Source organism: Leptodactylus fuscus, chromosome 4 (assembly GCF_031893055.1).
Source record: "Leptodactylus fuscus isolate aLepFus1 chromosome 4, aLepFus1.hap2, whole genome shotgun sequence".
NCBI lineage: Eukaryota > Metazoa > Chordata > Amphibia > Anura > Leptodactylidae > Leptodactylus > Leptodactylus fuscus.
In genome coordinates, this window is record NC_134268.1 from 127,039,233 (window position 1) to 127,321,154 (window position 281,922).

The following is a 281,922-nucleotide window of genomic DNA, read 5'->3' on the forward strand; positions in this document are numbered from 1 at the left end:
ATCTACAATGCTTTCCCCACTAGACATCACCCCTATCCATGTCGGGTCAGTGACCTCGTCGTCCACCAACTCCTCTTCCAATTGCTCACTCTCCTCTTACTGCAGACCACACATAACCTCAGCTTGCCCTGATGGCAACTGTGTATCGTCATCATCACTGAGGCCCAGAAATGCTGGTTGCGGGTCCACAACCACAAATTTGGCAGGAAATGGCGGATGCTCAAGTATATGGGCATCAGGACACACAAAGTCATCTGGTAGCTCCTGGGATTAAGGAAGTGGTTCAACAGAGGGAGAAACAGTAAAAGGACCCAAAAAGAAATCCTGGGAGGGGGCAAGGGTGGGATAAGTCTGTTGGGAAGATTGGGAATGTTGGGAGGAAGGAGGGGCAGACTCTTGGGTATGAACATGACTGCAGGTAGTGGCTGACTGGCTGGTGGAAAAGCAGCTAGAAGCATTATCCGCTAGCCATTGTAACACCTGTTCCTGGTGCTCGGGCCTGGTCTGCATTGTACCCTGCACCCTGCTTAACACAGCTGTCAAATCAGGAATTGTGATGAGCGCATGCTAATGTTTCTTTCGGTTTAAAGTTATGTTTCTGTCCATATTAATGTAGAGGAAAGAAGGTTTCAAATTATTTATCCACTTTCATAGAGGTTCTAGTGAGTGCTTCCATGGGCACTCATGGTGCAGAAACTGAGGGAGCTGACTTTGATGAACCCTTGGATTTTGGAGATGGAACTCCATCAAAGGTCTCTGCTGCTCACACACCCTGCTCAACATATGGTATCTAAGGTTTCAGCGTGTGGTGACCTCGCACAACAGCCGGTGCTTGAGGCAGATGTAGGCGTTGCTGGAGTGTATTGAGGCTAGCAGCAGCTACACGCCCTCATCTCTTCTCTCTCCAGCAACCCTAAAAGGCTTTTTGAAACCTTTCACTCCTTACTCACACCCAAGGAACAGACGCCATTCACAGACCTTAGTGCTGATGACCTGGCCATGTATTTCCATGATAAAATTGATAAGATCCGTCAGGAAATTACTGCCCAAGCCCCAGGTGGCATTGACTCCCACACCTACGATAGTACTGATCCCCTCACCAGCCGCACTTCAGACTGTCCATTCTCATCTTTTGAACCTGTTACAGAAGAGGAAGTCTCCCAGCTACTTTCTTCATCTCGCCCCACAACCTGCAGTAGTGACCCCTTCCCCTCACACCTTCTCCAATCTCTGTCCCCTGCTGTCACTACTTACCTTACTAAAATATTTAACCTCTCTCTCTCTTCTGGAATCTTCCCATCCTCCTTCAAGCATGCTGTTATAACCCCGCTACTGAAAAAACCCTCCCTGGACCCATCCTGTGCTGCTAACTATCGACCCGTCTCTAACCTCCCCTTCATCTCTAAACTTTTGGAACGCTTGGTTTATTCTCGGTTAATTCGTTATCTCTCTGCTAACTCTCTGCTTGACCCCTTACAATCTGGTTTCCGTGCTCTGCACTCTACTGAAACAGCTCTCACAAAAGTCTCTAATGATCTACTAAAGGCTAAATCCAATGGTGACTTCTCTCTTCTTATTCTTCTGGACCTCTCTGCAGCTTTTGACACTGTTGACCATCAACTTCTCCTCATTATGCTCCACTCAGTCGGCCTCAATGACACTGCGCTCTCCTGGTTCTCCTCTTATCTCTCAGACCGCACTTTCAGTGTATCATTCGCGGGCTCTGTTTCCTCCCCTCTTTCCCTTGCTGTTGGGGTTCCTCAGGGCTCGGTCCTCGGCCCCCTGCTCTTTTCTCTCTACACAGCCCCCATTGGACAAACCATCGCCAGATTTGGCTTCAGGTACCATCTTTATGCTGATGACACCCAATTATACACATCTTCCCGTGACATCACCCCTGCACTCATACAGAACACCAGTGACTGTCTCTCTGCTGTCTCTAATATCATGTCCTCGCTCTATCTGAAACTAAATCTCTCTAAGACTGAACTACTACTGTTTCCACCATCTAACAGATCTGTCCCTGATATATCCATTGCAGTCTCAGGCCTTACTATAACTCCTAGGCAGCATGCCCGCTGCCTCGGGGTCATATTTGATGCAGACCTTTCCTTCACCCCTCATATTGAATCACTCGCACGTTCATGTCACCTCCACCTCAAAAACATCTCCAGAATACGCCCTTTCCTTACCAGAGATACACTAAAGACACTCACTGTCTCTCTGATTCATTCTCGCCTTGACTACTGTAACTCCTTACTAATCGGTCTTCCCCTCACTAAACTCTCCCCTCTACAATCTATTCTGAATGCAGCAGCCAGGCTCATCTATCAGGCTAGACACTACAGTAATGCCTCTGGTCTGTGCCAGTCACTACATTGGCTGCCTATTCATTATAGAATAAAATATAAAGTTATTACTCTCATCCACAAGGCTCTCCATAAAGCCGCACCTCCCTACATTTCTTCCCTCATCTCTGTCTACTGCCCAACCCATGTTGTCCGCTCACTCAATGATCTAACACTTACATCCTCTGTTATCAGAACCTCCCACGCTCATATACAAGACTTCTCCCGAGCTGCACCACTTCTCTGGAATGCTCTACCCCGGACAATAAGATTAACTCCCAACTTCTACAGTTTCAAACGCAAACTAAAGACGCATCTTTTCAGACTAGCCTATCACAATTCCTAATGCACAAAATTGTCTGAACACTGTATAAGCAATGCCGCCCCTGCTACCTCTTGTGTCACCCCCTCTACCTCATAGATTGTAAGCTCTTTTGAGCAGGGCCCTTAGTCCCATTGTGTGAAATGACGTTCTTTGTTATGTATGTCTGTATCTGAACCCTATAAATTGTACAGTGCTGCGGAATATGTTGGCGCTATATAAATAAAATGTATTATTATTAAATGTATTACTGTAGACTTGCCAAAGAGGGTGAATAAAGCCGCACTTTCACCAGTAGCTCGAGAACATTGGGGTACATTTTTAAAGACCATTGCACCAATAAGTTGAAAACGTGGGCCAGGCATGGACTGTGTTGGAGGCTGGCAAGCTCCAGAGCCGCTACCAGGTTTCGGCCATTATCACACATGAAAAAATGCCTAGGCCCAGGTGCAGCGGCAAAAACAACATTGCTGTTTCATCCTGGATGGCATCCCTCACCACGGAGGTAGTTTGCTGTCTATCCCCCAAGCTGATGAACTTCAGCACGGCCTGCTAACATCTCCCCACGCTAGTGTTGCAGTGTTTCCAGCTCGTAGATGGGGTCGATTTAACTGCGGTGGAAGAGGAGGAGGAGGGTGGTGTTTCAGCACTCCTGCCAGGAATATTGGGCGGGGAAACAAGGCAGGCCGCCACAGTTTGCGTCCGGGTCCCAGCCTCAACTACATTCACCCAATGTAGTTGAGGCTGGGACGCGTCGGGGTCAAGTGGAACTTTGTGCAACTTAGGGCCTGCCTGATATTACGGGACACGTGCTGGTGCAAGGCGTGGACGGCACACCGGGAGAAGTAGTGATGGCATAGCGAGGTGCCGCAGTTGCCAGCAGGTCATAGAAGGCCCGAGTCTCCGCAATCCAGGATGGCAACATCTCCTGGGCCAGCAGTTTTAAGATGAGGCCGTTGAAGGCATTGGCATGTGGGTGAGTTGCGCTGTACTTCTGCCGGTGATAAAAGGCCTGGGAGATGGGGAGTTGCTGGGAAGAGGCGCATGATGGTGCAGGCAAAAGGAGCAGTGGCAGGAAAAGGGGAGGAAGAGGGTGAACTCCCCAAAGTGTCAGAGGCAGATGTGGAAGTGACCTAGCTGGTGGTCTGAACTGCAGCGCCAGCACTGGCATCACTGAGGACGGGTTGCTGGTCCACAACAACTAAATCACCCGGGGATGGTGGATGCTCCAGTGTTTGGGCATCAGGACACACAAAGTCATCTGGTAGCTCCTGGGATTGGTGAAGTGGTTTGACAGAGTGAGGAACAGTTAAAGGACCTGAAAACATCTTCTGGATGGGGGGAAATGTGGGATGACTGTGCTGGGAAGATTGGGCATGTTGGGAGGAAAGAGGACCAGACTCTTGGCAACGAAGAAGACTTGAGGTAGTGGCTGACTGGCTGGTGGATAAGGAGCTGTAAGCATTATTCGCTAGCCATTGTAACACCTGTTCCTGGTGCTCGGTCCTGTTCAGTGTGGTGCCCTGCTTAACGCAGCTATCAAGTCAGGGATTGTGATGAGCGCATGCTAATGTTTCTTTATTTGTGTTTCTGTACATACAATTGGGGAGAAAAGAAGGTTTCCCGGTATTTTTCCAGTTTCATAGAGGTTTTTTTGAGTGTGGAAAGTGTCTAGTTGATGGTCTGTGATAGTGATAGATAAAACTGTGACTTGTGTGCGGTAGATGCCCCCCAGGCATGCTTCCCCTGCTGTCCCAGTTGCATTGCAGAGGTGTTGTCATCATTTGCTGAGGTGTCATAGTGGACTTGGTGACCCTCCCGAGTCGAATTTGGGTTTCCCCTGAAACAAACTTTTTTTTCCCATAGACTATAATGGGATTTGATATTCGTTCGAATAGTCGAATATTGAGGGCTATTCGAAACGAATATCGAATATTTTACTGTTCACGCATCTCTAATTTTAAGCCCTTAATAAAAATCCAAAACTGTGCCAAAAAAAAAAACCTCATGAATCAGGCCTGGACAGAAATGATGGTTCCCTTAACTTAATATTTTGTTGCACAACCTTTTGAGGCAATCACTGCAATCAAACGATTCCTGTAACTGTCAATGAGACTTCTGCAACTCTTAACAGGTATTTTGACCCACTCCTCATGATCAAACTGCTCCAGTTGTCTCGGGTTTGAAGGGTGCCTTTTCCAGACGGCATATTTCAGCTCCTCTCAAAGATGCTCAATAGGTCAGGGTTCATAAAAGGCACTTCAGAATAGTCCAATGGTTACCTCTTAGCCATTTTTGGGTGTTTTTAGTTGAGTTTAAGGTCATTATCCTGCTGCAAGACCCATGACCTGCGACTGAGACCAAGCTTTCCAGCACATTTCTCTTTAGAATCCCTTGATAGTCTTGAGATTTCATTGCACCCTGCATAGATTCAAGACTCCCTGTGCCAGATTCAGCAAAGCAGCCCCAAAATATAACAGTGCCTCCTCCTTGTTTCACAGTAGGGACAGTGTTATTTTCAAGATATGCTTCATTTTTCCATCTGTGAACATAGAGCTGATGTGCCTTGCCAAAAAGTTCGATTTTTGTTTTATCTGTCCGTAGGACATTCTCCCAGAAACTTTGTGGCTTGTCAACATGTAATTTGGTTATTATTACTTTTGTCAAATTCAAGTTATTTATGTGACCATTGTGGGTTTTGTCCACGTGTGTATATATGGCCTTTTTTTTTATATATAGCAGAACAGACAACAAAAAAAGAGACTGCACCAGGCAATTGCAATTCAATAAGTATAAATATGTTATATACACTGACTAGCAAAAGATATTGTGGGGATTCGCTCCGGTAAATGCTTGTGTCAGTGCAGGAAACAGGGACGTAGACACAGGATTGCACATAAATTTAGGCTTTATTTACTTGTAGCGCATACACTGCCTTTGCAGAGGCACAGAATAAACAAAACAAAGGGGCCACATGGTGGTTCAGTGGTTAGCACTGCAGCCTTGCAGCACTGGAGTCCTGGTGTTCAAATCCCGCCAAGGGCAAAAAATCCATCTGCAAGGAGTTTGTATGCTCTCCCCGTGTTTGCATGGATTTCCATCCCATATTCCAAAAAAGACATACTGAAAGGGAAAAATGTACATTGTGAGCTCTGTGTGGGGCTCACAATCTACATTTAAGAAAAGAAAAAAGAATAAACAAAACAAAACCCTTCTCGGCTGAGAAACTAACAAACGTAATGAAACTTTTCCCTGACTATATAAGGAGACTGGCTACCAGTCTCCCACCTTGGCAACAACAACGGGTGACACAGTACCTGCTTTGGAGATCCGGTCTGGACAGTTTAACTATGTCGGTGTGTTGCCACACTGCTAGTCTTCACACTCAGACTGTTATTAGTGCCTGATTAGTCAGCTGACCTCCCTGGTGTGGGTCTCACCACACACCCCTTAGGTGCCTGGCTGGAATATACTTGTCTTCCCAGACTACACCCTTCACTTTCTCACAATATATATATCATGTTTTTGTGGCCGCTTACATGAGCATGTGTTGTACGGTTTGTACTCCATTGAACTACAGGAGTGTACTGTGCATGCTTGCTTAAGTGGCCACAAAAACATGTCCGCCGGCATGTGCATTCGGCTCTGCCTGTGGCCCGATGGCAGAGACGACTACGCAGGCGTACAATTGTGACCCCATCGCCGGAAGAAGATGCATGAAGAGAACGTTCCAGAAGAAGATGGAGGCAGCGCTGGAGAGAGTTCTCTTGCAGCATTGGGAACTCCCCAAGTGCTTTTTTGAGCGCTGGGGTCTGCCCCCAGTGCTGTGAGATAACTCATTTGCATACCGACGAAAAACGGAATTTTAACTGAACGGTGGGGCGAAGAAGACATCTAAAGGTAGGAGAAAAATAGCCTTTTTTAAGGCTATTCCGACGTGTGAATGAGAAAAAAAAGTTTTTAAATTGTAGAATCCCTTTAATAAAATGTTATGGTTTTATCTACTACCACAAGCAATACCGTGTCTTGTGTTCAAGTGAGAGAGCGAGCATCTGGCATTTTTGGGAAATCATTCCCTATTGTCCATTTTGAATATTAGGTAAGTATATCATTAGAATATAGATTGTCTAAAACATAACTGTAATTGTAATATGTGTAAGAGTCCAGCTAAGCACATTCAAACCTCAACTAGAATGCTGCTGCTTTACTCCAATTCTGACGTTAATAAGGCTAAGACCCCAGATAGCAAAAAAGTGCTAAAAAAAAGCGCAGAAGTGCAGAAAAGGCAGATATCATGCTGTTATAGGAAACAGAGCATAATAAGGGGGCATTCACACTTGCGCCCCTTTGCGTCCTGTGTCCTAAACACCAGAGTGGATGGCTTCCCGGTAGTCAGTTTTAAAACTCATTCATTTGAATGGGTTTTTAAAGCCAACCGCTGGTGTCTGTATGGGGTCTCTCCACAGGGAAACCATTTTTTTGGACGGACACAAAGTCCTGCATGTCTAACTTTGTGTCCGGCCAAAAAGAACTGTTACCCCACAGAGAGACTGCATACAGACACCGGCAGTTTGTTTTTAATGAATGGGTTTTAAAACTGACTGCCGGGAAACCATCCCCTATCCAGTTTTCCTGGGGATTAGGACAAATCCAGGCCGAATGACACAGGGCGCACAAATTTTAAATTTTGATTTTGCACCATCCTCTGTACAATTATTTTTGTCATGAAAATGATCACTATAACCCTTGATAAATATTTTCAGGGGTGAAGTTTCCAAAATGGGGTCAATTCTTTGTACTCTCCACTGCACTAACACTTTTTGTCAATGCAATTACGTCATGCCCTCCAAAAGTCCAATGGCAATAATTATATACTTGGCTTTACAAACAAATTGTGGGGCTCATTTTCTCTTTTAAACTGTTTTGAAAATGAAAAAATTGTGATTTTTCATTTCCACGGTCCAATGTTCATAAATTCTATGAAACACCTAAAGGCAGCGTCAAAAACTGTACCATTTGATTAATTCATTGAGGGGTATAATTTACAAAATCTAAAATAGTTTACAATTCACTTTTTGGGGGATTCCATAGTACTGGTAAGTTATTATAGGGGCTCTGCAAATACAATCTGTCCACCAAAAGCAAAATTGCTTTCTTTCTGTTCTGATCCCTTCATGTACCCATATATCAGTTTACTACCACATAAGCCAAGAATAATGATAGATTTTATTTATATTGCGCCAACATATTCCTCGGCAATTTACAAGTTGTAGGGTTCAAGTACAAACAAAAAGAGATATTACAGAGTAATCGTCAGTTCACACAATTGGACTGAGGGGCCTGCTCACAAGAGCTTACAATTTATGAGATAGAAGGGGGTTAGGGTTAGCAGATAGCAGGGGCAGCATAGGAGGTAGCAACTTATACCGTTGTCCAACCATTTTGTTTGTGATAGAGGTTACTTTATAAATAAAGCTATATGAGCTATCACCAGACAGCACCAGCACCTTTTGCTGTGCAGATGATGCCTGGACATATGAAGTCACAGTCTGATATGACACCATATCCTGTGGGGTAATGTGGGAGTGTGAACAGAGGAGGGTTAGTTTTAGGTATTCTAATTGCGAAAGTGTTTTTTTATTTGTAATTGTGATAGGCATGTCTGAAAAGATGTGTCTTTAGTTTGCACTTGAAGCTGTAGAAATTGAGAGTTAATCTAATTGTCTGGGACAGAGCATTCCAGAGAAGTGGTGTAACTCGGGAGAAGTCTTGAATAGAGGAGCTGGAGGATGTTAGTCTAAGGTCATTGAGTGAATGAAGAGCATGGGTTGGCAATAGACAGAAATAAGTTAGGAAATGTAGGGAGGCGTAGCATTATGAAGAGCATCGTAGATGAGAGTGTAATTTGTATTGAATGTAGTGACTGACACAGACTGGAGGCATTGCTGTAGCGTTTAGACTGATAGATGAGCATAGCCACTGAATTCAGAATAGATTGTAAGGGTGAGAGTTGAATAAGGGGAAGACTGATTAGTAAGGAGTTACAGTAGTGAAGTCGAGAGTGACCCCTACAATCAAAAGCTTCAAGAAGGCCCTGAAGACTCACCTTTTCAGGAAGGCCTAGAACCTCTAATAAAACTACTGCCACTAAATCTCCATCTAATCACCCTCTTCCCTCATAGATTGTAAGCCCTTTTGGGCAGGACCCTCTGTCCCACTGTGCAGGTCGGTCACTGTTAGTATTATATTTGTTTTGTATATTTTGTGAACTGTATGTAAACCCTCAAATGTACCCTGTAAACCCTCCCACCTAGGTTTTGGGGGTATACACCCTGGATATCTTGATTGAGCATAAATAGCCTGACCTAATTGCTCTGAATCCCTGTTTTGGGGTTACACAGCCTGAAAAGCTGGTTTGCACGTATATAGCAAGAAGTAACTGCTCAGTATTCCTGCTAATTTGTGGGGGGTAACCCCCCCAAAAAAACTGTTTGTCACGTATATAGCAAGAAATAACTGCTGTGGATTGCTGCTATTTTGTTGTGCCCCCCCCCCACAAATAAAAGCTGTTTGTCACGTATATAGCAAAACGTAACTGCTGTGGATTGCTGCTATTTTGTAGTGGCCCCCCAAAATAAAAGCTGTTTGGTATATAGCAAGAAGTAACTGCTCTGCATTCCTGCTAATTTGTGTGTGTGTGTGTGTGGGGGGGAACCCAAAATAAAAACTGTTTGTCACGTATATAGCAAGACGTAAATGCTGTGGATTGCTGCTATTTTGTTATGGCCCCCCAAAATAAAAGCTGTTTGGTATATAGCAAGAAGTAACTGCTCTGCATTCCTGCTAATTTGTGGGGGGGGGACCCAAAATAAAAACTGTTTGTCACGTATATAGCAAGACGTAACGGCTGTGGATTGCTGCTATTTTGTTGTGCCCCCCCCCCAAATAAAAGCTGTTTGTCTGGTATATAGCAAGAAGTAACTGCTCTGTATTCCTAATAATTTGTGGGGGGAAACCCCAAAATAAAAACTGTTTGTCACATATATAGCAAGAAGTAACTGCTGTGGATTGCTGCTATTTTGTTGTGCCCCCCAAATAAAAGCTGTTTGTCACGTATATAGCAAAACGTAACTGCTGTGGATTGCTGCTATTTTGTTGTGGCCCCCCAAAATAAAAGCTGTTTGGTATATAGCAAGAAGTAACTGCTCTGCATTCCTGCTAATTTGTGTGTGTGTGTGTGTGGGGGGGGGGAAACCCAAAATAAAAACTGTTTGTCACGTATATAGCAAGACGTAAATGCTGTGGATTGCTGCTATTTTGTTATGGCCCCCCAAAATAAAAGCTGTTTGGTATATAGCAAGAAGTAACTGCTCTGCATTCCTGCTAATTTGTGGGGGGGGGGACCCAAAATAAAAACTGTTTGTCACGTATATAGCAAGACGTAACGGCTGTGGATTGCTGCTATTTTGTTGTGCCCCCCCCCCCAAATAAAAGCTGTTTGTCTGGTATATAGCAAGAAGTAACTGCTCTGTATTCCTACTAATTTGTGGGGGGAAACCCCAAAATAAAAACTGTTTGTCACATATATAGCAAGAAGTAACTGCACTGTATTCCTGCTAATTTGTAGAGGGGAGAAACCCCAAAATAAAAACTGTTTGTCACGTATATAGCAAAACGTAACTGCTGTGGATTGCTGCTATTTTGTTGTGGCCCCCAAAATAAAAGCTGTTTGTCTGGTATATAGCAAGAAGTAACTGCTGTGGATGCCTGCTATTTTGTGTGCAGACACCCCTGAAAGCTGGTTGGAACATATATAGCAAGAAGTAACTGCTGTGGATGCCTGGCTATTTTGTGTGCGGACACCCCTAATAAAAGCTGTTTGACAGGTGTATAAGCAAGAAGTAACTGCTGTGGATGCCTGCTATTTTGTGTGCAGACACCCCTGAAAGCTGGTTGGAACATATATAACAAGAAGTAACTGCTGTGGATGCCTGCTATTTTGTGTGCGGACACCCCTAATAAAAGCTGGTTGGAATGTATATAGCAAGAACTCTATACTCCTATATATATAAAGATGTTTTATTTTCAGGGGGTGTCTTATTTTTTTCAAAGAAGAATTCACATATATTGCTAAATATAAAAATTAACATTTATTAAATACTGTACAGTATAAAAATATTTTTATAGATTTGTAGAGCAGGCGATTTTGGACACAGTGATACCTAACATGTACGGTATGTGTTTCACAGTAGTTATATACTTTTATATGTGTTCTAGGGAAATGGGTTGATTTGAATTTTTAATACTTTTATTTATATACTAGCTGGTACCCGCGACTTCGTCTGCAGTGATTGTAGAAGTGGGTATATACAGGCGTGGGTAAGGTTTTCGTAGTGTGTATAAGGTATGGGATATGAAATGTAACTGTGTTTCTTGTTTTTGCTGTAATTCAGAGAATACGTGAGACTTTTGTGTTGAAGTTAATTTGTATTTGAGCTGCTATATATACGGTGTTGTGAGAAACTTTACATAGTGACTTTGGGACAGAAGTATTTGAAGTTAACCCTTTCCCGCCGATGGCATTTTTTGATTTTCGTTTTTGACTCCCCTCCTTCTAAACCCCATAACTTTTTTATTTCTCCACTCCCAGAGCCATATGAGGTCTTAATTTTTGCGGGACAAATTTTTCTTCATGATGCTTCCATTATTTATTCTATATAATGTACTGGGAAGCAGGGGAAAAATTCAGAATGGGGTGGATTTGAAGAAAAAATGCATTTCTGCGACTTTCTTACGGGCTTTGGTTTTACGGCGTTCACTGTGCAACCCAAATGACATGTCCTCTGTATTCTGTGTTTCATTACGATTCCGGGGATACAAAATTTATATGGTTTTAATTACATTTTGACCCCTTAAAAAAATTCCAAAACTGTGTTAAAAATTTTTTTTTTTTGAAAAGTAGCCATATTCCTACAGCCGTAACTTTTTTTATACGTGCGTGTACGGGGATGTATAGGGCGTCTTTTTTTGCGGGACCGGGTGTACTTTGTAGTTCAACCATTTTCGGGAAATGTTATTGCTTTGATCACTTTTTATTCAAATTTTTATCAGAATCAAAACCGTGAAAAAACGGCGGTTTGGCACTTTTGACCATTTTTCCCGCTACGGTGTTTACTGAACAGGAAAAATATTTGTATAGCTTTGTAGAGCGGGCGATTTCGGACGCGGGGATACCTAACATGTATGTGTTTCACAGTTTTTAACTACTTTTATATGTGTTCTAGGGAAAGGGGAGTGATTTGAATTTTTTATCCTTTTTATTTGTTTTTATATTTTTTTTTACTTTTTTTAAAGGGGTATTGACATGGGTGGGTGGTGTCGCGGATTGTCGGAGCGGTGGGGGTCGGCAAACATGGCTGCTCCGGAGCGTTAAAGAGAGCCTCCTGGAGTATCGTTAAGGTGAGGGGCAAAGTGGTAAAGTATATGTATATGTGATTGTGTGGGGTTAGGGGCGAGGCTGAAGAGGGCAATATGAATTTTGGGGCTTGCTATGGTCCAAAGTGTGTGAGATTGCAGAGATGTTGTTGTGAGTTTGGGTTTTGTGGGGGTCCTGGCACAAACGTATGTGCGCTATTGTGTCGAAAAGTAGCATATTGCGCAATCGGGTGTAGTGACTATGTTTGTGGAAAATTTCAGCCAAATCGGTTGAGTGGGTTTTGCGTGATTGAGCAGCCTGCAAAAGAAAAGCACTGCAGACAGGCCGGGGAGCCTTTACAAGGCTCCCGGCTGTCATGCCAACGTGACGTCGGCCCTGGAGCATGCTCCAGGTGCCGGTGATCACCGACGCCAGAAGGGTTAATGCCCACGGTCGGTGTGGGCACCGACCGGAGGCATTAGCGCTGGATGTCTGCTGACACCAGCAGACACCAGGCGGCTATGGCGGCCGCCCGACTCCCGGGTGGCCGGCATAGTTAAACACCCAGCAGGATGCATCATGCATGTCGGTGCCCACACACGCTCCCATAGAAATGAATGGAAGCGCCCGTCACGCCGATTAACCCCCCGCTTGCCGGCTACTTCCATTCATTTCTATTCACTACGTCTTATTTTTAGGGGAGCGCCTTATATTAGGCAAGGCAGCAAAATGTCTGCCATGCCTTACTTTCGGGGTACGTCCTATTTTCGGGGAAACACAGTAGCTCTGAAAAGAGCTGTTGTTTTTCTTCGGTTTTTCCCTGCCTACTACAAGCTAATGCCTATCTAGCCCTCTGCAGCTATGTCTCTCTCCCTATCTCTGACCGCAAAAATGGCAAATGGGAGGTCACATGTTTTTGGCAGCCAATGGGTTTTCCAATTTTTTTCACTGCCTCCGTTGTCGTAGTTCATGTCCCACCTCCCATGCACAGTTATTGGTGCAAAAAACGCGCCTGGGAAGATGGAAGGGGATACGAATATTTACTGCGTTTGCCTCGTGGTATTCGATTGGAATCGAATACCTCAAATGGCCTGATATTCGATCGAATATCTATTCGATCGAACGGTATTCACTCATCTCTATTAGTAAATTTAGAAATGGCAAGGAGATGAAGGAGGACAAGATCAATTGTGTTGGAGAAGAGGAAAGTTGTGAAAAACCATAAGTACGGTTATTGAGAGAAACTGTGAGGCAGCTGAGGAGACGGGTGTCAATGGGTATGTTAAAGTTACCCATGATGAGGGTAGGAATTTCACAGGATAGAAAGAGGGGATCTGAGAAATGAAGTGATCCAGAAATTGGTAGGGTGAGCCAGGTGAATGGTAGATCACGGCTACATGTAAGGTGAGTGGGCAGAAAAGTGTGATGGTGTGGACCTCAAATGAGGAGAAGGCGAGTGGGGGTACTGGGGGAATGACCTGAAAAGTGCACTGTGGCGATAGAAGTAAGCAAATTCTTCCACCCTGCCTGTTGTCTGGCCTAGAAGTATGTGAGAAATATAGACCACCATGAGACAGAGACTGCAGGGGAGGTCGTATCATACTGCTGGACCCAGGTTTCCGATTCAGTGTTTTATTCTACACACTCAGCGGACGTTTCAGAGAGAGCAGTTAAAAGGGACAGGAGAAATATAAGGAGAGGGAATACAGTGAATATGTATAAGGTTAGTGGGACTTCTATGTATGCAGGAAGAGGAAAAGTTAGTGAAAGAATTACCAGGGTTCAGAGAGATGTCCCAGCAGCTATTAGAAGCAAAATAGACAGAGAAAGAGGATGGATCAGTGATAAAAGAAGTGTAAGGATTAGGGTTGAGCTGATCATTTCAGGATCGATTTTGAAATCCGATTTCCGATCATTTTTCATTCGAACCCGATCTCGATCCCAATTCCGATCCAAATGCAAGTCAATGGGATTTTTTTATTAATCGGAGATCGGATTTTAAAAACAATCCTATTCACTATACAGCATGGAATCTAACAACTGAAAGCTTTAATTGTTAGAATCCACACTGTGTAGGGTTTTTTTTTTTATCACTAAGTAGCAGGAGGATTTTTTTTTAATCCTCTGGCTACTTAGTCCCCCCTGGTATCCACTTACCTGCAGAGATGGCTGGTCCGGTGCCTGGTGTTCTCGTTCTTCTTCGCCTGGCTGCCCCCTGCCTCCCAGGTTAGGAGAGTGTGGGCAGGTCAGGAGAGTGTGGGCGGGTACTGGGAGGGGAGACGTTACGTCTCCCCGCCCTGTACCCGCCCACACTCTCCTAAGCCACAAGCCCCGCCTTCTTCCTAGCTCTTTAACACTAACCTGGGAGGCAGGGGCAGCGAGGCGAAGAAGACCGAGAACACCGTGCACTGGATCAGCCATCTCTGCAGGTAAGTAGCTACTAGAGATGTTAGCTAGTCTCCCATTAGAATAAATGGATGCAGCCGGCGCACAAGGGGTTAAGGCTGTGTGCCAGCTGCTTCCATTCATTCCTATGGAACCGCAGTGAGCCTTCACACTGAGTATACACTCCGCTCAGAATGACATTGTTAGCTTTTCCCACAATGCTTGTCCAGTAGCAAAGCATTGTGGGAAATAATCACCGATCTCGATCACCGATCGAAATCTGATCTTTTCCAAACACAATCGCTCAACCCTTGTAAGGATTAGAGTGGTTAAAAAGAGTGCAACGTGTTTGAGAGCTATACATGGGAAAAGGAAGAAGAGAGGGACTGATATAGATAGTGTGCACTGTTGGTAGAGAGGGAGGGGATTTCCACATGAGAACAATTGCTAAGACAGTAAGTGATAGTGCAGTTCTATGACACTTTATGTAGAAGCTTGTTATTTTGTTTCTGAGTTTACCTTTCTCGTGCCCTGTCTAAGTGCCATGTATAAGTGCACTTGGTTTGATCTGCACTTAGATTGATATGCACATCTGCATTAATAATGCCCCACTGGATTGGAAATAAAAGATAAAGGCAAAATATTTTATACTTCTCCCTTCTGTTCAATCCAATCCTGGCTTTGGCTCAAAAAAACTGCAGCAAAATCTGCAAAAAAAAAAATAAAAAATAGATGCATTCCCATAACGTGGAGCCTCAGCCTTAAGTTTTTCTCTGGACATGATTGTTTTTGTCAACACTTGATCAGAACACTAGACTCCGTGTGTGGTCAATAATATTCCCTACGCATATAACAGCGTCAAATAATGAGCAGAATCCTTTTTTGTCTTAATATATTTATATCATATCTCTCTGGAAGAAAAAGCTTGCTGGCTGCCAGCCAGGCTTATATAAGATTTTACTAGACAGAAGGGATCTGACTCAGGGAAAATACAATACAATACAATACAATAACTCTAACCATACTATATACTTAAATGATAAGTGCTAGGTAAGTGTAACATAGAAGCATTTTTAATCAAGGGAAATGCCCAGTAGTGTTGTTTGCCTTCTCTCTATATAATACTAATATCTATAGTCATTAATAGTGCTCCCATGTGTCTCCGTTTTCCCAGTAAAGTAGCAACTTGACTGAAGGCTTCTTCTCATAACAATCAGCATTAATGGCTCCCAGTATTCAAAGTCTTAATGGAACTAGATTGTAGAACTTACTGGAAGTGTAACCTTTATCATTTTCTCCTTTTTTAAACTGAAAGGCAAAACAAATGTGTTAGGCACAGACCACTCAACGTATATTATTCATCAATCTGTAAATTACCTTATACTTCACGCTGAAGACTTCACAAGGCCAGAACTAGAGTTTTATTATCACCGTAATACGTGCAAATAGATTATATATATATATATATATATATATATATATATATATATATATATATATATATAATGTTTGTGTACTTCCAACCAAATGTAAAATTGCCCTAGATTAAAAGGGATGCGGCACAGCCTGTGTTTTGATGTCTTTAGTTGCATGATATCTGATACCAAATTGCCTGTGCTTATTTAAAGAGGACCTTTCATCAGATTGGGCACAGGCAGTTCTATATACTGCTGGAAAGCTGACAGTGCGCTGAATTCAGCACTCTGTCGGCTTTCCCGATCTGTGCCCCGGGTAAAGCGGTATTTGGTCCCGGTACCGTAGCGCTTTACAGTCAGAAGGGCGTTTCTGACAGTTTGCCAGGGATGCCCTTCTGCCCAGCAGCGCCTATCGTGCTGTAGAGTGTGAGCGGGGAGGAATGCCCCTTCCCTCTGCTCACAGTGCTCGTCCATAGATGAGTATTATCAGGAGGGGGGGGCGTTCCTCCCCGCTCACACTCTACCCGGGGCACAGGCTGCTTAGGGGCCCAAAAAACAGAAACTCAATATGCTTAAAAAGTGGTTTCCCATGGAAAACCGCAGACCCCACAGACTATAAACGGAGATTATGTAGATAATCTGTTTTCCCTTAGTACAAACAGCAGCACAACAGATGGGGTATTTCTTCCCCTGTGTGTTTTTAGGTCAGGTGGAAATTTTTAATGAAATTAAACAATGAACACTTCCTCTATAAAAGGCAAGAGGAACCTCTCCCCTCGTGTTTATTATAAAATACAAAAATATCTAAAACTAATAAGAAGGGAAGTCTTGTGCTGCTGTTTGGTAAACAAATTATCTACATAATCTCCCCTTCCCCCGCGTCCAACAGCAGCACTACAGATGGGGATATAGCGAGACAAACCCCTAGGGAGGCCCCCCTCGGCATAATGTAGATAAAACAGATTGCCCAGTCGCCTCTAAGCCTTGCAGGTCTAACCTATAATGTTTAATAAAAACTTCAAGTGGCCGCTGAACAAATTTGTTCTAATGACACAGATGGTCTTTCTGCCCAGGAGACAGTAACCGCCCTAGTGGAATGAGCTTTCATGAACTCCGGAGGGGAGAGCCCTTCTTGCCTCCTTCATCCATCTGCCTAAAGAAGCCTTGGAGGCCTTTAGGCCTTTGTTACTACCTGCAAAACTAACCAGTAAATTCTCTACCTTCCTAAAAGAGCTTGTACATTGGAGATAAATACGTAGGCATCTAACTAACTTTCTTTTTTAGGAGAAGAAGGGGCTGGAAAACAGACCGGCAGAGAAATGACCTGGTTAACATTAGAGGTGGAAGGGACCTTAGGGAGGAAACCAGGTATAAACCTTAACTGGACTCAGGAAAGAACGAAATGTAAGGCTCAGCAGCAGAAAGTTCCCCTACGTCTTGGCTGAAGTAATTGCCAGGAGGTAAGCTATCTTCAAAGATATGAACTTCAAGTCCACCTTATCCAGTGGCTGAAAGGGTGGACCAGGTAGGTTCAGCAGGACCGTGGAGGGGTCCCATTGATGGACAGGAGAGAAGACAGCAGGTCTAATTCTTGATGCCCCCTTGAGAAAACGAGATTTAAGCATCTCTTGAGAAAGGCGTCTGACCATACATGCAGACAGGGCAGCCACATGGGTCAGGTGGAGGCAAGTTACGTCCTGGGAATGGATTTTCCACAAAAGGCTTGAGGAGGGAGGAATGAAAAACAGAGTGAATCCGCTTAGAATCTGGGAGTTTTAAATGAAACGCTACAGGATTAATTTGAGCTACAATTTCAAATGGTCCAATAAATTTATGACCTAGCTTGGCTCAAGGTATCTTGCGCTTCAAGTTTCTTGCAGAGAGCCATACCTTATCTCCTATACCAAAGGCAGGAAAAGACTTGCGATATCTATCAGCAGTTTTCCTTTCCAGGCTTGCACATTCCAGTGAGCACCCTCTATTGGTTTGCAACAATGAGGCAGCTTCTGACTTCCTAATTACATCATGGAAGACAGATTTGCATATTCTTCCCATGGTTCCATGCGAAGTGGAGTGCTAAAGGCTTAATAAATCTCCACACACCTATATGGTGGTCTCTCCCTAAGGAGTGACAATATCCCCTTAGAGTGGCACAAAAACTCTTCCAGAATTTTGAGGTAAATTGTACCCCATGGTCAGAAACTACATGGTCGGGTATGCCATGTAGGCGGAAATCTTCTCAGATGACTAATTCCGCAGTCTTTTCAGCAGAGGGTACCCCCTTTGTTGGTATAAAATGAGCCATTTTGGTGAGACGGTCTACCATTACTAGAATTGTACGCATATCTTTTGAAGATGGTAGTTTAACAATAAAATCCATGGAAACAGAACCTCAAGGACGAGATGGAATAGGAAGAGTTTGAAGTAATCCCACTGGTGAGGATTGAGGGGTCTTATTCCTAGTACAGGTTTGACAGGAGGAAACATACTTCTTGACATCTACCTGATATTTAGGCCACCAAAATGAGCGAGAAAAAAGTTCTTTGGTCTTTTTGACTCCCATGTGACCTGTGGGTCTAGAGTCGTGAAGAAGGCGCAGAATTTCTAATCGAATAGTCTCAGGAACATATACACACTGATCAAGAGTCCAAACCCCATCTTTAAACACTAAATCTATGTCTGTGGGGGATGATTAAGTAAGGGATCTCCATTATAACCTTCTTTGATCTTCTGAAGTATATCCTTGGAAATGGTTGCCCCTACAAAATTTTTAGCAGGTAAGATGGTAGTTTCGGATGTGTCATCTTGTGTTATGTCAGAACACATCCGGGATAGGGCGTCTGCTTTTCCATTGCGGGATCCCGGTCTGTAGGAAATAATTAAATTAAATCTTGAAAAAAATAAAGACCATCTAGCCTGTCTACCTGAACCACATGAGATACTCCTTCAAGAAGATGCCTCCATTCCGTGAATGCTTTCTTAATTGCAAGTAATTCTTTATTTCCAATGTCATAGTTTCTTTCAGGAGGAGACATCAGGCAGGAGAAAAAAGCACAAGGATGAAGCAACTGTTTATTTCCAACTCTTTGGGACAATACTGCTCCTACTGCTGAATCTGAGGCATCCACTTCAACTATGAATAGGAGGTCTGGATTAGGATGAACTAAGATAGGAGCAGAAGTAAAAAGTTTCTTTAATTGGTTAACTGCTTCGTCGGCACTTGAAGACCATTTAAAAGGAATTCCTTTCTAGACTAATTTTGTTATTGGACTAATAACTTTTGAGAAATTCCTAATAAATTTGCGGTAGAAGTTTGCAAAGCTGACAAATCTTTGGATCTCCTTGACATTCTTGGGAGAAGGCCAGTCTAAAATAGCTTGGATCTTACTAGGGTCCATGCTCAATACTTCTGTAGAAATGATGTACCCCCAAAACTGAATTTCTGTCTTTTCAAATTCACATTTTTCCAGTTTAATACAGTATATAGTTGGTTCTCTCTTAGACGGCTCAAAACCATGGTAACCTGCCTACGATGTTCTTCAAGGTTCTCAGAGTATATTAATATGTCATCCAAATATGCCACCACAAATTGATCGAGCAGATCTCGGAAGACATCATTGATAACATGTTGAAAAGTTGCTGGGGCATTGCAAAGTCCAAATGGCATAACAAGGGATTCAAAATAGCCGTCGCCTTCCACTCGTCCCCAGGTTGTATACGGACAAGATTGTATGCCGCTCGTAGATCCAACTTGGTAAAGATCTTTGCTGACCGTAATCTCTTGAGTAACTCTGGAATAAGCGGAAGATAACGATTTTTTACAGTTATTTGATTTAGTTCTCTATAGTCAATACAAGGACGTAATGTGCTGTCTTTCTTTGGTACAAAGAATATATGTGCTCCTGCTGGAGAAGTGGAGAAGTGGAATGCAGTATAAATCTGTTGGCCAGATTTTCTTTGTTGTACTCATCCATGACCTTCAGCTCCATCTCTGCATAGTTAGACATGGTTAGACATCATATTGTCAGGATATGGTGTGGTGGAAAACAGAGGCTGTGTCACCAGACTAAGAGAAGCATAGTGGGGACAAGGCTCCAAATTTGGATGAAATTCAGTTGCCGCAACTGCCCATTGAGGTTTCTTAGGTCAGTCAAGAACATAATGTCCAAGTTGTACACAATAAAGGCATAATCTTTCAGTAAGGTGACGTTTTTCAGCAGTCAAAATTGGTCCCCGGGTGGCATCTACTTGCATAGGTTCTAGGCCAGAACCTGTTTGAGAAGGTGTCTGCATCTTTGGGAGAAACCGTCCCTCAGGTAATTGAGAGAAGGTGCCTGCATCATAATAACCTTGTCTTTTTCGCTTTCTTTCCAGGAGTCTTTGGTCAATATGGACACATAATCATACATCAAATTCAGCTGGAAGTTCTACTTTAACAAGTTCATCTTTAAGAGATTCAAAAAGTCCTCCATAGAACTGCCATTTTAGTACGTAGGTGTTCCAGGAAACATCAGAAGAGAAGCCCAGCGCCGAAACTCTGCAGCATATTCTGCAACAGAGCATCTTCCCTCACGCAGAGCCCCCTCAGCAGTGGCGTAACGATTGGGGTCATCAAATACTAAGTTCATTGCTGCAAGAAAATCCTCCCAATTATTCAAAATGTCATCATCCTGTTCTAAATATGGTGATGCGCATGCTTGTGCATCATCTATTAGCAAGACAATGATGAACACAACTTTGGACCTATCAGTAGGGAACTGAGAGGAATGCGTAGAAAAAAAATCATCCGGCAATGATTAAGGAATCCTTGGTACAAGTGTCTCTTTCCAACAAATTTTTCTGGTAGTGGAATCCGGTAAACTTGAGAAGTAGCACTGACAGCAGCAGAATTTGCACGCAATTCATGTACTTGTCCTTCTAATTCAGTGACTTGACTTTTCACTTTATTTAATTATCCTTGAAGGTTATATACAAGGCTATGTAATTCCGAAATCTGGAATGCATGCTGTGACAAAGCAGACTCCGCCCCTCCAGCCTCCATGTTAGGCCTGATTATTATGTAACGATGCTAGTTATCAGATCTGGAGTCCAAATGGTGAGGCAAATGGTACAGGATGGAGTAAGCTGTGAGTTTATATAGGACGGGCTAAACTGTGATTGGTCACAGAACAGGTGATCTCCATGAACTAATTACTCCAATAGAGGAGATCAGACCAGGCAAGACACAGAACAAACAGGATTCCAAATAGTGTAATGGTTAAGGCTGCAGAACACAGCCAGGAAGCCATGGGTTCAAGACCCAGTGAATTCAGTTCGTTACAGCCAGGTTGAGAATAGGTACTGGGTTGCAGCAAGTCTGATCTTCTCCTTCTTTAGAGGGGAAAAGGGAGACCTCCATCCGAATGGAGCCCAGCATGAACCCCAGAAATGTTTTCCTTGTAGATGGAACAATATCTGACTTGTCCCTGTTGATTATCCATCCAAGACTCTGTAGGAAGGAAATGGTCAATTGAAGATGGAGACAAAGTACCTCCTCTGATTGAGCCTTCAATAGCCAATCATCTAGATAAGGCACGATAAGGTCTGAAGAAAGCATGCAAATTTCCACAGTCATTGATGATATGGGGCTGCATGTCAGGTAAAGGCACTGGTAAGATAGCTGTCATTAAATCTTCCATAAATGCACAGGTTTACATTGAAATTTTGGACACTTTTCTTATCATTTCTATCGAAAGGATGTTTGGGGATGATGAAATCATTTTTCAAGATGATAATGCATCTTGCCATAGAGCAAAAACTGTGAAAACATCCCTTGAAGAAAGACACATAAGGTCAATGTCATGGCCTGCAAACAGTCCGGAACTCAATCTAATTGAAAATCTGTGGTGGAAGTTAAAAAAAATGGTCCATGACAAGGCTCCAACCTGCAAAGCTGATCTGGCAACAACAATGAGAGAAGGCTGGAGCCAGATTGATGAAGCGTACTGTTTATTACTCATGAAGTCAATGCCTCAGAGACTGCAAGCAGTTATAAAAGCCAGAGGTGGTGCAACAAAGTACTAGTGATGTGTTGGAGTGTTATTTTGTTGTTGTTTTTTTCATGATTCCATAATTTTTTCCTCAGAATTGATGATTCCATAATTTATTCCCAGTGCTTGTTCTAAAAATCTAGCTGTTACTGGCTACCAATTATTTTTCTTGATTTCTTTTAGTGTTTCATAAGGCCGGGTTCACATGGAGTATTCTGGCTCGTCATTTGGTACGTAGATGCCGCGGGAGGATTTGCAGGCAGTATACACTCTCATTGTTTTCAATGGGAGCCGATACCGTACACGCGGCGCTATTTTGCGGCCGCCGCAAAATCACGGCTGCAAAATAGCGCCGCGTGTACGGTACCGTCTCCCATTGAAAACAATGGGAGCGTATACGGCCCGCAAATCCTCCCGCGGCGTCTACATACCAAATGACGAGCCAGAATACTTCGTGTGAACCCAGCCTAAAGCCAGAAAGTTGCCATTTGAAATGCCTTTAGTTTTTTGTCATGTCTGTGTCTGTGATGTCTGCTTTTTTTCCTACATAATTAAACAACTGAAGGAACATCCTCAGGGACTGGTGATTCCATATTTTTTGCCAGGGGATGTAGATCTGGTAATTGTCCTCAAAGGGGAGTTTTAACATTGCCAATTTTAATAAGGATTAATAACAAAAATTATATTTTAAGCCAGTTCTTTTCTACGTTTGGTTATACAGGAACCATTATTTGCTATATGCTTTTTCAGTGAGATGTATGCTACATATAGTATAAAAAAAAAAATACTACTGTGCTATAGTGGGTGGCTTCATGAACAAATAATAAAAGTAAAAAACAAATAATATAAATGAGGTATCGCCGTAACCGTACCGACCCGCAGAATAAAGGTCACATATTACTTATACTGTACGCTGCATGGTGTAAAATTAAAAAGGTAAAAATCAATGCCAGGATTGATTTTTTTATTTTTTTTTAAATCCAGCAAAAAAGGGTTAACAAAATGTATTCAATAAGATGTAGACACCCAAAAATGGTGTCATTACAAAATGCATCAAACAACAAGCCCTTATATGGCCGCGTCACCATAAAAATAAAGAAAATATAGCATCTAACAATGTGAAGAAAAAAGTCCGAAAAAATTGCCAAATTATTAGAATACAACTGGCTGTGTCAGGAAGCTGTGTGAGCGGATATTAGCGGACACCCCAGATTTACAGTTTATGAGGGAAAAGACACTAGAAGTGATCCCCAAAGTGATCCCCAGAGTGACCAATCATAGGAGCTACTGGGACATAGTAGGGAATTTGGTGTTTGCAATGTCCTCCGCACAGCTTACATATTCCCTCTTCGCCATTTGCTGTGCAGTCACGTCTCCGATACTAATACTCACTACACCCCCTGATAAAATCTTTGAGGGGTGCAGTTTTCAAAATGGGGTCACTCCTTTGGGGAATCCACTTTTCTGGTACCTTACAGGCTCTACAATCATGACATGGCGTTCATATACCAAACATCTGAAACTGTACTCCAAAAGCCACATAGCGCTCCTTCCCTTCTGCGCCCTGCTGTGTGCCCAAACTGCAGTCTGTGCCACATGTATAACACTGGTGTACCCGGAATAACGTATGTAATGTCATATGTGAGTATAAACTGATATTAGGGTACAACCGGACACAGAAGGGAAGAAGGGTCATTTGTTTTTTGGAGCACAAACGGTTTGGTTTTTGGATGCCATGACACTTTTGCAGAGCTGAAATGTCAGTAAAGTGGAATCCCCTGATGTGAGACGTTATTTCGGAAACTACACCCCTGAAGGATTTCTCCAGGGGTACAGAGAGCATTTTTAACCCCCAAATGAATATAAAACTGATTGTGAAAGGTGAAAATGACCATTTTTCCAGGAATATATCATTTCAGTGCGTAATATATTGTGCCCGATTTGTATCAGAGATGAACGCTCTAAAAGCTGTTGTGCCCGGGATACCCGCTTACCAGTTTTTGGAGTGTCTCTGCTGACATAAGTCAGCACAACATGTTGTACACTGAAATGGAGAATCTCTGGAAAATGTTAAATTTTAACTTCACATTATCAGTTGCGATTTCATTTCTGGAAACTAAATAAATGCAACACTCAAGGGTTAAAAATGCTCACTACGCCACTTGATAAATCCCATCAGTGGGGTAGTGTCTAAAATGGTGTGACATGTCTGCAGATTCCACTTTATTGGCAATTCATGGGCTTTGCAAAAGTGGCATGATGTCCAAAAACCAAACTGTGCTCCAAAAACCAAAATAGCGCTCCTTCCCTTCTGTCCCCGGCTGTGCCCAATCAGCCATTTCTACCCACATATGGAATTAGGTACGTTATCCGGGGTACACCAGTATCATACATGTGGGTATACACCGCTATTTGAGTACACAACTGAGCGCAGATGTGAAGGAGCGATATGTGCTTTTGGACTGCAGATTTAGATTCTTTGTTTTTGGACACCATGTCACATTTGCAGAGACCCTAAAATTGCCCCTACAAAATGGGATCACTTCTTGGTGAATTCAAGTTTACTGGCACCTCCAGGGCTCTGAAAAAACAACATGGCACCCAGAAAGTCCCTCTAAATCTGTACCCCAAAAGCTAAAAAGCGCAGTGCTCCTTCCCTTCTGAGCCCTGATGTGTGCCCAAGCAGCAATTTACACCCACATATATAATTTTTTGCCCCCCGGAATGGCCCACTTAATAGTTTTAGGAGTGCAGGTCTCTGACAACACAAAGTGGGTGCAACGTATTGGGCACTGAAATGGCATATTTTTTAAAATTTCAATTTTCATTTTGTACATTAATTTTTGGAAAGCATTTTAGTCTCAAAATGATAATACCCCTTGATTCATTCCTTGACAGTGTAATTTCTAAAATGGGGTCACTTTTGAGGGCTTTCCATTGTATTGGTACTTTAGGGGCTCTGCAAATGCGACATGGCACCTGAAATCTAATCCAGTTAAATCTGCCCTCCAAAAGCCAAATAGCGCTCTTTGCATTCTGAGCCCCACCATGTACCCATACAGCAGATTATGGCCACATATGGGGTATTGCCGTGTTCAGAAGAAATTGTGTAACAAACTGTGGGGGGCTTTTAATTCTTTAACTACTTGCAAAATTAAAAATATGGCGCTAAAAGGACGATTTATTGGAAGAAAAAAAGTAATTTTTCATTTTTATGTCCCAATGTTAATAAAATCTGTGAAACAGCTGTGAGGCCAAAATGCTCACTCTACCCCTAGACAAATTCTATGAGGGTGTAGTTTCCAAAATGGAGTCACTTTTAGGGGGTTTCCACTGTATTGATACTTTAGGGGCTCTGCAAATGCGACATGAGACCAAAAAATATTCCAGCAAAATCTGCACTTCAAAAGCCAAATAGCGCTCTTTCCATTCTGAGCCCCACCATGTTCCCATACAGCAGATTATGACCACATATCGGGCATTTCTGTGTTCAGGAAAAATTGCGTAACGAACTTTAGGGAGCTTTTTCTCCTTTATCTTCTTGTGAAAATGAAAAACTTGGGGCTAAATTGACAGCCTATTGGAAAAAAAAGTAATTTTTCATTTTCATGCCCCATTGTTAATAAAATCTGTGAAACAGCTGTAGGGTGAAAAAATGCTCACTATACCCTTTGATATGTTCTGTGGGGGGTTTAGTTTCCAAAATGGGGTCACTTTTAGGGGGTTTCCACTGTATTGGTACTCTAGGGGCTCTGCAAATGAGACATGGCACCTAAAAATTATTCCAGCAAAATCGGCCATCCAAAAGCAAAATAGCGCTCCTTCCATACCAAGCCCCACCATGTTCCCATACAGCAGAATATGGCCACACATGGGGTATTGCCGTGTTCAGGAGAAATTGCTTAACAAACTGTGGGGGGCTTTTACTCTTTTAATCCCTTGTGAAAATGAAAACTTCGGGGATGAAGTGACATTTTAGTAATTTTTCATTTACACATCCGAATGTTAGTAAAATCTAAAACAACTGTAGGGTCAAAATGCTGACTACACCCCTTGATGAATTCTGTGAGAGGTGTAGATTCTAAAATGGGGTCACTTTTGGGGGGTTTCCATTGTTTTGGTACGCTAAGGGCACTGCAAATGAAACATGGTGCCTGAAAATTATTCCAGCAAAATCTGCTGTTCAAACACCCTGTGTCGCTCCTTCCCTTCCATGCATTGCAGTCTGCCCAAAAATCAGTTTACACCCATATGTGGGGGATTTCTGTGCTTGGAAGAAATTGCATAACAAGATGTGAGATGCATTTTCTCCTTTAACCCTTTCCCACCAATGGCATTTTTTCATTTTCATTTTTCGTTTTTGACTCCCCTCCTTCTAAACCCCATAACTTTTTTATTTCTCTGCTCCCAGAGCCATATGAGGTCTTAATTTTTGTGGGACAAATTTTCTTCATGATGCCACCATTAATTATTCTGTATAATATACTGGGAAGCTGGAAAAAAATTCAGAATGGGGTGGATTTGAAGAAAAAATGCATTTCTGCAACTTTCTTACGGGCTTTGGTTTTACAGCATTTACTGTGCAGCCAAAATGACATGTCCCCTGTATTCTGTGTTTCGGTATGGTTCCAGGGGTACCAAATTTATATGGTTTTATTTACATTTTGACCCCTTATAAAAAATCCAAAACTATGTTAAAAAATTTTTTTTCTAAAAGTTGCCATATTCTGACAGCCGTAACTTTTTTATATGTCAGTATACGGGGATACATAGGGTGTCTTTTTTTGCGGGGCCGAGTGTACTTTTTTGTTCTACCATTTTCGGGAAATGCTATTGCTTTGATCACTTTTTATGCAAATTTTTATCAGAATCAAAACAGTGAAAAAACGGTGGTTTGGCACTTTTGACTATTTTTCCCGTTACGGCGTTTACCGAACAGGAAAAATATTTTTATAGATTTGTAGAGAGGGCGATTTTGGACACGGGGATACCTAGCATGTATGTGTTTCACAGTTTTTAGCTACTTTTATATGTGTTCTAGGGAAAGGGGGATGATTTGAATTTTTTATACATTTTGTATTTTTTTATATTTTTTTAACTTTTTTTTATTTTTATTTTTTGCATTTATTAGACCCCCTAGGGGTGTTGAACCCCAGGGGGTCTGATCACTAATGCAATGCATTACAATGCTAATGCATTGCAAAAAAATCATCCTTTAAAAAAAGATAAAGATCGCAGACTGGCCAGGGAGCCTTGTAAAGGTTCCCGGCTGTCATGGCAATGTGATGTTGGCCCTGGAGCATGCTCCAGGAACCTGCGATTACCGGCAAAATGGCGGCGCCCGTAAGATGGCGCCTCCGGGGACTGATCGAAGACATTAGAGCCGATTGTCTACTGCTTAAAGCAGTAGACACCCGGCGGCTATGGCGGCCGCCCGACTCCCGGGCGGTCGCCATAGTTACAGACCCAACATGCGCCGTACTATTACGGCAGATGTCGGGAAGGGGTTAGACCTTTGTGAATGTGTTAATTTTAGGTCTAAATGAATGTATTAGTGAAAAAAATAAAATGCCTAAATTTCACCTCCATATTATTTTTATACTTATGAAATGTTTAAAGGGTTAACAAACATCCCAAATGCTATTTTGAATAATTTGAGGGGTGTAGTTTTGAAAATGGGGTGATTTTTGGGGGTTTCTATTATATAGGCCTTTATAATTCCTCTCAGAACTGAAGTTGTCCCTAAAAAATTGGTTTGGGGAATTTTCTTGTAAATCTGGAAAATCGCTGTTACACTTGTAAGCCTTGTAACATCAAAAATAAATTAAAAGAATCAAAAGATGATGCTGATATAAAGCAAAGATATGGTAGATAATATTTATTAATGTATTTGGGTGGTATGACTATCTGCCTGAAAAGCAGAGAATTTCACATTTTGAAAATTGCAATTTTTTCCAAATTTCCATCAAATTTCTTAGTTTTTTAAATAAATAAATAAATACAAAAATATTGATTAGTGTTTACCACTAACATGAAGTATAATGTGTTATGAAAAAACTATCTCAAAATCGTGTGTAAGTTAAAGCGTTTCAAAGTTATTGCCATTTAAAGTGACAGGTCAGTTTTGAAAAAAGAGGCCTGGTCTTTAACACACTTTTGGACCTGGTCCTTAACCGGTTAAAATATCTTCCATATTACAATGCTCACCTTTTCTTCCTCTTGCATCCCCTGCTCTCAGGGCAGAAGAAATCACCTGGCAACTTTGCTTAAAATTAAAATAAAATAAAAAAAAATAAAAAAAAAATTACAAAAAATTGGGCTCATATCTTTTTTTAATTAAAGAGATTATCCAGGGACATTAGAAGTTTTTTTTAGATCAATGTGTGTTGCTTGTGTATTTGTATTTTTAATTTTTTACTGTATTACTTCTATTAATTTTTGCCTTAATGGCATGATACAGAAACTGCTGAGTTTTTCTTAATTTTTAATGTTTTGTTTTTTTAATCCTGGTGATGACACGACCCCTACATCATGTGATGCAGTGAAGGGTAACAACTGACAACAGTAACACTACGCCTGAGTTTGGTCACATTGTCAGTTTAAGGGAATTGCTAGTCCTGCAATTCCCTAGTGCTACTGCAGAAACCAAGAAGAAGGGAAGACAGAGACAGTGAACCCTAAGCTGAACCCCCCGCTGCAACTGCCTTCTTGTCTCAGTGCCATAGGCGGCAGAAGACAACTGATCGACAAAGCCCTTCCTAGATATACATGGCACACAGAACAAGACAAACAAACACAGAAGAGGAGTCAACAAGTTAAGGGTCAAAGCCAGAGAGACAAAGCAGTACAAAATCTAATCCAAAAGAGTTGTCACATGGGAAGCCAAAGGTCAGTAATACAATAATAAGAGAAGTAGGAAGCTAGCGAGGACAAAGTCACAGGACAGAGTCACAATAGCAAGCAAACCTGTATGGGCTGATGACCTGTATATAGGAAGCCCAGGACATGCCCCAGACTTGATTGGTAGACAGGCTGTCAAACACAAAGGCAAAGCTAAGATTAACTATTAGATGGACAGAGGGAAACAAGCTGCAGGAGAAGGGTGTGGTTGAAATTCAATTACAGAAGAGAGGAAATAGGACACTGTTCAGAAAGAACAACAAAAACTCTAAGCAAGGAATGAAACTGAACATGCCTCCTGTGCCGCAGCGTGCAGCAGAGACCTGAACAGGCAGACATTACAGCCAGTAGCTGAAGCATTGTTGTACGTCATGAAAAATGATAATTACACTAAACTAGTAACTACATTTTCTTCACTCACTTGACAGCACCCATGAAGAGAGGAGGATCCACCTCCCTTGGGGACAGTTCCGTCCCTGACCTATGTCTGCTATCAGCTGTTGCTCTGCTCCTGCCCTTGGCCTGGCTAATGGCCGAATGTATAAGCCATGGAGCTTTATTAATTGATAACTCTACCACAGGACTTGGCAAGTCAGGGAAGTAAGAAAGTCCAGTCCTAATATCCTGCCCACATACTGTGCCTACACTCTGTTTAAGGTTTGGTTTTTCCCCACTTATTTCTTGCAGGCGCAAACCCTGGCTGGTACCAGACGGCAGGGGACAATGAGACTTTCCTGCAGATTTACGCCTCCTGTTTCTGCGTGGAAGTGGAGATGCCCTTGGCAACAGATCAGTGGAGTATACTCCAGGTCTGTCTTTTACCAGAGACCCAGCAGTGTGTACAGTAAAGACCTCTGCAGACTGAGGCGGTAAGACCTCTTGCTTTGAAGGCCTCACTGGAGGGACAGTAGATTGTATAGCCTCCATACACCTTCCCTTGCACTCAGGACTCCACTTATTAATCTCCCCTTGCCTCCAGTCTATGAATGGTGAGTGTCGGCGTAACCATGGGAGACCTAGCATCACTGCATCAGTTAAGCCCTCCAAGATTTGGAAAGAGAGCTTCTCTGTATGCAGTGTTCCACTTCGAGGAAGCAACGGTGGCGTCTCAAATCGGATCTGCGGCTGAATCTGAGACCCGTCTACCACCGTAATGTTAATGGGGGTCCTAAGAGCTCTCATGGGCACACCATTCTGCTGGGCGAATTTGGCTGACATGAAATTCCCCATGGCCCCAGAGTCTATCATTGCTCTAGTATTTACCCAACCATTACCCAGCTTAAGGGCTACTGAGAAATGGACACGATTATGGGACTTTTGTGTACCAAGTAACCCACCCCCCGATGGACACTTGGCTAGCCTTCTTTTCCAGTGGGGTCAAGCATTGAGGAGCAATATGCCCTGGTATGTTGCAACGGTAACAAATTACCCCCCTGATTTTCCTACTCCTGCTGCCACCAGGAGTGGAAGCACGGGAGGTGTCCATAGGTTCCGTGGACTCCTCAACAGGTGAGGCAGTGGTAGATTTTATGACCCCCCTGTGACATAAGATTACGCTCGAGCCCCCGCTCCACTCTCCTATCAGACAACTGTGTATCCACACGAGTAGTTGAATTTATTAGGGCAGAGAGGGAGGTAGAAGGCTTTCGGCCTGCTAGTTCGTCCTTTATATTTGAGGACAAACCTTCCCAAAAGATTGCCATCAGTACCTTGTCTGGCCAATCCAGCTCGGATGCCAAGGTTCGAAACTCGATAGCAAAGTCCGCTACCGAGCTCTGGCCTTGCTTTAAACGTAAGAGCTGAGAGGCATAGGTGGACTGGGGCACTGGGCCATGAAACACCAGGCATAGTGCTTCACACAGCGCGGCTAGTGTAGCCAAGTCCGCTGCATCACGTTCTTTTAACAGGGTGAGCCAGGCCAAGGCTCTCCCAGTGAGCAAGGAAACCACAAAGGCCACTTTAGATTTCTCATCTGGGAAGAGACTAGGACAGGCTTCAATGTATGTTTTACATTGGTGAATGAACCCCCGACATCCCTGCGGCTCACCCGCATACCGCTCCAGAGGCAGGAGTGGACACGGTGACGCTGCAGGGGTTGGCAGACTACCCACCAACTGAGCCATAGCCTGAACTAACCCTTGAGACAGGTCAGAAAAATTAATTGGGGCAGCTGGTGGAGATTGCTGCAAGTGTTGCTCCACCGCTCCCAGGCGTGTGTTCAGACTATTGACAAGACTCGCCAATTGTGAAGACGAAGTCATATTGCGGCGGGGCTCTGGCTCTAAGATACTATTATGGTCAGCAGGGTTTATTAAAAAAAAAACAAAAAAAACCTAAACCCTACAGAGCCCTCTGGGCTACTGACTGCTAAGTAGCCTGGTGTGAATGCTGTCAACAGTTACTGTCACTGCCAGCTAAATAAAAGGACCAAGTGTGCTCTGTTACCGTTCACAGAGCCCTGTGCAGTCAGAGCAGCCACACAAATAAACTAACTGGCTAGCCAGCACTCCTGGACTAGCCAGAGACCAACAAACCCTGTGTGCTTCCAGCCACCCAACCCCCAATGCAGCTACAGCCTAACAACTGAATGACACGCACTACTACTCTAAATTAGATTCAGACCCCACAGTGGAATACTCTAAAAAACTGAAAAAAGTTATCTCTGGCCTAACTGATGGAGCCAAAGGCCTAAGCAGCCTCATACCAACAAGCCCAAGAATGGGAACTTTTTATATGCTCCCTAAACTACACAAACCTGGGAACCCAGGGAGACCGATCATTTCATGTGTGGGGACACTCACTGAACAGATCTCTGGATGGGTGGAGGGCACTCTGAAACCCTTAGTGAAGGATACAGCCAGCTACCTTCAGGACACCACAGACCTATTAAATAAACTAGCCACTATAGGTCCCCTTCTAGATGGAACCATCCTGGCCACCATGGATGTAGAATCCCTGTACTCCAATATCCCACACCAGGATGGTGTAAACGCCTGCCAGTTTTTCATGGAAAAGCGAGGTATGAACGCTGAATCAGTGGTGAAACTCACAAAATTCATCCTCACCCACAATTACTTTTCTTTTGGTGACTGTATCTATCTACAGCAGACTGGCACCACAATGGGGAGCAAAATGGCGCCACAGTATGCTAATCTCTTCATGGCCAAGCTGGAGAGTGACTTCCTCTCCACCTGCACCACCAGGCCTCTGGCCTACTACCGATTCATTGACGACATCCTAATCATTTGGACTGGGTCTGAACAACAGCTGAAAACCTTCCATGAACTATTCAACCAATTCCATCCCACCATCAACCTGACGCTCAATAACTCCTTCTCGGAAATAAACTTCCTAGACACAGTCATCAAGATACAGGACAACAAAATTGAGACATCACTGTATCGGAAGCCGATTGACCGACCAACCTACCTAGGATGGGACAGCTTTCATCCGAAACACATAAAGAACTCTATTGTATACAGCCAGGCCATCAGATACCATCGCATATGCTCTAACCCTGCAGATAGAGAAGAACACCTCGGAGTCCTCAGAGACACATTCTGGAGGCAGGGTTACCATCCAAGAACGATTGATAACCAAATCACCAGAGCCACCAGGATACCAAGATCGGAGTTATTAAGATACAATACCAAACAGGAGAACAACCGTGTTCCCCTGGTTGTCACTTATAACCCCCACCTGGAGACGCTGAGAGGTATCACACGCAAATTACATCCACTACTACAAAAAGACAACCGTCTAACATCCATATTTCCGGACCCCCCTCTCCTGTGCTATAGACAGCCACCAAACCTCAGGAATATGATGGTCAGTAGCTCATTATCATCCCCAACCAATGCAGGAACATTTCCATGTGGAAATAAGAGGTGCAAGACCTGCCCCCACATACTGACCACTGACAGGATAGAGATACCTAACTCGAACAAGGAACATAACATTCCAGGTACCTTCACCTGCAGCACATCCAATGTAGTGTATTTAATTATGTGTACCAAATGCTCCACTGAAAATCTGTATGTTGGAGAGACCGGACAGCAGCTTAGACTGCACATGAACTCACATCGCCATACTATTAAAGAACAAAGATCTGACCTTCCCGTGTCAAAACATTTTTGCAGGGGGGACCACAACATCACCAATGACATGAAAATTCTGATTTTGAGAGGGAATTTCAGATCTAAGAGAGAAAGGCGCATACATGAATATAAATTCATGACACTGTTTCAGACACTAGAGTGTGGGCTTAATGCATCACAGGGGTTCATGTCTTTTTACAGTAGCGTGTGATCTGATAAGGACCTGTAAGTGTTTACATTGTCTCCACCAATTACCACAGTGACTCTAGCAAATGTCTCCACCAATTGCTTACATTGTCTCACCAACTACTAACAACCCCCCCCTCTCCTCCTGAAATCTAACACCCTTTGTGCCTGCTCTGTATATACAGTCCTATGAAAAAGTTTGGGCACCCCTATTAATCTTAATCATTTTTAGTTCTAAATATTTTGGTATTTGCAACAGCCATTTCAGTTTGATATATCTAATAACTGATGGACACAGTAATATTTCAGGATTGAAATGAGGTTTATTGTACTAACAGAAAATGCGCAATATGCATTAAACCAAAATTTGACCGGTGCAAAAGTATGGGCACCTCAACAGAAAAGTGACATTAATATTTAGTAGATCCTCCTTTTGCAAAGATAACAGCCTCTAGTCGCTTCCTGTAGCTTTTAATCAGTTCCTGGATCCTGGATAAAGGTATTTTGGACAAACAATTCAAGTTCAGTTAAGTTAGATGGTCGCCGAGCATGGACAGCCCGCTTCAAATCATCCCACAGATGTTCAATGATATTCAGGTCTGGGGACTGGGATGGCCATTCCAGAACATTGTAATTGTTCCTCTGCATGAATGCCTTAGGATTTGGAGCGGTGTTTTGGATCATTGTCTTGCTGAAATATCCATCCCCGGCGTAACTTCAACTTCGTCACTGATTCTTGAACATTATTCTCAAGAATCTGCTGATACTGAGTGGAATCCATGCGACCCTCAACTTTAACAAGATTCCCAATGCCGGCATTGGCCACACAGCCCCAAAGCATGATGGAACCTCCACCAAATTTTACAGTGGGTAGCATGTGTTTTTCTTGGAATGCTGTTTCTTTTTGGACGCCATGCATAACGCCTTTTTTTATAACCAAACAACTCAATTTTTGTTTCCAAAATGAAGCTGCCTTGTCCAAATGTGCTTTTTCATACCTCAGGCAACTCTATTTGTGGCGTACGTGCAGAAACGGCTTCTTTCTCATCACTCTCCCATACAGCTTCTATTTGTGCAAAGTGCGCTGTATAGTTGACCAATGCACAGTGACACCATCTGCAGCAAGATGATGCTGCAGCTCTTTGGAGGTGGTCTGTGGATTGTCCTTGACTGTTCTCACCATTCTTCTTCTCTGCCTTTCTGATATTTTTCTTGGCCTGCCACTTCTGGGCTTAACAAGAACTGTCCCTGTGGTCTTTCATCTCCTTACTATGTTCCTCACAGTGGAAACTGACAGGTTAAATCTGTTAGGAGTATTTAGGTTCTTTACTTTCTATTTTTCTTACCTGGGGAGTTTTTGGCTGCGCAGTGTCTGGGGTGGCATCCTGGTGCTGCGGGGTTGTCCTGTCGTGAGTATTGGTGCACACCTTCTGACTTGCACGTGCGCACTGATGGTAGGCAGCTTTATCTCCTGGTTGATTAGTCTGTCCTCCCATTTGCACCTGGGAGGAGTGGTCTCTACTCTGTATTTAAACCCATGCCTCCCATGGTTCTGTGCTGAGTGTCGCTTTTACAGAGCTAGGCCTTAGCAGGAGGAGTAGGTGGTGTTCTGGGATAGAGGAAGTTCCGTGGTTGATTTTTGGGAGGTTTGGGTGAACGAGTTGGTTTGTGTGTTTTCCCTTCTGTGTTCACCAATCCTCCCTCAGTGTATAATTGACTGTGTGAGTGAATTGCCTTATCCTTTGATTTCTACTCAGTTTCCCTGTGTTTGTTTCCTAGTGTAAGGTTCCTTCCCATATTGGTTTGGGGGAATCCTTTCCCACATTTTTCCTGTGTGCTGCTTGTGTTGTTAGTCAGCGCACACCCTTGTCAGTCCCTGTCAGTAGCAGCTTCACTTGTTCGTTAGGGGTGACCCCCTTTAGTCTCCAGTCCCTAGAGGTCTTATAGGGCATTCCTTCTCCCACTTCCCTCTAGGCCTACGGAATCAGTGAGAGAGGAGCTGTCGGGGTCAGGCTTAGCCTGAGTACAGCCGACCCACACCCGTGAGGCAGGGACCGGGATAGCTAGTGGGAGTAGTGCAGGGCGAGATTTCCTACTGCTATTCCTTAGCCCCGTTGCAGCTACCTGGGCTGACATAACAGTACACTCAGCCGGTAAAAAAAAAAAAAAAAAAGGTTCGTTTGCATTATGACGGACCTGAAACAGTTGTACCAGGCGGTGCAGCAGATTTCCACTGAGATGGAGGGGATCAAGCTACGAATGGATGCCATCCAAGCTTCTGGCGTATCTCAAGTACAGCAGTTGGCTCAACACACAGCCTCTCAGGTGGAGGGCATACAGAGGCAGGTGAGTAGCGCCCCTGTGGGTCGGCCTCTGGAGCCAAAAGTCAGCTTACCTGAACCCTTCCGAGGTAAGAGGTCAGATTTTTTCCGATTTCAAAAGGACTGTCTTTTGTATTTCCGGCTACGGCCGTTTTCCTCCGGTTCTGAGGTACAGAGAGTTGGGATTATTATTACTTTATTGAGAGATGATCCCCTCATCTGGGCACATTCGTTACCAGCCGACTCAGCTTGCTTACTAACTGTAGAGGCGTTTTTCTCCACAATGGGGTTACTGTATGACGACCCAGACAGGGTACGCACGGCTGAGTATAACCTACGACGTGTGGTGCAAGGGGATCACGCTATAGAGAAATATTGCACAGAGTTTCGTAGGTGGGCAGCAGAAGTACACTGGAATGACCCCGCTCTACTTAGTCAGTTTGAGACAGGGCTCTCGGACCAGGTTAAAGACCATCTAGTTTCTCACCCTGTTCCGGGAGATCTAGATGAGGCCATGCAGCTGGCAATTAGAGTTGGACGGCGCCTCCAGGAGCGTGGAGACAAGAGTCCTGGGGGGCTTAGCCCTCCTCAATTCTCTGTTTTTAGAGAGGACCCGGGGGACCAACCCATGCAGATTGGGGCCACTGTGCGAAGTGCAAGACCCAAGAGTGAAGGGTCCCGCACAGTACGCTGTTTTGTGTGTGGAGGGATGGGACATGTAGCAAGGGTATGCCCCTCCAGAGAATGGTTCGCCAAGGAGAGTAATAACCCCAGGTCTATTGAGGGTAAAGGGAGAAAACCTACTAAGGAGGGAGGTGTGCATATTTCCTGTACTCAGACTGCCGGGTTGACCCTTGAAGGATGGGTAAATGGGCAGAAGTGCCGGATTTTGGTTGATTGTGGTTCGGCAGTCAACCTTATTGACTCAGAGTTTTGTGAGCAATTAAGGGTGAGTCCTTTGGTCTTGGAGTCTCAGATACCGGTGTGGGCTATTGATAAGACCCCTCTACAGCAAGCTGTCATCTCCAAACAGGTGGAGGGTTTGGAGTTTATTGTGGGTGGCCACAGGGAAGATATTGACTTGTTCTTGTTGTCTAAGTTACCAGCACAAGTAGTTTTGGGGTGGCCCTGGCTGAAGCAGCATAACCCTATTATCAACTGGGAGACCGAGTCAGTAGTTTCTTGGGGGCAGGGGTGTAATGGTCGATGTCTGCCCATGTCCGTTATGTCTTTGTCTATAGACAATTTGCCTCAAGAAATATGTGAGTTCAGGGAGGTCTTTGAGGAAAGGGCAGCCAAGACATTACCACCACATCGCACCTATGATTGCTCGATTAAATTTATACCTAATGCAGTGTTACCCAAGACAAGGTTGTACAATCTCACTATTCCGGAGAGGGAGGCGCTCAAAGAGTATATTGAGGGGAGTCTAGAGGTGGGGCATATTCGCCCATCTAAGTCCCCTGTAGCAGTGGGGTTTTTCTTTGTAAAGAAGAAAGATGGAGGGTTGCGCCCTTGTTTGGATTTTAGGGAGATTAACAAAATCACGGTGCGGAACCCCTATCCCATTCCGTTGATCTCGGATCTATTCAGCCAGATTACGGGAGCCCGCTGGTTTAGTAAAATAGATTTACGTGGGGCGTATAACTTGCTGAGAATCAAGAAGGGGGATGAGTGGAAAACAGCGTTTAACACACCCCTAGGACACTTTGAGAATCTTGTGATGCCTTTCGGTCTAACCAATGCGCCTGCGTTTTTTCAGAATTTTATTAATGATGTACTAAGTGCCGTCATAGGGAGGGGGTTGTGGTCTATCTGGACGATATACTCATTTACACCCCGGATTTGGAGACTCATTGGGAGAGAGTGAGAGAGGTTTTAGATCTCCTGAGGGTTAACCAATTAAGTGCTAAGCTGGAGAAATGTGTGTTCGCGTTCAATAAATTATGTTTCCTTGGCTATATCCTATCGGACAAGGGGTTCGAGATGGACCCTGAGAAGGTCAGGGCAGTCTTGGAGTGGCCGCGACCCGAGAACCTAAAGGCGGTCCAACGGTTCTTGGGGTTCTCCAACTATTATCGCCAGTTTATCAAGGGATTTTCTGAGGTTGTGAAACCTATCTCGGACTTGACTAAGAAGGGGGCTGACTGTGCTAAGTGGTCGCCAGAGGCGCTAGCTGCGTTTGAAGAACTGAAGAAGCGATTCTCGTCCGCTCCCATTTTGAGACAGCCGGAAGAGAGGTTGGCCTTCCGAGTGGAGGTGGATGCCTCCTCGGTGGGGGTGGGAGCAGTACTTTCTCAGGAGTTCGAGGAGGGTACGCATCCCTGTGCCTTCTTTTCTAAGAAATTCTCTGCCTCTGAACGGAATTATGACATCGGAGATAGGGAACTACTAGCAATAAAACTAGCGTTCGAACATTGGCGTCATTTCCTGGAGGGGGCCAGAAGGCCAGTCCAGGTATTTACTGACCACAAGAATTTGATTTATCTTGGGTCGGCGAAGAGATTAAATGCACGGCAGGCCAGATGGGCTCTATTTTTTGCGCGGTTCCATTTTAACGTGACTTATGTGCCGGGTTCAAAGAATGTTAAGGCTGATGCTTTATCCCGGTATATGTCGACTGAGGAGGAACGAGAGGCGCCTGCCACTATTCTTGGGGATGGAGTGGTGGTAGCAGTATTGGGCGCGAAATTGGAGAAGGCCTTGATCGAAGCGCAACACGCTGCACCTTCCAAGATACCTAGAAACAAGCTTTTTGTCCCAACTACTCTCCGACAAAGTCTCCTGAGGGAGTGTCACGAGTCGGTTCTTGCCGGTCACCTGGGTGTTTCAGAGACCATGAGATTGGTGTCTAGGAATTTTTGGTGGCCAGGGTGGAGTAAGGAGGTCTTGCAGTTTGTTCAAAATTGTTCGGTCTGTGCAAGAGCCAAGGCGTCGCATACCCGTCCCCACGGTCTTCTACATCCATTGGAACCTCCTAAGGCACCTTGGACTCATCTGTCTATGGATTTCATCACGGGCCTTCCGGTGTCTAAGGGTTTCACAGTCATTTGGGTAGTCGTTGACCGCTTCACGAAAATGTGCCATTTGATACCGTTTTCCAGGCTGCCATGTGCCAAGACACTATCTGAGGCGTTTATTAAAGAAATTGTAAGGTTGCATGGTCTTCCTGAGGAGATCGTTTCGGACAGGGGACCGCAATTTGTGGCTAAATTCTGGCGGGCTTTTTGCAGCAGGTTGGGAGTTACACTGTCGTTTTCCTCCGGGTTTCACCCAGAGTCTAACGGACAAACAGAGAGGAAGAATCAGGATGTGGAACAGTTTTTGAGGTGTTTTGTTCGAGAGAACCAGAATAATTGGGCTGCCTTTCTCCCCCTGGCAGAATTTTCCCTAAACAACCATGATTCCAATGCCACAGGTACTACACCTTTTTTTTGCTCCGGTGGTAGACATCCTGTTTTCGGAGTATTTTCTTCCATTTCTTCCCCAGTTCCGGAGGAGGAGCTATTTTCTAAAAAGCTGCAAGGGGTATGGTCCCGTATCCGAGAGAATCTGGTGCGGGCGTCGCACCAGGCTAAGGTCCAGGCAGATCGGAAGAGAGGAGAGTTGCAGTTCTTCCCTGGTGAGATGGTTTGGTTGTCCACCAAGAATATCAGGTTGAAGGTTCCTAGCAAGAAGCTGGGTCCCAGGTTTGTGGGTCCTTTTAAGATCATCAAGATGGTAAATGAAGTGGCGGCGCAGCTGCAACTACCTAAAAGGTGGAAGATAAACCGGGTCTTCCATGTCTCCTTGTTAAAGAAGGCCAAGAAGGGAACATCTCCAGTTAAGGTTCCACCAGTTTCTGAGTCCGGGGAGTATGAGATATACCGAGTTCTGGATAGCAAATATGTTCGGGGGAAGCTATGGTATCTGGTGGCATGGAAGGGATACGGTCCTGAGGATAATTCTTGGGTCCTGGAGTCGGATGTGTCAGCTCCCAGACTCGTGGAGAAATTCCACAAGGAGTTCCCGAAGAAGGATGCTCCTAGAGAATCCAGAGTCTTCTCCTTGAGGGGAGGATCCTGTTAGGAGTATTTAGGTTCTTTACTTTCTATTTTTCTTACCTGGGGAGTTTTTGGCTGCGCAGTGTCTGGGGTGGCATCCTGGCGCTGCGGGGTTGTCCTGTCGTGAGTATTGGTGCACACCTTCTGACTTGCACGTGCGCACTGATGGTAGGCAGCTTTATCTCCTGGTTGATTAGTCTGTCCTCCCATTTGCACCTGGGAGGAGTGGTCTCTACTCTGTATTTAAACCCATGCCTCCCATGGTTCTGTGCTGAGTGTCGCTTTTACAGAGCTAGGCCTTAGCAGGAGGAGTAGGTGGTGTTCTGGGATAGAGGAAGTTCCGTGGTTGATTTTTGGGAGGTTTGGGTGAACGAGTTGGTTTGTGTGTTTTCCCTTCTGTGTTCACCAATCCTCCCTCAGTGTATAATTGACTGTGTGAGTGAATTGCCTTATCCTTTGATTTCTACTCAGTTTCCCTGTGTTTGTTTCCTAGTGTAAGGTTCCTTCCCATATTGGTTTGGGGGAATCCTTTCCCACATTTTTCCTGTGTGCTGCTTGTGTTGTTAGTCAGCGCACACCCTTGTCAGTCCCTGTCAGTAGCAGCTTCACTTGTTCGTTAGGGGTGACCCCCTTTAGTCTCCAGTCCCTAGAGGTCTTATAGGGCATTCCTTCTTCCACTTCCCTCTAGGCCTACGGAATCAGTGAGAGAGGAGCTGTCGGGGTCAGGCTTAGCCTGAGTACAGCCGACCCACACCTGTGAGGCAGGGACCGGGATAGCTAGTGGGAGTAGTGCAGGGCGAGATTCCCTACTGCTATTCCTTAGCCCCGTTGCAGCTACCTGGACTGACATAACAAAATCTCTGAGACAACGTTTTGTATCCTTCCCCTGAACAACTATGTTGAACAATCTTTGTTTTCAGATCATTTGAGAGCGGGCTGTCCATGTTCGGCGACCATCAAACTTAACTGAACTTGAATTGTTTTGTAGAAAGAAATGGTCCAAAATACCTTCATCCAGGATCCAGGAACTGATTAAAAGCTACAGGAAGCGACTAGAGGCTGTTATCTTTGCAAAAGGAGGATGTACTAAATATTAATGTCACTTTTCTGTTGAGGTGCCCATATTTTTGCACCGGTCAAATTTTGGTTTAATGCATATTGCGCATTTTCTGTTAGTACAATAAACCTCATTTCAATCCTGAAATATTACTGTGTCCATCAGTTATTAGATATATCAAACTGAAATGGCTGTTGCAAACACCAAAATATTTAGAACTAAAAATGATTAAGATTAATAGGGGTGCCCAAACTTTTTCATAGGACTGTATATATATATATATGCATCCTTCAAAAATGTTTTTAAATTTGCTTTGACAAAGGAGCCTTTGCGCTTCAAAACGTTAGCCATTTGTCATCATTATGAGTTAGCCATTAAAAAGGTATCAACTACTGAAGATCACCAAGTTTTCGTGTTTTTTTTTTTATATTTCCAACCCACTGGCTAACACGGTACAACAACGAACATTTTCCTTTTACTGACAGACACACTCACACACACAAGGCAGCATGCTGCCCAACTATAAATGGCATTGTTGAATCAGGGGATTATGACTAGGGCCACTAAGTGTTGACAGGCTGGAACCCAAGCACCACACACACATCAATTCAAATTAGGATTTGAATTTGATCTTAGAGCACTGGGCGTCCAGACCAGCCCCCTTATAGGCAAGGGGCGGTCACCAGCAAATAGCCCAGCTGCCCAATCCGAGCGTCCATTGGTCGACACACCAGTCCATCAATAAGTCGACCATGCCCGGCTGTTGCAAGGCAGGTTAACCCCTGCAACGCTGGATTGTGCAGAGGAACAGACAGCGACGCCCATATCATTGCCGCAGTTACTGCACAATCCTAACATGCTGTCATAGGCTTGAGGAAATCCATTACCGGTAAATGTCATTAGTATTTTCCTCCTCTCCCATGACAGCACACACGGAGATATACCAGAGAAAAAAAGGAACCAATTTAGGGATGAATGAAAGCCGGAAGAACTTTACGTTCCTAGAAAAGGTCTGAACTTTCCAAGTCCACCCAAGTGCTTAAAGAAGGTGGACAGAGAAGACCAGACTGCAGCCTTACAGATCTGGTAGCATGCCTCTTCTCCACCCGTGAATTGGCCATATAAAAAATAGAGTAAGAAGAGATTCCTGAGGACAGAGACTCTACCTCAGAAATATAAGCAAAAGAGAGAGTCTGCCTCACCCATCTTGCCAATGTATCTTTACTTAGGATGAAACCTCTATCCTTGCCATAAAACTTAATAAAAAAAATATTCTTTATTTCCTGAAATCCTTTGTATGTCAGAGATATTCAATGAAACATCTGCGAACATCTAAGCAGTGTGACTCTCTCTCCCTATCATTCTTCAGAGTGCTTCAGAAACAGGGATGAGTAATATCCTGAGACTCTGACAGCATATACCCACTACAGTGCCTTGCAAAGGTATTCATACCCCTTACCCTTTTTACATTTTGTCACCTTACAACCACAAATTTAAATGTATTTTATTGAGATTTTATGTGATTGACCAACATAAAGTAGCAGAAAATTGTGAAGTGGAATGAAAATGATACATGGTTTTCAAAATTATAATCAAATAAAAATCTGAAAAGTGTAAAAATTATTCAACCCCCTATATCAATACTTTGTAGAGCCACCTTTCACTGCAATTACAGCTACAAGTCTTCTTGGGTATGTCTCTACCAGCTTTGCACATCTAGAGACTGAGATTTTGCCCATTTTTCCTTGCAAAATAGCTGAAGCTCAGCCAGATTGGATTGAGAATGTCTGTGAACAGCAATTTTCTTGTCTTGCCACAGATGCTCAATGAGATTTAGGTCTGGACCATTCCAACACATGAATATTCTTTGATCTAAACCCTTCCACTATAGCTCTATTTAGGGACATTGTATTGGTGGAAGGTGAATCTCCTTCACTGCCTCCCCCAACAGGTTTTCTTACTTAACTTCTATCTACAGATTACTTGGATGTAGCTGAGCCTTTAGTTTTGAGTCCTAATAGTATCAATTGCAGGCTTCTTCCCAGGTCTGCATTTAGGGTCATGATTGGTGCTTCTACACCATGTGACCATCATGGTTATAGTAAATTAAGTTCCAGTCATGGAAGCTTAATGCTCCTGTGTTATGTTTGGGGCTTTTAGATCATGTGACTAACATATACATAATGAATTTAGTTTCATTCATTAAAGTTTAGTCATTTCTTTATACAAAGCAAAATCTGCTGGTCTTGATGGCCATGTGTTCTCTGCCTGTTTTATAATCTGCAGCAGCCTGAATAGTTGTGGAGAGTAGAATTTAATTATTTTTATTGTGTAGTCTGTTTCTTTTAGAGTTCCACAGATATGAAGAGAATATGGCTTTGTGAAGGTTGAAGATTATCCTTTGGTTGATAGGTTGACATTTGGAGTAGTTTTCTAAGGGTTTTTTGTAATATTCCTTTATTGTCACATATGTATTTATGTATGAGTATAAATAGGATTTTATTTTTCCTATAGAAGATATGAATAATGACAAATAATTCGCATAAAAAACATAGATACAACTTTACTGAAACTGAACATTCAAGTGAAGAACAAATAAAAGAAAGGTTTAATTAATGAAAATTGACAACAGATGAAGGTTCTTAGGCCTCTGCAAATATTTAATGTGAAGTGAACTATGACTAAGGGGTACCATGACCCCCAAAACGCGTCAGCTACTTTTTTAAATTAGCACCATTTGTATGTTTTTCCTACTTTGTACTTTGTTCATTTTTCTACATTTTTAAGAAGATGAAATAAAGAAAGATTATGAATGATAATCTGTTTTCCCTTAGCCCAAACAGCAGCACAACTGGGGTATTTCTGCCCCTAATGAGCTGTTAGGACAGGTGGAATTTTTAATTACCTAACAGCTTTTGACCCCTATAAGAGGCCGGAAGACCTGCTCCTCCCTTGTGTTAGTAACAAGTATGATATACAGAGAGCAATTTATGCCAAGAGCTACACACACATACACAAAATCTGTACAACAGTACCTCCTAGGGAGGGAGCCTTGTGCTGCTGTTTGGGCTAAGGGAAAACAGATTATCATTCATAATCTTTCTTTCCCTCTACGCCCAACAGCAGCACAACTGGGGATTTAGCAAGTATTGTTTCCCCTAGGGCGGGTCCTCCTGGCAGGCTGATGCCAAGACAGAGTGCCCAAATGCTGTAGCATCGGCCGTACGCCAGTCCAATCTGTAGTGTTTGGCAAAAGTCAGCTGTGAGCTCCACGAGGCTGCAGCACATATCTGCTCTAGAGAGAGGAACCGTGTCTCTGCCCATGATGTCGCCACTGCTCGGGTGGCATGGGCTCGTAGGAAATCTGGAACAGGAAGATTCTGGGCCCGAAGGGAACAGCTGATAGCTTCTCTGATCCATCTCGACAGGGTTACCTTTGATGCTTTAGCGCCTCTATTGTGGCCAAACACATTAACCAGAAGATTCTCTGATCTTCGGAATGGTGCTGTACGGTCTAGGTAAATACGTAGTGCTCTTACCAGATCCAGTGTGTGTAGCTTCTCCTCCTGCTCCGTAGCAGGAGAGGGAAAGAAACCCGGTAGGGTGATCACTTGGTTGGTGTTCTGAAGTGTTGGTACCTTTGGCAAAAATCCCGGAACAAACCTTAGCTGTACCCTGTCAGGGAAGAAGGTTATGAAAGGTTCGGAGGCCGCTAGGGCCTGCAATTCGCCAACCCTCTTGGCGGAGGTTATTGCCAGCAGGAAAGTCACCTTAAATGACAGGTACTTCCAGTCCACTTCAGATAATGGTTCGAAGGGGGGAACTGAACTCGTGTTGATGGCACCATTACTGACTTCTGCCAGTTTACCAGCCACCCCAGCTTGTCTAGTAGAGCTACGACAGTCTGCACCTGCGTGGTAAAAACCTCCTTTGAATGAGCCTTCAAGAGCCAGTCGTCCAGGTACGGGACTATGAATATGCCTTGAAGGCGCAGGGCGGCAGCGACCACAGCTATGACCTTTGTGAAGGTGTGGGGGGGCGGAGGATATGCCGAACGGGAGGGCTGCGAACTGGTAGTGCGCCTCTTTCCCCTCTATGTATACGGCAATCCTTAGGAACTTTCGGTGTGCCGGAAAGATGGGTACGTGGAGGTAGGCATCCTTCAGGTCCAGAGTGACGAAGTGATCTCCAGGGTGCATGAAAGGTAGCACTGACCTGATGGTCTCCATGCAAAACCGCAGCCTGCGGATGAAGCGATTCAGATACCTGAGATCGATGATCATACGCCACTCGCCTGATGACTTGGGGACCAAGAAGACTGGAGAATAGATGCCTGTGCCTTGATCTGCGCGAGGAACCACCTCCAGCGCGGCTTTGTCCACGTACTCCTGAATCAATTTCTCCAGATGAAGTTGTTTGGGGCCCTGAAGAGGGCGGGTTCTTACCATCTTCTCTGGCGGCTGGGAAACAAAATTAATTTTATAGCCTTCCTGGATCGTCTGGATGACCCAGGGGTCCCGAATATTCTGGCGCCAGGCGTCCACATAGTGGGAAAGACGACCGCCCACCCCGGGGGAGGGGGGGGGTGAGGAGAGGGGAGGTGGGGTGGAAGGATTAGAAGGAGGTGCCCTTACTTTTACGAGAGGAGCCCCGACCTCTACCTCTGCCGGATCGTCGCTGGCCTCTAGTTCCTCTTCTGCAGGTGCCTCTTCCTCGAAAGGAGGGACTCCGACCTTCAAGGGGCTGTGGCAAATTCTTGCCTTTGGAGTTGCCAGAGACTCCATAATCCGGTCGAGCTCCCTCCCGAACAGCCGTCCCGGCTCAAAGGGGAGACCACACAGGCTATTCTTGGAGGTGAGGTCAGCCTTCCAGGGCTTCAGTCACAAGGGCCGGCGAGCAGCAGTAGCCAGTGCCATAGATCTGGCGGCCAGACGGGTCTGAAAATGGGTCGCCTCCGTCAGATGATCCACCAGCAGAGAGATGTCCAACATTGCTGCCAGGAGGTCATCTCGATCCACTCCGGAATCTATGTCCTTGGCAAGTGACGAGAGCTCTGCCCGCAGACCAGTGGCCACCTTGTTCGCGACCATGCCCAGGGAGGCCTGGGCCGAGGAGGCCGAATAGACTCGTCTCAGTAATCCTTCCACCCGACGATCCATCGGATCCTTGAGACTCAACCCGTCCTCTGTCGGGAGGACAGTGTGCCTTGACAGCTTCGCCACAGCGACGTCAACCTTCGGCGGAGGGCCCCACGCCTTTAGCTGACCTTCAGGGACCGGGAATAAGGTCTTAAATCGCTTGGACGGCGCAAAGGGTTTTTCCGGGTGCCTCCATTTGCTCTCCATCAGGTGAAGCATTTCCGAGGACGGTCTGAAGGTACGAGACCTTCGACTTGGGCCTTCACCACCTTCCCGGTCTCTGATCCTAAGTGTCTTGAACACCCTGGACATCTTCTCTAAGGGGAAGATCTCCTTTTCCTCCTCAGAATAATAACTCCACGTCCCTAAGGCGCAGGTTCTCCAGGGGTGGAAGGGACAACTCGCAGTCCAGTCGTGGTCTTTTGGCTGAGGACTCCATCCTTTTCATGGAGTCCTGGACGAAGCCCTTCACCCAGGATACCATCTCCCGCATGGGGGTTGCCTCAGAAGGGGGGGCTCTACATCCTGGACAAAAACGAAACTGGGAGTCGTCAGGCAGTGGGACTCTGCAGGTAGCGCATGAAAGATGTTTCCTCTTTGCCACGGCCTTCCTCCGAGAAGGAACAGTAGAGGAGGAAGAAGAAGACATTCTGAGAAGGAACAAAGAAAAAGAATACTAACAACCTTTGCCCTCCCATAGTGGGAACCGCTACCACCCCTTCCCCCTGGCCGCCTTCCCCAAACCTGAATCAACGGAGCTGCTTTCTAGGACAAATTGACCAAGGAGCTCTCTAGTTGAGGTGCCAGTAACCGGAGCAACAGGCACTGAAAGATGGTTTTAGGAGGGGTTATATAGGCCGGGGGTGGGACTACAAAAAGGAACGCCCATTCCTTCTTTGGGCAATCTTTTTGGGGGGCAAAGGCAAAAACTCACAGAGGGGGGGGGCCCTCAATACTGACAGGATCCCCAGAAACTGGAGGGGGGCCCCCCCTCAGGAACCCCGGCATCCGCTCGTCTCCAGGGGGTTTCATTCGCCCGCTGCGCGAACCGCATACCGAGCATGCGCGGCGGACGAGTAGAGCGGCGGACCTGGGGAACCAAAAAACGGTTCCCAGGAGAAAGGTTCCTAGCCGCGCAGGGAAGCCCGGCTCCGGCGCGGCAGCACTCCAGGCGCACGCATGGCCGGCGGGCTCCCCCGGCGGGGGAGGAAGAGGAAGTAGCAGACCCCTATGAGAGGTCAGAACCCCTGCTCCCCCTACCACCTGTCCTGTCCCACAGGACAGAAAAAAACACAAGGGAGGAGCAGGTCTTCCGGCCTCTTATAGGGGTCAAAAGCTGTTAGGTAATTAAAAATTCCACCTGTCCTAACAGCTCATTAGGGGCAGAAATACCCCAGTTGTGCTGCTGTTGGGCGTAGGGGGAAACAGGTTATTTGGAAGATCCGTTGAGATGCGAACTATTTTCTTCAATTGTTTATGTTCGAAACTGCTGTGGTTCAATATTGATCGGGTTGCCCAGGATAGAGCATTCCAGAGCATTGATGCAGCTTGAGCATAATTCTTGAAAATAGGAGTGGAAAGTTCGGAATAACAGTAGATACAATTCTAAGCTCATAGGCAGAACAGAGAGGACTGGTTCGGGACAGATTGTATAAGGGAATTGCCAGTTCAGCAATTCCCCAGTTCTGCTGCTGAAGAGAAAAGTGCTGCTGCTGTGAGAAGGGAAAGACAGAGACGATGAGTCCTAAACTTGACCCATCCCCTATCCTTATGTACCTGTCTCAACTATCCTAATGACAGGGACAACTAGGCAACAGTCCCTTCTCATAATGACAGTAACCTCTATTACAAAAGTGTCTGACCTCTGCATAAGCAATGCTGCCCTTGCTACCTCTTGTGTCACCCCCTCTACCTCATAGATTGTAAGCTCTTGCGAGCAGGGCCGTCAGTCCCATTGTGTGAAATGACTTTCTTTGTAATGCATCTTTCTGTCTGTATTTGAACGCTACAAATTGTACAGCGCTGCGGAATATGTTGGCGCTATATAAATAAAATTTATTATTATTATAATAAGTGTAAACACAGAATGCGAACAAGACAACACAACACAGAAGAGGAGTCAGCAAGCCAAGGGTCAAAGTCAGAGGTATAAAGCAGTACCAAATCACAATCCAGAATAGTAGTAACAAGAAAAAACAAAGGTTAGAAGTCAGTAAATACAATACAATAGCAAAGAAAACAGCTAGCAAGGGCAGAGTCACAATAGCCAGCAAGCATGTGTGGGCTGAAGACCTATTTAAGGAAGTTCAGAACCCACTACAGGCTTGGTTGGCAAATAGGCTATCAATCACACAGATAAGGCTAAGAGTAACTATTTGATAAGCAGAGGGAAACCAAAATGAGAGAGATGAGAGTGGTGGAAAATTAATTACAGGGATGAAGGAATAGAGCAGTGTTCAGACTGAGCAACAAGAACCTAAAGCCAGGAATCACAACTGAACATGACTCCTGTCCCGCAGCGTGCAAGCAGAGGGTGGTGCAGAGACCTGAACAGGCAAAGATGTTACAGATTGTAGAGGGCAGAGTTTAATAAGAGGTAAACCAATTAGCAAAGAATTGCAATTGTCAAGATGAGAGTGAATCGGAGTGATAATGAGGGTTTTTGATGTTTCTAAAGTAGGAAAATGGTGGATTTCTGTAGATGTTTTTGAGGTGCAAGTGACAAGAGTTTCCAAGTATATGTGGGGTGAAGGTGAGATCTAAGTTAAATATTACCCCAAGACTGCCGGCATGTTGTCTCTGTTTTATAATAAGAACACAGATGGAAATACTGGGGTGGGGTAGATGGAGGGAATCCAAGAAGTCATGATGTTGGAGACCGCAGAGAGACAGTCACGGATGTTCTGTAGTAATGCAGGTGTGATGTCACAAAATGAGGTATATAATTAGGTGTCACCAGCATAAAGATCTAACAAAAACTACAGCACTCTTTGATAGACCTCAATCTATGCAATAGAGTAGACAGGATTTTATATAATAAACGCAGATAGCAAAAATGTTCAATGTAAAGCATAAGAGTTCCCAAAGATCCCATAGTACCATGAATAGGGGTCACATATAATAAAACACAGTAACAAGTAGGAAGAGACAATATGAAACAGTAGTAGCTATGAAAGTTGAAATAATAGAAAAAGTAATAGGCCAACCATAGAATAGGCCAACCGTAGAAGGGTATACTCAACTAGTGTGTGCTGGAAATAGGGAGAGAAGAAGTACAACGGCAATATAGCATCTTATATGTATGGCGCTCTATCTGTTGATGTGCTGCTCCGTAGTCACGCTGTTCAAGAAAGACCATCTTAAGTTCCTCTTAAGTGTATCACTGGGAAAGAGAAACTGAAACTAAATGTATGTTAAACCGGGAAATACAACAAATAAGGGTATTGGAACCAATTTTAACAAAGAGTAAAAGAAAAGATTTAAATAAGTACCTATGGAAAAATACAAAATGTTAAAGAGAAAATTAATCATGGGAGAGTACATCCTGAAAAAGAAAACTAACTGTTGTATAGAAAAGGATACAAAGTTAAAAGCCAATTGGTTCATTTGAGTCATATGGTGGATGACCTGTCCTCAGTGTATCTGAAAAAGAAATAAAACACACGGTTAGGGAATTACATCTAAAGATCTTCCATTGACTGTTAAGGCCCTTGGGTTCAAGAGTCAGTAGTTTATGAATCCAAAAGGCTTCTCGCTGTTTGAGCATCTAGATACGGCTAAGCAGACAGCAAAAACCTACATGTAGGATTTAGCTGTCCGCTTGAAAAATCGGACATCTTTGTGGACGGACACTTAAGGACAGACACGGACTGTAAAGAACGCACATGATGTCCCATTTAAATTAATGCAAAATGTATGGACACAGCTAGTGTCCGATGCTAATGTCCGCGCAAGATTTTGCTGCCAGACACTGACGCTAGTGTGAACGCCCCCTAACATCTGATGTTAAACAAATTGTATTGTACAATGGTCTTAACAGTTCTTATTGTACACAAAGGGCATATAAATCATATTAAAGAATTAAAGAAAGTACAGTAAAGTTAATTCTTAAAAGACTTTTCATAGAAATACGCTCATATCGAGCTTGTCATTGAGCCCTAAGGGCCCTGTTGCCTCTGTTAACATGATTAATCTCGCCTCTTGATGTAAGAGGTATCGATTTCTATCGCCTCTTCTTTGTGAGGCTTCTACTTTCAATAGACCCGCAAATGTGAGACTGCTGAAATCTCCTCCATGGACGTCATTTACATGAGTTATAAACCTTAAGGAGCCCTTTTTAGTTTCTACAGATTTAAAATGCTCTCTAATTCTTACAAATAAGTTCCTAATAGTTTTTCCTATATAAAAAAAAGCCGCAGGTACAGAAGATGGCATATACTACATATTTGCTACGAAAATTAATAAATTGCTTGACTGTAATTTCTTGTCCTTCAAACTAGCAACACTTTACTTCATTATTATATTTACAGAATGAACAGTTTCTACCTTTGAAGTTTCCTTTTGGAAGATATTTATTGAGCCAATTCTCATTCTGGGGACTATACATACTAGAAATTAGATGGTCACCAATCGTCTTACATTTTTTGAAGCTTATTATAGGATGATTTTTGGCTATAACAGCTAAAGCTGGGTCGTTTTCTATTAAATGCCAATTTTTATAAATTGCGGTTTTTATAGCATTAGCCATTGAACTATAAAGGAAGGAGAAATTAAACTGGATATCCCTCATTTCTTTTTATTTCTGTTTGTTAAAAGGGTATTCCTGTATTCCTGTCTAAGTGTCTTGCTTTCTCATAGGCTTCATTCATAATTTTATCAGGATACTTTCTTTGTTTGAACTGTGTTCTTAGTTCCCTTGCTTGTTTCTCATACGTATCCTCCTCACTAGTGATCCTTTTTAAATGTAAAAATTGGCTATATGGTAAGGCAAATTTAACATGTGTCAGGTGATAGCTGTCATAGTGCAAAAGAGTGTTTTTAGCTGTGGGTTTTCTGAACATTTCAGTGTGAATTCCAGCCTCAACAGTTCGAAGGAGTACGTCCAAAAACTCTAACTCTTGATCATCAGTCTTTGAGGTGAAGGTCATATTGAAATCATTTTTATTAAGATATTTTACTAAATTATCATAGCCAGTAGTTGTACCAGACCAGATGATAAACACATTGTCTATATAACGATAGTATGTTTGTATGTATTTTGAAAAATTATTATCATGACTAAATACGTATTTCTCTTCATAGACTGCTAAAAAAATGTTAGCAAAAGTGCAAGAGACTGGTGTCCCCATAGCCGTGCCCGTAATTTGACTATACCACTGGTTATTAAACATAAATGCGTTATTAGTGAGAACTAAGTCCAAGCCTTCTATAATGAAGTCAATTAAACCTTTATTGGCATATTCTAAAACTTTCTTTACAGTTAACAATCCCTTTTTATGCGGTATCTGAAAATAGAGATTCAACATCTATTGAAGCTAATTTATAGCCATTTTCCCATTTAAGTTCTTTAATGATAAAAAGGAAATCTTTTGTGTCCTTGATATAAGAAGGAATATTGGGAATTAAAGGCCTGAGGAGCCAGTCTAAGTACTGGGAAAGTGGCTCTGTAGCAGAGCCTATACCAGCGATTATAGGTCGACTGGGTGGGTTTTTAAAGGGGCGCTATCAGCAAAATCATGCTGATAGAGCCCCACATATGCGTGCATAGCCTTTAAAAAGGCTATTCAGGCATTGGTAATGTTATATTAAACTACCCCCCCGTTTTAAAAAAAATAACCTAAAAAAGAATGTGCTCTACTTACGGATCGTGCACGCTGGGCGGGCATTCTGGGTGTGTCTTCATCTTCTTCCACGCCTCTTCTTCCTCCGATGTCCTCCGGCCCCGTCTTCTTCCAGCACTCGCTCGCGGACACTGATATGAAAAAACGGCCTGGGCACATGCGCAGTAGCATGCGGCTTCTACTACGGCTACTGCGCATGCGCCCCGGCTATCACTGTCCGTTCGTGAGCGCTGGAGGAAGACGGGACCGGAGGACATCGGAGGAAGAAGAGGCGGGGATGAAGATGAAGACACACCCTGAATGCCCGCCCAGGGTGCACGTTCTGTAAGTAGATCACATTCTTTTGTAGGTTATTATTTTAAAACGGGGGGGGGGGGGGTAGTTTAATATAACATTTACGGTGCCTGAATAGCCTTTTTAAAGGCTATGCACGCATATGTGGGGCTCTATCAGCATGATTTTGTTGATAGAGCCCCTTTAAGGGATTTGTGTATTTTTTGGCAGGAAATACCAATTAGGTTTTTTTGGGTGTTCTATAAAAAGTTTTTCAGCCATTTTTTTTGGAAATGACATTCTTTTCTACAACAGACACGTAGATATAGGTGGCACTACTCAAACAGAGGTATACATCTGTATGGGAGACAAAAAACGCTAAATGTGGTGGTGCTCTAAGTCCGGAACAAAGTATGATATGAAAAAACAAAAAGAAAATGCTTGGCACTCACCAAAAGTTGCGTAAAAAGTTGTAAACTTTATTGAAGAACGTCCATACAAAGTTAAAAGCGGGAGGAGGCACGCTCAACAACTGAGCGACAGCTGTTTTGTATGCAAGATATACTGTTTCAAGCTCGTACGAGCTATATCGTCAGGTCAGTGAGAGGAGCTGTAATAGAGGCAAAGTTTGGCACAAACCTCCGATAGTAGCCCAAAATGCCAAAAAATGCCCTGACTTGCTTCTTGGTTAGCGGTCTTGGCTAGTTCTGTATTGCCTCCACTTTATTGATTTGGGGCTTTATTACCCCTTTGCCAATGACATGGCCCAGGTACTTGGCTTCCTCCAGCCCTAAAGCACATTTCTCAGGGTTGATAGTAAGGCCTGCCTCACTTATGGAGTTCAATACTGCCTGCACCTTACAGAGGTGACTTCCCCAGTCTGGGCTATGAATGACCACATCGTCCAAGTAAGCCGCTGCGTAGTCACGGTGTGGCCTCAAAATCTGGTCCATCAACCTCTGAAAGGTAACAGGAGCTCCATGTAGTCCAAATGGCATAACCATGTACTGGAACAGCCCTTCTGGAACAACAAAGGCAGTTTTCTCCTTGGCTTCCTTAGACAAAGGTATTTGCCAGTAACCTTTTGTAAGGTCCAGTGTGGTTGTTTACCTGGCATTACCCAACTTCTCAACCAGCTCATCAACCCTGGGCATGGGATAAGCGCCAAACTTTGAAATTTCATTCAATTTTCTTTGGTATCAATACAATTGGGTTAAACCACTCACTTTTGGACTCCTCAATCACTCCCAACTCCAGCATGTGTTTAACCTCAGCTGACACGACCTCCCTACGTGCCTCTGGTATTCTGTAGGGTTTGAGGTTTACTTTCCTCCCAGGTTCTGTCTCTACATGGTGTTCTATCAGGTGTGTATGCCCTGGTAGGCCAGAGAACTTGCGTCTATTCTTCTGCAGGAACTCTCTTGCCTCCTGTTGCTGGGACACTGAGAGGTCTCATTCACACAGACTGGAGGGATTGGTGGCAATGAATCACCCACCTCTGTATTTGAGGCCACCAAGGATTCCCTCTGGTTCCAGGGCTTAATCAAGTTCACATGGTAGATTTGAAAAGGCTGCCTTTTTCCTGGTTGGTGAACCTTATAGTTGACTGGCCCTATTTTTTCCACAATTTCATATGGGCCTTGCCATTTTGTTAAGAAATTGCTCTCCACAGTAGGCACCAAAATAAGGACTGCCCCCTGGGTTAAACTCTTGGACTCTGGCAGAATGATTGTAAATTATGCTTTGGGCCTCTTGTGCTCTTTGCAGATGTTCTTTTACAATTAGCATGACTGTTGAAATGTGATCCTGCATTTTAGCTACATGCTTTATGACACTACGGTATGGGGAAGCCTCCATTTCCCAGGTTTCTTTGGCTATATCAAGTAAGCCCCTGGAGTGTCTACCATAGTCTAATTCAAAAGGGGAAAAACCTGTAGACGCTTGTGGAAACTCTCTAATAGAGAACATCAGGTATGGCAACAGGCAATCCCAGTCACAACCATCTTTTTCTACCACCTTTTTCAGCATATGCTTGAGAGTTTTATTAAAGCGCTTCACTAACCCATCTGTCTGGGGGTGATACACAGAGGTCCGTATGTGGGTAATTTTAAACAGCTTGCATAGCTCTTTCATAACCTTTGACATGAATGGTGTGCCTTGGTCGGTCAGTATCTCTTTAGGTATACCTGTCCTTGAAAACATATAGAATAACTCACAGGCAATACTCTTTGATGTCGTATTACGCAAGGGAACCGCCTCAGGATAGCAAGTAACATAATCTAAGACAATGAAATGGTAAAAAAAAAAACGGGTAAAAAGAAGCGCCACTGGGTGAAGAAAAGCTCTGTAAAAATAGCTTTATTGGTTCCAAATGACAGGTATTACAAAGGCAACATGTTTTGACGATGGTCTAGCAACAGGGGTCCTTAAACTGCGGCCCGCGGGCCACATGCGGCCCACCAAGTACTTCTATCTGGCCCCGTTGACAACGCCGGTAGGCATGCATTTATAATGAAGCTCCTGGGGAGCTCGGGCCAGACTATGGAGCGCACTTCACTTTACCTATTGGAGGGCACCGCTCCCGATGTCTGTGCGACCTGCTCTGCCTCCGGCCCACTGTTTAAAAAGTTTGAGGACACCTGGTCTAGCATCTTCGTCAGGCCACTAAAACAAATAATAGTAATAATAATAAAAGTAGTAAGTACAAAGGGGTGACAATTGATAAGGACATATGGTTAAAAAGGCAGTCAAGTGAACTCATAATGGAGGTTAAGACCAATTACTGTATCATTTATTATGATACAATTTAGTAGGTATACATATATAGACATAATAAGTGTCAGTCATTGCATTTGTATGACTTCAATAAATAGACAGTATAAGTAAATAACAATAGGAATGCTATGGTGAAGGATCCATATAGCAATGAGCAGTACGATTCCAATTGAGTAACATCCAGACAGATTGAGTAGGGTTAGATGTACTTACATAAATCATTCACTGTCAGAGCATGGGAACCTGTTACCGCACGCTCTGAACAATGTACTATAAATGCCCTCTCAATGTCGGGATGGGGTGGGGCTAAAGGGAGGGGACGTGGTTACATGGGGGCGTGGTTAAGCGACCGAAAGACTCAGGCTAAAGGGAGGGGTCATGGTTAAGCGGCTGAGAGCACTGGATGAAAAATACATAGAGAAAGTTGAAGGGAAGTACTTAAAGGTGTAACAGCACCTAGGGAAAGGAGAACAGATGATGCAGATGAGATAATGCAGGATTGCTTTCATTGGTAATTGAGACTCTTGTTTATGAGGGGGGTGGACGGGGGTCGGGATGGCAGGGAGGAGGAAGGTGGAGGGATTGGCCCTCCATATGTATCCTGGCCCACTCCTACGGGTAGTGTGAATGAGCCAGTGTGTGGAGATGTGGGAGGAGTGGTGTCTCAAAGACGAGGCAGAGCACCCGCCCCCAACAGTGTACAGGGTTGAAGCGCTGTGATCTGTACCCATAGGGGGGATCACAGCGTTACGGTAATGGGAATAAAATGATCAGTGCTGGATGACAGGTGAGTCATGAAAATGAAAGGATAGGAACGATGTACCAACTGCTAAGTGAGAGTGAAAAGGTAAAGTGGTCATTAGTATGTAGTTGACAGTTAAAGGGATGATGAAGGGAAAGTCCTGGACCAGGAGTTCCAGATGTGACCGGATGGCGAAAGCAATATGATGACGCCTAGGGACATCTTATACTGAGATCACAAAGTAAAAAGTGCATCCTTAAAATTATATTCAATGACTTGCTAACATGACAGGACAAAATGAAGTCAGATAAAATGAAATGAAGTAAAATACATATTGGTAGTAACAAAAATTGTACAGGTACAAAAAATGAAATGTAAATAGAATGGTGGAGGGGGGTTATGGTGCCCCAACTGCTGGGCAAATTCCTAAATGTTGATAAAACAAAATACCAGGTTAAGAATGTACGTGTGTAAACATATATGACAGTCACAGTATGTATAGACTTCCCATCAAGGGGGTATTTTCACACATATGTACCTTTAAGGTGCAGACCTTAGCTAAGGACATAGGGTATGGGGGAGTGGTCAGGAGAAGAAGGGGAGGGGAAATGGGGGGATTGGATAAAAGGGATGCACTACAATTACATAAAATTACATTACATTAAAAAGACGATTCAACCACATAGTTGAGGCCATGGGGGTATAGGGTATTAAGGCGGTAGATCCAGATTGATTCCCTCTGTCTGAGATGGAGGAATCTGTTCGGGATGTCATTGGGAATGTGTACTATTGGCATAACTTTAGTTCCACTGAAATTGCAATTGTGAACTATACTGTTATGGGCTGACACTGAGTGTTTTTGAAAACCTTTCTTGATGTTGGCCCTGTGGCCATTAATCCTACAGTGAAACTGTTGGATAGTGCGTCCAACATACTGCAGTTTGCATGGACACTCGATAAGGTAGATTACATAGTTGGTAGTGCAATACAACCTCATAAAGATGTTGAATTTTTATTTGGTAGTGTTTTTAGGGTGCATTTACACTACGGATACGCAGACTGATTCTGAACGTTAAAACACTTTCAGAATCAGTGCGTATAAAGCAGATCCCATTCATTTCAATGGGATCCGGCATACGAGCGCTCCCCATTGAAATTAATGGGCTGCTTTTTTCTCTACGAGCACTTCCATTGAAGTGAATGGGAAGTGCTCGCGTGTACGACTCGCTCGGCTCATTCCGAGCCGTACGCACGAGCACTTCCCATTCACTTTAATGGGAGCGCTCGTAGAGAAAAAAGCAGCCCATTCATTTCAATGGGGAGCGCTCGTATGCTGGCTCCCATTGAAATGAATGGGATCTGCTTTATACGTGCTGATTCTGAACGTGTTTTAACGTTCAGAATCAGTCAGCGTATCTGTAGTGTGAATGCACCCTTAGATTAAAAGGAGATGGCTTTATGACTAATGGTTTTGCAGCATAAGCATCTCGCATGATCACACTTAACCCCTTCCCGCCGATGGCATTTTTTGATTTTCGTTTTTGACTCCCCTCCTTCTAAACCCCATAACTTTTTATTTCTCCGCTCCCAGAGTCATATGAGGTCTTTGCGGGACAATTTTTTCTTCATAATGCCACCATTAATTATTCTATATAATGTACTGGGAAGCAGGAAAAAAATTCAGAATGGGGTGGATTTGAAGAAAAAATGCATTTCTGCGACTTTCTTACGGGCTTTGGTTTTACGGCGTTCACTGTGCAGCCAAAATAACATGTCCCCTATATTCTGTGTTTCGGTACGGTTCCAGGGATACCAAATTTATATGGTTTTATTTACATTTTGACCCCTAAAAAAAATTCCAAAACGGTGTTAAAATTTTTTTTTTCTAAAAGTCGCCATATTCCGACGGCCGTAACTTTTTTATACATAGGTGTACGGGGATGCATAGGGCGTCTTTTTTTGCGGGGCCGGGTGTACTTTTTAGTTCTACCATTTTCGGGAAATGTTATTGCTTTGATCACTTTTTATTCAAATTTTTATCAGAATTAAAACAGTGAAAAAACGGCGGTTTGGCACTTTTGACTATTTTTCCTGCTACGGCGTTTACCGAACAGGAAAAATATTTATATAGATTTGTAGAGCGGGCGATTTCGGACGCGGGGATACCTAACATGTATATGTTTCACAGTTTTTAACTACTTTTATATCTGTTCTAGGGAAAGGGGGGTGATTTGAACTTTTAATACTTTTTATATTTTTTTATATTTTTTTTAACTTTTTTTTTTATTTTTTTTTTTGCATTTATTAGACCCCCTAGGGGTGTTGAACCCCAGGGGGTCTGATCACTAATGCAATGCATTACAATGCTAATGCATTGCAATGCATTGCAAAAGAGAGAATTTGCAGACCGGCTGGGAGCCTTTAACAAGGCTCCCGGCTGTCATGGCAACGGGGGGTCGGCCCTGGAGCATGCTCCAGGAGCCGGCGATCCCTGCCAAAATGGCGGCGCCCATGCGCCGCCGGGAAAATGGCGCCTCCGGCGCCTTTGACAGCAGCGCTGGAGGGGTTAATGCCTCCGATCGGTCCCCGGACCGATCGGAGGCATTAGAGCCGGTTGTCTACTGCTTAAAGCAGTAGACACCCGGCGGCTATGACGGCCGCCCGGCTCCCGGGCGGTCGCCATAGTTACAGACCCGACATGCGCCGTACTATTACGGCGCATGTCGGGAAGGGGTTAAACACTCCCGGAGTTGGGGTGAGTGTGGAGACAGTACTCGGTTTTGGATTACGGAGTCTACTGGGGGATAGAATATTTCTAAGGGTAGTGGCCCTTCTGAAAGTAACAGTAGGATGTTTGGGGAGAATGGTGTGAAGAATGGGATCGCTATGTAATATATGCCAGTGTTTTGACAGAATATTTTTAATTTGTTGGTGTTCAGAATTAAAGGTGGTGATAAAATTCTTACATACCTTGGGGGATTTAGTAGTAGATGGAGAGGTTGGTGGTTTGTCTTGCAGACATGTTACTTGACTGAGCTGTGATGTTCGCAGAAAGGCATTATTGACCAAAGATTTAGGATATTTCTTCTCATGAAATCTGTTCTTCAGAACAGCTGCTTGTTGATGGAAAACTGTATCATTATCACAATTTTTCCTCACTCTCTTGAATTGGTTGTATGGTATGTTGCGGAGCCAGGGACCGTAATGTGCACTACCAAATTCTAAATAACTGTTTACGTCTACCTTCTTAAAGAAAGTGGAAGAAGACAGTGTGCCATTGGGAGTAATAGAGATGAGTAAATCAAGGAATTCTAGAGTAGTGTTAGAAAATTGGTGGGTGTATGATAAATCAAAGTCATTGTTGTTTAGTGTATTAACAAAGTCAAGAGATCGTCGATATATCGTTTGAATAGGATGATGTGGCTCTGGTAATATGCAGAATCATGATGTGAATTTTTCAAACAAACCCATGTAGAGGTTGGCATATGAGGGCGCAAAACGCGTCCCCATAGCACAACCTCTTGTTTGCCTGTAGATTTTGCTTTGAAATTAAAAAAATATTATGGCTGAGAATCAATTCTATACTGGCTAGTAGGAATTGTTTTTGATCTATGGGCATGGTAGGAATGGTTGCTAGGTAGTGATCAATAGTGGTTAGACCCTTGTGGTGTGGAATGTTCGTGTATAATGCTGATATGTCAGCAGTTAAGAGAGTCCATTTGGTATCGGGAGTATAAGAGTTATTGAGATTGTGAAGTTCTTTAATTCACTGGGTCGAATCTTTAAGGTATGAGGGTAATTTGAGAACGAGAGGTTGCAAATGGAGGTAAATGAAGTGGGATACATTGCTTGTAAGTGAACCTATTCCCGAAATGATGGGGTGACCAGGGGGGCATGTGAGGGATTTATGAATTTTGGGAAGATGATAAAGAAAATGGAAGGGGAGGTTCAAATGTATATAGGAATTTTAGTTCTTTCTTGTTGAGCAGATTGCGGTCCTTGGCTCCTGAAATTAGATGCTTGTATTCTGTGATATAACTGTGAAGGGGATTAAAAGAGAGGCTTTCATAGAAAAGAGGGTCATTCAGTAAACGTGTGGCTTCTATAATGTAATCACTGGTGTCTTGAATTACTATTCCGCCACCTTTATCCGCGGGGCGGATAACAATGTTATTATTATTTTTTCGTTCCCTAAGGGCTCTAAGCTCAAATGGGGTGAGATTGAGTGCAGCAGGTTGGTAACCAGATCTTGTAGGTCTTTATGTACCATGGCAAAGAAGGTTTCTATTGCTGGACCCTTGTGATGGGTAGGGTTAAAATCAGAAGTGGGGTGAACGTCGACATGTATGGGGGAGGGTTCAGGTTCCTCAGTGGCAGGGGCCAAAGTGGACGTAGGTTCATGATTATTGGGGTGGAGATTAACATGTCTAGATAGGGTAAGTTGCCGTGTGAAGGAATTGAGAGCTAAACGAGAGACAAAAAGAGAGCCCTTTGCTGAGCAAACTGATTTGGGCTGAGTTGAGGGAGTGAGAGGACAAATTGAATAACTTGATCATGGGTTGTGGTGTACCTACAGCAGATTCCTGTGTTTTGCCTGCACTTTTATTGCATCCTCCTCTACATCTTCGTGGTCAGGTTTTCTTTTTGTGGAGATGTGTCGACTGGTGGTAAAGAACTGGGTTATTGTGGCTGATGTGGTTGAGGGGGAATCAACACAGTGTTGGTTGATTGGATGGAAAAGTGGGGAGGTGGATTGGGAGGGTCGGGTTCCAATGGTAGTATGGGGGGTACATTGAGTTGAAGGGGTAATGGAAAAAAAGAATCTACGTATGGGTTGGTGGACCCGGTGGGAATGCTGGATAACGTAATGGTATGATTGAAAGATGAGTCAGATTGGGATGGATGAGGCTGATTATAAGCGGAAGGGGAGGGGGATAGAACCTGAGTGGATAAGACAGCCCTGTGAGAGGAGGGTTGGGATGGATGGGGAGATGAATCCTATGGATGGATGTTTGTAATATTGACAAGGTTTCAGATTGGTTAGATAGTAACGAAATCTAAGACAACCAGAATATATTGATGACCTTTAGCTGACTTGACTATTGCACCGACCGAGTCCATACCAATCCTTTCAAAAGGCACTTCAATGATGGGCAGGGGAATTAAGGGACTACGGAAATGTGAGCCTGGGGCATGTACCTGACACGTAGGACAGGACGCACAGTTGTCCTTTACTTCCCTGTACACGCCTGGCCAATAAAATCTTTGGAGAATCCTCTCCTGTTTTCTCCACCCCTAGGTGTCCCCCAAGCACATGATTATGGGCCATATCAAGTACCATATGGCGGTATGGCTTTGGTACGAGAAGCTGCTCCACAATTTCCCCATTACTTTTTGCAACCTGATACCAGAGGTATTATTCATAGCAAGATGTGGGAATTGGTGGTCAGCATCAGGTTCCTGAGGCACATTGTTAACAACTGGAACATTATCACGAGCATTAGCAAGAGTGGGTTCTCTCAACTGTGCAGTGCCAAAATTATCCAGTGAGATTTCTAATTCAGGTATATTAGGCTCAGGGGCTGGGGAAGAGGCATCATCTTCCTCTCCAGCTAGGACCTGTAACGGAAAGGTGTCGCCATCCTCATGCACTTTGGGCGTAGGCGGGGCTTCCACCTTCCCACAAATCCCAGAACAATGGGAAATCACGTCCCAAAATCGCATTATGCCTAAGTCTTTTTACAACACCCACTTCACAATATTTTAAATATGTTTTTTATTGAAAAGAAGAAGACCTTTTACAATATAATAAAAAAGAAACTGTTACAAACAGAAGAAGAATCGGCATAGGTCCAATCAGTAGGACAGGGATTACAAGTTGGAACGTCGGGCTGCAACCCAAATATATGGATGACACAAACATGACCAAACGAGCAAAGACCAAAGGGCCAGACATACAAACGCTACAAAGACACCAATTCTACGAGAAGACAGGAAAAGAATGAGAAGGGGAACACAACCAGGGAGGAACAGAAAGGGAAAAGGAAAAAGAAAGAATAGGGGAGACGGAATAGGGACAGAAAAGAACAAGAAAATCAAACAGTAACATAAACAACATAACCACATACCTGAATACAATACTGAAGAGACACAAATTACATCCAAAAGAATAAAATAAAATAAAGCCACCTGGGATAACAACACAGTAGACGGATAGTGATCAAGGGGTCCCCATGGGGGCAACCTGGGGCCGAGGAGAAAAAACACCCTTATTAGACTCTACATACGAGATCCAAAGAGACCACTGGGATCGAAACTTGGCGTAAGTATGGTTTTTGTTGGACAACAGACGTTCCAAGGTGCATGCCAAGTTCACATGGTGAAATAATTCAGTTAAGGTCAAACAAAGGGCAGACTTCCACTGACGAGCGATCATGGCCCGAGCTGCGAGCACGATCTGACCCAGAACGACCTGCAACTCCGAGGGAAAACCACCAACATCTAAGAAACAAAGGGCGAGACCAGGAGAAGGACTGATATCAAAACCGGCTAGGGTGGACATGAAATAAAATACCGCTATCCAGAAGGCACGAACCGGTGGGCAGTCCCACCATAAATGCAAGAAGGAACCTACTTGGCCGCACCCCCTCCAGCAGAGTCTGGAGCACGAAGAATCAATGTGCGCCATTTGGGTCGGGGTCCTATACCACCTCAACATAATTTTCAAAGCCGTTTCCCAATGTGCCGCCCCCTTAGATACGCGCTTAACAAATCCAGCTGCCGTATACCAGTCCAACAGAGTTCTGGCAAGATCCGCTTCCCAACGGAGCAGGTGAAGAGGTTTGACCCGCTCCGGGGGGACAGAGAAAAAGCCGTAAAACACAGATAACCCACCTCTAACAGGCGTGGACCTATTCCACAGTTTTAAGGCTAGCCTGGGAAAGGTCAATCTAGAGGGCTCATAGGATTGAAAGAAATGACGCAACTGCAGATATTTAAAGAAGTCTGTTTTAGGGAGCTGGAACTCTTCCTGCAACATGGAGAACGACTTAAGCCCGTCATCAGAATATAGATGGGCCACTTTATAGAGACCCCTAGAGACCCATCCACGAAGTCGCAGCTGGGGGAGAAAAGAGGTCAAATACAATATGGGTAGCTTCGACAAAGGGACCAGGTCTTCCCTGGAGGTATATGACAGAAAATATCGCCAAGCAGAAACCGAGGCCCTAATACTCAGCAAGGGAGAGGAAGCGATGGGCAGGCTCAAATCCTTAGGGCGTAAAATGCTCATAAGCAGGGCATCTAAAAGGCATTCCTCAATTTCGGCCCAACGCCACTTAGAGGTCTCATCCCACCCAACCCTAAGTTGGTCTAAGATAGACGCCATATAATATTTTCTAACATCAGGGACACCCGCACCCCCATGGGACCAAGGGCGTGTCATCACCTTAAATCGGACCCTGGATCTCTTACCCTCCCAAATGTAGTTGGAAAGGATAGACTGAAGCTTAGTAAAATATGAGTCAGGGAGGGGGATGGCAACTGTACGGAACATATACAAAATTAGAGGTAACACCATCATTTTGACAATGGCAATTCTGCTAGCCCAAGACAACATTGGTCGTGAGAAGGAGGCGAGGAGAGAAGTGATTTTTGTCAGAAGGGGGATATAATTAGCAGAGAACAGATCCGAACTAGGGGCCGTCAGGGAGATGCCAAGGTAAGCTATACGGGAGTCATTCCATTGGTAAGGGAATTGAGAACTGAGTTCCCGTCTCAACGAGGGAGAGATGATAACAGGCAATATCTGTGATTTGGAGGAATTTACCTTATAATAAGAAACTCTACCAAATCTCTGTAGAACCTCCGTAGCAGCATTCAAGGAGGAACCAGGGGAAGTCAGGGCCAGTATAACATCATCAGCATATAGGCCAATTTTATGCTGCTGGCGACCCACAGTAATACCCGCAATATTTTCCGCCGACCGAATGGACTCCGGCAGGGGTTCCATCACCAGCGCAAAGATAATAGGGGAAAGAGGACAACCCTGGCGGGTACCATTCGAGATCCGAAAGGGCTCAGACAAAAAGCCCGATGAGAGCACACGAGCCGACGGGTGGGAGTACAGAGCTAGAATAGCAGATTTAAAGACCGACCCCATGCCAAACTTATCCAAAAGGCTATCTAAGTAATCCCAATGGACCCTATCAAAAGCCTTCTCAGCATCCAAGGCCAGAAGCAAGGAAGGCATACCATCTCTTTCGGCTTTTTGGACAAGGTCTATGAACCTCCGTGTACCATCTGGAGCCTGCCTACCAAATACAAAACCCACCTGGTCAGGACTAACCAACTGGGGGAGAAGGAGGAGCAGCCGCTCAGCAAGGATTTTAGCATACAATTTGATATCTGTGTTCAGAAGGGAAATAGGTCTAAAATTAGCCGGGACAGTGGGAGATTTGCCGGGTTTAGGGATGTTCACTATAGTGGCTGACAACATTTCTTCCGGGAAGCATTGCTCCTCCGCCGCCTTCCTGAACACAGCTAAAAGATGAGGGGATAAAATATCTGCGTATTTCTTGTAATAAATCCCTGAGAAACCGTCAGGGCCAGGGGATTTTAGCGGTTTCAATGAGGCTATAGCTTCCGTAACCTCAAACAAGGTGATAGGCGAGGCTAGGGAGGTAGACTGCGCAGGGGAAAGGCGGGGCAGGGCCACAGAATCTAAGAATCTATCAATTTCTTCCTTAGACGGTTGGTATGTCTGGGGATCATCTCTAAGATTGTATAGTGACTTATAATATAAGCGAAACTGCTCTGCAATAAGGCGGGGGTCAATTACTTTAGTACCCGAGTCATCTACAAGGTGAGCAATGCGGGTTTTGGGGCGCGACTGTTTGACTTTTTTGGCTAAAAAGGCACTAGCCCTACTATTATGCACATAGGCCTGACATTGAAAACGTTTAAAAGCTAAATCCTGTTGGCAAGCCAGAATAATCTCCGCAGAGACAGTGGGGGTGGGGTTAAGCTTATTAATTGCGGAGAGAGAAGATAGGGAGCGAAGCGTAGCATCTATGTCTTTAGATCGTTCCTTTTTTGCCCTCGCGCACGCCTGAATAAGCATCCCTCGCATATAAGCCTTATGGGCATTCCAGAGCACATGGGGATCTGACACGGAGGGAGGGTTCAGGGAAAAATATTCCCTCAGGGTCTCACGGAGGTGTTCACCATAGGAGGGATGATCTAGGATATACTCATTCAGGCGCCACTGGGTAGGCATAGCAGTGGAGAATTTCTCATGTAGAGAGAGGGACACCGGAGCATGATCAGTCCAGGTGATCAGCCCAATATCAGTAGATTCTGCCTGCATCAGCCCAATTTTATCAGTGAGAAAAAAGTCGATACGGGAATAAGAGGAGGACGAAGAGGAGAAATAACTATAATCTCGTTCCCCGCCATGTTGACAACGCCAGACGTCATAAAGACCATGGTCAATCAAAGAGGAAGACAGTATAGGGGAGCGTCTCTTGGGGTTGGAAGAGTCTAGAGAATTATCTACTAAGCAATTAAAATCCCCACCAATGACCAACATACCAGTAGCAAAAGCTCGGATCTTGGAAAGCACAGATTTCCAATATTGCGCCTGGGAACGATTCGGGAGATAAACAGTTACCAAAGTATACTTAATATTGTTAATAAGGCAATTAAGCCCCAGAAACCAACCCCCGGGATCAACTAAAGTGGATTCAAGGGAGAAGGCTACCGAGTCCCGCACAGCAATAAGAACACCCTTACGCTTAGCATTGCAAGAAGCCTGATATACATGAGGGAAAGAGGGGTTAGAGAACTTAGGATTTTTACCAGCACAAAAATGAGTCTCCTGGAGAAAGAGCACATCGCAACGAAGGCGACGGGCCTCCCTCCAGACAGAGCTCCGTTTACAGGGGCTGTTCAGACCTCTAACATTAAGTGAAGATATACGGAGCACCATAAAAACAAACTAAAGAGAAATGGCAAAAGACCCAGGTGGCTGTACAAAAAAAAAAAAACAAGGATGCATAAAGTATGTGTGAGCAGGCATAATAACCATACGACATTCCAGGTATGAAACAAAAACATAGAATGCAAACAAAATAGCATAGTGTCAAAAAACACCGAATAACCAAAAGTAATCAGCTGGGGGGGGGGGAGAAAAACAGGTCAACAACACTCAGCGAGAGCGAGTATTAGAAAGGCCCACAGGTCACCTAAATCAAACAATAAAGTCATTACATTAGGCAAGGCGAGTCAGACCGCCGAAGCGGGTAACGGATTCACTTACGACCGCCCACCACAGTCCATTCCTTGGTGAGATGGGAAGGCCGCACTGAGGATTCAGGAACAGAGGAGTGAGAGTCAGTAGGGGCAAGCTTCCATTTACGGAGGAGGGACATGCCCGCCTCCACATCAGGGACGGAATGGAAAACCCCATTGCGGGGAATCAGCAGTTTGGTAGGAAAGGCCCAACGATACCACACGCCCCGTTCTCTGAGGATCTTGGTGATGGGAGCCAGTTCACGTCTGGCCTGCATAGTAGCTGCGGATAAATCGGGGAACAGGGAAATGGATGCAAACGGAGCTGGTAAGGTGCCACATTTCCTGGCTTCCGCAAGAATTGAGTCCTTAACTTGATAGAAATGGACCCTCGTCAACACATCTCTAGGGACATCCACAGGAGCAGAGTTTGCTTTTGGAATACGATGGGTCCGATCCAGGGTGAGCTCCAGCTCAGTAAGTTGCGGGAGAATTTTCTTAAAGAGACGCTGGACGTAGGCCACCAAGTCCTCCGATGCCACCTCTTCGGGGACACCACGGATCTTAATATTATTGCGTCTAGACCGGTCCTCAGCGTCAGCAGCTTTAATTTTGAGCCATCTGACCTCCGCTTCCAGGGTGTTGTGAGCGTCAACCAAGTCATTATGAGCAGACGAGAATTCCTCCATTTTATTTTCAAGATGGTCAGTCCGCTCTCCCAAAGCATCGATATCCTGTCGCAATTTGCCCACTGCAGAGGAGACAGTCTTGTTAATCCCCGCCTGTAGAAGAACAAGCATCCCTTTTAATGTATCACACGTTACAGGGTCTGAGGAAGCTGAGAAGTCAGAGATGTCCGAGTGAGTAAAGACAGGAAGCATCAGAGGCAGGAAGGACATCAGCGACCCGTTTACACAATGGCTCCTTGCCAGATGGAGAACCCTGAGGAGACACAACGAAACTTCTCTTACCACCATCAACCAGAAGGAAGGGCGTTCAACTGGGAGAGAGCCCTCTTCAGGCAAAGAGTCCACCAGTTCAGACCGTGGAGGCGACTTCGCCGGGGAGCGGGAACCTGAGGGCGAGGAAGGCAAAGAGTGCGACATGTTGGGCGAGAAAAAGTCAGAAAGCTTCCTAGGAGTTTTGGAGGAGGATGGCTTCTTCCGAGGCATCATAAAAACAACAGGAGAGGTCAGGGACGCAACGGAAGCGGATGGAGCAGGAGGGCAGTCCTATACGGCAGGAACGAGGATTGCAGAGCAGTGCAGGAGGTCAGATAACAGTAAATTCCAGCAGGGCCGTGGGGGCCATATAACAAGAAGCCTAACAATCAGCTGGGAGCCGCTAGAGGTGACACTGTTAGCGATTTAATCAAACATGGTGAAGTAGGTGGCCGGCAGTGAGGACACACAGGCAATTACAGTTCCATGGGAGCCCAGTGTGAGGAGCCCCCCCTGGTGGTGGAGTAGGGGCTCAGCACTCACAAAGGGCTCAACCAGAAAAGGCAGGGAGTAGGCCAAGTAATATGCAAAGTCCAGTCCAGGTAGAAAGTGAGGAGCCCCCCCTGATGGTGGTGTAGGGGCTCAGCACTCACTTAAAATCTCCAGGTAATAATAAGCAAGCAGGGGAGCATGAGGCAGTGTCCAGTAAAGTCCAGGGGGAAAGAGAGGAGCCCCCCTGATGGTAGTGTAGGGGCTCAGCACTCTCTCTCAACCCCCCCCAGAAGCTGAAGAACACACGTGCGTCACAAAATGGCCGCCGTCACCGCCAGTCCCAATATAGGAATGTACAGGCTGTACAACAGGTTCCACACAGGAAGAAAGCAGCTGCAGGGCACTGGAGGCAGCGTGCAGGAGCCAGGAAGGACACCGCTCACACCAGCCGCAGCAACAGGTCGGAGCAGGAGGATGGAGGCCCGCCGCCGCGATCCACAGGAGGTAGCCGGAAGTGAAGATGGCGCGGCAGGACAGGCTGGTGAGTAGGCCGCAAAACTTCCAAGGTCCACAGGTCCGGGGGGAACAAGAAAAAAAACGGCCCAGAACGATCCGCCAGGGTCCAGGTATGCACCGCCGGGTGTCGCCGACCTGAAACTGGCAAGCGAAACTCCGATGCCGAAAGGAGAAGGCCGCTGATGCCGGGAGCTCCAGCAGACGCGTCCTCTCTCCTCGCCGGCAAACCACGCCCCACACCCACTTCACAATAAACAGATCCTACTATAGTCTCTATTGTGACCTTGGACATGGGGTAGTCCTTGACATCCTCATGGATGCAATAAACACTCATACGTTTGTCCGGGATAAAGTCCCCAGCTATCAAGCTGGCATGCACAAGATTGACCAGGCTACCAGAGTCCAACAACGCCTGGACAGAATGGCCATTCACCACAACTTGGCAGACCTGAGGCCCAGTCTCTAGCTCCCGATGTTTCCATACAGCAGATTAGGTCTACATAATGGGGTATTGCTGTGTTCAGGAGTAATTGTTTAACACAACTGTGGGGTTGCTTTTTCTCCTTTAACCCCTTGTGTAAATGAAAACTTTGGGGACAAAGTGACATTTCGTAATTTTTCACTTACACAGCCCAATGTTAATAAACTCTGTGAAACGGCTGTGGGGTCAAGATGCTCACTCTATCCCTTGATAAATTCAGCACTGTAGTTTTGAAATGGGGTGAAGTTTTGAGGGTTTCCATTGTTTTGGTACTTTAGGGGCTCTGCAAATGAGACATGGTGCCTGAAAACTATTCCAGCAAAACCTGCTTTTCAAATGCAAAGAATCGCTCCTTCTCTTCCGTGCACTGCTATGTGCCCGACAATCAGTTTACACGCACATGTATTTCTATGGTCGGGAGAAATTGCACAACAAACTGTGAGATGATTTTTTCCTTTAACCTTTTGTGAATGTATTAATTTTAGGGATAAATGAATGTATAGTTGGATAAAAATGAAATGTCTAAATTTCACCTCCATATAGTTTTAATTCCCATGAAATGCTTAAAGAGTTAACAAACTTCCCAAATGCTGTTTTGAATTATTTGAGGGGTGTAGTATTAATAGTGCGTAGTAAAAAGGGGGTGATTAATGGGGTTTTCTAGTACATAGGCCTTTATAGTCTTCTTCAAAGCTGAAGTGGTCCCTAAAAAATTTGTTTACGAAATTTACTTGAAAATCTGGAAAATCGCTGTTACACTTGTAAGCCTTCTAACATCCAAAATACAGTAAATTAAAGGATGATTAAAAGATGATGCCAATACAAAATAGAGATATGGTAGATAATATTTATTATTGTATATGGGTGGAATGACTATCTGCCTGAAAAGCAGAGTATTTCACATTTTGAAAACGGTGATTTTTTAACCCAAATTTCCATCAAATTTTCCAATTTTTTTTAAAAAACTAAAAATTTTGATTATTGTTTACCATTAACATGAAGTACAATGTGTAATGAATAAACAATCTCAAACTCATTTGTGTAAGTTAAAGCGTATCAAAGACATATAAAGTGACATATGCCAGTTTTGAAAACTGAGGCCTGGTCCATAAGGCACTTTTAGACCCGGGCTGCCAAAAATACATATTGGCATCCCCCAGGGGTCAGCTCGTAAATTAAGGATTTAAGAGTAACTATAGTTTTAATTTTTTTTTTTTTGCAATCGATAGTTCAGATGCATATTAAAAACTTTGCAACATCTCCCAGCAAAATACTGTCCCATATTGATTATAATACGGAAAAGTATGTTGCTGGGAGGCAGGTACTCCCAACAGAAAAAGATAACTATAATGTTAGAAGACCCTTTCCTGATATGAAAAGACTCGAGAGGAGCCGCAGAAACTGAAGAAGGGGAACACGCTGGGAGGACACAGGAAAATCAGGGACAGGTTAGTATGCATTTTTGTTTATTTTTTTCACTGATCCCAGCAGATTTAAAAGTTAAAGGGGTTGTCCAATTTTGACTGGACAGTCCCTTTAAAGACATAGCCTATCTTGGCTTTAGGGCGAAGAATTATTTTTCATAGTTTCATCATTATATACCAAGAGCCATAACTTTTATATTTTCATGTTGATGTACCCATAATTGCGCTTGTTTTTTTGTGGTATTACTTTAATAAATCCATCACCCCTGCACTCATACAGAACACCATTGACTGTCTTTCTGCTGTCTCTAATATCATGTCCTCGCTCTATCTGAAACTAAATCTCTCCCAGACTGAACTACTACTGTTTCCACCATCTAACAGATCTGTCCCTGATATATCCATTGTAGTCTCAGGCCTTACAATAACTCCTAGGCAGTATGCCCGCTACCTCGGGGTCATGTTTGATTCAGACCTTTCCTTCACCCTCCATATTGAATCACTCGCACGTTCATGTCACCTCCACCTCAAAAACAGCTCCAGAATACGCCCTTTCCTTACCAGAGATACATTAAAAACACTTATTGTCTCTCTGATTCATTCTCGCCTTGACTACTGTAACACCTTACTAATCGGTCTTCCCCTCACTAAACTCTCCCCTCTACAATCTATTCTGAATGCAGCGGCCAGGCTCATCTATCAGGCTAGACGCTACAGCGATGCCTCTGATCTGTGCCAGTCGCTACATTGACTGCCTATTCATTATAGAATAAAATATAGAGTTATCACCCTCATCCACAAGGCTCTCCATAATGCCACACCTCCCTACATTTCCTCCCTCATCTCTGTACACCGTCCAAGCCGTGTTCTCCGTTCACTCAATGACCTAACACTTACATCCTCTATTATTAGAACCTCCCACACTCGTATACAAGACTTCTCCCATGCTGCACCACTTCTCTGGAATGCTCTACCCCGGACAATCAGATTAACTCCCAATTTCTACAGTTTCAAACGCAAACTAAAGACACATCTTTTGAGACAGGCCTATCACAATTTTTTAATGTAAACCCTTCCGTACTATAATTAGAATCCCCAAAATTTATCCCTACTCTGTCCCCGCTCCCACATTTCCCCACATGATATGATACCATCTCAGGCTAACTTTATAGGTCCAAGCTCCATCCACATGTTAAAGGACACCACTAGTGATGGCTCATAAAGTTTTAAGTTTGTGTAATGACAGTAACCTCTATTACAAAAGTGTCTGACCTCTGCATAAGCAATACCGCCCCTGCTACCTCTTGTGTCACCCCCTCTACCTCATAGATTGTAAGCTCTTGCGAGCAGGGCCCTCAGTCCCATTGTGTGAAACGACTTTCTTTGTAATGTATCTTTCTGTCTGTATTTGAACCCTACAAAATGTACAGTGCTGCGGAATATGTTAGCGCTATATAAATAAAATTTATTCTTAATATTATTATTAATAAACATTTTTATAGCATAAATATTTTATTGTTTACGTTTTTTAACTCTTTCTGGGAGAGAGGGAAAAATCAGCAATTCTGCTACTGATATTTACACTATCAATCTTGCACAACTCATCGCATGATGGCTCTTATATTTTGCAGGATAAGTTAAAGGGGCTCTATCATTGGGAAAAGTCATTTTTATCTAAGCACATCCTTGCATAGCCTCTAGAAAGGCTATTCAATACCTACCTTTAGTATGTAGATTGCCTCAGGGGTTTTTGAATGAGTCTGTTTTTATTCATATGCTAATTAGCCTCTTGGTGCACCCGCTGCTATTATTTGCTATGTATATGTACAGCACAGGCTGCTGCTGATGACTTCCTGCTTCCTGTTTGCACACACAGATGGGAGAGAAATGTAGAGACGAGTGCTGCTGGGAACTTCCTGTGCTGGCTGGAAGCTAATTAGCATATGAATAAAAACAGGCTCGTTCAAAAACCATTGAGGCGATTTACATACAAAAGGTAGGTATGAAATAGTCTTTCTAAAGGCTATGCATCTATGTGCTTAGTTAAAAATTAGTGATAGAGCCCCTTTAAGGTTTTTTTTCATGTTATTTTGGGTTTTATGCAACTTTTTGATCGATTTATATGCTTTTGTTTTGGTGGTGGAATAAAGAAAATTGGTGATTTTGGCATTTTTTTTTATTCACTGTGTAGGTGAAACAGTATATCATAGGTCAGATTTTTACAAACATGGTGATTCAAAATTTGTGGAGTTTTTTTCATGTTTTAAAACATGTAAAAACATATTAATGGGAAAAAGTTGTTTTCTAAATCTATTTTTACGTAATTTTAAAACATTTTATTCCTTTTTGCATTTTTTTTCCCAGTCTTCCTGAGGTACTTTACCACAAAGGGCCATGATTATAAATTCAATACATATATATTACAATGTAGTGTGCATGTTACTGAATTGGAATAGCTAAAATGGATAACACACTGATACCAATCCATATGTCATCCATATGCTGTTTTCACGGTCGTATTCATGAAGCCTTATTATTCTGTGTTGGGGCCAGTGTGGAGCATATTATTATATCACATTATTGTTAACATGCAGGACGCTGCTTACTCACTGTATTCTTGATCATTGCAAGTGTAGGTACGAAAGTTGTACCTCTTTCAAGTATCTCAGATACCGCTGCAGCACCCATAACCGTGACTATCAAGAATTTGCTCTAGTGAGGTATTTTGGGGCCCAGGACAAAAGTTTGCACCGAGTCCCACAAGACTGGTTGCAAAAATCTTCCCATAGGATACAATGCTGTCAGGTATCAGTAGTCCTCTGGCTTTTTTTTTGTATCAGAGGGTATCATGGTGGAACGTTTGGCTACACACGAATGATGCCTAGATGGTGTCCCCATAAAAAATAAATGTACACAACGAAAAAATTTTTTGTTTTCTCTGTGAAATGCTGATCGCTTGGGAAGTAAACACATCAAATAAACCCTGTGTACATGTAATTGCCATAGCCCAGACACTACAGCGTTGAAAAATTGATTCCACTATCGCTTTATTTCCAAGCCGTGGACGCTGAGCTCCTCTTCCCCACCTTAGCTCATTAGAGGGGAAGCATTGTACAGTAAGTGTACTAGTGTCACACACGCCTCAGAACTATGGAGAAAGTTACTTCCATCTTCGGCTTCCGTCCATATGACGTAGCATGATGAGCTCACCCTTCTGATCGATTCACCAGACGTCACCGCGCCGCGACTTCACATCTGATGGGTCAGTCAGGACCATCAATGACGTAACTGATAGCCACGCCCCTTGAAGGAGGGCTTGTTAGCCTGTGATGCGTTGCTAGGGCAGGCGGAGGTAGTGTGTCCTGTGGGGCGCACCGTAGAGGGGGGGACGGGAAGGAGCCAGGGTTTGCTGTACTGACGGCTGCTTGGTTGGTTTTTCAAAGGAAACCGATTGCTAGTGTTGTGTTGGACGTACTGCGTATGTACTACAGGAAGCCACGGAAAGTGTGTCCGGAGTAAGTGGAGAGGGCGCGGAGCATGGCGGAGCCGCGGGAACAGTGACAGGTGAGCGGACGGAGTCCTGTGATTAGTGCTGGCACTACGTGTGTGCTATGTCCGTATTCATCAGTACTTGTGTGTGGACCGGATACTACGGCTGGCGTCTTGAGAGACCGGTGCCTGAGGCTGCTTCTGCCGGTGGTGTGTATGGGAAGCTGCCGGGGAGCCTGCCTCACTTCCTTGCTGATTGTAGCTAGTCTTCCATCGAATGGATCTGCTTTATGGGCACAGAGGCTGACGTAGCTCTTGTGGTGCTGTGCCCTTCTGACAGCTAGCAGTCATTGGAGCTCTGACCTGCTGTGGCCTCTGCGTCTTTAAGATCAGGATGTTTTACATATTTAATAAACTTTAGTGTAAGTTACATTAGCACAGGTTTGGCTCCATTGTAGTAGCTTGTGTCCTGTCTGTAATGTGTGGCTTCCTCTTTTCTCAGAACTGGCCTACAATGTTTAAGAAAAGGGAGAAAAAAAACCCCGTGTGTGTATATATATATATATACACACACACACTAAAAAGCACTGTGTGGCCCAATGCCTGAGAGTCATATCTGGCGACAAGCATTGGTTATATTTGATGTGCAGTGAATGCTGCTACTTACCGTAGCTATTACTGGCTGGATTGGTCATCCACCTATAGGCGGCACTGTTTCAGTTTTTTTCCCCCTTTAGGGGCAGAGTCTGTAACTTCACAATGATATGTGCCTAGATGTATACTATACTGTACCTATTGATGTCTACTGGTCAGATATAGCCGAATGATGCCTTTACTTAATGGTGTGGTTAACTAGACTTTGGGTTGCATTCATCCTGAACGTCACATTATTGGGCAAGTGGACATACTGTTATTATTAATAAAACCTTGGCAGAGGGGGTGCTTTCAGTGTAGCCACTAATGCAGGGCTTGGGATGAAAATCTTTTGAAAGTTTTTTTTTTTTTTTTTTCCCCCATGCATAGATCTCTGGCACAGTGGGATAGATGGCCCTGCCCACAAGGGTTTGCAATCTATTAGCCTTTGCCCGCGAGTTCGTCTGCGTGTTGTTGGCGTCGATGATCCGCCTATATTCAGCAAATTGCTTCTGTAGACGGTTTCCAGCTCAAGCGTTTCGGCAGCTGTTAACCTGTCCTGCAGCTGAAATTATTCCTCACGCCATGCCTGAGATTGTTCTAGCATCTCAGCAGCTCACTGGGATGGCTTATAATGCGCGTGTTGTTGATAATCTGCCTGCTGCAATGTTTTGCCAGCTGTCAAGCTGGTCTGCCGCTGAACTCGTTCCTCACGCTGTGGCCATGATTGTTCCGGCGTCTCAGCAGCGCGCTGGGAAGCCATATAATGAGTGTGTTGTTGGTGTCAATGATCCGCATGCTCCTTCACTTTGGCAGCTCTCAAGCTGGTCTGCCGTTTAACTTGTTCCTCGCACCATGCCTGTGATTGTTCCGGCATCTCCGCAGCTCATTGGGATGCCATATAATGAGTGTGTTGTTGGTGCCGATGATCCCCCTCAGCTCCGCTTGAGGAGAAGTCTCATATCTGGCTACCTTCATAGTTCTCGTTGTTTGAGAATTTTGCGACAAATTTGATTTTCTTTTTCCCAGCATGTTTAAAATTAGCAAACTGCCAATTTGGATTGAAGGTGTTTTCCCATCCGTGTGTCAGCATGTTGCCTGGAGCAGATCAGATAATATGCAAATGCATGTACAGAATGGACTGAGGGTTCGCTGAGTGTTTACATAGTAAGATAACAGACCTGGCTTTATCAGAACCTCAGCTAAACCACTGCAAGAGCAGTTCAATATAGTATGTGAACATAAATTCATAACAGTTGTGAAGCCATGTCATTTACCGTGCTAAAAAGTAGCCTATGTTTTAATCGAGGTTACAAACTAAGTGTCAAATTTCATTCAAATCCGTTCAGCTGTTTTTGCGTGATTGACTAACAAACATCCGAACTTTAACATTTATAATATTAGTAGGATGAAATAAGATGGATAGAGACAGAAGGTGAGGGGAGAGGCTGTTCAGATGGTGGTGTGGTGACAATAGTGTTATTGGGGGTTGTAGGCCTTCCTGAATAGTTGAGTCTTCAGGGCCTGTGATTGTGGGGGTCAGCTTTATGTATTTTAGTAAGGAGTTCCAGAGTATGTGGGATGCACAGGAGAAATCTTGGAGATGGTTGTGTGAGAAGCAGATGAGTAGAGTGGAGTAGGTCGTCTTTGGAGGATCTGAGGTTACGTGTGGGCAGGTAGCGGGAGATTAGGTCGGAAAAATATGGAGGGGACAGGTTGTGGATGGCTTTATATGTTAGTCACTTGAACTCAATTCTCTGGGCAATGGGTAGCTAGTGAAGGGTTTGGCAAAGGGGAGCAGCTGATGAAGAACGGGGGGCGAGGTGAATTAAACGGAGGGGGGTGGATTGGAGGGGGGTGAGGGTGTTTGCTGGGAGTCCGTGGTGAAGGGTGTTGCAGTAATCTAAGTGGGAGATTATGAGGGTATGGATTAGCATTTTAGCAGTTTCTGGGATGAGGAAGGAGCGGATTCGATGGATGTTCTTGAGTTGGAGGCGGCAGAAAGTGTTGAGGGTTTGAACGTGTGACTTGAAGGTTAGGTTGGAGTCCAGGGTTATCCCAAGGCATTAGACCCGTGGGACAGGGGTGAGCGTGGTTCTATTAACTTTGATAGATGGGTCAGGTAGCGGTGCTTTACGCAGTGGGGCGAAGATGATGAACTCCATGTTGAGTTTGAGAAAGCAGGAGGAGAGAAAGGAGGCTACAGCCGCTAAACAATCTGGAACTCTGGCCAACAGAGAGGTAATATTTGGTCTGGAGAGGTATATTTGAGTGTCATCACCATAGCAATGGTTTTGAAAACCATGAGATTCTATGCGCTGGCCTAGGCTGAGGGTCTAGATCAGTCTTTCTCAAAGTGGGCGATAACGCCCCCTTGTGGGCGCTGGAGGCCTATAGGGGGGCAGTAAAGGGCACAGAGAAGATTGGGGGGCGTTGAAGCGGTTTAGGGGGGGCAATGGCTAATTTAAAGGGGTGGTATCAGAACAATGATTCTATCTATACTGCTTGTTATTGTGGATTTAAAACTTTTCCTAAATACATTGCTTCAGCAAAACTGCTTTGTTTGTCCACTATCTTACTTTATTCACTTCATTATGGACCTGGCCCCCTGCTCATTGCTGAGGGAGCCACATGACGTAGCTCCCTGCTGTGTGGGGGGAGAGAGGGGGGGGGGGCTGAGTGTATGGAGCCAGCCTGTGTCTGTACCACACATACACATCACCTAGCTCCCTGCTGTGAGATAGAGTGGGGTGTGTAGAATAAGTGCTGCTTTCTTATATAAAGCAGTCTAAATCCTACCTGGTCTGGACCTGGTCTCTCTGTTCACTAGGATAAAGCTTTATTATATAGACCAGGCTGCTAGTGGGCAGAGGAGCCAGGTCCTTTAGGAAACTCCGTACAAGGTAAATCCAAGTCTACAAAAGCCAATCCCGCAATTGTACCCTGGATTGTGGTCCATTGTTCAACGATTTTTGATAGCATTCCCATCATCGTATTTGTGTGAACATGGATTTAGTACTGTGGCAACGTTGCTAACGTTGCTAACTAAAAAGAGAAATCTGTTGCAGATTACCGAACGCGGTGACTTACGGCTGTTTTTGAGTAAATTCGAGCCTGATATTAACAAACTTGTTAAAAATCATCAAATTCATCCTTCACACTAGATTAGTATTAAAATTGAAATGTTTGTTTTAATAACATGAATAAAAGTTTTCCTAATATTACAAAATGGTGTTTTACATTACCCTCATCAGAAAGTCTTATTTTCACATGACACACATAATTTAATTATTAACATAATGACTGCGATTGTGATTCTTAAGATGTAGTAAAGTAAAAAAATTTTGGGGGGCGCTAGAAGATAATTAATTCTCGAAGTGGGCGGTAGACAAAATAAGTTTGAGAACCTCTGGTCTAGATGTAGAACAGGATGGGTCCTAGGACAGAGCCTTGGGGGACACTTACAGAGAGAGGGCGTGGTGTGGAGGTGGTGTGTGAGTGGGAGATGCTGAATGTACGGTCATGCCAGTACTGTTCCACTGTGTATCATTCCTTTGCCCTATATGTGCTCCATAGCACACAACTAACATCTGCTCTCTTTTATTTATTTATTTATTTTTTTGGGGGGGAGAATAATTCTGTAATCTTATATGTAGGTATTGCTGATTTTTTTATTTATTATTTTTTTTTTTTAAAAAAAAAAAAAAAAAAGCTCTTCTTGAGAAACCACCTGTATGTCTCTGGGGCTTGTGAAATCTACGGCCCGATTTATTAGGGCCAGTGAGTATGATCCCCAAAATGGATATGATTAGGACCTGAGTCTTGCTCACAATCCCATTCACTGAACTGTGAAAATGCACAGTTGTATATGTGGGGTCATAGAAATGAAACTGGGTGCAGGGCCGGATCGTGCTCTAGCTCTATTCCAGTGACATAATAATAATATAATAATACATTTTATTTATATAGCGCCAACATATTCCGCAGCGCTGTACAATTTGTAGGGTTCAAATAAAGACATTCTTTATGTCCCCACCATATGTGTGACATCGTACCCTGGTCTACATTGCATCTCCAGCGTTAAATCTGAAGTGGAGGGGTAGATCGCATGAACTACAGAGGGGACTCTGAACCAACGAGAGAGGATTTTGTAGTTGGTTTCTTGGGAGTCTGGGAGAAATTAGTGATATGGTGTGGGTTGGAGCTATATCAGAGATGGAGGTGTTCAAATGGCAGTAATGCTTTTTGGAGATCTTGGGACTTGTTAAGGGAGGCATAGATCTGGGTCAATTGGTTGTACTGCCAGTTAGAGGTGGTATCCTTGGAATTCAGGTGGATTAACTCCATGTGAGAAAGAAGAAAAGAGGTGGAGAGTACCTGAATCGGAGAGCCGGTTGATCCGGGGAATGAAAGAGGAAAGTGGAGCATAAAACCACAGGAAACTCTGTTGGCTGGGATAGGGGTCAAAGGGCCATAGTTTGTGAATAGATGCCGACCAGCACCATGGAGTCAGTAGGCCCTGAACACTTTGCATGTGACATAAGGAAGCAAATCAGTCATTTTGTTCGATCAGTGACGTTTTTTGAGCCAGGGGAAGGCAGTGAGTGGAATAGAGCACAAAGATCCCTCTAGGGCAGGGGTGGACAATTAATTTTCCCATGGGGCCACATGAGAAATTGTAACGGTTCTAGAGGGCCATGTGCGCCGTGGCAAATTTAGCTCCACCCACTTCTCCACTGACTCCGCCCATTCTCAATAATTTTTCCATGTCCCCCACAAAGTAAAATCCTCCTACAGTCACCCTAACATTATACCCCCCTACATTATAACATTTCTTTCCAAATGTCCCACAGTATTAAGTCCCTCTCCTGGTGCCCCAGTATAAACCAGCAGAAACTAGTGGGGACATTAAACTGGGGGCAACTAGAGGCTGACATGTCCCCCTCCAGCTGCCCCAGTTTAATGTTACCCTCCATCTGCCCCCTAGTTTAATGTCCCCCCTACATGTGCATTAAGTTTAACTGCCCCCCTACATCTGCCCCTAGTTCCCCCCTCTTGCTCACACAAGCTGTCTCTTCTCTCTTTATCATCCAGTAGCCCCCATTGCTGGCAGCTTACAGTCCCATGTGGCTCCGCCCACTAACGAGTCACAGCCTATCCTGATGATAGGCTGTGATGACATCATCACAGGTCCTTGAAAAACCTTCCCATTAGCTATGTGGGCCGGAAGTGGCCCAGGTCTGCTCTAGGGCAACCCAGAGTTTAGACTGAGCAGCATGGTGCCAATGGAGGATGCGTTCAGTGACCGCAGCTAAATAATAGTTAGAGCAAACTGGGATGGCCAACTCCCTTCACAGTTTGAGTCTGGTTATAGAGTGTTTAGCTATCCTAGCAGGTTTTGGCCTAGTTCACACTGGCACGAAATGGCATACTTTGGTCCTGATTTTGACGTGGGATGCCGCATCAAAATTGGGACCAAAATACACCTGCCGCGACTGACAGTCGCGGCTTCCCGCTCCGGAGTAGGCCCAGAATGAATGGGCCTAGCCCGGAGGGCGCTACCGCAAGGCCTGAATCTGCCTAAAGAAAGGGCAGCTCGCTCTTGGAAAAAAGATCCACGCCAAAATCTGCCCCCTCTGTCCCTGTGTGAATAAGCCCTTAGAAGGCCAAATAAACCTGGAGAAGGTTTTTTGGATTGTTGCAAAGAATTCTTTGGGTAGGATGGTTGGGACTGTTTGGAAAAGGTAGAGGAGACTTGGGAGTATATTCATTTTTAATAGATTATTTCAGGGAGTATGTGTCAGAGCATTTGGGAGGGCTAGGGAAAGGAAGAGCGGAGACTTTGGACTAGGGATAGTGGTAAGGATACATTTTAGAAAGATTACGGTGCTTTTAGAAAGATAAATTGTATAGTTACTATGGTAACCATAGATCGCGATTTCACAGAGAGGGATGGAATACTTGTCAATAGTTGGGTGATAGAGTAAGGCGTTGTCCGCGAATGCTGGAGTCTTGAAGTGTAGGTTGTGGAAACATAATCCCTGAATATCCAGGATGCGTTGGATTGCCAGAGATGATCCGCCTTGTTGTCCCATTCATAGAATGAATGCTTGTCTAATTGACACAGTTGCTGTTGCTTGTGATCTAGTAGGGACCTGATCTCATGATATGTGGTTCAGTGAGGCTAGAGGGGGATATTTGAAGAGTTTGCTCCAGAGTAGCGAAGTCTTGGAGAAGAGAATTGAATTTCAAACCCCCTTGCCTAGGGCCATGTTTTATCAACACCCCCTATGAAAACGGACTTTAAGACTGAGGCCGAAAACAAAGCTTTTTTGTTGTTGCAGATTTTGTTGCATTTTTTATTTTTTGAACCAAAGCTAAGAGTGGCCACAAAAGGAATGGGAAATGTATAGGAAACTCTTAGGTAGGGTTCACACTACCATTGGATTCCGTTATGAATGTGTCCTTTTAAAAGAAAAACAAAACGGACACCTATCATAAGACATTAACTAACACTAACTGAAGGTAAGGGGGCGTTTACACTACCGTCTGTGTTCGACAGCTAGTGTTCGCTACTAATGTCCGTTCAAAATCTTGTGCGGCCATTAGCATCGGACACTAGCTGTGTCCGTGACATTTTGCATTCATTTAAATGGACATTGGGTGTGGTCTTTTACAGTCCGTGTCTGTCCTTAACTGTCCATTCCCAAAGATGTCCGACTTTTCAAGCAGACACCAAAAACCTACATGTCGGGTTTTGCTGTCCACTTGAAAAATCGGACATCTTTGGGAACGGACAGTGAAGGACACCCACGGACAGTAAAAGAACGCACCCGATGTTCCATTAAATCAATGAAAAATGTCACGGACACAGCTAGTGTCCACTGCTAATGTCCACACAAGATTTTGAACGGACATTAGCAGCGGACACTAGCTGTCGGACGCCCAAAGAAACCCAACCCGATGGGCTACAATGACTACTGACCTGTAGCACTGACATCCCACCTGATGAAGGTCCTAGAGAGACTGGTCCTGACACACCTACGCCCCCTAGTGAGCTCCGCTCTGGACCCCCTCCAGTTTGCCTACCGGCCAGGCATTGGGGTAGATGATGCCATCATCCACCTTCTTCATAGAGCTCTCTCTCACCTGGAGAAACCCGGGAACACTGTGAGAATAATGTTCTTTGATTTCTCCAGTGCGTTCAACACCATTCAGCCAGGGCTACTGAGGGAGAAGCTGGACCTTGGTGGTGTGGACCATCACCTGTCCTACTGAATCCTAGACTACCTGACAAACCGCCCTCAGTATGTGAGAGCCCAGGACTGTGTGTCTGACACTGTGATCTGTAGTACGGGGGCACCACAAGGTACTGTTCTTGCCCCATTCCTCTTCACACTGTACACTGCTGACTTCAGGCACAACTCATCCAGCTGTTACTTACAGAAGTACTCCGATGACTCTGCTATAGTCGGCCTTATCACTGATGGCGACGATAGGGAATACAGAGACTTAAACCGGGATTTTGTTGAATGGTGCCAGCAGAACCAGCTCAGGATTAATGCTGGGAAGACCAAGGAGATGGTGGTGGACTTTAGTAAACGGAGAGGTGCTCCGACCCCGGTGGAGATCCAAGGAACATGTATTGAGATAGTCAGGACCTATAAGTACCTGGGCGTGCTCCTCAATAATAAACTAGACTGGGCTGATCACCTGGAGGCGCTGCACAGAAAGGGCCACAGCAGACTCTACCTGCTCAGGAGGCTGAGGGCCTTCGGAGTCCGGGGGACACTTCTTAGGGCCTTCTTCAACTCTGTGGTTGCCTCAGCCATCTTTTTCGGTGTGGCCTGCTGGGGAAGCAGTATATCAACCAGGGACAGAAATAGACTTGACAGGCTGATCAGGAGGGCCAGCTCTGTCCTGGGGAGCCCCTTGGACCCAGTACAGGTGGTGGGTGACAGAAGGATACTGTCTGTGGTGACCTCCATGCGGGAGAACAAATCCCACCCCATGTATGGGACCCTGATGGGACTTGGCAGCACTGTAAGCGACCGTCTGCTTCACCCCAAGTGTGAGAAGGAGCGCTATCGCAGGTCCTTCCTTCCAACCGCGACCAGGCTGTATAATCTACATCAGACCAAACGAAGAGCTCTCCGCACAGAGAACTAATGATTATGAGGATGACCATGAGGTCTTCCTCTTTCTCTTCTGTTTTTCCTTAGCTGCCATGGACTCCTAGTATATCTTCTCTTCTCAGCTTATCTGTGTCTACGTCTGTAATATATTACTCTGTATTACTATGCTGCTGTAACACGCTGAAATTTCCCCAATGTGGGACTATTAAAGGATTATCTTATCTTATCTGATGTTAGTGTGTCCGTGTTTTTTTTTGTTTTTTTTTACTGATCCATTTATTGGATCTGTTAAAAAAAAAAAAAAAAAAAACGGACACATTAGTATCAGTTAGCATCAGTTGGTGTCAGCATCAGTTAAATGTACGTTTTTTTTTTTGCTGTTTATGCTTTCTGAGCATGCGCAGAAAAACGGACATAAAAACGGACACAAAAAAACGGAAAGTAACTGTTGGCTATCAGTTAGGGAGTGTTCACACTACAGTCTGTGTCCGACAGCTAGTGTCCCCTGCTTTTGTCCGTTCAAAATCTTGTGCGGACATTAGCATCGGACACTAGCTGTGTCTGTGACGTTTTACATTGATTTAAATGGACATCGGGTGCGTTGTTTTACTGTCCGTGGGTATCCTTAACTGTCCGTTCCCAAAGATGTCCGACTTTTCAAGCGGACAGCAAAAACCTACATGTAGGAGTTCACAGAATCTGTTAAGGACAATGATGGGGACCTGTGTCTTACCAGTAGAAGTGTCAGTGTGCGGTTGATGGGGAGGTTAAAATCGTCACATAAAATGAGATGACCTTGGGAAAAAGACTTGAGGGTAGTCAGGGCGGACAGTAGGGAGTCTAGTATCTTAACTGGCAGGTTTTTGTCCAACAAGTAACTAACAAGCCTGGTTCTCTGGTTTTTCCATTAGCACTGCTACTGTTGGAAAATAGCGGTTCTTAATTGTTAGTAAATACATGGCAAGGAAATGGGTCTCTTGCAGGCATAATGTTAGAACCTTGCGCTTGTGTGCATCATTCAAGATTTGGCAGAGTTTTTCAGGAGTATTTAAGTCTATTTACATTAAAAGTTGATATTGAGATATCTGCATTGGGGAGAGAGGGGGGAAAGGAGAGCAGTGTAGGGCAAGTTATTTAAAAAAATACCGGTAAATAAAAAGATGAGAAGGCGACAGAGAGAGGGTACAAAGGGAGGAAGTGACAGAGGGGAGATGTGAATAGTAGTAATAAGAGTGGAAAGAGCTAGTCTGGCCTAGTAAGAATAGGAGGGGAAACATAGTTTGTTTTTTTGTTTTTTTTTCTGGCAACCCCCTTTACATTCTAATAATGAAAACGGGCTAAAAAGAACAGTCTAAGCAATAGCATAACAGTGGAAGAACAAAATGTCCAACAATTGTAGATAATCTAGAGGAGGTGTCTTCAGTCAGGTTAATCTCGATCTGGAACTGTTCTTTGTCTACAGAGGGATCTTTGAATTCTCAGGGTGACTCATATCTTGATTCTCTGTAGAGTCCTGTAGCTGCAGAATAACATCAGAAGGTTGTGTCGTTGTGGAGTAGTTGCCAGGCTAGGAGTCTGATAGATGACAGTTCAAGTGCTAGGAGAAAATCTGGAAGGTCCTCTGGGGAGGTGAGGGAGACCACTCTGTCTTTCAGGTGGACCTGGAGGGCGAATGGGAAACCCCAGTGGTAGGGAACTCCATATTTCTGGAGGAGAGTGAGGAGTGGTTTCAGAGCCATCCATTGGCATAGGGTATGCCTGGAGAGATCGGGAAAGATACAGAGTTTGGCGCCATCAAAGTCAATATTTTTTTAGGGATGCTATCTTTCAAACACGTTGGACTAGCCTTAAGAAAGACTCTTCTCCTACCGTTTGTTGTCTTCTCCGCGCCGCTGTTCCGTAGGAATGCCGTTTTTTATCGGTATGCAAAGTGGACCCAACGCCCAAGTGGAAGTGGGTCCTGCAGATGACATCCCGGAGTTTAGTAGGATCGGAGCTGTGAGGTCTGACAGCACGTTGTGTGCGATTAATCTATATATGAGTTTCAGTTAGTTGGCCCAGGAGTGAGTTGAAGATGCTCGTAATTGTGGGTGGGTCTGTGTAGCTTCTGGAAGGCCACAAATCCTATTATTGTGGTGGTTACAATTTGCCAGATCCTTCATGTTAGATATGAGTTTACGGTAATGAGAGTTATGGCCGGAGAAGGACAGGTGCAGGGTTTGATGGGATGCGAAGACTGAGGACTGAAACTGCTCCAAGTAATCCTCCCATCACTGTAGGTTCACAATTTTTTTTTTTTTAATCACCTGTAGATCTTGTTGCCATATCCTTTTTAAGTTAGTATCTAGGTCATCCATATCCTTTTGCCTGAGAGAAGAGTGTAGAGCTTGTAGTTCTAGTTGTCCCTGGAGGGTGTGTACTGCTTCCTCAGATGGCGGCAAGTGAGATACAAAACAAGGCTTTACCATGTGGCGTGCAATGTTTGCAGGTTGTCTCCTGTGAATATTCCTGCAGATGACAGGATTGCAGAACACCGCGTGGGCGGGGGCTGCCATCCCAATTAGAGTCTCTAAAATGTCCCTGGGCTTGTATGGAGCAGTACTTAGAGAGTCATGGACTGGCCAGTGGGCTCTGAAAATAGTCTCCTGTCTGCGAGCAGGGCTTAGAGATTAGCGACACCTAGTGTTCAGCCAGCAGTGGAGAAGAGAGGCAAGATGGCCGCTTGGAGCACGTGGCAGGCGGGGTGCAGGAGCATTGGACATAGGTTTAGCAGACATGCTCGCTGAGGGAGAGAAGATATCTCTGGAAACTTTAGGGGAACCTCCTGAAACAAGGAGTTAGTAACTAGATATCGGGACCTCTGGTGCCAGGGCAGGTGTAGGGTCTTCCCAACTGCTTTTTGAACCGTGTCTTGCCTATCTTCGTGTGTTGAAAAGCCCGCTATGATGGAGCACTGAGAAGATCTCTTAATCTCTGCTGGTGGCTGGTAACACACCAAACAACATTCCCTATCTCCGCCTGTTTTAAGTGAAATGGAGGTTGGAGTCTCCTATTGAGACTAAAAAGCTAGTGCGAACCCAAACTAATTTGAAATATCAAGTATTCCCCAAATATAGTATATAGCCAGTCAGAAGGAAGACTTGTACTCATTAGTTCAAATTGTGTGCTATGATAATAAATAAATATATATAAATTGATTGCAATGATCGTGGGCATTAGCCTCCTAGCACCTTGACCAAAGGTGACTGAGCGCTGAGATTTCTATTGCAGGCTGCATAGCGCAATCTGCAATAGTAGATAATGAGAGACAGGCCTGAGAGCTCTCAGCTGTCAGGGCATAGGTGCCACCATTTTGCTGGGGACCCAGAGTGAGCTTTGGGGCGGCGTCCCATTTCTATGCCAGCCGAGAGCATTTTGAAGACCTGTCTCTCATTATCTTCTATACAGCTTGTAATAGAAGTGTTGTTGTTTTGTAATACATTGCAATTCATTAGCATTGTAATGCATTGCATTAGTAATCGGTCCCCTAGGGTTCAAAACCCCTGGGGGGGGGGGGGTCTAGTACATGCAAAAGGAAAATTTATAAATTTAAATAAATTGTAAAAAAATAAATTAATTAATTCAAATGGCCCTTCTCCCTTTCGCTAGAACACATATAAAAGTACTCCAATGCTTAGAAACACGTAAGCATTAGGTCTGTGTCCGAAAACGCCCGGACTATAAATCTAAATCTTTTATGTACAGTAAAGGCTGTAGCGGGGGAAAAAATTATAAAAGTGCCAAACCGAAGGTTTTTTTTGCTGCTTTGCCTCTGATAAAAATTTGAATAAAAAGTAATGAAAGCAATAGCAATTCCCCCAAATGGGCAAACTAAAAAGTAAACCTGGTCCTGCAAAAAAAAAAAAAAAAAACCTTACATAGAAGTCCAAAAAAAGTTACAGGTGTCAGAATATGGTGACTTTTAGACAAAAAATTTTTTGGACAGTTTTAGATTTTTAAGGGGTTAAAATGTAAAACCATCTAAATTTAGTATCCCCGGAATCGTACCGAAACAAAGAAAACAGATGACATGTCATTTTGGTTGCGGGGTGAACGCTGTATAAACGAAGCCCCTAAGGAAGTCTCACTAATGCACTTTTTCTTCAAATCCACCCCATTCAGATTTTTTTTCCAGCTTCCCAGTACATTGTATAGAATAATTAATGGTAGCATCATGAAGAAAAATTTGTCCCACAAACATTAAGACCTCATATGGTTCTGAGAGTGGAAAAATAAAATAGTTATGAGGTTTGGGAGAAGAAGGGGGTGACTCAAAATTGAAAATTTTCTCCAGCGGGAAGGCGTTAATGTTTTGTGTGTTTGATATTGTTCACACTTTTCACTGTTTCATAACATATAATGACATCACTCTGTCTATAGTTGCAGGACTTCTTCCTCATTAAAAGTCGTAAAATTTCTCTTATGAATCATGTTTTCTAGAAGCTGGCACCTTTGCCTTCCAAATGAATAACACTGAGGAAGTGTGGGGCCAGAAGTCTTGAAATGACTAGTCCCATGTACAGTAGTCTCTAGTGTGGAACTGCAACGTCAATTCATTTGCAGGGTTGAGTATTGTATAGTGCAATTATATCAGCGGTGTGTGTCGCTGTACAATTTCACTCACCATGCTCTATAGAAAAGTAATACGAACATAATGTGTGCCCCCCCCCCCCCCCCCCAGCTTCGTGACTGCATTCAATCCAGACTCACAGATTTCCACAATGTTTACTGGCACATTGGGGCAGATTAAGACTGACAGTTTGTTCACCAATCTCAAAAAGGGCCAGACAGGCACAGCACACATCTGTTTTACAAAGACACTTCAGCCTCGTCATAAATCGAATGTACAGTCATGGCCAAAAGTTTTGAGAATGACACAAATCTTATATTTTCATGTCATCTGCTGCCCTCTGGTTTTTATGTGTGTTTGTCAGATGTTTTTATCACATACAGAAATAGAATTGCAATCATATTATGAGTAACAAAAGCTTATATTGACAGTTAGAATGAGTTAATGCAGCAAGTCAATATTTGCAGTGTTGACCCTTCTTCTTCAGGACCTCTGCAATTCTCCCTGGCATGCTCTCAATCAACTTCTGGACCAAATCCTGACTGATAACAGTCCATTCTTGCACAATCAATGCTTGCATTTTGTCAGAATTTGTAGGTTTTTGTTTGTCCACCTGTCTCTTGATGATTGCCCACAAGTTCTCAATGGGATTAAGATCTGGGGAGTTTCCAGGCCATGGACCCAAAATCTCAGTTTTGTTCCCGGAGCCATTTAGTTATCACCTTTGCTTTATGGCAAGGTGCTTCATCATGCTGGAAAAGGCATTGTTGATCGCTAAACTGCTCTTGGTCGGTTGGGAGAAGTTGATCTTGGAGGACATTCTGGTACCATTCTTTATTCATGGCTGTGTTTTTAGGCAAGACTGTGAGAGAGCCGATTCCCTTGGCTCTGAGAAGCAACCCCACACATGAATGGTTTCAGGATGCTTTACAGTTGGCATGAGACAAGACTGGTGGTAGCGCTCACCTCGTCTTCTCCGAACTACGCTAGGTTCACACCTGCGTTCTGGTCTCCGTTCTGTGGTTTCCATCTTCTGCATGCAAGAAGACTGAAACCACAGACCGGGTCCGGCCGTGAGTGGTGGTGAGCGTTTTATGCTCTCCGCCGCGAAACCGTTTTTTTAAATCTGGACACAGAGTACTGCATGTCCGACTCTGTGTCCGGATTAAAAAACCAGATTTCATGGTGGAGAGCATAAAACGCTCACCGCCGCTCATGGCCGGACATCTTTCTCACCCATTCAAATGAATGGGTGAGAGACTCCTGCAGGTTTCCGTATCCTGCTCTGTTTTATGCAGGAAACGGAAACCTGCAGAACGGACACCTGGGTGCAGATGTGAACGAGCCTTAAGCTGTTTTCCAGATGTCCCAAACAATCGAAAAGGGGATTCATCAGAGAAAATGACTTTACCCCAGTCCTCAGCAGTCCACTCCCTGTACCTTTTGCAGAATATCAGTCTGTCTCTGATGTTTTTTGTGGAGAGAAGTGGCTTCTTTGCTGCCCTCCTTGAGCCCAGGCATTGCTCCAAGAGTTTCCGCCTCACAGTGCGTGCAGATGCACTCACACCTGCCTTCTTCCATTCCTGAGCAAGCTCTGCACTGCTGGTAGCCCGATCCCGCAGCTGAAACACTTTTAAGAGACGGTCCTGGCGCTTGCTGGTCGGTCTTGGGCGCCCTGGAGCCTTTTTGCCAACAATGGAACCTCTCTCCTTGAAGTTCTTGATGATGCGATAGATTGTTGACTGAGGTGCAATCTTTCTAGCTGCGATACTCTTCCCTGTTAGGCCATTTTTGTGCAATGATGACTGCACGTGTTTCTTTAGAGATAACCATGGTTAACAGAAGAGAAACAATGATGCCAAGCACCAGCCTCCTTTTAAAGTGTCCAGTGGTGTCATTCTTACTTAATCATGACAGATTGATCTCCAGCCCTGTCCTCATCAACACCCACACCTGTATTAATGGAGCAATCACTGAAACGATGTTAGTTGGTCCTTTTAAGGCAGGGCTGCAATGATGTTGAAATGTGTTTTGGGGGATAAAGTTCATTTTCTAGGCAAATATTGACTTTGCAAGTAATTGCTGTTAAGCTGATCACTCTTTATAACATCCTGGAGTATATGCAAATTGCCATTAGAAAAACTGAAGCAGTAGACTTTGTAAAAATTAATATTTGTATCATTCTCAAAACTTTTGGCCATGACTGTATGTATGACATGAGAGTAATTATACAGAGTGTTGCACTGTAGACTTCTTCTCCAACTCCTTCACAAATGGCCAGTAGCCATGGTAAGTCACAAGCAGTAAAGCTTCTCTGATTCATTAAAAAGCTAATGATTGACTTTGTATCAAAATAAATGTGCAATAAACCTAATAATCATCTAATTGATGATACAATATTAACAATTGTATAGTATAAAAATAATCCTTTTATTTTGAAGTCTGAGTTGGTAATTTATTTTTACCCCACCCAAAATTGGTCCCAGCTCTGACTCCATAGCCCTGGTGCTACAGATATGTCGCATCATCAGCCGTCTACGCTAGAAAACTTTCATAGATGGGATAGTGAATAACACTGTCCCACTATCATTTGAGCCTGACTTGTCTGCTGAGTTCTTTACCCTTGTAAATGAGTGTTGGGAATAATGCCACTACTATTAGGGTAGGCTATGGCTCTTTGGGAACAAAAACTTTGGAAGTAGTAGTATGCAAATTCGTTTACTCAGAATATCACATGGCAGCTCTGTAGTGACTGAGAGACTATATTGTGATTCAGCATTCTGCAGCCCAGTGTGTGTGGCTACTTAGTGGCAGAGCTTTTGTTATTCCTAAATAACGCCATTTAGTAATAGGACTTAAGTTTTATTTACGTGTTGCATTTATATGTGATATTTTTTTCAGAACTCTGCCTAAGGGCGCATTCACTTTAACGTTAGTGACAATGAATACTGCTCACTGCTAGTGTCAGTTATAAGATTTTAACAATAGACACTAGAAGAACCATCATAAATCTGTTAAAAATCCCATTGAATCCAGTGGGATTCTATCTGTTGTTCATTAGTGACCATGTCGATTTGCACTAAATCCGTCACATCTCTGTTATTTTTAACTGTTTTATGACGGACGTCAATCATCCATTATTTTAAAGCATTAACGTCTATGGGTAACGGACAGGCATCCGTTATATTGTCCATTACAACAGTTTTTTTGTTTGTTTTCTGTGCACGCTCAGAAAGCAGAAACAAACAAAAAATTTAAGCAAATAAACCAACAGTATAAAAACTGACACTAACTTACGCTGGACCAGAACAAGGGCAACACTACTATGAACCTAGCCAAGCCAAATGACTCCATGTATCAGCTCACAGGGGCTTTTGTCTAGTGCACTTCACAGAGGCTATTGTGAGGGCTAATTCAAGGTGGTGGTTGGCGTGAATAAAACCGCTATAATTTTTTACAGAATGTTAGTGGATGTTGGGGATTTTACGTTGGACATATACTTGAATCGGGTATTGGGTGACCACAGTGCACCTAGGGGAAGGGCCTTGCCTGGGAATATATTTACACATGCACACGGGCTGGGCATTTGACACCTAACTCCTAACCTTTATCCAATGGCAGAGAAAGACACTACAGCATGTTTACAAAATACTTCAAATGATCATTGTGATTTTTCAGTTTATTTTGCAATTAATTGGCCAGCCCAGTTTGGATGGATGTTAGTCAATCACGCAAAAACTGCTGACCGGATTTGAATGAAATTGGGCATATAGATAGTTTGTAACCTCGATTAAGACGGGCTACTTTTTATCCCGGTAAATGACATGGCTTCACGACTGTTATGAGTTTATGTTCACATACTATATTGAACTGCTCTTGCAGTAGCTTATCTCAGGTTCTGATAAAGCCAGGTCCTTTATCTCTCTATGTAAACACTCAGCTAACCCTCAGTCCATTCTGTACCTGCATTTGCATATTATCTGATCTGCTCCAGGTAACATGCTGACACACGGATGGGAAAATACCTTTAATCCAAATTGGCAGTTTGCCAATTTTAAACATGCTGGGAAAAAGAAAATCTAATTTGTCGCAAAATTCTCAAACAACGAGAGCTATGAAGGTAACCAGAAATCAGACTTCTCCTCAAGCGGAGCTGAGGAGGATCATCGACGCCAACAACACACTCATTATTTGGCTTCCCAACGAACTGCTGAGATGCCAAAACAATCACAGGCATGACGTGAGGAACAAGTTCAGCAGCAGGACAGCTTGAGAGCTCCCAAAATGCCAGAGCAGGCAAACCGTCGACTGTAGCAACTTGCTGAATATAGACAGATCATCGATGCCAACAACACACAGACGAAGTACCTGCATTTGCATATTATCTGATCTGCTCCAGGTAACATGCGGACGACAGTTTCTGTCTCTTTGGACTTCATCAGCGCAGCCTAGAGAGAATTGATTTGGTTTAAGTGAGAGGCTGAGAGACCAGATTATGGGGATAACGTCTATCCTTAGGGAGAGACCACCTTCTCAGGTGTGTGGAGACTTATACAGCCATAGTTGCTCCACTGCAAAGGAACATGGGAAGAATATGCAAATCTGTCTCCTAAGATGTAAACAGGGAGACAGTGCCTCTGTTATGCTGCCCTCTATTCAGGAACATAGCTAGTAAAGAGGACCTTTCACCAGCTCTGTCAATTCCGAAACAGTTGGAATTTTTTCTCAAGCTCATACCATTCATGTTAGTTTTGGCACTTGTTATAAATTTAGGCTCTGTACTGTCGGGAGAGCAGACACATTGCCCACTTGACAGTGCCGAGACTATGTAGCGTATCAGGCACCTAAACTAACGGCACTTATTGCTCGGGAACAATAGGAGCTGGAGAAGAAATACCAACTGTACTGGAATCTGTGAAGCAGAACACATTATTAATATGTTTAGAGCTGGATTTGATACTAATGTCTTAAAGAAATCAGCAGTTTCCATTATCTTAGGAGTCTGTCAAGGTTTTTATTGCTTGCGTGTCAGACCTGGCTGAAGGTTTTCTTTTCAAGTTCCTTAAAACCTTTGCCGTTATCTTTTTCTTCTGATGTTTTCTTCCATTCTCTTGGTAAATTTTATCATGCCCAGGTAGATGTCAGTGCCAGCTGGCGATAGGCCCAGAGTGTGCACCACTGCATAACCACCTATTAGATCTAGTTATAGTAATTTATATGTACTTCAGTGCTGAGACATGCTGTGCTTTTATCTGTCTTTTAACTGCTACTTTTGGGTAAATGGGGTATGTTTTAAATGTGTCTAAGGTATAACAGGCTACTACAGGAATTTACCAAAGTAGAAAACAAAATCGTTCTTAAAGGTGAAATATATTTTCAGTTTAGAATTGAAGATGGCAAATCACATAGCATAGTGTAGAACAAGTCTCTGTGTATCAAAGTTGTCACATGAACTACACCTCCCCTGTCTGATCGCTGAGCTGAGCTGACCTGCAACCAATGTTAATATGGCAGTCCTTGGGCACCTGTTTGAATAGAGTGGTGGTCGTGCATGTGACTGCTGCTCCATATGAAACGCAGGCACATATGAGCTCTGTTCATGTTGTTTTCAGTGAGGTCCTTGGAGACCTCTAGCTTTTAGACCATTATTCTCTATCCTGTAAATAAAGTACACATGTTGTTTGTTGGTCAGCTCCTGTAACTGTCTTGTTGTACTGATGATAGAGGATGTCCATGTTTCCTGTTCTCACAGTATTATTTTTTTCTTCTTTCAGTTTGTAGAAGACCGATGAAGCTGGACTCTTGGTACACTGCTGTCTTTTATTTTTGTGGCACTGGTTTTTAATACTTTTTTTTTTTTTTTTTTTCTTGCTATGAAAAAATTTGCATATTTTAAGGTGGTTTTGGCCACCTCATTGGTTTGGGTCTTCTTGGATATATTTCTGTTGCTGTACTTCAGCGAATGTAACAAATGTGAGGATAAGGAGCGAGGCCTGCCTGCTGGAGATGGTAAGTTTATTAATCCTATTTTTTGCTTGTTGTATTTTTGAGTTGTGGTTGTGTGTCTGCTGTGCTGCTACATTCACATAGAATATTTAGAGGAACTTTTACACCTTTGTTTTCGTGATTGCTGGGTGTTCAAGTGCTTGACATAGAATTAGTTTCATTATTGGCACATCCATTTCAATCTGGACACATATATGTTGTCCAAACTCCTTTATTTCTGGTTTGTATATGAGGCCACTTCTGATGTCAGGGGTCTTAATGCCTGCAATACAGCAAGAATATGCTGACTGCTCAACTCCAGTCAGCACTTAAATATCTGCCATACTAGTATGGCAGATGTTGGGAATTGGTCCTACTCTGTTGTTTTGCTTGCGGTGCTATAGCGTAAATGACAGGATAGCAGACAGGAAAATAGAAGAGGTGCACATCCAGGAGGCACATCAGAGCTTTGCAGAGCAAAAAAAAAAAGGTACCGTATATACTCGAGTATAAGCCGAATTTTTCAGCCCAATTTTTGTGCTGAAAAAGCCCCCCTCGGCTTATACTCGAGTCAGCAAAAAAAAAAAAAATTTTTTTTTTTTTTTTTTGTTGGAGGGAGGGTCTATGATCAGCCACAATATTAATGTATAGAATCTCCCATAAAATAGTGCAAAAGAAAAAAAAAAAGAAGATTTTAAAAACATAAAAGTTCTAAAACACTCCTTTTCCTAGAATACATACAAAAGTAGAAAATGACTGTGAAACACATACACATTAGGTATCCCTGTGTCTGACCTGCCATGTCTACTGAATATAGGGGATCTGCAGTGCTCCTGTTCTGTCGGGAAGGGGTTAATAGGAGCACTGCAGATACCCTATATTCAGCCAGACTGAATTCCAAGTGGGGGGAAGAAAAATCCAAGTCCTCAAGCTCAGGGAAGGGGCAGACAGACAACCAAAACACACCCTCCCCTTTCCCAGCATCTACTGCACCCAAAAACTCTGGCCATTTTAATTTTTGAAATTTTCCAGTAGCTGCTGCATTTCCCCCCCCTAGGCTTATACTCGAGTCAATAAGTTTTCCCAGTTTTTTGTGGTAAAATTAGAGGGGTCGGCTTATATTCGGGTCGGCTTATACTCGAGTATATACGGTAAGTATTCAGTTATCTAGAATTGAGTGGTCTGGACTGTATGTAAAGTGGAGTAGGAGAACTATTACCTATGAGGGTCTCCAAAATCTATGTGGGGGGATGAATAGGTCACTTATCTGTTGGGGACTGTTACTTGGAGGGAGAGATAATTATGACTCTATTCTCAGCAGCCTTATGGTTGCTTTCAGATGGCTGTAGCAGTAACTACGCCTAACTGGCGTAGCTACGTTTATACAGTTGCAGAATTACTTGCTTTTTGAAAACAACCATAAATCTGATGTGGCCCTCTGTGAAAATGAGTTTGGCACCCTCTTATTAGGATCTAATGTTAGAGCCCCACTCTGCAAGCTGCTAAAGCAGCCTGTATACACTAGATGTGTATCCACCGGCCAATTTGACAAGCCTTGCTGACCTCTGACGTGCAAGGGGTTCCTCCCAATGCAATGGATTTTAGCTGCCTTATGTTTTCTAGGAGATAAGCCAGAGCCGCTTTCTCTCCACTTAGTACACTTGCCCTGCTTGACTGAGTCAACTCTGCATATCTAAATATTTTACACTTTGTACCTTATAACATACCGTATAAGCCGAGTTTTTCAGCACAGTTTTTGTGCTGGAAAAGCCCCCATCGGCTTATACTCGAGTCAAGCAAAAAATAAAAATAAATCTGACCAGCCGTAAAAGTAATGTATAGAATTTCCCATAAAATAGAGAAAAAAAAAAGCTTTAAAAAATAATAAAAAAGTTAAATAAAAATTATAAAAATATAATTTATATTATTTAAAAAAAATATAAAAATAGAAAATTAATGTGAAACACATACACATTAGGTATCCCTGTGTCTGAAAGTGCCCGGACTACTGAATATAGAGTATATTCAGTGCTCCTATTCCGTCGGGAAGGGGTTAATAGGAGCATTGCAGATACGCTAAATCCAGCCAGGCTGAATTCCAAGTAGGGGGGGGGGGGGGAGGGAGGAAACGGTCCTCAAGCTCATTGAAGGGGCAGAGAGACAACCAAAAAAAACCCTCCCCTTTCCCAGCAACTACTGTACCCAAAAACTCCAAATATTTAAAGTTTTGAAATTTTCCAGTAGCTGCTGCATTTCCCCCTCGGCTTATACACGAGTCAATAAATTTTCACAGTTTTTTTGTGGTAAAATTAGGGGCCTTGGCTTATACTCGAGTATATACGGTATATCTTTTTTAATTGGATCTCTTGTCTTTGAAGATGTTTCATCTAAATATATGAGTATGGCACCCACTGGGACCCAGTTTGGGCTCAGTAGTACCTCTACCTCCTTTTAAAATTTATTGCCAATGTTCAAAATTATTTATCCAAAGCAAGTAATTTTAGTAACTGTTGATGCTTGTGAGTGGTTAGCGATGGTGGTTGTGGAGTGTTGAACTTTTCCCTGCCCTGCTGCCCACATATTTATTTGTACTGTATGAGTGGCATTTCAGTAGCAGAGGACCTTACTACTGTGGTACAGGATCGGCCAAGGGGGATTAATCTTAGAGATCAATACCATTCCTGGCTAATTGATATCACACCTTTACTCTTCTGACCCTGGCAGTTTAGTCTTCAGACCATATACGTCACCATCTTGCATACTAGTGTATTATTGTTATTTATTTATATAGCACTATTCCACAAAATATACAAAACAAATATAATACTAACAGTGACCAACTGGCATAGTGGGATTGAGGGCACTGCCCGCAAGGGCTTACAATCTATGAGGGAAGAGAGATAGAGGCAGAAGGTGAAAGGAGAGGCTGTACAGATGGCGTTGTGGAGACAGTAGTGTTAATAGAGGTTGTAGGACTTCCTGAGTCTTCAGGGCCTTCTTGAAGCTTGCTATTGCAGGGATCAGTCTTAAGTGTCTTATTTAATGAGTTCCAGAGTATGGGGGATGCACGGGAGAAATCTTGGAGACAGTTGTGTGAAGAAACTTCTTTATCTCAGCAGGGAAGATCATAAAGGATGTGCTTTCAAACTTTTCTATGATAAACAATGTCCCCAGGAGTTAAAAAAATGAAATAAAGTAAAATTATATTTTACAAGGGGAGCATCCTACAGTCGCACCGATAAATTCCTCGGGTGCGCAAGTCTTGAACGGACATATCAAATCCAAGTGCGGTACTGTTGGCAGCATGGAAAAGGTCCAGACAATCAACTTCCTACTCAAGAGGATCTGGGGGTCACTGTTGGTGTCTATGCGATGGAAACATCGCCACGAACCCCATCACACCCCTCGCTTGATACTAAAGTTGTCTGGCGAGGAGTAATTGTTGTATATAGTTTTCTGGTCCGAGGATTTAAGGCTGGGCCTCATCTCCTTGTGACATCACACAGGGGAGAGACTAGCACAAGCATATGGTCTGAGTCCAGAGAGTGAAGGGGGCTTTTATCCTGGGAGAGATGTGAGGGCACACTTGTCCTGTTGCTGCTATGGAAATGCCCTGGGGCTAAACAGTGGAAGCTTCAACGAATCAGACTAGGAACTCTTCTTGGTGGTTGTTTTCTCTTTTAATCCCATTTTATTTTCTCTACTGTATTCCTTATTTTTACCTGTATTTGCTTGACCATCCATTGAGGTATATTTTATATGCTTTAGCGGCTAATATCAACCCACTCGGGTTAATAAGTATACAAAAAATTATAAAGCTCATTTCATGTTATCCGACGAACCCTGGTACTCATGGGTGGCAAGAGGGGTTGCAGTTAGGCCAAGTGGCTTGGCAAGGTGGTATCCTTCACAATGCCGATTGCTAAAGATCTGTTAGGGTTATTAAGATGATCTTGGATTAATTTTAATAATGAGACTCTTATGGTAGCCCTTACAGATCTGGAGCAATTCACTGGTAAAAAAAAAGCTTTTCGGCATGGAGATTCCAATGCAGATCTAAATTCCCGACTGTCTTTTTAATATCAAATCGCTCTGAATCTGTAAGGGCTATTTTGATGAGATGAGATTATTCTCATTCTTAAAATGAATCCTAGTCTTAAAATGAATCCTAATCTTTTAATGGATCCTGAGATATGGCGCTCTAAAGTGTCCTGCAGCCTCAGGCAGCATCTTGGAGGTGCTTGAAGGAGGAGTTGGGGGAGAGGAGCAGAGCTTCAGACCTCAGAGACTGATAAATCATGATTGTCTGTGCATAACAAGATACAAGATACAAATGTGCTTTATTAGCATTACCAAAGAATAAAACATTTGGTGTTGCCAAAGCAAAAAGGGGGTTGGGGGTGGTGGAGGGGGGTGGGTACGGGATTCGTGGGTTGGGGGTTTGAGTGTCCTTAGGGTCTCGTCGTTCTTGTTTGGGGCATGTGGGTATGGGGTAAACAGGTGAGGAGGGGGGCTTTAGTGGTGTTCTGGTGGGGGGTTTCTGATTGGCTAAGCTCCAGCCACAGGTAGGTGTAGTTGTTGGTTTTATCTTGTGTGGAACAGTTCAGTGTGAATTGTGGGGTGGGGGCTTTGTTGTGGCCCTTCTTCTGAAATACCATGACTTTGCATTTCTTGTGGTTGATGGGTAGGGCCCATGTGGTGCTGAACTTTACCAGCATTGACAGGCTTTCTTGGAGGTCTTTCTTGGTGGGGGACAGGAGTAGGAGGTCGTCAGCATATAGTAGGAACTTCACCTTATGGTCATTCAGGGTGAGGCCTGGGGTTGGTGATGCCTCCAGAACTGAAGCCAGTTCATTGATGTAGATGTTGAAGAGCGTTGGGAACAAGCTACAGCCCTGTCTGACCCCTCGGGCCTGTTGGAAGTATGCTGTCCTTTTCCCGTTCACCTTCACACTGCATTGATTTCCAGTGTAGGAGCTCTTGATGACATCGTACGTTCTTTCTCCTATTCCAATCTCTAGGAGTTTCAGGAGCAGCCCCGAATCGAATGCCTTCTTGAAGTCCACGAAGCAGGCGAATATTTTGCCTCTTTTGGTGTTGTGGACGTGGGTCTTGATGAGGCTGTGCAGGGTGTAGATATGGTCTGTGGTGCAGTGGTTTGGCATGAACCCTGCTTGGCTCTTTCTGAGGACCCCGTGTTTTGTGAGGAAGGTGAGGATTCTGTGATTGATGATGCTGTTAAACAGTTTCCCTAGCGTGCTGCTGATGCAGATCCCTCTGTAGTTGTTGAGGTCATATTGGTCTCCATTCTTGTAGATGGGGGTTATGAGGCCTTTGCTCCAGTCTTGTGGGAAGTGTCCTGCATTGAGGATGAGGGTGAAAAGCTTTGCCAGTGCCACGTGTATTGCTGGAGGGCTGTGTTTGATCAACTCTGGTAGGATGCCGTCAGGGCCGCTGGCCTTTTTGCCTTTCAGCAGGGCAATTCTTTCTTGTATATCTTTTATGGTGATTGGTTAGTCCAGAGGGTTCTGGAAGTTCTTAATGAATTTCTCCATGTCCCTCAGTTTGGTGGTTATCTGTTGCTGTTCTGGGGTTAGGTCGTCTTCAGGGGTGTTTTTGTAGAGACCTCTGAAGTAGTTGAGCCAGATGTTGCCGTTTTGGATGTGGAGGGAGTTTTTCTTGGGCTTTGTGCCCATGTGGTGCCAGATCTCCCAGAATGGGCTGTCCTGGAGGGAGTCCTCGAGTTGCTCTATTTTGTGGGAGAGGTACCTCTGTTTCTTCTCTCTGAGGGTGCCTTTACCTCTGTTTCTTCTCTCTGAGGGTGCCTTTGTATCACTTGCGCAGATTGTTGTAGGCTTCTCTCGCCTCCTTGTTGTTGGGGTCTCTGTGTTTTTAGTTGGCGGCTGTTCTTAGGGTACGGTGTAATTCTCTTCAGTCGCTGTTGAACCATTTGTGAGACTGTTTGATGGTTTGGTTCAGGCCTGCTAGTTCTGCTGTGGTCAGTAGGATGCACTTGAGATCCTTCACAGCTCTGGTGACTCCCTGTTGATCCGGCTGATAGGTGTTTGTATGGAAGTATGTGAGCAGTGTCTTGATTTCAGGTCAGTTGGTTGCGTTGGTATATTCCATGGCCTGGTGGTTGGCCCATTTGAGATGTCTTGGTAGGTTGTAGAGGCCGGTCTGTTGGGGCTCCTGTGGGGGTGTTTTGTTTGTGTGTCTCATGTAGAGCAGGATCTGGATGTGGTCTGATAAGTGAGAGTCAGGGGCGATTGTGAAGTCTTCATTGTCTGACTGGTCTGCGTCTAATGGCGTAGTTCACCACGCTGTTGCCCACTTGGGAGTTTAGTGTGAAGCGTCCTATGGAGTCGCCTCTGATACATCCGTTCATTATGTATATACCTAGGCTCCGGCACATGTTCAGCAGTTGTCTCCCGCTCTTGTTGACAATTCTGTCCTGGCTGTTTCTTCTTGTCTGTGTGGGTTCTGGGTGGTGGGTCTCACTTCCGTGGGTATGTGGTTTGTCGTCGGGGGCAGGTAGTCTATCTCTGTGCCTGTTCTTGCGTTGAGGTCTCCGCATATCAGTACTCTGCCTTTGGGTTGGATTTGCTGAAGAGGAAAAGGGGACCAAAGGTCTGTTGAGGGAGAACCGCGCACACTGGTATGTTTAGGAAGATGGTAAACCAGGGTCCAATCACATAGGGTTTATTGGGTAGTTAAAAATACAGCATAACTACCCAATAAACCCTATGTGATTGGACCCTGGTTTACCATCTTCCTAAACATACCAGTGTGCACGGTTCTCCCTCAACGGACCTTTGGTCCCCTTTTCCTCTTCAGTATTTTCTCCGGTGACGGATTGAACTGCTGCCACTCTCACCTTAATACGATTTCAAGTGTTGTGACTGTTCACAACCTCATAAGGTGAGAGGACATCTGGTCCACATTAATACTTACCCAGTTTTTAATCATTTGTGTACTCTCAAATACTACACTTAGTGTGCTCGGTGTCTTTGTTTTGTTTTATTTTTGGGTTGGAATTGGGCCGCTTCCCTTTGTAGGACCTCGTAGTTATAGGGGTTGTGGTAGGGGGACCCTGGTGGGGGGATATATACTGCGCAGAGATAGATGTTTTGTTGGTTGCTGAGGATGGAGCTCCTTATTTTTAGCCATATGTGATTGGTTCCACGTTTGGTAGCTTTTACATGTTCTTTGAGCTCCTCCTTAAACCATATTAGTATGCCTCCTGAGTGGCGGCCTTGTTTGGTGGTCTTATTTTTCTGGGCAGGCACAGAAAATTCCTTGTAGCCCTTTGGCGTTAGGGACTCTTTCTGCCCGGGTCCATGTCTCTAGGAGGATTTGGATGTCTATATTTTTTATTCTGTCTATGAAGTCTGGATCTTTTGGTTTAGATCCAAAGGCTGAGGCGTACAGCCCTTGTATATTCCAACTACTGATAGTTAGTGGTATCATCTTTGGTGGGTAAACCTTGTAATGAGCTGTCCTGCAGAGGACGGGCTGGATTCATGGTTGGTATCAATTTGGCAGAGTAGGTGATAGTTTCGTTTGTGTGTGCCGCTGTTGTGGCCATTGTAGTGACCACGGACTCCATTCTCTCTATTCTCTTTATCACCTCTATGTCGTTGCTCTGGTTGGCTTTGGCTTTTTCTTGCTAGGTGACCTCTTTGGGGTTTTTTGTCTTGTATATTGGTGGTTGTCGGGTGTTGTTTCCATGAGTCTTTGTCTTGTTTGGTGTCTTTCCCCGGAGTCTCTTTTGACCACTAAGTCTTTGAATTCCTTCACTAGTAGGCTGACTCCATGTTTATTGAAGTGTTTGTTATTATATAGGTGGTCCTTATCTATGGAGGAGTGTTGTGTCAGGGTGATGCCTGATGTTGATCTGATTTTGGTAGCCATCTCTGTATTGATTTCCCTGATATCTTTAGAGATGTCTTCTCGTGGGAGCAGAGATAACAGGATGATAATACAGTCTGGAAACTGTTGCTTTGCTTTCTCTGCTAGTTGGACCAGTTGACCCGCTATCTGTTGGTGCTGGTCAGGGAGACCTTCTGTACCTGTGTGTATGACGATGTGCTTGGGGGTGGTAAAGAAAGGTTTGTTGATGATGGCGGTTGCTTTGTCAATTGTTAGATCGTGGATTTTCTTGACTCTTTGCCACGGGAATAGCTTTCTTGTATTAATGTACTTGCCATTGGAGTCTATGATCAGGACTATATCTGAGTTTGAGGTTTTCATTGTTTGGGTTTGCCCTGTCTTTGTTTTTGTGTCTGTAGTTTCAGATCTGTTAACTCTTTCTTCAAATCTGCAATTTTCTGGAGGCAGAGTTTCATATTTTGTGTTCTCCTGGTGACAGGCTGTTATCTTTTCTTTCTCATTTGCATTTTCTGGGTGAAGTTTGTGAATGGCTTCTTCTATTGTGTTTCCATTTATGCTGGGGAGTTCTGTGGCTGTTTGGTGATGTGTGTTGTTGTCATTGGAATTTCTCTCATAGTTCTGTTTATGCATAGTGAAGTGTCTCTCCAGTTGTGATACAGTCTCTGCAATGGACTTCAGTGAGAGGTGTGAGGGGCTGGGGGAGGGTTTGCTGGCTTGTGTCTGTGTGCAGGTATATTGCTTTCCTGTATTGGGGAAGTTGTAGAAGGAGATTGTCCAGGGCTGGAGGATGGTTCTGTGTCTGTCTCTATTTTGTTTGTCTGAGCTAGTTTTTTGATGTCTATAAATTTCAGGAGCTTGGTTTGCTTTTCTTGGATCAAAAATATTCCGGTATCATGTAGCGCTATGGTAAGTGACACTACGCCCCACTCTTCTGTATTTTTTACTCTGTTTTGCTTTTGTCGGTATCATCTGTCGTATACTGTATGTAGCAGTCACATACAGCCTTGTGCCAGGCTTGTGTCTGTTTTGTGTACATGATTAAGTTGGTCATTTTATTAATTAGTCATTTTGAAGTGTAATCAGCAAACAGAGTTTCGGGGTGGGCTTTGAGATACAGATGTTTTCTCTTTCTTCTGACCTCTTGGCTTAGGTTACAGGCATATGTAATCTCTATTGTGAGACTGTTGTATAAGGGCTTGTTCACATCTGCGCCCGTACTCCGTTCTGCAGGTTTCCGTTTCCTTCACAAAACAGGGGCAGGAGACGGAAATCTGCCAGCATGTTTCAAGCCCCCGGTGAGCGTTTTATGCGCTCTGCGGCGAAACCGATTTTTTTTAAACTGGACACAGAGTCGGACATGCAGTACTCTGAGTCCGGTTTAAAAAAAAAAAACTGTTTCGCCGCGGAGCACATAAAACGTTCACCGGCACACACAGCCGGATTCGGCATGACAGGTTTCCGTCTTCTGCATGCAAACATGCAGACATGCAAACATGAAAACTGAGTTCAGTCGCTGGTGTGAACCCAGCGTAACTGTTCCCAGCATCTATCTATCTCAAATATTTCATCTTGTTCAATATTTTGGTATTCCATTTTGTGGATTTCTAGGATATGTCTGTATTCCTTAATTTTAGTTCTAGGTGTATTCCTTAATCTGTTGTCTGGTGAGCTGGTAGTTTTGTGTGTAGCCAGATGGCCTTACCTTGCTCAGATGTTCTATTTGTTGTGGTGGTTGTAGAGATTAGTTCAGTTTCTCCATGAAGTTTATTGTTTCCCCTCTTGTCTGTATTTCTTCATTGGGGAATTTTGTCCATTTATGGTTTGTTCTCAATGTGGTCGATATTTTTAAGTATTTCCCATCTTGCAGTTGGTTCATTACAAGGTTTAGAGGTATAAACCTGTATGTGTCCTCAGGGGGAGGGGTAGCATGGACTTTCCCTCGCCCATCAATCAGAGAGCATACTATACTTTTACGCTGTGTCACACAGAGGGATAAGTTGATAAATGACATATTTTTACCAATGAAAGACATTTTTTGAGAGAAGTCCTCAGTAGTTGATACCTTTTTTAATGGCTAACTTAAAAAGTTTTTTGATGACATATCGAGCTTTCGAGTCTACTATAGTGGTCTCTTCATCAGGATAGTAGTAGTCTCGAAAGCTCGATATGTCATCAAAAAACTTTTTAAGTTAGCCATTAAAAAAGGTATCAACTACTGAGGACTTCTCTCAAAAAATGTTTCATTTCATATCCACTGGCTTACACGGTACAAGGATATTTTTTCTTTTACAACATTTTTACCAATTGAATGTCACCTTATATTCATGGTCTAGTTTCCAAAAACTGGAATTTTAGAACAGTGTGTTTATTTTGCACTGACATTACAATCTAAAGACCTGTCATCAGATCTAGAATTATAACTCTAACACCAGTAATGATGAACTGCAGGAACTTCAGAGGTTACGTCCATAATATATGAGTAATCAAGCGCCCATGTTATACCAATCTGAAACCAGCATTAGTTATCACATTAGTTAGGCATAGAGATTACGGTATAGTTCATAAATTACAATTTTTGTGCAGTTTTTTGCTTTTAATCCGTTTACAGCAAAGTTACATATCAAATACTAAGTTGTGTTTTTATATACAATATATGCAGTGCAATATATGCAATATACGCCGGTGGAGTAGTTGAGCTAAGCACACACATTCAGCTCTACTTCATCGGGCTAATAGACTGCATTGGCCAATCAGCGCTGGCCAATGCATTCTATTAGCGTGAGCTGAGTTTGCACAGGGGTTCCAGTGCACCCTCGGCTCTGCTACATCTGATGGGCTGACCGGCACACGGTGTAGTTGAGCAGAACTGGCTCAGCACTGCTAAGTCTCTGCATTCTCTGCATACCCATAGGAATGCATTGGCCAGCCTTCGGCCAATCAGCGCTGGCTCTGCCGGAGGAGGCGGAGTCTAAGGTCGGACCTGAATGGAGACTGGTGTGGAGCGATCTTAGACTCCGCCTCCTCCAGCAGAGCCAGCGCTGATTGGTCGAATTCCGTACTCTGGCCAATCAGTGCTGGCCAATGCATTCCTATGGGGAAAAGTTAGCTTGCGAAAATCGCAAGCTGACAGGGATTTCCATGAAATAGTGACTTTTATGCCCCCAGACATGCTTCCCCTGCTGTCCCAGTGTCATTCCAGGGTGTTGGTATCATTTCCTGGGGTGTCATAGTGGACTTGGTGACCCTCCAGACACGGATTTGGGTTTCCCCCTTAACGAGTATATGTTCCCCATAGACTATAATGGGGTTCGAAACCCGTTCGAACACTCTAACAGTGAGCGGCTGTTCGAATCGAATTTCGAACCTCGAACATTTTAGTGTTCGCTCATCTCTAGTGTACACCTATTTTATGTATTCTTTTCTGTGAATGTTCAATTGAATAGGAGTTTAAGGTGCAAATAACATGTTTCCCCGAAAATAAAACAGTGTCTTATATTAAACTGTCGTCCTAAATATAGGACCTGTCTTATTTTCGGGGGATGTCTTATTACAACCGGCAGTCATACCGGCACTTACTTAGTGGAGCGTCAGCATAACTGCCGGTTGTAGGTAGAGTAGGGGAGGGGGACAAGGTATCCTACTTGCCTTTCCTATCTTCCTAGCAGCGCTGGTGCTGCTGTTCATCCCGGGAGTGGTGGGCGTGACTTCAGGGGGCGTGGCTTAGCGGGGCTTTTGTGGGCGGGGCTTAGCGATCCCCACTTCACTGACACAGCAGCCGTGCTCTGTGCTCCTGTGCGCAGGAAAGCCGGCTGCTGCCTCTGCTGTATGGTGGCTGCTGCCTTTGGGATGAGCTGGGAGAGCTCATCCTACAGCAGCAGGGACAGTGGACACAACAGCAGAGGCAGCAGCCGGCTTTGCTGTGCACACGGAGCACAGAGCACGGCTGCTGTGTCAGTGAAGTGGGGATCGCTAAGCCAACGCCCATGAAAGCTCCGCTAAGCCCCGCCCACCACTGCCGGGCATGCCTTATTTTTGGGGGTGCCTTATATTAGGCACTTCAACAGAACCAAACCCCCCACCCCATATGCCTTACTTTCGGGGGTGTCCTACTTTTGGGGAAACACGGTATGTGTTAGTGGATTTTTTTAAAAGAATTGTGTGTTTGTCACAAAGTTACATGAAGGTGGACATTGCTATTAACCCATAGAGACACATGTAATCTTCAGGTTGTGTGCTTTCAAGGAATATATAGAGTTTAGGGGTGCACTGGCTTTTTGCGATCTGTAAACCTTACATTTTATAGGATGACACTAACATTTATAGCTTCAAAGCAGATTTTTGTTCATTCCAGTTCTGGTGATTTTATGAAGGTATGTGCATGCAGATGCAGTGAATCTGTGGACAAACTACATTTCCCATGATTCATCTGCTGACTCTCACTCTGTGTACCCCCTCCTTTCTCTAGTCTCCTCTGCAATAAAATCACAGATATAATAACACCTACATCTGAGGTCACACACTTTCTTTTGCAAATTCACACCTTTCATCATAGACACAAGTGGTGAGACACCACTTGACATCAACCAGAAGTGCTGTCCCCTGGCCTTCTGCTTATTCTACTCTGGTGTCTGAAGAGACTCCACAGTACATGTTCAGCAGTCTGAGCTAAACTGGAAATATTATACAGAAAAGGACCTATCCAACCAACTTCTGCAGGAGTATCAAATGGATAAAAGGATCCGCGCTTACCAATCGTAGTTCTTTTTTCATTAGTTTATTAAAGCCTCACACACAACGCATTTCGAAACCGGAAGCTGGTTGTTTTTTCAGGTGTACAAAGGACAGTATTGCATAGATACTGAGAGCACAGAATATAAATAGACATCCGGGGATGCACCCCCATAGTGACCTCATCACTTTACAATTGTAGCAAAAAACACATCAAATGGACAAATGACAACCAATAAATAGTTAAGAAACTATTTAAGACTAACATTATGTCAGCAATACAATAAAAAAAACTACAAACCTTTATGCAGTATATTGAAATCCTTTCCAGCATCCAGGCGTATCTACCTGCGCATGTATTCATAAAAAGCCCGCCCTGACGTATAATTATGCGTCATAGCCCATCGCTTGGGATGCATATGCGTCTCACATGCCGGAACTACTCTTGGAACGCACATACTTATTCTACTCTTGGTGTCTGAAGAGACTCCACAGTACAATAATAGCGATTTCAATTCAGACATGTTCAGCAGTCTGAGCTACACTGCAAATATTGTAATAACTGAACTGAAATAAGAGAGGAACAAAATTACATATGGTATCTTGGTTGATATTCTAATTTTCGATTAATCGCCCAGCCCTACTAATATATTATCATTCCATGGTCATGTGATGGACACACAGGTGCACAGCTCCTTACAAGACAGAGTTCTGAGTACTGTGCTGTGAATATAATGAGCTGTGCACCTGTGTATACATCACATGACCACAGACTGATTTTTTTTTTTTTTGTCCACTGCAAGTGAACAAAGAATGACAGCATGGAGAATTGGTACAGAAAGTATACTGGAAAATTATATAACTTTTTTCACTATTAAAACAGTACCATTTTTGCTTAAACTTGGTGACCCATATAATGCACATATGGTGGGTACAATTTCAAAAAAAAAAAAAAAAGCCATGGACATAGAGCTTTTGTGCTGCCATTGGCTTAGATAATGTGTTCATTGTTTCCAGAAATGTACTGTCATGGTAAGGTCTACTTTTTTTTATGAAAGGAGACTACTCCGATCTCGCCTGCTGAGTAACTGCATTATCTGGAGGATTATATCTGTATACATGGAAATATGAGAGTCCAGCTTTCAAAGAGACACAATTGACTTAGTAATGCCTTGTCTTATAGGAGCAGTTTAACTGTGAAAGGATTGTATACACAGTAGCTCTCACAACTGAAGTCCTCTGAGCAGTTTGTGTTATCTAGATAAACTGTACTTGGTGTTTAAAGAGGATCTTTCACATCCTCATAGATGTACGGTATTCTATATTGCTAGAAAACTGATTGGACTGTTGGCTTTTCCAATTATGCTCCCCGGTGCTAGAGATATTGGTGCTACAATATTTTTCCACTGTCAGAAGGGTGGCTTTACAGTTCTAAGAAACCTCCCCAACACCGACAGCACAAGTCTATGAAAATTTGTTTCTCACTTTTACTCTCCATTTATGTTTCAACTGAACCTTTTTCTACAATATCATGGTCTTTTAAAGGGAGTCTGTCAGCAGGAAAATCTGTATCATACTAATGACAGTTCCTTTGTAGACTGTGTATCACAGATAGTGAAGGGTAACCCACTATTCAAACTATATCCAAAATACTCGGCCCTAAGGTGAAAATAATAAATAAACTATAACTTTTTTTGATCCTTTTAAAATATTTGAAAGACGTCAACGTATTAATTTATGCATGTCTCTAATAACATAAAAGCAGTCCCATCAAATATAGGGGATCTGTAATTACAAATAAGCTGGACTGTTAGTATAAATCTAATTATGTTGGAAAAACCTCCCAAATTTAAAAATTAAAATCCACTGTTCCAAATAATTATGCACAACAGAACTTGTAAACAGTTTATATGTTGTAAAGGACTAAAAAGGATCATTTGCTGATTCATTCAAAAACATCTTACCAGGCCAAATTTCATGGTAACATAGGGCATCTTCAACTTCACAATTCTAGCATCCATTGAACTTGAGTTTGAGGGTAGTTTCTGCTTGAATTTCTTTGCAGAATTTGCAGAATACACCCCCAGAGCTACTGTTTTGATGTGGCTTGCCTCCCACTCGAAGGCTAAGGCCTCACGCTGCAGAAATGCAGCTTAGTCTGTTGCGGTTTTTCAAGCCAAAGCCAAGAATGGCTAAAAAATGAATGAGAAATATGTAAGAACTACAGTACTTATACTTTAACCTTTTGCTCAATCCACTCCTGGCTTTGGCTCAAAAAACCGCAGCAAAATCTTCAACAAAAAAGCTGCCTTTCCACAACGTGGGGCCTTGGCCTAATAGGTCTTTTGTTGGAGGATACTCCAAAGGTTCTCAATAGAGTTGAAATCAGGGGAGGATGGTGTCTACACTAACAGTTTCTATGCTTTCTATCTGCCCCTTCCTCACCCCTGAAACCACTAAGATGCTCATCCAGGCCCTCATAATCTCCCGCTTAGACTACTGCAACACCTTTCTCCATGGACTCCCAGCAAACACCCTCACCCCCCTCCAGTCCACCTTAAGCTGCGCTGCTCGTTTAATTCACCTCTCCCCCCCCGATCTTCATCGGCTGCTCCCCTCTGCCAGTCCCTCCACTGGCTACCCATAGCCCAGCGAATTGAGTTCAAGCTACTAACGTAAACATTCAAATCGATCCACAACCTGGCCCCTCCATATATCTCTGAACTAATCTCCCGCTACCTGCCCACATGTAACCTCAGATCCTCCAATGACCTCCTACTCCGCTCTACTCTCATCCGCTCCTCACACAACCATCTCCAAGATTTCTCCTGTGCATCTCCCATACTCTGGAACTCCTTACCAAGACACATAAGACTGACCTCCACAATCACAGGCTTCAAGAAGGCGTGTATCTGCTACAAGGCGACATTTTATCTGCTTTTAGAAATTAATACATGCAGGTTAAAAACCAGATTCAGCACAAAAAGAACTCGAGGAAAGACAACACTGCAAGTCTCTTCGGCTGTTTTATAGTTTCACTGGGCCACGTTATTGAATCTATTGCCAAGGGGAACTGCCACTAGCACATTGCACTGAAGGGCCGGCACCCAGGCTGAAAAAGGGTTAAACACTCAATTCTTATTTTAACAATTAGGAAGCAAGAAAAAAATCAATAGTTTTAGAAGTACATGAAGGCTTAGTTACTACAGCATTGACTTTTGCTAGGTTGTGTGCTTTCGGTAAGATCTACTCCCCGACCTCTGACAGTGTTGCCGCCACCAGCTTGTGGTTCCGCCTTGGGAAGCTTTTTGGCTATTGCCATGAATATTTCATTCACGTTTGCTGATATTTTGGCAGGAGTCTCCATAAACAATAAGCTGTTGTCATCTGCATAAGCTTGAGCTTCCTGGAAGTCCACAGCTTGCTTGGAGGCCAAATCTGCTTTGTTACCAGACAATGCTATCAGAATATTAGGGCTCGATTGTCTCTGGGGATGATATCATGAAGAAAAGTTTATAGTACTCCCTCCCCTGGGGTTATCTAAAGTGACAGGATCAGGAGAATAATAAAAGCAATTCCCCCTCCTTGGACACTGCCTGCTCCACCTGTTCTTCTATTATCTTCCTTGAAACAGTCTATTGTCCTGATTGGTTGCCAATGGCTCCAACAATGAATGCAGGATCTTTCTGTAGTCTGAGACAAGTTATCAGGCAAGGACACTATATGCACAAGAAGATAACCAGCTACAATAAATTCTAGATTACAGAAGGTTCTTGCATTCAGGATCTATACTGTTGGCAACCTAGCCAGACAAGAGACTCACTTTTAAGATGATTATAGTTATATGATTTTGAATATAGCCAAGGGCATCACGCATGGATTTTTTATGTTCTCTTCATGTTTGTCTGGGATTCCACATGTCAAAATATACTGATGTGCGCCTGTATTGCAGCCACTATCTCCACTCCACAATTCTATATGTGAGAAAAAAAAACATTACAAATGTTTGTCATTATTTATATTTTCAATTTTTTTTTTTTTTTCTTAAAGTAACTGACACCTTTCCTTAGCAATCTATTATCTTTTTGTATATTCGGTCATCTTTCAGAGGCCAAATTCCGTTCTGGTTTGTACAGCAGGATAACCCCTTGGTTTTCTCTTTTGGACCGTGAGATTGTTCAGCTGCGATCATTTGGTTCACAGGCGATTTACATGGCCTTTGTTGTAATCATGATGATTTTGTTATATTGCTCAGCAAACCACTATTGCTGGTATCACACCATGGATTTTACAATCTTTGATAGGCACTGTGAGCGCAATCAGCTCTAAGTATCACTGTATTGAAGCCCAAATTGTTAAAGACATGGTAGCATATGCTAGAGACGCGCACAAAATACGCTCAGCTGTGTGGTTGTAAATGGTGGTTCTGTTTTAATGATGACAATCAAGCAGTATATAATACATTGCATAGGCAGGAAGAGGATTTACTTGCATAATTAGCATAACATGATTGGTGGAGAAGTTGTAACAATAGTCCTGATGCATGCCTATTCGATAAGAAACAGGAGAGAGGTCACACCCGCTGAGGGGGAGGGTTGTGAGCTCTCTAAACAAAATGGAGTCTATAGGACATGTCTGGCCGTATAGTCTCAACAAAATGGAGGTTGTGACCACATATGTCTGAAATATAAAATGGAGCTTACACAAGCTGACATCCTCCACAGCACTTCGTCTTTCTTTCTACCTCTAACACAAAATCGAAGGGAATTGCCATTCTTAAAATGTCTATAATTGATACCATTGCAAATTGATACCATTGTCAATCTTTCTGCCTCCAATTCTCCACAGGCTACCCTCTTTGCCACCTTTTTTTCACCATTTAGACAAATTTGCCAAGCCCTATATTCTTTTAGAGGGAGGCTAATGTACTGATGAACTCCAGATGGGATAGATGTCCTTCCAGTACCTTCTGAATTTTCTTCACCCATATCCCTTAAATATTGTATGGTTATTCTATTGCAGAGGTAGGGGACCTTTGGTTCATCAGCTGTTGCAAAACTACAACTCCCAGCATGCATACTTGCTCTGCTGTTCTTGGAACTCCCATGGAAGTGAATGGAGCATGTTGGGAGTTGTAGTTTCACAGCAGCCGGAGAGCCGAAAGTTCCCTACTCCTGTTCTATTGTTTTCCATTATTCAAACGAGTCATCACGGCTCCTCAAGAATAGATTTCTTCCTAATATCTTCACAGCTCTCTACTAAGTACATTGCATATAACCAGTGAGCATGATTCGACCACAATATACACTGTCTATCAACTCTAGACCTTCTTCACATCCATTTTCATTTCAACTAAATGACTCCCTACTCATTCACCCGGAAATCCCGCCATCTCTTAACATCCCTCCAGGAATACTTTATGATAAATGCCTAACCACATCTTCTAACAATATATGGCTAGTACACAGAGCTGTCATATGTGGGCAATTAATGAAATAAAGACTTCATGCACTCTCTACATTGTTACAGAAATGTATCACCCTGGAGTTAAAATATACTCATCATCCAACACCGAAGTTTAAGACCCAAATCTCAGAGAGAAAAAAAAAAAAGTACAGCCCTCACTGCCCTGGAGGACAGTAGAGTGAAAAAAAAATCTCGGAGTAAGGTCAAACTTTATGCTGCCTCCATGTTTATCAGAAAACTTAATGCACATCTCAGACAGATACAGGTATATCAAGTACATAACTTGCAGGGAACTCCAACAACAAACCCATGCACAAGTTTTTCTCCTCCCTGTATGGGCCATTTTCAACTTCATCTATGAGACCTCCAGAACTGACCTACCCCTACCTACACTGACTGAAGATGACCAGGCCTCCCTTAACACCCCTGTAACCATGGAAGTATTATCAGACGCCATAAAAATAGTCCCTAACTCTCTCCGCTCTGGCTTTGATGGCTACACAGCCTTATATTATAGAAAACTTGCTCACATCCTCACCCCACCCCACTTTTGCTTTCCTTTTCTAAAGCTATACTTTCGGGGAACACATCCCTGCTGAATTTTTCCAAGCCAATATCTCCATGTTTTTCAAAACCTCGAAAGGATGAGTCACACTGTGCTAATATTCACCCAATGAAAATCCCGATCAATAGGCTAGCTTGCTATATGACCTCCCCAGTTAAGCCACACCAAAAAAGATTCAATTTTACCTGACAGACAATATTAGATTAGCCTGTAACGTTTTTCATGCTTCCACTTCAAAGAAACACTTGATAACTGTGCGGGCTGGGATATCTTCATTAAGTTCTCATAAATACCAGTATCAGTGGTACCTTTTTTACTGACGATATGCTCATTTTATCATTGCCTACAAGATAGAATTAAATTTTTAGGACATTTCTCATTGTATTTTAACATTCACAGAAGAACTAGACAGAGATGTCCTCTATTCCCATTATTATTTGCTATTGCCATGGAACCCCAGGCACAAAACATATGCTGTAACCACAACATTTCAGGATACCTTCTAGACAAGTTTGAGTTAAAACTCAGCTTATACATTTATGACTTGATATATTATATATCAGGAGTGTTCAAACTTTTCAAACAGGGGGCCAGTTCACTATCCCCATTAGAGGGCCGAAATATAGTTTAAAAAAAAATAAAAATATTAAGATAAGATCCACAGTAGCGCCCACCACAGTATTATATGCTCCTCAGTACGTTCCCTCTCGCACAGTATTATCTGCTCCTCTGTACACCCACACTGTATTATGTGCTCCTCAGTATGCCCCCACACAGTATTCTCCACCGTACACCCCCTCACAAACAGTATTATTTGCTCCTCAGTACGCCTCCCCACTGTATTATATGCTCCTCAGTACGCCCCCCCCCCACACACACACAACATAGTATTACATGCTCTTCAGTACGCACCTATGGATACAGCTACACACCCACCTACACACACACTTATACTTACCCATGAAGAGCCGCTGTGCGTCCTCCTCCTCCTCCTCCCTCAGACAGCAGGCGCAATGACCTATGTCATCACGCCTGCCTCGGTGCAGAGGTCACACTCTGCAGTCAGTGTAGACCGCGGTTGTGTGGACCATGGCCTACAATGACCGCTTTCAGTTGTATGTGTATTTGCACACACAACTGAAAGCAGCAAAAGCTCACTAACAGGGAATCCTGTATCTGTGCCGATGACGCCCAAATATACATCTCTGGACCAGACATTACCTCTCTGCTGGCCAGAATACCAGATTGTTTAACAGCTGTAGCCTCCTTCCTCTCCTCCTGCTTTCTCAAACTCAATATGGAGAAAACGGAGTTCATCATCTATCAAAGTCAACGGTACTACACTTACCCCTCTCCCACGGGCCCGATGCCTTGGGGTAACCCTGGACCCCGACCTATCCTGAAGTCACACGGTAAAACCCTCGACACTTCCTGCTGCCTCCAACTCAAGAACATCCACCAAATCCGCTCCTTCCTCACCCCTGAAACTACTAAAACGCTCGTCCAGGCCCTTATAATCTCCCGCCTAGATTACTGCAACACCCTTAATAATAATAAATTTTATAATAATTTTTATTTATATAGCGCCAACATATTCCGCAGCGCTGTACAATTTGTAGGGTTCAAATACAGACAGATACATAACAAAGAACGTCGTTTCACACAATGGGACTGAGGGCCCTGCTCGCAAGAGCTTACAATCTATGAGGTAGAGGGGGTGACACAAGAGGTAGCAGGGGCGGCATTGCTTATACAGTATTCAGACAATTCTGTAAGAGAGGTGACTGTCATTACACAAACAAAACCTTATGAGCCATCACTAGTGGAGTCCTGTGGATATAGCTTGGACAGATAAAGTTAGCCTGAAAAGACATCATATCATGTGGGGTAATATGGGAGCGGGGACAGAGGAAGGTTACATTTTGGGGATTCTAATTATAGTTCGGATGTACTCCATGGACTCCCAGCTAACACCCTAGCCTCTCTCCAGTCCACCTTAAACTGTGCTGCTCGCTTACTTCACCTCTCTCCCCCCCCCCCCCCCCCGATCTTCATCAGCTGCTCCCCTCTGCCAGTCCCTCCACTGGCTACCCATAACCCAGCGAATTGAGTTTAAGCTACTAACGTTAACATACAAAGCAATCCACAACTTGTTCCCTCCATATATCTCTGACCTAATCTCCCGCTACCTGCCCACATGTAACCTCAGATCCTCCAATGACCTCCTAATCCGCTCTGCCCTCAACCGCTCCTCACACAACAGTCTCCAAGATTTCTCCTGTGCATCCTCTGCATACTCTGGAACTCCTTACCAAGACACATAAGACTGACCCTCACAATCACAGGCTTCAAGAAGTTCCTGAAGACCCACCTATTCAGGAAGGCCTACAACCTCCAATAACACTACCGCCACACCACCATCTGAACAGTCTCCCCTCTCCTTCTTTCTTTATCCCTCTTTCCTCATAGTTTGTAAGCCCTCGCGGGCAGGGCCCTCTACCCCACTGTGCCTGTCGGTCATTGTTAGTATTATATCTACCTGTATATTTTGTGTACTGTATGTAAACCCCCAAAAGTAAAGCACCATGGAATTAATGGTGCTATATATATATATATATATATATATATATATATATATATATATATATATATATATATATATACAATAATAATAACCTGCATTCTCTATGCCAAGCTTTACAGTTTGACTAGCCTCTGCCTGCAACTTCATCTGCGTGTTGTTGGTGTCGATGATCCGCCTATATTCAGCAAATTGCTGCCATTGATGGTTTGCCTGCTCCGGCGTTTCGGCAGCTCTCAAACTGTCCTGCTGCTGAACTGTTCCTCACGCCGTGCCTGTGATTGTTTCAGCATCTCAGCAGCTTGCTGGGACACTATATAATGAGCGTGTTGTTGGCGTTGATGATAAGCCTTCGCCAGCATTTCGGCAGCTGTCAAGCTGGCCTGCTGTTGAACTTATTCCTCGCACCGTGCCTGTGATTGTTCTGGCATCTCAGCAGCTCACTGAGATGCCATATAATGAGTATCTTGTTGGCGTTGATGATCCCCCTGAGCTCTGCTTCAGGAGAAGTTTGTTGACTTCTGTCTACCTTCCTAGCTTTCGTTGTTTTAGAATTTTGCGACAGATTTGATTTTCTTTTTGCCAGCATGTTTAAAATTGTCAAACTGCCAAATTGGATTAAAGGTGTTTTCCAATCCAGTGTGTCAGCACACTACCTGGAGTAGATCAGATAATATGGAAATGCATGTACACAATGGGCTGAGGGTTAGCTGTTTGTTTACATAGAGAGATAACAGACCTGGCCTTATCAGCCTGCTGCCAAGAGCAGTTTAATATAGTATGTGAACATAAATTCATAACAGTCGTGAAGCCATTTCTTTTATTGTAATCGAGATTACAAACTGTGCCAAATTTCATCCAAATCCGTTCAGTCATTTTTGCGTGATTGAGGAACAGACATTCAAACGTTCACATTTAAAATATTAGTAGGATACCCTACATCAGACCTATCAAATTCTTTTGAGAACATTACCACTATCTTCAAAATAGATATTTTCTCACCAGTTCCACCTTCATCTTCCCTCCCCTAAGACTACAAAATAACTGGCTTTATCTCATTGTTGTACCAACCATTCTGTGGCACAAGACTGGGAGAGGGTACTGGCACCTTTTTATATACCAACTTTTCTTGGCAACATATTTTTGACAAAACCAGCTGAATTTCAGAGACCTCTTAAAAAATCTTAATTGGCCTTTGGAGTCCACGGAGCACTTCTTAGGGCCTTTTTCAACTCCTTCTTTGGGTTGGCCTGCTGGGGTAGCATACCAGCCAGGAACAGAAATAGGCATGGCAGGCTGGTTAGAAGGGCCAGCTCTGTCTTGCGGAGCCCCCTGGACCTAGTACAGGTGGTGGGTGACAGTAGGATACTGTCCGTGTTGAGCTCCATGCTGGAGAACAACTCCCATCCCATGTATGAGACCGTGACAGCACTGGGCAGTACTGTAAGAGTCCGACTACTTCAGCCCCAAGTGTGAGAAGGAGTGTTAACAAAGATCCTTCCTCCCAACCGCGGTCAGGCTGTATAATCAGCATCAAGCTAAGTGAAGATCGCTCCGCACAGAGGACTAAATGATTCTGAAGTCTTTCTTTTCTTTTTAGTTGATATGACTCCTAGTATCTTTTTATATCTGCTATTCTGAGCTTGTATGTGTTCTTTCTTGCAATATATTACTGTATTATCCATGCTGCTGTAACACACTGAATTTCCCCATGGTGGTACTACTAAAGGATTATCTTATCTTAACAAGTACCTAACACCAGCCTGGTTTTTCAATCTAAAATTTTCTTTACACTGTTTGACAGCTGCTTCAAAAACTGTTGTGGAGTTGGGACTATGGCCCTCATATGGTTGCCGTGCCCTATTGCCATAGCACCCTGGAAACAAGTAGAATGTCTCATAAATTCAGAACTACACCATTGAGATCAGCCAACAAAACTAATTTATAAATAAGTGCTCAAAATGAGTGTTATAAAAACACATGACAGCAGATTGGCTCGTATAACAAGAGCCAAAGCTGTTTGTAATAATGCAGGACTCCAAACACTTTCTATCAGCCCATAATAAGACAGGTTGCTAGCAGTGTCTAAGCTTTATTTTCAGGTTTTTTCCCACAAGCCAAAGAAAAAAGCTTCCTAAGCCTTAATGTCTAAGCAGTGGGACTGACCAATAGCCCTGTACAAAAGACCCTACACGTTTTTTTGTTAATCAACGGTTTGTGATGATTAAAGATGAAATCATAGTGACTTAATGTGCAAGATTTAGAGGCACTCAGACGGCATGTCCGCATTGGTAGGAGTGGCGCTGAGCCGAAAAGGCTAAAGGGAAAAAGCTCCGCCCAAATTCCTGCCCTAGTGGAGGTTCATCACTAACCACTGCCCTCAGTTTGGAGCCAATCAGGTAATGTTTTGTCTGTTGTCAGGGCAAGTTGGCTAAACCACGTACGTCCCGGCCATCTTTGTTTATACCATCCAATGATCACACCTACAATACAATGCTTTAACAAAGAGGCATGCATTGATCAAGTATATATGTGTGAGAGATAAAAATTCTCCGAAACCCCCCCCCCCCTCAGTACTCATCTATTGACGAGTACTGTGAAGAGAGGGAGGAGGCGTTCCTCCCTGCTCTCATAGTACAGCGCTATAGGCTGTCAGGAATAGGGTTGAGACGATCTTGACTTTTCAGGATCGATTTTGAAACCCGATTTCCGATCATTTTTCATTCAAACCCGATCTCGATGGGATGCAAGTCAATGGGATTTTTTTTTACTAATCGGAGATCGGATTTTAAAAACAATACTATTCACTATACAGCATGGAATCACTAAGTAGCCAGAGGATTTTTTTTTTTAATCCTCTGGCTACTTAGTCCCCCCTGGTGTCCACTTACCTGCAGAGATGGCTGGTCCAGTGCCTGGTGTTCTCGTTCTTCTTCGCCTCACTGCCCCCCTGCCTCCCAGGTTAGGAGAGTGTGGGCGGGTTAGGAGAGTGTGGGCGGGTACTGGGAGGGGAAGCGTCACGTCTCTCCGCCCTGTACCCACCCACACTCTGCCACAAGCCCTGCCTTCTTCCTAGCTCTTTATACACTAACCTGGGAGGCGGGGGCAGCGAGGCGTATACTCAGTGTGAAGGCTAACATTGTTAGCTTTTCCCACAATGCTTGGCCAGTAGCAAAGCATTGTGGGAAATAATCACCGATCTCGATCCCACCTAAAAAGATTGTGTTCGGAATTCCGATCGCGATCGTGAAATTTTCTCGATCGCCGATCGGAATCCGATCTTTTCCGAACACGATCGCTCAACCCTAGTTAGGAACTCCATTCTGACGGGGAAGAGCTATGGTACCGGCACCACTAGCTCTTCACTGAGAGCACAGAACGTGAAAGCTGCATCCTCCGTGCATCCTCCTCTTCTCTCGCCATCTTCGGTCTGGGTCAGCTCCGATGCCTGCGCAGTCGGCTCTACTAGTGTCTCACTGTACAGTGTATACAGTGTATAACCTGAGCAAGCATACATCAGTGCTTGTATATCAATGTACATATGGGGAAAAAATGCTCACTTCTTAAGGGATTCCTCTTTACTGGCTCCTTTAGTATCTCTGGTTTCCAAAAAAACAACCAATCTAAAGCTGTGCTCCAAAAGCCACATAGCAGGACACAGATGTGAAGTAGTACTGTGTGCCTAAATAGCAGTTTATGCCCACATGTATAACCCTGTTTTACCCACTGTTTATATGTAGGTATAAACTGCTGTTTGGGCAAAGCCTGGCACAGAAGGGAAGGAGTGCGATTTAGTTTTTGTCATGCCACTTTTGCAGAATTTATATGTCAGAAAAATGTAATCTCCTAAAAGTGGCCCCATTCTCAAAACTGCACCCTTCAAGAGATTTAACAAGGGGCGTATTAAGCATATTTATCCTGTTGCAGTATATAGTTTCTAGAAATTAATGGTGATATGTTTTGGTGCCCAATATATTGTGCCCAGCTTGTGTTGGCAGAGACACACACTTAACACACACTGTTAAGTATGTTATCACTGGGCATAATATGGGCACAACAGAGTTGGCCAGGCTGTGCACCTGAGGGTAAATGTAAACCAGCTCGTAACTGATGCACATTTATGTTATGGCATAATAAATCTGTCCCATTGTGTTTAACTGGTATATGTCATGTTTCTATTCAAAGTGCCTGGTATCTTGACTTCACAAAGTACAAAGACTGTCCATTAACCCCTTAACGACCGACCCATAGTAAAATTACGTCAGCACTGACAGGTCCTTGACTGACGTCAGGCAGTCAGGGAAGGATTCCCTGTCAGTGCCGACGTAATTGGAGCAAGTCTTAGCTGTATCTGACAGCTAAAACCTGCTCCATAACCCCCCCCCATCGGAGGGGGCTCCGATGGGGAAGGGGTTAAAGGGGTTGTCCCATCACAAGGATCCTATCTATACTGCTTGTTAATGTGGATGTAAGACTTTTCCTAAATACACTGCTTCAGCAAAACTGCTGTTTGTCCACTATCTTACTTTATTCAGTTCATTGTTGACACAGCCCTTGACTTATCTGCTCAAAAGTCAAGTGATGTATCTGCTGCTGTCAGGGGGGAGGGAGGAGGGGCTAAGTGCACGGGAGCGAGCCTGTGTTTCTAGCTATTCCTGTGTCTACACCATGTGACCTAGCTCTTTGCACTCAGATAGGGGAGAGGAGCTGCGTTCATGTCTGAACGTCTTCTGTTCTCCCAGTTATCAGGCTAGCTAATTCAATTGTGTTCATTATGGCAGAGACAGGCAGTCTCTGTATGTAACACAGAATGGAGTTGCTGCTGCCTGTACTTAATAGTCCAATATGAGTGGGCGGAGCTACATGCTAATTTGGGGGTGGAGCTAAATGGCAGGTTGCCTGTGAAACCCCACCCACCAAATGATGCAAGAAACCAGGAAGAAAGAAGATTTTACAGCAGTGAAGACTGGTGAGTATGCGACGTGGGAATACCCCTTTAACCCCTTCAGTTCTGTGACAAAATATGTAAAAGATCGCTTGACTTCCTGTTACAGACTGGAGACACGTGCAGCCTGTGTCTCCAGTCTGTAACATTGATTCAGCAATGAAATCATTGCTGAATCAAGTGTCCTAAAAGGGACGCACAAAAAAGTTAAATAAAAAGTGAAAAATAAAGCGTTTGAAAAAAATTTATAAAGTTATAAAGCCCCCAAAATTCCCTTTTTTTAAAAATAGAAAATGAATTATATATGTAAAAAAAAAAACTAAAAATTAATAAAAACAATGCATATTTGATATTGTCGTGTCCGTAACAATTTGTACAATAAAACGGAAACAATATTTAATGTACACGGTGAACGTCGGGGGGGGGGGGGATAGAGAAAACCCACAGGAGGTAGTGATTCTTCGCCATCTTATCTTAGAAAATATGCTATGAAAAGTGATCCAAAAGTCATATGTGCCGCACAACAGTACCAATAAAAAGTGCAGGTTGTCCCGCAAAAAATAAACCCTCAACCAACGAAAAATAAAAATGTTACGCCTCTCAGAAGATGGCTATGCAAAAATCACTGATTTATGTCCCCAAATGTGTTTTTGTTCTGCAGAATTAGTCTCACATATAAAAAATATGCAAATCTAATCTCCTGGATGGAATTAGGAGAACAGAGTGCACTCTGTACACCACCCTATTATAAAGTCTTTTAATGGACGAGTGCCCCCATACCCTGATATAAAAAATATGAATTATTAAAAATATGAATATCGCCGTAACCGTGCCGACCCACTAGATAAGGGTCACATGTTACTTATACTGTAGGCTACATGGCGAAAAATTTAAAAGGTAAAATGAAATGCCAGAATTGATTTTTTTTTTTTTAAATTCACCAAAAAAAGTTAATAAAATGTATTCAATAAATTGTAGGCACCCAAAAATGGTGTCATTACAAAATGCATCTCATCCCACAAACAACAAGCCCTTATATGGCCACGTCACCAGAAAAATAAAGAAAATATAGCATCTAGCAATGTGAAGACAAAAACCCGCAAAAATTGCCAAATCATTAGAACACAACTGGCTGTAGCAGGAAGGGAATATATAAGCTGTGCAAGCATATATCAGGGGACACCCCAGATTTACAGCTTATGAGGGAACGGACACCAGAACTGACCCCCAAAGTGACTCCCCCAATCATAGGAGCTACTAGGACATAGTAGGGAATTTAGTGTTCCCAATGTCCTCCGCACAGCTTACATATTCCCTCTTCACCATCCACTGTGCAGTCACGTCTGAGATACTAATACTCACTACATCCCCTGATAAATTCTTTGAGGGGTGCAGTTTTCAAAATGGGGTCACTCCTTTGGGGAATCCACTTTTCTGGTACCTTACAGGCTCTACAAACATGACATGGCGTTCAGATACCAAACATCCAAATCTGTACTCAAAAAGCCGCAAAGCACTCCTTCCCTGCTGTGTACCCAAACTGCAGTTCATGCCACATGTATGACACTGGTGTACCCAGGATAACGTACACAATGTCCTATGTGGGTATAAACTGATATTAGGGTATAGCCGGACACAGAAGGGAAGAAGGGTTATTTGGTTTTAGGAGCACAAATGGTTTGGCTTTTGGACACCATGACACTTTTGCAGAGCTGAAACACCAGTAAAGTGGAATCCCCTGATATGAGACCTTATTTTTGAAACTACACCCTGAAGGATTTATCCAGGGGTACAAAGACCATTTTTAACTCCCAAGTGTTGCTATAACTTATTATTCATAAATGAATATAAAGCTGATTGTGAGAGGTGAAAATGAAATTTTTTCCAGGAATACGTAATTTCAGTGCTTAATATGTTGTGCCTGTCCTAACGCCGTTGTGCCCGGGATACCCGCTTAACAGTTTTTGGAGCGTCTCTGCTGACATAAGTCGGGCACAACATGTTGCGCACTGAAATGGCAAATCTCTGGAAAAATTTCATTTTTAACTTCTCATTATCATCTGCGCCTTCATTTCTGGAAACTAAATAAATGCAACACTCAAGGGTTAAAAATGCTGCGCCACTTGATAAATCCCATCCGTGGGGTAGCGTCCAAAATGGGGTGACATATCTGCGGATTCCACTTTATTGGCAATTCAGGGTCTTTGCAAAAGTGGTATGGTGTCCTAAAACAAGTCTGTGCTCCAGAAACCAAAAAAGCGCTCCTTCCTTTCTGTGTCTGGCTGTGCTCAGCCATTTATACCCACATATGGCACTAAGTCCGTTATCTGGGGTACTCGTGTCATACATGTGGGCATACACTGCCATTTGGGTACACAGCAGGGCGCATATGTGAAGGAGTGATATGTGCATTTGGAGTGCAGATTTAGATTCTTTGTTTTTGGACACCATTTCACATTTGCAGAGACCCTACAAATGCTCCTACAAAATAGGGTCACGTCTTGGGGATTTCCAGTTTACTGTCGCCTCCAGGGCTCTACAAAAACAACATGGCGCTCAGAAAGTCCCTCTAAATCTTTACCCCAAAAGCTAAAAAGAGCAGTGCTGCTTCCCTTCTGAGCCCTGCTGTGTGCCCAAGCAGCAGTTTACACCTAAATATATAATTTTTTGCCCCTCAGAATGGCCCACTTAATAGTTTTAGGAGTGCAGGTCTCTGTCAACAAAAAGTGGGTGCAACAAATTGGGCACCGAAATGGCGGATTTCTTTTAAAAATTTCAATTTTCGTTTTGTACGTTAATTTTGGGGAAGCATTTTTAGGCTCAAAATGATAATACCCCATGATACATTCCATGATGGGTGTAGTTTTTAAAATGGGTTCACATATGAGGGATTTCCATTGTATTGAAACTTTAGGGGCTCAGCAAATGCGACATGGCCCCTGAAAACTATTCCAGCAAAATCTGCCCTCAAATGCCAAATAGCCCTCTTTCCATTCTAAACCTCACCATGTGCCCTTACAGCAGATTATGGCCACATATGGGGTATTGGCGTTTTCATGAGAAATTGTTTAACAAACTTTGGGGCCTTTTTCTCCTTTAACTCCTTGTGAAAATGAAAACTTTGGAGATAAAGGGACATTTTAGTAATTTTTAAGCTACACATCCCAAGGTTATTAAAAATCTGTGAGATGGTGATAGGGTCAAAATGCTCACTATGCCCCTCAATGAATACCTTTAAGGGGTCTAGTTTATAAAATTGAGTCATTTATGGGGTTTTCAATTGCTTTGGAAACTCAAATCTTGTTTGACTGTGCAATGGGCCTACTGTGCGTCCGTACATAGGATTAAGGCCACAAAGTGTACATTTTTTTTTAACACGGGAGAAATGGGGTCGTCTATTTTAAGGTGTGAATCTTCATTTTAGGAGAAAAAAACAAAAAAAAATACACAAAAATATCTTTTAATTGTTCAAATTTAAAAGTGAAAATAAATAAAGCTTATATAAAGCTAAAATTGCTCAGTCTTGACTCAAATTTCTTTAAGTGTGTAAATGGTGTGAAGGAGACATGTAGAACCAGACCCTAAAAGTTGTAGAGGGATCTGTTCTAAAAGAAGCTATTACCCTGATAAACTGAAAATCTAGCTGTATGTTGCTAGCTGTTAATTGTATCAACTGACTTACCTTTCTGCTAGCAGGTGAAGACTGCCTGGGGTAAACAGAAAAAATGCTAAACGCTGACTGATTACAGGGAGGGGGGAGTATAACCTATTGAGGTATATATTCACAAAGGACCGACTTCCCAGTACATTGAGGGGTAGTCAGACTCACTAGAACACACACCCCTACCCCCCATATTAGCATATTAGTACTGCTCATAGCGTGCATTATTTACTTGATTCGTTTCCCCCAGTAGCGATTTCACTTCACACATACAGGCTTGATCTTCTTGCTGCGGGTATTAGCTATTTACTAATCTCCATTCATTTGCACCACATTAACAGCCACACAACTTCCTAACGCGTTTCTGCTGCGTGTTGCAGCTCATCAGAGGCAGATAACACACAATAGTATGATTCAAAAGGCAGAGCATTGGAGCGCTATAACGAGCGTGTCATGATAGTTAGCCCGGTCAGCCGTAGTATATGGCCGCCATATATAAATTTGAACAATTAAAAGTTATATTTTAGTGTATCTGTTTTGTTTTTTTTCTTAATTCTACTAGTGGATACCTAGCAACAATTTGTATATGGTGTTTCTTCATTTTCATGTGCAAGAAAACTGCCTATAAAATGACACTTTTGTATAAAAAAATGTGAATTTTTTTTTGTTTGACACAAATTTTCTCTAAATACTCACTATACCCCTCAATGAATACCTTAAGGGGTCTAGTTTATAAAATGGTGTCATTTTATGGGGGTTTTCAATTGCTTTGGCAACTCAAATCTTGTTCGAAATTGCAATGGGCCTAAAATATCTGCAAGCAAAATGTGTTTTGCAATCCAGTTGGCACTCCCTACCTCTTGGACCCTACTGTATGTGCGTACATAAGACTAATGCCACAAAGTGTACATTTTTTAACACGGGAGAAGTGGGGTGATATATTTTGGGGTGTGTTTCTTCTTTTTGATGAGTTGTGTGCAAAAAAACTGCCTTTAAAATGACACATATTTGAAGAAAATGAAAATGGAATTTTTTTTCGTAATTTGTAATGATTCTTGCAAAACAATATTTGCTTGATTCAAATGCTCAGTATACCCCTCAAAGAATACCTGAAGGGGTCTAGTTTTCCAAATTGGGTCATTTAATGGGAGGTTCTATCATTACGCCACCTATTCCTGTCTGTAAACATAGCTTGGTACAGGAAAAAAAATCACATACTCAAAATTTCCAAAGTTTGCTTATAAACTTGATAAACTTCTAAATTACTCAGATATGCTAAAATTATTTCAAATCTACATGAAACACAAAAGGAACATTTGGGAATATATAACTACTAACTTTTTTGTCCTGTATTATTGTGTATATGTGAGATATCGCAGCTGAAAATGGAAAACATTGAAAAATTTTGAAAATTTTCAGCATTTGTGAGTTTTTTTAAATAAATTTGCACACGTTATATCAGTCTAATTCTACCTTCTCAGTAAAGTACAACATGTCATGAAAAAACAATATCAGAATCGCTTGGATGCGCTATACTGTGTAAGCTGATGGCTGATCAGGTAATGCAGCAGGTGTACATCTCACCCACCCAGGTGGGTGAGATGAGAAATTTCCAGAAGGAATGTTTGTTCTCAGCAGACAACTTTCGTCTGCTGAGCATTTTGGTAAATGCTCAGTATTGTGCTGAATTTTTAGGAATGGCAGGTAGGTTGGTAGTGGGACCTGTCATTCTACCCCCTTCTAGTCCACACTTTGGAGATGTTCTGGCAGCGACTCAGCTGCAGAGAGTCTGCTCATCAAGGGAGCTTAAAAAGCCAGCTCCAGCAGCAGACTTTGGGGCAGAGCTTGGCTGGAGAGCCAACAGAGAGGTCATATATTGGAGCTGTGTCCTGAATGATTCTACTGGCTTTTGGATTTGTTATTCTAGGTGAAGTAACCTATTCTATGTTTAGTTAGAGCCTAGCTGGGCAGGTATTTATTTTTGTATTGTTTCCTTTTGTTGCTGTACTACCTTTTTGAGTTAAAATAAACTATACCTTTGTTTTGGACTATGCAACCCCAGACCCTGACAACTGTTACAGAATTATTGAGAGTCACACGTGACAAATTTCCAAAATTTGGCTTGGTCATTAAGGTCCGAAACAGGCCAGTCACTAAGGGGTTAATATCATTTTGGTTGCTACTCAGCTAGTTTGAGTCTCATTTGTTTTTATAGTGTTGCTATACTCTAAAAGTTACTAATATAAAAAGGAAACACAGATGTCAGGAAATACACCACTGAAATGCGTAGGTCACATTTTCCCGTAGTGAATTATGACCGGATGGACAAAGCAACTGTTAGTTTGACTTTGATATTTAGTTTTCCTACAATTTGTCCTTTAGGTCTATATTATGACGTATTTCAAGATTCACCTTTTGTGTTAAATGAGTTTTTTGTTCCATTTAGGTTACAGTTTTGTGGAATATGCTAGCTTAAAATCGGTGATGACAAAAATACTCTATGGGACATCTGTGCGAAATTTAGTTTAAAGGGGTTGTCCAGGATAAAATTATATTCCTACTCAACTCTCTTAGTTTACAAAAAATTTATATTTACCTACATTTTAAGATTTTCCAATGACGTATATGGAAACAGAACGTTACCTATACTATCAGCTAAACCCCTCCTCCCGCCAAACCCATCATACTTGCCTGTCTTCCTATCCATACCCCCTGGTCAAGGAACATCACTTCCTTCTATTGCGCCGGCAGATGTCTGGAAGAGGAGGAGCCAGCCTGCCAGAAAGAAGTGATGTCCCATTCCCAGAAGATCCGGATAGGAAGACAGGCAAGTATGTTGGGGTTAGGTTTGAGTTTGTTAGTTAGTTGGGAAGGCTAATTGGGGAAACAGGGAGGGAGGGAGAGAGGTACATTGTGAGAGTCACCTCTGAGTGAAGTGCAATGCATCATGGTGGTTGTAGGAAAACAGAACAGGAAGCTACTCACATAAACAAAAGCAAAAGTTGCTGGGAGCTACCCGAGAAACCCAGAAATCACTCGAAACACTGCTAAAGGTATTTCATTGCCCTAACTGTCCTTTTTTGAAAAATTATTTATTTTCTTCCCCCAGAAACCCTTTTAACTTTCCTTTTGTACGATTTTATTTATTTTTTTAACGTAATACCTTATTTCTTCCTGTTTTGTTTAGTACTGGAAACTGTAACCCTGTTAATTTTACTTATGACTCAGATTGGGCTTAGTCTGATGATATGGAAGATGTCCAGATTTGCAGAAGTTTAAAGCTGATGACTGGCTGGTTGTGTATTACAGTTGAATGACTAGAATGTTGGATGTTTTGACATCAGGAACGTATTCTTTCTAATTTTTTGGTGTGGCTGGGTTCACACTACCGTTGGATATCCGTTATGGTAGTGTCCTTTAAAAAAACAAAAAACCGGACACCTATCATAAATGTTAACGGACACTAACTGATGGTAATGTCAGGGTTTTTTTTGGTTTTTTTTTTTTTTTCTGCTTTCTGAGCATGCATAAAAAAAAACTATGGACACTATAACGGATACCCATTGGGTATCGTGTGTTACCACGGTTTGCCAGATCTCCATTGTTTGGGTCCCCTGACAGACCTGGATAATGGAGAGTTCGTGCTGGTGTGAATATTTCAGACTTTAATTCATACTGATTTTAGTAGTTTCAATTACTGTTGTAACATAACTATAGAATTGTGTATTGAAAGTATTATATAGGTGACCTGCAAAGAATTGCATTATTGTGTACCATCTTAGGTAGGGTTCACGCTATCATTGGTGTCCGCTCGGAAGGTGTCAGTTTAAAATAAAACAAAACAGAAAAAAAAAAGTACACCTTTCATAACGGACACAACAGACAGGAACTGATGGCTTTCAGTTACTGTACGTTATATGTCTGTTGCCCATAGACCTCAATATATAAAAAAAAAAAAAAGTAACAGACACTTGCTGTCTTTTTTTCGAACGGACAGAATAGTCCTGCATGTAGGATTTTTTTTTTTTGTCCAATTGAAAACATGTACTTGGCTGTACACGGACACTAAAGAACACAAACAGACACTAAAGGACACAAGATAACATCCCATTAAAATGATTGCACATTGCAAATGGACCAGCGTGTGTGCCTTGCTAAAATATTGTACAGACAATAGCCACAGACACTGCTGAGCAGACCCCAACTGTTGTGTGAACGCCCCCTTACTTCACAGCTGCATGAATTCTCATGTGCCTTACTGACTGTACAGGTTAACTTGTCGAGTTTGGTAACCGTATTATGTATCTCAGATAAGTAGAGAGGACAGGAGGAGGCTTGTTTACAGTGTATGGTATAATAATAATACATTTTATTTATATAGCGCCAACATATTCCGCAGCACTGTACAATTTATAGGGTTCAGATACAGACATACATAACAAAGAACGTCATTTCACACAATGGGACTGAGGGCCCTGCTCAAAAGAGCTTACAATCTATGAGGTAGAGGGGGTGACACAAGAGGTAGCAGGGGCGGCATGGTGTGCAAAAAAAGTATAAAAGCATGTTTACACAAAACCAGGTATCTCATTTTCCTCGTTTTTATTGATATGGATTCCTCCAATTTTTTCTGCCTGTCTAAGATACATAATACTGTTACCAGGCTCAACATGTTAACCTGTACTGTAAGTCATGTGTGTCACTGCAGGGATATCACTCTGATTAATTTTATTCACTGAGGGAGTAACTTATTAAAATAACTTTTATTAAGTCCAATTTAAAAATGATTCATAAAATAAGTAGTCCAGAAACGATTGTGTGAGAGGACAGGACAATTAGTGATATGCCTGTGGTATAGTATAATAGCCACTCTGATAACTACGGCTTCTCTGTCCCACAAACACACTATCAAAAACCCCTATGTGCTGCTAAGGGAGTTATTACTCAGGTGCATATAGCACACATTATCAGGAGCCCACGATTCCTACAGGCTGCCGATACTGAGGCAAGGTTAGCTAGGAGTACGGGCACATTAGAGACCCCTAGATACTTTCTCATTTATGGATATTAGTGTAGATAAATCCTGCCCCACAAACAAACATTCTCCTCTACATGTTTCCCTACTCCTATGTTGGATTCGTTCATCAGGAGGAGTAGCTAAACTCACAATAGTAGCGAGAAAGTGCGGTTAAAACTGCAATTCCCTTGCCCCAGATGATAGGACAGGATACTTTGGTACATGCCGCCGAGCGTGGCGTCTCTGCGGACTAAAAATCATACGCTCTTCCCAAGCCACGCCTCTGTCTTGACGCGGCGCTTCCTAATTGGTCACGCCCATCCAGTGTCGTCAGGGACGGAGCCATGAGTTATCTGATCATCAGGAGGCCCCACGTGATCAAGCGAAGATAAGTAAATACATATACCTCACGTTCAACAGGTGACTGAAGAATAAAGGTAAGCATATGCAGTTCCACAACAAGTATGGAGATACTCGCTTGAATAAGATAAGGTAATCCTTTAATAGTCCCACAATGGGGAAATTTCAGTGATACAGTTTCATAGATGGTACAGTAGTATATAACAAGAGAGAAAAAGGGGATATTGTCACTCCTTAGGGAGAGACCACCATATAGGTGTGTGAGACTTATTAAGCCTTTAGCACTCCACTTTGCAAAGGACCATGGGAAGAATATGCAAATCTGTCTTCCATGATGTAATTAGGAAGTCAGCTGCTGCCTCAGTGTTGCAAACCAATAGAGGGTGCTCATTGGAATGTGCAAGCCTTTCTTCCCTGATGTAGTTAGGAAGACAGAACTCCAGTGAAATAACCCAATAAAGGCTGCTCCCTTTCGCATCATGCTCGACCTTCCAAGAGGCCTTTGTTTTGCAATGACGCAGGGTTAAGGGGATATTGTCACTCCTTAGGGAGTGGTCTCTCCCTAAGGAGTGACAATATCCCCTTAACCCTGTCTAAGCCTCTCACCTCTACCAGGTTATAGTCCTCTCTACATCGAGCTGATGAGATGCAAGTACATCGAAACGGCCGTTCTCGATTGAGAGACTATACCTGGTAATAATCCCAGCGTCAAAGACAAAACAAGGCCTCTTGGAAGTTCGAGCATGATGCGAAAGGGAACAGCCTTTATTGGGTTATTTCACTGGAGTTCTGTCTTCCTAACTACATCAGGGAAGACAGGCTTGCACATTCCAGTGAGCGCCCTCTATTGGTTTGCAAGACTGAGGCAGCAGCAGCTGACTTCCTAATTACATCATGGAAGACAGATTTGCATATTCTTCCCAAGAGAGAAAAACACATACAAGCTCATGGCAGATAGAGAAATCCTAGGAATCATAGCAACTAAAAAGAAAGGAACACAATGACTTAGTCAATATTTAGCGGACCAGAATGAAGATACTACAATTTGCAGCGTATAATAAAAAATAAAGGAAGGATCGAACAGTGATTAACCATATGTTGGTTAGACTCTATAAGTCTATTTTGTAAGTACTGTGGCATTCTTAATTAGGCTTCGCTATCATGTCATTGACAGTAAAATACAGCCCTATAAAGCGTGCCTGAAGGTGGTACAGAAAAGCCGCATACGAACTAACTGTGTGAACATTGGCGAACCCAATAGAATACAATCACATAAAGATGGTTGAAAATTAGATTATGTAAGTCCCGAGTACTTATAGATGTTATCTTACATGTCAAATACTCGTTTGTTTGTACATATAGAATAATATCCTCATATCTGTACCAGAGAATTCACGTAGCTGTGAAGTAAGATGGTACACAATAATGCATTTCTTTTCAAACACAAATCTGCTTTTTAGGATCTTTTCACATTTCCTAGTGAAAAAATACTCTGGCTGAACTTTAGGAATGTGTCCAAAAAGATATCATTCTTTTATTGCCCATCATGACCAATCGTATCAAAGGTTTCTTAGATTTCCTTTTAAAAATTAAAGCTGTGCTGCTGTTATGGGAAAAGACAATTTGTTTTTCTTCTAGACTGTTTTATAAATTAGATTTTTTTTTTAAAGTCTGTTGTTTTCCATGCCAGCTTTAATAATCCCTTCGCTATTAGAGTTTGCTTGTAATTTATGGTGAGGTTCATGCAGGGCATAAAAATATCGAGTTTTGTGCAGTAGTTATGACTTGCACAAAAACATTGCAACTATTTTTGCTTTTATGCCAGTTTTCTGGCAAACAAGCCATTATAAATCGGCCTCAGTTTTCTAAGAAACAAGACAAGGCATTGTACATTTACTAAATTTACAAACATGCATAAGTCTACTGTCCTTATTCATTGTACTTCTTCTTTCATATTGCTTACACAGCATATTCCGTAGAATGTTATACAGATTTCACAGTTAGGGTGAGTTCACACTGAGTATATGCCAGTTTATTCTGAACGTAAAACACGTTCAGAATCAGCGGCGTATAAAGCAGTTCCCATTCATTTCTATGGGAGCCGGCATACGAGCGCTCCCCATAGAAATGAATGGGCTGCTTTTTTCACTACGAGCACTCCCAATGAAGTGAATGGAAAGTGCCCGTGTGTACGGCTAGCTCTGCTCATGCCAAGCCGTACACGCGAGCACTTTCCATTCACTTAAATGGGACTGCTCATAGTGAAAGAAGCAGCCCATTCATTTCTATGGGGAGCGCTCGTATGCCGGCTCCCATAGAAATGAATGGGAACTGCTTTATACGCCGCTGATTCTGAACGTGTTTTGCGTTCAGAATAAGCTGGTGTATACTCAGTGTGAACTCACCCTTAAAAGGGGATTTCAGATTCTGGGGCATATGCACATATATTCCTGGCTTTATTGGTGGGAGTTCCACCTAATGGGACACAGCTTTCTGACCATTCCATTTATTTCTATGAGCATTTCAAAATGGGCTTAACTGTTTTTGCAACTCCTATAGGAATATGTGCAGTGTTCAAATATACACAGTATTTCTATATTTTTATATATATAAAAAAAATTCTAAATTTTTCCACTAGGCAGTAGAGAAGAAAATTATAAATAATTCGCACATAAATTCACACTTGGAAAACAAAAGAAAAAATGACCTATTTTCCTCACCATATAAAGAAAAAATGCCTAAGAAAATAGCATCTATTATGCCTGAGATCTATATAGTGAGCTGACATAGATTCCAGTTTTGGCAAAGGGATGGTCCATATTATGGCACATTGACTAAATGCCTTTCACCACCTCCACCAATTCAAGTTCTTAGTATCTGCTAGGCTGATTCCAGCACAGTTCACATTTGTTTTTCTCCAGCACTGTCCGTTTTCTTGCAGAATATAATACTGCAGTGTTAGAGGACAAGAAATGTCCTCTTTTTAAGGTTTCTTTGTTCTCTCACCCACTGGTAGTTATGTTCTTTGTTAAAGAGAATGTGTCATCAGAAAATGACCCATTGTGTTTTTTTCAAAAGTTCTATTCATTAAGAAGAATAAAGAATGAAATCTTTTTGCTTTCACACTAAGCATCATAAGACTTTTTTTTTTTTTTTATTCTGTTGTATATAGATCACATCTCATTATCAGAGAGCAGGTTTACAATGAAAGCTAAGACCTTTTATAATTACAGTGCAGATAACACAAGGTTGACTGACTAGAGCTGATGTGCTTCTTTAGACTACAGGTTCCCATGTAGCCGCTGTAAAACATATTTCTGAAATGTTAGTGCAGCGTCTCAACTAAGATGGCCATGATCATGTACAGAGTATAAACAAAATCTACATTTGGAAAAATAAAAACTGATGAGGAAAAACATTATCACTATTGTTTCTAAGTAGTAAAAAGTAACTTGGTAGTACATTCCTATTTAACCACTTCAGTCCCAGTACATTTAGCCCCATTTGCAGGAGGGATATAGCCTCCTGCCCATAACTGTATAGCTGATCTGGATCCTGTAGGGCAGCATAAACTGAATACCTTTTGGTTATGTATGTCACTTCTGTAAATTTTGAAGAAAAAATACATTATTCAAATAATAAGACTTATGCAAATAAGGCAATTGGGGCATTAATGATGGGCCTCCGTCCCATCCTACTCTAGCAGCAGTGCTCCAGGGGTTGATATTATAGCAGTGGGAAGATCAGGCAAGGGCAGTGCTCCAGGTGGCTGAAGTGCAGCAACTTCCACTTCTGATGTAAACAAATCTCTTCTTGTCCATATCTACAAAAGTGACATAAGATACCTCTGTTATCACTAAAGTGTTCTGTAACATAGTAATGACAGTTGAACATGGTTGCGTGAGGGAGTCCTTTTGATCATTGATTGTCAACCAAAACCATAGCTGGTCAAAAGCCTAAAACTGGTGCAGATCTTTCCATTACCTCTCTGATAGTGGTCTCCATTCCTTGGATACCGCATAACACAATCTCCATGTGACAAATCTAGAGCTGCTTACTTCCTTCCCTGTCTACTTGTATCTGTCTATTAGATAAGATCATATATACGGTGTTATACCTAGTACAATTGTTTGTACTACACTGAGCTTTAATCCCGACAAAAGTAGATGCTGCTAAAATTTCAGTAATCTTGTGTTAATTTTGGTTACACTGTGTAACAGACCATGTATAGCTAAAAATGAATAGATGTGAAGGTAGAGTTCTGCTGCCTTCTGCTGCATGCTTAGATTTAGTGGGTAATGAAGTGTAGCACAGGCTATAACAGGAGACCCGTTTCCACTAATGGTGGCATTTTGTACTCACTTTGTTGTTTTGTTTTTTTCTGTCAGGTCCTGGGGTCGTTCAGAAGTTACACGAGGGCCCTGGAGAAATGGGGAAACCTGTTGTCCTTCCTAAGGAAGATCAAGAGAAGATGAAGGAAATGTTTAAAATAAATCAGTTCAATCTAATGGCCAGTGAGATGATCGCACTCAACAGATCTTTACCTGATGTCCGGCTGGAAGGGTGAGTGTTAAATGTTTGCTTGAAATGGAAATTACTGTGAAAGAAGGGTCCAACCTTAAATTATATGCAGTTCTACATAACAAGAATGCAATCATGGTGTGTTATAAAGTAATCTATCGCCTCCAGACATATCCTTTTTTTTTTTTGTGTATGTGAATTGTAGATGTAAAGAAAATTGACCTGAAAGGGATATACAAAGGAGGCAGACGGTACACTCAGATCATCCCCAGTTGCTGCATCACCAATCTCCACTTCTGCCTGCACTGCCCCATACAATGGGACACATTTGTGAAGTGGAATGAAATTTATTGGATATTTTAAACTTTTTTTTACAAAGAAAAAAACTGAAAAATTGAGTGTGCAAAATTATTTGGCCCCTTTGCGTTAATACTTTTTAGTGCCACCTTTTAGCTGCAAGTCGCTTGGGGTATGTCTATCAGTTTTGTACATCGAGACACTGAAATTCTTGCTCATTCTTCCTTACAAAACAGCTTGAGCTCAGTGAGGTTGGATGGAAAGCGTTTGTGAACAGCAGTTTGCAGCTCTTTCCACAGACTCTCGATTGGATTCAGGTCTGGACTTTGACTTGGTCATTCTAACACCTGGATACGTTTATTTGTGAACCATTCCATTGCAGATTTTGCTTTATGTTTTGGTTCGTTGTCTTGTTGGAAGATAAATCTCCGTCCCAGTCTCGTTCATCCAGAGTGATCATGGGCCTCTTGGCTGCATCTCTGATCAGTCTTCTCCTTGTTTGAGATGAAAGTTTAGAGGGACGGCTGGGTCTTGGTAGATTTGCAGTGGTCTGATACTCCTTCCATTTCAATATGATTGCTTGCACAGTGCTCCTTGAGATGTTTAAAGCCGGATTTAGATACAAAAAGATTTCCCAAGCTTTAAACTTCTCCACAACAGTATCTCTGACCTGCCTGGTGTGTTCCTTGGTCTTCATGATGCTCTCTGCGCTTTAAACAGAACCCTGAGACTATCACAGAGCAGGTGCATTTATACGAAGACTTGATTACACACAGGTGGATTCTATTTATCATCATCAGTCATTTAGGACAACATTGGATCATTGAGAGATCCTCACTGATCTTCTGGAGTGAGTTTGCTGCCCTGAAAGTAAAGGGGCTGAATAATTTTGCACGCCCCACTTTTCAGTTTTTTTCTTTGTAAAAAAAAAACCTTAAATATCCAATAAATTTCGTTCCACTTCATAATTGTGTCCCACTTGTTCCCCCAAAAAATTAAAATTTTATGATTTTGTTGGAAGCCTGAAATGTAACAAAAGGTTGAAAAGTTCAAGGGGGCCGAATACTTTCGCAAGGCACTGTATATTGCTTTAAAGCTATGTTTCTCCAAATCTACAAAAATGACATACATAAAAAGTTTGTCCATTACTGTACTGTATTTTGTAACAATGTGGTGGCCAACTCCCCTATGCTGTGTTACTCTCCAATAAACCCACAGCATATCTGTTATTACTGTGGTTAACAGCAGCGGGAGGAGAGGGGACAATGCGGAGAAATCTGCAGGTGAACCACAATTTAAAAAACAAAAAAAGTGCTTTTTGCCATGATGATTTTGCAGTGGTAAATATTGAGGTTGTTCATCTGCACATTTTCCTGTGTGTGGCTTTACTGATAGTTGCTGTCACTGATTCTCTGTTTTTGCATATCTTGCAAAATAATTTAGCGGACACAAGGGTCAATTTCCTCCTGGTCAAATTCATAGTCAATGACTGGATAGTGGGGTAGGACTTAAAGAGGGTTGTCAGGCATTTTCTTTTTCAAATACCTGGACAAAAGTGAAGGAAAAAACCCCAAAAAAACCATACTTGCCTGTCCCCTGATGTTCCGCTGTTGTCTTGGTGCATTCTGCTGCTTCTCACAGGTCTTTTCCTGAGTTCTGCTGATTGGTTACATATGGCCTCGACTTCCACCATATGTCAGTACAGGACCGAGAAAACCAGACGGTGCACGGAGGCACTGGTGCATCGTGGAAAGCAGAGTATGAAATGTATTTATTTTTTTCCCACTGCCCCTTGCCTAGTTAACGTTTAAACAGATTGTCCATTTATGCTTGAACAACCCCTTTAACCATGTTTTTATTTTACATGTGGAACACTGTGATTAGGATTCTGCTTCAGCCAGTTATAGTTACAGCTAGACTTAGAGGAGAGAGATATTTTTTCACCTCCCCCAGCCTGTTTTAAAAATATTTGTTTTGCCCAAATAACCTCTTTAATGTCCCTGATAATTCCATGACTTCCTTGGTACCTCCCAGTGTTTCTAGAGCTTCTAGAATCAGCTGGTTTTGAACCAAAAAAAAAAGTTTGCATTCGTTCTTATATATAGCCAAAGGAAAATCTGTGCAAGAGTAATAATTTGATTGCTCTGGGGTTGGGCATGTTATTCACTGTTAGTCAGGCAGCTGCTTGTGTTGCCTGACAACAGGGCTTTCAATCTAGTAATTACATAATTGAATATAGGACGGATTAGAGTCAAACAGTAGACTGTGCATTTGACACAAATGTTTACATCATTTTCCTCAGGGTTTCCAAATATTGAAGCTCTCTTTCAGACCTTGAACAGATCTAAGGTATAAGCTCACAGGAAGCAGTGAGGAAGTATTCACGTTAAAGTTTGCTGATATTTTCCAGACTTCCCCACCACTTACGTCCTTCATTGTAATGCTATTGTAGAATCACACTGGGCATTGTTCACTTCCAGGCGACCTCTAATAGATCTGTAATGTTTTTGTTTTGTTTTTTTTAAGACAAGTTCATCAATGGTTTTCACTATAGTATGGTATTGTATAGTATAGTATATGGTATTTGCTATAATCCGCACAATGTGAGTATATACAGATGTACAGCCTCTCATGAGACCACTTAAGGGCTAGTTCACACAGTTTTTTTGCAGGTGAATTTTGACGCAGAATCCACCTGCAAAAAAGGCACCCATTGACTTCATTGGAAGCCACTCTCTCTCTTTTTTTTTTTTTTTTTTTTTCCCTGCTATCTAGCGGAAAAAGCAGCGACATGCTATCTTTCTGCAGATTCTGCAGAAATTTTCACATTTTGCCACATTTTCTTGTGGCCGCTTACTGTGTAAGCGGCCATTTTCTTGTGGCTACCAGGCATGCACAGTCAACTCTGCTCGAGGCCCGATGGCAGAGCGACTGAGCATGCCTAGAAGATTGAAACCCAGAACAGAATAAGATGTAGGGAGAGACCGTTCCTGAAGAATATGGAGGCGGCTCTGGAGATTTCTCTCACAGCATTGGGGACGCCCCCAGTGCTGTTTGAGCGCTGGGGACCGCCCCCAGTACTGCGAGAGAACTCATTTGCATACAGACATAAACCGGGATTTCTACCGAACGGCAGCGCAGAGAAGACATCTAAAGGTAGGAGAAGATAAGCCTTTCTTAAGGCTATTCCTACGTGTGATCGAGAAAAAAATGGGATTTTAATGATAAAATCCCTTTAATACTTTGTCTGGCCGTAAGTGTTGGCACTCCTGAAATCTTTTCAGAAAATGAAATATACTCTCAGAAAATTATTACAATTACATTTTCTGTTATACACTTTTTATTTCCTTAGTATGTATGGAACAACACAAAAAAACCAGCCAAAAAATATATTTCACACACAACTCCAAAAATGGGGCGTACAAAATTACTGGCATCCTCAGTATAATATTTGTTTGTACAGGCTTTGAAAAAAATGACTGAAATCAATTGTTTCCCATAACAATCAACAAGCTTCTTACACTTCTCAGCTGAAATTTTGCTCCTTTTTTCTATTTGAAGGGTTTCTTCACCCAACAGCAATTTGAAGATCTCTCCAAAAAATTTGGCTTTTTTTTTCTCGGTTTTTTTTGTTGTTGTTGGTTTGTTGTTTCAATGTACACTAAATTAAATACATGTTTATTACAAAATGTGTGATTGCAATAATTTTCTGGGAGAATTACTTCATTTTCTGGAAAAATTTATGGTGCCAACAAGTGCAGCCTGTGTACATGACAAGCATATGTATATGGTGATGAGTAGAAATTATACACATTAGGGCGGGTTCATATCTGCACCCATGTGCGCTTTAAGCAATCCAGCTGGGTTTCCGTCTTTCGCCCCGAGAAACTGGACAGGGGACAAAAACCCAGTAGTCAGTTTTCAATTTTTTATTATATATATATATATATATATATATATATATATATATATATATATATATATATATATATATATATCGGACACAAAGTCGGACATGCAGAACTTTGTGTCCGGTTAAAGAAAAAACTGTTTCGCCGCGGACAGGTACAAAACGCTCACTGGTTCTCACTTTTCAAGAACACGCAAACCCAGCTGGATTGCTTAAAGCGTGCATGGGCGCAGATGTGAACCCGCCCTTAGCGGTTTCCAAATATTTTATTGTACAAAGCATGTACCTACCAGAAGCCCCCAGCGGTCAGTTGCCATGGTCGTTGGAGTCTCACAGTAAATGCTCCTGACACAAAAATGGCCATGCACAACAGATGTATGACTAGGGCTTGATGATTATGACCTAATTGAGGCTAATCAGGCATTTTACCTTGGATACAATTAATAGTGATAATTTATCATGGACCTCAGCAGTTTCTAAGGTCATTCAGAATACTGATAGGACCAGGAGCAGCGATGGAACATAAGAAGTGCGTAACGTGTGTGGTTTTTTTTTTTTTAAAAAAAAAAAACAGTGTAGAGCAGAGGATATGTTTAATTTAATTTGAGTTTCTTGAAATATTTACTTGCTACCCTGTTTGTGAATTATTTTTAATTTTTCTTTTAGCCCACAGCATTCCTGAGCAATTGGTGTTGAGAGCTTCTGCACCCTAGATAACCTAATTCGCAAATTAGGCGCTAAATTGTTGGGGAATAATTGTTTGGGAGTGGGTGGGATTAGAGAAAAAATTCCAGTCTTATAGAATTATTGTCATACTGTAGATTGAGTCTTCTGTAGTGTTTCTTTGAAAGCTAATGAACCGTTCCTTTTAGCATATTCACAGTTCTTTGTGTGTAAATGTATTCATTATTTAATTTTTTTTATAGATGTAAAACAAAAGTCTATCCGGATAATTTGCCAACCACAAGTGTTGTGATAGTGTTTCACAATGAAGCCTGGACAACCTTATTAAGGACTGTTCACAGTGTCATAAATAGGTCACCGCGACATCTTCTCGAAGAGATTGTTCTCGTTGATGATGCCAGTGAAAGAGGTTTGTGTCAAAAAATAGATCTATCAATACACATCCATATGTTTTATGTTTTTTTTTGTCTACCAAATACACCCATGCTGCACACTATAGTGGAAAATTACACTTGCAAAATCACTTAGTTTTGCTGGGCACTCTATTCTATAACTGTATAAACCTTGGTGTCCTATCAGTTTTTCTGCTGATAGGACATCCAGAAAAAATAATGTGACCTCTGCCTACGTGTTATTCGAAAGATAGACTGAGTCAAGAAACCAGGGAAGTATGACACTCAAAATTCACAAAATATATACCGTATTTTTCGGAATATAAGATACACTGGACTATAAGCGCACCTAGGTTTTAGAGGAGGAAAATAAGGAAAAAAAAATGTTGAAGCAAAATGCTAAAATATTTAATATATGGGAGTTGTAGTTTTGCAACAGCTACAAGGCCACATTGACAGGTGACCCTGCAGCTGTACAGGGACACATAGAGCATTTTTTTGCACGGCCAAATGTACTTTTTAGTTATACTATTTTGGGGAATGTCTATTGCTTAGATCACCTTTTATTTCAATCGGAGGCAAAACGGTGAAAAAAACCCCAGCGGTTTGGCACATTTGATATAGACGTTCACCGTACAGGAAAACTATTAGGGAGCGTTCACACTACCGTTGGTGTCAGACAGCTAGTGTCCGCTGCTAATGCCCGTGCAAAATCTTGTGTGGACATTAGCAGCGGACACTAGCTGTGGCCGTGACATTTTGCATTGATTTAAATGGACATCGGGTGCATTCTTTTACTGTCCGTGGGTGTCCTTAAGTGTCCGTTCACAAAGATATCCAACTTTTCAAGCGTACGGCAAAAACCTACATGTATTGCCATCTATGGGACATTCTGTATATTACTATTGCGGAAGGTCATAGACTAGCCACAATGTTAATATAGCAATGACAGGCCTTCAGCAGGCTCCCGGCTGCCACCAGAACAGGTCGGCTCCTGCGATATCGCCACTCAGGAGCCGGCCTGCAACTTTACAGGTATGGGGCCGGTGGGGACTGGCCCTGGGGGGGGTGAATTCTACACTTTGGGGGGAAGGGGGTGGTTCCGTTTTTATGCCCGCAATTAGAATGCATTCTGATTGCGGGCATTAGTTTCGGGCCTCTGTGTATAGCGGAAGCCCGGTTGCTATGGCTCGGCAGCAGAGCGGCCGCCAATACAGACCCGGCATCCTCTGTAATAGAAAGGCGGATGCCGGGGTGGGTTATACGCCGGCATAGGTGCAGGGGCCTGCGACATCGCTACGCTCCTGCCCTGCAGGAAACCAGCAGCGGCAGGAGCGATGCTGCTATTCTGCTCCCCCACCCCCCAGTCCACATTCGGTCTATAAGACGTACCCTTATTAACCCCCCAAATTTGGGGGGGAAAACGTGCGTCTTATAGTCCGAAAAATACGGTAATATGCAACACCAAATTATTGCAAAAATAGTCACATTTTATTGAAATAATTTACAGCATTAAAAATCACACAAAAGGCACATAGGAACAAAGCGACAAACTGTATAAAACCAGCCCACTGTATGCAAGACCCTTATGTAAATAAATCATCCCATATATAAAATGTAAAACATGGGAAGATACATGTATAAAGGAACACCAATGGGTAACCCCTGCAATGCAAAGTACAGGAAATCTGATCGTTAAGAGTACAAAAATTATGTAGGTCTGATATGGTAATGTCAAATGAGTAAAGCAACAATGTCTTATATAATGTGTATAATTACTGTACTAAGAAAGCAAAACACAATCAAACCATAAGCCCCTCAACAGGGGACAGCAAATAAATTGCCATAGTGTGACAATTATAATAACCAGCTGCATAACATATGAACTATTGGAGTACTACAACTCCCATACAGTGTGTAAATGGATAGAGGATGCTGCATAAATGTTGACATTAAGAACAGGCCAACCAAGTCTTACCCATGATTAGGTGGATGTAGTAAAAAACGGTGACAGGGTCCGTATAGGTGGGCAGAAATCCCGACACGCTTTTCGGCACGCTCAGCCTTCGTCAGGGCTACATGTTATAGTCCAAATATGGATACTCTTGTCAGTTATTTGGCATGAATACACATTAGACAGTTTTATGTACAACTAGCCTCTGCCCACGACTTTGTCTGCGTGTTGTTGGTGTCGATAATCCACCTATATTCAGCAAATTACTGCCGTCGATGGTTTGCCTGTTCTGGCGTTTTGGCAGCTGTTAAGCTGTCCTGCTATTGAACTTGTGCCTCACGCCGTTCCTGTGATTGTTCCGGCATCTCAGCAGTTTGCTGGGATGCCATATAATGAGCATGTTGTTGGCATTGTTGATCGGCCTGCTCCGGCGTTTTGACACCTCTCAAGCTGGCCTGCCGCTGAACTCGTTCCTCGCACTGTGCCCGTGATTGTTTCAGCAGCTCGATGGGAACCCATAGAATGAGCGTGTTTTTGGCATCGATGATCCCCCTCAGCTCCTATTGAGGAGAACTCTGACTTCAGGCTACCTTCATAGCTCTTGTTGTTTTAGAATTTTGCGACAAATTAGATTTTCTATTTCCCAGCATTTTTAAAAGTAGCAAACTGCCAATTTGGATTAAAGGTATTTTCCCATCCAGTGTGTCAGCACTGCCTGGAGCAGATCAGAAAATATGCAAATGCATGTACAGAGTGGACTGAGGGTTAATTGAGTGTTTTACATAGAGAAATGATATACCAGGCTTTATCAGAACTTGAAATAAGCTGCTGCAAGAGCAGTTTAATATAGTATGTGAACATAAATTCATAACAGTCGTGAAGCCATGTCTTTTAACGGGATAAAAAAGTAGCCCATGTGTTAATCGAGGCTGGGTTAACATAATAAATAAATTGTAGAGGTATTCATATCCCTGGGGTAGTCATGTGACAACTTTCTAATAATCCGGTGACTATGAATTTCCCCATTTCTGGAAATGGATCGCTCCCCAACCCCCCCCCCCCCCCCCCCCCCCGAACACACACACACACCCACCCACCCCATTATACTTACCTTCTTCCTGCGAGACAGCCCTTCTTTCTACACTGATTCTGCAGGCATGCCTTCTTCTTCAAGCGCTGTTCTGCTATCAATAATCCACCAATGTTGCTGCAGAGAACAGAGTAGCGCTGGAAAACAGCGTGCGCCTGCAGAATCAGTAAAGGAGGAGGGGCCATGTTGCAGGAAGAAAAGTAGAAGGTAAATATAATGGGGTTGGGCTGAGTAGGTAGGGAAAGCTGGGATAGCTAGAGGGACAGGGAGGGAGAGGGGAGTAAGGTGAGAGGGGTTAGTGTGGAAGTTACATAGCATGAAACTGAACCCTGTAAACAAATTTAGGAGCTCCCAGAGATGCCCAAAAATCACTCAAGACATGGCTAAAGGTAATGGCACTAACAGACAATATATAATATATATTATATTTTTTTTAAAAAAAACAAAAACAAAACATTTTTTGCCCGTAAAACCCCTTTAGCCCCTAGACGCCACTAATTTTGGCTATTTACATCACTTTATCTGATACCCCATGCTGCATTCACATTAATTAAAGTCAAACACCTGCGATTTATAGCTGCTCCTGTAGAAGTGATAAGTGTAGCATCTCCATGCTGAAGTTACTGTCCAAGAGTTACACTTTGATAAGAGAAGCTTAGGACTTTTATCATCACTTTTGTAGACAAAATGCAACTCTCTATAGTGATGAGAGTAAAGTAAAAGAGACTTCCCATTTATTTGGTGATAGCAGAACTTGCGCCCTTGCCACCCCCATCATCACCTATTTTCTGGATGTTTGCTCTATCTCAGCAGGGAGACTAGCTAGATATAATCTAAACCGTCTACATCCCTCTACTATACTAAACTACTGGGCAATTTACAAATGGACCAGGGGTCCAGAAATAAGCCATTCTGAATATAAAAGCTATTTATTTTTTTTAGTTGAAAAACTATATAAATGTGTAGCCCCTGTAATCAAGAGAATTAGGAAAGCAAATTTTAATATGTTTACGTGAAATAGTATATATAAAAACAATTTTGTTTTGGGTAAAAAAAAAAAGAAAAAAAAAAGCTAAGTTAACCTTTTTTTTCACATTTTAAACAATTCTTCTATTTCCACAAAAATAACATGGTAAAAATAGTTAGAATATGCAAAGCCATTAAAAAGATATTGTTGTGTAAAGCAATGCATACCAAAATGCTAAATTTGGCCTGTGCATTGGTGCATCAGACTCTTGGTCTTGAAAGGGTTAAACTGTTGCAGAGAACGAATACAGACTGATTTTGTGTCTGTTCACATTGATAGAGCCCCACATATGCGTGAATAGCCTTTAAAAAGGCTATTCAGGCACCACTAAAGTTTTGTGCCTACCAGCATCTCCAAAGAGTCATGTAGCGCCGTGTAATATGGACTGCGAACGTGCAAACCATATTATACTGTGTCGGGGCCACTGTGGAGCATTGTAATGGGCAGGGGCCAATGTGGTGCATGTTTTACTGTGCAAGGACCACTGTGGAGCGTATTATATTGTTTGTAAATATGTGTGCATATTTATTTATATATAAGTGCATCTCAGCAAATTAGAATAGCATCAAAAAAAATTATTTTTTTTAGTTATTCAACTGAAATATATTGAATTATTGCAAACAGAGTGAACTTTTTCAAGTGTTTGTGTATGTTAATGTTGATGATTATGGCTTTACAGCCAAGGCAAACCCAAAAGTCATTATATCAGAAAATTAGAATAATTAACCCAAAACAGCTGCAAAGGCTTCCTAAGAGTAAATTCACACTGGGTTTTTTTTTAGTTGGTATCTGCCTCAAAATTCTGACCAAAAATACGGCTCCCGGAAAAAGAAGTGACATGCTAATTCTTCAGGCCGATTTGCTTCGCGATTCAGCCTAAAGACAACTCCCTCCTCCCAACTAGGCCCGTTCTTTGGGCCTAATCCAGAGCGGATTGTGCGACTGGATGCTGGTGCAGCGCATCGGCATTCATTCGCGGCTACCCGTTTAAACCCCATGTGAACTTACTCAAAGTGTTTTAACCCTAGAATGCATGACCATAAAAATCTACACTTTTACATACCTGGGGCCTTTTAGGCCCGTATGCAAATAACATGGAATAACTCAAATAAAAATACTTTTCAAAGTTTATTTGAAAATTGCAAAGTAAGGATGCATTCCCACTAGTGTTGGTGTCTGCCAGGAGGGGATCTGTAATGGATCTGACCTCCTGGTGAACCCAGCTAAGGCTGATAGAATCCGGGCATTCCGGCAGCCTTAACTGGAGTTACCAAGAGATCAGATCCATTACAGATCACCTCCAGGCAGACACCAGCGCTAGTGGGAATGCATCCTAAGATGTGAATAATTCAAAACATTATGTGCAAAAAACAACAAAAAAGTAACTGAACGGTCTTAAAACGCCCAATATACGCATTCGATATAACTCTTTATAATCACGTTTTTTTTTGTCAAAGTTTTTTTTATATAAAAGTTGCAGTAAACATGCTGCAGGAATATCTCTTTTCAAAGTTTCCTTTTCGAATTTACTAATGACCGCAACAACTTTCACACGTTATCTGTTCGCGAAGAATGATCCTTGCAGACATTTTGTCCACAAGTAGTACAAACACGCTCCGATTTCCTGTCCTTCTTTGCTGAACAAATGTAACATCGCTTTCTTTTTTTATCTCTTGGTTCTGGATGTTCCTGAAAACGTATACCACATCTGATCATAGCTTCTGTTGTTTGTCTTGGCAAGCATTTTGTGCTGCTTCTCTCCATCATGGTAGGCATTAAAAGTTCATAGCAAAGTTCCGTCAAGTATAGACGTCTCTTGTCCTTTCTGTTGGCATGGAATTCTGGATGAGTCTCACTATAAACATATAGGTATTGAGGGCTGACACATCTAGCATATTATAAAAAAGAACTATAGGCCAACGTTTTGTCTGCCTTTTGCACGTATACTCTCCAATCATTTCGTCCATCTTGTCAACTCCTCCTTTGGTTTTATTATAATGCAAGATTATTTCGGGTTTCAGTTTCCTGTTATTGGTGTCTATACTTCCATCATGGTGCATTGTACTCCGTAATATGACCGATTTTTCTTTCTTCGCTTTATAAGACACCATTGTCGCTTGATTGCAGAAGCCAAATACACTATCATAAAGTTGGATCACATGTAAACCTAGTACGGGCCTAAAAGGCCCCAGGTATGTAAATATGGGGTATTCACAAAAAAAGAGTTGTTATTCCGAAATGCCTGTAACATAAAAATATATGAACAACTGGAAATGACTAACAACTATATACCTGAGGAATACCTAGAGTTTCAGAATTCTAAGTAAAGTAATCTTGCAGTAAATAGAAAACAATTAACAGAGCGGGCCTGCGAGGCCCCAGGTATGCATTCTAGGGTTAAAAAGGTCCCTTAGTCTTGCTCATCTCTAGTTATTTCTTAAGAAATTGGCTGTTCACAGAGTTCTGTATCAAAGCATATTAATGGAACGTTGAGTGGAAGGAAAAAGTGTGGTAGAAAAAGGTGCACAAGCAACCGGGATAACCGCAGCCTTTGTAAGATTAAGAAAAAGCCATTTTGGGGGAGATTCACAAGGAGTGAACTGTTGCTGGAGTCAGTGCTTCAAGAGCCACCACACACAGATGGATCGAGGATATGGGCTAAAAGTGTCACATTCCATGTGTCAAGCAACTCATGACTAATAGATGACGCCAGAAGGGTCTTGCCTGGGCCAAGAAGATAAAGAACTGAACGGTTGCTCAGTGGTCAAAGCTGTTGTTTTCAGATGAAAGTAAATTTTGCATTTCCTTTGGAAATCAAGGTCGTGGAGTCTGGAGGAAGAGTACACAATCTGGAGGCTGTACACAATTCAAGCTGCTTGAGGTCTAGTGCGAAGTTTCCATAATCAATGATGGTTTTTGGAGCCATGTAATCTGCTGCTGTAGATGCACTGTGTTTGATCAAGACCAAAGTCTGTGCAGCCATCTACCAGGAAATTCTAGAGCACTTTATACTTCCCTCTGCCGACAAGTTTTTTGGAGATGGAAATTTCATTTTCCAACAGGACTTGGCACCTGTCCACATTGCCAAAAGTACCAATACCTGGTTTAACCCCTTCCCGACATCCGTCGTAATAGTACGGCACATGTCGGGTGTGTAACTATGGCGACTGCCCGGGAGCTTTAAGCAGTAGACAACCAGCTCTAATGTCCGGGGACCGATCGGAGGCATTAACCCCTCTGGCGCCACGGTCAAAGGCGCTGGAGGCGCCATTTTCCCGGCGGCGCATGGGCGCCGCCATTTTGCCAGTGATCGCCGGCTCCTGGTGCATGCTCCAGGGCCGACGTCACGTTGCCATGAAAGCCGGGAGCCTTTACAAGGCTCCCCGGCCGGTCTGCAATCTTTCTTTTGCAGGCTGGTCTATGCAGCCTGCAAAAGAAAGGATGATTTTTTTTTGCAATGCATTAGCATGGTAATGCATTGCATTAGTGATCAGACCCCCTGTGGTTCAACACCCCTAGGGGGTCTAATAAATGCAAAAAAAAAAATTAAAAGTAAAAAAAAATATAAAAAGTATTAAAAATTCAACTCACCCCCCTTTCCCTAGAACACATATAAAAGTTAAAAACTGTGAAACACATACATGTTAGGTATCCCCGTGTCCAAAATCGCCCGCTCTACAAATCTATTAAAATATTTTTCCTGTTCGGTAAACGCCGTAGCTGTAAAAATAGTCAAAAGTGCCAAACCGCCATTTTTTCACTGTTTTGATTCTGATAAAAATTTGAATAAAAAGTGATCAAAGCAATAGCAGTTCCGGAAAATGGTAGAACTAAAAAGTAAGCTCGGCCCCGCAAAAAAAAACGCCCTATGCATCCCCGTACACGGACGTATAAAAAGTTACAGCTGTCAGAATATGGCGACTTTTAGAAAAAAAATTTAACACAGTTTTGGATTTTTTTTAAGGGGTCAAAATGTAAATAAAACAATATAAATTTGGTATCCCTGGAATCATACCGAAACACAGAATACAGGGGACATGTCATTTTGGCTGCACAGTGAACGCCGTAAAACCAAAGCCCGTAAGAAAGTCGCAGAAATGCATTTTTTTCTACAAATCCACCTCATTCTGAATTTTTTTTCAGCTTCCCAGTACATTTTACAGAATAATTAATGGTGGCATCATGAAGAAAATTTTGTCCTGCAAAAATTAAGACCTCATATGGCTCTGGGAGCAGAGAAATAAAAAATTTATGGGGTTTAGGAGGAGGGGAGTCAAAAACGAAAATCAAAAAACGCCATTGGCGCGAAGGGGTTAATAACCACAGTATCACTGTGCTTGATTGGCCAGCGAACTCGCCTGACCTTAACCACATAGAGAATTTATGGGGTATTGTCAAGAGGAAGATGAGAGACACCAGAACCAAAAATTCAGACGAGCTGAAGGCCGCTATCAAAGCAACCTGGGCTTCCATAACACCTCTGCAGTGCCACAGCTCTGAGTAACCCTCAGTGTATCGTGGTAGTTATAGGAACACAAAACAGGAATTTACCCATGAGAATGAATGCAGAAGATGCCAGTAGATCACAGAGAACCCCAGAAATCACTCAAAACACTGCTAAAGGTATTTGGGTGCACTTATTAACCTATTAATAGCACTTTCTGAAAATTATCTTTTGCCCCAGGAAACCCTTTAACTCAACACTAGTGTAAACCCAGCCTAATTATTTGTTTGCCAACTATAGTGTGTTACTAGAAGTGTTTTGTTTGCTAGTAGCTGTTGATGCACTTTTTAATGAAAGTGTTTTCACAATATAATGGCATTTCAGCAGTGTATTTCTATATTGTGCCATTTCTCTGAGGACTCCTGGCTTTTACCAGCTGTAGTATGTCCCTATTCATTGTGAAGAATATGCAAATCTGACTTCCATGATGTAATTAGGATGTCAGTGCCTCAAGTGTGCACACCAATAGAGGGCGCTGACTGAGAATGTGCAAGTCTAAGTTCCATGATGTACCGTATTTTTCGGACTATAAGACGCACCCAGGTTTTAGAGGAGAAAAATAGGGAAAAAAAATTTTCAGGCAAAAAATGGTAAAATATTTAATATATGGGAGTTGTAGTTTTGGAACAGCTGCAAGGCCACATTGACAGGTGACCCTGCAGCTGTACGGGGATGTATAGGGCGTTTTTCTTGTGGGGCCAGGTGTAGACCGGGCATTTTCAGACACAGGGATACCTAATGTATATGTTTCACAGTAATGTTATACTTTTATATGTATTCTAGGGAAAGGAGGTGAACTTTTATTTATTTTATTTTTTATTATATTTTTTTTAAGTGTTTTTTTTTATTTTATTTTTTTTTACTATTTTAATATCCCCCGCCTAGGGGGCTTGAACCTGCAATCATTTGATTGCAAGTCCCATAGACGGCAATACAAGTGTATTGCCGTCTATGGGAGATTCTATACATTACTATCGCGGAGGGTCATAGACCAGCCGCGATAGTAATATATATCTATGACAGGCCTGGGAGCCTTCATTAGGCTCCCGGCTGTCATCATCACTAAAGGTATGAGGCCGGGGGGGGGGGCTAACTGACTGTCGGGACCTGCGGTGGAGGAGTGGGTTTGCAGCATGGCCGCGCTACTGCCACCGCTGGTTTTCTTCAGCGGCAGTAGCGCGGCAATCCGCAGGCCCCGGCAGCTAAGACACTCCCCGGCATCCGCCGGTCTATTACAGCAGATGCCGGGGAGTGTCTTAGCTGCCGGGGCCTGCGGATTGCCGCGCTACTGCCACCGCTGGTTTTCTTCAGCGGCAGAAGTGTGACAATACTACAGGCCCCGGCAGCTAAGACAGTCCCCGGCATCCGCCGGTCTATTACAGCAGATGCCGGGGAGTGTCTTAGCTGCCGGGGCCTGCGGATTGCCGCGCTACTGCCGCTGAAGAAAACCAGCGGTGGCAGTAGCGCGGCCATGCTGCAAACCCACTCCTCCACCCACATTCAGACTATAAGACGCACCCTCATTTTCCTCCGAAATTTTGGGGAAAAAAAGTGCGTCTTATAGTCCGAAAAATACGGTAATTAGGAAGACAGAGTCTCAGTCAAACACCCCTATAGAGGGCGCTCCCTTTAACATCATGCCGACCTCTCAGAGGCCTTTGTTTGCAATGATGTTGGGATTATACCAGATACAGTCTTCTCAGCCAAGGACAGCCGTTTCGATGTATTTTCATCTCATCAGCTTGGCGTAGAGAGGACTGATCTGGCATGATGTTAAAGGGAGCGCCCTCTATAGGTGTGTTTGACTGAGACTCTGTCTTCCTAATTACATCATGGAAGTTAGACTTGCACATTCTCAGTCAGCGCCCTCTATTGGTGTGCACACTTGAGGCACTGAAGTCAGATTTGCATATTCTTCCCATGTTCCTTTGCAGTGGAGCGCTCATGGCTTATAAGACTCCACACACCTTTATGGTGGTCTCTCCCTAAGGAGTGACGATATCCCCTTAACCCTATCCATTGTGACACTGTCCAATTGGTGCCAACTGTATAGAGGCACACCTCTTTGACAAGAGCAATGGTAACACCTTGATAATTTATTCATAAGTAAAAGAGTATCTATACATTGTTGGATTTTTGTTCAGTTGCGCAATTTTTTTGGCTTTATTTTCTTGACTGCAGTCTTTCTCGAGTCCCAGAATCACAGTTTCATAGTTATCCATGATGTGCGTGAGTGCCGTAGTGTGGGACTGCTGCCATGATTACCGTACGCTAGTCTCATGGTGAGCCAATGACTTTGTGTCATAGGTAATTATATACATGTGAGTATGGGTCCCTGGTAAAAAAAAAAAGCAGTTCAGAAAATAACACTGACTGTATTTTCTAGCATTTTAAAAGCCTGTGTGCAGCTAGCCTTATGAAAACGGACAGTTTAGCAGAGTCAACAGGTTCTCTTTAAATGGGGTGTTCTTTTGTTTGCACTGTATTAGATAACCTTATTGTAAATATTTTTTATTAATTACTTCTCATTTTCTAAAATGTTCCATGCCCCTGAGTGCATAAAATGATGTATACACAACACTTTATGCTTCCAAATGCTGCCTTGCTTCAGCTGCGTAGGAAGGTGTCAGACAACAAAGTGATGCTGCCTGATCATTTGTCTATGCACATGAGCACAGAGCTGGCAAGAGAAGCTTTGGCTTGATTATTATTTGGGGGTTTTTGCTTTTTAGACTCATTATCAAGCAGTTTTTTCGATGTTGCTTTTAGAAATAAATTCATAGCGAATAGAGATGAACGAATTCTATCGAGTAGATGTCCGATCGGACATCACGCTGTTCGCCATGTTCGATTCGATACGAACACCGCGTGGCATATGCACTTAAAATTCGATTCCCCTTTCACCTTCCCTGGCGCTTTTTCTGCACCAATAACCGCACAGGGGAGGTGGGACAGGAACTACGACAACGGAGGCCATGAAAATAACTAGATAAAAGCCATTGGCTGCCGATGACATGTGACCTCTGATTCAAAAGAACAGGTGGCATCATCTCCGATTCATTTGTGGCTTGCACTTAGTTAGAGACAGACATCTGCTGAGGGCTAGATAGGTTTTAGATTCTGCTAGGCAGGAAATCAAAAGAAGAAGAAGAAGAAGAACAGCTCTTTTAATGGTATAGATGGATGCAGTCGGAAATTCTTGTTGTGTAGACGTAGGGTCCCAACCCTTAATATACTTGGAAGAAAGAACGTCACACTTGGAGTGCTGGAAAATTTCATATATTTGTATTCAAGCAGTGATGATATCATCACTGCTTGAATAAAAATATATGAAATTTTCCAGCAATCCAAGTGTGACGTTCTTTCTTCCAAACAGCTCTTTTAAGAGCTACACTGCAGGGAGACGCTCAATCCAGCTTTGTGTACTCACAAACGCCAAAGTGGGATACACAGCAATTAAGCCAGGCTATAGCCGCTAAACCCAGCTTTCCACGGTGTGGAATAAACTAAGTGGGATACACTGAAATTTTCAGCCTATATACGCTTAATCCAGGTTTCAACAGTGTGTACCCCACCAAAACTGAGATACAGTGAAATTGTCAGCCTGTATACCCTATATACACTTAATCCAGGTTGTAACAGTGTGTAACCCCAAAAAAAGTCATGTGTCCCCCCCCTTGGCTACTTGTCAATGAATCCAGTAATGTTGCCGAGACTGCTCAAAGTGGGCATTTCTGGGCACAGAATGCTATCTACCCTGTCTCTCCAAATATAAGCCCTACCCCAAAAATAAGCCATGCTTTTGGAGTGTTAGTCTGACACAAGCCAGATACAACATATTGTGCACTGAAATTACACATTTCTGGAAAAATTGTCTTTCATTTTTCACTTCAGCTGCGCATTAAAGGGGCTCTATCACTGGGAAAAGACATTTTTATCTAAACACATACTTGCATAGGCTTTAGAAATGCTACTTCACACTTACCTTTTGTATGTAGATTGCCTCACTGGTCTCTGAATAAGTCAGTTTTTATTAATATGCTAATGAGCTTCCAGCCAGTTCAGGAAGTTCCCAGCAGCCTCCTCTCTCCTATTATCTTCTATGTGTGTGAGGCAGGAAGCTGAGTCATCATCATCATCAGCAGTCTCCCATAGGAAACAACAGGAGAGGAGTGCAAGATATATGGTGCACAAGTCTAATTAGAATATGAATAAAAACTGACTTATTCAGAAACCACTGAGGCAATCTACATACAAAAGGTAAGTGTGGAATAGACTTTCTAAAAGCTATGCAAAGATGTGATTAGTTAAAAATGACTTTTCCTAGTGATAGAGCCCCTTTAATGTCTGGAAAATAAATAATTGCAACACTTGGCTAAATATGTTTGTTGCACCCCTGAATAAATTACTGCAGGGGTATTGGTTTTAAAATGGGGTCATTTGTTAGGACATTCTTTTTCAAGGCGCAGTGCGTGTCCATCTATTTCCAGGGATACGTGCTGCAGTGAGAGCCCCTTCCCCTTTGTGTCATGTTGTGTAAAGACACATAGCATTTTTGGGCCTCAGCAGTCCGTGACATAATCTTCTCTTGAGGTCAGAAGAGCACAGGAAGCAGTACTGTAGCCATGTGGAGGTAACACTATTATGTAATTTACTAACCTCCCTTGGGCCTCCAATTAATTATACTCTGTGGGTCTGAAGGAAACCAAAATTGTTAGGAAATCCCTATGCATGTGGTATTTTTTAATTTTATCACTGTGGGCACCATTCGGGTACATTATACTGTGTGAAGAGGCCACTATGGGATATTGCACTGTAGGAGCCATTATTCTGTCACAGGGATCTGGCAAGAATGGGAGTGCTTTCTTAAGGGTACCCTTAATCCGACTCATGGTAAGTAATTAATGCAGCTTACCACTTGCTACTCAATCATCACTGATCATGTACAGGCCATAATATTTGAGGGGCCTTTTTATTATATGTGGGGACACTGTGGTGGTCATTATACTACATTTGAGGGTACTGACGGGGACATTATACTGATTGTGGTCATTCTGCTAAGTGTGAAGGCACTGAAGGGGCCATTACAAAATTATTAATAAGGGCTCCAAACATAGTCTTGTTTTATTAAAATTTATAAGTGAGTGCCCTTCACCATTCAACATAAGTAAGGTCTTACCTTTATGCAATGGACCAGTACTTTTACGGCAATAGCTAATAATATTAGGTAACACAACATTTTTATTTTTCTGTTGACTAGGAGGTTTGCTGGTTGAGGGCTCATTTTTTGTGGGTCGACCTGTGCTTTTTATTGGTATATTACTACTTCTGCAGGGTTTTTTAACATTTACATGCGGCTAACGAATATTTTAGTTTTATTATAAAGTTTGTTACTTTGTGGACGAAACCAAATTTTTATTTTTTTGTTTTACTTTTTTTAGTGTGAAAAGGCACTTTGTGGGAGTTATTTATTTAATATTAACATAGAATAGAATACTAATCAACTGAGTAGTGTAATTCTTTAGATTGGGTAACCCCAGTCGTGATTGGTTGCAGCACCTAAGTGGTTAACACACTGTGGGTATTGCAGGTGGGCGTCAGTTGCTGAGTGGGTACCATTACTATGGCATTAATTAAATGTAGTAATGAGTAGCACATGCTGTTGTGTATTTTATCTGTATACTAACTAGTACACCAGAGGTTTCTGGTAGAATGATTTTTAGAATCTAAGGGACATGCATAATGTGATATTCATTACTGCAGTTCTATATGTAGGTCTTCTGCAAAAAAAAAAAAAAAAAGTGGCTTGCGAACCCAGCCTCAAAAGGAACTGTATTATAACCTAGTTGAGGCCCCTCATTGTGGAAGCAAAAATTTTTTTTTTTTGTTGCTGCACATTTTGCCGGGGAAGGGAGGGGGTGTGTGGCTTTTTTTAGCCAAAGCCAGGGGTGGATTGAACACAAGGGAGATATACAAGTGCTTCCTATATATTTCCCATTCCCTTTCTTGTCTGGCATTGTATTGAATCACAGGCTGCTCAATGACAGTTTGATTAGAAGGTTCCCCAAAGCAATTTCAGCATAGGGCTCTTCACTTCAGGGTTTCCCAGGCTCTCTGGATTTTTACAAACGTTATTGCAGAGATAGCAGAATTTGAGACTTCATGGTCTCCTCCTGGTGCCCTATTTAGATGACTTTCTTTTGATCTTGTTCTCTAGCCAATCACTAGTAATCCAAGCTCCATTCCCCTTCTCTTCCCTAAACGCCTTGGGAACCAAAGTTTTCCTGGGAATCCAACTCAATTCAGTATCCCAGATACTGATTCCTACCAGCAGAAAAGGCAAAGGTTCTGAGATACGTTCTGAATTTGTTTCTGCCTCATCTCTGTTCCAGTAGTAATATAGGAGAATCACTAATGAGAATTATGTCCTCTGCCATTCCAGTCATGGACATAGCTGCATTCCAGGTTTCTTCAGTTAGAAATCCAAATACCGTAGTCCATCTAGCAAATCTCTTTTATAGTGGATTAGAGTACAGAACCTAAAGAAGGGTTGCCTGGTCCAGGTATTATGTGATGTTAGCAATACCCCCTGATAAAGAGATCTTAGAGCCTCTTCTAGACTGTCTTACCGTTGGGTTGGTTGTCCCGCTGTGGGATGTTAATACAAACCTTTGGGATTTTTGCTTTCCAATCACTGAGGTGTGGAGAGGGTATAACCTTTTTACATCTTCAGGTTTCCTGTCCTATGGTGGGTGGTGGTCTCACAGGGGTGTTGTCTTGGACATCAGAAAAACAATTACCGGCAAATTGGACAATATTTTATGTTTTGGTTTTTTTTAATTCTGTATCTGTTTAACAATATAACCCTGGTTGATTTTATGTTGCACCCAACTGTCATAATGCTTTACTGAGGAACTGATCACATTGTTTTCCAGATTTTTTGAAAAGGCCACTAGAAATCTATGTGAGAAAATTAAAAGTTCCAGTACATGTCATTCGCATGGAACAGCGTTCAGGTCTGATCAGAGCCAGACTCCGAGGTGCAGCTGCTTCCAAAGGACAGGTCATCACATTTCTAGATGCACATTGTGAATGTACGGTTGGATGGCTGGAACCTTTGCTGGCACGAATAAAACATGACAGGTAAATGTTTCACTTTTCGTGATAATTTGTGGGCTTCGCTAATTAGAGAGAAATATTGCACAGTTTTACAGTAGAAGAAATACTGTACATCACGTCTCTAGAAACTGCAAGGAAAGAATACGCTACCATTATTTGATCAACGGCTTGCATACCATAAAAAAACAAAACAAAACACTTGGGCATTGTTTGGATCTTCTTAGAGACGTATGTATATAAAAATGTAATGGCCTGGGCATGGCTAATCATTCTGTAAGAAATGGATAATCAATGGCAAAGGGGCTTAGGGTCTAACTAAAACACTGTTGCCCCTTTATTTTTGCAATCAAAGGAAGACTTGGCACACAGGTTTCCACAAAACTTAACATTTTTGACAACTACACTGTCAATTGGTAGTTGTGTCCATACCACACATAGTATATTTATTGCTCTCCCGAGAACTGTACACTCCTTTGATATGGCGCTTTATAATAATGAAACATTGCTGATAAATTAAATATCCCTTCACTCTATATAATACTAATGTTCATGTTGATAACATGCCCATATTATTATGTCATAGCCAACATGTTGAATACAGTTTTATCTATGTTAATGTCTGGTAGATAATGTGAAAATTCACTTAGCTGGATGGCTTATGTTAGCAGTTAAATAATGAAGATTGAATAAGTGCTCTTTAATGCACTTCTACTGCATCATGGATTAGATACTGTGTAGAGAAATGTCTGTGTAGTCAAAAAGAAATCAATGGTTTAAGCTTAATCAGAGCACTTTGCTATCTGTATTTAAAGAAGCATGTTTTATAGTGGACATTAGTGCCAAGGATGTATACTGTACTTTAACTCATTAGTAACTGGCCTGTTTTTAGTCTTTGATGACCAAACCAGCCACAAAACTGATCAGTGTGGATGCCTGTTGCTGTGACTGTGATAAGTCACCAAGAGGTGATTGGAGATCGCTTCAAATGCCGAGGCTGAAGGAGGTGAAAAAGCAGAAAAAAGTTACTCACCTCTTCTGAGATTCAACACGACTCTCTGTTGATGTCAGGGATTGCTGATTGGGCCTCAGTGTTATGTGGCATTGCAAGGCTTGCATTTGCACATCACAACAATGCATACATGGTACAGAGGCCCAGTCTGCAGTCCCTGATGTCAGCCAGAAGCGCTGAAGACAGCAGTGAGTCATGCCCTAGTTCTCATCACACAAGCCTGTACCTGTACGCAGTGGAAAAAATGAAAGGAATAGGACAGTTCTCAATAGAGAGCGGTCCCTTGCTCATGTCTTAGTAATTCTTCGAAATATACAAAAAAGCTTGATAGTCTTCAGTAGTTGATACCTTTTTAACGGCTAACTAATAGTGATGACAGATTACAACGTTTCAGAACTCTCGGCTCCTTTCTCAAGTAAGTTTAAGCCATTAAAAAGGTATCAACTACTGCGACTATCAAGTTTTTGGGGGTTTTTTTTGTATATTTCCTACCCACTGGCTAACATGGTACAAGAACAAACATTTTGCTTATACTAATTCTTCGAAATAATTATCAGCTCATATTGGTTAAACAGAGAGTGTTTCTAAGGGGGCGTTCACACTAGTGTCGGTGGCCGACAGCCAGTGTCCATTGCTAACGTCCGCGGAAGATTTTAGCATCGGACACTAGCTGCGTCCGTATGCAATTTCCATGATTTTAAATGGGACATCATTTGGTGTCCTTAAGTGTCCGTTTACAAAGATGTCTGATTTTTCAAGAGGACAGCTAAATAACTATTCCCTTGGCTACATTTTGTGTTACATTAAAATGTCATATTGCTGCAAAACTCAACATGCAGTTAAATCTGTCACATATATAGATGTCTAAGTGTGGACTGATTAAACATAGATTCGGGCCAGAAGAAGGTGTAAACATGCTTCTATTTCTGCCCTGTAAAATGGCTGACAGTGTGTACCTCTTGGTGACTTATTTACTGCTAGACTTGCTTCTATTATGACCTTTTGTCCAGTTGACAGACTTTGATAGGGGGCACATCATTATACAGAGAAAAACAAGGTGGTAATTTTCATGAATTGTCTGCCATCTAGGCTATTCTGATGTAGTTGTTAAGAGCTGTTGGGAGAAGTGGATTCATGAGGCACGCACACACATCAGACAGACACTGGATGGTCCAGACAATCCACCATAAAAGAAGATTGTTCAATCCTCCGACAAGCACAAGTAACTCCAGTTTTCTTGTGCACTATACAGACACAGGTGGCACCTTCATTACATATTTCTTTCTTTGGCTGGACCAACCTTAGTCTCGTAGCATAAGGAAATTTTGTGTCATTGCACCCATTACGTGTTCCATTTTGTGTCATTGACAGCCATTCACTGTCACCTTGGAGTACAGTGACATCATGAACCAACACTTCCTTGGCCTGCGCTGCCACCAACTGAGTATATATGGGACCAGCTGGGATGCCAGGTTCAGCATCCTAATAGTGTACAGGCCCAGCTATAACATCTATGGGCAAATGTACTGCAGGGTCTTATACAGAACCTGTTGTGTGCCTACAGGTCTATCCCTAGCTAATCTTGTTAAAATTGCCCAACAGTGTTCTAGAGTCTGCTTTCAATTGAAGAGTTTTCTACATTGAATGTATCTTTTCTCTGTAATATTGTGATCACTTGCATATATCATCATTACCATCACACACCGTTTCATTCACATCCAACAACTGCATTTTGCTTAACCTCCCCCCCCCCAAGGTTTACACCCCACAATAAGTGGTTTTCTTCACTCTATCTGTTTAAATATTTCGCCCAGTACATAGAAGTGTATTCCATTTACCACCACTACTTTTATTGAGGAAGTACATTAATAAAATCTAATAAAGAGTAACTCAATACACCACCATGTAGTACCATTGACCACTTTGTTATATTAAGTTAACTGCAACATATCATGATACTTTTATTCTGCTGTTATTTTTTATGCTTGGCCTGTTGCTAAACAATTGTCAGGAGTACACTGTGCATATATACTGTATAAATATAATTTTGAAAATATGCAATATATTCTCATTGAATATACCACTTGGTATGATCAGCTTTTACATAGCCATTTTAATTTTTTATATGCAATTGCCAACTACCAGTAAAGACTCAATGCAGAAAACAAATAGGTGTCATGTTAAGCTGATCATAAGCACGAGGTATCCTAGCAGTGATTCTGTCTCCAGTCATAACACACCCACAAGTGCATCTCTATAAATTAGAATATCATCAAAAATTTGTCCTTTTTAGTAATTCAATTCAAAAAGAGAAACACATTTTGAGTCTTTAAACAGAGTGAACTTTTTCAAGTGCTTATTTATGTTAATTTGGATGATTATGGCTTACAGCCAAGGAAAACCAAAATGTCATAATGTCAGAAAATAAAAATAATTAATCAAAACAGCTGCCAAGGCTCCCTAAGCGTTTATAAAGGTCCCTTATTAATACAATGGAGGCTTTCCAGGCCATGTGGTCTTCCTGGGACACGTATTGTATCCTGCAGGGTCTTTGACTCTTTTTCCCTTCCCCTCCACTCCCCCTCTCTCCCCTTCCCTTCAACTGTGTACCCGCCACTCTTTCTTAGCGTTGTTGACTGCCATTTTCTTTTTCTTATTTCACCTTTTCTACATTTTTTTTTTTCTTTCCCCTAATTTTATGTTACTGGTTTGGTGTGGCAGCTACATGTCGTGAGATATGCCATGACCTTTTCTGCTTATTTTACAATTGTTTTTCATTTTTGTTTTCACGATTCCTATTCTGTTACAAAATGAATAAAAATTAGGTGGTTTCTTTTTCTTTTTTCTTTTTTTTTTTTTTTTTTTAATAAAGTTCCATAGTCTGGCTCAGTAGGCAACACAATCATGGGATAAACTTCTGACTTGACAGATGTCCAAAAGGCAGGCATTCACACTCCACAAGGAGAGTAAGCCACAAAAAGGTAATTGCTAAAGAAGCTGGCTGTTCCCAGAGTGCTGTATCATATTAATGGAAAGTTGAATGGAAGGAAAAAGTGTGGTAGAAAAAGGTGCATGAGCATCTGGGTTAACCACAGCCTTGATAAGATTAAGAAAAGGCCATTCAAAAATTTGGGGGAGATTCACGAGGACTGAACTGCTGCTGGAGTCAGTGTTTCAAGAGCCACCACACACAGACATATCTAGGACATGGGCTACAAGTGTCACATTCCATATGTCAAGCAACTCATGATCAATAAACAATGCTAGAAGGGTCTTACTTGAGCCAAGAAGAGAAACAACTGGACTGTTGCTCAGTGGTCAAAGCTGTTGTTTTCAGATGAAAGTAAATTTTGCATTTCATTTGGAAATCAAGGTCCCAGAGTCTAGAGGAAGAGTGGAGAGGCTGCTGTACACAATCCAAGCTGCTTGAGGTCTAGTGTGAAGTGTCCACAATCAGTTTGGGGAGCCATGTCATCTGCTGGTGTAGGTCCACTGTGTTTTATCAAGACCAAAGTCAACGCAGCTGTCTACCTGGAAATTCTAGAGCACTTCATACTTCCCTCTGCCAACAAGCTTTTTGGAGATGGATTTTTCATTTTCCAACAGTACTTGGCCCCTGTGCACACTGCCAAAAGTACCAATACCTGGTTTAATAACCACAGTATCACTGTGTTTGATTGGCCAGCAAACTCACCTGACCTGAACCCCATAGAGAGTATATGGGGTATTGTCAAGAGGAAGTTGAGACACAAAGACCCAACAATGCAGACAAGCTGAAGATTGCTATCAAAGCAACCTGGGCTTCCATAACACCTCTGCAGTGCCACAGGCTGATGGCCTCCATGCCATATTGGTGCATTGCAAAAGGATCCCCGACCAAGTATTGAGGACATTTACATATATACATATTTACATACTTTTCATTTGGCCAACATTTCTGTGATATTTTTTTAACAGTTGGTCTAATATTCTAATTTTCTGAGATAATGACTTTGGGTTTTCCTTGGCTGTAAGCCATAATCATCAACATTAACAGAACTAAACACCTGAAAAAGTTCACTCTGTTTGTAATGGCTCAATATGAGTTTCACTTTTTCAATTGAATTACGGTACTAAAAAAAAAATATATATATACCTTTAGATCTTTTGGAGGGTGCACATGTATTACAGGATGGACCTGATAAATTAACAATATCTCTTTTTAAAAAATGCACATCTTTATGAGCTTAGACAAGCTTATACTGTAAATGTTTAATTCAATTGGGAAAGGGAATTAATCCACTGCCAGACACACAGCATGTTTCTTTGGAGGACAATTGACCTGATCATTTTTTTTCCGTATGCTTCAGATTGTGATGTCTATTTGGATGTCTGGAAACCTTTGTGATTGACTAGACATGAAGTTAACCACATGTTGTAATGATTTTATTGATTCAATCAGATTCTATTGTAAACCTGTGTAAAATGCAAGACCGTTGCCATTTTTACTGTCCCCATGCTATGGGAAACTTTATAACATGTTTTATTATCCATATTACATGAAGTCTATAAAATACTTGGTCCGCACAGTACAGCTATACTTTAATCCTTGCTTGCACATATTACCATAATGGAGATATTCTTTATGTAGTTGGTTACATCACCCATTGTGAAAGGTTAATGTACCTAAATTTCCTTTCATCTGCATTACTATTATGAAATAAACTTATTAATATACTGGTTTATTGAAAAATACTTTTTTATTTCATCTTCCTCCTGTCTCTGCTCTTATCACGCTCTGCTTTCAGTCATACTGTGCATATGCAGACAGAACAAATTATAGTAATGTCTATGGAGAGGGGAAGTTGGAGGCAGATGGTAGAGAGAGATCATCTGCAGTATGTAATGAGTTATTTCTGCAGCAACAAAGCTGGATAATTCATCTGATAGTCCATTTCTGTTGTAAAATACGTCACTGTATATAGTTAAAAGGAGTCTCTTCTTTAGCGGTATCCAAGAGCTGTCCTCCTTCTACTCCCTCTTCCTCTCTGTTTAACCTTGTTTTTGGCCACTTAAAGGGGTTGGCCAGGCAAAATTGGACAACCCCTTTCAATTTTTAAATCAACCGGGGGCACTGAAAAAAATAAAAAATAAATGCATACTCACCAGTCCCCGTCCCCCCCCCCCCCCCCCCTTTCTTCCCCAATGTGCTCCAGTGTCCTTTCGGCACATCCCGATTCTTCTGCTCCGATGGCTTCTCCTGGGTCTCTACCAGGGTTCCGCCGAAGCCACTGATTGGCCTCAGCGGCTTCAGTGGAACTCCAGAAAAGCCCCATTTAGCAGAAGGACTGGAACGTGCTTGAAGGACAGTGCAACATCGGGGTCAGTTAAGTGTTTTTTGTTTTTGTTTTTTTTGTCTTTTTTATTGTTTTCGATACCCCCGACTGATTTAAAAGTTAAAAGGGTTGTTCATTTTTGCCTGGACCATCCATTTAAAGGGATTCTATGATTAGAATACCCTTTTTAAACTAAATCCACTTAGGAATAGCCTTTAGAAAAGCTATTCTTCTCTTACCTATATTATTCTGATCTACGCCGCCATTCCTTAGAAATATCATCTTTCTTCCTTATGCTAATGAGTTTTTTTTCGCAGCACTGGGGGCATTCTCCTGTGCTCAAACAGTGCTGGGGGTATCCCCATTGCTGCTTGAAAACTTTCCAGCAACATCTTTGTCGTCTTCTCCGTCTCCACCTCTTCTCTCGCACTCCCATCGCGTGTTCGTCCAAAAGCGCTGACTGCGGATGTCCGTCGGCCATTTTCCTGCTGGTTGGGTGATAGACAGAGATGAGGGAGGAAATGTAGGGAGGTATAGCAATTGTTAAGACAATTACCCAAAATTGCATTGAAAAAATGTTTAGAGAGGCGTTTCCCCTCAAAGATTGCCAGTATATGTAATTTATGGTGGAACTGAAAATCTGTCAAGTAATGTAGTATGAATAAGAAAGTGGTCTTTTGAATAGGTTTTACGTTATATTTGTGCTACATATCTAAGCTGTCTTAGTAATTAATGTTTTTCATTCTTTGCTTACTAAGGAGGACTGTGGTTTGCCCTATCATCGATGTAATAAGTGATGATACATTTGAATACATGGCTGGTTCTGATATGACCTATGGCGGGTTCAACTGGAAATTAAACTTCAGATGGTACCCTGTTCCCCAGCGTGAAATGGATAGAAGAAGAGGTGACCGAACGCTTCCTGTCAGGTATGGAGCTGGATTGGTTTCTATGATCAACATATTTTGTATGAATATATAAAACAATTAAATGTAACAAACACGTAGAAATAGAAGACATTCTTTTTTCATAGCATTTTACTCTATTTACATAGACTGTTAATGTGACAGAATTTGATGCAGTCTCCTGATTTAGATTCCTCTCCAAATTCTGGTTGTATATCACCTGCAGTAGAAAACTTAAGCAGAGCTTAAGCTGCTGTGGATTTACTTGCTCTTTAGCCTTCGAACCGATAGGGCTAATCAGCAGTATTCTCAAGTAAGATACTTCCTGAAAAAAGAAGTGGCTGTCGCTGCCTACCTTTGACAAGAATTGGAGGCAGATTCCACCCAGAATTTGGAGCTGATTTTAAGGCAGAATCTGCCTTAAAATCATCTTCAAGTTCCATAGTGTGAACGTACCCTTACTGTACAATGTAAATAAATTAGCCAAGTATTAGGTTCAAGTCAATGCACTAATTGCTTAAAGAGGTTTTCCAACATTACAAGTTTAAAAATGCTTCATGACAAAGGGGTTTTTCCAGAAACAATTTATCCCCTAGCCACAAGATAGTGGGAGAAGTCTGCCCTGTTCTGAATGGAGTGGTGGTTGTGCAGTGCGTTTAGAGCTTCACTCCTGTCAGTGGGGATGCCAGAGAAAGCTGAGTGCTGTACTGTGGCTGTCTCTGGCAGTCCCATTGAAATAAATGGAGTGATTCACCTGCTGTAAGACCACCACTTCATTGAGAATGGAGAAAAAACGTCTCCAGTCTAAGCAGTCAGGCATGCCCTGATCTGCAAGTTATGCCCTATCTTGTGGATAGGGAATAACTTGTTTCTGGAAGAACCCCTTTGTAATGAAACCGCTTTAACTTTTTTATCCACCTGTGATAGACACACTGACACTGGACCCAAGAAGCCTGTGTGTGACACTTCATGTGTTTGAAACTTTTGACTGCAGGCCAGGCTAGTTCACACGTAAAAACCTCCTGGCTTATTTTGGTCCTGAAAAAAACCTCTTCCTAATTAGGAAGCTTTTTTTTGACCTTGCCAAGCTTTTTTTGGAGCTTTTTTTTTGTAAAAAAAGGCTGTTTCCCCCTCCCATAAAGTGAATGGGCTGAAAAAACCGCTAGCGGTTATTTTTGCAAAAAACCGCGTGGAAAAAAACTGCGCGGTTTTTGCCTCCCATTCACTTCTATTGCTTTCTTCAGGCGGAAAACGCCTGAAGAAAGGTCATGTCGCTTCTTTTTTTCTGCTAGCTGAAAAAAAGCTAGCGGAAAAAAAAAGCTAGCTGTTCACATAGGGCTCCATTGTAAAGGGGCTGATTTTGAAGCGAGATCCGCTGTCAAAAAACTCCCCTTTGCCCACGTGTGAACTAAAGCTAAATCTTTATTATTGCTTCATCCATATCAGTCACTGGTAGAGATGAGCGAACACTAAAATGTTCGAGGTTCGAAATTCGATTCGAACAGCCGCTCACTGTTCGAGTGGGTTTCGAACCCCATTATAGTCTATGGGGAACATAAACTCGTTAAGGGGGAAACCCAAATTCGTGTCTGGAGGGTCACCAAGTCCACTATGACACCCCAGGAAATGATACCAACACCCTGGAATGACACTGGGACAGCAGGGGAAGCATGTCTGGGGGCATAAAAGTCACTTTATTTCATGGAAATCCCTGTCAGTTTGCGATTTTCGCAAGCTAACTTTTCCCCATAGAAATGCATTGGCCAGTGCTGATTGGCCAGAGTACGGAACTCGACCAATCAGCGCTGGCTCTGCTGGAGGAGGCGGAGTCTAAGATCGCTCCACACCAGTCTCCATTCAGGTCCGACCTTAGACTCCGCCTCCTCCAGCAGAGCCAGCGCTGATTGGCCGAATTCCGTACTCTGGCCAATCAGCGCTGGCCAATGCATTCTATTAGCCCGATGAAGTAGAGCTGAATGTGTGTGCTAAGCACACACATTCAGCACTGCTTCATCACGCCAATACAATGCATTAGCCAGTGCTGATTGGCCAGAGTACGGAATTCGGCCAATCAGCGCTGGCTCTGCTGGAGGAGGCGGAGTCTAAGATCGCTCCACACCAGTCTCCATTCAGGTCCGACCTTAGACTCCGCCTCCTCCAGCAGAGCCAGCGCTGATTGGCCGAATTCCGTACTCTGGCCAATCAGCACTGGCTAATGCATTGTATTGGCGTGATGAAGCAGTGCTGAATGTGTGTGCTTAGCACACACATTCAGCTCTACTTCATCGGGCTAATAGAATGCATTGGCCAATCAGCGCTGGCCAATGCATTCTATTAGCGTGAACTGAGTTTGCACAGGGGTTCTAGTGCACCCTCGGCTCTGCTACATCAGATTGCTACATCTGATGTAGCAGTGCCGAGTGTGCATCAGATGTGTAGTTGAGCAAAACTGACTCAGCACTGCTAAGTCTCTGCATTCGCATAGGAATGCATTGGCCAGCCTTCGGCCAATCAGCGCTGGCTCTGCCGGAGGAGGCGGAGTCTAAGGTCGGACCTGAATGGAGACTGGTGTGGAGCGATCTTAGACTCCGCCTCCTCCAGCAGAGCCAGCGCTGATTGGTCGAGTTCCGTACTCTGGCCAATCAGCACTGGCTAATGCATTGTATTGGCGTGATGAAGCAGTGCTGAATGTGTGTGCTTAGCACACACATTCAGCTCTACTTCATCGGGCTAATAGAATGCATTGGCCAATCAGCGCTGGCCAATGCATTCTATTAGCGTGAACTGAGTTTGCACAGGGGTTCTAGTGCACCCTCGGCTCTGCTACATCAGATTGCTACATCTGATGTAGCAGTGCCGAGTGTGCATCAGATGTGTAGTTGAGCAAAACTGACTCAGCACTGCTAAGTCTCTGCATTCGCATAGGAATGCATTGGCCAACCTTCGGCCAATCAGCGCTGGCTCTGCCGGAGGAGGCGGAGTCTAAGGTCGGACCTGAATGGAGACTGGTGTGGAGCGATCTTAGACTCCGCCTCCTCCAGCAGAGCCAGCGCTGATTGGTCGAGTTCCGTACTCTGGCCAATCAGCACTGGCTAATGCATTGTATTGGCGTGATGAAGCAGTGCTGAATGAGTGTGCTTAGCACACACATTCAGCTCTACTTCATCAGGCTAATAGAATACATTGGCCAATCAGCGCTGGCCAATGCATTCTATTAGCTTGATGAAGCAGAGTGTGCACAAGGGTTCAAGCGCACCCTCGGCTCTGATGTAGCAGAGCTGAGGGTGCACAAGGGTTCAAGTGCACCCTCGGCTCTCCTACATCAGAGCCGAGGGTGCGCTTGAACCCTTGTGCAGCCTCGGCTCTGCTACATCAGAGCCGAGGGTGCGCTTGAACCCTTGTGCACACTCTGCTTCATCAAGCTAATAGAATGCATTGGCCAGCGCTGATTGGCCAGAGTACGGAATTCGGCCAATCAGCGCTGGCCAATGCATCCCTATGGGAAAAAGTTTATCTCACAAAAATCACAATTACACACCCGATAGAGCCCCAAAAAGTTATTTTTAATAACATTCCCCCCTAAATAAAGGTTATCCCTAGCTATCCCTGCCTGTACAGCTATCCCTGTCTCTTAGTCACAAAGTTCACATTCTCATATGACCCGGATTTGAAATCCACTATTCGTCTAAAATGGAGGTCACCTGATTTCGGCAGCCAATGACTTTTTCCAATTTTTTTCAATGCCCCCGGTGTCGTAGTTCCTGTCCCACCTCCCCTGCGCTGTTATTGGTGCAAAAAAGGCGCCAGGGAAGGTGGGAGGGGAATCGAATTTTGGCGCACTTTACCACGCGGTGTTCAATTCGATTCGAACATGGCGAACACCCTGATATCCGATCGAACATGTGTTCGATAGAACACTGTTCGCTCATCTCTAGTCACTGGCGCAATAAAGGAAAGTTTCACGTTTGCCTATTGTAAGGATAGCATATGCATTATTTATTGAATCCTGCAGTTTGTGCTGGAATGGATGAGTAGCCTCACACAAGTGTGAAGAAAATGTATACCCTGAAAATAATGGCAAAGTGACATTTAAAATACTGATTTTATACTGCATTTGTAAACAGAATCTCTATACATTGACCTCTTGTCTTGTAGACCTGAAGTCCATTAATACAAAAGTTAATCTTGAGACTCGAATAATTAGGTTAATTAAAAGACTCTATCAAAATTAACTATTCATTTTGTGATGGTTTCTCTATACATTCCTTTATAAATGAATCTTATATGGTGCCATTAAAAAATACAACCTTTTCTGGAAAAAGCAAGCCCTCATAAAGCTTTGTCTGTGGAAATAGTCATGGCTCTTGGTATGCAGGGATGAAAAATAGAAATTGGCAAAAATCAATACTGGCTGTTACTAGAAGAATTAAAAAAAGACCAACACAAAGTAGCAGATAATTGTGAAGTGGAAGGAAAATGATACATGGTTTTTAAAATTATAATCCGATAATCTGAAAAGTGTGACTTGCAAAAGTATTCATCCCCCCCTATAGCAATACTTTGTAGAGCCGCCTTTCACTGCAATTACAGCTGCAAGTCTTTGTCTCTACCAGCTTTGCACATCTATAGACTCTACCTATAAAGCTAGTGAGCTTTGTTTTGTAGATGTTTTAAATGTAATTTTAATAGTTTGCTGTATATAATTTTTTTTGTTTTGCAGGACTCCTACTATGGCAGGGGGTCTATTTTCAATTGACAGAGATTATTTCCAGGAGATTGGTACATATGATGCAGGAATGGATATTTGGGGAGGGGAAAATTTAGAAATTTCATTTAGGGTAAGTATAATTATATTAATTACTTTCTGTACTTATAGTTTGATTACTATGGGGTATTTTCCTAGCATAAGTTACAGTAGTCTACAAAATAATAGTCAGATATAGTCAGATATAGACCAAATGACTTGAACAGCCGTCTAAACTCATCCAAGTCCAGAAACACTCCGGAACCCTTGAAGGGTTTTGCCTGGAAGAGACGCACAATTGCTTGCACTCTGGAGTGTTTCTGGACTTGGATGAGTTTAACGGCTGTTAAAGTCATTTGGTCTATATCTGACTATATCTCTTCCTTTAACTATCCATTTACACTCTGTATGGATGTATGTTAATAAGCGATACATATACATGTGGATGAGTGAAGGCACAATCTCTACTGTAAGCTTATATGCTTTTATAGGGCAAAAAACATTTTATTGCTATTTACCCCTGATGAGTGGGTGCATTGATATACATTGCATACCACGAAACGTGCATGTCGGGTCATGCTATTTTGTTTGAATGCTATTGTGTGTTTTACTAGCCCTTCTTACTTTGGCATATACATATTGTTGGAAAAGGTTAATCAGGGACAGACCCTGAATTAGGGTGAGGTTCCGGTCAGGGCACTGGCTATGTAGGGCGGTGACCCTGTATTAGGCTTTAGGGTGATTTTAGTCCCTTCCCAAGACTATCCTATAGGGACTGTCGTTATTCTCTATATTTCACTCTATTTTCACATGAAATGGCCTCTTTTGGAATTTTCCCTTTCGGTCTTTTTTTGAATTTTCCTACCACGGATTGAAATCGGGTAAGTGTGATTGGTTACCTTACTTGGGACCGCTGTGTCCACTGTAAACTATTCCGTGGTTGTGGAGTTGTTCCATTGTTTTCTATGAGGTGACATGTCAGATGTGTGACTTTTTTTTTATATTTTTGTGTATATTTAATACTTTTAACTTATATCATTAAACGTTAAGTCTTATATCTTGGTTGCTCTTTTTGGATTATAATTGGATTAAGTGGGCAACATTTTCTGCACTGTAGAGTGTTTTTCTTGTCTGTACATTATGTGAATTATATTACCACTTGTCAAACTATTTACCAGTTGCTGCAGTAGATACTTAGAAAACCAACAGACTCAGCATTCAAGATATGCAGATTTTTGATTATGAATAATTAATTGAAAGGGGTGTGCTCAAAATAATCCAATGAGTGAGGTCAATCATTCTGTGAAGAAACAGGTGTGAATCTGGTGACCCTTATTTAAGGGTGAAGCCTCCACATCTTGTATATGCATTTCTACTTGAAAGCCTGAGAAATATGGGTTGTACGAGACATTGTTCAGAAGAACAGCATACTTTGATTAAAAAGCTGATTCGAGAGGGTAAAACTTATAAAGACGTGCTAACAAGAATAGGCTGTTCAGGTAAAATGATTTCCAATGCTTTAAAATGGAAAGCAAAACCAGAGAGATGTAGAAGATGACAGAAGACTACCACTTGAATGGATCGAAGACTAGCCAGAATGGCAAAGTTTCAGCCAGTGATCAGGTCCAGGATGATCAAAGATGGTCTCAAATTACCTGTGAGTACTGTGACAGTTAGAAGATGCCTGTGTGAAGCTAATCTTTTAGCAAGAAGTCCCCGCAAAGTCCCACTCTGAATTCAAGCCACAATACACTCTGAAGACGGGGAAGCATGGTGGTGCAAGCATGATGATATGGGATTGTTTCTCTTACTATGGTGCCAGGCCTATTTACCAAATACCAGGGATTATGGACCAGTTTGCATATATCAAAATACTTGAAGAGGCCATGTTGCCTTACACTGAAGAGGAAATATTATTGAAATGGGTGTTTCAACAAGACAACAACCCTAAACGCACCAGTAAACGAGCAAAATCTTGGATTCAGACAATCAAAATTGAGGTTATGAAGAGGCTAGGCCAGTCCCCGGACCTTAATCCTATAGAACAATTGTGGGATGACATCAAAAATGCTGTTTGAGTCAAAACCAACAAATGCAAATAAATTGTGAGATGTAATCAAAGCATCCTGGGCTGGAATACCGGCTGACTCTATCCAACATCGATGTGAAGCAGTTCTAAAAAACTGTGGTTATACAACTATTAGGTTAGTGATTCACAGGAATGCTAAATCCAAAAAAAGCACATATTTTGAGTTTGGAAAGACAAATGCAGACACTGCTATTTCTGTTGTCTTGATGGGTTGCCAATGGATATGACCACAAATGCAGAAACTTTCTATTTAACTCTTGTTTTTGAACACTCTGCTGTTATTTTGAATACTACTGTACTGTACTAATGTTCTTGTCGTTGTCATGTTCCTGTTCTGTCTGATATATTAGAGAGAAAGGGATTCTCAATAATTTTTATCATTTTCTTCCTTTAGATATGGCAGTGTGGAGGTACACTTGAAATAGTTACTTGTTCGCATGTTGGTCACGTTTTTAGAAAAGCTACTCCATATACATTTCCAGGTGGAACAGGGCAAATTATCAACAAGAACAACCGGAGGCTGGCAGAAGTGTGGATGGATGAATTCAAGAACTTCTTTTATATAATTTCACCTGGTGAGATTAGTCTTTTTATTATTGTCATGTTATGGTGTGCTTCGTCACAGACATCACAGTTAAATACTTTATATAAAAAAAAAAATGACATTATGTATGTTCAGTTGAAAGAAAAATGGTGTTGGAAGCTGCCAAGCTCTTCATAAAATTTTTCTTTGATCTAGTAATGTTTATTTAGCATGTTTAATACCATACTTTCCGGTAAGTCAATATAGAGTTTGGGATATACTCGCCGTGTCAGACTACCCCTCTTCTGTGGGGTACCTCTTCTTAATGTACACTTATCCCTCAAGCCATTTTTTTTTGCACTAACAATCTGGCGGGGCCAGATTTATCGTAGTTACACCATTTTGAGGAATGTCTATTGGTTAGATCACCTTTTTTAAAAAAAATCAGAGGCGAAACGGTGAAAAAAAAATGACGGTTTGTCACTTTTGATTTTGACGTTCACCGTACAGGAAAAATATTTGAGTAGACCTGGCATTTATGGACACCTGGATACCTAATGTGTATGTGTATCATAGTAGATTTCTACTTTTAGATGTATTCCAGGGAAAGCAGGCAATTTTCAACTTTTTAAAAAAAAAAATTGAAAAATTTATATACCGTATATGCTCGAGTATAAGCCGACTTTTTCAGCACATTTTTCATGCTGAAAAAGCTCTCCTCGGCTTATACACGAGTCAGGGTCCACGGAGCACAGAAAACAGGAAGGACCTGGAAGGGGGAGGTCCTTTAGTGCTTCTGCTCTGTGATTGGCTTGTCACGTGACTGTGATGTCATCAAAGGTCCTGTAACATCTGCAGATAAGGTTAGGTCTAAATCCTAGTAGCTCCGCCCACACCAGAGTCCGATCACATGGTCATGACGTCATCACATGTCCTTTAGCACACTAGGATTTAGCATCTACCCTGCAGATGAGTGGCCAGGATTCATTGTGTCTTATGGAAGATGTCTGTTGTATGGAGGAGAGGAAGCTACAGTAAAGTGACACACAGGTACCTTCCTTTAGTTACTCTGCCTATTAATGTCAGACATTTGGGGTTATTTAGTTTCAGTAACTCCATGTGCCTCACATTAATAACAGTTAACCCCCATCGTGTCCCTCATATTAACCCCTGTGTGCCCCATATAAGGGTTACTAATATGTGAGACACATAGAGGCAATAATAAAGGACCTTAATTATGAAGATACCTAATTATTACCTCCATATGTCCCACATATCAGTAACTCTTATGTGAGGCACACAGGGGGTTAATGTGAGGGACATGATGGGGTTAACTGCTATTACTATGATCCCCATGGAGTTACTAAGCTGTAATGCACATGACCAGACTTTTTATCTGCAATGGTGGATTTCCCCCCTCGGCTTATACTGGAGTCAATAAGTTTTCCCAGTTTTTTGTGGTAAAATTAGGGGTCTCTGCTTATATTCGGGTCGGCTTACACTTGAGTATATACAAAATTTTCCTAACTATATTAACCCCGCCTAGGGTGCTGTAACCTGCAATCATTTGATTGCAAGTCCCATAAACTGCAATACAAGTGTATTGCAGTCTATGGGAGATTATATACCGTATATACTCAAATATAAGCTGACCCCCCTAATTTTCCCACAAAAAAACTGTGAAAACTTATTGACTCTAGTATAAGCCTAGAGGGGGAAATGCAGCAGCTACTGGAAAATTTCAAAAATTAAAATGGTCGGAGTTTTTGGGTGCAATAGATGCTGGGGAAGGGGTGTTTTGGTTCTCTGTCTGCCCCTTCCTTGAGTTTGAGGACTGTCTTTTCTTCCCCCACTTGGAATTAAGTCTGGATGAATATAGGGTATCTGCAGTGCTCCTATTAACCCCTTCCCGACGGAACAGGTGGACTGGGCACTTTCAGACACAGGATGTGTATGTGTTTCACAGTCATTTTCTACTCTTATATGTATTCTAGGGAAAGGAGGGATTTACAACTTTTTTTTTTTTTTTTTTTTTTTGCACTATTTTATGGGAGATTCTATACATTAATATTGTGGCTGGTCATAGACAACAAGTGGGGGCTTTTTCAGCACAAAAACTGGGCTGAAAAATTCGGCTTATACTCGAGTATATATGGTACATTACCGAGACAGGCCTGTGAGCCTTCACCCAAAAATACAATTTGTAAGACTATATGGACCTTAAAGCATTGTGTATATATTACCTCTATATCTTTGTTGTACAAATGACGCGCGTTTCGCCGACTCTGGCTTCATCAGGGGGAGTTATAACAAATTGTTTTTTTTTGGGTGCATGATTATGCCTTTATCTTCCTTATATGTAACACTTTGACTGCTAGAACTACATGCTAATATTCAAACAATTGTTGTTCAACAAAAACTCTTGCTTCGTGCATTAAATTTATGCAGTCAGCAAATAACATGTGCATAGCTAAATCATCCCCTTGTATTATTTATACCTATGTATATAGGACCAATTTGAGAAATAACTAACTTACCATATACCTTGTATGACACTTATTTGGATGTACTATTTTTCTCCCTTCTGAATATTCTTTTGTATGTTTTATAATGCTTTAATGTGATTTAATAAATATAAAATTTTTATTCACATTCATGTGGTAGTTTGCCTCCTTTTGGCATCTAGTGTAGTTGTATTGGACCTACCCTATTTTGCCCTATATTTTTGTGTATTGTTTTATATAAAACTAAAAAGTTACGGTGAAGCACATACACATTAGGTGTCCTTTTGTCCGAAAACGCCCGGTCTGCATACTGCTGAACTGCCGTTTTTTTGCAGTTTCGGTTTTGATAAAATTTAAATAAAAAGTGATCAAATGTGTGACACTTGTTCATGGATAAAATTCAGAGCTACCCTGAAACTAAACCCTTTTTTGGAGAGAGAAAAAAAAAAGACCCTATCTTATTTTTGGAGAAACACGATTAACCACTTCATGCACCACAATGTATTATGGTAATGTCACCCACTCAGAAACTAAGCGGGTGACATCGGGAGCAGGTGTCCGCTGTAATGAACCTGAAAATATACAGTCATACCTAAGCTCTGATCATGGGAGTTAACCCCTTAGATGCCTAGATGCTGCAATCAATCATGACTCCGGTATCTAAGAGGTATCTTGCTCAGTGGACACTGTAAAAAAGAAAAAAGAAGCCACAAAAAGAGTTTTTGCCATCCTCTCTCATAAAATATGGAATAAAAAGTGATCAAAAAGTTGTGTATAGCCCAAAATGGTACCAATAACAGGAACAGCTCGCCCCACAAAGAAACAAGCCATCAAGCAGTTCTGACAAAATAAATAAAAAAAACTTATCACTGTAATTGCACTGACCCAAAGAAAAAAGGAAACCTATAGTATTTATGTTGTATAGCGCGGGACAAAAAAAATCTCCCACCCCCCTCCAAGCAAGAATTAATAAAATTTTGTCTATAAGTTATACAGATAATTCAAAATTATTTTGATAGAATATGCATCTCATCCCGCTAAAACAAGCTCTCATATAGCTAAATTACAGAAAAATAAAGTATGGCTTGTACAATGTGATGACAAAAACACTAATACAAATATATGCTGTGCATGTGTATTTCAGGGTGCACCCCAGATTTAGAGCTTAGTATGAAAAAGAAACCAGTGGTGACTACCAAATCATAGGAGCTACTGGGGAAATAATAGGGAATTTTATGTTCTCAGTGTACACCGCACAGTTTACACTAGACTCAATCTGTGTTAGAATTGCAAGATTTATAATGTCCAGAATAAATCTAAGGACAATCAAAAAGGATGCCAAAAAGAGATATAGATAATATTTAATAATGTATTTGGATGGTAGAGCATTTCACATGTTTAAAATTTGGAAAAAAAAATCACAATTTTCATCAAATTTTTGTTTTTTGTTAATAAATAAAATATATTGATATATTGATTGATCACTTTTTACCACTAAAATGCAGTACAATGTGTCTCAGACAGTCTCAAAATCACTTGAGCATGTTAAAGCTTCTCATTATTATTTGTCCGTTACAAAAAATGAGGCCATGTCCTTAAGATGTGTTTTGGTCATGTTGTTAAGGGGTTAAATAAAGTAAGTACAGAGGCTACTATTGAATAAAAAAGACTTCTCGCCACCAAGTCCAGCTCTTGGTATCATTTAATAGGTTGCCTGCCCCACTGATTCTGGCACAGTTGGAATTTTTTTCTTTAGTGTAATGCAATAATTCAAGCTAGTGTTACCTGATATACTACTTAGTATCTTCACTGTCAGGTGGGGGCATGATTCAGAGATCCAGAAGTGGACAGTGTCAGAACTTGGAATCTCACCCCTTGCATATTTGTGTCTGCACTTATTGCTCACAATTAATGTGAGGTAGAGAAAAAAATCCAACTTTGCCAGAATAAGGGGAGCGAAACCTATTAAAGAGGACCTTTCACCATTTTACCCACAGGCAGTTCTATATGCTGCCGGAAAGCTGACAGCCAGAGACGTCCTTCTTCACAGCACAGCCAATCGCGCTGTGCTGTGAGAGCCGGGAGGAACGCCCCCTCCCTCCCTCTGCTCACAGTACTCGTCCATAGACAAGCATTATCAGGAGCAGGAGGGGGGCGTTCCTCCCAGCTCTCACAGCACAGCGCGATTGGCTGTGCTGTGAAGAAGGACGTCTCTGGCTAACTGTCAGAAACGCCCTTCTGACCATAGAAGAGCTACAGTACTGGACCGTAAGCTCTTCACACCGGGCCCAGATCGGAAAAGCCGACAGTGCGCTGAACTCGGCGCACTGTCAGCTTTCCGGCAGTATATAGAACTGCCTATGGGAAAAATGGTGAAAGGTCCTCTTTAAGGCTAAACCTGCTCTGACGTCTGATAAAGACAGGCCACTATACAATAGTAAATCAATCATAGAATAAATTATGGAATACGAAAAAAAAAAGTCCTATTTCACAACTAATTGTGCCTACTTCTGTGAGTAATACATACTTAAGACTAAGGCCCCACGGGCCGTAAACGCAGTGATAAACCGCTGCGGAAAGAACTGCTGTGTGATCGCATTGCAGTTCTTTCCACAGCGCTTTGAAGAGAAAGTTCGCTGAGTTTTCCTCTGCGGACTTTCTCTTCCCATTATATCTACGGCAAAGCCGCCGGCATTTCCATAGATATAATTGACATGCTGCAATTTGCAAAGCCGCAACGGCTTTGCATATCGCAGAGTGTCCGCATGAATCCCATCCCCTTTGCTTGCACTGTAAAACGCCGCGATTTTTCCCGCAGCGTCTCTGCATTTATTATTCTGATCCGCGCTGCCGTTCTATCTTCTTTTTTCCTTATGTAAATGAGTTCTCGCAGTATTGGGGGCGTTCCCCTGCGCTCCAATAGCTATGGGGATGTCCCCAGTGCTGTTTGAAAATTCTCCAGCGACGGCCTCTGTCGTCTTCACCTTCTACTTGCGCGCTCCTCTTCTCTTCGTTCCAAAACACCAACTCTGCATGTCTGTCAGCCATTTTCCTGTGGCCGAAGAGAGACCACCGGAAAATAGCCAATGGACTTTCGCAGGCAGCCCTTTAAAACAAAGAGAAAAGGAGGGCATGAGAAAAAGACGAGCGAAGAGGCCGTCGCTGGAGAGTTTTCAAGCAGCACTGGGGACGCTCGACTGTAGCCTCTTTTCTCTCCCCTGCTTTCTCAAACTCAACATGGAGAAAACAGAATTTTTACCTACCCCTGTCCCACAGGTCCGTTGCCTTGGGATAACCCTGGACTCCGACCTATCCTTCAAGTCGCACATTCAAACCCTCAACACCTCCTGCCGCCTCCAACTCAAGAACATCCATCGAATCTGCTCCTTCCTCATCCCAGAAACTAAGATTCTAGTCCATACCCTCATAATCTCCCACTTAGATTCCTGCAACACCCTTCTCCATGGACTCCCAGCGAACACTCTCACCCCCCCCCTCCAATCCACCTTAAACTGTGCTGCTTGCTTAATTCTCCTCGCCCTCTCGTTCATCGGCTGCTCCCCGCTGCCAATCCCTTCACTGGCTACCCATTGCTCAGCAAATTGAGTTCAAGTTACTAACGTTAACGTACAAAACCGTCGACAACCTGTCCCCTCCATATATCTCCGACCTAAACTCCCGCTACCTGCCCAGACGTAACCTCAGACCCTCCAAAGACCTCCTACTCCGCTCTACTCTCATCCGCTCCTAGCACAACAGTCTCCAAGATTTCTCCTGTGCATCCCCCATACTCTGTAACTCCTTACCAAGACACATAAGACTGACCTCCACAATCACAGGCTTCAAGAAGGCCCTGAAGACTCACCTATTCAGAAAGGCCTACAACCTCCAATAACACTACTTATAACCACACCACCATCTGAACAGTCTCCCCTCTCACCTTCTGTCTCTATCCCTCTTCCCTTATAAACTGTAAGTCCTTGCGGGCAGGGTCCTCTATCCCACTGTGCCAGTCGGTCATTGTTATTATATTTGTATATTTTGTGTATTGTATGTAACCCCCAAATGTAAGACACCATGTAATTAATAGCGCTATATAAATAATAATAATTCTAGTGATAGAATCCCTTTAATACTAAGAAAATTGCAAGGTATATGTATCTATGTGCACAACCTGCTAATGTTTCAGTATCTGTATACATAATTGAGATAAACATTTGTATTGCAATTTGGATATGGTATATGGGAGCTCTGTTATTAAAATAAATAAGCACCGTGCAAGTTTTAATTCCCAATTCCCGCTAGCTGAAAAAAAAACCGTGAGAGACACAAAACTGCTAGTGACTCCCATTGAAATGAATGGGAGGCGTTTTTCAGGCAGATTTCAAGGCAGAGCCGCTGTCAAAATCTGCCTGCAAAAAACTCCGTGTGAGCAGACCCTTATAGGAACCACAGTAAGCTAAGACACTGTGTAGCTCATGTAACCTAATATAGAGACTAAATACAAACTGAAAATTCCAGCATTAATGGGTATTTCCAAGAACATAATCTTATTTAAATTTGTAGATAAAAGCTAAATATTTTTGTAAATCTAGGTAAATTAAAAATGTTAACGTGTGAGTGTGATTTCTTTTCTTTTCTTTTCTTTTTTTTTTTTTTCTTTTCTGTTCACCTTAGTGGTGACAGTCTGTTGCCTTGATAGGTTACTGATGGATACAACCATGAACGCAGTAATTTTCTATACTCTGAAACTCAGCCATTATTTCTTTGCGGCTGTATAATCATTTCAGAAATACCGTCCTGACCTGACCACAATAAGGAAATAATTCCTGCATTTATGGTTGTGTCCATTGTTAATCACCCAAGACACAAGATTATAACCACTAAGCTGGTTAGAGTAAATCTCTAAAGATTAAAAAAAAATAATAATAATTTCTTTTTACATTTGTACAAATGTGTAACCTTTTAATATGGTTATGTTCAAGGGAATACCTTTAAAGTGTTTTGTTGTTTTGATTTTTTTCTTTTTAACTGCTCTGTTTACCCCCTTATACAATAACAAATGGATAGGGGGATATTCAGAGCAGTGCTTCTTTAAGTAACTATTTTTTTTAGAGGTGGGAGGGGGGCTTTCATAGAATTGGTGTAGTCAAGTAATACCTGGCTTTATAAATTTTATTTTTCACTAAAAAAAAAAACAAACTTTAAATGCAGTGTATCACTAATATTATTCTACTAATTAAAGGGGTATTCCCATGTCCCTTGCTCACCAGTCTTCGCTGCTGCAAAAACTTCTTTCTTCCTGGTTTTCGACGTCAATTGGTGGGCGGGGTTTCATATGTAAAGCCATACTGTCCGACTACCTCCAGTTTAGCTCCGCCCCAAATTAGCGTGTAGCTCCGCCCACCACATAGCGTGATCCTATGGGACGACTGAAGGGCCTGTGATGTCATCAGAGGTCCTATAACACTTGGATTTAGCTTGTTCTATATAGAGTCGGCTAAATCCTAGTGGGCTAAGGGACCAGGTCCTTCTGCCCACTAGATTTTAGCCTGCTCTATATAAGAAAGCTAAATCCTAGTGAGCAGAGGGACCAGGTCCTTTAGCCCATTAGGATTTAGCCTGTTTTATATAAGAAAGCAGCACTCATTTCCCCCCTCCTTTATCTGAGAGCAGGAAGCTAGGTCACATGTGTGGTGTAGACACAGGAACAGCTACAGACACAGGATCGCTCCCGTGACCTTAGCCCCTCCTCCCTCCCTCCTGAGAACAGGCAGCTACCTCACTTGACATTTGAGCAGATAATCCCAAGGGCCATAGAAACAGTGTCAACAATGAAGTGAATACATTAAAGGGGTATTCCCATGTCGCATACTCACCAGTCTTCACTCTTGTAAAATCTTCTTTCTTCCTGGTTTCTTGCATCATTTGGTGGGCGGGGTTTCACAGGCAACCTGTCGTTTAGCTCCGCCCCCAAATTCGTGTGTAGCTCCGCCCACCCACATTGAACTATGAAGTACAGGCAGCAGCAACTCCATTCTGTGTTACATACAGAGACTGCCTGTCTCTGCCATAATGAACACAACTGAATTAGCTAGCCTGATAACTGGGAGAACAGAAGAAATGAAAGCAGCTCCTCTATCTGAGTGCAGGACCTAGGTCACATGGTGTAAACACAGGATTAGCTAGCTACACAGGCTCGCTCCCTGCACTTAGCCCCTCCTCCCTCCCCCTGAGAGCAGGCAGATACATCATTTGACTCAGGAGCAGCTAGGTCAGGGCTTTGGCCACAAAAAATTGAATAAAGTAAGATAGTGGACAGACAAAGCAGTTTTGCTGAAGCAGTGTATTTAGGAAAAGTCTTACATCCACATTAACAAGCATTATAGATAGGATCCTTGTGATGGGACAACCCCTTTAAGATAGTGGACAAACACAGCAGTTTTGCTGAAGCAATGTATTTAGGAAAAGTCTTAAATCCACATTAACAAGCAGTATAGATAGGAAGCTTGTTATGGGACAACCCATTTAAAGTGAAACACATTCTTAGTTTCTGTTTTTATTCTAATTTTTGAATATTAATTTCTGTAAATGATTCAGAGGTCAAACGAGAGCAGCAGGCAACAAAGAAAATGTCCTGTTTTTTTAAAAAATCTTCTGTGTGTCTTTGTGCTCAACCAGTTATCACAATATTAGAATATCACAGATAGAAGACCATCCCTGATGCAAAATACTAATCATATGAATAAGGACTTAGAGAAATTTTGTTGTCTTGCCTTCTGTTCATACTTTGATGACCAGTTGAGCCTCGCTTCCAAGTGATTGACAGAAGCAACTGATGACATCTTTTGCAACTGTTGTCAGTGGATGCCAGCTGTGTAATACAGTTGACACCCGCCGCTTAGCTTCTGAGTCCTCTCTATATCTGTGCCTAACATCATGCCATACATGTTTGTTAGATGTCATGAAGGGATTATCTTCAAATATGTTTATGCTTATGTTCATGGAAAAAACACTTTAAGTTTAATAAGTTTAATATTTTATCAAACTAATAGCTTTTATTATAATTTCAGGAGTGACTAAAGTAGACTATGGGGACATATCTTCAAGGGTTACCTTGAGACATAAACTTCAATGCAAGCCATTTTCTTGGTACTTGGAAAATGTATATCCTGATTCCCAGATACCTCGTCATTATTTTTCTTTGGGAGAGGTAAGATCAATAATGTGAAAAATGTTATACATGGAAATCTGCTAATCGGCTAATAAATGCAAAAAAAAAAAAATTTAAATTATTAAAAGTTACATATAGTTACATAGTAGATGAGGTTGGATGAAGACATCAGTCCAACCTATAACCCTACAATCCCCTACAGTGTTGATCCTGGGGGCCTCCAAGTATAATAATCGGAGTCCCAGGGGAGGTGAGAGAAAATAATAAACAGTTACTCACCTCTCTGGGATCTGATGTTAGTCCTTAGCCGGCTTTGAGCCTATATGGTAATGTCCCAGACGTCACGTGATCTGGGATATTACCATATAGGCCCAAGGCCTGTGCTAGCAGTACCATATAGGGGTCATTCCATGTCAAGTGAACCAATGATTTTTACCTCTATATATTTAATTCTTTTGAGATTTTATTTGTTAATAGTGCGTCAGAGAATGCAAAATGAGAAGAAAAAAAATTCTGGAAAAAAACCCCAAAACGTTTAATTTAAAAATTTCCAAAAATGCACATGTGCCTGCTATGCTCCTAGCAGCATCTGTACCAAAATTCAAGTTGGGATAGTGATGGGATCATATTTTAAAATATAAATATTACAATGTCAGTTCAAAAATCTTGAATTGATCTGTTCGTCCTGTGGTCTAAAAGTTTGGGGTCTAGATTTACCAAAGCCGACTCTGCATGCCCGTGGCAATTTTCCTGTGGCCGCTTACACAGTAAACTGGTGTAAGTGGCCATTTTCATGTGGCTGATTACACAGTAAGCTGGGGTAAGTGGCCACAAGAAAATGGCCGCTGGCATGCACAGTCGGCTCTGTCCGAGGCACGACGGCAGAGCCAACTGCGCATGCCTAGAGGTGTGAAACCAGCACCGGAAGAAGACCCAGGGAGAGGGCGTTCCAGGGGAAGATGGAGGCAGCGTAGGAGAGTTCTCTCGCAGCAATGGGGACAACCCCAGTGCTGTATGAGCGCTGAGAACCGCCCCCCAGTGCCACGAGAGAACTCATTTGCATATAGAAGAAAAACAAGATTTCTATCGAACAGTGTCGCGGAGAAGAATAGCTTTTCTTAAGGCTATTCCCACGTGTTGGGGGGGGGGGGGGGAATTTAATTTTAATGATAGGATCCCTTTAACTCAGGTGGAGCAGAACACCATGACAGGCCGGACATACTCTTTGACACATTGCTAGTAAGCGCTTATGGACAAGATTACATTTCACTCACACATTGATGATAAAAGACCAGTAAACGTCCTATTAATTGTTTGATTAGTTCATATTTTATAGAACGAGGCTGTAACTACTGTACTATTCTTCTTAAGAAATTACATGTTTAGTGATATTATAAAAAAAAAATTGTTACATGTAGAAATAGGTGTTAAAAATATTGGTTCTTTTCGTCTCGTTAACATATAATTAGGATGAAAGTGTATTTTGAAAATCCCACTTGAGGATACGATCACCTTTTTTTTTTTTTTCGGTTTGTTCAATGCATTCAGGTTGAAAATCCTGAACAAGTTGTGTTATGATGATAAGGGCTCGTTCACATCTGCGTTGTAGGGTCCTTATTGCAGGTTTCCGTTTCCTGCATAAAACAGATGCAGGAGACGGAAGCCTGCAGGAGACTTTCTCACCCATTCATTTGAATGGGTGAGAAAGCTGTCCGGCCGTGCGCGGCAGTGAGCGTTTTGCGCTCTCCGCCGCGAAACCGGGTTTTATAATCCGGACACAGAGTCAGACATGCAGTACTCTGTGTTCGGATAAAAAAAAAATCCGGTTTCGCGACGGAGAGCCTAAAACGCTCACCACCGCGCACGGCCGGACCCGGTCTATGGTTTACGTCTTCTGCCATGCAGAAGACGGAAACCATAGTACGGAGACCCTGAACGCAGGTGTGAACCCAGCGTAAGATGTATTTCTTCTGGCACAGTATTTGTTTTTTTTATGTTTCTTTATTGTTGCATATAAATGTTGAATTCAGCAAGTTGTAATGTGAAAAGAAAAAAGGAAGAAGCTCACACAAACATAAAATCAGATGATTCAAGGCTTAAAAAAAACTTATCCCAATTTGGACCCAAGTTGAAAACCTGTATAAGTACTATAACCAAGAACACAAGTAACACATGCATTTTTTTCACAATTTTAAAACATACGTTCACAATTGAAATTTTGAATTTGGTTTCTCCAAAACAAAATCTAAAGAAACATAGTCTTGTGACATATCAAATGAAAGCCGGTATCGTTCTGAGAAAAATGATGCCTCTCCCACCTCTTTATCTTAATTCTAGCCCGAGTTATGATAAAAAAAAAAATGTAAAGCCATACAAGGCCAAAATTTGCCCTTTTTCAAAACTTTAGAAGTCTGTAAAAAAATTAGCTGATGAAGAAAAAAATTCAAAACTTTTAATTTGTAATCAACTTAAGTTGTACTTCATAAAAATAAAAAAAATCTAAAGACGTCAGGTAAAAAAAAATATTCATATTTGGATCACTTGATATGGAATGGCCCATAGGCCCAAAGCCTGTGCTAGGAGTAATAGCCTGTTACTGCTAGCACAGGCTTTGGGCCTGTATGATATCCCAGACGTCTTGGGCATTGTCGTACAGGCCCAAAGCCTTATCTTCACTCTACAGCCCATTCCTGGAAGTAAATGCACAGTAATAATAACTTTTTATCCTGACCCATATCAGGACAAACACGGTTATTATTACTGCGCATTTTCCTGGTCCATAGTGGCTATAGCTCCATGGACAAGGAGGGGACTAGTTAGGGTGTTTTACATTCTGATGTCAGCAAAGTGAGCTATATGACCTCCCCTCCCCCTTTTGACCAACAAATGGATCAGTGACATGGTGACACACTCATGTCTGATCCCAATTGGATGGAAATAGGGTAAGTGATAGAAGAGCAATGCTGCTTTGAGCAGTTGGGGAAGGTGAACGCGACCAATGTTGAGACTTAGTGTTTGCCAAAAGTATTGGCACCCCTGCAATTCTGTCAGCTAATACTAATTTTCTTCCAGAAAATGATTGCAAGCACAAACTCTTTGGTATTATTATCTTCATTTAATTTGTCTTCAATGGAAAACCACAAAAAGAATTGTCAAAAAGCCAAATTGGATATAATTCCACACCAAACATAAAAAGGGGGTGGACAAAACTATTGGCACTGTTTGAAAAATCATGTGATGCTTCTCTAATTTGTGTAATTAACAGCACCTGTTACTTACCTGAGGCACCTAACAGGTGGTGGCAATAACTAAATCACACTTGCAGCCAGTTGAAATGGATTAAAGTTGACTCAACCTCTGTTCTGTGTCCTTGTGTGCACCACATTGAGCATGGAAAAAAGAAAGAAGACCAAAGAACTGTCTGAGGACTAGAGAAGCAAAATTGTGAGGAAGCATGAGCAATCTCAGGGCTACGATCTCCAAAGACCTGAATGTTCCTATGTCTACCGTTCGCAGTGTCATTGAGAAATTTAAAGCCCATGGTACTATGGCTAACCTCCCTAGATGTGGACGGAAAAGAAAAATTGACGAGAGAGTTCAATGCAAGATTGTGCGGATGGTGGATAAAGAACCTCGACTAACATCCAAACAAGTTCAAGCTGCCTTGCAGTCAGAGGGTACAACAGTGTCAACCCGTACTATCCGTCGGCGTCTGAATGAAAAGGGACTGTATGGTAGGATACCCAGGACGACACCACTTCTTACCCAGAGACATAAAAAAGCCAGGCTGGAGTTTGCCAAAACTTACCTGAGAAAGTCAAAAACGTTTTGGAAGAATCTTCTCTGGTCCAATGAGACAAAAGTAGAGCTTTTTGGGAAAAGGCATCAACATAGAGTTTACTGGAAAAAGAAAAGAGGCCTTCAAAGAGAAGAACACGGTCCCTACAGTCAAACATGGCGGAGGTTCTCTGATGTTTTGGGGTTGCTTTGCTGCCTCTGGCACTGGACTGCTTGACCGTGTAAATGGCATTATGAAGTCTGAAGACTACCAACAAATTTTGCAGCATAATGTAGGGCGCAGTGTGAGAAAGCTGGGTCTCCCTCAGAGGTCATGGGTCTTCCAGCAGGACAATGACCCAAAACACACCTCAAAAAGCACTAGAAAATGGTTTGAGAGAAAGCACTGGAGACTTCTAAAGTGGCCAGGAATGAGTCCAGACCTGAATCCCATAGAACACCTGTGGAAAGATCTCAAAATTGCAGTTTGGAGAAGGCACCCTTCAAATATCAGGGACCTGGAGCAGTTTGTCAAAGAAGAATGGTCTAAAATTCCAGCAGAGCATTGTAAGAAACTCATTGATGGTTACTGGAAGCGGTTGTTCGCAGTTATTTTGTCTAAAGGTTGTGCTACCAAGTATTAGGCTGAGGGTGCCAATACTTTTGTCCGGCCCATTTTTGGAGTTTTGTGTAAAATGATCAATGATTTGACTTTTTTTCATTCTCTTTTGTGTTTTTTCGTTGCAAGCAAAATAAATGAAGATATTAATACCAAAGAGCTTGTGCTTGCAATCATTTTCTGGAAGAAACTGAGTATTATCTGACAGAATTGCAGGGGTGCCAATACCTTTGGCCAACACTGTAGTGTGGATGCAGTAACCCTGCCTGTGATGTGCGGGTTTATGATGACTTCCCCTATGATGTAGGGTGCATGGCCAGTTTCAAGGCTAAATGTTGGAGATTGTGGCATCATCATGCAATGGACAGAAGTATTGCAAAAAGGATTTATGTGCCGTCAGTGACACAGCTGAAAGGCTTCGGTTTATTTAAATCCCCGACTGTGTGGGAAACACGGCAACTGTCACATTGTAAAGCTGCCTAATGATAGGTCTCTTTACCACTTCATAAAGAACCACAAACTATGGCGAAACGTGTAGGTGGGATAGGAAAAACAGCATCTTCTGTACATAGGGAAAGTAATTGAGACTGGAATGGGGGATCACTCTTTTCATGGTGCCTAGAGTAATCCTCCTGTTGGCTTTTCAGGGCAAGGTGTAGCAATCTTCAAGATGGCAATAGGGTTAGGGAATATATCCTCAAAGGAGTCCTTCTGGCTATTTATGATGCTTAGTATATGGAGAGATTATAAATAGGTGATGCATTAATTGCTCTCTCTATCCCTTATGTTGTATTTTATACCCACTGGATAAATATTTTCAGTATGTTGCACATTTGTTCACTTTGTAAGCGTGTATACAACATATTTACCTTTTCATAATGAAATAAAAGTTATGTTTTACACATGTGGAATCTACTTAAAGCTAATTTTCATACCCGTAGTTGTGATTTGCATGGACCTATTAATGTATAAAGTATGAAAGGAACATGGAGTGTGTTTATTTATATTGAACTGGATACAGGAACTACGTATGTACTGCATTCAATCTACAGTATTGCTCTTTACTGAGGTTCACCAAACTGTTTATTTTATTATTAAACTTGATTTAATTTTTTTTCTTCTCAGATCAGAAATGTTGAGACAAACCAGTGTTTGGATAATATGGCAAGAAAGGAGAATGAAAAAGTTGGTATTTTCAACTGCCATGGAATGGGAGGAAACCAGGTAAAATGTGGCAGATGCAACTCGACATTGCTATTAAAGTTGACCTTTCACCCCTCCACATGTTCCAACTGTTTCAGTAGGTGCTACTCCACTGATTCCAGCAAAGATGTAAATTTTTCTCTAGCCCCCTCTACCCCCCCCCCCCCCCCAGCCTTTCCTGAGCAAACATTCCAACTGCATCTGAACCAGTGGAGGGTCATTTATTAAAAGACTCAAATAGTTAGTTAGTGGTAAAAGATCCCATTTAAATGCACCAAAATTTAGATATGTCTGCAGCGTTTCTTGCCATTTTTTTTTTCTTTTAAACTGTAAAAAGGGACACTTCAGTCACTATAAAAATCGAGGTAATTTTTTTTTTTTTTAACATTTTTTTTTATTTTTAGTTACTATCTAACCTGAAAGTGATATATTTTTTCAAATATTCAAAAAATTTGATTTTATGGTCGTTAATAATTTGGTTTAAACAAAAATATTACAGATTCTAACATAATGCTTTTGTAAACAGATCTGTATATTTATATTTTTCCAAGGTGTTTTCATACACTGCTAGCAAAGAAATCCGAACAGATGATTTATGTTTGGACGTCTCCAAGCTTAATGGCCCAGTCATAATGCTTAAGTGCCACCATTTAAGAGGCAATCAGCTGTGGGAGTATGATCCAGTGGTAAGTATCTCTTGTGAAGTTTTTTCCTCTCTCTCCAAACTGTAATGTATAACTCACTTTATTAGTAAATTTAAATAGTTCATAATATATTTTCTTTTGAACTATTTTGCTTTTAAGTATGTTACAGAAAATCTAGATGATTTTGTGTTGAATTAGATTATATATAGACGTTCTGCTTTGACTTGTGAAAATGTTTTTATATGGTACTTGTCTTTAGAATGTGATGATCATTTATGTACGGTAGTTCTTCTTCTTGTCGAAATTCAGAAATAAAGTTGATTCTTTCTAGTTGTGCTGTTGAGACATTTGGTGAGACTTATGAAATCTGGTACAAAGTCAAAGTGAAGCAGTTGATCCATCAAATTTAGACCAGAAATTTCATGTTACTATGTGCATCTGCGGCTTTGCTGTTTGGCGAAATACAAATAAACAAAGTTTTCCTTTACAGATTTTGTCATTACCCCAGATTTGTCCCAAGTAAAGCATATGATCTAAATTATGATAAAAAAAAAAAAAACTGTGTTTGGATCATAAAAAAAAAACAAAACCCTGGACCCACTCAGCAGACTTTCCAGAGGCGAGGGCGGGGAAGAAAGGAGGGATGGTACTGAATAGCGGCGCCAGAAATCTGGTGATATTCAAACCAAGAGATGGTCGAATCCGGACATGCTAACTAAAGTTGGGCAAAAGGGGGAAGGGAGGGGGAGGAGCCGCAGATGGACCCAAAGCGGACATGCAGCCGAACCCAGAAAACAAGGAGCAGAAACAGCTGGTGGGAACATGGGATTGTTAAACAGTGGACTCAGTGGGCCGGGGACACTGGCTAGGGCGGACGACCTACAAAGGTTATCCCATACCGACAGGAAGTGAGTAGCTAACCGGGAAGAGCGAATGGAGACGGGACGAAAATGAGAAAGAACTCAGGGGACGGAAGGGAGATGGGAGGAGGTGAGTTTCGCTTCTAGGTGAACCCACTGTTTATCGCTACGTCTGTAGTGCCAGTCTATAAGGCGGAGGAGGAGCACAGTCCTGTCTGAATGCGATATAGCGGGGAGAGCCGTACTGCATATGTAGTCGCGAATCTTACGTCGAGCTGAGGCCGAGTCCGTAGAACCGTCTGCAAGGTTGTAGAGGGACTGGTAGAAGGAACGGAAGGAGTCCGCGATGTCCGAGGGATTATGGAGAGAGCAGCCCGCACTGTCCTTAATGTGGGGGATGTACATCCTGGCCACCCGCGGGTGAAGTCGTTTGGCCATCTTTTGATACACACTAGCCGGAGAGAAACACTAAGCTAACAGAGCTAACACTTTGGGGGGAAGGGGCCGCCAATACGGACCCGGCATCCGCTGTAATAGGAAGGCGGATGGCAGGGAGGGTTAGATGGCAGCACAGGTACCGTGGCCTGCGACATTAAAAAGTACTTACCGTTTTTTTCGGACTATAACACACCCTTTCTTCCCCCCACATTTGGGGGGAAAAGAAGGGTGCGTGTTATAGTTCGAATGTGGACGCCAATACGGCCCCCGCATCCGCTGTAATAGAAAGGCGGATGTCAGGGAGGGTTAGATGGCGGCACAGGTGCCGGGGCCTGCGACATGGCTACACTCCTGCCCTGCAGGAAGCCAGCAGCGGCAGGAGCGATGCTGCTATTCCGGAGGGGGGGGGCAGAGGAGCAGAATAACAGCATCACTCCTGCTGCTGCTGGCTTCCTGCAGGGCAGGAGCGTAGCCATGTCGCAGGCCCCGGCACCTGTGCCGCCATCTAACCCTCCCTGACATCCGCCTTTCTATTACAGCGGATGCGGGGGCCGTATTGGCGTCCACATTCGAACTATAACATGCACCCTTCTTTTCCCCCCAAATGTGGGGGGAAGAAAGGGCGTGTTATAGTCCAAAAAAAACGGTAAGTACTTTTTAATGTCTTCTAGAGAGAGGGGGGGTGAGTTGAATTTTTTTTTTTTTTTTCCCCAGTTGTATTTTTTGGTAGACCCCCGAGAGGTAGCAGAGAGTGTGATGAGTAATGCATTGCATAATAACAGCAGTGGTATTGCAGGCTAGGTGGCGTAGCGTGCAGAAGGCTGACAGGAGTGAGCTGACAGGGAGGCATGTGAGACCTGCCGGCTGCTATAGCAACCAGACGCCGGCAGGGTAACAGAGTGTAGGTGTTGTACTTGAAGAGGAGGAGAGGTATGTGCAGCGGGGGACAGACTGGAGGCGCCGTAGAGGTATGTGGTAGGACAGGGTAATGTCCACGATTACTGTGGCCAGCAACCATGGACATGACAGTGGCTTGCCAAGAGCATGGAATACTAGGCAACGGGAGGGCTATGGCGGCCGTCCGGCTGCCGAGCGGCTGCCATAGTGAACCCGCCAGCATGCGCCGTAGTACAACAGCGTATGTCGGCAAAGAGTTAACTGAGGGCCAGTAGCGACAGAGGCGTGTATGGCGGGTGCTTGGTATAAGAAGCCAGCTGGCATGGGCCGTAGTAGTACGGCGTATGTCGGCAAGGGCTGAAGTCAGGTTTAAGTGACTTTGTGGTGTTTTTTTTTTGGGGGGGGGGGGGATTGATGGAGACGGCAGACAGGCAGATAGTTCAGATGTTATGGGCCGTAACGTGTGTATGGTGTGTTCAAAGAGAACAGCGGAGTGTAGAGGAGAAGGAGTGATTGCGGCTGTGGAGCCGAACTTACCAGTGTGGCGTGTAGAGCTTGGGAACGTGGATGGATGGTGCAGGGGGTCCTAGGAAAAACGTATGTGCACTATTGTGACGAAAGGAGCCTATTGCGCAATCCAGTGTAGTATGTTTGTGGAAACTTTGAGCCAAATCGGTGGAGTGGGTTTTGCGTGATTGTGGAACAAACATCCAAACACACAAACCCACAAACATCCAAACTCACAGGATTGCTTAACTGAGGAACAAACCCTTATGTTTTGTTCAGGGGAGCTGCTGGGACACAGTCTATTCATTTGACTCCCAGCTCCTGTGGTATCCTAGAGTGGGAGCCAAAAGAAGACAGCAGGTCCATAGTCCAGTCCCTATTTTATCAGGGTTCGTTTTCCAAGTAGAAGGTTACAGTGGCTTGCAAAAGTATTCATACCCCTTGAACTCTCACATTTTGTCACATTACAACCACAAACTTAAATGTATTTTATTGAGATTGTGTTAGACCAACACAAAGTAGCAGATAATTGTGAAGTGGAAGGAAAATGATACATTGTTTTCAAAATTGACATATGTGAGAACACTCTTAAGGGGTACTATTCATAAGGTGATATTATTATTTATAAGCAGGGATTATTATTTATGAACAGGGATTATTATTTATAAGGGGATATTTAAAAGAAGGGATCTGTAGGGACATTAAGGAGGCTTTATTTGGATCACTGGAGGTCATATATGGATCTCGGAGATACTGTTTGGATTTGGAGGGCATTATTTGAATCTATGGGTGCACTACACACATGGACAAAATTGTTGGTATCTTTGTTTAATGAAAGAAAAACCCACAATGGTCACAGAAATAACTTGAATCTGACAAAAAATAAATAAAAATTCTATGAAAATGAACAAATGAGAGTCAGACATTGCTTTTCGCTTCAACAGATTTTTTTTAAAAATGAAACGCTTGGAAAGAAATGATGGTTTCCTTAACTCAATATTTTGTTGCACAACCTTTTAAGGCAATCACTGCAATCATACGATTCCTGTAACTGTCAATGAGACCTCTGCACCTCTCAACAGGTATTTTGGCCCACTCTTCATGAGCAAACTGCTGTAGTTGTCTCTGGGTTGAAGGTGCCTTTTCCAGACGGCATGTTTCAGCTCCTTCCAAAGATGCTCAATAGGATTTAGGTCAGGGCTCATAGAAGGCCACCAGAATAGTCCAATGTTTTCCTCTTAGCCATTCTTGCGTGTTTTTAGCTGTTTGTTTTGGGTCATTATCTTGTTGCAAGACCCATGACCTGCGACTGAGTCCAAGCTTTCTGACACTGAGCAGCACATTTCTCTCTAGAATCCTTTGATAGTCTTGAGATTTCATTGTACCCTGCACAGATTCAAGACACTCTGTGCCAGATGCAGCAAAGCAACCCCAGAACATAACAGAGCCTCCTCCATGTTTCACAGTAGGGACAGTGTTCTTCTCAAGATATGCTTCATTTTTCTGTCTGTGAACTCAGAGCTGATGTGCCTTGCCAAAAAGTTAAATTTTTGTTTTTATGTGTCCATAGGACATTCGCCCAGAAGCTTTGTGGCTTGTCAACATGTAGTTTGGTTATTACTTTTGTCAGACTCAAGTTATTTCTGTGACCATTGTGGGTTTTTCTTTCATTAAACGAGGGGTACCAACAATCTTGTCCATGTGCGTATATGGATCTATGAGACATTATTTGGCATTTGAGTTTCATTATTTGCATCTGTAGAGGAACTATTTGGTTATAACAAACACTGGTAATATGGGTTTCTTTTTAGCTATAGTTGACAGCTCTGACAGATGGAGCTGCTACTTCGTCATGGGGAAAGATTTTTTTCCCTCTGGCGGATTACTTTTATTTGACAGGTTGCAGAGTTCATGTTTATTCTATAGCAGGGGTAGGGAACCTTTGGCTCTCCAGCTGCTGTGAAACTACATCTCCCAGCATGCTCCATTCACTTCCATGGGAGTTCCCAGAACAGCAGAGCCAGTATGCATGCTGTGAGTTGTAGTTTTGCAACAGCTGGAGAGCCGTACGTTCCCTACCCCTGCTCTATAGGAACACTTTTTTTTTTCTTTCCCCCCTCAGTTGGATCATATTATTGTAGTTGACTGTCACTCACAAAATCATGCTGCACAGTGGTAGCTTATTAGTAGACATTCCCCTTGCAGAGAGCCATGAAATGGAAGGGGTGTTGAATGTGGTCACTTTTAGGATTTGTGCCCCTCCCATGTTTACAGCAGCATTGACTCTGGTTCTTTTACCTTGTCACCTTGGTTCAGTTATGTACTCCCCTGGTGGCTGAACTAGGGAAGCATTAAACATTATTTAATTTTTAATTTCCATCATTGTGAAAAAAGAGACCTTTAAAAATGTTTTAAAAAATTTAAAAACTAAAATATTCAATTAACACATTTAGCCAAGTGTAGCACTTTGGTATGCATTGGTTTAAATAATATCTTTTTAATGGCTTTGCATATCTCAAATATTTTTCCATGTTTTTTTTTTTTTTTTCAGGACACATAAGGCTTGAAATAAGTAGTAGTATTTGTTAACCAAGTTAAAAAAAAAAATTTTCGCTAGGAGTGGAAGAATGTTATAAATTGTGGGGGAAAAAAATCTATTGTTGCTTTTACCTAAAACAAAATAGTTTTCATATAAACATATTAAACTTTTTTTTTTTTTTGAGCCAAAGCCGGGAGTGGATTGAATAAAGGTAGTAGTATAAGAGCATCCTATATATTTTCCATTCCTTTTGTAGCCATTCTTGGCTTTGGCTCAAAAAGCCGCAACAAAATCTGCAACAAAAAAAGCATAATTTCCGCAATGTGGGGCCTCAGCCTTAATTTTTTTCATTTATTTGTGCAGGCTGCAATACTAGATATAATGAGCAGCACCAGAAAAGAAAAAAAACTTGAGCCGGGTAGTTTATTAAATGTTAATATTCTTTAACTGTGTGAGCAGATTAGAAAAAAAAAATTAAACAAGGTTTTTGGTTTTTTTTTTGTTTTTTTCAATCTTAACACAGGTTGTTAGACTGAATTGGGTGAGCAAAAATAGGTTTAATGAGTCAACACTTTGCTTGTTATAACAGCAGTTTGCATCTATTTAATGACAAAAACATAAACTCTTGTCAAAAAACCTCTTAATGGCTAAAGCCTCACGTTGCGGAAAAGCAGCTTTTTTTGGTTGCAGATTTTGTTGCGTTTATTTGATCCAATGCCAAGAATAGCTACAGTCCTATGAAAAAGTTTGGGCACCCCTATTAATCTTAATCATTTTTAGTTCTAAATATTTTGGTGTTTATAACAGCCATTTCAGTTTGATATATCTAATAACTGATGGACACAGTAATATTTCAGGATTGAAATGAGGTTTATTGTACTAACAGAAAATGTGCAATATGCATTAAACCAAAATTTGACCGGTGCAAAAGTATGGGCACCTCAACAGAAAAGTGACATTAATATTTAGTAGATCCTCCTTTTGCAAAGATAACAGCCTCTAGTCGCTTCCTGTAGCTTTTAATCAGTTCCTGGATCCTGGATAAAGGTATTTTGGACAAACAATTCAAGTTCAGTTAAGTTAGATGGTCGCCGAGCATGGACAGCCCGCTTCAAATCATCCCACAGATGTTCAATGATATTCAGGTCTGGGGACTGGGATGGCCATTCCAGAACATTGTAATTGTTCTTCTGCATGAATGCCTGAGGATTTGGAGCGGTGTTTTGGATCATTGTCTTGCTGAAATATCCATCCCCGGCGTAACTTCAACTTCGTCACTGATTCTTGAACATTATTCTCAAGAATCTGCTGATACTGAGTGGAATCCATGCGACTCTCAACTTTAACAAGATTCCCGATGCCGGCATTGGCCACACAGCCCCAAAGCATGATGGAACCTCCACCAAATTTTACAGTGGGTAGCATGTGTTTTTCTTGGAATGCTGTTTCTTTTTGGACGCCATGCATAACGCCTTTTTTTATAACCAAACAACTCAATTTTTGTTTCCAAAATGAAGCTGCCTTGTCCAAATGTGCTTTTTCATACCTCAGGCAACTCTATTTGTGGCGTACGTGCAGAAACGGCTTCTTTCTCATCACTCTCCCATACAGCTTCTATTTGTGCAAAGTGCGCTGTATAGTTGACCGATGCAGAGTGACACCATCTGCAGCAAGATGATGCTGCAGCTCTTTGGAGGTGGTCTGTGGATTGTCCTTGACTGTTCTCACCATTCTTCTTCTCTGCCTTTCTGATATTTTTCTTGGCCTGCCACTTCTGGGCTTAACAAGAACTGTCCCTGTGGTCTTCCATTTCCTTACTATGTTCCTCACAGTGGAAACTGACAGGTTAAATCTCTGAGACAACTTTTTGTATCCTTCCCCTGAACAACTATGTTGAACAATCTTTGTTTTCAGATCATTTGAGAGTTGTTTTGAGTAGCCCATGATGCCACTCTTCAGAGGAGATTCAAATAGGAGATCAACTTGCAATTGGCCACCTTAAATACCTTTTCTTATGATTGGATACATCTGGCTATGAAGTTCAAAGCTCACTGAGGTTACAAAACCAATTTTGTGCTTCAGTAAGTCAGTAAAAAGTAGTTAGGGGAATTCAAATCAATAAAATGATAAGGGTGCCCATACTTTTGCACCGGTCAAATTTTGGTTTAATGCATATTGCACATTTTCTGTTAGTACAATAAACCTCATTTCAATCCTGAAATATTACTGTGTCCATCAGTTATTAGATATATCAAACTGAAATGGCTGTTGCAAACACCAAAATATTTAGAACAAAAAATGATTAAGATTAATAGGGGTGCCCAAACTTTTTCATAGGACTGTATAAAAGGAAATTATATAGGAAGCTCTTATTTGTCTAGGTTTTGCTCAGTTCACTCCTAGCTTTTGGCTTAAAAAACTGCTACAAAATCTGCAACAACAAAAAAAACGTGTTTCCGCAACGTGGGGCCTTAGCCAACAAATGATTTTTTTGCATGAGCTATAGGACTGTATGTTTAAACACTCTATACAGCAAAACATATCTGCTCCTTTACTCCTCTCTATGATCTATCACTGATATATGCTTGTAGTTGATTATATTTGACTAAATAATCCTCCTAATCCAAACTAATGCTTGCAATTGTACACTTTTCAGAACTGACTGCTCTGTATGATGTAGTGAGATGAAACAGACCGTACACTATCTACACTATTGCTGTAATGACTTGTGTTCCAGCTTACAGTACCATATATAGTGTATTTGATAACAGCACTGTAAGGGTATGTTCACACAGAGTACACTCTATTCCTGTATAAATATGCTTGGCTTCAGACATTGTGTAATACCAGCCTGATGAAGGGACTATTCTAGTAGTTCCGGAAAGCTCGCAATATATCATTTTTTAAGTTAGCCATTAATAAAGGTATCAACTACAGAAGACTTCTCCAAAAAATTATTAGTTTTTTTGTAGACTGATTTAGAGGTGGAATTCACCTCTCAAAAATCACCTCCTATTCATTTCAATGGGAGTCAGTAGCAATTTTTTTCCTCTAGCTGATTTTTTCAGCTAGAGGAAAAAAAGAGCAAAATGACCTATCTTTAGTCCGTTTCAGCCTTGAAAATTCAATTGAAATCAATAGGAAGCAGAAATAACACGGTTTTATGACATGGTTTTTGCTGCATTTTTGACGTGTATTTTTTCAAGAACACATCATCATCACAAAATACACATCAAGAACACACACACACACACACACACACACACAGTGCCAAAAAGAAACAAACATGAGAACATACACTAAGGTGTTCACCTACCAATGTATATTATCTAAGAGGCTGTCATGTGGTGCTAAAACTTCACATGGTGACTCATACACCCGTGTGTCTTCTGCTTAACACGTGGTGCCAGCCATTTTTATATGTTTGAGTTGAATCAGCATTTGGTTAGTTAAAGGGGTTGTTCCACGTCGCATACTCACCACTCTTCGCTGCAGTAAATTCTTCTGTCTTCCGGCTTTGTTGTGTCATTGGTGGGCGGGGTTACATATGCAAAGCCGCTGGCCCTGCACGTACGCTGCCGATGCACTAGGCATTGGACGTACAGCCTTCACAATGCAATACAGACCCGGCATCTGCCTCTCTATTACAGCGGAGTGTAGACGCCGGCACAGGTGAAGCCAGCATCGGCAGGAGCGATGCTGCTATTCCGCTCCTCCGCCCCTCCTCCCCTCCGGAATATCAGCATCACTCCTGCCGCTGCTGGCTTCACCTGTGCCGGTGTCTACACTCCCCGGCATCCGCCTCTCTATTACAGTGGATGCTGGGTCTGTATTGGCGGCTCCTCCCCCCCCCTCCCCCCCCAAAGTGTAAACTACCCCCCTCCAGGCTCGCTCCCCTGCACTTAGCCCCTCCTCCCTCCCCCCTCAGAGCAGCTGATACATCACTTGACTTATGACCAGATAAGTCAAGGGAAGTGTCCCAAAAAAATGAATAAAGTAAGATAGTGGACAAACAAAGCAGTTTTGCTGAAGCAGTGTATTTAGGAAAAGTCTTACATTCACATTATCAAGCAGTATAGATAGGATCCTTGTGATGGGACAACCCCTTTAAAAACCAAGCAATTGGGAATATTCAGTTTGCCCATTTCTAATTGGAGCCCAGCACTGTAATGCAATGCTATGACAGGCTCTATTCTATGATGATACAACCAAAGCTTCCCTGCTCAGTAGTTACAATTAGTTTCAACTACTAAAAACACGACACACATAGCAATGGGCAGTGGACTGTAAATGAGCAGAAAGTGAACCATCTCTTTGGCCACACTTCCTGTGTTTTTTTTTTTTTTTTTTTTTCTTAAATCCCATTAATATAACCCCATATCCAGAGAGGATACATACTGTTAAATCACACACTGATCAAGAGCAGAAGGGGAAGAAGCTGCTGCTGAAGTTGGAGAGGAAAACAGAGGCTGCTAGCTCTATTACACTTAGTAAGTAAGATAACTGGCACTGCAGCCAGCGAGACAATAAATCACTTACTAGACAGGCAGCTTTGTTCAGCTCTCTACCACACAATCAAACAATGGTCCGGAGTAATAGCTGACCTGGCCAGGAAACGGCACTGACCTAAACTTAAGTAATATGTCCAGTAGATCTCACACAATTTCGCCTATCACTACCAGATAAGGACATACTACGTTCATCACTCCAGGTTTTCTGCAGATTCCTTTCAATTTAGCTGGATCTGTCATATGTCTGAAGATAATTTTATTCTGTGCATTGCCAGCTGTAGTCCAAGATCTGATTGTCTTCTCCTTTTGGTTCTTTACGTGACAAACACCATCTGCACCTAATTCACCTCCATTGGCTCTAGATGAAATTCTTCTGTCCTTGGGAGACAGCCTATTAACTCCTTAAGGACTCAGCCATTTTTCATTTTTGCATTTTTGTTTTTCCCTCCACATTCCAAAAGCCCTAAATTTCATTTTTCAGTTCAGTCACATGATGGCTTATTGTTTGTGAAACAAATTGTACATTGTAATGGCACCATTCAATATCCTCTGCAATGTGCTGGAAAAAAAAAATGAGTGAGGTGCAATTGGAAAAAAAACCACATTTGCGACAATTTCATATTGGTTTAATTTTTACAGCGTTCACTGTTTGGTAAAAATGACCTGTTACCTGTATTCTGCAGGTTAGTACGAGCACGGTGATACCAAATTTATATAGTATTTGTAATGTTTTGATACCTTTTTAAAAAAATGAAAAACTTAGCAAAATATTTAAAAAAAAATTGTCGCCATATTATGAGACCTGTAACTTTTTCAGATTTTCATGTATGGAGCTGTGTAAGGTATCTTTTTTTTTATGTGACACAAAATGACTTTTTTACTGATACCATTTGGGAAAAAAAATCTGATGGTTTGATCACTTTTTATTAAAAATTTTTAAAGGAGGCAAAGTGTTGAAAAAATGCTATTTGGCTTTTTTTTTCACTGCTGCGCCGCTGGGAAAATGCGAAAAATATTTTAATAGTTCGGGCATTTTGGAGTGCGGAGATACCTAATGTGTTTGTTTAATTTTGTTTATTTACTTTTATATCTGATCTAGGAAAAAGGTGGCTTTGAATTTTTTTTTTTTTAATACTTTTAAAAACTTTTTTTCTTTTTTACTTTGATGAGACCCTCTAGGTACCTTGAAACCTAGGGAATCTGATAGGTCATGCTATTGACTGCGATACTACAGTGACTATCTTCTTGTTTCCGGAAACGGATCGTACTACTCCTTCCCCCCTATCCAATCTATTATACTTGCCTTCCAGGCTTCTTCCTGCGGGATGGCTCCTCATTTTACAAATTTACAAAGGAAAATCCTATGACCTGACTAAGGATAATACAAATTCTCCATTAAATTGTATTTAACACTGATGACGATGTACTAAAATGGACAAATCATGTGACCACCCCAGGGACGTTTTTTTTTTTTTCTTAAAATGTAGATTGTGAGCCCCATATAGGGATCACAATCTACGTTTTTTCCCCTATCAGTATGTCTTTAGAGTATGGGAGCAAATCCATGCAAACAGGGAGAACATGCAAACTCCTTGCAGATGTTGTCCGTGGCAGGATTCGAACCAAGGACTCAAGCGCTGCAAGGCTGCCGTGCTAACCATTGAGCCACCGTGTTGCCCCACAGGGACATCTTCCGATTATCCGTTAACGCTCTGTTTCCCCATTTCCGGAAACGGATCGTCACTACTGCTATGAACATTGGTAAATGAAGCCTACCACCACCAAAATTGCTTCTAATCCATTTACATGGATTCAAAGTTTTAATTTCTTACTAATTTAACACGGCACTTTACAAACTGTCACTGTCCCAGATAGGGCTCACAATCCCAATTTCCCGTATGTCTTTGATTTGTAGGAGGAAACTGAAGCACCCAGAGGAAACTCGTGAAAACCCAAGTTGAACATACAAACTCCTTGCAGATGTTATCCTTGGTCACATTTGAACCAAGAACTCCAGCACCTCAGTCCTGGACACTGAATCACTGGGCTGCCATTAAAAGTTGATTTTCTACTAAAAGTGTGCTTTAACACAAAAAGAATGTTCACAATGCCATTAGCGGCTGCTACATCATCATGCCAGTGATTTAGATGCAGTTTTGGTGGTAGCATCAGGTTTTTGGGGTTTTTTTGTTTTTTTTTTTACTAGTGTTAAGGTGGAGCCACAAGTTGGTCCCACGGAAGTGTAGTGAGGATTTATGTATAAGATATGAATCTTTATTATTAGCTAATTTGTATGGCTCCATGTGATCTTTATATTTAATTTTATATGTATCTTTTTTTCCTCCCAGCGGTTAGCTTTTCTTCATATTGTGAGAACAAACACAACTTTAATGTATCTTTTATAATTATGGAGGTGCTGCAAGTTCCTGCCAAGTTGTGTGAGGCTGAGTGCTAACATGGCACATGGCCCACTTTTCTAATGGATTATAATGCTTGCCAGGCAGTACCTTTTCTACAAATGTGAACAGATGCTTTCAAATTCCTCACTTTTATTCCGGCATAGTAAATTCCTTCCTATGTTCTCTCAATAACATTATGCTAGTTCTCAGATGCTTTACAATTAAAATACTACTTTTGTATTCTTTTTATATTTTTCAGATTTGTTTATTTAAATCTGCAAAAATGTACATATTGTCCTGATTTTTGTCATTGCAAATGTATTTAGTGTTTTGTATTCACATTGTCAGCCCTGGAAACTCGGTCCGTGTATCAACCTAAGCTACCACTCTCATCATAGGAGACTTCTGTATTCCCACTGATAAACCAACCATCTGCCTCCAAACTCTGTTTTCTCACTACTTTCTTTGGTTTCTTAACTCACAAAACACCAGATATTCACTGGCTTCTTTTCCCTATCCAGCTTAACTTTTTGACCACATGCTGTGACCACAACTTGTTTGCATTCTCACCCTTTCTCTCTGGAACAGTTCAGAAACTAACACTCTCCACAGGAATCTCAATTTCCTTGAGATTCACCCATAAACACTTAATACTTTCTGCCCTGTTTGTGTTTGACACCAACACTACTTTAACACCTCTTCCTTCAGCTTTTGACTCTCTTCCCCTCTCCTGCACAATAGAGCTCAATACAGTAGGCAACCTTTGCATACCTTTTGTAAAAAAAAAAAAAAAACAGAGGCAAGCTACAAGGGTGTAAAAGCTACTCCAAGGCTTTCTTAGTTACAAGTGATCAACATATAAAATCCCAGTTTTTGGCAACTTTGACATGGGTATAGTGGTGGGGGGGGGGGGGCACTTTGAACTGGGCCCACCAATGTGATAAAATAGCCGGAGGCAGCCCTGTTCCTATTTAATTCCTTCCCGCCTACAGCTTATTTCGATTTTCATTTTTGACTCCCCTCCTTACAAATCCCATAACTTTTTTTTATTTTTCCACTCTAAGCCAAATGAGGTCTTAATCTTTGCAAGACAAATTGTTCTTCATGATGCCGCCATTAATTGTTCTGTATAATGTACTGGGAAGCTGGAAAAAAATTCAGAATGGGGTAGATTTGAAGAAAAAATGCATTTGTGAGGCTTACAGGCTTTGGTTTTACAGCGTTCACTGCAGCCAAAATGACATGTCCCCTATATTCTATGTTTCAGTACGATTTCTGGGATACCTAATTTATATGGTTTTTTGTTTTCATTTTAACCCCTTGGCAAAAATCCAAAACTGTGTGTTAAAAAAAAAAAAAAAAAATTCTAAAAGTCGCCATATTCTGACACCCGTAACTTTTTTTTTGTATATTTCTGTTTACAGGAATGTATAGGGCGTCTTTTTTTGCGGGCCAGGGTGTACTTTTTAGTTATACCATTTTGGAGAATGTCTTATGCTTTGATCACTTTTTAATCAAATTTTTATCAGAGGCAAAACAGTGGGGAAAAAAATGGCGGTTTGGCACTTTTAACTTTTTTTCCTACTACGGCATTTACCGTACAGGAAAAATATTTTTATAGATTTGTAGAGCGGGCATTTTCAGACACAGAGATACCTAATGTGTATGCGTTTCACAGTATTTAAGTACTGTTATATGTATTCTAGGGAAAGTGGGGTGATTTGATCTTTTTTTAAAAAACACTTTTTTTTTTTTTTGCATTTTGATAGACCTGCTAGGGGTCTTGAACCCCAAGGGGTCTGATCACTAATGCTACCTAGCGTAGCCTGCAATAGAATGACAGGTTGGGGAGCCTTGCAAAGGCTCCCGGTTGTCATAGCAATGTGACGCCGGTCCCAGAGCTTACTCCGGGTGACGGCGATCACAGGAAAAATGGTGGCACCCATGCGCTTCCAGGAAAATGGTGCCTCGGTTATCTTTGACCGAGGGGTTAATGCCCCCGATCGGTGTGGGCACCGACCAGGGGCATTAGTGCTAGGTGTCTATTGTATAATTCAGTACTAATTCATTTGAAAAAGTGAAACCCATGTATTGAGTCATTACAGAATGAACTTTATCAATTGTTTTTCTGTTAATGTTGATGATTATGGCTTACAGCCAAGGAAAACCCAAAAGTTATTCTCAGAAAATTAGAATGTTACAACTATAAAAAAAAAAAAAATAGCACAAAAATGTTGGCCAAATGAAAAGTATGTACAGTAAATGCCCTCAATACTTGTTGGGGGACTCCTTTTGCATGAATGACTGCATCAATATGGCAATGTGTCATGGAGACGATCAGCCTGTGGCCCAGGTTGTACTGTATGATAGAAGCCTTCAGCTTGTTTGCATTGTTGGGTCTGGTGTCTCTCATCTTCATCTTGACAATACCCCGTAGATTCTCTATGGAGTTAAGGTCAGGCGAGGTTGCTAGCCAATCAAGCACAGAGATACTGTGGTTATTAAACCAGGTCTTGGTACATTTAGCAGTGTGGACAGGTACCAAGTCCTGTTGTAATATAAAGTGCTCTAGAATTCCCTGGTAGACTGCTGCACTGACTTTGGTCTTGATAAAACACAGTGGACCTGCACCAGCAGATGACATGGCTCCCCAAACCATCACTGATTATGTAAACTTCACACTAGACCTCAAGCAGCTTGGATTGGGTGCAGCCTCTGCTAAATTTACTTTCATCTGAAAACACCTTTGACCACTGAGCAAGAGTCCATAACTTTTTGATGATATTTTAATTTGAGGTGCACTAGTAGCTATATTAATGTATCAATTTGTTTTCACAGCGTAAACATGCAGTTGGAAAATTTCTTAGCATAATTTGCCAGTATGTTCTGCTTTCTCAATTGTGTTCTTTCCTTTTTCCTAGAAATTAACGTTAATCCATGTGAATAGCAACCAGTGCCTGGACAAAGCTGCAGAAGAAGACAGTCAAGTACCTAGCATCAGAGACTGCAATGGTAGTCACTCTCAGCAGTGGCTTTTGCGTAATGTTACACTCCCAGAAAACTTTTGAAATATTTCAAAATCGGCAAACAAATTGAGAGAATAAACATTTAATAAACTTAAAAGAATTGACTGCGCTACCTCTGCACATATAACTTGCACATCCTTAAGCATCCAGAGACGGGAAGGAAACTATTTTCATCTCTTGTAAAATGAAAGGGGCACGTATCAAATAAGACATCCTTGTAGATGTTCCTGAAGCAGTGAAATAGCCCCCTTCTGAGGATGTGAAGTGGTATAATTTGTATCAGAACTGTGCACACCGAAGTTTACAAGAAGGGTCACGGTCTAGAAGGAGTTTTCCAGGAGGGCTAGCAAGAAAAATGCAAACTGTTTGTCCCCAGGAGAACTGCATATCTGTATGGTTCGCTTGCACATGCCTGCCCTCTGCATTGGCATGGGCCAGAAGCTATATGCCAAGCAACTGTGATACTTTACAGTTTTATCACAAATAATATGCTCCATATTCGGAGACAAGAATGTACAGAATAGTGAACTACAGGATCCCAAATGACATCTACTATTCATGCCCATTGTTTCTATGTGCAGAAAACAGGGTTTAAAAGTTGAAAGTTGCATATATCAACAGTACAGTTTGTTATAGCAAAATATCAGATTTCTATGTAGTTTTTTTTTTCCTTTTATTTTTTTCTATTGCTGGGATGATAACTCATTAAAATCACATCATTTAATTTGTGTAATAGTAATACAAAGACTATATTTTTCATGATGAAAATTATGTTCATTTTTAAGAGAAAGCAGAACTGGGGATGGGGAAGATTTTTTGGGTTGTTTTTTTTCCATCTTAAATCCTGTTTTTTGATGTTCGGGTACTTTTCCATGTTGATGTATTTTCACTTTGCCTTCTAAAATTCAAGATTAATAATACCTTGCAACATATAGTGTTGTATTATCTAATTGAATTCCATTTTTGGTTGCAAATTCTAGATTGAGAAATTGTTCCAAAAACAAGCAATTGCAGTAAAATATAGTATTTCTAATGCCCAAAATTCATACTACTGTCCATTTTTTACACAGCAATAAATCTAGTTTGTTCTAGCCAAATTTCAGAGTTGTCTGTAAAACCATGTCCTAAGTATGAAATTAATGTATCATATGTATGACATATTTCAGAAATTGTATGATTTAATGGTTTTATATTTTGTTTCAAAGATATTTATTGAATGAAAATGTGCATCATTAATATGGTATATCACACTATAAAACTGTGTCACAAAGGAGAAGAGAAAATGGCATATAATGTTAGAACCAGCACGAACTTAATCTCTACATTCCAGCGTAGATGCTAGTGTGTATGTATCAAGATACCTATTGGCTATACAGGTGGGAAATAGAAAAACTATACAAAATAAAGAGAACATAAAACCATCAATAAACTGTTAAGCCTAGCGGCTGAAGGCTAAAAGGCACTGGCTGATCCAGCAACCGATTGTAGCATCTGATGTAAATGCCAAAAACGTCAACTCATCCAAATATTTAAGGTGTCACTGTAAGAAGAATCGGGGATTCTGGAAGATATATGCAATGTAGTTTACCTGGGACCATATATATCCTGTGCAATCTCTTCAAAGAAGTTTCCATGAGTGTCACTTGCCAACTCCCTTTACTAATAAATATACAGCAATCCTAGCATTGATCCAAAGTCATAGTGGTCTTCCCTGGTTAGTTTGCCGAGCGGCCATAAAGTTCATTTTAGCGGTACGTAGAGGGGCATTCAACTCATTGAATATAAGAGAGTGATCCTCGATCTGAGGCATAGTCTCTTGAAGCTGGTAGCTTGTAAAAAAATGGAATATCTGGTAAGTTCTGAAGTCTTTGGATAGAGGGAGGGGTATGAGTGCAGAGGAAGTACTCTTTGATGATCACTCGCTTGCTAAGAAAAAAAAAATATCAAGGGTTTTTGGTTTTTTATGCAGACAAAAATGTGCTAAAATGAATTTTTCTAATTGAGACCTAATAAAAAAAAATTCTTACACATTCACAGAATTGTGTGAACAACAAAGTTTCTGTTAAAATCACTTCCTTACTGGTCCCGATCATTGCTGTTCGCTGTGCGCATGACTTCTGTAGTTAGCCACACCCACCATTAACATGATGTCATTGTTGATGAAAGCAGCTTTTGTCTAAACTTTGACTGCCAGAGCAGCCAAAAGGAGGAGCGAAAATACATGATGTGAACAGAGCCTTCCTAGGAAGTTTTGTATAATGGGAGCAGATTGTGTGTATCAGTCTGTCAATATATATGCAGATAAACATGTGTTTATATTGTAAACTCTGGATCCTCTGGTTAGCCTTGTCGCCACAGAAGACTGGCACAAACGGCAACTTAAACCGCTTACTTCAGCAGAACAAAAGGGAAAATTAAACGTCTTTAACTTTAGGTGCACAGAAACTGTTTGACCTTTAGTGCTCCTCATTGCAGTGGTTCAGTTCCCGGTTGCCCCCCAGGCGGCGGCTTGTCCCTGGAGGTTCTAGTAACTTAGCTGGTTAGTTGTGTTCCAGCATTCAGCCACACACTTTTCTGGAAGCTTTTACTCTAAATGCTGCACACAACTGAGGGTGTCAAAACCAGGACTGGAGTTTGGGTCTGGTACTTGGGAGCTCCAGGCTCATTCCCAAACTCCAGCTATTATTTTACTGAGAGCAGCATTCTCATTGGAAGATACCTGCCATCCACCATTTTACCATTTGCCTGTTTACATATCCTCCCCTCTGCCCTTGGTACTTAAAGAACAGAGATTGTGGACCCTTGACAGGGTGTCTGCATTTAAATTAGACTTTCCAGGTCTATGTTCGACCACAAAATCAAACTCCTGCAATGCCAGAACTACAGAGTCAGGGAGCCTTCACACGGAGTTACGCTACACTCATTCTGAACGTAAAAACACGTTCAGAATGAGTGCGTAAAAAGCAGCTCCCGTTGACTTGAATTGGAGTCGGCATACGTGCGCTCCCCATTGAAATCAATGGGAGGCTTTTTTCCCCCTATTGTTTTCAATGTATTACGCGCGTAATAAATTGAAAGCAATAGGGAAAAAAGGTTGACTACTGACAACGACTCCATTTCTCTCCAAGGCTTACTCAAATTTACATGATATATTTTGCACTGGCTCTCTTTTCCTGGCTGGTGTACTTTTATAATTTAGCTCCCTAACTTTTTCCAGGATTTTAAATGGTCCTTGCCACTTAGCCAAGAACTTGCTGTCCACAGTTGGTACTAGAATCAAGACACAATCACCTGGACTGATTCTCCTAATTCTAGTTTACAACCATTCTTGGAGCTTCTTGTGCCCTCTGTTAAATATTCTTTCATTATTGGCATCACCTTGGAGATTCTTTCCTGCATTTGTGACATAGGATCGATTACACTTTTATATGGGGTGGCTTCTGATTCCCATGTCTCTTTAACCATGTCAAGCAGATCACAGGGATATCTACAATATAGCAACACAAATGGGGAAAACCCAGCGTAGGCCCATGGAAAATCCATGATTGAGAAGAACAGATATGTTAACAAACAATCCCAATCTTTTCTTTCCTTTTCAACAACCTTTTTTAACATTGCTTTCAAGGTCTTATTTAACCTTTCCACAGGCCCATCAGTTTGTGATGGTGCAGACGTTCTCAGCTGCCCAATCTTCAGTAATTTACATAATTCTTTCATTACCTCAGACATAAATGGTGTATCTTGTTCTGTCAAGATTTATTTGGAAATTCCCACCCTAGTGCATATATGGAATAATTCTATAGCTATGCACTTAGCTGAGGGGTTTCACAAAAGCATTGCCCCTGGATACCTGGTGGTATAGTCTAGAAACACCAAGAAGTACTGATGTCCTCTGACGACTTTACTAACGGTCTGAATATATCCATGGCAATCCGTTCAAATGGGACCTCAATGACTAGTAGGGACATTAAAGGGCTTCTGAACTGAGACTCAGGAGCATTTACCTGACAAGTAGGACAAGATTTACAGTAAATTTTCAAAGTCTTTATAGCATTCTGGCTAATAGACCCTATGAAATATGCGTTCCCTGGTCTTATCTGAAGCTAGGTGTCCCTTTAACATATTACCACATATAGTTTCTATGTTCATTGAGCGCCAAGGGAGTCCTTAACATCCCCATGTATGCACATAACTCCCATGCCTTTTCCAGGAACACATAACATGGAAAAATTCATCCATAACAAGGGTTACCAGACTTCCTGAGTCCGGAAGCGTTGTCACAATGATGGCATTGACAAACACCTGACACATATGTGGTCTGTCAGGTTGAAATGGCACAGCACTACAGGCAGGGTGTGCAAAGAAGGAGCATTGGCAATCCACAATACATTCCATGGGCTCTGCCTTCATAGCACAATGTGCTGCTATGTGCCCCAGTGTATGACACCTCCAGCGGACTATTTGGCATTCCTGAATTTTAGAACTAATTTCCAGCTACTTCATTTTATTGCCCACATGCACTTGTCCCTGCTCTCCCCCTGGTTTAAATCACCTTTTATTGGGTTCAGCGTTAACTTTGGAGTTCACTAGAGAAGATTTCTCCTTATTCGATCGCAAGCCAAAGTTCATCTGTTCCTCTCCACACAGTTTACCAGACTGTCTGTGTTTTGTGGGTCTCGATGGACAACCAGCTGGCATAAGAAGAAAACGTTCATAGCGATCCATCACCACTCTTTTCTATCATCTACTCTGGCAGACTCTGGTTGCAACCATCTATATAACAGGTGGAAGTCCAAGTACTCGCTGGGCCTGGATTGCTAAACTGACCGCCAAGCGAGCAAGTATTTCAGCTTTTAATTTGCTGTAATCCTTGGAATCCTACAAGGTTATAAAATGCCTTTTGTGGCTCACCTATCAGGTATGCAGCCCACTGTTCCAGTGGCACTTTTTCTGTCTGAAATCCGCTCAAAGGAAGCCTTCACACGGAGTTACGCTGCGCTCATTCTGAACGTAAAAACAAGTTCAGAATGAGCGCGTAAAAAGCAGCTCCCATTGACTTGAATGGGAGATGGCATACGTGCGCTCCCCATTGAAATCAATGGGAGGCTGTTTTCCCTATTGCTTTCAATGTATTATGCGCGAAATACATTGAAAGCAATAGGGAAAAAAGCCTCCCATTGATTTCAATGGGGAGCGCACGTATGCCGGCTCCCATTCAAGTTAATGGGAGCTGCTTTTTACGCACTCATTCTGAGCGTGTTTTTACGATCAGAATGAGTGCAGCGTTACATCGTGTGAAGGCTCCCAAAGCCAGTTAAATAAGCCTTCACATCATCCTGATGTCATTGGTGGCTGTTTCCGGAGACAGGTAACTGCCAGCCGTGCTGCAAGAAAGGAAGGAAGGCGTCACCTGATGCAAGCAGCACTATCTCTCCAGAGTATCACCTGGAGAGAGCTGAAAAGAGGGTGAAAGCCATAACCCTAAGAAGGTCAGCTTGCTTGGACAGAAATACCCTATATTATGCTGCTGTTGGACGAAAGGGGAATGAGATTTCTACCTTTAAACACATGGATTTTGTGATCATTTTCATTTACATTTTATATACTAACACATTGTTTTCTGTTTTACAGATTCGGTAGTGGTCATGGGGATCCTCTCACATACTTGCATCTTTAATGGAATCTTACAAAATAATATACTTTTCCAATTCTTTCATTCTTTTATCTTACATACAAGAGAATATAGTTCTTAAATTCTATTTACATAGCTTTACATACATCATTGACATTTTATTTTAAGTATGCTCTCTTTTTCCTCTTCTTTTGGGCTTTTTCTAGTACTATGGTACTATATTCCTATTGTTATCTTGTTCCCTTTTTATCCCTGGTTCTAAGTGCTCTTCTTCATTATTGTCAATCCTTTTTCTATTTTCTGCCCTTATACAGCTATTAATATTGGTCTAAATCCTTATGTATATATTCACCATTCACCAACATACACAGATACTATCTTTGTCCCTCTTGCCTCTCCATACCATATCTCTATGTCTCACTTCCGGTTCCTTCATTCCTCACTTTCGGTGAGAAGAACAAAGTGCACATGCATGGGGAGACCTGCTATTATCGGTGTTCCCTGTACATTTTCCATTTAAAGCAGCCAAGAGGCCCATGGTCAGTCTGGAGGAGCTGCAGAAATCCACAGCTCAGGTGTGACAATCTGTCCACAGGACAACTAGAAGTCGTGCATTCCGTAAATCTGGCCTCTATGGAAGAATGGCAAAAAGAGAACCATTGTTGAAAGAAAGACATAAGAAGTGTAGTTTGCCACAAGCCCTATAGGGGACATAACAAACATGTGGAAGAAGGTGCTTTGGCCAGATGAGGTTTTTTGGTCTAAATGCAAAGTACTATGTGTGGCAGAAAAGTAACACTGTGCATTCCTATTAACACACCATGTCTATTGTGATACATGGTTGCAGCATCATGCTGTGTGGATGCTTTTCTTAAGCAGGGACATTCCTGCGCACTCTATAATGCCCACAGAGGCCCCTGCACACAGTATTATGCCCCATAGTGGCCCCTGCACACAGTATTATGCCCCATAGTGGCCCCTGCACACAGTATTATGCCCCATAGTGGCCCCTGCACACAGTATTATGCCCCATAGTGGCCCCTGCACACAGTATTATGCCCCATAGTGGCTACTACACACAGTATTATGCTCCATAGTGGCTACTACACACAGTATTATGTCCCATAGTGGCCACCGTACACAGTATTATGTCCCATAGTGGCCACCGTACACAGTATTATGTCCCATAGTGGCCACCGTACACAATATTATGCCCCATAGTGGACCCTACACACAGTATTATGCCCCACTGTGGACACCCATGAACAATTATTTTTTATCTTTTCAGACCCCGAAGTATAATAATCGGAGACCAAGGGGGATACAAACATAAAAAAACACTGTCACTTACCTATCCCCGGCTCCGCTGCAGTCCTCGGTCTTGTCGGCCATCTTCAAGGACGTCGGGACGTCACATGACCTGAGACGCAGGTCCTGATCATGTGATGTCGTATATGTCACACAACTAGGCCAAAGCCTGCCCAGAGCGTGGAAAGGTAAGTAACACAGTTTTTTTATGTTCCCTTACCTCTCCCCAGCCTCCAATCATTATACTCGGGGGTTTGTGGGGTCCGTGGTGTCAGTTACCGATCCCAGCACCTGCCAGAATCGGTAAGTAAATAGGGCCCATTACTGGCTGAAGTAACTCCTGCCGGTAACGGCTTATTAAAAAAAAAAAAAAAACGCAGCGGTAGCGACTGTCCCTGGGCCCCTAATGTCCCGGGCCCTATGGCAACCGCTTACCCTGCTACCCCGGTAATTATACTACTGCCTGGAAGAAAACCTGTTGAAGGAGGCAAAAAACTTGAGACAACAGACTGTCACTACTAAGATGGTTAGAGAAAATCTTTAAAACTTTGCTGAATTTTTAACGACTTATATTTGCTAAAATGTTTAACTTTTAATTATCTACAAATATAGATCTGATTATGTTCATTGGAATACTCCTTTACGTAAGAAGTGCTTTAGATTGCTTCTAGTAAATATGCCTTAACACATTTTCTGCTATACAAATTTACTGCAACAAACAACAAACCTTTTATGAAAATCCCTTCTTGTAGAATCATTTTAAATCCAGGGTACATCTCTACTTTGCATACAAATAGGATGAGACGATATTGACATTCAGAGCAACATGCAAAGTTTATTCAATGCTGCCTAAAATCTCTGCCAAGGATAATAATGAAACAATTACCTTGCCTTCCACTAGTGAAACCATTAAGAATTAAAAATGAGTTCTTCAAATGGATGACCTTTTCTTTTATGAAAATGTTTATTTTAAATTTGGAATAATAAAGTAAAACACCAACAAGAAAAAGAAAATAAATTATAGCTTGCAGCTCAAATCTATTCAATTTTTAAGTACTAGCAAGACCAAAGCTTTTCTATTCGTCAGTTCAACGTCAATGCTGTATAATAAAATGGAGAGGAAAAGCAGGCAGACATTAGAATCCAGGCATTACCGCTGGGTCTCCAATGTACAGTATAATACAGTATACACCTGATGGCTATGGCAGCTACTCATCCAATGTAATCCAATGTGTAAAAACAGCAAGGCATACTTCCATCATAATGAGCCTAGAAAGCAGATTTGATATTCTCTACAATGTATTACCGTATTTTTCGGACTATAAGACGCACTAAGGTTTTAGAGGAGGAAAATAGGGGGGAAAAAAATTTAAGCAAAGAAGGTAAAATATTTAATAATCTAATAATATAATATTTCACCAATGTAAATAGAACCGGGGGTTTTCGGACACAGGGATACCAAATGTGTATGTGTTTCAACAGTAATGTTTTTGTTTTATATGTATTCTAGGGATATGGGGGTGATTTGAACATATATATATATATATATATATATATATATATATATATATATATTGTTTTAATTAAAATTGTTTCATGCACTTTGTGCACAGGTTTGGCATCCATGGATGGAAAGAGACACTCTGCAGTGAAGCTATGCAAGAAGAGAAAAAGCGGGCCAGATGGGTGAAGGAGGTGTGGTTTTCTGAGCAAACTTGGAAACACGCCTCTTTCACCCGTCTGGCTCATCCCTCCTTCACTGCCTCTCAGATCTTGCTCCTGCAATGAAGCCACACAGGCAGGGAAGTAGGGGCGGGCCAGACGGGTGAAAGAGGCGTGGTTTCAAGCTTGCCGAGAAAACCACGCCTCCTTCTCCCGTCTGGCCCGCCCCTCCTTCCCTGTCTGTGTGGCTTCATTGCAGGAGCCAGATCTGAGAGGCAGTGAAGGAGGGGCGGGCCAGACGGGAGAAGGAGGCATGTTTTTCTCGGCAAGCTTGAAACCACGCCTCCTTCACCTGTCTGGCCCGCCCCTACTTCCCTGCCTCTCATATCTCGCTCCTGCAATGACGCGACACAGATAGGGAAGGAGGGGCAGACCAGGCAGGCACCGTGCTGCTCTCCTTTTGATTCGCACAGACAGGACACAGACGCTGCGCACGCTGCATTCGGACTATAAGACGCACACACATTTTCCTCCCATATTGGGAGGAAAAATAGTGCGTCTTATAGTCCGAAAAATATGGTAAATCTTTTTCTGTTGGTAAATAGAGGTATTTGAATTAAACTTAGGAAGTGCAAGATGGTGTAAATAGTAGAATTGAAAATATTACAGCAAAGATCTGAGGCTTTAACAATTTATCAATTTTCTTAAAATTATTTGAACCCCTTCCCAGTGTGGGCATTTTTTGATTTTTGTTTTTGACTCCCCTCCCCCCCCCCTCCTTTCCAAACCCCCAAAATCTTTTACTTTTCCACATGTGAGGTCTTGATGTTTGCAGGACAAATTTTTCTTCATAATGCTGCCATTTATTATTCTGTACAATGTACTGGCAAGCTGGAAATAAATTCAGAATGGGGGGGATTTGAAGAAAAAGTGCATTTGTACGACTTTCTTACGGACTTCAGCGTTTTTTTTGGGTTTTTTTTCAAATATAATTTTTATTGAGAGAATAAAACAAAAGAAACATACAGCTTTTCAAATATACAAACATTATAAAACAAGAACATAGGGATGAGGACCCAAAATTGGAGCAAGTTAAATTAGCAAGGACAATCTGTGAATCTAGGGGATATCCCGGGATACATCAAGATCATTGGAAGGCATATAACAATGAAGCAAGTATACAATAAAATATAGTAGGTATATGACATTACATACGTTATACATAGGTATAAAAGTGTCATATATATGGCATAAACTGCAGTTTGGGCGTCTATGGAGTACATGGAGTACAAATTCCGATGTTTGGTATCTGGATGCCATGTCATGTTTGTAGAGCCTGTAAGGTACCAGAAAAGTGGATTTCCTAAAACTGTAGCCTCATTTTGAAAACTCCACCCCTCAAAGAATTTATCAGGGGGTGTAGTGAGTATTAGTATCCCAGACGTGACTGTCCAGCGGATGAGGAAGAGGGAATATGTAAACTGTGTGGAGGACATTGCAAACACCAAATTCCCTACTATGTCCCAGTAGCTCCTATGATTGGGGGAGTCACTCTGGGGGTCACTTTGGGGGTCACTTCTGTTGTCTTTTTCCTCATAAACTCTAAAACTGGGGTGTCCCCTGATATACAATCACACAGCTTATATATTCCCTTCCTGCCGCAGCCAGCTGTGTTCTAATAATTTGGCGATTTTTGCAGGTTTTTGTCTTCACATTGCTAGATGCTATATTTTCTTTATTTTTCTGGTGATGTTGGCATATAAGGGTTTGTTGTTTGCGGGATGAGATGCATTTTGTAATGACACCATTTTTGGGTGCCTACAACTTATTGAATACATTTTATTAACTCTTTTTTGCTGGATTAAAAAAAAAAAAATCAATACTGGCATTGCGTCTTACGTTTTACATTTTTTGCCATGCCGCGTACAGTATAAGTAACGTGACCTTCATTCTGCGGGTCGGTACGATTACGGCGATACCTCATTTATATTATTTTTTTATGCGATACTAATTCTGCAAAATAAAAACACATTTGGGGGCCACTATGGGGTGTAATAGTATGTGCAGGGGCCACTATGTGGCGTAATACTATGTGCAGGGGCCACTATGGGGCATAATACTATGTGCAGGGGCCACTATGGGGCATAATGCTATGTGCAGGAGCCACTATGGGGCATAATACTATGTGCAGGGGCCACTATAGGTCATAATAGTGTGTGCAGGGGCCACTATGGGGCATAATAGTGTGTGTAGGGGCCACTATGGGGCGTAATACTGTGTGCAGGGGCCACTATGGGGCATAATAGAGCACGCAGAAATGCAAGGGGGGGGGGGGGTCGGTCAGGGTCTTCAACGTCAGTCGGGGGGGGGGGGGGGGGCATTTCAAAAGTTCGCCATTCCTAGTTACACTACTGGCTGTACTAGCTCAAAATGCTCAATACTGAGCAAAGGCTCTGAATACTTATGTGACCATGTGATATTTCAGTTTTTATTTTTTAATAAATTTGCAAAAATATCTACATTTCTGTTTTTTTTCTGTCAAGATGGGGTGCTGAGTGTACATTAATGAGAAATAAAATGAACTTTTTTGATTTTAGTAAATGGCTGCAATGAAACAAATTGTTTTTGGACCGCAATCTCCACCTTATTTGTGTTTTTAATGTTTCAAAAGAGTGAAAAATTTAAAGGGGTCTGAATACTTTCCATATCCACTGTATGTAGGTTTCTTACCATTAGCCAAGTTCTGCCTATATACCTGTTTCACATATTTATGCTTTGTGGATTGTATGATGTGTAACACATCACTTATTGATGTGCATATGTTGATGAATAATAGGACTGTATAATGTTACATGGTCACTTTAGCAGTAGGGTTGAGCCGATCTTGACTTTTCAGGATCAATTTTAAAATCCGATTTCCGATCATTTTTCATTCGAACCCGATCTCGATCCCAATTCCGATCCCAATGCAAGTCAAAGGGATTTTTTTATTAATCGGAGATCAGATTTTAAAAGCAATCCTATTCACTATACAGCATGGAATCTAACAATTGAACGCTTTAATTGTTAGAATCCACGCTGTGTAGTGAATCACTAAGTAGCCAGCTTAGTCCCCCCTGGTGTCCACTTACCTCCAGAGATGGCTGCTCCGGTGTTCTTCTTCGCCTCACTGCTGCTCCATGCTGCTCTTCTCGCCTCGCTGCCCCCTGCCTCCCAGGTTAGGAGAGTATGGGCGGGTTAGGAGAGTGTGGGTGGGTACTGGGAGGGCAGACGTCACGTCTACCTGCCCTGTACCCACCCACACTCTCCTAAGCCACAAGCCCTGCCTTCCTAGCTCTTTAAACACTAACCTGGGAGGCGGGGCAGCGAGGCAAGAAGAGCAGCGTGGAGCGGCAGCAAGGCGAAGAAGAACACCGGACCGGAGCAGCCATCTCTAGAGGTAAGTAGCTACTAGAGATGTTACTTTAGTCTCCCATTAGAATGAATGGAGGCAGCCAGCGCGCAGGGGGTTAAGGCTGTGTGCCGGCTGCTTCCATTCATTCCTATGAAACCGCAGCGGAGCCTTCACACTGAGTATACACTATATACTCAGTGTGAAGGCTAAGCAAAGCATTGTGGGAAATACTAATACTAATACTAAATACTAATACTAATACGATCTCAATCCCACCTAAAAAGATCGTGTTCAGAATTCCGATCGCGATCGTGAAGTTTTCTCGATCGCTTATCGGATTCCGATCTTTTCCGAACACGATCGCTCAACCCTATTTAGCAGTGTTTACAGTTTAATCTCCTACTTGAGAAAGAGCTGAAGGCAAACATAGAGGATCTAGGATGTTCTGAGAAGCAAATGTCATAAGAACAGAGTTCACATTGTGGTAGGAGATGGGCAAATCCCATGATTTCCTCCAGACTGCTGTTTCCAGATTGTAAGAGAGTGCTGAATTTTTAGATTGTCTACTACCAAGTTGAACTGCTGTTTTTGATCCTTCCCTGCAACTGAGCAACAGCTGTTATTGCTTTGTAAGGGTCCCGTCACACCGAGTATACACTCGCTGATTCTGAATGTGTAAACGGTCCGAATCAGCGGCGTTTAAAACAGATCCCATTGCTTTCTATGGGAGCCGGCATACGTGCGCTCCCCATAGAAATGAATGGGCTGCTTTTTTACAATGTCGGTTTTTGCTGGCAGCTTGAAAAGTCGGACATCTTTGGGAACGGACACTTAAGGACACCCACGGACAGTAAAAGAACGCACCCGATGTCCATTTAAATTAATGCAAAATGTCACAGACACAGCTAGTGTCCGCACAAGATTTAGAACGGACATTAGCAGCGGACACTAGCTGTCGGACACTGACGGTAGTGTGAACGCTCCCTTACTGTCAGTTAATGTCCGTTTTTTTATACTGTCCATTTTTTCTTTGTTTTGTTTCTGCTTTCTGAGCATGCGCAGAAAAAAATGGACACAAAATAATGGAGAGTAACTGATGGCTATCAGTTACTGTCCGTTATAACTCCATTTCCCATAGATATCAACGTTATAAAAATAATGGACACTTGCTGTTTTTTTTCCTAATAGACAGAAAAGTCCTGCATGTAGGATTTTTTTTGTCCGCTGGAAACAAATAGACTTCTGACAGATTGGGTGTAAAAGGACACAAACGGACAGAAGATAAGATCCAATTGAAATAAATGGAAATTTTAACAGATTTCTGACGGTTCAGCTAGTGTCTGTTTCTAAAATCTTGTAATGTACTATAGCTATTGACACTGCTGAAGGTCCGCAATGGCAGTATGAACACCTCCTAACTGAACAACTGAAGCCTCAGTAAGGCTTGGTTCACACATCAGTATGCCATCCATCCGTTTGAATTCAGTTTGAGACTAAAAACGGACTGATGCACATACTGATTGTATACTGACACCTTTTATGCTGATAGCAAACACTGTCTGTCCCCTAGAGGACAGATAAGGGGATTAAAAGTAACAATTGTAAACAGAGTAGAGATAAGGCATTTATTATATGTCCTTATGTCTACTCTACTTTTAATCCCCTTACGCTAGGTTCCCACCTGCGTTCAGCACTCCGTTCTGTGGTTCCCGTCTTCTGCATGTAAGAAGATGAAAACCACAGACCGGGTCCGGCCGTGAGCGGCAGTGAGCATTTTATGCTCTCCGCCTCAAAACCTGTTTTTTAAATCCGGACACAGAGTACTGCATGTCCGACTCTGTGTCCAGATGAAAAAAACCTGTTTCGCGGCGGAGAGCATAAAACGCTCACCGCCGCTCACGGCCGGACAGCTTTCTCACCCATTCAAATGAATGGGTGAGAAAGAGTCCTGCAGGTTTCCGTATCCTGCTCTGTTTTATGCAGGAAACGGAAACCTGCAGGGGGCCACATGGTAGCTCAGTGGTTAGCACTGCAGCCTTGCAGCGCTGGAGTCCTGGTGTTCAAATCCCGCCAAGGGCAAAAAACCATCTGCAAGGAGTTTGTATGTTCTCCCCGTGTTTGCATGGAATTCCATCCCATATTCCAAAAAAAGACATACTGATAGGGAAAAATGTACATTGTGAGCTCTATGTGGGGCTCACAATCTACATTTAAAAAAAAAAAAAAAAAAAAGGAAACGGAAACCTGCAGAACGGAGAGCGGGCGCAGATGTGAACGAGCCCTTATCTGTCCTCTAGGGGACGGACAGCATTTGCTATCAGCATGAAAAGGTGTCAGTATACAATCAGTATGTGTATCAGTCCGTTTTTAGTCTCAAACTGAATTCAAACGGACGGATGGCATACTGATGTGTGAACCAAGCATAAAGCCAGTAAAGTACAAGTATCTCGAAAGAAAAAAAGAGAGACACCGAGCAGACCGTAGTGTAGATCTGTAAACTTACTGATTAGGTGCAAAGACAAATCTGGGCTCACCTTTAAGGGTTGTTTGGATACACAACACTTTACAAAGCAACAGGATCACTGGATAAGGATCCTAAATTCTTTCTTATGGTAGAGTTGGAAGGGACCTCAAGGGCCATCGGGTCCAACCCCCTGTGAGTGCAGGTCTTCCTAAATTGGGTGCAGCTGCGAGGTACCTCACACCTCATGGGTGTATAGATAATGCAAGGATGGACGAAGTTGCCGATTTTGCAGTTACAAATCCGTAACAAGAAGGACCCGCGCTGAATGGTTAGGTGAATAACGACTTTTTATTGAACAAACACACTACGCGTTTCGGGCATTCACTCTGCCCTTCCTCAGGTGCAATAGTTCTTTTTATCTGTCTTTAGGAGTCGGACGTCTTCTGAACGGAGAAGAGAATTTTGAAGGTTCCGGACATTTCAGCAGATAAAATCTGGGTACTAACTACAGGCCTAGTCTGAACCCCTGTCTGGATACTGGAGCCTAGCCCTGAACTACTATCCTTTAACAAACTTCAAAGTGTGACATTCTTGTACAATTTCAGTGTGTTTCTTGTCCACTTGTTTCCACAGACTTAGTTTTCCTGTCTTTGGGTATAGTGGCTTGTAAAAGTGGTGTTCTCTAACAAACAATTGAGGTCTTCACAGAACAGGTGTATTTATACTTAGATAAATCACACGCAGCTGGACTCTATTAACTAAATAAGTGACTTCTGATGGTGATTGACCACACTGAATATTATGTAAGAGTATAAGGGGGCTGAATACGTTTGTACGTTACACTTTTCAGATTTTTATTGGATTAAAATTTGGCAAACCATGTATCATTTTCATTCCACTTCACAATTATGTGATACATTGCATAGGTCTATCACTTAAAATCTCAATAAAATACATTTAAGTTTGTGGTTTTAAGGTGACAAAATGTGAAAAAGTTTAAGGGGTATGAATACTTTTGCAAGGCACTGTTGGTCAAGGTAATAGACAGTACAACAACTTTGGGCATTCATTACGTTCAAGGGACCTACCTTCCTCTGAACAAGTCCATTGAAAGGATCTGTGTTTAAATAAGGAACACAGATATAATTTCAATGCATCAACATGATGTTAATCCATAATGTTGATGCATTGAAATTACATCTGGTAAATTAATAATTTTATTATACTGTATGTTATTAGAAGCCAGAAAACAGTAAAATACAAAGACATATGAAGAATTGTTAGTCTGTGGGTGCAATGTTATTTTACAATTGACTTGGTGCATTTAATAGCTAGCACCAGCATAAATGTAAGTGCCCATAGTCCGCAGTGTTTTTATGAAGAGCTTTTGACTACATTTTTCTGGACAGCAGTAAAGCAGACATAGAGGAACCAGGAAGCATTCTTGTCAGAGAGAAATTATGAGCTAATCTGTCATGTCAGACTACAGGATGAAATACTGTGGTTGCAGACAGAAAAAGCAGGATGAACTTTAATGCATGCAGAAGATGTAGTCCATAATAATCCATCTTATGCAGTATACTTAGCATCTGCTTACTTACAATTCAGAGAGTGTTGCTATATACATTTCCCATCACTCCTCAGAAGTAGTTTACTTAAGCATTTTTATTACATCAGTTTAGTCACTTAACTGGCAGATATTATTTCAGCCTGTTATATAAATGTACTTCAGGGAGTTGGGACCAATAAAACCTTTCTTCCGATCAGCACCTTGCAAGTTAGGTTCAACTGGAACTATGCTGGGTGTAAGGGCAGGTTCATGCCTGCGCCCGGCCTCCGCTTTGTGGGTTTCCATTTTCTGACTAAGAAACTGGACAGGAGATGGAAACCCGGCAGTCAGTGTCCGCCTGTCAGCATCTTCTGGTCTCTGCAGTGAAACCGTTTTTTTTTAACTGGACACAAAGTCCTGCACGTCAGACTTTTTGTCCAGTTTAAAAAAACGGTTTCGCCACGGGGAGACAGAAGACAGTCACGGGTGGGCACTAGAGATGAGCGAACAGCGTTCAGTCGAATTGGTATTCGATCGAATATCACGCTGCTCGAGATATTCGATTCCAATCAAATACCACGTGGCAAACTGACTAAAAATTTGTTTCCCCTCCCACCTTCCCTAGCACTTTTTTGCACCAATAACTGTGCAGGGGAGGTGGGACAGGAACTACAACAACATAGGCATCGAAAAAAAATCGGAAAAAGTAACTGACTGGCTAAATCAGGTGACCTCCACATTATACGAAGAGTGGATTTCAGATTCGGTTCATATGAGACTGCTACATTGCTACATCTCAGAAGTAGCAGCGTTGAGCGCGCAGCACTGCTACATCTCAGGTGTAGCAGAGTTCAGCGCACGGCCAGCTCTGCTGCATCTCAGGTGTAGCAGAGTTCAGCGCACGGCCAGCTCTGCTGCATCTCAGGTGTAGCAGAGGTGAGCGCACAGCTCTGCTACACCTGAGATGTAGCAGAGCTGTGTCAACTCTGCTATACCTGAGATCGGACCACAATGGAGACTGCTGTGGACCGATCTTAGACTCCGCCTCCTCACAGACGAGCCTCCGGCAGAACCAGCGTTGATTGGCCGAATGCTGTACACTGTATGGCATTCGGCCAATCAACGCTGGTCAATGCATTCTTATGGGAAAAAGTCAGCTCCCGCATTATTAGTGGTGTAATACAGGGACTTGGGCATGTTAGATGCCCCCAGACATGCTTCCCCTGCTGTCCCAGTTGCATTCCAGAGGTGTTGTCCTCATTTGCTGAGGTGTCATAGTGGACTTGGTGACTCTCCTGAGTCGAAGAGTGGTTTCCCCTGAAACTATGCTTTTTTCCCCATAGACTATAATGGGGTTCGATATTCGTTCGAATAGTCAAATATTGAGGGGCTATTCTAAACGAATATCGAATATTTCTGGGAAGGGTAAACAGGGCAAACTTGATAAAATGCAAACAGAGAAAGGCTTCAGTGATTCACATGACAATGCACAGGCATATCCTATAGTATTACACCCCCTAGTGGTGGAAATGGACTATGTGCCAGGCCTGACAGGTATAATAAACTATAGGGAATAGCACAGGGTTAAGATGGTGACCCACAGATGATCGTCAACACGCACATACAATCCTACTGCAAGCAACAGCTTGCACTCCTAAATAACCGCACACAATGCAGAATTACTAATGGGGTGGCGTATTCTCTCCAGGTAGGTGGCCATGGTGTAGTCCCTTTGTAGGGATTGGTACACGGTGAGTTTCTTGGAGTTATTTATTTCGTTTCTCCATTCTTCAATGTACCGCTCTCTGTTTGCCTCTGTGGTCGCCTTTATTTCGGCCTTGGTTATCATCTGTTGGTGTTTTTGGTTTGGTGGTACAGACTGAGCGCCCACAACCTAGAGATAGAGACGGGGCGATACAGGCAGACGTACAAGCCACGGGAGAAGAGACTGTGCCAGCACTGTGACCAGGGGGTCCTAGAAGACGAGACCCACTTCCTGCTACACTGCACCAAATACTCAGCTATGAGGGCCGTCTACTACCAAAGACTCTCTGCCCACATCCCAGACTTCATATCTGCAGACGAGAAGAGGAAACTCTACATCCTACTGGGAGAAGAAGAGGACACTGTGGAGATCGCTGCCCAATACGTGTCCAGCTGTCACCAAATAAGAGGAAGATGAGACTCCACGGACTGTTATATTTATTGCAGTCTATGGGAGATGCTCAATATTACTATTGAGGCTGGTCAGGGGAGGCTCCTGCGTGGCACAGTAACAGGATAGCCGCTCTTGCAGATGAAGGACAGAGGACCGGACCAGCAGAGGGCAGCGGCAGCAGGTAAGTTGAGCGAAGTTCACGAGTAGATAGCTATTACTGTATATAGACAATTCAATGTACAGTAGTATCTATCTACTCGTGAACTTGACGTCCTCACAGCAGCGGAGCACACAGTGCATTCGGAATATAAGATGCACCCCCATTTTCCTCCCATATTTGGAGGGAAAAAAAAGTGCATCTTTTAGTCCGAAAAATACAGTACTTATTTTATCCTCATAAATTTAGGGTACCAATTGTGGGACACACAGTCCTAGCTCTCAGAAATTTGTGATCCCTTTGGGGCTTAATGACTGACTGAGCTATTCAGGTCCGGAGGTCAATCGGGGTTATAGTAAAGTTCTCAAATGATCCACCGTGCACTGCAGCTGCATGGCGTGATACACTATGTTTAAGTAATTTGTTTACAACATTGGAGCGATGTTTGTTTATTCTTTCCCTAAGAGTTCTGATGGTGCAGCTTACGTTTTGCAGGCCGCAAGGGCATTTTAGGACATAAATGATGAAGTTAGAAGAGCAAGATAAATGATGAGATATAGGGAAGACTTTATCACGCCATGCAGCTGATCATTTGAGAACTTTACTATAACCCCGGTTGACTATATACTCCCTTCCTGCAGCAACAGATTCAATACATTGTGTAAAAAAAGAAATGTACTGGATATATAAGATGAACACACTAAGGGCTCGTTCACATCTGCGCCCAGTCTCCGTTCATACAAGTTTCTGCTTCCTGCACAAAACAGAGAAGGACACGGACAGCTGCAGGACTCTTTCAAACCTATTCATTTGAATGGGTTTGAAAGGTGTCCGGCCATGAGCGCCGGTGAGCGTTTTATGCTCTCCGCGGCAAAATCGTTTTTTTTTTTTTAAATGGACACAGAGTTGGACATGCAGTACTCTAAAACGCTGGAAGACAGATTTGCATATTCTTCCCATTATTCCTTATGCACATGCATGTAATATTTATTCATTTGTTGGTTTGTATTGGCACATACAAAATGTATCTATTTAATTATTTATCTGTACCTATACTACCTAATAATTTATGTATATATACTTTTTATCCCTATGTGTTTTTAAGTCCTAATGTCAATTCCCAAATACAAATTTTAATGTTTCATTTTCATTATTATTCCCACTATAAGCCGATGGCTGGTCAGGTAATGAAGGGGGTGTACATCTCAACCAGACTACTAAGGTGGGTGAGATGAGAAAACTCCAGAAGGAATGTTTGTTCTCAGCAGACTACTTTCGTCTGCTGAGCATTTTGGTAAATGTTCAGTATTGGGCTGGATTTTTAGGAATGGCAGGTAGGTTGGTAGTGGGACCTGTCATTCCACCCCCCTCCAGTCCACACTTTGGGGGTGTTCCAGCAGCAACTCAGCTGCAGAGAGGGGAAACCAGACAAACCATCTCATAGAAGGGGCTCTAGAGACAGAACAAAGATCAAGGGAGAGAGAGGGCATCCCTGGCGCGTGCCGTTCCCTTTCAAGAAATGAGAAGACAGGATTCCATTGACTCTGATGCAAGCCAACGGGGCAGAGTATAAAGACGAGATCCAGGTCCGCATAACAGAGCCTAGGTCAATGTGGTCCAACATTGCGAACATGAAAGGCCATGCCACTCGATCAAATGCCTTTTCAGCATCGGTGGAGAGTAGACATAAAGGGAGGCTACGAGAGTGGGCAAAGTGGATGGCATTGATCACCTTCACAGTCTTGTCACTGGTTTCGTGACTAGGTATAAACCCAACTTGGTCGGCATGCACCAAAGCAGGGAGGTAAGAGGCGAGACATGACGCCAAAACTTTTGAGAACAATTTCAAATCAATATTAATGAGAGATATAGGCCTATAGCTTGCACACAGCGCTGGATCCTTCCCCTCCTTATGGATTACAGATATGTGGGCCCTAGTGAGGTCCGCCGGAAGAGCCGCATCCGCCGACAGGGAATTCAAGGCATGCACCAGGGGGCCCAGGAGGAGGGGAGACTATGTCTTATAGTAGGAAGCAGGGAGGCCGTCCGGGCCCAGGGCCTTACTAGGCTGCATCGACTTAAGCGCTAACCCAAGCTCCTTCTCCGTAATGGGGGAGTCAAGAGCGGACTTGGCCCCGGATGGGAGCCTGGGCATACCCGACAACTCTACATACTGCTGGAACACCGAGGAGACTGAGGGAGCGAGAGTGGCCTGAGAGTGGGAAGGGAGGTTGTAGAGGCGATGGTAGAATCGGGCAAATTCTTCCGCAATATGTTGCAGATCTGACAGTTGATTACCCGATTCACCAGCGATCGAGGGGACGAAATTACGAGATCTCTGTTCCCTAAGCGACCTCCCCAGGGCACGGCTACATTTGTTCCCAAATGCGTAGAGGTGAAAATGGCCTCTGGCCAGAAGACATCTTGTGCAGATGTTGAGATGTTCGCGTAAACATTTACGAGCCAAAAGGAGGGCCTCGCGCGCAACGGAGTCATGAGTGTGTTTATGTGCTTGCTCTAGGGAGACCACATCCGCAATTAAGGCGGCAATCTCTCGAGACCTCTCCTTCTTGAGGCGAGAGCCATGTTAGACGAACACCCCTTGGATCACGCACTTGTGCGCAGCCCATAGAGTATCAGGCGACACATCGACCATGTCGTTTTCCTTGAAATAGAGATCAAGGGCAGAAGCTACAGCCTGAGACGTCGGAATATCCTGGAGCAACGACTCATTGAGACGCCACTGCCAGTACCAAGGTCTCGTGTTCGGGGATGCCATGACAACATGGATTATCGCGTGATCCGCATAGGTAATGGGGTCAATCGTTGACCCTTTAATCAGGGGAATATCAGCATGTCTAACAAAGAAATAATAAAGTCTAGAGTACACGCCCCTGGGATGAAAGTAGAAGGAGTAATCTCTGGCATCGGGATGGACCATCCTCCAGACAGCGATCAATTTGTGGGAGCGCAGCAACCTGCGGATCCGATTGAGAGTCTTACCCGAAAGGTGAGACGACCTCTTAGAGACATCTACCAACGAGTCAAGGGCCAGATCGAAGTCTCCGCCCACCAAAAGGGTGCCTTCCGAGAAATCCGCTAGTGAAGCCAATATAGTCTCCAAAGCCCCAGCCTGATTAACATTAGGAAGATGAAGGTTGGCCAGAGTGAATGTGGCGCCCGTCAGTACCCCCTTGACAAACAGGAACCTACCCGAGCCATCCGAGAAAGCTGCTTTAAACTGTCATGAGACGGAGAGGCCAATCAAGATGCTAACTCCTGTGGATTTAGACTCCGAAAAACAACCATGGTATGCATCCAGGTACCTGGGGGATGAGAAGGAAGGGGCAGAACCCTCCTGAAAGTGCGTCTCCTAGACGAAGGCCTCATCAGTTCTCTTACTCCAGAGTAGCCGAAGCAGGGAGGATCTCTTCTCAGGGGTGTTGAGACCATTAGCATTAAAGGAGGCGTTTAGAGTTTAGCGTTAGAGAATCCATCTCCCGGAGCGGGGGACCTAGAGAAAAAAGAGAGAGAAAGTGCCACTCATTCCCCCAGCGGTAAATCTGGATGCCCCAAGGCAGGAAGTGAGGAAAAGGGGTCTAAGACCGGTGAAGAAGGAACCCAATGAACATAAGCGGGTGGGCCGTACTGTCGGGGAACGGTCCACTGCACAGGAAGGCAGGCCGCAGACACCGACGAGGGCGCGCATGGGCCGAAGCCAATGCCAGCAGTCGACGGGGCACAGAAATATATCAGAACGGAGAAATGAAGACAAACTGCAAGAAAAGGAAAAACATAAAAGTTAGGCACATTCCGGATTATCACATCATCAAGTTCTCATGGAGGAGGCCACCAGGTAAAAGGATATGTCCTTCAAGGTAGTGGAGGAAGTAATTCTCTGGGGCGTAGCAGCTGGCGTGGCAGTGGAGGCGAGGAAGAGCGCCCAACCAGCGGGGTGGGGGGGAGAGGATAATCCAACCAGTCCAGCAAGGTCAAATTGGGGAGGTCCAGAAACTGCCCCAGTGAGGCCGCCTGATCCAGGGAATGCAGGGTAAACAGGGCGCCATTGCGGTAATTTATTTTCCTTGATATTGTCCTGTACCGCCCTGTCTTCTCCATTTTCGCTCTGGCTGTTGAAATCTTGGGCCTGCGCAGTACCACTGTTCTGGAGGAGAGGTGTTTTCAGAGGTATGATGCGGGGATGCCTGAGGCCCTGGGGAACGCCCAGGGTTCTCCGTGAGGCTGATTTATTATATACAACTTTTTTGTTTTTAAAAGAGACCAGGGAGTCATTTGCGTGACTAGAGGCAGTACCTAAACAGCCTTTTTAAAGGGATTCTACCATTAAACTACCTTTTTTATCTAATGAACACGTCGGAATAGCCTTAAGAAAGGCTATTCGTCTCCTACCTTTAGACGTAGTCTCCGCCGCGCCGTTTTGTAGAAATACCGGTTTTAACCGTTATGCAAATGAGCTCTCCGCAGCAATGAGGGTGGGCTCCAGCGCTGAAACACCGATGAGCGTGTCCCCATTGATGCCCAGAGCTCTTTCCTGCACCTCCTCCTTGTTCTGCAGCAACTCCGCCTCTTCTGGCTTCTCTTGCTCTTGTAGTTCGATACAGGAGCATAGACAGGCTACCCCAAAATGGCCACCAGCTAGCTCCTGTATTGAACTGCAAGAGCGGCTACCCCAAAATGGCCGCCGGCCAGCTCCTGTATTGAACTGCAAGAGCGGCTACCCAAAAATGGCCGCCGGCCGGCTCCTGTATTGAACTGCAAGAGCGGCTACCCCAAAATGGCCGCCGGCCAGATCCTGTATTGAACTGCAAGAGCTGCTACCCAAAAATGGCCGCTGGCCAGCTCCTGTATTGAACTGCAAGAGCAGCTACCCAAAAATGGCCGCCGGCCATTTTTGGGTAGCCGCTCTTGCAGTTCAATACAGGAGTCGGCCGGCGGCCATTTTGGGGTGGCCTCTCTATGCTCCTGTATCGAACTACAAGAGCAAGAGAAGCCAGAAGAGGCGGAGTTGCTGCAGAAGAAGGAGGCGGCGCAGGAAAGAGCTCTCGGGCAGCAATGGGGATGCGGTCATCGGCCTTTCAGCGCTGGGGCCCGCCCTCATTGCTGCGGAGAGCTTATTTGCATACTGGTTAAAACCGGTATTTCTACGGAACGGCGGAGACCACGTCTAAAGGTAGGAGACGAATAGCCTTTCTTAAGGCTATACCGACGTGGTAATTAGAAAAAAATAGTTGTTTAATGGTAGAATCCCTTTAAGGCTAAGGCCCCACATTGTGGAAACACAGCTTTTTTTGTTGTTGCAGATTTTGTTGCATTTTTTTGAGCCAAAGCCAGGAGTGGATTGAGCCAAAGGTAGAAGTATAAGAACTTCTTATATACTTCCCGTTCTTTTTGTAGTCATTCTTGGCTTGGCTCAGAAAACCGTAACAAAAAAAGCTGTGTTTCTGCAATGGGCCCTCAGTCTAAAGGCTATTCAGGTATATGTTTAGCTACAAATGCATTTTAAGAATGATAGAATCCCTTTAATTGTGAGGAATATTAGATCTTTCATTTAGATAAGTGAATTATATATATTATTGTAATTATATTTACTATAGTAAATTTGGTTCTTATGACTGATTTTATTTGAGTAGGAACATATTTGAAACAGACATTGCCATGTCCAAGGCTATTTTCACATGAGAGTATTTTTGTCAGTATGTTGCATCACAGTTTATAAGTCAAAACCAGGACATGTCCTAAAACACAGAAAACAAAACATACATATCTTTCCATTATATTTATTCTGTGTTGATGTTTCTCTCCAGGTTTTGATTTACTGCTAGAAAATAGTGTCTAGAATACTGTTGTAATGTGAACATGGACTCAGGGATATAGTTGCACAGGACACCTCATGTGTAACTACTATAAAGAATCCCTCTGGTTTAGGAGTCCTTGGCAGCTAGATGTTACACATTTGATTCCACACTTCCATGCTATAGAAAGGTAGAAGCATAACTCAGGTCCAGCAATAGAGGGCGCTGCACAAAGCACAATCCAATGTAGGGCTAGCCTACCCATTCACACGTGAATGCTCAAAATAAATGTGCTGAAATTTTTGTCATTTATTTTTTCTTTGCTTATTACAAAAATATCCTGCACTAGGCATAACAAATAGTGTATCCTATGTATATAGGACTTATCCTATGTAACTCCAAAAAAGGATTTTGGAGAGGTAGGAGTTAATGAATATGGATCCCCAAACATACTTTAAAAGGTAAACCAGTTGAGCTCTTTATCGTCTCTCCTTTGCTTTTCTGTCTCATGACAACCATTCTCTATTGGAGATTTGCACAGTTTCCACAGATTAAATCCTTTTATTTGCTTGGCTGCTGGAGTGCAGAAGGACAATCAGATAGCAGAGGGATTCCAAAAAGCTTTATCAAAATGGGAATTATTTCTGTGAATACACATTTACTGTGTTGATAGCTAGACCTTCAAGAGACCTTTGTCCATGAATTTATGCACATACAGAAATCTCTAGTAACAACAAAGGAGTAGATCAACATAAAATGCAAAACTGTATAAAAGGAAATATCTAGAACAAGAGTAGGTAACCTTTTTTTGTTCAGCGTGTCAATTTAAATTAAAAAAACTCAAAGATGAGGTCCTCGGAGTGCTGCGCAATAATTGTAAGGCTGATGACCCCTACACCATAGCCATATAGCACAAACCGCAACATAGGGGTGCTATCATACTGTGCTCCCAGCCACATACGTTTACCGCTATTATCCTTGATACACCTGTACTTTTCCTTTAGAAGCGATGTAAGTACATGTGTAACCTGGAATTAGTGGTAAATGTATGTGACTGGGAGCGGAGTGAGGTAGCACCTGTTGGGTGATGTCACACTATGTACCAGGATGCTGCATCCCCGGCCGCCGGTACTTTCACTTTTTTGTAAGTGAAACACGGATTAATTTCAGCCACATTTAATTCCTGGTGGTGCGGCAACAGCAAAACCACAGCCAGGAATTAATGGGTGTCACACTTAACCCCAAAGTGATGGCACTGGTGCCCGGGAACTGGATTTGTCTATACCCGCATCTGGCTAGACATTGTTACCACCTGAAAAGAAACACCCTAAGGATCCATTCACACGGAGTAATACACAAAGAATACACGTGTAAAATTAAGACTCCCATTGACTTCAATGACATTTTTTACACATATGCAAATCTATTCTCCAGGATGTAATTAGGAGAACAGTGCACTCTGTACGCAGCCCTTTAGAGGGCAGCATCCTTAACATCATGCATGACTCAATTACAAAGTTTTTTTTAAGCATGATGTGGATTTAATTGCCAAATTAGTATTTCTATCCCAAAAGGGACAGAGTCCAGTTTCCCTGGGGTTTAGGATGGAAACCCCAGGGCGGACAGTGGCGGTAATGTAAACACCCCCCTAACTCCATGTGCCTCATATTAGTAGCTGTTAACCCCATCATGTACCCACATTAACCCCTGTGTGCCTCACATAAGAGTTACTGATATGTGAGACATTGGGGGTAATATTCAAGTATTATCATTATTAAGGTCCTCTATTAGTATCCCCATATGTCTCACACATAGTAATCCTTATGTAAAGCACACATGGGGTTAATGTGAAGGACATGATGGGGTTAATTGCTATAAATGTGAGGCACATGGAGTTACTAAAACTAAATTAATAACCCCAAATGCCTGACTTAATAGGAATAGTAACCCCAGCAGGTACAGTGGGGCAAAAAAGTATTTAGTCAGTCACCAATAGTGCAAGTTCCACCACTTAAAAAGATGAGCGGCGTCTGTAATTTACATCATAGGTAGACCTCAACTATGAGAGACAAAATGAGAAAACAAATCCCGAAATCACATTGTCTGATTTTGTAAGAATTTATTTGCAAATTATGGTGGAAAATAAGTATTTGGTCAGTAACAAAATTTCACCTCAATACTTTGTTATATATCCTTTGTTGGCAATGACAGAGGTCAAATGTTTTCTGTAAGTCTACACAAGGTTGGCACACACTGTTGTTGGTATGTTGGCCCATTCCTCCATGCAGATCTCCTCTAGAGCAGTGATGTTTTGGGGCTGTCGCTTGGCATCACGGACTTTCAACTCCCTCCAAAGGTTTTCTATAGGGTTGAGATCTGGAGACTGGCTAGGCCACTCCAGGACCTTGAAATCCTTCTTACAAAGCCACTCCTTCGTTGCCCTGGCGGTGTGCTTTGGATCATTGTCATGTTGAAAGATCCAGCCACGTTTCATCTTCAATGCGCTTGCTGATTGAAGGAGGTTTGCACTCAAAATCTCACGATACATGTACCCGGATCAGTCGTCCTGGCCCCTTTGCAGAGAAACAGCCCCAAAACATGATGTTTCCACCCCCATGCTTTACAGTAGGTATGGTGTTTGATGGATGCAACTGAGTATTCTTTTTCCTCCAAACACGAAAAGTTGTGTTTCTACCAAACAGTTCCAGTTTGGTTTCATTAGACCATAGGACATTCTCCCAGTACTCTTCTGGATCATCCAAATGCTCTCTAGCAAACTTCAGACGGGCCCGGACATGTACTGGCTTAAGCAGTGGTATACGTCTGGCACTGCAGGATCTGAGTCCCTGGCGGCGTAGTGTGTTACTGATGGTAGGCTTTGTTACATTAGTCCCAGCTCTCTGCAGTTCATTCACTAGGTCCCCCCGTGTGGTTCTGGGATTTTTGCTCACCGTTCTTGTGATCATTTTGACCCCACGGGGTGAGATTTTGCATGGAGCCCCAGATCGAGGGAGATTATCAGTGGTCTTGTATGTCTTCCTTTTTCTAATTATTGCTCCCACAGTTGATTTCTTCAATCCAAGCTGGTTGCCTATTGCAGATTCAGTCTTCCCAGCCTGGTGCAGGGCTACAATTTTGTTTCTGGTGTCCTTTGACAGCTCTTTGGTCTTCACCATAGTGGAGTTTGGAGTCTGGCTGTTTGAGGGTGTGCACAGGTGTCTTTTTATACTGATAACAAGTTTAAACAGGTGCCATTACTACAGGTAATGAGTGGAAGAAAGAGGAGACTCTTAAAGAAGAAGTTACAGATCTGTGAGAGCCGGAAATCTTGATTGTTTGTAGGTGACCAAATACTTATTTTCCACCATAATTTGCAAATAAATTCTTACAAAATCGGACAATGTGATTTTCTGGATTTGTTTTCTCATTTTGTCTCTCATAGTTGAGGTCTACCTATGATGTAAATTACAGACGCCTCTCATCTTTTTAAGTGGTGGAACTTGCACTATTGGTGACTGACTAAATACTTTTTTGCCCCACTGTATCTGTGTTTTTTACTTTTACTTTGCTGTATAGAACTTGCCTCTCCTCCTCTTCTTTGCAGGATCTCCTCACTATAGCAGGCAGGGGCCTTGTGCTGCACAGTGTGAGCTCCACCTCCTGGGCTTTCCTCACCACTCTCTTGTAAGAGAGGAGGGAGTGTCCTATATCATTGCTGTAGCAGAGCACTGAAGGGATGCTCCCTCTTCTCTTAATATATGCAGGTCCCGTGCTGGCTGGCATGCCTGCAAGATATTATGCCACGTGCGCCAGGGGTTGCCAACACCTGATCTAGAATATTTAAGCTCCTGCACACAATTATATTTTGTTACAACTTACCTCTGCCAGAAATATTATCAGGGGATAATCATACTCATTAGGGAGAGTGTGCACCTATACAGGTGTACGGAGACTTACAAGCCATTTCTGCTCCACTGGGGATTATGGTTAAAATATGCAAATCTATTCTCCAGGATGTAATTAGGAGAACAGTGCCTCTGTTTGCTGCCCACTAGGGGCAGCCCACTTAACATCATGCATCACTCGTTTAATGAGCCTAATAACGAATATCGAACCTCATTATAGTCTATGGGGAAAAAACGTTCGTTTCAGGGGAAACCACTATTCGACTCAGGAGGGTCACCAAGTCCAGTATGACACCTCAGCAAATGATGACGACACCTCTGTAATGCAACTGGGACAGCAGAGTAAGCATGCCTGGGGGCATCTAACAAGCCCAAGTCCCAGTTTTACCCCACTATCACAGCCTATCAACTAGACACTTTCCACAGTCAAAAAAAAAAACCTTTATGAAAGTGGAAAAATACCTGGAAACCTTCTTTCCTCCCCAATTGTATGGACAGAAACCCAAATTTTAAGCTAAAGAAACATTAGCATTCGCTCATCACAATCCCTGACTTGATAGCTGCATTAAGCAGGGTACCACACTGAACAGGACTGAGCATCAGGAACAGGTGTTACAATGGCTAGCAGATAATGCTTACAGCTCTTTATCCACCAGCCAGTCAGCCACTACCTCAAGTCCTTTTCTTTGCCAAGAGTCTGGTCCTCCTTCTTCCCTACATGCCCAATCTTCCCAGCACAGTTATCCCACATTTCCCCACTCCCAGGAGATGTTTTCAGGTCCTTTAACTGTCCCTCGCTCTGTCCAACCACTTAACCAATCCCAGGAGTTACCAGACAACTTTGTGTCCACCATCTCCAGGTGATTTAGTTGTTGTGGACCAGCAACCTGTCCTCAGTGATGCCAGTGCTGGCGCTGCAGTCCAGACCACCAGCCAGGTCACGTCCACATCTGCCTCTGTCACTTTGGGGCGTTCACCCTCATCCTCCCCTTTTCCTGCCACTGCTCTTTTTGCCTGCACCATCATGTGCCTCTTCCCAGCAACTCCCCATCTCCCAGGCCTTTCATCGCTGGCAGAAGTACAGCACAACCCACCCACATGCCCAAGCCTTCAACGGCCTCATCATAAAACGGCTGGCCCAGGAGATGTTGCCGTTCCGGCATGCGGCTAGGGTCGCTACATCTCAATCACGGCACACTGGGTGAATGTAGTTGAGGCTGGGACCGGGTCGCAAACTGTAGCAGCCTGCCTTGTCTCCCCGCCCAACATTCCTGGCAGGAGTGCTGAAACACCACCCTCCTCCTCCACATCCTCTGCTGCCGTTAAATCGACCCCAGCTACGAGCTGGAAATGCTGCAACACTGGCGTGGGGAGATGTCAGCAGGCCGTGCTGAAGCTCATCAGCTTGGGGGACAGACAGCACACTGCCTCCGAGGTGAGGGATGCCATCCTGGATGAGATGACAATGTGGTTTTTTGGTGCTGCACCTGGGCAGTGCATCTTGTGTGTGATAATGGCTGGAACCTGGTAGCGGCTCTGGAGCTTGCCAGCCTTCAACACGGTCCATGCCTGGCCCACGTTTTCAACTTAGTGGTGCTACGGTCTTTAAAAACATACTGTTATGTCAGTCCAGGTAGCTGCAACGGGGCTAAGGAATAGCAGTAGGGAATCTCGCCCTGCACTACTCCCACTAGCTAACCCGGTCCCTGCCTCACGGGTGTGGGTCGGCTGTACTCAGGCTAAGCCTGACCCCGACAGCTCCTCTCTCACTGATACCGTAGGCCTAGAGGGAAGTGGGAGAAGGAATGCCCTATAAGATCTCTAAGGACTGGAGACTAAAGGGGGTCACCCCTAACGAACAAGTGAAGCTGCTACTGACAGGGACTGACAAGGGTGTGCGCTGACTAACAATACAAGCAGCACACAGGAGAAATGTGGGAAAGGATATCCCCAAACCAATATGGGAAGGAACCTTACACTAGGAAACAAACACAGGGAAACTGAGTAGAAATCAAAGGATAAGGCAATTCACTCACACAGTCAATAACACACAGAGGTAGGATTGGTGAACACAGAAGGGAAAACACACAAACCAACTTGTTCACCCAAACCTCCCAAAAACCAACCACGGAACTTCCTCTATCCAAGATAACCACCTACTCCTCCTGCTAAGGCCTAGCTCTGCAAAAGCGACACTCAGCACAGAACCATGGGAGGCATGGGTTTAAATACAGAGTAGAGACCACTCCTCCCAGGTGCAAATGGGAGGACAGACTAATCAACCAGGAAAGAAAGCAATGAACCTAAATACTCCTAACAGGATCCTCCCCTCAAGGAGAAGACTCCGGATTCTCTAGGAGCATCCTTCTTCGGGAACTCCTTGTGGAATTTCTCCACGAGTCTGGGGGCTGACATATCCGACTCCAGAACCCAAGAATTATCCTCAGGACCGTATCCCTTCCATGCCACCAGATACCGTAGCTTCCCCCGAACATATTTGCTATCCAGAACTCGGGATATCTCATACTCCCCGGACTCAGAAACTGGTGGAACCTTAACTGGAGACGTTCCCTTCTTGGCCTTCTTTAACAAGGAGACATGGAACACCCGGTTTATCTTCCACTTTTTAGGTAGTTGCAGCTGCGCCGCCACTTCATTAACCATCTTGATGATCTTAAAAGGACCCACAAACCTGGGACCCAGCTTCTTGCTAGGAACCTTCAACCTGATATTCTTGGTGGACAACCATACCATCTCACCAGGGAAGAACTGCAACTCTCCTCTCTTCCTATCCGCCTGGACCTCAGCCTGGTGCGACGCCCGCACCAGATTCTCTCGGATACGGGACCATACCCCTTGCAGCTTTTTAGAAAATAGCTCCTCCTCCGGAACTGGGGAAGAAATGGAAGAAAATACTCCGAAAACAGGATGTCTACCCCCGGCGCAAAAAAAGGTGTGGTACCTGTGGCATTGGAATCATGGTTGTTTAGGGAAAATTCTGCCAGGGGGAGAAAGTCAGCCCAATTATTCTGGTTCTCTCGAACAAAACACCTCAAAAACTGTTCCACATCCTGATTCTTCCTCTCTGTTTGTCCGTTAGACTCTGGGTGAAACCCAGAGGAAAACGACAGTGTAACTCACAACCTGCTGCAAAAAGCCCGCCAGAATTTAGCCACAAATTGCGGACCCCTGTCCGAAACGATCTCCTCCGGAAGACCATGCAACCTTACAATTTCTTTAATAAACGCCTCAGATAGTGTCTTGGCACATGGCAGCCTGGAAAACGGGATCAAATGGCACATTTTCGTGAAGCGGTCAACGACTACCCAAATGACCGTGAAACCCTTAGACACCGGAAGGCCCATGATGAAATCCATAGACAGATGAGTCCAAGGTGCCTTAGGAGGTTTCAATGGATGTAGAAGACCGTGGGGACGGGTATGCGACGCCTTGGCTCTTGCACAGACCGAACAATTTTGAACAAACTGCAAGACATCCTTACTCCACCCTGGCCACCAAAAATTCCTAGACACCAATCTCATGGTCTCTGAAACCCCCGGGTGACCAGCAAGAACCGACTCGTAACACTCCCTCAGGAGACTTTGTCGGAGAGTAGTTGGGACAAAAAGCTTGTTTCTAGGTATCTTGGAAGGTGCAGCGTGTTGCGCTTCGATCAAGGCCTTCTCCAATTTCGCGCCCAATACTGCTACCACCACTCCATCCCCAAGAATAGTGGCAGGCGCCTCTCGTTCCTCCTCAGTCGACATATACCGGGATAAAGCATCAGCCTTAACATTCTTCGAACCCGGCACATAAGTCACGGTAAAATGGAACCGCGCAAAAAATAGAGCCCATCTGGCCTGCCGTGCATTTAATCTCTTCGCCGACCCAAGATAAACCAAATTCTTGTGGTCAGTAAATACCTGGACTGGCCTTCTGGCCCCCTCCAGGAAATGATGCCAATGTTCGAACGCTAGTTTTATTGCCAGTAGTTCCCTATCTCCGATGTCATAATTCCGTTCAGAGGCAGAGAATTTCTTAGAAAAGAAGGCACAGGGATGCGTACCCTCCTCGAACTCTTGAGAAAGTACTGCTCCCACCCCCACCGAGGAGGCATCCACCTCCACTCGGAAGGCCAACCTCTCATCCGGCTGTCTCAAAATGGGAGCGGACGAGAATCGCTTCTTCAATTCTTCAAACGCGGCTAGCGCCTCTGGCGACCACTTAGCACAGTCAGCCCCCTTCTTAGTCAAGTCCGAGATGGGTTTCACAACCTCAGAAAATCCCTTGATAAACTGGCGATAATAGTTGGAGAACCCCAAGAACCGTTGGACCGCCTTTAGGTTCTCAGGTCGCGGCCACTCCAAGACTGCCCTGACCTTCTCAGGGTCCATCTCGAATCCCTTTTCCGATAGGATATAGCCAAGGAAACATAATTTATTGACCGCGAACACACATTTCTCCAGCTTAGCACTTAATTGGTTAACCCTCAGGAGATCTAAAACCTCTCTCACTCTCTCCCAATGAGTCTCCAAATCCGGGGTGTAAATGAGTATATCGTCCAGATAGACCACAACCCCCCTCCCTATGACGGCACTTAGTACATCATTAATAAAATTCTGAAAAAACGCAGGCGCATTGGTTAGACCGAAAGGCATCACAAGATTCTCAAAGTGTCCTAGGGGTGTGTTAAACGCTGTTTTCCACTCATTCCCCTTCTTGATTCTCAGCAAGTTATACGCCCCACGTAAATCTATTTTACTAAACCAGCGGGCTCCCGTAATCTGGCTGAATAGATCCGAGATCAACGGAATGGGATAGGGATTCCGCACCGTGATTTTGTTAATCTCCCTAAAATCCAAACAAGGGCGCAACCCTCCATCTTTCTTTTTTACAAAGAAAAACCCCACTGCTACTGGGGACTTAGATGGGCGAATATGCCCCACCTCTAGACTCCCCTCAATATACTCTTTGAGCGCCTCCCTCTCCGGAATAGTGAGATTGTACAACCGTGTCTTGGGTAGCACTGCATTTGGTATAAATTTAATCGAGCAATCATAGGTGCGATGTGGTGGTAATGTCTTGGCTGCCCTTTCCTCAAAGACCTCCCTGAACTCACATATTTCTTGAGGCAAATTGTCTATAGACAAAGACATAACGGATATGGGCAGACATCGACCATTACACCCCTGCCCCCAAGAAACTACTGACTCGGTCTCCCAGTTGATAATAGGGTTATGCTGCTTCAGCCAGGGCCACCCCAACACTACTTGTGCTGGTAACTTAGACAACAAGAACAAGTCAATCTCTTCCCGGAGGCCACCCACAACAAACTCCAGACCCTCCACCTGTTTGGAGATGACAGCTTGCTGTAGAGGGGTCTTATCAATAGCCCACACTGGTATCTGAGACTTCAAGACCAAAGGACTCACCCTTAATTGCTCGCAAAACTCTGAGTCAATAAGGTTGACTGCCGAACCACAATCAACCAAAATCCGGCACTTCTGCCCATTTACCCATCCTTCAAGGGTCAATCCGGCAGTCTGAGTACAGGAAATATGCACACCTCCCTCCTTAGTAGGTTTTCTCCCTTTACCCTCAATAGACCTGGGGTTATTACTCTCCTTGGCGAACCATTCTCTGGACGGGCATACCCTTGCTACATGTCCCATCCCTCCACACACAAAACAGCGTACTGTGCGGGACCCTTCACTCTTGGGTCTAGCACTTCGCACAGTGGCCCCAATCTGCATGGGTTGGTCCCCCGGGTCCTCTCTAAAAACAGAGAATTGAGGAGGGCTAACCCCCTTAGGACTCTTGTCTCCACGCTCCCGGAGGCGCCGTCCAACTCTAATTGCCAGCTGCATGGCTTCATCTAGATCTCCCGGAACAGGGTGAGAAACTAGATGGTCTTTAACCTGGTCCGAGAGCCCTGTCTCAAACTGACTAAGTAGAGCGGGGTCATTCCAGTGTACTTCTGCTGCCCACCTACGAAACTCTGTGCAATATTTCTCTATAGCATGATCCCCTTGCACCAAACGTCATAGGTTATACTCAGCCGTGCGTACCCTGTCTGGGTCGTCATACAGTAACCCCATTGTGGAGAAAAACGCCTCTACAGTTAGTAAGCAAGCTGAGTCGGCTGGTAACGAATGTGCCCAGATGAGGGGATCATCTCTCAATAAAGTAATAATAATCCCAACTCTCTGTACCTCAGAACCGGAGGAAAACGGCCGTAGCCGGAAATACAAAAGACAGTCCTTTTGAAATCAGAAAAAATCTGACCTCTTACCTCGGAAGGGTTCAGGTAAGCTGACTTTTGGCTCCAGAGGCCAACCCACAGGGGTGCTACTCACCTGCCTCTGTATGCCTTCCACCTGAGAGGCTGTGTGTTGAGCCAACTGCTGTAACTGAGATACGCCAGAAGCTTGGATGGCATCCACTCGTAGCTTGATCCCCTCCATCTCAGTGGAAATCTGCTGCACCTCCTGGTACAACTGTTTCAGGTCCGTCATAATGCAAACGAACCTTTTTTTTTTTTTTTTTTTTTACGGCTGAGTGTACTGTTATGTCAGTCCAGGTAGCTGCAACGGGGCTAAGGAATAGCAGTAGGGAATCTCGCCCTGCACTACTCCCACTAGCTAACCCGGTCCCTGCCTCACGGGTGTGGGTCGGCTGTACTCAGGCTAAGCCTGACCCCGACAGCTCCTCTCTCACTGATACCGTAGGCCTAGAGGGAAGTGGGAGAAGGAATGCCCTATAAGATCTCTAAGGACTGGAGACTAAAGGGGGTCACCCCTAACGAACAAGTGAAGCTGCTACTGACAGGGACTGACAAGGGTGTGCGCTGACTAACAATACAAGCAGCACACAGGAGAAATGTGGGAAAGGATATCCCCAAACCAATATGGGAAGGAACCTTACACTAGGAAACAAACACAGGGAAACTGAGTAGAAATCAAAGGATAAGGCAATTCACTCACACAGTCAATAACACACAGAGGTAGGATTGGTGAACACAGAAGGGAAAACACACAAACCAACTTGTTCACCCAAACCTCCCAAAAACCAACCACGGAACTTCCTCTATCCAAGATAACCACCTACTCCTCCTGCTAAGGCCTAGCTCTGCAAAAGCGACACTCAGCACAGAACCATGGGAGGCATGGGTTTAAATACAGAGTAGAGACCACTCCTCCCAGGTGCAAATGGGAGGACAGACTAATCAACCAGGAAAGAAAGCAATGAACCTAAATACTCCTAACACATACCACACTGTTCTCGAGCTAGTGGTGAAAGTGCGGCGCTTGTGCGCCCACTTTGGCAAGTCTACAGTAGCCGCTGCTAGCCTCAATACACTCCAGTAATGCCTACATCTGCCTGAAGCACCGGCTGTTTTTTTGAGGTCACCACACGCTGAAACCCTATATAACCAATGTTGTGCAGGGTGTGTGAGCAGCAGAGACCTTTGAAGGAGTTCCAAATCCAAAACCCATGGGTTCATCAAAGTCAGCTCCTTCAGTTTCTCAACCATGAGTGCCCATGGATGATAGACTTATGTGAAATCCTATTCCATCCTTTCCACTGGACACTTTAAAAACTCACTAGAACCTCTATGAAAGTGGATAAATAATTGGAAACCTTCTTTCCTCTACATTAATATGGACAGAAACATAACTTTAAACTGAAAGAAACATTAGCATGCGCTCATCACAATTCCTGATTTGACAGCTGCGTTAAGCAGAGTGCAGGGTACAACGCAGACCAGACCCGAGCACCAGGAACAGGTGTTACAATGGCTAGCGGATAATGCTTCTAGCTGCTTTTCCACCAACCAGTCAGCCACTACCTGCAGTCATGTTCATACCCAAGAGTCTGCCCCTCCTTCCTCCCAACATGCCCAATCTTCCTAACAGAATCATCCCACCCTTGCCCCCTCCCAGGATCTATTTTCGGGTCCTTTTACTGACTCTTCCTCTGTTGAACCACTTCCCGAATCCCAGGAGCTACCAAACGACTTTGTGTGTCCTGATGACCAAATACTGGAGCATCCGCCACTTGCTGCCAATTTTTGGTTGTGGACCCGCAACCAGCATTTCTCAGCCTCAGTGATGATGACGAGACACAGTTGCCATCAGGGCAAGCTGTGGATATGTGCGTTTTGCAGTAAGAGGAGAGTGAGCAATTGAAAGAGGAGTTGGTGGACGACGAGGCCACCGATCCGACATGGACAGGGGTGATGTCTAGCGGGGAAAGCAGTGTAGATGTGGAGGCAAGCTAAGCAGGAAAAAAGGTGGCTAGAGGCAGAGGCATGGACGTGGTGATGTCTGGGGGGAAAGCAGTGTAGATGAGGAGGCAAGCTAACCAGGAAAAAAGGTGGCTAGAGGCAGAGGCATGGACAGGGGTGATGTCTAGGGGGGAAAGCAGTGTAGATGTGTAGGCAAACTAAGCAGGAAAAAAGGTGGCTAGAGGCATGGACAAGGGCGATGTCTAGCAGGGAAAGCAGTGTAGATGTGGAGGCAAGCGCAGCAGCAAAAAAGGTGGCTAGAGGCAGAGGCATGTCCAGAGGCACAGGACAGTCACTCATTCCTGTACACTGTCATACAGTATATAGGACTGAATATACGCTCAATACATCTAGCCTCTGTATATACAAAAAAAAAAAATTGTATACATCCCAAAATGCGTAAGGCTAGCGCTAAGGGACGTGGATGAGGATGTGCCCGGGGGTGTAGAAATGCAGCTGGGGAGCAAGGTTGCGGTCAAGCTACAGCTAGAGGCATGTCCAGAGGCACAGGACAGCTGCTTCACAGAAGCCAGGCCAGAGCCAGCAAGGCTCAAGATTTTCCCTGTACTAGCCACTCGCCCAAAACTCGCCCATGTTGGCCACCTCCCTCGATGTTGTGTAGATTTTGCAGCGTATGCGTGGAGGACAGACTGAGTGCTTTTTGCACACTGTGCAACTCAAAACTAAATAGGGGCTCTGAGTAAAGCAACCTGAGCACCTCAGCCATGTTCCGTCATTTGTAAGGCAAGCACTGGGCTGAGTGGGAGAGAGCAAACGCAGGACAATCATCGGCCGGCGTTGCCAACAATGCCTCTTCCACTGTATCCAGTGCTGGTGATTCAGTCCAGACCACCAGCCTGGACACCTCCACATCTGCCTCTGACACTTTGAGGAATTCACCCTCATCTGCCCCTTTTTCTGCCTCTGCTCCTTTTGCCTGCACCATCATGTACCTCTTCCCAGCAACTCCCCATCTCCCAGGCGTTTCATTGCAGGCAGAAGTACATGAAGGCCTCATCTCAAAACTGCTGGCCCTGGAGATGTTGGCATTTATGCTAGTGGAGACTCAGGCCTTACGTGACCTGATGGCAGCTGCGGCACCTTGCTATGCTGCCCCTAGCTGTCACTACTTCTCTTGGTGTGCGACTTGTGACAGCATGTGTCCCATAACATCAGTCGGGCCCTGAGTTCCCCGCTTTGCTCTAAGGTGCACTTGACCACCAATGCATGGACAAGCGAATGCGGACATGGACGCTACATCTCACTCATGGCACGCTAGGTGAATGTAGTCAAGGCTGGGACTTTCTCACAAACCCTCCTCCTCCGCCATAACATTGACCCCAGCTGCAAGCTGGAAACGCTGCAGCACTGGCGTGGGGAGACGTCAGCAGGCCGTGCTGAAGCTCATCAGCTTGGCCAACAGAAAACACACTTCCCCCAAGGTTAGGGATGCCATCCTCGATGCGACGGCAATGTGGTTTTCCCTGCTGCACCTGGGCCCAGGCATGTATGTGATAATGGCCGGAACCTGGTAGCAGATCTGGAGCTTGCCAGACTCAAACACAGTCCACACATGGCCTACGTTTTCAACTTGTTGGTGCAAAGGTTCTATGAAACCTACACCATTGTGCCTGATATACTGGTGAAAGTGCGACCATTTTCGTAAGTGAAAAGTAGCCTCTGCTAGGCTGAAAAAATTCAGAGGACACTCCTGTCTTCTTTGCACCATTGGCTGACGGAGGAAGATGAGGGGGATGAAGTGGCATTTGATGTCACTGTCCCACACGAGGCTTGAGGGGAAGTTCAGTGCATCCCATTGCTTCAGCACGGATGGTGTGAAGGGGAGTGGAAAATGGAGGAAATGGAGAGTGACCCTTAGGGTGCATTCACACTACTGATACGCTGCCTGATTCTGAACGTTAAAACACGTTCAGAATCAGCGCGTATAAAGCAGTTCCCATTCATTTCAATGGGAGCCGGCATACGAGCGCTCCCCATTGAAATGAATGGGCTGCTTTTTTTCACTACGAGCGCTCCCATTGAAGTGAATGGGAAGTGCTCGCGTGTACGGCTCGGAATGAGCAGAGCTAGCTAAGTATAATTTGATCGAATGTTGCCTACCCCTGAAACAAGCATTTTCCCCCCACAAACTATAATAGGGTTATTTGATTCGACTAGTCGAATATTTAGGGGCTACTCGAAACGAATATCAAATCTCGAACATTTTACTGTTCGCTCATCTCTATACAATAATAACTAGGGTTGAGCGATTTGGATCAGAAATGTTCGGATTTCGATTGGCAATTGAGTAAATTAGTAAATAAGGTTATTTCCCACAATGCTTGGCTACTGGCCAATCATTGTGGGAAAAGTTTAGCACCCATAAGAATGAATGGAAGCGGTCGGCCGCTTAACCTCCTGCGTGCCAGCTGCATCCATTCATTCCTATGGATTTACCGCAGCCTGCCACTCTTCTGCTTCGTCCCTGTTTTACCATATACTCAGCTGAATATACGGTAAAACAGGGACAAAGCAGAAGAGTGTCAGGCTGCGGTAAATCACTGTGTGCTGCGCTGCTGTGAGGATGACAAGGCAAGTTCACGAGTAGATAGATACTACTGTACATTGACTTGTCTATCTACTAAACAAGTCAATGTACGGTAGTATCTATCTACTCACGAACTTCGCTCAGCTTACCTGCACAGAAGTGCTGCCGTTGCCCTCTTCTGGTCCAGTCCTCTCTCACATGCCTTCAGAGCGCCCTGCGCTCCCCCGCCTCCCTAGACTAGTATTATAGAGATGCTGGGAGAAGGTGGAGTTTGTGGCTTAGGAGAGTGTGGGCGGTTTCTGGGAGGGGAGACGTGAGGGATGCACTCACGTCTCCCCACCCACACTCTCCTAAGCCACAACAAGCCCCGCCTACTCCGATCATCTCTAACACTAGCCTAGGGAGGTGGCGGCGCTTTGAAGGCCTGTGAAGGAGAGACCAAGACCGGTCCGGACCGGACCAAGAAGAACTGGGAGCAGCAGTGGATCTGTGCAGGTAAGCGGACACCAGGGGGGGATTTTATTTTAATCACTACACAGCGTGGAGTTCAAAAATTGTTTAAATTTTTGGACTCCATGCTGTGTAGTGAATAGGATTGTTTTTAAAATCCGATCTTCGATTATTAAAAAAAATCCCATTGACTTGCATTGGGATCGGAATTGGGATCGGGATCGGGATCGGGTTCGAATGGAAAATTATTAGAAATCGGATTTTAAAAATGATCCTGAAATTTCAAGATCGGCTCAACCCTAGTAATAACCAATAAAAGTAATAATACTAATGTAATAGTATGTATTCAATTTATTATTGTACTTAGTTATTCTACATACAACCCAAACCCTCTTGACTGAAGTGATAAATTACAATATTTAGGTAGTACAGAATTTTTATCAGTGCTATTGAAATAAAAAGACAAAGTTTTATTCAATGAAAAACTGTTTTATTCTTACCATTTGTAAACAAACAACCTCCTACTTGATACACAACATGGCAAACTGTCATGGCATGTCGAATTACACAATAATCCGTGCTTCTTGCAGCTACACTTTCCTGAAATACATTCCCCTGCAGTTACATCTTTTGAAACCTTGACCACCTATGATGAAAGATTTTCTGGCACATGCACTTACATCTGGAACTTCCTCTTGTGACATGAAATTCTCCTTCTCCAAACTGGTTCCTTTTTATTATTATTATTTAATTATATAGCACCATTAATTCCATGGTGCTTTACATTTGGGGGTTACATACAATACACAGAATATAAAGGTAGATATAATACTAACAATGACCGACTGGCACAGTGGGTTAGAGGGCCCTGCCCGCAAGGGCTTACAATCTATGTTCCTAGAATACTTTTGAGCCAATCGTCCTTTTAGTGCCAATCACATACATCTTGCCATCAGCAAGTGTGACATTTATCATACTAATGTGAGGGTGCTGGATATTATTCATAATAACAAGTTAATGTGATTAATTCTGTAAAATATAAAATATTATGCTATTATGTATAATACTCGGTTATTATGCGTACTACCCACATTTTTTAAAGTAAGGGGTCGTTCACACGGGCAAGAGGAATCTATGTAGACTGTTAGTGTTCTTTTTTCTGCTAGCGGTTTGTTCCCACTTGTGGAAAAAAAGAAGCGAGCTGCCTTTTCTTCAGGCGGATTCCGCGGCTGACTCAACCGCGGCGTCTGCCTCACAACAGCACCCTCTGGACTAGGCCCATTAATTTGCGCCTAATCTGGAGCGGAAAGCCACGACAGGATGCCGATGCAGCCGTGACGGAATGCATTCACGCGGAACCCCATGTGAATTAGCCTTAACAGTATATATATATATATATATATATATATATATATATATATATATATATACAGCTCTGGAAAAAATTAAGATACCATGGCAAAAGTTTCTCTGATTTTTCTCTTCATTGGTATATTTCTGAGTAAAATGTACATTGTTCTTTTATTATATAAACTACTGACAACATAATAAAAAAGAAGCCATCCTGTCAGACCTCAAATAATGCAAAGAAAACAAGTTCATATTCATTTAGAAACAACAATACTAATGTTTTAACTCAGGAAGAGTTCAGAAATCAGTATTTGGTGGAATAACCCTGATTTTTAATATTGGCTTTCATGCATCTTGGCATGCTTTCCACCAGTCTTTCATTCTGCTTTTGGGTGACCTTATGCCACTCTTGGCACAAAATTGTAAGCAGTTCTTTTTTGTTTGTTGGCTTGTGACTATCCATCTTCCTCTTGATTACATTCCAGAGGTTTTCAATGGGGTTCAGGTCTGGAGATTGGGCTGGCTATGACAGGGTCTTGATGTGGTGCTCCTTCATCCTCACATTGTTTGACCTAGGTATGTGGCATGGCGCATTGTCCTGTTGGAAAAACCATTGTCTTTGCTGTAAAATGATATAGAAGGCTGGACCCTGTTACAATAAATTGGGACACATAATAATAATTATTAATAATAATAATACATTTTATTTATATAGCACCAAAATATTCTGCAGCACTGTATACTTATACATACACTAAATCAGGGTGTCAAACCAGACGTGCCAATAAAGCTTTTTTTTTATTTGATTTGATTTGGTGACCGGATTGGGCAGCCTTAATAACTAGTATATCTATATAACTAGATTTACTATTAATAGTTTCTCTTTATAATTCCCCCCTTGTATACTAGATCCCTCACCGGCACCGGCCTTATCAAATCGTCATGCCTTATAAATAGCTCCCCCTAAATATATATATATATATATATATATATATATATATATATATATTATGGTAAAGTGGTGGACGGGGTCTATATCTCACCTGTTTTCCTTAGCCAGGCGAGATAAAGGAAACCCAGAAGGATAATTGCTGCTCTAGCAGAACGTAGTCTGCTAGGGCTCTTTTTGTTAAGTATCATGGGCTGGTTGTTCTGGATTGGAGGGCAGGTTGGTAGTGGGAGCCTTCCAGTCCACACCCTTGGTCCACTACAGGTTTTTCTTTAGTCCTAGGTGCTCACAGGTGAAGCTTCCTAATGTTCATTACTGGGGAAGTAAGCCTGGTAAAAGAAGGGCTGGCAGAGTTTTCAGCCAGTGTGAGAGAAAGCACTCTTGGGACTTGTACAGGTTTTGCAGCTACATCTGATAACACGTTTCTTGACCTGCACTAGCTCAAGGTATGCTGATGTATAGCTAGAGTCGGACAGGCTTGGGTTTTCTTTTGTTTTGTCTGCACGGTGTTTTGTGAAGATGCAACTGAATAAAACACTGCTGGATTTTAAACCTACTGCCTATGTGAACTGCGTCATTGCCATTCCCCAATCGTGTGAGCTGGACCCCCTTACAGTATTTATAAGGAGAGACTATTATTAATAAGGCTGGGAAATCTATTATATAAGGGGAGGGGGGGGGGGGGGTTTGTATAAAAAGGAACTATTAATAGTAAATCTAGTGGGTCTCACAGATTTAAAGCTCTTGTGAGCAAGGCCCTCAGTCCCATTGTGTGAAATGACTTTCTTTGTAATGCATCTTTCTGTCTGAATTTGAACCCTACAAATTGTACAGCGCTGCGGAATATGTTGGTGCTATATAACTAAAATTTATTTTTATTATTATTATTAGTGGGTAGACTATTATTAATGGGGGAGTGGTAATAGTTCCCCTAGCTTTTTTAATAATAGATCCTCCTTATAACCCTAATACAGTGCTCAAAAAATAAAGGGAACACTCAAATAACACATCCTAGATCTTAATGAATGAAATATTCTCATTGAATACTTTGTTCTGTACAAAGTTGAATGTGATAACAACAGACCTCCAGGTCTGGGAGGAGATTCCTCAGGAGACCATCCGCAACCTCATCAACAGCAGGCCCAGGCGTTGTAGGGAGGTCATACAGGTACATGGAGGCCACATACACTAATGAGTCTCATTTTGACACGTTTTAAGGACATTACATAAAAGTTGGATCAGCCTGTAGTGTGCTTTTCCACTTTAATTTTGGGGGTGACTCCAAATCCAGGCCTCCATTGGTTAATAAATTTGATTTCCAATGATGATTTTTTGCGTGATTTTATTGTCATCACATTCAACTTTGTACAAAACAAAGTATTGAATGTGTTGTTTGAGTGTTCCCTTTAATTTTTTTGAGCAGCGTATTTACCCTGAACTAATTACCCGTGTTTTTTGGACTATAAGACGCACCTAGGTTTTAGAGGTGAAAAATAGGGGAAAAAATTTTCAAGCAAAAAATGGTAAAATATATAATGTATGGGAGTTGTAGTTTTGCAAGGTCACATTGACAGGTGACCCTGCAGCTGTTTGGGGATGTATAGGGTGTTTTTTTTTGTGGGGCCAGATGTACTTTTTAGTTATACCATTTTGGGAAATGTCTATTGTTTAGATCACCTTTTATTTAAATCAGAGGCAAAACGGTGAGAAAAACCCGGCAGATTTGCACGTTTGATTTTTGACGTTCACTGTACAGGAAAAATATTAATAGACCGGGCATTTTCAGACACAGGGATACCTAATGTATATATGTTTCACAGTAATGTTATACCTTTATATGTATTCTAGGGAAAGGAGGTGAACTTTTTTTTATTTTATTTTATTTTTTTACAATTTTATTAGCGCCCCCTAGGGGGCTTGAACCTGCAATCATTTGATTGCAAGACCCATAGACAGCAATACAAGTGTATTGCTGTCTATGGGAGATTCTATACATTGCGGAGGGTCATAGACCAGCCACAATAGTAATGTAGTCTTGCCAGGCCTGGGAGCCTTCAGTAGGCTCCTGCAAGCTTGCCGCACAGGAGCTGGCCTGCAACTTTAGAGGCATGGCTAACTTTAACCTTTTTTTTTTTTTTATTGGGGGGGGGGATATCTCCTGAGAGCATCGCCACTGTTACAGTGGAGATGCCGAAGCTCGTGCTTCGGTATTACCGCTATAAGACCCGGCATACTTACTTTTTTTTTTTTTTTGGGGGGGGGGGGGGGATATCTCCGGTGGGCCTCTCCGCTGTAATTTTTACAGCAGAGTTGTCGGAGCTCGTGCCTGTGATCTCTGATTGCAGGCATAAGCTTCGGTATTTGATGGGGAGGGGGACCCGGCATCTGCTATAATAGAACAGCGAATGCTGGGGAGTATGTTAGCCGCCGGCACAGGGCCTGCAGTAGTGCCACGCTCCTGCCACTGCAGAAAACCAGTGGTGGCAGGAGTGCGTCTCCCCACATTCAGACTATAAGATGCACCCTCATTTTCCTCCGAAATTTTTTGGGAAAAAAAAATATGTCCGAAAAATATGGTATAAAACTAATTCCGGTTAATATGGGGGCTATTTATAAGGAGAATCTATTAATAAAGCTATGGGAGCTAGTGCCCCCTCCTCTATTATTAATAGTTCCTTCTTATAAATTGCACCCCGAATATAAATATATATATTTTAGAAGGATGAACTATTATTACCGATAATAAGGGGGCTATTTATAAGGAGGATCTATTACTAAGTCTGGGGGATCTATTATATAGGGGGGGGGGGGGTATTTATAAGGAGGAACTATTAATAATAAAGCCAGTTGGGGAGCTACTATTAAGGATGGCTTTATTTATATATAATATATATAATTTGGAGGAACAAGGCCAGTGGGAGATTATTATTCATAAGAGGGCCTTATATTATTGAGGATAGAGGAACTATTACTTATAAGGGTAACTGTTAATAATATATAAAAGGAAGGCTTGGGGGGCTATTTATGAGGGGTGAGCTATTACTTATAAGAAGAAACAATTACTGATAAAGGGGGTATTATTGAAAAGAGGGAACTATTATAATTGGGGGGGGATTGATTTATAAGGGGGCAGTATAATAACTCATAAGGTGATACAAAGATGGTCATTTGAATTGCGTATAGGCAAAAAGGGGGTTGGTTATTACTGGGGGCAGAAAAGAGTATTATTAGATCACTATTTTAAAAGGAGTTTTCAAGCCACAATGGCACTGATGACTTGTCCACAGGACAGGACCTCAGTATGTGATCTGTCGGGTCCAATTGTTCTAGCATCCTGCAGGTGCTGATAGCTGGTAGTGGACAGAAAGCAGCACCGCTACTATTCAAGTAACAGGACTGGCACAGCAGCACCATCTACTATATATTGGTGGTTCTGGGTAATTGCAGCATCGTTCCTATTACTTGAATAGGAGCAGTGCAACATCCTGTCCACATGCAACGTCTGGTACCTGGAAGCTGCTAGTACAGCTGATCTGTGTGGGTTTTGGATGTCAAACCCTGAAAGATTGCATACTGACTTACTGATGAGCTGTCCTGTGAATAGATTATCAGTATAAAAAAATAGGCTGGGAAAACCCCTGTACGTGATCTGATGCTTGTTAGGATAGAGGTCTGTGCAGTGCATGACTACCTTATGGAGGCCATCACCGTGTGGAGGTAGTGTGCTACCTGCTTTCTAGTATAGAGGTATTAGTGGTGTTTATATGATGTTTTTTGGCTGATAACTGTTTTATAGTGGTAATAAGTATAGCGTTAAACACGGTGGTTTCACAACTATATACAGTATATATATACAGTCCTATGAAAAAGTTTGGGCACCCCTATTAATCTTAATCATTTTTTGTTCTAAATATTTTGGTGTTTGCAACAGCCATTTCAGTTTGATATATCTAATAACTGATGGACACAGTAATATTTCAGGATTGAAATGAGGTTTATTGTACTAACAGAAAATGTGCAATATGCATTAAACCAAAATTTGACCGGTGCAAAAGTATGGGCACCCTTATCATTTTATTGATTTGAATTCCCCTAACTACTTTTTACTGACTTACTGAAGCACAAAATTGGTTTTGTAACCTCAGTGAGCTTTGAACTTCATAGCCAGATGTATCCAATCATAAGAAAAGGTATTTAAGGTGGCCAATTGCAAGTTGATCTCCTATTTGAATCTCCTCTGAAGAGTGGCATCATGGGCTACTCAAAATAACTCTCAAATGATCTGAAAACAAAGATTGTTCAACATAGTTGTTCAGGGGAAGGATACAAAAAGTTGTCTCAGAGATTTAACCTGTCAGTTTCCACTGTGAGGAACATAGTAAGGAAATGGAAGACCACAGGGACAGTTCTTGTTAAGCCCAGAAGTGGCAGGCCAAGAAAAATATCAGAAAGGCAGAGAAGAAGAATGGTGAGAACAGTCAAGGACAATCCACAGACCACCTCCAAAGAGCTGCAGCATCATCTTGCTGCAGATGGTGTCACTCTGCATCGGTCAACTATACAGCGCACTTTGCACAAATAGAAGCTGTATGGGAGAGTGATGAGAAAGAAGCCGTTTCTGCACGTACGCCACAAATAGAGTTGCCTGAGGTATGAAAAAGCACATTTGGACAAGGCAGCTTCATTTTGGAAACAAAAATTGAGTTGTTTGGTTATAAAAAAAAGGCGTTATGCATGGCGTCCAAAAAGAAACAGCATTCCAAGAAAAACACATGCTACCCACTGTAAAATTTGGTGGAGGTTCCATCATGCTTTGGGGCTGTGTGGCCAATGCCGGCATCGGGAATCTTGTTAAAGTTGAGAGTCGCATGGATTCCACTCAGTATCAGCAGATTCTTGAGAATAATGTTCAAGAATCAGTGACGAAGTTGAAGTTACGCCGGGGATGGATATTTCAGCAAGACAATGATCCAAAACACCGCTCCAAATCGACTCAGGCATTCATGCAGAGGAACAATTACAATGTTCTGGAATGGCCATCCCAGTCCCCAGACCTGAATATCATTGAACATCTGTGGGATGATTTGAAGCGGGCTGTCCATGCTCGGCGACCATCTAACTTAACTGAACTTGAATTGTTTGTCCAAAATACCTTTATCCAGGATCCAGGAACTGATTAAAAGCTACAGGAAGCGACTAGAGGCTGTTATCTTTGCAAAAGGAGGATCTACTAAATATTAATGTCACTTTTCTGTTGAGGTGCCCATACTTTTGCACCGGTCAAATTTTGGTTTAATGCATATTGCACATTTTCTGTTAGTACAATAAACCTCATTTCAATCCTGAAATATTACTGTTTCCATCAGTTATTAGATATATCAAACTGAAATGGCTGTTATAAACACCAAAATATTTAGAACTAAAAATGATTAAGATTAATAGGGGTGCCCAAACTTTTTCATAGGACTGTATATATATATATATATATATATATATATATATATATAACAATTTTTTTTACTTATCTATTTTTTTTCCTTGATCTTTTAAAACGATATCAATGCCGCTGGAAGCGCATCCCTGACTTCTGAAATGACTGCATATGACGGTATGTCAAGATTAGGAGCCCCATTTTGTCTAAAACCATCCCTGGCAGTGACATCTGGAGCTGCAACCCCACTCCCATTCACTTAAATAGAAGCAGGGCTACTTTCAGCAACAGCTGAACAGCTTGAGTCACACTCCAATTTTTAGAATAACCATGAACACAACACACTTTGAAGCAATACTGAAACTTCTAGATTATAAAGAAAACGTACAGTGCCCACCCTGAGATGCTCTGCTCTTTGACCGCCTATTCAAAATCAGGCCAGTCTTTGACCACTTCGGCACCAAATTTTTTGCGTTGTACTGCCCTGATCAGGACACTTCTATAGATGAATCTCTGATCAGTTTCAAAGGGAATCTGAATTTCTACCAATATCTGCCCAGTAAGGGGCCATGAATTCCTTGGGGGAACCTCTACCAAATAACTTTTTTCCAGAAGGCAAAAAAAATACTAAGCATGTGGCTAATGTTGCATGAAGGCATGCAGTTTTCCTCTCATCCACAGCGTTGTAGACCCCTGGCAGGTTTCTAAGGCACCCTTGTTGGGACACTATCCATGTGCACAGGGTGACAGGCTTATTAATCAATAATGATAAAGGCAGAATCTTACTGGCACTGACTGAAGGCAGATTCAAGGGCACTGATAAGGCCCTAAGATGACATAAAAATGGAGTGTGTTCACTCCTTTGTAAACCACTTTTAGATGCCATAGCCATAATTACTGACACTGATGGCTATCTCCACCTGTAGGTGATAAAGCAGTGTATCAGAATGGATACCTGCTGTGATTGCTGTAACACAGCACTCCATGATGTTCTGCTATGTCATAGTGCGGCATGGCGTTCATGAAGTAATGCCACTGTGCAACAGCCTTGAGCAGAATTTGAATAAAATTTTAACCTGACACTCTGATGTACATAATACAAGAATTATACTGCAAGTATGAATTCAGAAAAGTTTGTTCGTCTGTTGCACCATATAGTAGAATTGTGACTTGTTATATAATGACAGACTTACTTTTCGGGTAATAGTTTTAATATCACATCTGTTGGTTAATATTATTAAAAAAAATCTGAGCTTTTCAAATTTGCAGTGAATAGATGAAGTTGTTGATGTGTTTGATACAACCTTGTAGGATATAGACAATGACTGGGTGCAATGATGAAATTTCAGTTATGTTTTATGAAGGTGAATATTAACATATAAATACTGATTTGTAAAACAACACGTTATACATAAAAAGCAAACATTTCATTCTGCTGACTTTGTCCTAGAACTAAGCAAATATAAGAATCTTAAGGGAACAATCTGTGTGCCAGGTATTAAAACCTTTGAAGGTTAAATCCATGTAATAAATTATAAATGGAATTGTAGAATGGCTTTGCAACAAATGAAGTATTTTGAACAGCATCCTGCAGAAGTCAATACTCTCTAAATAGTGAGATTTTATAGTGCATATATGCAAAAATATCTCCATACTCCTACAGCATTTATTCTACCACATGTACTTGTCTTACTATATCACAAGAACATTTACACACACAAATTTCTGTGACTGGACTTTCAATGTAATTTGTAAAAATCTATGCACAAACCATTTCATTAAGATGTAGAAACGTTGTTTTTATTTTATTTTATTTTTTTTCAGTCAATGAAATTTCTGCAACAAATCTGACACAGGTGAATATACCTTTTAAGCCCCTTGCAGACGTCCGTATGAAAGATCAGTGTGTTTTTCCCAGATAGTGTCCTGACCCATTCATTTCTATGGGTCTGTACACATGACTGTGAAGTGAATTACACGGTCAAGTTTACAGTCTGGGCCACAAAATATGAAACTGGTCCAATTTTGCAGCCCTGCTTCCGTGGCTCCTATTCATTGAATGACATCCTTGTATCCCACCTGTGCCATTCATTCACAGAAACCGGTTTTAGGCAGGGGCCACACTGCTACATTTCTCTCAGGAATAATCCACAGCATGTTGACACCACTGGGAAAAAGAAAAAAAAAAGTCTGATTTCCCCCCCCCCCCCTTTCCCCATTGTTGAAAAGCTGCTTTATTTGTGGCAGCTTCAGCTGTGGGGGTTTTTTCTTTACCAAAGCCAGGAGTGGATAGAGCAGAAGGGAGAAATATAAGGGCTTCCTTTACATTTCCTATTCCTTTTGTAGCCATTACTGGGTTTGGCTAAAAACAAAATACAGCAAAATCTGCAACAGTCGTCACACTTGCAGCAATTGCTCTAGGTCCCTTGCAGCTTTGAACCATTGCATTACTAGCAGTGGCTAACTCGTGTACAGCATATGTCTCCCCAGCCTTATTAATATACAGTATATTCCCTCCTTATACAGTAGATATGCAGATGTCTATATACAGTTACTAAACACTAAAGTAAAATCATTTCTAGGAGACCATTATGCTGCTGTATTATACAATGAATAACTAAATTGGAACTATCACTAATAGAGATGAAAAAACACAAAAACTTGGTAATCTTCAGTAGTTGATACCTTTTTAATGGCTAACTCATAATGATGACAAATGGCTAACGTTTCGGAACGCAAAAAGGCTCCTTTCTCAAAGCAAATTGCTTTGAGAAAGGAGCCTTTTTGCGTTCTGAAACGTTAGCCATTTGTCATCATTATGAGTTAGCCATTAAAAAGGTATCAACTACTGAAGATTACCAAGTTTTCGTGTTTTTTTTATATTTCCAACCCACTGGCTAACACAGTACAACAACGAACATTTTCCTTTTACCTAATAGAGATGAGTGAACACTATCCGAAACAGCCGTTTCGAATAGCACGCTCCCATAGAAATGAATGGAAGCGGCCGGCACGCAGATTTTGCCGGCAACCAGTCGCTTAACCGCCCGCGTTCCGGCTACGTCCATTCATTTCTATGGGAGTGTGCTATTCAAAATGGCTGTTTCGAATAGTGTTCGCTCATCTCTAATCACTAATATGCTTCATAAAATGAATAACCAATTTATTACATTGTTTTTCTCTGAAGAGATTCTCATTGCATTTTTTTATGGTATTTTTCTGCGTTTTTTTCCATTATACCTACAGAGAAACCGTGACCGTTTCCACAGTAATAATTTACATGTTGAGCTTTTCGTGTGTGTGTTTTTGTTTGTTTGGTTTTTTTTCTGCAATGTGTGGATGAGATTAGCCAGAATCTCATTCACTACTTTTCTGGTAATGTAAAATGCTACATTATTTTTCTGCAGCCAAAAAAACGCTGTGTTTCCGCAATGTGGGGCTTCAGCTTTAAGGAAATATGTCTTTATGTTAATTTATCTATGTATACAGTTGTAGTATTAAGGCATGGTATCTAACATCTAATTTGCCTCTTAGAGCAAGCTGTTTAGGCAATTCTACCTACACTATATTAGTTTATATACAGGGTACAACTAGCAACGTATTTACACTTCCATGATTTAGTACCATGAAAATTGAGTATTAGTTTGCCTTAACAAGCAAAATAGATTTTTGGTAGTAATATTACACTCACCTCCCAGCCCCTCAATATTCGACTACTCGAATCGAATATCGGACCCTATTATACTCTATGGGGGAAAATGCTCATTTCAGGGGTAGGCAACGTTCGATCAAATTATACTTACCAAGTCCACGAGTGAGGGTCGGGCTGGATCCTCCGAGAAGTCTTCTCCGTGCAGCTTCCCCGTGGCATCTTCTGGCTCTGAATTCACTCTGCTAGGCATCGGGCCTGGGCAGAGCCAACTGCGCATGCCCACAAGCGGGCATGCGCAGTTGGCTCTGCCCAGGCCCGATGCCTAGCAGAGTGAATTCAGAGCCGGAAGATGCCACGGGGAAGCTGCACGGAGAAGACTTCTAAAGGTAGGAGAAGAACCAGCGTTGATTGGCCGACTGTATAGCATTCGGCCAATCAATGCTGGTTCTACATCGAACTTTTCCATTTGAATAGTGAGTGGTACTCGAATACCTACTCGATCGAATACTACTCGCTCATCTCTAATGTTTTTAAAAATAACATTAAACATCTACATTCTGAAAACAAATTGTAACTTCCGAATTAAATAAAAACATATACAGGTAATTTGCTTTACTAGATTATATCACTGCAGCCATTGTGCTTTACTGCTTATAGGCTCGGTTTACCCTAATGTTATTAACTTTCTAGTTAAATTTCTTTTGCCAACAATACCAAAACTCATAAGTAATCTAACAAATATCATAGGTCAATTTTTAGATATTATTAAAATATATATATATATATATATATATATATATATATATATATATATATATGTGTGTGTGTGTATTTAAATCTGATTGAAAATGAATCCTTCAGAGCTGTCATATCTATTTTATATATTTAGTGAGGATACAGTGAAGAGATCCTTACAACTAGACTAATGCTGTATAACATGGGCAAATGGTAATCTCAAATTAGAGACAAAACTGTTAAGATCTTTTAGTTATTGGCACCAAAACGCAATGACTGGGGGCAACACGGTGGCTCAGCTTTGCAGCGCTGGAGTCCTGGGTTTAAATCCCGCGAGGAACACCATCTGCAAGGAGTTTGTATGTTCTCCCCATGTTTGCATGGATTTCCTCCCATTCTACGAAAACATACTGAAAGGAAAAAAAAGTGTACATTGTGATCCCTATATGGGGCTCACAATCTACATGAAATAAATAAATAAATACCCCCACAATGACTGCAGAAATAAAATCTTTCTTTTTTCATATAGAAAAATATACATACATAAACATATCATACCTATACAAGTGATTCTATTACCACTGAACTGTTATGCTAAAATATTATTGTGGTGAGATAAAACCATACTTGTGTTAAACATTTTTAGGAAATATGATACTGGAATAAATAAAGGAAAAGATTAACCAAAACATACAATTATTATAAATAACATGATTAAGAATAACATGTTTAGAACTTAACCTCTAATTCTTCATCTTTGATGTCTCTTTCCAACTTGTTGAATCCATAGTGAAATAAGGACAGTCAGGTTGAGCACCTCTGGCTGCAACACAAGACACGAGCATTTTAGTAAAGCTCCCATGCCATGTGTTGTAACCAAAGGTATCTCAATATTTCCAGGAATCTTGTAGTTCAGAGCAACTTCTATTCACATTTCTTCAATTTTATAGACAGTGACAAGACTGGTGCTGGAAACAAAAAAGAAACCCATAACTAAGTGCATACCTGGCAACACCTAAGCTTTAGTTCTTAAGTCTTATCTACTGATAACCTATCAGTGAATTTGTAAGTATATGAATTTTTCAAGGACTTTATTCATGTTTGTCTAACTCAGAGAAAGTATCTTTAAGAGGACGTTTTTTTGTCCTCTAACGTAGGACATTTTCTATACCATTACAAAGCTATCAGTGTGCAGAATTCAGGATAATTTCAGTTTTGTTTATAGGTTCCCTCTTTTGCAGAGATATTGGTGCCTTTTTCTGTTGCTGAGATCATTGTACTGTCAGAAGAATGGTTCCTACAGCTCAGTGTATTGCTGGGTACAGTGGCGTAACTAGGAATGGCGGGGCCCCGTGGCAAACTTTCGACATGGCCCCCCTCCCCGACCGATGCTGAAGATCTCGACCAACTGACCCCTAACGCTGCCCCCCCGCGCATTTCTGCGCACACTATAATACCCCTTATTGGCCCCAACACACAGTATTATGTCCCAATACTGGCCCCAGTACACAGTATTATGTCCCATTGTGGACACATATGAACAATTATTATACTCTGGGGTCTTTTCTGCGCACACTATAATACCCCATATTGGCCCCAGCACACAGTATTATGTCCCTATACTGGTTTATGTGGACACACATAAACAATTATTATACTCTGGGGTCCTTTCAGACCCCAGAGTATAATAATCTGAGACCCAGAGGGATACAAACATAACAAATTACTGTTACTTACCTATCTCCCAACTCCCCTGCATTCTCCGTCACTGTCGGCCATCTCCTGGGACGTCATGTGACTGGGGCCCTGCGTTGCAGGTCATATGACGTCACGCAAGTAGCTGACCCCGGTAACGGCCTATTAAAAAACCCAAAAAAACCGCAGTGGTAGTGGCTGTCACCGGGCCCCCTAATGTCCCGGGCCCTGTGGCAGCCGCTACCACTGCTACCACGGTAGTTATGCCACTGTGCAACGCTTTCCAGACGTTGTCAGCCACTGTACCAAAGAGGGATCGCAATAATCAGCACTAGCTAAATACATTTATACATTGCCTGGCCAAAAAAAAAGTTGCGTTGTGCAACAAGGTACCGTTCCACCCCGGATATAATTATGAACTGTTCATGACAGGATTTTGCATATATTCTTGAATATATATAATTGAGCTGTAGCCTATCAAGTGCAGATCATAATTAAAGGGGTGAAACGATGTCTACCAACGGAAGAGCTACCAGAGGAAGAGATGTTAGTGCCTTCCAGAAGGGGCAAGTCATTGGATTGCATCAGGCCAAGAAATCGACCAAGGAGATAGCCAAAGTAACTGGTATCGGACAGAGAACTGTTCAGCGTATCATACGAGCGTGGCGAGATGGTGGAGAACCCCCCTCCAACCGTGGAAAGTGTGGGCGTAAGACTATACTCGAAACTCGAGGGCGTAGGTCCCGAAAGCGACTGGTGAAGAATAACTGCCGGAAAACCACCTTTGAGCTCACACAGATGTTCAACTCGACTGAGCGACACAATTTGGAGCGAACAATGCGACGAGAACTCAAAGGAATGTGTCTCAACAGTTGTGTCGCCACATGAAAGCCATTGGTGACAGAGACCAAAAGACGTCGGCGCCTATCATTTTCAAGAGACCACAAGGATTGGACCCTAGAGCAGTGGAGAAAGGTCATGTGGTCAGATGAATCATGTTTCACATTGTTCCAGAGTGATGGTCGTGTCCGGGTGCGACGAGAAGCACACAAAACACTTGATCCCGTTTGCGTCGCTCCTACTGTTCAGGCTTCTGGCGGCAGTGTCATGATCTGGGGCAGCTTCTGTTGGTTTGGACTGGGTTCGGCAATACTGCAGAACATTATAGACTCCATGCTGAGACGGATACGTGCTGTTGTTCGTGTTCGTGGTGGCCCAACTAAATATTAACACTAGCGACTTTTATTTTTGGGCCAAGCAGTGTATATCTACCATATAAAATATACATACACTAGCTGGTTCCCGCGACTTTGTCTGCGGTGATTGTAGAAGTGGGTAATTACAGGCGCGGGTAAGGTTTTAGTAGTGTGTAAAAGGTATGGGATATGAAATGTAACTTTGTATCTTCAGTGGTAAAGTATATGCAAATGTCATTGTGTGGGGTTAGGGGCTAGGCTGTAGAGGGCAATAGGAAGTTTTGTGGTTTGCTATGGTTGAAAGTGTGTGAGATTGCAGAGATGGAGATGTGTGTTTTGATTTTGTGGGGGTTCTGGGAAAAACGTATGTGTGATATTGTGACGAAAAGTAGCCTATTGCACAATCGAGTGTAGTAACTGTGTTTGTGGAAACTTTCAGCCAAATCGGTGGAGTGGGTTTTGCGTGATTGAGGAACAAACATCCAAACACACAAGCTTTCACCTTTATAATATTAATAGGATATATATATATATATATATATATATATATATATATTTTAGAGGGAGGACCCGGCTTCGTACGGGTATATTACACTTTATGTTTGTGTAGTGACCCCATAAGAAATGTCCAATTTTGCACTGGTGTATTTTGTATGTGGTTTGTATGTCCATAAGCGTCATGTGATTATGTGTATCTCAATTTGAATGTCAGTGAAAAACCTGTGATCAGTTGTTATGGATACCTGGAGTAAAGCTGTATCTAATCCTTCCCCGTGTAGTACTGTGTTTAGATGCAAGTATCCAATCCTTGCTGGTGTGGTACTTTGTGCACATGCACATATCTAATCCTCCCCGTGTGGTATTGTGTGAAGAGGCGCGTATCTAATCCTCCAGTAAGTGAAACTGTGTGCAGACGCGTGTATCTAATGACTCTGGCGTGTGGTACTGTGTGCAGATGCGTGTATCTAATCCTCCCCATGTGGAACTGTGTGCTGAGACGCGTATTTAATTCTCTGGCATGTGGTACTGTGTGCAGAGGCCTGTATCTAATCCTCCCCTGTGTGGTATTGTGTGAAGAGGCGCGTATCTAATCCTATGGCGTGTGGAACTGTGTAGATGCGCGTATCTAATCCTACAGCATGTGGTACTGTATGCAGACGTGTGTATCTAATCCTATAGCGTGTACAACTGTGTGAAGATGAGTATATTTATTCCTCTGGCGTGCGGATCTATAAGCAGACGCACGTATCTAATCCTACGGCATGTGGTACTGTGTGCAGACCTGCTTATCTAATCCTCTGGTGTGTGGAACTGTGTGCAGATGCATGTATCCAATCCCCCGGCGTATGGTACTGTGTGCAGACACGCGTTTCTAATCCTCCGGCGTGTGAAACTGTGTGCAGATGCACGTATCTAATACTACGGCATATGGTACAGTGTGCAGACGTGCGTTTCTAATCCTCCAGCGTATGGAACTGTGTGCAGATGTGCATTTCCAATCCTCTGGCGTGTGGTACTGTGTGCAGATGCGCGTATCTAATCCTCTGGCGTGTGATACTGTGTGCTGATCTGTGTATCTAATCCTCTGATGCATGTATCTCAGTTGGGATATCAGTGTTGGGTTGTGTATGTGGAGTGACCGTGTGTATTGCAGTTGGAATATGAGTGAAAGACTTGCAGGTTTGTATTGGGTAAGGGGGGGGGCATTGTGTTTGGAATGCTGTATCTCAGCAATGATACGTCCGAGCGAGTTGGAGTCTCGTCTTAAACCTTCCCGGATACCTGAAGTATCTCTGTACCAAATTTGGTGAAGATCGGTCCAGTCATTTGGTTCGCATTAGAGAACAGACAGACAGAAATTCATTTTTATAATATAGAGGGATAGAAATATATATATATATATATATATATATATATATATATATATATATATATATCTATATATATATATCTATATAAGGGGTATATATATATATATATATATGTGTCACTTGTATAGCGCTAACATATTCTGCGGCGCTTTACAGACATTGTCAGCCACTGTACTATATAGGGCTCACAATCTAAGTTTTATAGTGACATTATGGCGAGGAGGTTTTATACCAGTGAGGAGACATACGCCATTCTTTGGTCAGATGCATCAGATGCGTCGGACACTGAAACATTTCTAGACAATGAAAATGACAATATAAGTGTCACTTCTGATTTGTCTTCAGGGGACGTTCTGCCTGATGAAATTGACCCTTCAGATGGTGAAGGTGCGGGAACTAGCAGTGCGGCAGCAGACAGTGACACTTTCCCACTAGTTGATGTGTGTTCCCTCCAGTGGGCACCTGCTTCATCTTTTGCCCCTAGAGTGCACCCATTTACTGCATCTCCTGGCATAACAGTGGATGATTCCCAATTTACCCACATGAACTACTTTAGTTTATTTATAAGCAACGACCTCCTCTATGAAATTGTCCTTCAAACTAATTTATACGCTACCCAGTACATAACACAAAAACCTTCATCCATGCCAAAGATTGGACACCCACAGATCTGGCGGAAATGAAAAAATTTGGGGGCCTCACCCTAAATATGGGTATTGTAAAAAAGCCCTCAATCAGGTCATATTGGTCAAAAAGTCCCGCATAGTCAACCCCAATATATTCTGCAGTCATGTCCAGGCTTCATTATGAACGAATAATGAGGTTCCTTCACTTCAGTGACAATTCACAGGCCCCCCCCAAGTGATGATGCAAACCGTGATCGGTTACTCAAACTAAGAACCCTCATAAATTATTTGAACCACTCCTTTTTTTTTAAATATTACACCCCAGAGAAAAATGTCAGTGTGGATGAATCCCTCCTTAGCTTTCACGGCAGACTTAGCTTTCGCCAATATATCCCTTCCAAATGGGCAAGATATGGCATTAAGCTATATAAGCTTTGCGAAAGCAGTTCAGGATACACCGCCGCCTTCAGAATCTATGAAGGACGAGATAAAAAAATGGATTCCCCAGGATGCCCCCCTAATTTTCCCATCAGCAGTAAAATAGTGTTGGAAATAATGCAGCCTCTGCTACACAAAGGGTACCACTTGTATTGTGACAACTTTTATTCAAGTGTGACCCTATTTAGACATTTGCATTGTGCAAGCACAGGAGCATGTGGAACCATGCGCAAAAACCGAATTGGTTTTCCACAGCAGCTAGTGGGGAAGGGCATACAAAAGGGAGAGTCCTGTTCTTATGCTTGTGAAGAGTTGATGGCGGTGAAATACAGAAATCGGAGAGATGTCTATGTGTTGAGCATGGAATTTTAGGAATGGCAGGTAGGATTGGTAGTGGGACCTGTCATTCCACCCCCTACAGTCCACACTTTGGGGATGTTCCGGCAGCGACTCAGCTGCAGAGAGTCTCCTCATCAAGGAGGCTTAAGAAGTCAGCTCCAGCAGCAGACTTGGGGCAGAGCTTGGCTGGAGAACAAACAAAGAGGTCATATTTTTGGAGCTGTGTCCAGAATGATTCTACTGGCTTTTTGATTTCTGTTTTTCTAGGTGAGGTAACCTATGTTTAGTTAGAGCCTAGCCGGGCAGGTATTTATTTTTGTATTGTTTCCTTTTGTTGCTGAACTACATTTTTTTTGGGTGAAACTAGAACTCTACTTGTGTGTCTATGCCACCCCACCTAGCAACCCCAGACCCTGACACATGGTTAATTATATTTATGAAAACATTTTGGTAGTATGACTTTCTATTTGAAAGGCTTGCAATTTCAAAACTTGAAAACCTGTATTTTTCAAAATTTTCGCCAAATTTCATATTTAAGACAAAACATATCGACCAAAATTTACTACTGACATGAAGTACAATGTGTTAAGAAAAAACAATCTCAGAATCACTTTTGTAAGTTAAAGTGTCTCAAAGTTATTGCCATTTAAAGTGACACATGTCAGTTTTGAAAAAAAGGCCTGATCTGTAACATGCTTTTGGGCCCGATCCTTAACCGGTTAAACATTTTCTTTTGTTGCTGCTCATATATACAGTCTTGCAGCCTGCACTAAAATAAAAAAAGTATATCTTATTTAAAGCTGACTTTTCACTAACTGATGGAATCTGCTCAAACTTGATAGACGATACGTGGTGTCTATTATTTCTCTAGGAATGCTGTTGCTGCTTTGTGTCAGTCTGGAGAAAGGTACACCCCACTGTCAACACATGGAGCAGCAATTATGGAGAAGGACAAAACTCGTCTATCACAGACCGTTCAATGTTTTGAGCAGCAGCAGTATTAATCCAGAAACAGCAGGGCCTGTTGCTAGTCCAGGCCCAGTTCCATCACCCTGCAGGGCTCATGCACCTCCTCTGGATCCTCCTCTCTGGACCATTTCCCACCACCATCTTCACCAGGGCAAACTGTTGTTTCTTCTCCTGTTGTTTCATGGTTGTAAGGTGAAGCTCTGCTGTGTGTTTTTGCAATTAGTAAGCCTAAATCAGAAGAGCCACACAGCAGAGGAGCTGCTTCATGTATGCTTCAGCAAGTATCCTGCTAGATGGCTCCTTGCCAACTTCAACTGGGCAACGTTACCAGTGACAATGGCATCAATATTGTTGCTGTGCCACAGTTAGAACAATTATCACATTTTCTCTGTCCTTAATCTACTGGTTTACCACTTTATTAACTGCATAGTGGCTTAAAAGGGCATTTCAAGGCCAGAAAAGTGCCTAAACATTTCAGCTGTTCTTATGTCACAAAAAACTTCCTGCTTGATTTACAGCAATGAAATGGTCTGCCTTTGTACCACCTTATCTACAACATTCCATCTCTGTGGAACTCCACATGCCAGAATGGAGCAGAAGATGTTGAACAATTATTTCATGCAGCAGACCACAGAGACAAATTTGTTAGCAGGGACAAATGCAGCATACTCTATTTTGTATATTTTACAAAGAACACTTCTACTCAAACAAAGAGGGATGAAAGAGGAGGAACAGTTTTCTTAGTCAACATCATTGCCCTGGGTTGATTTAGGAGCATGAGTATCTGGGTCATGGTCACTATGATGGGGAAATTAAGACTCCTAGAGTCCTTGTCGAACTAGGGTGTTTAGGGCCCACCACCAGGACCCCTGCAAATCAGCTGTACAGAGACAGGGGGCGGCTACAGGAAATAACCTGTTGGGAGCGATGCTGCTTACCTGCCATACGATGTGCACCACTGCACGACTTAAACTAAGCTAGACTCTTTATGGCAAGTGAAAAGCATGGCTGGTAGAATTGTCACCATTACCTGTAGCTGCATTGTCCTGGAATAGGTGATCTACAAAGGTCCTGGCTGTCGTACCCCTGCAGATGTAATATTGATGTCCTATCCTAAGGATAATCAATATTAGAAAGATGAATAAATCCTTTAAAGAGGTTGTCCAGTAGAGATGAGCGAGTAGTATTCGATCGAGTATGTATTCGATCGAATACTACGGTATTCGAAATACTTGTACTCGATCGAATACCACTCACTATTCGCAGTAAAAAGAGGAGGGATGCTGGGGATTGCTACTCAAAGGTAAAATACTATCCTGCGGATCTATCATTCTCCCCGCGCCATGTCCTGCTCTGTACGGTTCTTTCTCTGTATGTGGGCCCGGACTCCTTCCGCTTTGTTTTTACTCGCCCTAGATAGTTCCCGGTGCTGACTGCCTAAGTACCGTACTCTCCTTCACTCCTCCTCAACACTCTCTTCCTGCTACTCATGGACTTGGTGACTCCCATTTGTCGAATTTTGGTTTCCCTGAAACTAGCATTTTATTCCAATAGACTGTAATGGGATTTGATATTCGATCGAGTAGTCGAATATTAAGGACTACTCGAATCGAATATTCGAATGCCGGAACCACGGTAGTTACGCCCCGTTTACTCCCATATCTACAGAAAGATGTAGCCTCAGCTCACAATGGTCAGCATACCCCATGATAAATTTGTTGAGGGGTGTACTTTCTAGAATAGGTTCATATTTTTGGGGGCAAATTTCTTTAACTTTACCTCAGAGCATCTGCAATTATCTATCAATGCAGTGTAAATAACTAAAATTAGGCCTCCAATGTGCATGGCGCTCTTCCCCTTCTAAGCCCAGTCATATTTGCAGGCAAAAGATTAAGACTGCAGGTAGGATGTTTCCAAAATGAAACAGAGAATTATTAACTGGACAGCTGACTTTTCTGTAGCGCCTCATGCTGGGCATGATATATTGAACACTGAAATAGCAGATATCTGGGAAAATTTTCAATTTTTGTTTTGCATTTTATTTTGGAAAGTATGTCTGGAGTCAAAATAACCACTATGCCAATTGATAATTTATTTGAGGGGTGCAGTTTCCAAAATAAGGTCACTTCTTGAACTCTCCACTGCAATGGCACCTTAGGGGCTCAGCAAATACGTCATGGCACCTGAAAACAATTCTGCCCTCCAAAAGCCAGAAGTTTCTGACCAAATATACCCCATTACAGTGCTCTTGAGAAATTGTATAACACATTTTGTGATGTATTCTCTCCTTTAACCCCTTGTGAGTGTGTAAGTTTTAGAGCTAAATGAAATTATTATTGTTATTACTATTAAACAAAAAAGTGAAATATCTAAAGATCACTTTCAATTTGCATTAATTCCTGTGTTGCATAAAGAGTTAACAAACTTCCCAAATGATGTTTTGAATTATTTGAGGGTTGCCATTTTGAGAATGGGGTGAGTTATGGGCGACTTCTAATATTTATATATACACCTTTAAAATCTTGCACCCACCGTAGATGTGCCACATTGTTTTCCAGCACAGGGTTAGAAAGACACCCACTGTATATCTGGCTTCTGTACTGTGACATTTTTCATCCATCCTGACTCCCAAGTAAAATCACACCAACTAAATATTCTAGAAAAGAATGCACAAACATTTTAATTGGGTGCTAAACAGAAAAAAATATTTATTAAAAATCGCAATATAATTACTTCAATCAGTGTCTCAAATTTATAATAAGGCCAATTGCTATAAAAAGACACTGAAAATGGCGTACCTCCGACTCACAGAGTCACCCTCCAGCACTCAGGAGAGGAAAACCCCCTGTGGAGGAAACCTCTAGGGAACCATGGCTGGAGGGCTGCCCTTCCCTCGGGCTTAGAAGGATAATGCCAACATGTAACAATGAGACCTCTCTAGGCCTCACACATAAAAGTGAAGCAGCTTGTACCGGATGTGAGGAAGATCTGGCTGCAACATCTGTCACCCCGTTGATGGCTAGGGTTAATCTGGGCTGATCTGGCTGGCTAGGCGAATATGGCTGATCTGGCTGGCTAGGCCGATGTCCCCTTTTTCCCTCACAGATTGTGGAGTGATGAAGCTCCAGGTCTCCACACACATCAAGTCTGGTGCTGCATATGGCTTGTATGCCCTTCGGTTCTGGAATTTTCTCAAATGGGTTCTTTATGTCATAGGCATGTGTTTGACATCAACACAATCGCCATAGTTACTGCAGATGGTTACTACCCACAGTGTTCCTAAGCATTAACCCCTTAAGAACTGATACTTTGCCTTCCTACTGAATCTTCTAATCTGTACTTGCCACTGGGCAGATCCTTTAACATTATGCACAAACTAAAGGAAGTTATGCAGTGTGTCCACAGATGTGAGGTGTAATATACATATACCTCCCAACTTTTGAAGAACCGAAAGAGGGACAAAATGTGCGCCACGGCAAATTTAGCCCCGCCCACTTTCATGTTGACTCCACCCATTCTCATTAATTTTTCATGTGCCCGCACACAGTATAATCCTCCTACAGTCACCCGTAAATTATATGTCCCCCCTCTATCTCTCCCCTAGTTTCAAATACACCCTTCATCTGCCCGCATTTTCATGTCCCCCCTCCATCTCTGCCCCCAGATTCATGTCCCCCTATCTCTGTCCCCAGATTCATGTCCTCTCCATCTCTGCCCCCATATTCATGTCCCCACATCTCTGCCCCCAGTGTCATGCCATCCTCTCCTTCATCTGCCCCCAGTTTCACGTTCCACCTCAGTGTACACATTACACTTACCTTCTCCTCGCTCCCCCGCCGCGCCTCTCTCTCTCACACTCAGTTGTAGATGCGATGTGATGGCGTCTACACAGCCAGTAGCCGGCGTGCAGCGGCGAAGAAAGGAGCTAAACTGTGACAGCGCCTTGCTTTAGCCGCGTATGTGTTCAACTCCTCTGGACGCAGATCTGAGTTGAAATCGGGACATACCTCCCTCCAACCGGGACCGCGGGACACGTCACTGAAATCGTGAATGTCCCGCGGAAATCGGGACGGTTGGGAGGTATGTCTACATATTACTGCCATCAAAGCTAATTAGGTATATAAATGTATGACATGAAAATTAGTGCGTCATTATCAAAAATGCTGAGTGGACATTTGTCCCACATGTGCCTATACAGTCAACATGTAACAGTGAGACCTCTCTAGGCCGCACACATAAAAGTGACGCAGCTTGTACCGGATGTGAAAAAGATCTGTCTGCAACATCTGTCACACTATTTTTGCTAATCTTTGGCTGGTATTCTTACCTTGAATTCTCTCCTATTATCATCCTCTGGATTGGCACACCTCCTTATGCTTTGGTCTGGTCTGTCCGCAGTTCTTCTTTGGGTCCACTTCCTGCGGGTCGTATCCTGAGATAGGGCCTATTACCTGCGGGAGTTACTCCCACAGGTAACAGCCTATTAAAAAATTTTTTTTACTAAAAATCAGGGGCCTGCCAAGTCCCCTAATGTCCCGGGCCCTGTGGCAGTCGCTACCGCTGTTACCCCAGTAGTTACACCTCTGATTGTACTGCACATACTGAGATTCTGTGGGCATCACATTCTTTGCATTTCCAGTGTTGCTCGTTTTTTTTTATACTTCTGCTGCAATACCTGATTCAACCACAAGGTGAAGCTGCTAGACCATTCTTCTGGGACTTTGCAACTATTTTCTATTGAAGTGTAATAGTTTTGCCTTCTGGTGACTTTCCTAAGATTCTGCTGGTTATTTTCTACTTTTTTTTTTTAACAACAAATACTGTTATCAAACTCATGGAGTGTTATATAGATAAGACTCAATACTCCCTGGACAAAATTGCTTCTAAGGTTACAGATCACAGTAAGAGTATATCAGAGCAATACGTCTTTGATCTGAAGGACTTTCCTCAGATTCAAACTACCAAACGGGATAGCCACTGCAACCATTGCAGCTCGTCAGAAAAAAAAAAGTGATAATCTCAAGAACTGCAGCCATAGGGATAATTTAACACTGACAGAGTACCTATTGCATTTCACTTTCAAATGGTTACCTAAAGTGCCGCATCTCACTTCTAAGATGCGTCAAAATGGGCCTCCAAGTCAGGTATACAGATAATATCACTATATGGTGACCATATAGTGGTATACACTCTATATCAGCTCTACACAGGTCTGTGAAGACCATTTAGGTAAGTACAACACAGGAAAATTGTTGTGACTTACAGGTTACATGTCAGACTTTAATTGTAAACATCTCTCATCTCTTCTATCTGGACGGCCATGGCCAATTCTTCCTGCTGTGACTTGTCACTGTAAATTTGGTTACCATATTTTCCGGCGTTTAAGATGACTGGGCATATAAGACGACCCCCAATTAAAGTATAGAGTTTGGGATATACTCGCCGTATAAGATTACCTCTCTTCTGTGGGGTACCTCTTCTTGATGCACACTTACCCCTTGGCATACTCTTTAATGCTTTTTTATTTGCTTTTCAGATCCCGAACCATCTTTTCTGTAAAGGAGGGTTCACACTACCACCGCTGTTTACCCCGTGGTTTCTGTCCAAAATCCCGGAGAAACTGGACAGACAACGGCTTGTTGGCGGTCTGCTTTACAACCCATTCATTTGATGTCGTAGACCAGCCGCAATAGTAAGATTCCTAAGACAGGCCCGGGAGCCTTCAGTAGGCTCCCGACTGACATAGGAACAGGTCGGCTCAGGAGCCGGCCTGCAGCTTTGGAGGTATGGGGCCAGGGGGCTATTTTGACACATTTGGGAGGGGGGTCTTTGATGTATTAATGCACGTGATGCAGGGGTTAAAAAGTCAACTTATACGCCGGAAAATACAGTACATAGACATCTTTGGCTCCTCACTTTTCTCTACACCTGACCTATATTGTTCTTGCCTACATAAAAGCTCCATCCTGCTGCTACCTCAATTATAAAATATATGATCTAAAATACACTGGGAATGAGCAATACCCCTGTGTGCCTTTTTAATTTAATAATGCTCCTATATAGTGGTGTAACTAGGAATGGTGGGGCTCTGTAGCGAACATTTGACATTATGCCGACATGAGAGGATGCGTCAGTAGCCTAGGAGAGGTGAATATAAGTATTTCTTATTTTTATTCATCTTCCCTAGGCTGGCATCTATTGGAACGGGGCCTGGCAACACATTGTCCACTTTCCATCAACAATATGTATAGCGGTTGGGGAATCAGGCTTTCCCCGACTACTATCATGGAGGTCCTGGCCATCTCCAACTAGACTTTTCACTCCACCGATTTCTGGTAGTTCTACAGTGGAGTCTCTAATGTAGACTCCAGCACTGATGTGAAATCAGCCTATCAGAAGAGAGATCACTAGTTAAAAACTAAGTTTATTACCAAATATGGGGTAATGCCGTGTTCATGGGCTATTGTTTATCAAATTATCGGGTGCTTTTTATCCTTTATCCCCTTGTGAAAATGTTTATTTAGTTTGTGAAACCACTGTGGAGTCTAAATGCTCACTATATGCCTTGATAAATTCTTTTAGGGTGTAGCTTTCAAAATGGGATCACTTTTGGAAGGTTTCCATTATACTGCTACTTCAAGGGCTCTGCAATTAGGCATGATACCTGAAAACTAGGCAAAATCTGCTTTTCAAATGCCCAGTGGCATTCCATCCCTTTGGCACGCTGTTGTGTGCCCAAACAGCAGTTTGCATCCATATTTGGGGAATTTCCATGCTCAGGAGAAACAAAACAAACTGTGGGATGCATTTTGTCCTTTAAACTTTTGTGAATGTTTAAATTTAGGGGTACATGAACCAATCATTAAAAAAAACATGAAATGTCTAAACTTCACCTCCTTATTGTTTTATTGTAAAACAATGTAAAATTTATAAAGTGTTAAACTTCCAAAATGCTCTTTTGAATTATTTAAGGGGTTCCGCTTTGATAATAGGGGTTTTTATAATATACAGGCCTTTAAAATCTTCTTCCGAACTGAGGTGTTCCCAAACAAATTTTGAGTTTGTGAAGTTTTCTTGTAAATCTGGAAAATCGCAATTGTAAAGTCCACATAGGTAACCTCGATTAACACACAGACTACTTTTATCCTGGTAAATGACATGACTTCGCGACTGTTATGAATTTTTGTTCATACTAGCAGTTACCCGCAACTTCGGCTGCGGGTTGGCGGTGGCGCTGAACCACTTATATGTGTTGTCCCCCCATCTCTGCTGCCAGCTTCTTTTCCCCCATCTCTGTGTGCAGCCTCTTGTCCTCCCATCTCTGCATGCAGCTTCTTGACCCCCCATCTCTGCCCCCAGCTTCTTGTCCCCCCATCTCTGCGTGCAGCCTCTTGTCCCCCCATCTGTGGCCCCAGCTTCTTGTCCCCCATCTGTGATCCCAGCTTCATGTCCCCTCTATGTCTGCCTCCAGCTTTGTGTCCCCCCATCTCTGACCCCAGCTTCATGTCCCCCCCATCTCTGCATGCAGCTTCTTGACCCCCCATCTGTGACCCCAGCTTCATGTCCCCCCATGTCTGCCTCCAGCTTCATGTTCCCCCATGTCTGCCTTCAGCTTCATGTCCCCCATCTCTGCTTCCAGCTTCTTGTCCCCCCATCTGTGACCCGAGCTTCATGCCCCCCATGTCTGCCTTCAGCTTCATGTCCCCCCATCTCTGCATCCAGCTTCTTGTCCCCCCCATCTGTGACCCCAGCTTCATGCCCCCCCATGTCTGCCTCCAGCTTCATGTCCCCCATCTCTGCCTCCAGCTTCATGTCCCCCATCTCTGCCTTCAGCTTCATATTCCCCCATCTCTGCTTCCAGCTTCTTGTCCCCCCCATCTGTGACCCCAGCTTCATGTCCCCTCCATCTCTGCCTGCAGCTTCATCTCCCCCCCCCCCTACATCGGCCCCCGTGAAGAAGCACTCACCTTGGCCATGCTCCCCCGACGCTGGTCTCGCTGCTCGCTCGCTGCATATAGTTGTTGTGCTGCTGCCGCCTGTGTCCTATATGTAGCAGAGCGATTCCTCGGCTGGCAGGTTGCTATGACAGCCGGGCCTCGCTCTGCTACATACAGGACACAGGCAGCAGCACAACAACTATATGCAGCGAGCAGAGAGAGCAGCTGCGAGGGAGCCTGGCCAAGGTGAGTCCAAATACACTGGGGCCGATGTAGGGGGGTAAATAAAGCTGTGGACACTGACCTGGGGACAACCCCTCCCCCGGAACACCCATGGTGGCGTGAGCGGCTGCCGGCATGCAGGACTCCTTTTTGATCAGGTGGCGCTCTAGCTCCGCCCCCTGCAGTCGCCTGTGCCAATGTGAGCATGCCATATGACGTTGTGATGTCATCTAAGGTCCTGCTGCCTAAACAGAGTGGAAATTCAGTGGTTGCGGCTGCCAAACGCGTCTATATAGGGTGATAATGAGGCGCCCTCTTCATGCCGATCTGCGGCCAGCTTGTGCCTCTCCAGCTCCGCCCCCTGCAGTCGCCTGGGCCAATGGGAGCACGCCGTATGTGGTCGTGACGTCATCTCAGGTCCTGCTACCTACACGGACTGTAAATTTGGTGCTCGCGGTGACCAAACACGGCTATATACGGTGATTGTGAGGCGCCTATTGTCCTATTCCTGGTGCCATTCTACGTATGTGCGAAATTTGGGTGAAATGTGTTCGGCTGTTGTGGCGTCATTGTGGAACAAACATCCAAACACACAAACATTCAAACACACATACTTTCACATTTATAATATTAGTAGGATACTATATTAAACTGCTTTTGGCAGCAGTTTATCTCAGATAATTGGAGCTTGCTGATAAAGCCTGGTCTGTTATCTCTCTATGTAAACGCACAGCCTGTGTACATGCATTTGCATATGATCTGATCTGCTCCAGGCAACAGGCTGACACACTGGATTGGAAAACACCTTTAATCCAAATTGGCAGTTTGCCAATTTTAAACATGCTGCGAAAAAGAAAATCTAATTTGTCACAAAATTCTAAAACGAGCAGCACTATGAAGGTAGCCAGAAATCACAGACTTCTCCTCAAGCGGAGCTCAGGGGGATCATCCACGCCAACACATTCATTATATGGCGTCCCAGCGAGCTGCTGAGATGCAATCACAGGCACGGTGCGAGGAACAAGTTCAGCGGCAGGCCAGCTTGAGAGTTGCCAAAACGCCAGAGCGGGCGGATCATCAATGCCAACAACACGGCCATTATATGGCATCCCTACCAGCTGCTGAGATGCCAGAACAATCACAGGCACATCGCAAGGAACAAGTTCAGCAGCAGGACAGCTTGAGAACTGCCAGAGCAGGCGAAACATCTACAGCAATTTGCTGAATAGTGTCAATATATAGAAGAGATATGGTAGATAATATTTATTATTGTAACTGGGTGGTATTACCATCTGTCTGAAAAGCAGAGCACAGGGGCTCCCCATCGCAACTCCACTGAGCTGGAGGAAGATCCTCCCATTAAAGAGAAAGGTATCCTAAATCAGTCCTACGCAAGGCTTATCATGCACTTGCATGAGACCTGGTGGGCACATTCCCCCTGTGGAAATTGTAAAGTCTGCACATGTTTGTAAAGGGAGGCAATTTACATGTAACTCCACAGACAGAACCTATGATACACGCCACTTTATCAATTGCAAAACTAGTGGCATTGTATACTTGGTGACATGTATATGCAGACTTCAATATGTTAGCAAAACATATAGAGAATTCCGTAGAATTAGAGAACACATTAATGATGTTCTACGGGAGGAACCCACATCTGTCTCTAAACATGTGAGGGATGGACATGGAGGTGACTTTAAGGTATTGAGATTCCAAGGGATTGAGAAAGTGGCTTGTTCCCCAAGGTGAGGAGATTACGATCGCAAAGTGTTGTAGCAAGAAACTTGCTGGATTTATTTGTTGGACACAGTTCATCCCAGGGGACTCAATAAATATATTTCCTATACATCATCTCTATGAGTGCCTTCAACGTTATTGGTACTCAGGAAGGGATCACTGTATATATGTATTATCAGCAATTTTGTCTTGGTCTTTATTCCCATTCAGCAGTATTACTGCATTTTTATCATGGGCCTTTTTTGATTCTTGACCCCTATTACCTTGGTCCTTATTCTCAGCGGTATTAGCCGGCTCCTGTATTGAACTGCAAGAGCGGCTACCCAAAAATGGGGTAGCCGCTCTTGCAGTTCAATACAGGAGCTGGCCGGCGGCCATATTTGGGTAGCCGCTCTTGCAGTTCAATACAGGAGCTGGCCGGCGGCCATTTTGGGGTAGCCGCTCTTGCAGTTCAATACAGGAGCCGGCCGGCGGCCATTTTGGGGTAGCCGCTCTTGCAGTTCAAGACAGGAGCCGGCCGGCGGCCATTTTGGGGTGGCCTCTCTATGCTCCTGTATAGAACTACAAGAGCAAGAGGAAGCCAGAAGAGGCGGAGTTGCTGCAGAAGAAGGAGGCGGCGCAGGAAAGAGCTCTCAGGCAGCAATGGGGATGCGCTCCTCGGCCTTTCAGCGCTGGGGCCCGCCCTCATTGCTGCGGAGAGCTCATTTGCATACCGGTTAAAACCGGTATTTCGACGGAACGGCGCGGCGGAGACCACATCTAAAGGTAGGAGACGAATAGCCTTTCTTAAGACTATTCCGACGTGTTCATTAGAAAAAAAGGTAGTTTAATGGTAGAATCCCTTTAAGCAGTAGACAACTGGTGCTAATGTCTCCGATCGGTCCATGGACTGATTGGAGGTATTAACCCCTCCGGCGCCACAGGCACCATTTTCCCGGCAGTGCATGGGCGCTGCCATTTTGCCAGTGATCGCCGGCGCCTGGAGCAAGCTCCAGGGCCGATGTCACGTTGCCATGACAGCCGGGAGCCTTGTTAAAGACTCCCGGCCGGTCTACAAATTTAAATTTTTTTAAAAAGTATTAAAAATTCAAATCCCCCCCCCCTTTCCCTAGAACACATATAAAAGTAGTTAAATACTGTGAAACAGTTAGGTATCCCCGTGTCCGAAATCGCCCGCTCTACAAATCTATAAAAATATTTTTCCTATTCGGTAAACGTCGTAGCAGAAAAAATAGTCAAAAGTGCCAAACCGCCATTTTTTCACTGTTTTGATTCTGATAACATTTTGAATAAAAAGTGATCAAAGCAATAGCAGTTCCCGAAAATGGTAGAAATAAAAAGTACACCCGGCCCCGCAAAAAAAGATGCCCTATGCATCCCCGTACACTGACATATAAAAAAAAATTACGGCTGTCAGAATATGGCGATTTTAGAAAAAAAATTTTTTTAACAGTTTTGGATTTTTTTTTTTTAAGAGGTCAAAATGTACATAAAACCCATATAAATTTGGTATCCCCGGAATCGTACCGAAACACAGAATACAGGGGACATGTCATTTTGGCTGCACAGTGAACACCGTAAAACCGAAGCCCGTAAGAATGTTGCAGAAATGCATTTTTTCTTCAAATCCACCCCATTCTGAATTTTTTTCCAGCTTCCCAGTACATTGTACAGTATAATTAATGGTGGCATCATGAAGAAAACTTTGTCCCGCAAAGATTAAGACTTAAGACCTCATATGGCTTTGGGAGCGGAGAAATAAAAAAGTTATGGGGTTTAGAAGGAGGGGAGTCAAAAACGAAAATCAAAAAATGCCATCGGCGGGAAGGGGTTAAACAATCAATGCTCCTGATAGGGACAGCAATGGATCCCTCCGTATGTTGTAGAGGTCCTAATTAGATAATTAATTAACAGGCCTAGATGGACTACAGCCATCTTTCTTTTAAGCCTGGAGAACTGATTAAAGACACAAGATGGTAGTGTATCAAAAGAGTTCTGATTTTATTATAAGAAAAAGGTAGTTTAAATACATTACAGACAAAGAGCTGGCTTGGCTATTCTAATCAGTATATAACATGATTGGTTATAGAGATATAAGACAAGCCTGGCACATGGCTATTGGCTGAGGCTCATTATAATCTGCATCTCATTATAGCTTTCCACACTGGGATGGACTTTCCCATGAAACAAAGAAGGATTCAAAATACTTATGTGTGAGCTAACATCCCAGACTGTCTATATGTATATATCATGGCAAAAGAGATAAGATGACACATTCCATAGACCCTGTGTCTATACACTCTAAGTGACCTTCATATACCATAAAATATGACAGAGTGCCCAGATACCATAAGATTAATACTTTTGTTGGTTATGTGTCCATACATCATGTAAAGGAGGTAAGAGATATACAAAGTCAGCTGCATCTTCTCAAAATGAGGCCCTTGAGAGATAAGGATTAGCAACCTATGCATTAACGTTCATTATCACATTCCTTAAAGTCTAACAAAGGGCCTCCTTGACTTAAGCAGAAAAATCAGTTTATATGTGAAAGAGTACAAGATGGCTGCCAAAATACAAAGATGGAGGACTTAACTCTAACACTCCAGTGGTATGGCAAATATGGATAAAGGCATCACAATAGAGTACTACATAAGTGCTACAAACAGGATTTCATCATACAGGTAAAGATAAACATACCCATGTATATGGTCAAAATGGTGCAATGTTCCGCCGTCTGCTGATGCCACCCCAACGCACATTTCGGATGAAACACCTTCTACTAAGGGCTGTCACTAGCCTTTATGCCTCTGATGAGCTGTTTAATGCAGCAGAAACGAGTCAGGCTTTTGTGCTCTTCAGTGTGTATGTGGCAGACAGAATTTTGAGAGCTAATGGACTCTCTATCCAGTGTGTGGCATTTTAGTAATGGACATACTTTGTCTATAGTGTGTTTTGTGTGTATAGTTTTTGGGTATATATTATCTACTTGGGGTATTAATGAGCCTGCTACCTATGCTCTATTCTGACCCTGATCTGTACATTTTATTGACACCAGTTTACTGGTTGCAGACTCTGGAGTTCACTTAGGCCCCTATGGGTTAAAATTTTCCTACCCTTAACACCACCATCATACAGTCCTAATTTGCCACCTGGAATATTGTGAGGTTGCCATTGCTCTCTACTGCCCTACACATCTCTTTATTCAGCAGCAGCATTACCATGGCTGGATACTAGGGGACATGTTTCCTCTATTATCTGACGTTTTTGATTACTCAGTACTTTTAGAGTACCAATAAAAGATATATTTTAGTGTACTCCCCCCCCCCCCCATTTTGTTATTGATGCACGTATCTATTAGGTAGACCTACCCTCCATCTATTACCCCTCGTGCTAATTCTAAACTGATGTTAGGAAGTTAGCTCGGTAGAAGCAGTTGTGCGGAACCAGTCAAGACAAGGACACAAAATGTGCAGCAAACTGGTTTATTTAGAAAAAAAACAGGAAAATAAATAAACCTTGACTTCAGGCACAAAATAAACAAAACAAAATACAGCCTTAACTTCAAGCAAAAGCAAAATAAAAAAAAAACCTTGTATGAGCAACTAACTAAACAGTAAATGAACCTATCTAAACATGTGGCTTACTACCAGCCACACGAAGAAATCAGGAGCAATATTGTCTCACTGGGTTACAGGACAAAACCACACACCTCCTTTCACCTCATTTAACTGCACTGCAATGCTGGAGTTATAGACTTTTTGGCCCAGTAATGAGCCAAAGATCTACACCTAGGCTGAGGCCTACTCTAGATCCACCCTGGACCACACATATGTCAGAAACCTGGGGCTGATATATCTGGACTCCGGCACTCTGCCTGTCACTTTCTCACAGGATATAGTGAGCATTTTGACCCCAAACTGTTTCACAAATTTTATTAACATTGGGATGAGTAGATGAAAAATTGATAAAACTGCTATTTGGACATACAGCTGGGTACATAAGGAAAGGAGCACTATTTGGTTTTTGGATGCTTATGTAGAGCCCCTGAATTGCCAGCAAAGTGGAATCCACAGACACATCACTCTATTTTAGAAACTCCTCTAGGGATTTAAGCAAGCATTTCTAACCCTTGAATGTTACATTAATTTCCAGAAATCAATGCAATTTTTCAAGAGATGACATTTCAATCCCCAATATGTTGCACCCATTTAGTGTAAGCAGAGACTCAATCCAAAAAATGTAAAGCGGGAATCCCGGTCTCAATAGCTATTGGAACATTTGTCTCTAATACAAGCTAGGAACAACATATTGAGCACTGAAAAGTGCCTTTCAACATCAGCCGCACATTCTTGTCTGGAAAATAAATTGATGTAACTTAAGGGTTAAAAATGTTAATTGTATCCCTAGATAAATTGCTTCAGGAGTGTAGTTTACAAAATGGGGTTATGTGTCAGGGGATTCCCCTTTACTGGTATTCCAGGAGCTCTGCAAAAGTGGCATGACATCCAAAACACAATCAATCTAAGGGTGCATTCACACTAAGTATACTCTGAGCTGATTCTGAATGTAAAACACGTTCAGAATCAGCGCGTACAAAGCAGATCCCATCCATTTCAATGGGGAGCGCACGTACGCCGGATCCCATTGAAATGAATGGGATCTGCTTTGTACGCGCTGATTCTGAACGTGTTTTACATTCAGAATCAGCTCAGCGTATACTTAGTGTGAATGCACCCTAAATCTGTGCTCCAAAAAAACAAATAGTGCTCCTTCCTTTCTGTGTGCCCAAACAGCAATTTATACCCATATATAACATTAAAGGGGTTGGCCACTTTCAGACCAATATTGTCAAACAAATGTACAATAAAAAGATATACAATTTTCCAATATACTTTCTGTATCAATTCCTCATGGTTTTGGATAAAACTCTGACCATGGTCATGTGATGAGCACACAGGTGTACAGCTGATTACCAGGCAGATGTCTGAATAGTGTGCTGTGACTGTAACGAGCGGCACCTGTGTGCTCATCACATGACCATGGACCGTAAATCACATGACCATGGTCAGAGTATTATCCTCTAGAACAGGGGTAGGGAACATACGGCTCTCCAGCTGTTGCAAAACTACAACTCCCAGCATGCATACTTGCTCTGCTGTTCTTGGAACTGCCATAGAAGTGAATGGAGCATGCTGGGAGTTGTAGTTTCATAAGCAGCTGGAGAGCCAAAGGTTCCCTACCCCTGCTCTAGAAGTAACAGAATGAATGACAGCAAGCCGAAATCTAGAAAACCGTGAGGAAGTGATACAGAAAGTATATTGGAAAATTGTATATCTTTTTATTGTACATTTGCTAGACAATATTGGCCTGAAAGTGGCCAACCCCTTTAAGTACTTTATCTTGGGTACAAGTGTGATACATGTGGGCATAAACTGCTGTTTGGATACACAGTATGATGTAGATGTGATGGAGTGCCATGTGGCTTTTGGAGCACAGATTAAGAAGTTTGGAATCAAGACACCATGTCATGTTTGAAGAGCCTCTAAGGTGCCAAAAAATTACCCCATTTTGGAAACTGCACCCCTCAAAACATTTATCAAGGGAAATAGTAAGCATTAGTTTCCCAAAAGTAAATACAAAGTGGATGGTAAAAAGTGAATATATAAGCTGTGCCAAGTACATTGGAAACACCAAATTCCCTATTATTTTCCCAGCAGTTTCTATGATGGGGATTGTGTGTGTGTGTGTAAAATCTGGAATCATCTTTTGTAAGCTCTAAATCTGGGGTTTACATATATGCTTGAATATATTCTCGCCGCAGCTAGTTTTGTTCTAATGATTTGGCAATTGCGGGGTCTTTACATTGTGCAAGCTATGTCTTTTTATTTTTCTAGTGATCTAGCCATTTAAGGGCTGATTTTTTCAAGATAAGATGCATTTTGTAATTGAACCATTTTGGGGTGCCTATAACTTATTGAGTAAATTTTATTAACTCTCTCTTGATGGATTAAAAAATAAATCAAAACAATTGCAGAACAAAAACCCATTTGGGGACATAAATCAATTATTTTTGCATCACCATATTCTGAGAGGCGTAGCATTTTCATTTTTCATTTGACAGATGGTTGAAGGATTATTTTTTACAGGGTAAGCTGAGCTTTTTATTGGCAGAGTTTTAGGGTACATTCAAATTTGTGGGCAAAAGTAAAAGAACTACATAGGAGAATTCTAGACCACATGGGAACCATTAACCAGAAGCAAGAGACTCCATAGTTGAGACATATGTTCTTTCCCTGTGAAGAAGAATTCATCCAATCTCCATGACAGGACCATATATTAGACCACAAATTCGCCAAGGCCCTTGGATTAAAAAAAAAACAAAAAACCCAAACAAAACTGATCATTCCGAAGAAATCTAAACTGAATGAGGGTCCTTCATGGCCTCAATTAAAAGCTACCGTATTTTACGGACTATAAGGCGCACTGGACTATAAGCCGCATTGCCCATGAGCGCCTTATAGTCCGTCTCAGTTCATATATAAGGCGCACCGGACTATAAGCCGCAGTCCGGTGCGCATTATATGTTATTGAAAGCGGCGGCAGGCAGACTTTGCCAGCGGCCGCTTAACCCCCCGCGTGCCAGCCGCTTCTATTGGAAGCGCTCGGCAGGCGAGGCTCTATCAGCAAAATCATGCTGATAGAGCCCAACCGTAAAAGTTAGATTAAACTACCCCCCCCCCCCCCCCGTTTTAAAATAAAAGCCTGAAACAGAATGTGAAACTTACCGAGCGGTGCAGGGTGGGCGGGCATTCAGGCCTCCTCTTCCTTCGATGTTCCGTCCTCCTCCGGCGCTCGCTAACTGATAATGGCCTGGGCGCATGCGCAGTAGCCGTAGTAGAAGCATTATGATATTGCGCATGCGCCCCGGCCATTATCAGCGAGCGCCGGAGGAGAAGGACGGAACATCGGAGGAAGAGGAGGCCTGAATGCCCGCCCGCCCTACACCGCTGGGTAAGTTTCACGTTCTGCTTCAGGCCGGCGTGACAGCAGGGCTGCCGGACACTTCCCATTCATTTCTATGGGAGCCGGCATGCGAGCGCTCCCCATAGAAATGAATGGACTGCTTTTTTCCATTCATTTCTATGGGGGAGCGCTCGCATGCCGGCTCCCATAGAAATGAATGGGAAGTGTCTGTCCATTCATTTCTATGGGGAGCGCTCGCATGCCGGCTCCCATAGAAATGAATAGGAAGTGTCCGGCAGCCCTGCTGTACGGCTGTAATACACGCCGGCGTTCTGTAGTGTGAATGAACCCTTACGGTGCCTTTTATGTATGGAAGCGGCACGCAGACTTTACCGCCGCTTCCATCCATATATAAGCCGCACCGGACTATAAGCCGCACTTACGATTTCTGAGGAAATCGTAGGTTTTTATGTGCGGCTTATAGTCCGGAAAATACGGTAATCTATTCCTGTTTTTTGTAATAAGATTTGGGGGTCTGGTACCCTTTTTTATTATATGCCATATCTTTTTTGACGCAACATTGTGGCCTTTTTTGCTTTGGATTATAGAGTATATGGTCTGAGCAAATCATTTTGAGCATCTCTTTCCCCGCTGAGTGAATAGTATGAGCACTTCTCCCCATAATATAAAGATGTTGCCAGTTCCTTTATTAAGATAAGATAATCCTTTAACAGTCCCACCCTGGGGAAATTCAGTTTGTTACCACAGCATAGATAAAACAATAATATTGTTATAATATTTGAGATATTATGGCATCCTTTATGTACTATATTCACTGAATAGTGTAGGACTAACTAATGAATATGCAAAGCTTAGCTTTTAATCTTGACAAAATAAACACCAAATTGTGTCTCCTCAAAAGTGATCAAATCAAAACTACATAAATTAAAAAGGTGTAGCGTAGACAGAAAGTGCATCAACCTTCCGACACTCAACACCAGGGAGTTCAGTGTATGTTATAAGAAAGTGCAGTGCTTATTATAAAAGAGTATACTGGCATATCAGCTGTTCACCAGCTTACTCCAGGCTAAAAACTCTCTACACTGATCCTACACTCCTCCCCCCCCCCCCCCTCTAGCCACTAACCCACGCTTTTCCATTAAGCCTTTAACAATGAAGGACTTGGCACAAACGGATGTAATAGTATGTTCAGATAGTGTGAAGGTGGTATTGGGAGCGAGTGTTAGCAGTAACTAATAGTTAACACCGGCTGCATTAACCCCCGGTTGGAGCAGAGCACTAATGGGATTTTAATAATGGAATCCCTTTATAAAAAAAAAAAAAATAATAATAATAATCTTTTTTTCTCGATTACATTTAGGAATAGCCTTAAAGGGGTATTCCCAACTCGCTGTGCACCACCTTGCAGGCTGTATGCTCTGTTCACTTCCTGGTTTTCTCAGTAAATTGGTGGGTAGGGTTTCACTTGCTATCTGACAGGCAAAGCCAGCTCTGTGAGCTCTCTTCATAGCGGTACGTTTACAGTCAGTAATGCGAGATGGTTGTAAATAAATTAGCACAGCATCACTAGAAGATGCACAATATGAAGCTGATGTAGCAGAACTGGATTTATTAGGTGTTGAGAATCCCAAACTTACATGCTACAGGACCACAAGTCAGCTTGCAATATACTCACTTTTAGGCCTGTGTTTAATGGATTCCCTGTCTCAGCCCTTATCAGCAAAATTCAATTAGCCGACTGATAACTGGAAGAGCTGGAGATAAACAGCTCAGAAATACAAGCTGCTCCAAGCACTCCGCTCTTCCTCCTTCCCTGAGAGCAGGGAGCTACGTCACTTGTCCTGTGCAGAGAGATAAGACCATCCCCAGGTCCATGGTTATGGAAACGCAGTGTAAACAATGAAGTGAAGAATCTCCGAGAGTGGCCAAACAAAGCAGTTTTGCTTAAGCAATGTATTTAGGAAAAGTCTTAAATCCACAAAAGCTAGCAGTATAGATAGGATCCTTGAGATGGGACAACCCCTTTAAGAAAGGCTATTCTTCTCCTACCTTAGATGTCTTCTCCGCCATTCGGTAGAAATCCCGGTTTTCTTCGGTATGCAAATAAGTTCTCTCGCAGCACTGGGGGCGGTCCCCAGCGCTCAAACAGCAATGAGGGCATCCCCAATGCTGCGAGAGAAATCTCCAGTGTCATCTCCATCTTCTTCAGGAACGGCCTCTCCCTGCATCTTCTTCCGCCCTGGGTTTCAATCTTCTAGGCATGAGCAGTCGGCTCGGCCATCGGGCCTTGAGCAGAGCAAGAAAATGGCCACTTATATAGCTTACTGTGTAATCGGCCATTTTCTTGTGCGCTGTTTGAGCACTGGGGACCGCCCCCTGTGCTGCGAGAGAACTTATTTGCATACCGAAGAAAATCGGAATTTCTACCGAATGGCTGCACGGAGAAGAATCCCTTTAACCTCTTGGATGTTGTCGTCAAACACGACCACAGCATCCAAGGGGTTCCCACATGTAATTAACCCTTTCACTGCCAAGGGTCTCTGGAAATTTTGCACCTCCAGTAGCCAGAGCAATTTTCATAGTTTTGAGATGGATAAATCAAAGCTAAATTGCAACATTAACAACCCCCCCAACCCTATATATTTTGTTAAAGTAGACACCTGCAGAATTGTCTCAATGCCACTTGGTACTGTATACGAACAGGCACATTCATGCAATTTTGATTTAAAGTGAATGTTTTATGAAAAAATGCAAATAAATGTATATTAGTTGTTAAAAGTGGAAACTAAACAATAAATTATATGCACAAAACTTCCTAAAAATAAGAGTTCAACATTTGCAGAGTTCATTCATATCACTATGGCCTACACACACATACACGTGTCTTCAGAAAATCGCTAAAACTGGAAGGAACAAAAATCTGCTTTGAAGCTGGAAATGTTAAAGTATCATCCTATAAAATGTAGGGATTACACACCGTGAAAAGCAAGTGAACCCCTAAACCCTATATATTTTTTGAAAGTAGACAACCTGAAGATTACATATGTCTCAATGGGTCATCAATAGCCACATCCACCTTCATGCAACTTTGTGCCAAACAAAACATTTTTTGAAAAAATGCACTAAAACACAGATTTGCACCTAAAACTCATGTTCAATCTCACATTCATATACAAAATATATTTAAAATAATAGCTTATGGTGTATACAATGTGTATATATGCTATTTGTACCGCAAAGATCAACTACAACAAGAGCTTGGACTCCCAAAAACAGATACAGAAGACAGGCAGGATTTTGCTGTTATTCACTGATATGTTAAAAAGCTATACTGCACCTACCAAACTGTGACACCAAAATCTAACTTTTTTGAGATTGCACAGCATACCGTATAAAAAACACAACTTAATGTTTCATATATACAACCACCTTCATGCAACGTTGCGGCAAACAGTTTGCTAGCAAAAATTGTACAAAAATTCAAATTTGCCACTAAAGTGCGACTCAAGCAACCGCTTTCTGCAAACAAAATGTACTTTCTAGAAATACTGCAATATGTGAGGAGTTCATAGATACCACACATGTATATATTTACAGGGGCGGGTAATGTGCAATATGCATTAAACCAAAATTTGACCGGTGCAAAAGTATGGGCACCTCAACAGAAAAGTGACATTAATATTTAGTAGATCCTCCTTTTGCCTCTAGTCGCTTCCTGTAGCTTTTAATCAGTTCCTGGATGAAGGTATTTTGGACCATTCCTCTTTACAAAACAATTCAAGTTCAGTTAAGTTTGATGGTCGCCGAGCATAGACAACCCGCTACAAATCATCCCACAGATGTTCAATGATATTCAGGTCTGGGGACTGGGATGGCCATTCCAGAACATTGTAATTGTTCCTCTGCATGAATGCCTGAGTCGATTTGGAGCGGTGTTTTGGATCATTGTCTTGCTGAAATATCCATCCCCGGCGTAACTTCAACTTCGTCACTGATTCTTGAACATTATTCTCAAGAATCTGCTGATACTGAGTGGAATCCATGCAACCCTCAACTTTAACAAGATTCCCTGTGCCGGCATTGGCCACATAGCCCCAAAGCATGATGGTACCTCCACCAAATTTTACAGTGGGTAGCAAGTGTTTTTCTTGGAATGCTGTTTTTTTTGGACGCCATGCATAACGCCTTTTTGTATGATCAAACAACTCAATCTTTGTTTCATCAGTCCACAGGACCTTCTTCCAAAATGAAGCTGGCTTGTCCAAATGTGCTTTTGCATACCTCAGGCGACTCTGTTTGTGGGCTGCTTGCAGAAACGGCTTCTTTCTCATCACTCTCCCATACAGCTTCTCTTTGTGCAAAGTATTGTTGACCGATGCACAGTGACACCATCTGCAGCAAGATGATGCTGCAGCTCTTTGGAGGTGGTCTGTGGATTGTCCTTGACTGTTCTCACCATTCTTCTTCTCTGCCTTTCTGATATTTTTCTTGGCCTGCCACTTCTGGGCTTAACAAGAACTGTCCCTGTGGTTTTCCATTTCCTTACCATGTTCCTCACAGTGGAAACTGACAGGTTAAATCTCTGAGACAACTTTTTGTATCCTTCCCCTGGACAATTATGTTGAACAATCTTTGTTTTCAGATCATTTGAGAGCGGGCTGTCCATGCTCAGCGACCATCAAACTTAACTGAACTTGAATTGTTTTGTAAAGAGGAATGGTCCAAAATACCTTCATCCAGGAACTGATTAAAAGCTACAGGAAGCGACTAGAGGCAAAAGGAGGATCTACTAAATATTAATATCACTTTTCTGTTGAGGTGCCCATACTTTTGCACCGGTCAAATTTTGGTTTAATGCATATTGCACATTTTCTGTTAGTACAATAAACCTAATTTCAATCCAGAAATATTACTGTGTCCATCAGTTATTACATATATCAAACTGAAATGGCTGTTGCAAACACCAAAATATTTAGAACTAAAAATGATTAGGATTTATAGGGTGCCCAAACTTTTTCATAGGACTGTAAGTGTTTGGTGCCATTTTTTTTTTTTGGCGCTGTGACCTGGACAATGGTAAATGTCTGGGTCACAGCACCAATAAACCTCCTGGTTATGTTCAGGGGGTATAACAACAGAATACCCCACTAGTAAAGCTCAGGGGAGAATTATATTATACCTGTATGTGACAATCAGATGGCGAAAGTACAGTACGCTCTCTGATTGACAGGAGGGGGGAAATAGGGACTGAATCCCTTCTCCCCCTTCCTGGGGGTCACATACAGGTTGTGCACAGGGACAGAGAAAATGCTTCTCTGCCTCAGTGTGCACACTGCCCCTCCTCCCCCCTTCCTGTTTCACTAATGCTTCCCGAGACAGGAGGGGGGGGGCACTTTAAAGTCCTGTATCTCAGGACTGGTTTGGCCTATGAAGATAATTTTAGATTCATTTTAAAGATGAGAATCTCATGATACCGAGCTCTTCATAATAGCCCTTACAGATTTTTAGCAAATTGCTGTTGAAAATGCTGTTGGGAATTGAGATCTCAATCCCCAATACAGTTTTCAACAGTGAACCGCTTTGGCACAGTAAGGATTAATGTGAAGAACTTGGTATCATTTTGAAGATGAGATTCACCTCTTTAAAATGAATCTAAAATTATCTTCATAGCCCAAACAGGATCAGAGATATGGGCATTAGAAGGACATAGCAGCTACGTCCTCGGCTAGGCAAGTGACACCCTGGGAGGACGTAGAGCTACGTCCTTGGCAGAGAAAGGGTTAAAATCCATCGGCACCTCCTACAGAGAGATTGGATGTGCCGTTATCTATTTTCTGCAGTGCAGGGTTTGGCCAGTGACCCATGACTGCTAGGAAATATGAGGAAGGCATAGGCTTCCTTTATACCCTGCAATACACGTATATAGATTGCTCGGATTGCTGGATCAGGCCTCCCAATGTGACATCAAATAAAGATTTAATAAAAAAAAAAAAATAAGAATGACAGCAACAATGATTTTTTCCTATCTCACCTTACAAAATAAAAATTGATCATAAAGTCATATGTACCCCAAAACAGAACCAATAAAGCGCACAGGTTGGCCCGCAATAAAATAATTCCTCAACCTACTCTATAAACTGGAAAAAAAAAGTTATGCATCTCAGAAGATTGCGATGTAAAAATAATTGATTATGTATTCGTATTTTTCGGACTATAAGACGCACTTTTTTTCCCCAAAATTTTTGGGGAAAAGAAGGGTGCGTCTTATAGTCTGAAGGTGGCGCCTGGCATCCGCTGTAATAGAGAGGCGGAAGCCGGTAAGTGATAGACGCCATTACAGGTGCCGGGGCCTGCGACATCGCTGCGCTCCTCTGCCCCGCATGAAGCCAGCAGCGGCAGGGGCTCCTCCGTGCCCCCGCCGCTGGCTTCATGCAGGGGAGAGGATCGCAGCGATGTCTCAGGCCCCGGCGTCTATCCCTCCCCGGCATCCGCCTCTCTAGTACAGCGGATGCCGGGTCAGTATCAGCGGCCCCTTCTCCCCCGGGGCCGGTCCCCACCGGCCCCGTACCTGTAAAGTTGCAGGCCGGCTCCTGCGCGGCGATATCGCAGGAGCCGACCTGTTCGGGTGACAGCCGGGAGTCTAATGAAGCTCCCGGGCCTGTCACGGCTATATATTAGTATTGCGGCTGGGTCTATGACCAGCCGTAATACTAATACACAGAATGTCCCATAGACGGCAATACAATTGTATTGCCGTCTATGGGACTTGCGATCAAGTGACTGCAGGTTCAAGCCCCCGGGGGGAATAAAATAGTAAAAAAAAAAAAAGCTTTAAAAATATGAAATAAATAAAAGTTCTAAATCACCTCCTCTTTTTTTTCAATACAAGGTGATCTAAGCAATAGATATCCCCCAAAATGGTATAACTAAAAAGTACAGCTGGCCCCGCAAAAAAAACGCTCTATGCATCCCCGTACAGCTGCAGGGTCACCTGTCAATGTGGCCTTGCAGCTGTTGCAAAACTACAACTCCCATATATTAAATATTTTACCAGTTTTTGCTTCAAAATTTTTTTTCCCTATTTTCCTCCTCTAAAACCTAGGTGCGTCTTATAGTCCAGTGCGTCTTATAGTCCGAAAAATACGGTAGGTCCTCAAATGGGTTTTTATTTGGCAAAATTAGTAACACATAAAAAAAACATTATAAGTAAGGTATTGCTGTAATTGTACCAACCTGCAGAATAAAGGTAACATGTTACTTACGCTTTACGTTGCATGACAAAAAATTTAAAAGGTAAAACGCAATGCTAGAATTGATGGAGTTTATTTTTCATCCACAAAAAAAATAAAAATGGTGTCATTTCAAAATGCATCTCATCCCACACAAAAACAGCCCTCATATACAATCATGCCTTGTCAAGTAGTCCCTGCACTAGTAAGGCCACTAGTCCCTTCTTGCCACCCTCCCATGCCTACTTACCCCTCACCCACTAGTGGAGGGCTAGGCAACTATGAACTGAATGCCCCTTCTTACACAAGCCCCCTACCTCAATCATGAGGCAGCCCATGCCTCCGACCAGGTAGCCTCCTGTGCCATTTCCCCTCCTTGGCCACCAGGCAAAATGCTGCAAGCCCCTATCCATTCTCACCACACCCTGGTGAACCTTGTCACTTTTACACAGGAGCATCCTCCCCTGGACCCACATACAGGTAGCACCACATACCCCCTAGTTCCTCTCATACACAGGCTACATCCCCAAGTTCCCTAGCATCATACAGGC

General features: G+C 42.7%; 1 protein-coding gene across 1 annotated transcript; it reads left to right on the forward strand.

Annotated features, from left to right (window-relative positions):
* The first annotated feature begins 72,757 nt into the window (after positions 1 to 72,757).
* GALNT1 (polypeptide N-acetylgalactosaminyltransferase 1) lies at positions 72,758 to 200,621 on the forward strand. The gene is made up of 12 exons (XM_075271014.1): positions 72,758 to 72,994; positions 92,071 to 92,305; positions 131,886 to 132,060; positions 137,152 to 137,318; positions 152,812 to 153,019; positions 160,078 to 160,248; positions 164,945 to 165,062; positions 167,452 to 167,632; positions 177,158 to 177,297; positions 182,780 to 182,878; positions 183,409 to 183,543; positions 198,574 to 200,621. Exons 2-12 carry the CDS (start codon positions 92,170 to 92,172, stop codon positions 198,718 to 198,720), a joined length of 1,677 nt encoding a protein of 558 aa, XP_075127115.1. The 5' UTR covers positions 72,758 to 72,994; positions 92,071 to 92,169; the 3' UTR covers positions 198,721 to 200,621.
* Positions 200,622 to 281,922: the final 81,301 nt, after the last annotated feature.

What these genes read in the sequence shown, in the direction of transcription:
- GALNT1 (XM_075271014.1), top strand. Translation starts at nt 92,170, where the DNA reads ATGAAAAAATTTGCATATTTTAAGGTGGTTTTGGCCACCTCATTGGTT. An exon ending in ATTTAGAAATTTCATTTAGG is followed by an intron (nt 165,063 to 167,451) that starts GTAAGTATAATT and finishes TTCTTCCTTTAG; the next exon opens with ATATGGCAGTGTGGAGGTAC. An exon ending in TGTGGGAGTATGATCCAGTG is followed by an intron (nt 183,544 to 198,573) that starts GTAAGTATCTCT and finishes CCTTTTTCCTAG; the next exon opens with AAATTAACGTTAATCCATGT.